This window comes from Melanostigma gelatinosum, assembly GCF_949748355.1.
Source record: "Melanostigma gelatinosum genome assembly, chromosome: 7".
NCBI lineage: Eukaryota > Metazoa > Chordata > Actinopteri > Perciformes > Zoarcidae > Melanostigma > Melanostigma gelatinosum.
The window spans coordinates 12,623,939-12,912,296 of NC_136640.1; the positions used below are offsets into that span (position 1 = coordinate 12,623,939).

General features: G+C 42.3%; 15 protein-coding genes across 20 annotated transcripts in view; 6 read left to right on the forward strand and 9 right to left on the reverse strand.

The window, feature by feature from the left end:
• The window catches only part of tmprss4a (transmembrane serine protease 4a), a 9,138-nt gene extending 2,108 nt beyond the window's left edge, over positions 1–7,030 (reverse strand). The window contains exons 1-9 of one of the 2 annotated variants that reach the window (XM_079271445.1): positions 6,689–7,030; positions 2,734–2,788; positions 2,469–2,612; positions 2,100–2,252; positions 1,870–1,996; positions 1,635–1,754; positions 1,063–1,097; positions 565–727; positions 290–456 (exon numbers count right to left, since the gene is read on the reverse strand). In XM_079271445.1, coding sequence (XP_079127571.1) covers positions 290–456; positions 565–727; positions 1,063–1,097; positions 1,635–1,754; positions 1,870–1,996; positions 2,100–2,252; positions 2,469–2,612; positions 2,734–2,788; positions 6,689–6,694 — 970 coding nt within the window. In that variant the 5' untranslated portion in view covers positions 6,695–7,030. Of the gene's footprint in view, positions 1–289; positions 457–564; positions 728–1,062; positions 1,101–1,634; positions 1,755–1,869; positions 1,997–2,099; positions 2,253–2,468; positions 2,613–2,733; positions 2,789–6,688 lie in introns of both variants that reach the window. The other variant, XM_079271444.1, reaches the window with a different exon arrangement.
• Positions 7,031–15,979: 8,949 nt separating this feature from the next.
• il10ra (interleukin 10 receptor, alpha) lies at positions 15,980–20,645 on the reverse strand. The gene is made up of 7 exons (XM_079271819.1): positions 20,570–20,645; positions 19,805–19,925; positions 19,388–19,557; positions 19,142–19,287; positions 18,552–18,720; positions 17,883–18,001; positions 15,980–17,673 (listed from the first exon to the last, which is right to left on the reverse strand). Exons 1-7 carry the CDS (start codon positions 20,631–20,633, stop codon positions 16,753–16,755), a joined length of 1,710 nt encoding a protein of 569 aa, XP_079127945.1. The 5' UTR covers positions 20,634–20,645; the 3' UTR covers positions 15,980–16,752.
• A 6,693-nt stretch (positions 20,646–27,338) lies between these two features.
• tmprss13a (transmembrane serine protease 13a) lies at positions 27,339–36,607 on the forward strand. The gene is made up of 13 exons (XM_079271459.1): positions 27,339–27,520; positions 29,935–30,106; positions 30,242–30,352; positions 31,003–31,167; positions 31,337–31,463; positions 31,888–31,983; positions 32,409–32,452; positions 33,085–33,247; positions 33,476–33,654; positions 34,232–34,330; positions 35,257–35,399; positions 35,506–35,684; positions 35,777–36,607. The coding sequence occupies exons 1-12, from the start codon at positions 27,503–27,505 to the stop codon at positions 35,668–35,670; spliced, it is 1,482 nt and encodes a 493-aa protein (XP_079127585.1). The 5' UTR covers positions 27,339–27,502; the 3' UTR covers positions 35,671–35,684; positions 35,777–36,607.
• A 211-nt stretch (positions 36,608–36,818) lies between these two features.
• On the forward strand, positions 36,819–46,396 carry fxyd6 (FXYD domain containing ion transport regulator 6). Its single transcript, XM_079272602.1, has 8 exons — positions 36,819–36,969; positions 42,296–42,349; positions 42,638–42,661; positions 42,982–43,017; positions 43,160–43,234; positions 43,528–43,564; positions 43,683–43,732; positions 45,087–46,396. The coding sequence occupies exons 2-8, from the start codon at positions 42,301–42,303 to the stop codon at positions 45,122–45,124; spliced, it is 309 nt and encodes a 102-aa protein (XP_079128728.1). The 5' UTR covers positions 36,819–36,969; positions 42,296–42,300; the 3' UTR covers positions 45,125–46,396.
• Positions 46,397–58,887: 12,491 nt separating this feature from the next.
• Positions 58,888–145,591, forward strand: dscaml1 (Down syndrome cell adhesion molecule like 1; the record flags this gene model as incomplete). Its single annotated transcript, XM_079272606.1, has 35 exons — positions 58,888–58,930; positions 68,771–69,091; positions 76,984–77,130; positions 113,274–113,420; positions 113,885–114,163; positions 115,105–115,380; positions 115,952–116,251; positions 118,557–118,699; positions 118,986–119,115; positions 120,864–121,142; positions 122,524–122,652; positions 122,770–122,949; positions 124,298–124,503; positions 125,414–125,510; positions 125,687–125,815; positions 126,427–126,594; positions 127,092–127,162; positions 127,362–127,602; positions 130,639–130,785; positions 130,883–131,038; positions 133,030–133,169; positions 136,213–136,366; positions 138,118–138,235; positions 138,501–138,664; positions 140,057–140,155; positions 141,832–142,020; positions 142,274–142,402; positions 142,593–142,751; positions 142,896–143,051; positions 143,224–143,254; positions 143,391–143,509; positions 143,675–143,827; positions 144,003–144,197; positions 144,360–144,668; positions 145,053–145,591. 35 exons carry the CDS (start codon positions 58,888–58,890, stop codon positions 145,589–145,591), a joined length of 6,243 nt encoding a protein of 2,080 aa, XP_079128732.1.
• Positions 145,592–150,169: 4,578 nt separating this feature from the next.
• Positions 150,170–153,614, reverse strand: LOC306779810 (uncharacterized protein). 4 transcript variants are annotated; one of them, XM_079271824.1, is made up of 4 exons: positions 152,962–153,614; positions 152,204–152,317; positions 150,932–150,974; positions 150,170–150,711 (listed from the first exon to the last, which is right to left on the reverse strand). In XM_079271824.1, the coding sequence occupies exons 1-4, from the start codon at positions 153,013–153,015 to the stop codon at positions 150,575–150,577; spliced, it is 348 nt and encodes a 115-aa protein (XP_079127950.1). In that variant the 5' UTR covers positions 153,016–153,614; the 3' UTR covers positions 150,170–150,574. The 4 variants fall into 4 exon arrangements, with proteins under 4 accessions (XP_079127950.1, XP_079127948.1, XP_079127949.1 ...); XM_079271822.1 differs by having other exon boundaries at positions 150,170–150,774; XM_079271823.1 differs by having other exon boundaries at positions 150,932–150,992.
• A 14,111-nt stretch (positions 153,615–167,725) lies between these two features.
• LOC306779793 (prolactin-releasing peptide receptor) lies at positions 167,726–169,798 on the forward strand (the record flags this gene model as incomplete). The annotated part of the gene is made up of 3 exons (XM_079271801.1): positions 167,726–168,188; positions 168,493–168,890; positions 169,571–169,798. The coding sequence occupies 3 exons, from the start codon at positions 167,726–167,728 to the stop codon at positions 169,796–169,798; spliced, it is 1,089 nt and encodes a 362-aa protein (XP_079127927.1).
• A 2,643-nt stretch (positions 169,799–172,441) lies between these two features.
• Positions 172,442–176,499, reverse strand: gpr184 (G protein-coupled receptor 184). The gene is made up of 2 exons (XM_079271226.1): positions 176,236–176,499; positions 172,442–174,345 (listed from the first exon to the last, which is right to left on the reverse strand). The coding sequence occupies exon 2, from the start codon at positions 174,301–174,303 to the stop codon at positions 173,269–173,271; it is 1,035 nt and encodes a 344-aa protein (XP_079127352.1). The 5' UTR covers positions 174,304–174,345; positions 176,236–176,499; the 3' UTR covers positions 172,442–173,268.
• Positions 176,500–183,477: 6,978 nt separating this feature from the next.
• prkd2 (protein kinase D2) lies at positions 183,478–214,165 on the reverse strand. The gene is made up of 19 exons (XM_079271912.1): positions 213,262–214,165; positions 193,670–193,808; positions 193,287–193,418; positions 192,942–193,141; positions 191,889–192,072; positions 191,716–191,787; positions 191,567–191,584; positions 191,257–191,416; positions 191,063–191,174; positions 190,142–190,219; positions 189,748–190,057; positions 189,238–189,290; positions 189,068–189,140; positions 188,626–188,732; positions 187,207–187,368; positions 186,924–187,022; positions 186,481–186,748; positions 185,748–185,833; positions 183,478–185,120 (listed from the first exon to the last, which is right to left on the reverse strand). Exons 1-19 carry the CDS (start codon positions 213,586–213,588, stop codon positions 184,896–184,898), a joined length of 2,805 nt encoding a protein of 934 aa, XP_079128038.1. The 5' UTR covers positions 213,589–214,165; the 3' UTR covers positions 183,478–184,895.
• Positions 214,166–216,027: 1,862 nt separating this feature from the next.
• Positions 216,028–231,345, reverse strand: strn4 (striatin, calmodulin binding protein 4). The gene is made up of 18 exons (XM_079271458.1): positions 230,887–231,345; positions 224,495–224,598; positions 224,255–224,331; positions 224,064–224,142; positions 223,719–223,904; positions 222,662–222,839; positions 222,384–222,540; positions 221,723–221,818; positions 221,271–221,389; positions 220,984–221,159; positions 220,738–220,785; positions 220,537–220,658; positions 220,284–220,451; positions 220,044–220,184; positions 219,853–219,951; positions 219,675–219,761; positions 219,074–219,262; positions 216,028–218,948 (listed from the first exon to the last, which is right to left on the reverse strand). The coding sequence occupies exons 1-17, from the start codon at positions 231,211–231,213 to the stop codon at positions 219,093–219,095; spliced, it is 2,334 nt and encodes a 777-aa protein (XP_079127584.1). The 5' UTR covers positions 231,214–231,345; the 3' UTR covers positions 216,028–218,948; positions 219,074–219,092.
• Positions 231,346–232,409: 1,064 nt separating this feature from the next.
• Positions 232,410–235,574, forward strand: fkrp (fukutin related protein). Its single transcript, XM_079272724.1, has 2 exons — positions 232,410–232,740; positions 233,048–235,574. The coding sequence occupies exon 2, from the start codon at positions 233,166–233,168 to the stop codon at positions 234,762–234,764; it is 1,599 nt and encodes a 532-aa protein (XP_079128850.1). The 5' UTR covers positions 232,410–232,740; positions 233,048–233,165; the 3' UTR covers positions 234,765–235,574.
• Positions 235,575–236,319: 745 nt separating this feature from the next.
• On the reverse strand, positions 236,320–244,256 carry slc1a5 (solute carrier family 1 member 5). The gene is made up of 8 exons (XM_079272609.1): positions 243,527–244,256; positions 240,681–240,723; positions 240,484–240,552; positions 240,187–240,353; positions 239,773–240,006; positions 239,417–239,611; positions 239,093–239,227; positions 236,320–238,924 (listed from the first exon to the last, which is right to left on the reverse strand). The coding sequence occupies exons 1-8, from the start codon at positions 244,063–244,065 to the stop codon at positions 238,684–238,686; spliced, it is 1,623 nt and encodes a 540-aa protein (XP_079128735.1). The 5' UTR covers positions 244,066–244,256; the 3' UTR covers positions 236,320–238,683.
• A 14,580-nt stretch (positions 244,257–258,836) lies between these two features.
• On the reverse strand, positions 258,837–270,105 carry egln2 (egl-9 family hypoxia-inducible factor 2). Of its 2 annotated transcripts, none has more exons than XM_079272009.1 (6): positions 269,865–270,105; positions 267,883–269,372; positions 262,216–262,335; positions 261,898–262,034; positions 260,740–260,807; positions 258,837–260,600 (listed from the first exon to the last, which is right to left on the reverse strand). In XM_079272009.1, exons 2-6 carry the CDS (start codon positions 269,149–269,151, stop codon positions 260,548–260,550), a joined length of 1,647 nt encoding a protein of 548 aa, XP_079128135.1. In that variant the 5' UTR covers positions 269,152–269,372; positions 269,865–270,105; the 3' UTR covers positions 258,837–260,547. The 2 variants fall into 2 exon arrangements, with proteins under 2 accessions (XP_079128135.1, XP_079128136.1); XM_079272010.1 differs by having other exon boundaries at positions 269,861–270,105.
• Positions 270,106–274,417: 4,312 nt separating this feature from the next.
• On the forward strand, positions 274,418–277,328 carry tmem160 (transmembrane protein 160). The gene is made up of 4 exons (XM_079271379.1): positions 274,418–274,694; positions 274,921–274,945; positions 275,987–276,079; positions 276,727–277,328. The coding sequence occupies exons 1-4, from the start codon at positions 274,476–274,478 to the stop codon at positions 277,080–277,082; spliced, it is 693 nt and encodes a 230-aa protein (XP_079127505.1). The 5' UTR covers positions 274,418–274,475; the 3' UTR covers positions 277,083–277,328.
• Positions 277,329–284,485: 7,157 nt separating this feature from the next.
• npas1 (neuronal PAS domain protein 1) overlaps positions 284,486–288,358 on the reverse strand; it is a gene marked incomplete at both ends in the record, with an annotated part of 23,013 nt that continues 19,140 nt past the window's right edge. Inside the window, 7 exons of the mRNA XM_079271785.1 lie at positions 284,486–285,567; positions 285,664–285,776; positions 286,857–287,004; positions 287,244–287,350; positions 287,441–287,637; positions 288,006–288,118; positions 288,238–288,358. The exon at positions 288,238–288,358 is cut by the window's right edge and continues 54 nt beyond it. Of these exons, the coding sequence (XP_079127911.1) occupies positions 284,486–285,567; positions 285,664–285,776; positions 286,857–287,004; positions 287,244–287,350; positions 287,441–287,637; positions 288,006–288,118; positions 288,238–288,358 (1,881 nt within the window). The remainder of the gene's footprint in view (positions 285,568–285,663; positions 285,777–286,856; positions 287,005–287,243; positions 287,351–287,440; positions 287,638–288,005; positions 288,119–288,237) is intronic.

Here is a 288,358-nt window from a genome sequence, read left to right on the forward strand (position 1 = left end):
ATTATGAACATTTTCGCCTTCTTATTATTTTGCTTTTGTCACAGCTTTGGCAAATAGATGGTACAGTTAAAGTTAGACTGTTGATCACACGGCCCGAGTTTGATTCAGAGTAAAGAGCATGCTGTTTGACGTACACACCACAAGAGGGCAATAGAGTAACGCCTACGTACTCACTCTCCCTTCTCAGAACTGTTCAGGTTTAAACTTCAACTACAGACTCCACAAGGTCAGTTAAACCACATACTAATACCAATCCATGTTTTTATGGAGTAACAAATAAAACTCTAACCTCCCACTGTGATTGGGCTGCTGAGTCTCATCAGTGCAATGTCGTAGTCGTTTCGTGCTGGGTCATAGTCTCCATTCATTATGATCCTGTCCACATAGGAACCTCCAAGTGTGCCAATGGACGTCCGGCCTGACACCACTCTCCAGCGACTCACCTCCTTTTTACTACTGCAAGGCCCAACGGAAGAGAGTGGGGAGGAGGTGTGAGCATGAGTTCATGATGTTTACCACAAAAGGTTATTCATTGGAAATGGTATTTATGGAAACCACACTGACCTGGTAAAGCAGTGGGCGGCAGTGACGACCCAAAGCGGTGACACCAGTGAGCCTCCACATGTGTGATGGCCCCCCTGTTGCAGGCTAACCTGCCAGGGCCAGTCCACAATGGAAGCATCTGCACCCCCGACAATGCGGTCCCCAGGGCCCACCTCTCCACAGTCTGATGAACAAAGTTATCTTGTTAAGATCATTGCATTTACTGTGGTCCACTTCTATCTAACTTGTATTGCATGTTTTTTTTTTTAATCCATCTAGATCCTTCTATTCCAACAGTAAAGGTCAGGTAAGACAAGTTTCCCTGTCCACAACTTTAAAAAAAACAAACATCTCATGTTGCTAAGAAGGAGTTTTGCTGCTGGACGTGTATGGGCCTGTTAGTGTAAAACTGGTCCTACAACTGTCATCTCCACCCACCAACCATGACTCTTACTCTGCTAAAAAACTGTAAACAATGTTGGTGACGGTGGTTGTTTTTTTTCAAAAAAGGAAACTCACCTGAACATGTCAAAGATACCACAGATCTGCATACACTGCTGTTGGGGAAACAAAATGCATTCATCAAATATTTAGAGTTGCACATGGCGCCACAAATAAGCGACTCAAAAATTAGCCAAACAGACAAAATACACAGTCAAATGTTGACCAAAATTTCTCTTCTGCTTTGGTTGAGTAAACTACCCATCTTTTTGTTCACTTTCATAAGAGATGAGAAAGAGAGAGAACAAAAACTGTGGGATTTTTTTGTCTTTTAGGAACAGAAACTGTGAGAACCGATCAGCAAGAAGAGAAATGAACTGGGAGAGCAAGAGCAAAAAGCTGAAAGGGGAAAGAGAATTTTTCAAACACAGGAAGAGAGAAGTGCATATTGCTTTTATTTTGAAGACAACAGACACTTTCTAGTTCAGATGGGAATCAGCTCTCTGTCAACAGCTGTGTCTTTGTCTCCCTTGACATAAAAGTAATGTCAACAGCACACAGAGTTTCTTGGACAGCACTGATATTTTAGATGACTTCAGGTCTGATGTTAACAGGGATTTTTCCTATTTCATGACAGATGCCTTACTCACTGGTCTATGGTAGCCTGATGTATGGGTTTGTTCGTGCTACCAGGCTTGATAGCTGTGAACGGTCCTTTTTTCAGGGAAGACGTCAAGGTGTCCACTGGGACACTGGTGCTACGAGGGTTACTGTTTAGACAGAAGGGGGAGGGGTGTAAGACTTGATTTCCGGTTCAAATAACACATTCAATTAGCGACACAAACTTTGCAATGGAAGCAATCTGGTATTCATGTGTAAACTCACATTGTGTAGCCTAGTTGTCTGCATGCTTTCTCTGTGTACTGCTTGCTCCAGTTGTCGCTACACACACTCCGCCAGCCTTGGCCGCGACTGTACACCTGCAGGACCTGCTTCCCTGTTATGAGACGCACTGCAGGGAGAAATGGAAAAAAAAGGACGATTCTTCTTCTTTTTCCAAGCGTTGTTTTTATGTCCGTGATGACAAAGCGACAGAGTCAGGTGTTTTCTTTTACCTGGAAAGGTAGTGTTGACCGTATAGCTTGCCAAACATGTAATTTCATCCTCTCCTCCAGAGCAGTCATCTTTCCCGTCACAGGCTTTGTCTAATGGGATGAACTTCACGGAACTCTTGCAGAAGAAATATTTGCTGTCAATCAGCTGCTTTACTGAAGGGAAACAGAGAGGCACATTGTGAAGGGAAGGGCAAAACAAAGACAACTGAATTCTGTCATCAATTGTACACCTTTGCTAAACATGTTCCTCTAGTATCCAAACAGTGAAGGCTGATGGAAATATGAGGGAGGGGCCTGTTTGGCCTGCCATTTTGTAGTGTTTGCATTTGTCCTTTGAGGGAGAAACTACTTCCAAGAATTGTGACTCACTGAAGTATGCTGCAGTGACCAGTATGCCCAGTAAGACCACAACTGTCAGGACAGTAAGCAACACTTTCTTCCTCTTAGACGCCTTCTCTTCCTGAGTCTTTGGAGCGGTCATGGGCTTTCTGTGGCGGCCTGGCCGTGGAACCACTGAGAAGAACAAAGATACATACGGGAGGAAATGATAGAAAAAAGGGGACGATATTCATAAAGCAACATATATATATATAGATATATAATTACATGAAACCAACCCCAAACGACAGCTTACCTGCCTGGCTGGGATTCAGTGGTCTAGTGCTTTCCTCGGGCACCTGGGTGATCGTCTGTGGAAGGAATATCAAGGATGCATAAGACAAGGTTAGCACAGGTGTCGAAACAAACAATTGCGTGGCTTGAGATCAAATATACAGTGTGTGTATATCGAGGTGGAGGCGATCCATTGATTTCCATGTAATATTCCAAACTTTCATGATCTGTTTGGATGGGCCTTTTGTGTTTATTTCCAGGTGAAAACATGTGGGAATAAGTTGCAGCTATCTGTCCAAAGTACTACAAAACACAAAAACGTGAGTCATGCGTGAAACAGGTGTATAATACAATGCATATCCAGGTGAGGAGCCACACAAGGATTACCAACATGGAACATAGTGCGCCACAGACCGTCGCTCCACAGGCAGTTCCCGTAATCCGTTATTGGACAGACTCCTCCACCCCACCATGGAATGAATGGAGTCTGACTGTACAATATTGTGAGGGCGTAGTGTGGCAGCGTCTATTGGGACCTCGTGCGTCTTCCATTCACATGCAGCTGATATTGTGGAGACAGAATATTGCAAGGTGGTGTAGCCACAGGAGCCAGGTTAAAGCCTCGTGCTACTCAAGTATCCTCCAGGAAGATATCAGCTGCATCACAGTTGCATTATTGCATGTCCATTGTGTGCGTGTGCAAAATAATAATTGTTAAACCGCAGGAAATATCTGGCTCTCAAGCCGCTAAATGCTTCTGTTCACCAGTAAGTGGCTAACTCAGTCTGTCGGCTGTCTGGTGCAAACAAATGAATATGATACATACAAGTAAATGCAATCACCAGAATTTTAAAAAACGAATGAACGAACTACACGGTCGCATGACCTCAACGTCACTAAATCAAAGCAAACTAGTGTTTGGCGTTTTGTAGTCTAATTTACTCACTTGTGAGCAACAGCCTTTTTTAAGACACGTAAACAGCTTCACAATTCACGTCTGGGATATTTACCTGCGTATTTCATGTCCGACAACACATCTTTAAAATCTCTTAAACTCGTGTTAACAACAGACCTCATTCCACGCAACAAAAACCAATTGACGTCGAGACGCGACCGGAAATGCAAAAATGCAAACGTTATTCATTTCTGGGGTTTAGGACTCGTTCCTGCTGCAAGTTGTAAAGCCAAGCGGAGCTATTTATCACTTCGAGCAACTCCTTTCACATTGTTTCACATTGTCATTTAGGACATTTTATTTTGAAAAACAGCATTTATGGCCTTTAGATTTAATGAGTAATGTAATATGAACTAATTTGGATTCTTAGTTTCTTTTTTTTCCATTTTCAATGAGGTACGGGTATTGTGTTTTTACATTTTAAAGTTACTTGATATTACATTGTATTTCATGACTCCACCTGTGGATAAAGCTGAATACTCTGAGGAGGACACACCAGATTATGGGATATTGAGTACAAGTGTCCAGCAGCTGCATCGTCCAATTTCACGCGAAAGAGGGCTGTTATAGTGTTTTCTCTTGTGTGTGAATTTGGACACAACTAGTGAGTGAATCACTGGCTCGGACAGATCGTTTACAATTGTAAAGGGAAAAAAAGTAGACTCAATATTGGCTGTGACACATTCTCAAATAACCCACTGTAAAGGGCCACTGACATTATTTCATCTGAACCCATGTTCTGGTCCTCTGTGTAGTGTCTCTTTCACTTTTTGTGTGTTACTCTCAGTGCATCTCCTGTAGTCGGTATAGTGCATGTTATTCATCAAAGACGTTCTGTAACGTTGTAGCTAAACATCACTGTGGCTGCTGACTGGCCTATTTGGAGGATTGCAGCAGATGGTATGTAGTAACTAACTGATGGTTTGAGGAGCACTTGTCGTCTACCTGCTGTTCTTCCCTTGTCTTGTCTGCCCAGCTTTTCATTCACTGTTTGAAGTGCACACACATTTACAGTGTACAGCTTTTGTCAGACAATACTTTGTTTGGGATTTAGTGCAGAATCTTTGATGACTAGACTAAATGAGGAATTGCTAGAACCATAGCTAAACAAAACAGCAAACAGGGAACACTGTTATACTGTTCTATAGTTTTCACTTCTGTTTTAAGATGAGGTAAATTCCCTTATTCGCAAATGTCTTTCCCACCAGGCTCATTCTACGAGTTAGGCCTACCTCATTTAAAGGAAGTGCTTCACAATAACTTTGATGCAAGAGAGGTTTTGAAATCGCATCTCTGTTTCATGTCCACAGTCTGCTCTCGTCAGTCACATGTAAGGAACAAGCAAAGTATATAGACTCTCTACAGAGAGAGGTCAGGGTTTTGTTTTTCAGCGGGGAGCTTATTTTATCAGGCTATGAATCACCTGTGCTGGCTGAGACTGGTTTGTTGAGAAACTACCTGAGACACTCTTACATAAGACATTTCAACTGATCATGTCCAACTGAAAACATAAAAGCTGCATACGTCAAAGACCCAGACACTGTTCTTTACTGTGCATGTTGTGAAGTCCAATCTCCCTCAAAGTTCTTGAAACAAGGAATGTTTTAGTGTGTGTGCATTAACCCCTGCAGCACTTTGGTATGCAACATCAGAGTTGTACTCAATTCTAGTAAAAATGCTATTTGGTGTCATATATTTAGCTTAAAGTTATATACGTTTCACTTCATGGAACAGGATGTAATGTGATCCTGAGATACCTTCTCTTCACATTTTCCCCAAATGTTTGAAAATTCACCCTTATTTTTGAGAGTTTTTTAGTTCAGAGTGTTGGCCTCACACTGGTGCCACACACACAGTACAATATGGAGCTTAAAATAAATCGAAATTAAAAAAACCTGCACTATAGTGAGCCCTCTATGTAAACTAAACGCTTGATTTTAACATAGGCCGGTTAATAGACACCCTCAAAAGAATCATAAACACTCATCACTGATACCAGAAATCTCAACATAAAAACCAACTCATCATTCCCTGATGTTATACAGTATGAACTGAATAAGCGAGAGAGCATTAAAGGCGAGATGAATGACACAGCACAAAACAGTGGGAGGGCCGCCTGCCTGGGAAACCAGAAAGATAGCTCGAGAGAGTCATGTTACCAAGAGTGGACAAACATACCTGAAAATGCAAGTTCTGTTTTGTCATGCCATGACATATAAGTGCCTTCTGGAAAGCTTAAATGTCGTAATTTGTACTATGACTAACACAAATGGTTTCATGAGTCAGAGCAGTATTTCAAATCAATCAGATATCCCAGCATTACTATATCCCACGACTTACTTCAGCAGTAACAGCTGATGTGCTCCATTGAAAAAGTATAACTGGGTCAGACTGAACAGATAAAAGCTTTAACATGTTTTCCCCTTTCTACTTCTCTGCCTTGTTGGATTGTGTTCCTCTGAACTGACACGTTCACAAAGAGCTTTTGAGAAGCTATACGCGTGCCATGTTGTACGAGCTTCAATCAAAGTCAGAGATCAGTGCAGGCCGCGCGTTTAGCTGACTTGATGACTTTTTGACTCACAACTTTATTGTCCTCCTGTAGATGTTCCTTTCCACAGCACTGAACATGTTATTCAGAGGCACAGACAAGCACACATGTACCTTTTATAAGGGCAGAAGTGAACACCTTATTCAGTGTTGAGCAGGATTTACTCACTAACACACAAGAAGGCCCATACGCTCATTCACATCATGAGATGGCTGGTGCACACATACATTCTGAAAGAAATGTTGCTGTCTAGTTTGATCAACAGGTAAAATAAACTCACAACTGCTAGATATCATGTAGAACAGATATAATGAGAATCAGCTGTGTCAATGTGAACCAACATGTTCCTTACTGCACCAGAAGCTTCAGCTGATCACACACCTGTGATACGTAACGATACCAAGCACGTGGGCAAATATTCAAATGGACCTTCCATTGCAAAACAATGACTCTACTTCCAGTTGCACTCACCCGCATGATGTAGTTGTCTTTTCTGACACAGAGCACAGAGTAAAAATCACTGCCCTGCTTCAATGGCGGTGGGACTCCCCAGTAACTCACTCTCCCCTGGATGTCCTTCGTCCTCTTCCTCTCACCCTATCCACCCTCTCGCTCCACTGGCTTCAACTATAAAACCTGGTTTCTCTCTCTCTCTCTCTCTCTCTCTCTCTCTCTCTCTCTCTCTCTCTCTCTCTCTCCTCCACACCCTTTTCTTTCTACAGCAGTGTAACTAAATCCGGCTTGAAGGGTGCCTGACGTGCCCCTCTTTGAGACCCCAAGGAAGTATTAGAGAAGGCTTGTTTGTAGCCCTGTGTTCCGACACTATGCAGATTCAGAGAGAGCTGATTTTGAATGACCGAGCCCTGCTGACAAAACAAAACTGAAGTAATCCAGGTAACCTGAAACTTGAACCCTCCTCTCTCTGTCACTGTGTCTCCTCCCACTGCAAACGTTTAAGCCCTCTGGACATAAAGCACACCATCTCTTTTTTTTGCCCCGCTTTTGTGTCCTTTACTCCTGAGCTCCCCTCCAGTGGCTCTTTGCCTCTCAAATTTGACCTAAACATACAACACAGCCATGTGTCTGCACAGATACAAATACATGCAAAAGAACAAGCCGTGGCACAGCGTCTCACTTATATGCATACTCACAAACTCAGACACAACATGACGTTAACAGTGGTTTGATGCGTGTGCAGTGACATGCCCTGAGGCTGAGGTGTGTTTCTCTTCTCGCCTGTTTTGTTTTGACTGTCTCACGAGAAGTCGGTTGGTATCAGTCAAGAGTTCCTGACAACAAATTGTGACTCATGCCACGTTACACAGCATTAGCAGAACAGGAATATGACAAATACACTCCATGACAAGAGCCATGCAGCTGTGAGGCTGTACAGGAGGCAAACATGGTGCCGTGACAGTGCTAACGTGCTGACTATTCCGCAGGAATGATTGAGTGTTTAGAGTCTTCTGAGTTACTGCAATTCATCATGAGTCTTGACCAGACAGACCAACAGAAAATTTAGAATTAAAAAAAATATATTGAAATATGCCTTTTAAATGTCGTCATTTGTACGACATGGAGTGTATTTGTCATATTCCTGTTCTGCTAATGCTGTGTAACGTGGCATGAGTCACAATTTGTTGTCAGGAACTCTTGACTGATACCAACCGACTTCTCATTAGACAGTCAAAACAAAACAGGCGAGAAGAGAAACACCTCATGTCACTGCACACGCATCAAACCACTGTTAACGTCATGTTGTGTCTGAGTTTGTGAGTATGCATATAAGTGAGACGCTGTGCCACGGCTTGTTTTTTTTGCATGTATCTGTATCTGGGCAGGCACATGGCTGTGTTGGTGTATGCAATATGCAGAATTCAAAGTTATTCGAAAACGGAATTAAACATGTCAGAAAAGTTCTTTCTCTAGGTTACTGTCATGAAATTGCTGTCCTATTTGTCACTGAAGTGTTAAATTACCTCTGGAGGATGCAGTCAAAGGTCAATAGGTCAGTGCTTCTAAAAATGACTTTTGCCACTGTGAATGTTATGGGACACTGGGCATAGACAACTGAGGGGAAGAAGCGCTTGATTGGGAGTGTGAGAGACTGAGGTTGGCTGAACAGAAGGAGCCACTGTTTGGAACAGAAGCCGATTGTGTCGCTGTACCTGAACTATGAATGCAATGAATCTTACAGCTGACCCTCAACCTGTCCTCACTCATAAAACTTGGACTATGGACTCAGTTGTTGTCTCAGAGTATACGTATGCGGAAATAGATAGAGAGATGGATGTATAAATGAGGGTAGGTACATACAGATAGAGCTATCTGAGGGGATCAGTTTGAAGCTAACGGCCTCTGAACGTTCTCCACACAAGGTCTCTTTCAGTCAATAACCTCGGTTAGCCTTGTTGATAATCAGGTTGCCATAAAGTTGCCGGGACTTTTAGAGGCTCCACTGGTGTTACATTTGGTCCATGACCTCCTTTTGTGTGTTTGCCTGACTGGACCTAGTTAAAGTCAATACAGTGGCATGTAGATACCAGCTTATAAATTGGTGGGCCACAATAAAATCATCTGTATGTACCGTAAATCTCCCATTTCCCATTCCCTCAAATATGGCACATTTACACTGCAGATCCAATGAATATTGTGCAGTAACGATGTTTATCCTGTCTGACAGTCTGACATGATTGAACAATGGCTGACAAGATGTTTGCACAAGTTATAAAGGAGAAGATGAGAGCAATTCAGGGATCTTGTTTGACTCTAGGCTTTTATAGTTCTACTGAGTCAAGCTGCTTCATTTTGTTCATAATCACATCAGCTCTCACGGCACGACAGCCAAACACACAGTCCATATCATCCTCATGAAGGTTATTCTTTCGTTAGTCTCCATTACTTTGTCAGTTAAACCACCTGTTGCTGTTAAAATTTGTCTTTGTTTCTTTTTAAACTGGGCTCAAGGGCAGCTAAATAGACTGCTGACCTCCTGAACAGTTTATAAACCGGATGGATTACATATTAACAGATCTATTTGGACTATTGCTGTGATTTTTGCCTTCACAATATGATTATGATGTGCCGACTTAGGGAACTGAAGTTAAAAGCATTCCATTGTGTTACTTATTCTCTAACAGCATCTTCGGAAACTGTTGGAACCATTTCATTTCTCATTGACTTGCAAACAATCTGCCAACAGATTCAAATTCTGTGCAAACTTCGCAGAGACCTAAGCAGGGAGCTTTTGAAACATTACTTTGAAGCATTTCATTCAATTTCAAGATCAATTTTGAACGACGCAAAAACATCATGAACATAGAAAACATCTGTAGTCCAATTGAAATACAAATACAGTCTCTTACAAGCAAAACATATACTTAAGTCGTACTAAGTCGTGCTGCTGAATAACATGAATTTAAAATCTGGATCTTTCCTTTAAAGCGTTATGCCTGATAAGTAGGGGTGTAACGGTTCACGGTTGGGTTCGGTACGATACAGTGGAGCCACGGTTCGGTACGTTTCGGTACAGTAGAAAACTATAAATGCCAGAGAAATTTACTTTATTTTAAAATATATTCATTACAACTAACATAAAGTTATTCTTTGACTTTGAACAATGATGGAACTATACCTGAGTGACCCATCTTCTGGGGTGTCTTCTTAGCAACACATAAGCATAAAAAACAAAAACTGCTCCTTAGTAATGCACCACCACATACAGTATATAAAAATCATCTACTACTCTGACAGCATGGCAATTGTTCTTCAATTCTCCCACAGAAGGATTTTGTTGCTGGAGAATTGCAATACATTAGTTATAATGTAGCTATGACAGTTAAGGTTTAAGAAAAAAGCAGAAGTAATAAAATAAACCACCATAACAACACACACATCATTCCTCACACCACTGTACTCTTCCTCACCTGTGAAGTAGCTGTCACTCCTTGTCAGAAAAGCATCTGAAGATCAGTGAGCTCGAGAAAAGTGTTCTCGATGTCTGAAAATTCTGCATTTTACTCAGAGGAGTTTCTCGAACGGCCTTTATTGCTTAAACAGGGAACACCCTTCTGAGTTCCTTCATCCCACCTCTCTGCCCTCCACTTCCACAGCAAACAGATTGTCTCTCTCTCTCTCTCTCTCTCTCTCTCTCTCTCTTACACAAACACACATGCATTCAACCTCAACTTCCCATCAAAGCCATTACACCCCCATCTCCCGATCAGTCGAAGCACCCAAAGCCTCTTTTGTCCACACAGGTGTGCATTTTGTGTAACTTAATACGAAGCCTAAGAAATGTTAGGGGAAGTACAGCTTAAAATAAATAACTGGTTAATAATTAACACCCATTTCATGTTTCCTGGACTCCAAACAAAGTATGTTTTCCCAGTATTATCTGGGAGAACCACATTTTTTTTAAAAACTGGATGTGGTTTTAGAGTATAGATATGGAAAATGGGAAATATAAATGACATTTTCTGGATATAGGACAAAAGAAAGTGAAGGGAAAACAAACATGAATTGAGTGGATAAAAAAATGGACATGAAAGCTCCACCAGGAATACATAATTTCTCTCCAAAACTGTGTACATTCACTCAATATTGCAAAAATATATTATCTTTGGCATTCAAAATGCAACATGAGGCTACAATAAATCAACACAAATCCCGTGTTCAAAGTATTGCATCACTGTCCTTTGAGATCACACTTTTCTTTAAAATAGTGTCATTGTGTCAGCTGCCACCCACTTCACCTGGCCCACAATAGCAAACAATGGACTTAGAGTTTGAGGAAGTACTTGTGTTGTTTGCTGAGAAACATGAAATACATCAACTCTTTACTCATGCCATAGCGACTGATGATATTATTGCCGTGATTACCGTAAAGAGGCTCAGTTACATTTCTCTTTGTGATGTGATGGTAAGATGAAATTGTATCCTGGAATTTTCCTGCCATATTACCAAGAAATCACAAAAACATTTCCTGAAAATATTGTTTTGTCACCGCTCACCTCATGACAATACTGACACGCACGTATTGGCTACATTTGGGAAAAAGGATGCATAGACACAGTTTTTTACTTTTTTTCTCTCTACTTAGATATTAATTGTTGGTTTAGTTTATTGACAACGTTAAGAAGAAGGAGAAAGAAGAAACAATTTTTATTGTTATATACATATACACGAAATTTGACAACTGCATTTGACCCATCCCTGTATATAGGGAGCATGAACTCTGCTCATGTTCGTTATATATGTTAGGTGTAACCCTCAACCACGGCTTATCCCTTACAAAGCACAGCAGGCACAATCATTAATTAAATGAAATGCTCTGACAAAAAAAATAAAACATCTAAAAAACAATAAAACATCTTCTATCTGTGGCTGTTCCAGGACTGCATTAAACCCACCTACCTGCCTGCCTGCGCTCACTCTGCCATTGCACTCATTGTGGGTCGCCGGAGTCTTGCACAAGCTGCTAAGTTGACAGCTGTGAGTACTAACAAGAGCCATGTTCGTTGTTGAGGTTAATTATAATATGTTTAGGTTCATCACAATAATTTTGGGGGCGTGGCTTTAGAGGGAGGCCTTAAAGGACATGCTGAGAGTGCTGTTAGATTTCTTTTAACTAGTGTTGCTCGCTGCTTTCATTGGAAATGACTTGGCAACACGTAGCTGGATGTTTTTCAGTTATACCTACCCGTGCTTTGATGTGGCTTTTACAAAAACATACGTAATTGCAGTGAAAACATGAAAAAAAAGAATTCCAGCTGCTTGTGATCTCATTACACTATAGGATATGGAGCTTTATTCATAGCGTGAGGAATGTGTAATGTTAAGCTGTTATGGTATAAGTGGTATTGTGTTTACAGGAAGAAGTTGTTCAAGATAAGAGTCACGGTTATTGCATTTACTGAGTTCAGGAGGTCAGTGAAGGTCTCATGACCTGTGAAGCTGTTAAACCTGTCAATCCTTCTACTGATGGGGATGGGTGGCACAAGTGAGGGTACCTGGGGTTGGCAGAGAGAGTGGGGTGGGATGTTTGTTGTTGTCCTGCTAGCCTGTTGAAAGTCAGCCTATGACCGGGAGCGGATTGTCAAGCCTGTTAAATCTAAGCGCGAGCAGGGACTCTTTGAGTGCAAGGACAGGGATTTGAGGGAAATCATTATAAAATCTGAATATGAAATCCATAAGTAATCCTCCCCAAATGAACATGCTCTTGAACAAAGATAGGAAAAATCTCCACATCCTAATTTTAACATGGGAATGTCATTAGTTTAAAGGTATTCTATCATGATCAAAACAATTCTTGGACTATATTATTTTCAAGAATGGTGATAAAGAGGTGTAGTAACTCCGTCACCCAGCAGGAGTCCCCAAGCACCACCTAATTCAGGTGCTATTACCTGGCTGTCTGTTAATGGTTTGTTAGAGAGGGAAAAAGGGAAGGCTAGTGTTGTAGCAATGAGAACATAAGGGACAAAAGAAAGGCTTATCATGTTATAGCTTTGGTTTCAAAATAGATATCTCAGCGTTTGTGTTTAGGTTTCCTGTTGGATCTCAGTGAGGCTTGTGAAAAGTTGTTACAATGGACAGTGTCAAAGTTTTCCAATGTGAATTTTTTAAAGCAAGCCTTGCTAAGCACGAATGTCCATGTGAGAACGACAGGCCGTCAGATCCCCTTTGTTCTAAAATATGCTCATAAACAAAAGGGTAGAAGAGAGGCAGGCTAGAGAGAGAAGATGGACCGGTTTCAAAGAATGATCGGTATGGGGACATGGACAGGTGGACGTAGGCAAAAGAAGGGCGAAGAGAGAGTACACTTCCTTGGATCTTCACAGTCAAGAAGACAAATCATTTAGTAAGACTGATCTAAAGGAAGTGAGTGCGAGAGTTCAACAAGAAACGGACAGGGAGGAGAGGAGAAGACATACAAGACATAACATCGGTCATCCTAGCCGGTCGACTATGGGGAATGGTGGTAGGAGTCTTTTAGCTGCAATGCTTCATTTCAATTATGTTTACACTAACTGTGAAACCCATAAACAACTTTAAAAAAAACTGCTCTACCTAGTGAGTGATCCAGCTTTATTTTTCGATTTTGCTTTTACAACATTGTTGTCCTTGAATTCCAACAAAATGTGCTGGTCTGCTTTGGAGTCATTGTCTTCTAATGTTTGGTTGGGTTGCAGATATCACACATCACATGTCTTTGAGCTCTGCTTGTTTCCTGTAGCTCTTCTCAATGTGTAAGCTGCAACTTAGAACTTATATTGAAAGTGTCTTTTTAACATGCATGGCCAGTCCCTATTGTCATTTGTGCATGTACATATACTCTTGCTTGAAAGGTGCAATGGTAAACCAGCAAATACAATTTTCAAAGTTTAGTATTAAAGAGTCCTCCATCTGCTGCTGCTGATATTTATGCAGTTAGGATAGAAAACGAAAGGGCAATGTAATGGAAGTCTCCGCTGTTTACATCTAGTGCCAGCTGTGCCGTGTCCCTAAAAGTCCCTCTGCACTCCTCATTTCACTTTGTTTTCAAAGGGTAATGAAGGCGGAGCCAGCATCTTTCCCAGAGGTTGATTTCTCAATCTCATTTCTTTGGAGTGAATATTCACTCACAATGAACCGATACATGTTGATCCAATCAAGCCAAGATAGCCAGACAAATAACTATTTCAGTTGGTAATCATTTATGTCAGGAATACAACCCTATAAAACTCAAAAAGAACCTTTTTGTCACTCACTTGGCTTGTTTATTGCTCTTCAGATGTCTGTAAAATGATCTGTGTTAAATCTATGACAATAATCGAATTACCTCTTTGCATTTGTATTGGTAGGGAGCAGCGTGAACTCGACGGCAGTCGGTATTGCTGTTGGCTTTGGGATTTTGTTGATCCTCTTCGCCATTGCCATTGTACAATTCTGCTGCAAGCACAAATGCAAAAAATGCTGCAAGAAAAAGGGTGAGCAAAGCTTCAGTGAGCCAGTTCACCACAAACCCACAATCAAGACGAAAATATGATGAACCTGTCATGCTTTGTCTCACACCTCCTCTTTTTTCTATATAGAGCCATCTCTGAAAGACAAGGTGCTCAAGTAAGTTGATTTTTACCTCACAGGCCGTTCAAATTCAAGTTGTATTTACTCATATGTAATTGTTTCATTGTTGATCTCTCTATCTACAGCAAAGTTGGCTTAAAGAAGTCTCCTCCTCCCTTCTCCATCAGCAATGTCTTAAAATGACGGCTGACTTTGTGGCAGTTGATTGTGGCAACAACCACCATGACAGAAGCCCCTCGTCTGTCACAGTCCTACGCATCACTTGTCTTGTTTTTAGTCTGTCACCCATTCCTCTTTGTACTTTGCTGCTATAATTCATGCTGATGTATTTTACCTGAATACTGAGGAGGGATATAACAATGTTATTTTTACATGACTTTGTGTGATGTCATGCTTTTGTCAGTGGCCAAAGATTTTAGTGTTTGTCCTAAAAACAAAGTGCCCACTTTGAAACTGAAAGAAGGGCATTACATGCTACTGTGTATGCAAAGTAGTACTCTTATGTAATTTTAATGACATTGCAAAAGAATTAATTAAAAATAATGTGGAATATACATTTAAATATATATATATATGTCTTATATCTTTTGCTTTTTGTCATGACAACTGTCTCAGTTTGAAATGTTGTGGCTTGTCGCAGGCACACACACGTATGCACTCACACACACACACACACCCACACGCCACAGAGAAACAAAGGCACACATTCTGCTGCAGATGAGAAGAACTATTGAGGGGAACGCGAAATATCAACAGCTCAACCACAGCAATCAGGTTGATTGTTTTTCTTGTAAGCTGCACGTAACTTCCCTCTATATCTACTACCTTTTTGATACTTTCAATGGTTAGCGGAATTATGTCTCATAGTTTTTCCTTTAATGAAACAAAAACATGTTTATCTGTAGTTGATGTTTTTCTGATATGAGCTGCCTACAATAAGGGTAAGAAAGGTCAACTTCTCCACTGCCTCAAAAAAAAAAGCTTTGTTTTTGAATCAAATTACCACAAAGTAGCACAAAAAGTGTTATTCTAGCATTGAAGTACTGGCAGCACTAAACAGTGATAGGATCAGTCGGGGCTCAACAGAAAATGTTTTCCACAAGGCCTCCTAACAGCAGCCAAACACGGAGTGGTAAAAACCAGAAGATGAACTGTGATATACATTTGGTGATCGTCAGTTGACACGTATTACAAAACCGGCAACGTGATACTTTGCAGTTCGAAGGCAGATTTGTTTGTCAACCTTTAGCACTAGCCAAAAGTGTCTCACTTCCCCTGTAGTCATGTATGTTTAGTAGGTCACAGGATCTCCTCACCACTGCCAGGGATCTGCTTTATCAAGAGTGGTATTTCCTAACAGCTTCAGTGAAGATATTATTTCACCTGGATAACTGTTGGTTCTCTGAAACGTCAGCCCTGTTGACAATATTTGCTCTATTCAAAGTGAAGCAGGACTTCTTTGAACTGAGTGGAAGAGGAAGAGGAAGTGTTTTTTTCTTAGTTCAGCTTCGAAACCACCGCTCTGGTTTCTGTGCACAGAATTTGCATATGGAGATCCCATGTACAGCAAAGTGATATGCAATGTTTGTTCTTTCCATTGAGTATCACTCTGTTATTTCTGGGTTTCTTCGAGTCATGGTTTCTGAAATCAGCATCATTTGGGGTTTTTTTGTGAACATTCCAGAGACAGTTTCTTTTAATGACAGACAAGTCACAATCACATGAATACACAATGAATACCCAATAAATAACTTAAGCGTGGAAGTATCTGAAAGACAGACCGGCTATTGAGGCTACAAGGCATATGAATGTCACTGGCTTCATGTCTGAGACACAATGTCCTGCACATCATTGAAAATAGCGAGCGACATCTTTGCTCTTTTGTTTGACACCACTTGATATTGAACTACTTTAAAAATGATGAACAGTAATTTTACTGTTTAGATAGTGGTGAGAAAAATAAATACTTTTCAGAAACTTTTTGGGTTAGGGTTACGGACAATGCTGGTGTAGGTGAGAGCAGGGAGAAGTCGCAAAATTTCCAAGAGCATGTAACTGTCAAACTGTTTCTCTGCATTGCTCCCCAAGCCAGTTTCACTTCCGGCACACAGCAGTTAAGTCAGTTGTAAATATACCCAGTGTGATAGGGTTGAATAAGGTCTTGTGTTCTTCATCTCGAGAAGCTCCTGAGACTCCAACCAACAGCTAACAGCCAGCAGCTGTGTGGGCTAACGTCTGTTTCCTTCATATGTTCAATAATAGCCGGGGCTTGTTCCGTTTCTCCTTTCAGTTTTCCCCTGTAAGAGCAATTCCTCTCACCCCAAATACTGACTAATGCTTCTATTTCATGACTCAAATTATGTATTTGAATGATCATGGAGGCAAAGGAAATGATCCAATATGGTTCTAAAGTAGGGAGGTTATGTCAGCATGATGTTATAAATAGCATTGTTGCATTCCGCAGCGCATCAGTCAGTCTTCAGCTGTACGTCACAGAGAGAGAGGGGCAGGTTGTTCATATTGATGTCCTGTCCTCCGTCCACTAGGGGCAGTGGTGATAGAGCTGTTAGCAGAGGGAAAGTCTCCCCCAGTTGTATAAAAGTTGTTTCAAAGTCATCCACCACGACAGTGTCCATTTGTGTTTTTTTAGAATAACTTGAAAATGTGAGCTCCCCTTTGTAAGAGTCCACAAAATCACATTTGCTGCTCAATAGTCCATTTTCAAAACACATAGCTCTGTATTGTTTGATAATCTCAGTTCCATAATGGCCTTGTTTATGGCACCAAGTGCACTGTCCTGCTCCTGAACAAATACAGGATTGAAGCCCAGCCCTGTAACCTGTGACCACTTCAGCCAAAACTGAGTCAGGAAGCATCTGTTTAAACAGCTCCTCATCATCACAGACATGAATCTGCACAAAGGGGCTATGGCGGCGATAATTGCCCCCAGCAACCTCTAGAGATCCACTGTCCTGTCCATCCAGATTTGTGGAAGAAGGAGCAAGCTGGCAGCACAGTTCCAACCCACTGTCCTCCCTCTTCCTCGCCATGGCTGTACCAGTCCTCTCATCCCTCAGAGGGTAATCTGTCTGACAGCTAGTGGAGCTCTCTTGTTCTCCTAAGCTCCCACAGCCACTGTCCTCTTGTCTCATTGGAGGACTTCCTCCGCTGGTTGTAGCAGAATTGGACTCCATGCCCAAGCCGCTGTCCATGCTGGTCCTCCTGTCCTCCTCTCTATCGTCCTCTGTTACCGTATTATGTGTCACTGGATCTTTGACACAGTTTTTCACTTCTGCTTTGTAGCTGGACAGTAACCATCCTTTGTCTGTAACAACCTCCATAGTCCCTTCTCCAACAGAGAGTGGAAGCCAGCCACTTACAGTCGATTTCTGGGGTGAGAAGAGAAAAGACAGAGATTGTTGTTTTATTCATTGTTTCACAAAATCATGTTTAGGGTAGTTATGACCAACTGAACCATCTCAGCAAGGCCAATATCAAGAATGTGTTGCAAGTAAAACAACCAACTTTTGGTTTTGTTTTCCACGTAGTTGACTCTACAAGTTTGTTTTTCTGTAATTTGTCCCAGTATTCTGTTTACCAATGCAGCAGGTGTTTTCTCTGGACTTCTCAGATAACACAAGAGAATGGTTGCCATGATAGCAAAGCTGGCCAGCACACCCAGAATAGATAAGGATGACACAGCAATCATGTACCATTCTGGAGGGAACAAAAACAGGAAAAGGTTTAATAGGAGCAAGGGTGTTATCTGTCAAACCTGTAGATTTAAACTTGTATCATCTTGCACATTTTTTTTTCTTTCTAACAGATTTTAAATTTTGGCCAATGGATTAGTGCCATTTTGGGAAATCTACTTATTTTACTCTTGCCAAGAGCAAACAAGAAGCTACCACTAGCAAACCCCACAAAGATTGAAAATGGGGAAAAAGTACGTAATAATACTTTGTAGTTTTGTAGTTTTGTGCCCTGCCGGATGGAGCAATTGACATATGAATGTGTCTCATATATGTTATTGTTAGATTTATTTTAGTTGACATTGTTCTATTTTTTTCACTCTGAGATGTCTTTGAAAGACTTTTTGTTTGTTGTTATCTCATAAGATAAATTATTTTTTAATCCTCTAATGTATTATGTTTTTTTTTGGTATTACTGAAGTAAATCCACTAAACTAACACACATTGTAACAATCTGATTGCTGATCGAAGCTGCTGTCTCTTAGCTGTGCATCATCATTACAATGTTTTATTACCTTGCTCTGGTAGCAGCAGACACTGTTTAGGGGACACCCTGCTGGTGGACAGAGTTCCAATGCCCTCTACTTTGATGCTGACACAGTACTCTCGCCCCCAGCGCAGAGAACTGAAAGACTTAGTCCTCTGATCCTCCCCCACGTCATCTTTCAGGTATGCTGTTGTGTTCTGTAGGGTAAAAATCGAATTACCATGCAGATCAAGGCATTGTAGACCACATTTTACAATATAGCCTGGGATGAGTAGGGTTCAGATGTTTATTACATCACATTAAATATTGTATTGGGTCGTTCACCTTACCAAGGCCCAATTAGGTTTATTAAATTACAGAAAATTGCAAAGTTGGACTTTTTATCTATTTCTCAACTGAACATAATTGAAAATGTAGCCACGTATAGCATTGATTTATTAACAAACTATTTACATAATAAAAAAAACATGATAAAGTTAGATGATTCTGTTATGTAGGTCTGTGTTTGAACAGTCCAGACGATCAATTTAAGTGTTTCTATTTGTCCAAACTGTTTTTAATTTGTCTGATGGGTTGGTGGAAAGGGTGTGCTGCCTTACATTATTTCACATATTATACCTTTTTATGCTGTCCTCTCTCCTCCAGGTATATGGTGTAGGTGAGCCCATAAGGAAATATTTTTTTCAGAATGTTTTTTTGGTGAACATAAACTGTCAGAGTGCTGGAAGTTGCCCACAAGGTGAAGGACGGAGGCTGCAATTCGCCTATAGGACCAGAGAGAGAGAGAGAGAGGTAAGGAAACAAACCTATAGCAAAAATACAATGTGTTAACCGTGGTACACTGAGGTCCTAAACTATTCATACTTGTATTTGGTAGAAATTTCTTGTGTTTCCACACAGACACGTCATCTCCTGCAACCAACTGAGCTCTGACTTTGTATGCAGTGCGATAGTCATCTACAAGGCTGCTAAGGTCACAGTAGGTACTCTTGATCCCGGTGCAGCTGGCCACCACGGCCCATTCATCAGTGTACCTGTGGACAGAAAACACCATTCACAAACTGGAAGGAGCTGAATATCATAAAAAGACGAATGAAATACAACATTTCAAGAAAAGTTGATTCTCCGAAAATCAGATGAATCAATGAGCACAAATAACAACGTAAGCGTTGTTACATGTGAAGGAAAAAGTACAGAATGCTGTGAAATTTGAATTGCAAAATAATAGAAAATTTGTAAACAAAGTTGACACTGTAACTCTGAAGTAAAAGTTAAACATACTTTGCCATTTCTACATTGTACCGGGAGTTTGATGGGGCGTTCGCAGGATGTCTCCAAAGTACTATTACCTCCCCATCCAAAATATTCACAACCAGTTGGTCAGGCTGAGGGACGTCCAGTCCTGCAATAGTAAATGGGGGAATTATCATGAATATTCAGTGCTAAGTATTACACAATCATTTACATTTCTTTAAATAAAAAACAGCTTCATAGCATATGGTCGGAAGAGGAGACATTTGTACTTTTTGATTCCAGACTGTAAAATCATAAACCTTGCTCAGTAAATGCTGATATATTTTCTTTAGATTGAAGGATGTGGTTGAAAGAAGAAAAGGAAGTCTGGCTGACGAAAACACGCTGCGATCTTGCAAATCATTTATGGGATCTCTGATGATAATGAGACTGTGGGTTTTCGTATAGTGAACGGAGTTTCACCCTTTACCACTCTGTGGGCTTCATTCACCGTGGAACAGGACATTTTGCGATAAACTTCACATGGAATTTTCTTTTTTCCACCTGATGCCTTCATGATGGAAACCATATTGTAAACATAGGCTCAGAAATCAAGTTTCATTTTAACAACTAAACATTGACCAGAATGTCTGTATTTGACGTTTCATAAGACAGTCACAATTCCAGTCATGTGAAATTCATGTGAAATTCACAAAAGTGAAGGAAAACCATAGCAAAAATAATTTGAATACAAAACAGGACAAATAAAACAGATAAGGCTTAAAATATTGTGTAATAAAAAGTGTTAATTACCTGACACACGGTTTATGTAGACAATCAGGAAGACAAGAAGCAGTGTCTTATTGCTCATATCCATGTCTGGTATATCTAACCCTATCTGGAGGTATTGTCATTCAGTTATAGTCCACGCAGTAGCCACCAAAGAAGCCCCTTATTCCAATCATCGGTGAATTACTGATGTGGTGTCTGTTCATCTGTGGAAGAAATAAGAAGATGCAGATTGTTTTTGCCTAATTTTTTACATAGATCTCCCACTCTTGCTCAACCCCTCCCTCTCGCATGATGTGCTTCCTGTTGTGACGGCGTCAGTGACGCTGCTGCTGTACTTTCATCTCTCCCTTCTCTCCCACCAGACGTTTACCTTCCTCTTTTGCTTTTTCTTTTCCTCTTTCTCGGCTCTACGTGGCTCAGAGACAAGAAAAGCGAAGCGTTCAGGGATTCCCCTTTCACTTTTTGTGATTGCAGGCAGAAGTTTGATTCGAGGGGTATTCTGTTGCTTTTAAACATAATTTTTCTAAACTTTTTAGTTTCCATAATGAAAAACATACAATCCGCAGACACATAGTGTCTTTATTTTCTTCTGTTTAGTTTATGTGTGTGTCTTTTTGACTACAGCACATGTATTTTGATCTTTTCCTGTGATACTCTGTCTGTAAAACCTCAGTTGTGGTTGGCTGCATTGCAGGTGGTTTTTGCAAAGAGCAATGGTAGAGTTGGCTGAGAGAAGGACAGGAAAAATACACATTTCTTCTGGGGTAATTTGGATGAATATGTTTGACATGTGTTACGACCGGCTCGGGAGTCGCAACATAAGGACGGACACCACATCAAGTTAGATTCAACAACCACCGCTGTCAGTTTATTTACAGGACACAAACAAAGTGTCAGGCGCAAATCCAACTGCAGACCAGGGTCTGGTGCCAGGCAGATGAGAGAGAGCGCAAGGGTGGCGCAAGGAGGCACTTCGGTAACCCACGTCTTCATCCAGGTGCCCTCAATCACTCGTTAGGGAGCTGCACACACATGCACACAAGCGTCGATCACCGAAACCATGATTTTCTAACACTACAATGTCAAATAAAGTCAAAGAAAGAGCCGCTTTTTACTCCGCTGACGCGCAGGAGATGATCGTGAACGCATATGAGGATTTCAAGACCATAATCACGGCAAAATCGAACACCGCCACCGCTGCGAGGGCGAGACAGGAAGCACGGCAACATATCACAGACATTAAATGCGTAAGTGTTGGGGAAATGTATCAGCTAATTTGAATGCCTCATCACCCCAACCAATCAGATTATATGTCTTTAAATGTGCTGCTGGCAGTAGACTTCATGGAATGCATCATCGAATGAGATCTTATAGCAAAAATAATTATCTCAACTCTTTCAGAATAAGTAGATAAAAACAAGCCCACAGAGTATCTAACTGATACGAATTAATATGAGGATATATGTACTGTCTGCCCTTATGTATCATGTAGCCTACTATATATGTATATACATGTATGTGTGGATTACCATATATAACTAGTTTGAAATATGTGTGTGTGAGAATCTGTTTATGGGCGGATCAGTATGTGTATTATTCATAATCAGACATTCAATCAATTGAAGCAGTGAAAAGAAATAGTGTGTGATTCTCTCTATTCTTATCATGAGTCCACCTTCATCATTTTCTACAATAATGATATGCTGGTGTACTAATATCACTGTCATATCATTATGAGTGCTTTAACCCCATGTATGCAACCAGCCATCAAGAGGACATGGGAGCAAGTAAACACTCAGCACACACACAATTCAGAATGGTAGTCAATACAATATGTGCCATAATGTAATGAACACATCCATAAGTTTATTAAGCGCCAAATAAACTTTACGAACAGCACGGCATGCAGCGGCTTTCCCCATGTTCTCCGCATCGCCGACACTGTACTACAATGTAGCACTCGCAGAACAGCTCAGCTGGTTTCACCGTGTGTCTCACTTTACATGCATTTCATGAACTCCCGTATAACCCCCAGTATATGCGCAAGCGCATTAGACTACCGTATATGACAGGAGCTGCCATTTTTTTCCGGGGAAGTGACCAGTTTATCCAGCTACCTTCACTTAGCCTGCGCTGGAGCAGGTTCAAGCTTTTGGATGTGTTGCCATGGTGATTTTGCCGGACTTGCTTCGTGGAACCGAAAAGCCTGATCTACGTCATCTTATCCTGAAAAGTATCCGGCTAACTAAGTTAGACACGTACGTGGAACAGGGCCCAGGTCTCTCACATGACTGCGTTTGGCAACTAAATACAATGTTTACATTGTCTCATCATGAAAACATCAAAACTCTTGATGTTTGAATACTGACCTAATTTCCATAATCAGTCCCATTGAAACTGCATTTAAAGTTGTTGGCATACTGTACATAGAATACAGCCGCTCAGGAGGAGGAGTCAATCATTAGTTGATCATTTGATATACTTATTTAAATTTGTTTAAACGCTTATCTCTGATACTTGGATTTCTATAAATATACGTTAATTCTGAGAAATCACGTTTCTCTTAATGTCCCCACAGTTTCCCCTCTCTGTTTCTCACCTCCCTGTCACATGAGACTCTTCAAGTTTTAGTTCCTGGTAAATGCAAACACACTCATGAATCTATTTGCTAGCGTCACCTTTTGGTTTCTGTCTTGCAGACCGACAGAGAACTGGTGAGTAAAACTGAACTGTGGGACGCCACTTAAATGTCAGAGATCATCTGCTGGTGTTCACAAGGGGGAGTTTTTCCACTTTGTTTTCACTTGATACGCGAGGAGTGGATACATGCACAGACTGTATATGATATCAACTTCCAGTTGTGTTACAAGGTACACACATCTTCACATTGAATCTTGTGGCGCGTCTCATAATAATGATCATATTTAGATACACCCACACAAAGACTGACAGTTTGCCTGAACTTTAAAGGTCTTGATATCCAGTTCTGTATATCAGTATTCTGATATTATGAATTACTTAACCCTCCTGTTACCTTCAAATTTACTAACATCTTTTACTATTGGGGTCAATTTGACCCCAGCAATTTCAATCTCCAGAAAATTATCATAATTCAAATTTTTCTCCAAGTTTATGTATTAGGAACTTTTTGCTTGTTTGTTGACGACCTAAATAGCGCATTAAATAAAAATAAAAAAGACACCCACCCCCTTAAACATCCGGGAATACCTGTTAAGCGACTATGGAGAAATATGCAGATCAGAATAAAATCTCACTGATTGACATGTCATTTAAAAGAGATAATTAGTTGGTGTTTTAATGGCTTTATATTATCCCTATATTTTAGTTATCTGTAAAGTTTGGAATGAAAAACTATTTCTGTTATTAAGACTAGTAACATTCGTTATGTTCGGGGTCAATTTGACCCCAGGAAAAACAAAACCAATTTCCAAAATTTTGAAGAATTTTATTTTTTTTAAAGAACATCATCATCATCATCAGAACATCAGTAAAGAACACATAACACTTCTGTATATACAAAAAACTATAAAAAAAGACGTGTGCATCAGGGATTGTTCTATGCTACTAATGCGAATATGTATGTGCGAGATCGTAAAAAACAAAGTTACATGGTCACTAAAATTAGTTTGACAGAATACGAACTGACAGAATATGAACAGTATGTTATTTTTCCTTCAGGCCACCAGAAGGTACATTCCAGCCTGTTGTTTGCATACATGTTCCTTGCAGATGTATTTCTTGCATTTCACACAGGTGTTGCTGGTCTTGGAGTCATTTCTGTTGGGACAGACCTGGCACCTGCCACGTTTCTTGCCTCCAGTTTGAACCACTAGAGGAGTTGGGGTGTATGTCTCTGTTTGGATGTCCTTCACAATGGTTGCAGCAGCTGTTGATGCTCTCGGAAGGCACCGTCTTCTCTCGATATGAGGTTTCACCAACGCGTAACCCAGTTGCTCCAGGAAAATCCTCCTTTGACTCAGTTTTCCGCTGTTCCAGTCCTTGTTCATTTCCCTCCATATTACAAAGGCATTGTAGGCGCTCACATCAATGATGTTGAAGAAAATTACAAGGGGCCAACAGGCAGTCATGCGTCGGCAGCTGTATGTGGCTGTGACCTTGTCCAGGTTATCAACACCTCCCTTTGTCTCGTTGTAGTCCAAGACCATTTGTGTTTTTTTGTCTTCTCTGGTGCTCAGGACAGCATCTTTGTGCATGGTGCTCATCAGCAGGACATTTTTCCCTTTCTTGGGGCAGTAGGAGACGACAGTGGCTTTGTCAGTAAAGGCAAAAATTGAAGATGTTACCTTCCTGTTCTTCATCAAAAGCAGCTCAGTGGGAAGCTCCGGCTTGTTTTTTCTCACTGTCCCCAACATGGTAATCTTCCTTTTGAGAAGTTCTTCACCCAGGGCGTACGATGTGAAAAAATGATCACATCTAATGTTGTGACCATTCAGTCCTTCAGCCATGTCAAGTACCACCCTCATGCCCTGATTGTTTTCAGGTGCTTCTCCAGGGGATTTACCAGTGTACACCTGCATATTCCAAGCATAGCTAGACTGTGCATCACATGTTGCCCATATTTTGATTCCATATTTGGCCGGTTTGCTCGGAATGTATTGTCTGAAGGGAAATATTGCCCTTCCAGTGTCAGCAGCCCAAAGGCTTGCTGTTGCTTCGCCTTTTGACTTGTACACTCCTGCCAAAATGAGCAACCCAATGTAGGCTTGCAAGTCGGTCACATCCAAGTCTTTCCAACTCTTCCCATACACACGCCTGCATTCTAAATTTGTCATCTCAAGTATATCCTTTTCAATTGATGGTGTTATGAAGAGCTCAAATGCTGATTTTATGTCATTGACATGGCTGACAGCGTATCTGGTGGGACCTGGAACCATTTTGATGACATTAGAAGCACTAAGTCTACCCTGTTGTTCAAGTGGGGAGACGGACCACAATAACTTTCCATTTTTGGAAGGTAGAGTGTTTGCTGGTGGTTGAGAGACAACAGGAGGGTCAACAATGAGTCTCATTCTCATCAGAGGAGGATGCCTCATAATCAGGGTCCTTCTCAACATCATCCTCTGTCTCAGAGACATTCTCCTCCTCTATGTCACTTTCATGGTCAAAGAGCTGTGACAACACCTCACTGATAGAATATCTTTCTTTAGAAGTCATTTTCAGTTGAGAGAGAGAGCAGAAAGAGAGAATTGACCCCAAAGAACACCGATACGTACAGCATGTGTACAGGACATTGAAAACATATCATCATGTTAATTTTATGTTTACCCAGTTGTCCCTGTTAAATTAGGAAAAGTCATTAAATATGAAGCAAAAAAAATGATGTCAATTATTTATTTGGAGACGTTAAACATTGAATGGGGTCAAATTGACCCCAAAAGTAACAGGAGGGTTGCTTAAATACTTAACAGTCATGGTTATATATTTTGGGCAGATATTACTTTAATGTGTGTTATAGTACAGAGTTGTGACAAAGTGGAGAGGGAGATTAGAGGAGGATGTGCTACAAAGGTTCAAATGTGGGACATTGTGGTTGTGTGGTTTAGTCTAAAGTGGCATCTAAATGGTCTAAACCGTTTAGACCATTTAGACCACTATGCCACTTCAATATCCTGTATTCATAATTATGTGCTGTTTCGTATGTTGTATATTCACAAAAATCAGGCGCTCAGCATCAAGTCAATAGAGGCACAGGTCCCCCTTATCACAAAGCACCCACCAGCTAAATTGTTCCTGATAAGTCCAATATATTGTGTCAGGATGAAAGATGCAGGAAGAGCACACACTGAGGAGCTACTGTAAGCGTTGGGAAGCTTTCAAAGGGCTGGAGATGTAGAGTCTCAAGTGGCTATGTGACTCGTGGATATGCAAAACTAGAGAGGCATTAGGGCCTGAGAGCCGAAGGTATGTGATCATTCAGGAAGTGAATCTAAAAATGAGCACGGAGGTGAAATTAAGAAATCAAAGGAAGGCACGCTCCAAAAGTTTCCAGAAGCAGCATCGGAGATCTGGTTGCGGAAAGGAATTGCATTGTGAACGCCCAAGATGTGTATAAGTGTGCAATTCACAGATTGAAAGCTAATAGTGTTTAAATGTAGTAGTAGCTAATAGTAGTTAAATGTATTAATAGTAGTTATATGTTAAAGGTTTATGCTTAGTTTCTCTGTTCTACTTTGTTGTCTTTAATGTCCTTGTTCATTTGTATATTCCATGTATGTTGAGAGCAATGTGTACACCGGAGTCAAATAAAGCTGATTGTGATCTTGATAAAAACCCTCAAAAAGGCCCACACATGAGTGACGCATTTAAAAATGTGAACACTCATTGATCATTGTCTTTATTTCCTGGATTCAATGACACAGCTTTTCTTTTCTCCAGCATTTCCTTGTACGGCCTATGAGCATGTTGTGAAATTTACAGACAAAGCATACTGCATTAAACTGAAATAATGTAGAATTGGATTTTATGGGAAAACAAGTCAAGTTGTCTCTCTGTGGAGAAGAAGACATTTTGGTTCAGGGACCTGACAGCTCAGCTGGTGTCATTTGAGCCACAATGGAGCTCGACACTGTGAAACAAGATTTGACAGTCTCTGTCTTGCACAAAACCAGTCTGGCAGGTGGCAAAATGGTGTACTGGGCACGCCCATCTCTGTGAGCAGAAGAATGAACGTCTGAGAGAACGATAGTTGCTTGAAGTGGGAGGTCTTAGGCAGGGAAGGCAGACCTACCTGTTGTTGCTTGGATGAAGGTCAGTAGAGTAGAAAGAAGAGGAGAAGAAAATACAAGGGAGAGTAACCGTGTGGAACCACCATGCTGTAACCACTGCTCGGTGACTGAGTAAACGTCTGGGTGTGAAAAAGCTACACCCACCTGCGCTCACCTCCACTCTCCACTCTTTGCTGATCTGAGTCCGATGGCAAAGAATGACCCGGTAGGTTCTTCTTTTGTCTTTCTCTTATAACACAAAACTCCCTCTTCATGCGACAGTGTGTCTCTTGTCCTCTCCTCTGACTTCAACTTCCCTCAAATCAATAGTCAAACTTCCTGCTTGATCAATACTCACCTGCCATGCAGACTCTGAATGGTGGCTCTTGGTCTATTTACCTGCCTCTCTGTTTGTTCTTTTTGAGTTCCAGTGTGTTTATTTGTCTGTAAACTTGTGTTGTTCTTTGGAGATAATGGGATTTTCATTGAATATCTAGCTTTGTTTTGATTGCATTCAAGCTCAGTTCACTCAATGCTCTTAAGAAATACACTGATCTGACTTGTATCAGCCTTGATTTGTTTTTCAGCCCTACAGACAAACATGAAGGGGCAATTTAGTTTCCAGTTTCACGTCGGGTATCTTTGTAACTTTATATTTCCATAGTTATTGTCTAAGTAAAATACTGACCTTTCAAATGTGAAACCTCTTATCTTTTAATGTTTTTTTCCAGTCTTTCTCTATGATAATGGGCAATAGGCAAACTATGCAAGATGATCCAAGTACAGTACTCTGCTGGGAAATATGATAAACCTGCTCCTCCACCTATTTCAGCTCACCCATTTTCAATTAAGTGGGGGGTGTGCTGCCAGGTGGTGTATTTTTGAAACTTGATCAGCATGCAGTAGAAATGTCTTATGGAGCACCTTTTGTAGCGAGTCCATCCACAGTGTCACCTCAATAGGTTAATCCCTTCCTTTTTGCAAACATTTTTTAAGAAGATGATGGCAAATGAAGAAGGGTCACAGCAGCTCATTGGCCATCCTCATTGGTTTTGGGAAACTACATCTTGGCTTTCCCTGCACTAGCAGTGAGGTTAAGGTGAACTGCCCAAATCAAAACTAATGTGACTGTTTTAAAACACAGTAACAGTCACTGATCATGTCAAACCTCTGTTATGTTGTGGAGCAACAAAAGTTAATTACCGGTACAAAAAAGTGTTTCCTCCTAAAGTAATATGACTCGCCATGAACTTCCTTGTATTGTAACTTTCCGTAAATGCATGGTGTCCAGGCCACAATGTGGACAAATAAGTTGAGTCACAAAATAGTTTCCATTCGCTAACATTCCAAAGTTGCATTCCACAGACACAGCATAGCCCTATAATAGCGCTATAATAAGTGCAAGTGTAGAGTTAAATGTATTTTCTCAATTTAAATTTAAATTAAAGAATTAGTTTGACATTTGGGATGTATGCTTATTTGCTTTTTTGCCAAGAGTAAGATGAATTAACAAAACCTCTGTCACGTTTGTACGTTAAACGAATAGCTAGAGCAGCAGCCGGTTAGCTTAGCTCACAAAGACTGGTATCGTAACCAAATCCAGCATCCCTAAAGTTAACTAATTAACACGTCAGATTTCGTTGTTTAAACTCAGACACAAACTTACTGTGCCTGGCCAAAATGTATTGCATACAATATTCCCCAGTAACACTGTTGTTTTTGTCCAGATAAAGTAGCGAGCTCTAGAAGTGGCGGTGTGCAGTTATTGCTAAGCTAACCAGCTGCTTGCCCTATCGCAACATAGTTTGCACAAAGACACGAGAGTGGTATCAACTCTTGGCAAGAAATCAAATAAGTGCATTTCCTAAAATGTCAACTATTTCTTAGAACAAATTTGTAACATAAAAAAAACTCGTTCCTCTTTCCCTAATCACTGACTCTTCTGGACCCTATTCTTTCATATTCATGGCAGAATGATAAACAGATACCATTGTCTTAGAGGCCATTGTTTAACCAGGGAGAGAGTCTGACTCACCTGTTTATCATGAGTAATTTACAGTGAGCTTATATAGAGCTTTAGCCAAATAGGTAAACGTACTGTTGCCACAAAATCTGATCTCATTTATGGACAGAGGTTAACTTACCTATGCCAAAAACTCAAGTACTGATTACATTCTTTGTCTCGAGTTCTTGGTATTGCTATTAGGAGCTGTGAATCAAAAAGGGCAGAGGAGATAGCATGAACAGAAAAATGAGGAAATGAAGAAATGAACCTGATCTTTCAGACACTGTTGCCGGAATACATCACATGTGTCTTTTTTTGGTAAGGTTGTTACCTAGGTGTGGATTTAAACACATGCTTGATGATAGTGTTAGGATTGCATGGAGGACAAAAGTCTATGCTCAGTCCTGGGAAACAAAAACATGCAAATGATTTGCTTCTTTAGTCTTTATTGTCCGTCTAACTGCCGAAATCATTATACCTACGGTAAACATAGCATTGTGTCTTGTTCCCAAGGGCAATAGATGACACAATGGACAAAGACTCCACATCACATTGTGTGTGTTTTTAATAAGGGATTCATTTAACCCCTCGCTAGTTATTTACTTTCCCTCCGCCTTTTCTGTTGTTCCTCACAGAACGATCCCCCTCCTTCCTATTCTTCTGCCGTGCACACCCAGCCCCCCCTCAGGTCCTATGAGGAGGTGGTGTATGGCGTGGGTCCAGGCCTGACACCCTCCGCCTATCCACAATACATCCCCCAGTATGGACCACCTGTGGTTGTCACCCAAGTCCAACAGTCAAGCATACGTGAGTGGTATTCACAGCTCATTTCCCTCATAATACAATGGATGCAGGTGTAGGAGCAAAACAAATGGAGACTGAGTTGTCCCAAGGATTATTAATGTGTGTTTGTGTATTTGTTTGTGTATTGTCTGTGTCCAGCCCCCAGCAGAAAGAGGAAGAGATGCTGCGGTGGTAATGCCCAGCGTTACGGAGGGTCAGGGGGAACTATACTGGTGCTCGGGCTGCTGGCACTGGCCATCTGGATTGGAGGTATACTGTGTTTATCCTTACAGATCACTGGACATTGTCATTAACATTCATTTGCTAATCTAATTCCTTCATATTGCAACTGCAATATTATCGTGAATAATAATATTATTATTTACAATATTTCCCGTGCCCTTGCAGTTTTGATAACGATAGATTTGTTTGCATTTTTGTGGTTTTGTTTTTGATTAAATGCATACTTTAAAAAGGGATTGTATGATGGAACAAAATGACTTTATTGCTGGTATATAATACTTTATTTAGACATTAAAAAGAACAATATTGGGTTGGCAGCTTCTTAAAAATATGTTTGCAGTACCCTCCTTTAACATCCCTAAACGTATAACCCTTTTACACAGTTAGCCTTTTATTTAGTAAGCCTGTTTTCCCCCCATTTCCATAGATCTTAGTTGGCATTCATAAAATATTGGTTGTCTATTGAATTGTAAAATTGTTATGCAAATTAGATTACCGTGGTAAGGTAGTTATACAAATTGAAAGGATATTCATTAAGTGAGAGAGACGGAGGTAATGTATTCATTTAAGTTGCATTTTACTGTTCCTATTTTATAGCAACATAGTTTTCGTTAACTATAACAATAAAGGCACACTCTACCTCTCCTCATCCACACTCATTACTACCCCAACGACAGTTCGTTATGGCACCCGGTTGGCAACAGCAGCAATCCTCAACACAGAGCCTATTGATGACAAAGATGAATATCTGTCTTTGCCAAACTCTGACACCTGCCCCAACAACACTGTCCTGTGTGACGGAATAAGTGACTGCCAACTGGGCAGTGACGAATCAAACTGTGGTGAGTAGGCACCTGTGTACACTTTCTTTCACTTTTGATTTTTGCTTTTACTATAATCGTTTATAGTTGCAACAGCACACAGGCCAAAGACTCCACATTACTGCTGCATTGTGCATAACCCAGTGAAGAGTTGTGCTCAGTTGTCCTCTTTCTTTCTTTTTTCCTCCAGTGAGGTTTGGCAAGGACAGGAATCTGCAGGTCAGGACTTCACAAGATGGCCGCTTCCAACCAGTGTGCTACAAAAACTGGAACAAGAGCTACGCCGACCTGACCTGCGCTCAACTGGGATTTAAAGAGTAAAGAATGATCACTCATAACTCACTTATAGGGTTATTTTGCCAAACATAACTGAAAGTGTGTTAAACAGCAGCAGATTTCCAACATCAAAATATTTATAACCATTCCTCATTCGGAGCTCGCTCAGGCTTCAATAAAGGAGGGATTTATCCAGTCTTTTTGCCGTACCCAAATTCATCAGCAAATCGCGAACATGTGGGCTTCTGTCTCCAACCTGTAATTTACCCACTGAGATCCATCTCATTTCTCCTCACCTGCTGCTGTGTTTATGGTTGAATTGATTCACCACAGGGTCTCCCTGGTCAGTGTGACAGAAGCAGAATGAGTTTCCAGACTCAATCACGCATTGTTTCGACAAAATGATCTCTGCATGTGCAAGTTTATCTGTTTAGCTTTCTGAACTACTTTTCCCTTTATCTCCAGGTCCTATGTCAGCAAAGCAGTTACATCCCAGAATGCCATTGGTTTAACATTGACTGACAGCTCATCTTCCCATATCCAGGGTCTGGTTGGCGTCAGGTAAACAATCTAGTCCTTTCTTGGGCTGTCCTTACACCCGTACTTTTTTCACAGATCTGTAAAATTGAGTTTCTCCACAAAAAATGACAGAAAAGCACAACTTTATATCATGTGTTTGCCAGAGATGATAAGTCTTCAGTGTGAAAATGCACAAAAAAGGACTAATCGTCAAAGGAAATCCTCGTAGACTAAGACCAAAACGACCGATTAGTCTATTAATCGACCAAAAGGGGGCAGCCCTAGTCCTTGTCCCGCTTATGATCACTCCAATATCTTTGTTATTTAAGCAGTTAAAAACATATTACCCGTACAGGCTAATTATCTGCTTTTTATTTATTTTTAATACGACAGAAAACAGCAGAAAGGTGCACATTCAGATTACTGCATGTACTTATGATAACTGACATGTTTTTCTCATTACGTAGCCAAACCTGTCCAGACCAGGAGACTGTCTCCCTGCAGTGTGTGGGTAAGGAGCGTCCATCTGTTCCTCAAGTCATATGTCACACACAGGCGCTCTCTCTTCCTCTGTCCCTGTCTTACACACACAGTATAACTATGACTGCAAATTCAACGATTTAAAAAAATCAGTACTTGATCAATATCACTTGACATTACTGTAGTATGTTTTTGATCATTATAGGATCCTGAGCAATTTTTTTTTATCAAAACAATTATGGAATTACTTGACTTCTTTGAATCTTAAATCTAAACTCAGAGACCTCAGAGTTGGGGTGACAAGGTTAAATATCAACAATGACAAAACCAAGACTGAGATACCATATCCAAAAATATGGCAAATATGGAGTGTAGCATGCAAGCTAGTATAGTCCTGGCACCGCAACACAACATACCCTTTCAATCATTACCTAACCATCAGTGCTTTGTGTTGTGCTTTAGATCTTATAAAACTTGTCACGTCGAAACAAAAAAATAGTAGCCCCCTTTGTTTTGTAAAGTTGTAACAATGATCATTCAATCACCACCATTTCCCTGAAACTCACCAAACATTAATATTGAATTATCTCTCAACCTTATTTTAGGATGTTTCAGCTGTTTCTTTGGTATTGTACAGGACCTAACATTGTCTTCCGTTCCAAGATTGCGGTCGGCAGGAGTCGGCATCCCGGATTATTGGGGGCACCGTAGCAAAGGTGGGCCAGTGGCCTTGGCAGATGTCGCTGCACTTTCAAGGATCCCACACCTGCGGAGGAGTCTTGATCTCTCCTGACTTTGTGCTGACCGCTGCCCACTGCTTCCCGAGGTGACTGACTGCATGAGAAAATCTTACTCTATGGATTTATGTGTGTTTATTTGTGTCTCAGTATCCATGCTGTACATTGTAAGCACAAAACTGCATATTGTTAAACTGATACATTTTATAATTTACAATGCAAAGATTTCGAGTCTTCTCTGCTGAAAATATAAGCACCATTTCCATGGCGATATGAGCCTATTGCTTTCCATTGAACAGTATTTTTCTGTGTCACAGCACCAACTCTTTAGCTCTCTTGGTGAACAACTGGAAGGTGTATGGTGGAGCTGTGTCTCTGGATCAACTACCTCAACCCTTTTTGGTTGAGAGGATCATACTCAATGAGAACTACAACAGCAAAACTAATGACCAGGATATCGCTCTGCTCAAACTTACATCTCCAGTTCGTTTCGATGGTTAGTCACATCTTCATTTTATTAAAACAATGTTGATGTTCATCCTTCCTTCATAGCTGAAGCTGTGGTCAGAATTCGGTTTTAAGGTCAGCAGCTGGTTAGCTGTCATGGTCTAAATCTGATGCAGCAAGAGAAGAGTCAGGAAATGCAACAAGAGGTGTTTAATCAGGAGGGAATATGTTCATATAAGAAGTATGTAGCGTGACCCGGTGGGGATAGAAAGACAGTCCTTCTGCCAGCTGATTTGTGGTCAAGAACCTATATCATTAAGCATTCACTCTACAGCTAAAACGTCTTTTAACAAGTCGCTATTTTGTTTTTACATCCTTTCAGCATTGTGCCATATAGAAAAAACAATGTAGAGTGACTGCTTTTGAAATGTTTTTCTTTTGCTCTTCGGTCTTAGCTTTTAAAGTACTGAGTCCACAGTCTGTGGCAAAAACAGTTAATCTGATTTGCCCAGAGCTGTGTGTTTGTGTGTGTCTGTTTGTACATCTGTTGACAGTACTATCCTTTTAAGAACACAAGGTTGCTGCTGTGTTTGCTAAAGTTAAACATGTATTTTTGTATTTTCCAGCTAATGTCCATCCAGCTTGTCTGCCAGCTTTTAATGAGCAAGTTGACAATGGAAGGAGGTGCTGGACCTCAGGTTTTGGCACCACTGAGTTCGGATCAGGTAAACTGGAATATGGAGCTGAGTTTACTAGAAATGTAACAAATGATAGAATAAGGTTTACAGCTTGGTTTATTGGATCAGCTTCCACTGTAGCAGTCATGTGGTCTGCTTTAGGTGCATCTGCATTTATTTCTTAAAAGTGTATGTCCATGTTAATTTTCTGCTATTATAATTGTTCCATTCTACAGAAGCCCTGTAGATAACTGTATGTTGTAAAAGGTTGGTCTTGGGTTTAAGGATAACTAATTGTTGTTTACCCACTTACCGACTGGAATGGCCAGAGTTAAACAATAAAGCTGAAAAAGGTTCAGGCAACTCTTAAAAATAGAACTTTCCTCATGTAAAGAGGCAAACAGAGATGGTCAGCTGCATGTAGAGTAATAATGAGTAACACTTGACCGGATCAGAGCACACGTGCATGTTTTACAGAAAGCAAGAGCAGTCAGGCAGTAGCCAAACAGCAGGCAGATCTACTGTCATCCCAGGAAGTACAGGCAGAAGAAAAGTCTGGACCCCTAAGGGAACATGGATGATTTATCAGAGAGTAAATAATGGCTGCCCTCTATATACTGAGACTGATAGTGAATGAGATAGATGGACCTAAAACTTTATAATGGCTGATGGGCAGGTGCAGAATGACAGTCAAAAAACACAGGAAATAAGAATGCACCTGATTAATCAGAAAAGCTGGAGACAAAAGAAGAGAAGATATGACAGTGGACTATGGCAGTTTCTATATTTATTAATCAACCAATCCTTTGGTTGATTAATACATTTGTAAATAATAATAATGATATAATAATAATAAATATAATAAATTTGTAAGCTCAATGTAAAGTTTCCCGTTTATTCAGTCAATATTTTTGACGTATTGTAGAGCCTTGATTTTAAACTTAATTCGCTTTTTTTTTCTTTTTTCAATTTAGGCACTGTCTCCAGGGAACTGTTGGAAGTGACTGTGGACATCATTAGTACACGAGTGTGCAACAGCCCCAGTGTGTATCGAGGCGCCGTGACCAAGCACATGCTCTGTGCCGGGGACCTTAACGGAGGCAAAGACTCCTGTCAGGTGAGCAGTCAATGACAAGGGACAGGTTTACATTAATCACATGAATATTCTTTGTGCCTTTAACATCCAGCTAACTTCAGAGCAAAACTTATGTGAACTATGACAGGGTGACAGTGGTGGACCTCTGGTGTGTGAAGGTGCGAACCGTTGGCACCTGATGGGGATCACCAGCTGGGGATCTGGCTGTGGTGGAAGAAACAGCCCTGGCGTTTACACCAAAGTCCAAAGTGTTCTGCCGTGGATCTATAGCAATATGAAGAAGAACACATGAACTAAAGGAACAATGTAAGAGGGTGTGTTTGACATTCAAATGACTTAGATGCATTTGGATTAAGGCTACAGGTTTTCACCATTCTTCACACTTCCTGTGCCTACAGAAAGCGATGCCATGATGTCCCTTTGTCTCCTGCTGGCGGTCTACTCCCCCAACCCCCCTTCCCTAATCAACCCTGCACTATGAAGTTGAGACATGGATGGATTCACACATAAAAATGAATTAATGAGGAGATACTTAGAGACAGAAAAGCACACAGGTGAACTGCTTGGCGGATAGCAACACAATAAATTGCACAACGTGAACACAAGACTTCTCGCTTGTGTTCTACATTATCGATAATTTTCATCCTCTGTCATGCGGCTGTGATGTGTACCTGCACCTGATTATTGATACACACCAATCAATACACTGACTTCAGTCTTGCATTCTTGATTTTATTTGTCTGCCCCTTGGTGTCACAGTCATACAGTATTCTTGTGTTTGCCTTCTTTAAAGATGGCTGGCCCTTCTCTTATGTGTTCTGTGCCAATGAAACACAGTCCACTCTACTGTCATCTCCTTTGTTCGTTTGAAAATGATACTCTTTAAAAATGATTTGTGATTGTAGAGGTGGGGTTTTTTCCCTCAGGGCAGAAACAAGGCATCTCGGGCGTTTCTATCCTGACTGTTGTTTCCCATATTGAAATAAAAAAGGACACTTTATAATCACTTTGTGAGGAAAGCAAGCAAGTGGGACCCTTGTCCCTCTTATTGAGATGGCACTCTGCCCTTGCACCTAAACCTCCCCTTATGCTCACACTGTGATTTTTTTCAGAAATTGTTTTTCTGAGATTGTATGGCAATGTGTGTGTTCCCTGTATGTCATATTTATGTGCATTGGTCATGATGTTTACTTAGTTTATTGTTCTAATGTGTGGGATCCCTGAGCATTACTGACCATAACAAATAAAGATGAAGGAAGATTCTTCGTACTATGGAGTAAATCCATCACGAGCTGGCAACCACCGATGAGGCTGGCTTAATGCTGGGGGTATGATGCCTGAGAGAGAGAGAGAGAGAGAGAGAGAGAGAGAGAGAGCGAGAGAGAGAGAGCGAGAGAGATCAACGCAATGAAAAAGCAGTCACTCCCTCCAGGAGTCACATTGTTATCCATCACATCTATTTTTCCAGGACATGTCGATGTGCGCAGTGTGCACATATTGACATATGATAATATTTTGGAAAAAGCCGTCTTAGCTGTCTGATTTTTAGGGTGGATATCCGTTTGTTGACCAACTGCTGGACAAACAAGCGGTAAGTTGATGTCATAGATGGTGTTCTTATTTTGTTGTATCAGGAGGCGCCATAACAGCCACGAAAGACTGCTTGAAAGGGAACGCAAATTTTAATAATATTGATTTAGTATTAGCTAGTTTTGAGCACAGTCCGTTGTAAATAAATCGTGTCAGGCTAGAATACGATTTTACATTGATCACGCACATTTATAAGTGACATTAATTTACGCCAATGTATGCGTGCTCTTTGCAATATGTAGGCTCCACGCCCTTGGAGGCGGTCCGTGCTCTCATCAGTTTGCAGAGATGCCATTGCTTGTTGTTCATCAGTGCTATACAAATATAATGAGGGTGTGTCTGCTGGCACTGATCACTATAACCTGGTTGCGCTGCAAAAAAAAAAAAAGATGCACTTTCTCTGACTGCACGCCTTGTAACAGTAAATTGAAAACCAAATATCGGTGGTCGTGCGTAATGTCAAACGGCTACCTGAAGAAGAAAAGGACAAGGCGCAACAGGCTCGTTTTTCTGCTCCATCAGGTGATCCACACGACGCACAAGTGGATGAATGCGCAGACGTCACGCATCGATTGTTGAATTAAAGGCTATTGTGTCAAATGTTTACATGATAATGGAGAGGTTATCGCTGCCTTATTGTGGTCGGTCTTTGTTGTCGGAGCGCAACACAGGTAACAAAAGCCACCGAATTTCCAACCACTACCCCCTTAAGCTGATGTATTTAATTATGAAGGGATGTGTAGAGATTGTGTGGAAACCGACTGGAGTCAAAACGTCTAGTTCGGACATAAGAGCTGCGTGCCGCACCCCTCGCTCCTGTTTATGTGCGAACTCCATCCACCATTTCTCATTCGGCGCCAGAATATTTTTTAGATGCATGCTGTTACCATGGAGATAAGTGGACACTATGGAACGACGCACCGTGTTGCCATGGGGATGTAACATAATTATGGTGACAGATATATAGGGAGTCAGTTGTTGCTTTTTCCACTGAAGGTTATGGAGACCTGTGGCGTGACCTATTTAGCTGCCCTACATTCTCTATTAATGTTGAACAAATTCCCTTTGAATTGAAACGGCGACTTTTGCATTTCACATGTTTTAATACTTACTGTAGAAGCCCCAGGGTCATTGGTCACCAAACAGATGTCCTGCACACACACACACACACACACACACACACACACACACACACACACACACACACACACACACACACACATAGTGAAATGGGGAGATTTGGCACAATGATGCCAATCAACCTCACATTTTAGATCCTGCATTTAAAGAGATACACATGCATAAATAAACATCCAACAAAACAGACATACATATATATTGTCTCAGCAACACATACATTTAGAAAGGCCAGTATTTCACGTGAAGTTGCACCTGCCAGAATTACAGCGATCAGACCGTGAAACATAAACAGCAAGCCAGGGAGAAGGACCATCATTTTACATAACACTTCATCTCTGTGCACTGAATAGGATCCTGAGCAATTGAGTGATTTGGTGGGGTGTGGTCTCATGTAAAAAAACACACATACAATGGAAACTGCAGGCACATCAGGCATTTGAATATCGTTTTTATTTTGTGACCATGTACTTCTTTTCAATAAAGTCATCAGTCAAATTGTAATTTCAGATGTTTGTGTCTCGTTGGTCTTAAGCTTGTCTGAGACTCACACATTTGCCAAATAGTATGATGTCAAAGGTTTGATCGATATGTTGTTCATGTCTCAGAGACTGGTGAGCACTCTGCTGCCATGTAGTCCACTTTATCGTCTCACTGCTCCCGTTGCGTTTGGTTGTGTTATCTCTTTGATTGGCCTCTTCTTTATTCCACTCCCTTGTCACATTTGCCTCACCACATTTCCTGAACTTCCGTTTTAATGCTCTATTTATGTTTTATATTATACAGGAAATGCCACTATCATACAACAGAGTGCCCTTACTCAGACAGTGTCTCCTCTGCATGCCCTCTGCCTGCACTCTCCACAATGTCTGTCTCTCTGCTCGTCTTCTATCCCCGCCGTCTTTCAGCCTGCCCTTTCCTTGTTTCCACATTACAGAAAACAGCATCGCTGCCTGCTATTTCCTTGTCCTCCCCGAACAGATACAGTCACCCTGCCTGCCCATTTCTTGTCCTCCCAGAAAAAGGGGAGCCTGGCTGTGGAACTTGATATTTGCTGAACAATAGAGCAGTTAAGGAAAGATGGAGTGGTAACCGCTCAGGTTCCATGTATAATAGCGGGGGAGAGAAAGGCTGGCATTGAATAGCAGATTGAAACATTACATCTGGCAGTGCCATGGTGCCACACACCCTAAAGGATTCTCACAGGAGAAACGTGTGACACTGACCCACTGAAAAGAGATACATATTACATCCTATCAACCGTTTTATTGGTTACTGTGATCTCATTATTTTCTATATTTATTTGAGGTTTAGAAAAGTACATGTTTTAACAAATATGAAATAAAATAGAGCCAAACTGATCAGGTTGTTGGTGTATAGGAAGAAATTGTTGTGCAAAATTGCTAACCCAACTTTGTTACATTTCTCAAACCAACTTGTTGAACATATCTCAAGGTATTTGAAGGATGAAATTCTCTGATAACTTCTAAAGTGAAATTACCATCAATAATCAATGTTTTTCCAGAACAAGTGGCGGTTGTCCAACATGCCACTCAACCCTGAACACGCACTGTCTTATACTGTATGTCATTAACAAGTGTCTTCATGAGAGGAGACACAATAGGGCATCATATATTCTGCCTTTCCATTAGTATCAGATTGACAGAACTATCTTTAACATTATTTAGGAACATTTTGTTCATGGCGAAGTAGCTGCCTGATGCACAATTCCAATGCTCTATAAATGTAGAAATGTATTATCCTGTGCTGATGAGAAAATGTCATAATAACATTCGAAACATCATTTGAGAAGTGAGAAAAATCATGAAAACATCATTATTGTGGGAACAGGTTTCTTTCTGTTGTGGTGGCAGCATGAATCTACCGTATGAAGGGCACACCTGCCTTAGCGTGAACGGTTTTGCCGACTCTGGTATTCAATCTGGATCAGATTATTATGTATCTGAAGTTATGTATAGTTTGGGCTCGCCATCAATCTTTACCTCAGATGTAAAAAAAAGATGTCTCTTTCAAGATGTGTATATGTGACAGACGTGCCTTTAAAGACGATATTGTGATATTGAATAATTCATATCTGGGTTTGGTCTTAACTAGACTTTAAAAGTGCCGCTCTGAATAATAACTTATTTTTTATAACACATACTCAGTCTTGAGTGAGAATGAGAATCCTCTCTGAAATTCTCTTTTCTCACCATATTCATGAATGTTAGATTAAGTTAGGATTACAACCAACTAAATACCCCTCAGCTCAGCCCCTCCCCTCCCTAGCATTTAGGAGAGCTACGGTGGCCTTCAGGTAGGAAAAGGGTATCTTTAGGATTTTAGTGCAACTAGGGGCTACTCTTATCAATACTCGGTTCTTCTATATTAGTAAATAATTGTTTTGTAAAAAATGTACAAGATGAAGAACACAGACATCCATCAGTATCAGTCATACCTCCTGTCTTCTGTCCTAGCAAAATAATCTTTTGCTAACATAGCACTGGTGGCAGCCAGGTTTCACTTTTGTTTAACATGTTTACAAAAGTATTGATAAAGTATTGGCTTTTTATTTGCAAATATTTTATTGCACGTACGGTAACAAGTGTAGTTGTCGTCAACTTGAGTATCCTTCACTTCACCACAACGGCATCTCTGCTCGCCCGGAAGAAAACTTAACGACTCTTAGTTTCGGGCAATAATACATTGATTAAAACTTAGTTATGAATATGATATTCAATATAATAACCCCCCCTAAATGTTAGACACTGTCCCTTTAACGATTCAGTCCAACTTCACATCGGGTTTATTTTCATTTTAACATTAGATGCCATTTGTCGAATGGATGCCATAGGCCTTCGGTTCCTCTGTTGTCATCTTGTGTCACATTATTTCATAAAAGTCCTTGTTAGCAGTCTGTTGCTCGATGACTCACAAATCAAATATACGAAGCGTCAACATACAAACCACAACTGGGCAGGAATGCTACGTCGGTGGCTTTGCTAATGACTATGGACTCATTTAAGTGCACTATATGTCCTCTACAACTGATCATCACTGAGACGGTCAGATGACATGTAGGCAGACAGGCAGCCAGGTGGCACTGTCAAACAAGAGTGGTAAAACCTGAGTGAAAGAAAACCTTTGGACTCTTGAGGGCTTCATACAAATGCGTCCATGGCCTGAGAATACATGTTTTACCGTCGATTTGCCACTTTCTAGTATTTCACTGTGGAGCTTGGACATGCCTCATCAAACATATTGCTGTCAAATCTTGTTCCCCATCTGTATTCGCCTATATTGAACAATCCCTCTCAATACTCCCTGCTAGGGCCGGCATTTACTTACATTTAGAAAAGCCAGCTTTCAACGGCAGGAGGGAGACCTAAAGGTTGATGTATAATAACTGCATCGCCAGACACTTTGTTTGCACTGCAGATTTTGGTGGGGAATTATACTGCTCATAGATATTGATTCATGACTTGTCGTTGCCACCAAGTCTGCATTTGTAGAATTGTTAAATTTAGTAACACGTTCAGAATGAGAAAGCAGCACCTGGCGTTTAAAAACCTGTCTTTTAGGAAGTTTAATAAATGTTGAATACACATTTACTTAGTCTATCTGCACGCACAATGTTTCTTATGTTCAGATGTAGTGCTTTGACTTGCCAAAACAAAAGCACAACACTTTGATCACAGTTTAGGTCCTAGTAGCAGATATTATAGGGGTGGGGGGGAATAGGCATTTTGAGTTGGCCGTGAACATTTTGTGGTTAAGTTAGACATAAATGGTTCATCTTCACATTTGTGTGCATTAAATAGCCTCCATGAAAATAGGCCAAGGTTGTGTGATGTCCACGGGGAGGCAAGAGTAATCTCTGGCAGGAAAAGAGAGCATGTGTGCAGGCTTTGAACATGGATCGTTGTGCAAGATAAAAACTATACCTGTAGGCCTTTTATCTCAGTTACACTCCAGGGGTTTGGATATAGTATTGTCTGATGTGACTCCCCTTTTACACGTATGATATTGAATGTGTGCTCGTGTGTGTGTGTGTATAAACGTTATGTATATGTGTTGATTGTTTCAGGGGAATATATGCTGGTGTAGTGTAGCTTCCTAAAACAGACCTCTTTCACTGTATTTTTTTCCATTCCCTCTCACCCTCCCTCTTTATTACTCTATGTCAACAGTCGCCATGGAAACTATTCTGCTCTTCCTCTCTTCACTCCTGGTGTGTGTGGCTGGTAAGCAAAACATCAATTCCTGCTTTGGAGCTTCGTGTGCGGGTTTCACAGGTTTGCTGTGTCACTGACTGTGCGTGTGAGGTCTGCTTATAGTGTATGATTAAACGTAAAACACATAAACACATGCTCACACAGTTACACACTATAAATAGATGATGAAATACATAGTGTTGACATATTTCTCACTCACAGTCTCCCACTGTACCTAATTTCCTGTGTTTCTCCTTTTTCCTTTTTCCTTCCACCCTCTGACTCAAACCACTTCCTCCTCTCTTCGCTGCCTCTCAGCTTTATCAGAGATCAGTGAGCAGCGTGAGTACACTTGATGTCATCTCTAGTGGGGTCACACGCAGTCTGAAAAGCCACATTGGTGGCTCCATTGGTTTCCAGATCAAATCACACCCTTATGGATTGCTCTACTGCAGCGAACAGTCAGATGTATGGATTAAACCCAAGAATGACCAGATCCAACTGTGTTGATTTGATTGTTTTATAGATTGAAATCATTGTTGAAGAGATGAGAGTGATCATTTGGTAGGAAAGAGAGCTGATAAGGAATCTGTATCTGTATCAGATTGATCAAATCTGAACACATTGGTTCTAAATATGTGGTTTCCATTACATTTTTACAGATGACAAGGAGACAGTTGAAAACCCATTTGTTTATGGTAAGTTTAGAAAAGTCTGTGTTTTCTGTAAGCACTGGCCAGTGTCTACACAGAAATATACCTTTTGCAATGAATGGCACATTGATTAAATGTCTTTCTCCTTCTCCTGTACCTCTCATTCTGTCATCATCTTCTTCCGTAGACTATGAGAGCCTGAGGATTGGGGGATTGGCGTTTGCCGTGGTGTTGTTCACAATGGGCATTCTTCTCATCCTTAGTAAGTTGACCTCTCTGTGTGGGTATCATTATATTATGTGTACAACCACTCAATGTATTTGAGCGTTACAATCAAATAAAAAAATATTATCAGTAATTGAATGAATCATTATTACCACACTATGTTATTATTCCTTGTTTTCACAGTTTATTTTTATTGATTATAACGTAGTATGTTATATGTATCTTTGTCATCGGGTGAGAGTGAACCACTGTTAACAGTGATGACACAGACAATGCATCGAACTAATTAGACCTCTGATCAACACAGCTAATGATTTCTCAAATTTCTAGGTCGACGATGCCGCTGCAGTATCAACCAGAAGCCCAGGTATGTCAGTGTCCCTCTCTGATTAAAACAAACAAACAAGCAAACAAAGCCTTTTGCAACGTCTTTTTTCACACAACATGATTTGGTTCATATGACAACCTGTGGATCCTCTCTTCAGGGCCCCCAGAGACGAGGAGGTACAGGAGGAGAACCTGATTGTCTCCAAGGGTAAGATGCACATTTTAACTGTGGCAGCTCCTCTCACCTCTGGCTCACCTCTGGCTCACCTCGAGACACACATCCATAATTGAGTTTCCCTTAAGGAGTGCCCATTGCACAGGGGAGGATGGGGGGCATTTGCTCTGTGTGCATGTGTCCGTACATGTTGAACTGTACTGTATGTGTGTGTGAGAGAGAGAGAGAGAGATAGAGAGAGAGAACATACAAGCTCAACTTTAGGTAACTGCTGACCTTTCTCCAAGGCACATCACAAGTTTGACTTCATATCTTCCAAGGTTTAAATTCACTTTCATAAAGTATAGAAATCAACCATGAAACAGTTGTTGAAAACTTTGTCATCTTTACATTTTTTTTAATCAAAATTATAACATTTAAGGGACATTTCACCCCAAAATCAAAAACACATATTTTTGTTACCTCTTACCTGTAGTGCTATTGATCAATTTAGATTGTTTTGGTGTGACTGGCCTGGTTTTGGAGATATCAGCTGTAGAGATGTCTCCCTGCTCTGGAGTATAATCAGACCATATGGCACTTCGGCTTATGGTGCTCAAAGCAGATCTGACATGAAACTGTTTACAACTAGATCTATGGAATATTTTGACTATCGGGGTCATGTTGTATATTCGAAAGAAGGCAGACGTCTCTATGGCCGACATCTCCAAAACCAGGCATCTCACACCAAAACAGTCTAGATTGATAAATACAGCTAAGAGGAAATGTATGCATTTTTCGATTTTGAGGTGAACTGTCACTTTAATTGTAGTTTCAAGCATGTAGTGTTTTAATATCTAATATTTAATATATGCATTTGAGGATGTTCCAACTTTTCAGATTTTCCCAGTTTTTAATGAAATAAACTTTCAAATGCGACTTCAACGCTGTCGAACCGAAAGCTGATTGGTTCCGAGATTGCAATCGAATAGAATAGAATAGAATAGAGTGAGGGAATTGAGACCTATAATCCAACAGTATTTGCACAAGTATTCAACTTTTAACTTGTTTCAAAGGTTGACATTTTAGAGAAGACAGAAAGAAAGACATTCAGCTCTTTTGCTCAATTAAATTGGATATAACACACAAAAACCCACTTCACTTGTATTCCAGTAAATGTACGTAGTGGTAGACGGTAAGAAACAAAGCTCATGGTGTTTATTAGAAAAATGTCACAATCTTAAATATTGTGAGTATTACCAACTCTTCGTGAGTAGCAGGGCTGTCACCAGTCCTCTGAGTGATGGATGTAAGAGAATGACTGAGAGAGAGAAGGCCCGGAAGTTTTAGGCAGGTTTAATGTTTTGCACCCGTGCTTTAACTAAATTGCTCACCTTTGACCTTTCAGCTGCAGCGACTGCCAAAGAGACTCCAGCGGAGAACTGAGGCAACTCCACCGGCCTGAGCTGCCTTCTGAAATGACCATGGGTGATTATTACAAGTGGTTATATGGAAGGGTAACAGGGAAGTTAGATGTTCGTAAGAAGGGTAATATGTACTGTATATAAAATGTTTAGCCTCTGAGACAAACCTTTCGCCCATTGTGCTCCATTGTGACCGTGCCAGTCCCTCAGTGCTCTTGTCCGTTCCTGTTCCTTTCTGTGACAGTCTCTCACTCCGGTTCTTTGTCTTAGCCAGTAGCACCTTCGACACCAGATTGTCTTTGAAGACTGAGAAGAGGTTTTAATGTTCTGTGGTCTGCTGTTCTTTGTTTTGTATTTATCTATTGCCTTTAGCTTTTGGAATATGTCAATATGTTGTTTATTTTGTCAATTGTCCTGGATAATATTTGTCATATTTGGATTATAACATGTATGCATATATACTGTATACATATATAAGTATATATATAAAAACACAGATTGGTTACTGATAAGATGTACAGTTAAATATCCTTCATTTAGGTCTACCATTGAATGGTTGGTTTGCGTGCACACGTGGGTATATAGTGTGTATATCCTGTATGTATATATATATATATATATACATATATATATGATTGTGTATATATCCCAAGTGCATGTGTATCTCTACATGTTAATGTGATGAGCCTTACATCAGACAATCTCAACTGCCACAGCTCTCTGACTGAGCACAGTACATGCAGGTATCTGCATGAGCTCCTCCACTGCAGTGTTTTACCATCCAAGATGGAGAGAGCTCTTGCTTCAGCTGTCTCACTGCCTTTTTCTCCACACATCTACTTCATCGCTACGTCACTGGCTCCGCCAGGATTAAACGACTCTCCAGCAGACTATGATTAGTTCCTCTGCATACATTCTCTAGTTCCGCAAATCTACTAAGCCTGGGTCTCTTTCTTTCCTCTTTCTTGTTTGTCTATTAAATTGCTTGCTCAGTCTCTCTGATGCCATTATGCTTTGAGTGGCCATACAAGTATTACATTTTCTGAGAAAGAGAGAAAATGCTGAGTTTGAGAGATGTGAAATGTAAAATTGTCAATATCTATGTGCAAGACTACATTAACGTAAGCCAAATCATAGCGAGAGACCAAATGACCAATCCTTGTTGTGAATCTCCTGTCAGGTTAGGCTTTCATCAATCTTAAGTCTGAGTGTTTCAAAGACGACTGCTGTACACTTAAATGCTGTGTTCATTTTACGCATGGGGCCTTGTTGTGGTGCTACCTGTTGTGCTTTTGGCAGAAACAAATAAAAGTGTCTGGCCATTCACGTGAATGTGTTTTTTGTGTTCAATTAGATGAAGACCAGACTTTAGTGTAAATCTTAATCACTTTTCTTTCAGGATTCTCTTCAGGGTCTTTATGCCTGAACATCTTAGCCTAGAAAAGCAGATTTCACAAGAAGCCCTCTAACAGCACTTGAAATCAATCTGATAATTTCCTATCAATGTCAGTCAAGGTTATGAGCTGCTACTTGGTGCTATGAAACGATATCAGAAAATGTGTTCCTCACCAGCAGAGCCAGTAATGTACTGCTCATTCTACTGCCATTCCAAAGGTTGGCGGATATACTATTTATTGGCATCAAAGTACAAACTTTATGAGACTGTGTAGATATGAAAAGAAGCGGCTATGACTGAAATATGGATGTGGGCGTGGAGAGGTGGTTTGTGTATGAGTGTGTGTGTGTGTGGGGGTGTGTGTTTGTTAGAGGGTGGATCTGTTAGGGAGGGAGCACCTACCTCTGGCACTGACGGGGACACACACACACACACACCTGGGCAGAAGAAATATAGAGCCTTCGGGAACTCAGGTGAGAAAAAACTTAATTTCCAAAACAAAATGTTAAATTAGATGTGCAGGTCATAAAAATAAATCAGTTGTGTCCATTTCAGATGCCTATGAGTTGGTAAAATGATGATTACAATGTGAATCCATTTTGTTTGTTTGTTTGTTTGTTTGAGATGTTAGATGATGTTAGATGGTCTATGTAACGTGTATTTCTATGTCAAAGAGAACTTATTTTCATTCTCACAATGCGAAGTTTAACTTTACTAGTTTCTCCATTGTTTAATGAGGCAACATATGAAAGCACACAAGTTCCAATTAATATGTCATGTGAAAGTGGGTTAGGACAGACAGTTCTCTGTCGTCATTGTTCTTGTTAATTGCACCCCATTGAAGAAATCTAATAACAGTGATGCATTGCTGCACGTTAGGGGTGGTGTGGTTATCTGCCAAAATCATTGCGTATCAATTCTGCATTATTAGCTGGGTGCCACCACAGCTACTCTTCTGTTCCCCATCTATAACCTCTATCAAAGTGTGCAAGGTTCAAGGTTGATGGTTATTGGAGCTGTAATATATTAATGAGTAACTGTCCCGGTATGCTCTTATAAGCTCAGTGGTGCATTGAAAAGGCCCGGAAACATAACAAATGAAAGCACTGAAGTCACCAATTCACAGTGGCATGCTTCACCACAAAGGGGACAGCAAGGGAAATCTTTCGTCTGTTAATCGGTGTAAGTTAATGATTATAGGTCAGGAGACGTAGATCAAACGAGAAGCCGGTGTGCGTGCGTGAAGGGTGCAGAGGGAAAGGGCGGGGGTGGAACGAGGATCAATATCGCCATTAGCCCGTTAAAGTTCTTAGTGAAGAGCAACGCAATCACTTTGCTCCTAAGTCTGTAGTAGAGGAACCCAGTGAGGCAATTTACCAGGGCATATATAGTTTCCAAGCTTTCAACTACATCTCATCTAAAGTGAATAAGTCCATTTAAACGAGCCTCTACAAGTCTCAAATCTAATTTCAATGGAGGGACGAATGAAACCAAATCCACAGAAATATCCCTCCCTGCAAACAACAGCTTTGAGGGACCAGATTTGATGGTGAACACTTTTATTGTCATTATTTAAAAACAAGATTAAAAAAAGATGCCACGGCTATCACCAGCTGCCAGCTGCTGTTATCACCAGCCTTTTGTTAACTGTTTGCGTTATGTCCCTCCAGTTTTGTCAGCAGAACACACAAACAGACCGGGCATCATGTCTTCTCAAGGTAAGCTGCTCAGCGCCTGAACTGCTGATTATCTACGAACAGGAGAGACAGAGCCACTTTAATATGACAACATTTGAGGGACATAGTATTTGAAAGATCACAGCCATTCTTGTTTTTCTGATTTGGAGTTGAGCAACAACAAAAACGTACCTTGGTAGAGCAAGGTTGACTTATTAACTGCGAACTGTTATTATGAGTAACATAAGCAAGCTGGAGTCCAGCAGCCTCAGTTAAGGCTCACCTTCTCATTTCAGCATACAGCAAGTATGCTACTTCAGGTAATATGTGTAATATATTAATATTAGTGGCACTGCACATGTGGCAATATCGTGACAAAGTTACAGTGATGGGTGTTGATGACAGATTACATTGCCTTTATTCGTTGGAACATTTGTAGTTCTAAAGCTGATTTGCGGCCTATCTCAAACTAACCCGAAATAGCATGCTGTCTGTGTGGAAAATCACCTGCAGGGAATAGACTAATACTGATTATGACCTATTTTCTTAACTTAGTTATATAACGAGCCATTCAGCTGGTAGTGTGTCAGTATTACTACAAGTGAATTAGATAAATTAAATGTAGGCTAATTAATTATGTGTAAAAAAAGGATTTTATCATATTTCCCTGCAGCATGCTACGTTTTGGTAGAATTACTACATGTTTACTGTGTTTCTTTCAAACTATGTCCATTCTTTCTCTATCCTTAGGTGCAGACATCGACTCTGATGCAGACTTTGTATACGGTAAGTGACTACAATTTTGAAAGTGTATCTGCGAGGATAAAATAGTTTAAATATTTAACTTCTGCCAGTGCCCTAAAAAGAGAATGCATGCACAGGATAAAGGGGGTTTCTGCCAGCACATAGTTGTTAAATGGGTCAACAAAGGGAGAGATGGGAAAAAATATGTAACAGGAGCTTAATTATAGAGGGCGAAAAGGAAAAAATGCACAGGCAGAGCTTAACATGGTTTGAAGGAAAGCAAAGGAAAGAGACTACAGCAGGTTAAATGAAAGACCGTGACGATGTGGTGACATTATTCTCTGTGAATATGTAGACTACTACACACTGCGTGTTGGAGGTTTGGTCTTCACCGGGGTCATCGTGTTCCTTTCCATCCTTCTGTTGGCAGGTAAGTCAACAGCTGAGCAACAGCAACAAATATGAATTTGAGGAGTCTGATACAAGGACACGGAAGACAAAACAGTGTGAAAGAGAAGATGATCTTAGTTGTGTGCAATGTTCCCTCTAATTTTTCATGTGTCTGGGCATACACACAAGCTCCCTGAGCACACTGAGGACCACTGTGAGCAACATCAGATGTGCACGCTGTGGCCACACACCAGTATCACACCTGTTCAAAACCTTGGATCATAGCAAGTTACATGGCTTATTAAAATAATCAAATTACAGCAGCAATTTTCACTAGTTTACTTTTAATATAAGTGATTTGACAAACTTTAAAGGAAAAAGACAAAAATCTTGTTGTTCATGAGATGTGTAGTATGTTTTATGTGAGAGTCTTGCTTTGGGCATGGGAAGAGTCTTGCTTTGGCCTGTGTGAGGGTCCTGTTGTGGCCTGTGTGAGGGTCCTGTTCTGGAAGAAATGATACATATACACCTTTCAGACATAACATTTTGTTCACATTAAAACATTCACATTTTGCACAATGACGTGTGCTGTAGCTTGTGATACAGTGTAAATTCCTGTAACTCTGTCTGTAAAATATGTAATTACTCAGTTTTTTATTATCATTTCTACTACCCATAAATGATCTAGTAGTAACATAATTTAATGATTAATATCCATAAGTAAAAAATCTTAATAAATGTCACGAGAATATGCACAAATCTGACTTAAATTTTACCTTATTTTTCACGTCTGTCCTTCTCACTTCTCCAATGGTTGTACACTTTGTCCAGGTTGATGGCTTCGTCTGCTTCTTGCTTTGACTTTATGCGCATCAGCTGGTCCAAATGTGCCACTTCAAGACGATTTCTGGATGCTGTTTTGATTTTAGTTTTAGTTTTTTCTGCTGAATGTGACGCTTGAGGTAGTCCAACTTCCATTCAGTCCACATTTTTCCCTCGGAAAACTCATTTGCTACTTTAGCTTCGCTGCATGTTTTGCAGAGTAGACCCTTCCCCCTCGAAAAAGAAAAAATCTCACCCAGTTTCACCGCTTGTTCTTCTATTTGAACATACTCCGACAGCCATTCCATCTTAAAAGAACCACATTTCTTTTTTCCAATGGCTTGGTGAGTGGATGTGTCGCTGCCCGTTCGTTTCGCCATGATAAGGGGTTAGCATTTGCGTCTCGTAACTCCGCCGCACTGTTGTTAGCTAGCTAACCTGCACGGGGCGAATGGGCAGGGCAATAGTGTCAATGCTATGATTGGCTGCGTAGCGTAAGTGAACCGAATCGTATCATTGGCTGGACACCTGTCACTCACTGAGTTACGTTGCAAAATAGTACAGAAAACAAAATTATTATTATTATTATTATTATTATTGGTTTAATTGATTAGATAAGATTAGGACTAATATTAGATATTAATTAATACGTTTATGTTGAATTTTATTTTATGCGCTGCATAGATTTTCTTGTGCGCTGAGAATGTGCGAGCAGTGCGCGATTGCTCAAGCGCGCAGCTTAGAGGGAACATTGGTTGTGTGTGTGTGTTTGTGTGTTTGTGAGTGGATTGAGATCATACAGCATGTTGCTGGACAGACAAAAGTGCATCTAAACACATTTTCATTGACTGATGGGGGATAAAATGTATATATTGCTCCAACCCTACAGCTCTGTTTCCATCAGGGTTGTTATCAGAGCAGCTGTGTTAAAAGAAAAGCACACTAGTTCTGAGTTTTGGGAATAACTAATGTCTTAATCCTTTTCCCTAAAGGCAACAAGATCACCAACTGTGGCAAATCCAAGGTAAGGGAAATGAAATCCAGCTCTAAAGTGACATCTGTTGGCTGTAGAAATAATTTCAAAAATCGAATACAAGTTTTAACTTTTGCATTATTTTAGGTTAACTGTAACAATCTATTTTTAACAGTTGATATTTGCATAATATAAAATGAGAAAAAAGACTATTAAATAAATAAATGAAATAAAAAATACCTTTTTATATTCTCCAGCCAAAACATGCTGAAGATGTTTGAACTGATCAGAACCGGCCAGGAACCGAGGAGAGTGCTGCAATGTGCTACAATGCTGTTATGTGTGTGAGGATATGAGGCTTTTGTACTAATAAAGTGTTTCTAACCTTTCTGTGTTTTTGACCTGGATTTTGAAATATTTTGCAAATTCACACAGATAAATAAATAAACATAAATACGCTTCCTGAAGTATTAAATACAACAAATTGTTTTTCAACATTTAAGATTCAAGAGAGCTTTGTATGTATTTTCTCTGACAACAAAATAACAGTTGCACCTCCAATCAGGTGACAAGTAATTAAGAGAAATTACATAACAATATAAAGCATCAAATATAAAATAGGACGACAAGAATATAAAAATATATAATATAAAATAACTATATGAAACTCAATGTGCAATAACAAATGTAACAATAGAGACGTCTATTGAATGAAAGTAAGCATACTTTTAGATACAGATATCATAACACAAATACCAAAATGAGGTTGTCAGAAATCCCCAGCAGAAGAACCACGTGAGCATGCCTCTGGCCGAAAAGAAACAAAACAAGCGCTCCTTGGAAAGGAACCGCCCCTCTCAGGTGCAGTCACTTCACCTTAATGAGAGTTCACATAATGTTGCCTCCTTCCCTTTGACTTCAGCCATGTTTTGAATGCTGCCTGTAAGAGGATTTCTTCGTGTTTGAGTCAATTATTGCACCCAATTTTAGTAAATATTTTTGATTCACATGTTAATCATTGTCTTTACTCATTGCAAAGCTTAAGTCACGCATGGATATCAAAATACCAACTAAAAAGATAAATAAAATGAAAGCTCTCGGCATTGCAAAGATCGGCATCATGTCTTATCTATGGGTCTCTCAAACACTCTTCAGCTGTAGTGGGCAAGCTGTAGATTTAATATTATAAAGTTATATTATATTTGTATTGTAAAAGTATGGCAGTAATAGTTGTGGGAGTTTGGGTAATGGATAATACACAACCTCTGAGATGGTGCGAGTGTCAGTTTCGTAACAACATCTGTTTTCATACTTAATAATAAGGGATAGAGAAAAGCGGATGTGCATATGGTTCCTTTGACTTGTGGTAACCAAAACGCTCACAGGGTGGCGTCATGAGACCAGCACGAGCACAGGAAGAAGAACCGCAACTGCCCGCATCAGGCTGAGAGGAAGTGAAAGCTGCTGACCAAATGATCAGATGACTCCCAAATACTGTGGAAAAGAACAGGTAGGTAAAAAATGTGTCAATGCAATCAAACTGCAGTCACATATATCATCGCGAGCTATAAATGAGACAACGGGTGTGGGAAATGTTAACGCTACAGATTACATCAGAGATAAAATAAAACATAAACAGGTGCACTATAAATTAACTGGAGCACCAAATCGGGACAAATAGGCCATCAGCTGGGCAGTAGCAGCACACCTTTAAATAAATACTAGGTTGAATTCAGTGCTTTTGTTTTCAGAAAGGGCCCAAATCGAGTTACATTCACCACTTCAAACAGGACGTCCCGTTTTGCCAGCTAAAGCCGAGCAGTGGCATCACATGCTGCTGTATTTTCATCGCTGCAGCGCAGATGACAAAGCGCATTAATCATACCGCCAGAAAACTGCGCGTGATTAATTATCCCTGAATAAATAAGTCGTTACAGGCAGAGACAGGAGCTGTCAACTGGGTGAATCCCAAGGACCCCCTGCTCTCTCTCTCTCTCTCTCTCTCTCTCTCTCTCTCTCTCTCTCTCTCTCTCTCTCTCTCTCTCTCTCTCTCTCTCTCTCTCTCTCTCTCTCTCTCCCCCCCCCCCCCCCTTCTCCTTCCACTCAGCCGTCTGAATTTGTGGGGAAAATGAAGGACCAAGCTGTAAAAGTTAACACAGCCAACTGCCGAGCGTGAAGCAGGTGGTTTTACCGGTTGGATCCCTCAGGGCTCAGGTCATCTGCTTTCCATAAGGGCTACAGTTGAGGTAAGCATGGGAAGTCATTTATCACACAGTTCACCAGCTGATAGCATCACAGCACCGGCAGCAACTTTGGAGAACAACACAGAAACAAAAGCACACTGGTCAGTACTGTTCCCATAAGCATTTAGGATGGCGACTGGTATCTCCTGAGACTGAGGGAAACAAAGAGGCAATATGTTTCCCTTGCTGTTTCATCTTATCAATTCAGTTTATAAACTGAGGAATATAGGGCTTAAATAAGCATTTCCCCGATGTGGAGCAATCACAACAACATTTTAATGTTTATTTCCATTCATTTTGTTGTCAGTGGATTTTGTTGGTGTGTGAGCTCATGCGTGGCTGTCTGTGGAACACGTTAAGCTGTGAGATAGAGGTACAGGAGTGTTAAAGCGTGGGAAAGTGATAAGATCAAAGCACAGAGGGTCAAGTTGGAAAATCTGCCTGCAGCTGAGCTCTACAACGTCCCCTCACACCTGCTAACTCATTCTCTTTGTCGCTCGCATCTGTTTATTGTTGACTTCATGTGATGTAACAGACCAGAACTGTATAGATTTGAGTGTAAACAGTAGTTTATTTATGTTTGTTCATCCCTTATTTATACATGTTGCTCCTCGAAATTCCCCAAAGCTTCCTTTGATGTCATAGAGTTTACATGCAGAGTATTACTGAATAACTTTGAATGACTCGATAAGGCGTTTAGTAACCCACTTTGTTGTCTGGCGTGCGTATTGAATGAACACACCTGTCGATTAAGATAGTTGCATAAAGAGGTCTGTTTATTGTCTTGACAAGGATATGCCACATGATGTAATCACTGGAGTGTGACATTAATCTAGTTATAACATGTTTTTCATGCAACAGCAGAGAGCCATGGCTGATCACACCCCCTACCTGCTGCGCTCTGTGCATTGTGAATACACCCTGTTGCTTTGAAGTTTTCATTACGTACAGTGCACACAGCAGACTGCACATGACAGCGTCATTGTTTCCAACCAGTACTCCTGCCCTGGAATAATACTACCTGGCCCCGTTTTTCTTTTTGTTTCGTCTTTGTCAGTTCGTTTGTGGTATTTTGAGTCAAAGTGACTTTTTTTTGAGGAGCACGTGAGTGCCGTGAAGAAAAACTAAAACAGATTAGGTCGCAATGAAAGACGCTCCTTCGTTCATGTTGTACTTTAGTGGCGCAAATTCCCTTACGAATATACAGTTGGCCACGTTACCAAAGCCGACTATCGCAGTGAGCAGCAGACTCTTGGGGCAGTCGCCCACTTTGTTTGGTTGGTAGTCCTGTCTTGTTTTTTGTCAAATTTAATCAAAATTTCATAAATATTTTACAAGTAACACACTTCAGTGTGTTAAAGTCGAACATCCACATTTCTTGAAAGAGAGAAATAATTGATTGGCATTATTGATCCATGGACCAACAACCTTGATTTGGCGTAACCAATTAGTTTGCCCCACCATCAGCATTTGTAGGGAATTCAGTAATGTATGATCTTCTGATGATAACATCTTTAATTGTGACCACTGGGTGTCACTAGATATCTCTGATCAATATCTCTGTACAAGGCACGACCATATTCATCTGACTCTGTCTTTAAACATATTCAAATTCAAATGATGAATGTTAATCCTTTACTCAGCTGTTCAAATTTCATTCTCCTCGTTGTGCTTGACGAACACACAATCAAAGTCAGAAAGTGGTGTTTGTGTGTCACCCACTACAGAGCGAGAGCGACGGGTCTCTAGGCTGCTCCCACAGAGGATGCCTCCAGCGGCAGCCATCTTGAAAGTGGTGGTATCGCCCTGGCATGGTATGCTTTTGTCTGTTTCAGAATCTCACCGTTCCTCATCTCCAATTTTTGTTCTTTCTCTTTTCAATATAATTGTCTTTCTCCCCCATCTCCCTTGCCTCGCTCTTTCTCAGCCATGCAAATAGTCTCATTTGCGAACGTGGAAAATCAAGTGAGGAGGAGAAAAAGAGAGAGATGAACCTCCAGCCGAAGAAGGTGCCCCCCCTACACACACCACTTCAGCCCCTCACCCCATCCTCTCGTTATCCTCCCCAGCTCATTTGAATAAATTAGCACCCCTTGATGTCTCATGTTCACGCGCACGTACTCATGCAAAAACACACATAAGCCAACACGAGCACACCCAAGCGAACGCGCACTCCCAAATACATGTGCGCGCACGCCCGACTGTAGCGTAGGGGAGCAGCCAGATATGCAAGTCCTGTGCTTTGCCGCCATGTAGACACATGCTCACACACGCACACATCCTCTGATGTGCTGATACACTCTCACACATCTGCCACAACAATCACGCGTGCTTGGTTTAAAGGCAAACACACTCCGTTGGTCGGCCCCTTCCTGTTAATGTACTGCGGCACGGTGGGGTGTGATCCATATTAGCCTAATGCAGTGGCTCGTTCATACACAGTGGCGTGCAGAGCTAGCTAGGCGGCCCCACTGAGGAAAAAGGAGTTCTGCAGCACACTGCTTGGCTTTAACCGTGTTTAGGATTGACACTTAGCACAAGACTGGAGTTCTTGTATTTTTGAAGTACGTTTTCACTGCCATGGTGAGGTTTTGAAGGAACACGACGCCTCCATTTGACCCATCATGCAGCGATTTGCCTCTTCCGGCTCTTCCAACCACACTACACCACCATCGCCCCTGTTCCTGCAGCTCACTCCCCACTCTCATTCAGATTCCCTGTGACCTTGCACAAAGCTAAGCAGTAGCACCATGATCCCCCTTTCTGTCCTAATTCTGACCTTGCTAGGGTTTCATCGGGCTGCGGGGCCGTGCATTAATACTGGATACATTAGCGCTAATATGATCCTAGCATGTAGTCGAGGCCTGAGGGGGAGCTTTGATTGTCTGAGCATTAACATTAACATCCACATTAACTTATCCGCCTCATCACTCTCTCTGTTTGCCCCTCACCCCTCCCTCTGTTTTCTGTTTGTCTACTGCCCTGCTCACTCATTTTCTTCCACAGTCAACAGACTCTCTCACTCCCCTCATTTCCTATCTCCTTTCCTATCTCCAGGCAACGACAGAGCAGAGTGATGGAGATGAGTCACATGGTGCTGTGGTTTTTTTTCTAGTGGTGTGGTGGCAGCTTGTCCTGGGTCCTGTCCTCACAGACAGTTGCTTTAGCTGTCTGGGAGCTGCTTGCCTTTTCCCTGGCCTGGCTGGCCCGGCTCAATCTGTCAGGCTCCATGATGATCACCGGCTGACATTATAGTACAACCTGCTTGGTGCTGTCGGGCTGACTCACATCAGCCCTTTAACCAGCTTTCCCTGCTGCCTTTTGAAGTCTTGACGGAGTCCTTCAAGTGTCACCATACACTGCTGCAGGGTGGGGCCTCTGTGTGTGAGGAGCTTGGTTTGAGTGTCAAAGTGTTGGGTGCTGTTATATGACCTGTTTGTCATTGGAAGAGGATACTTGAAGCTGATTATATTCCCTGAGGGTATCTAAACAAGAGTTTCACTCACCATACACTATGGGCTGCACTATTAAACCTGGACTGTGGTTCGTGGCTGGGGGAGAGCTGAAAAGTGTTCATCTATAAAAAGAGAATTTGAATACACGTCTGGATGTCCAGCTATGTAATGGAGGTGTTTCTGTGCACACCATGTGTCATTGTCGTACCGTGGTTTTTGTGCGTGCAGGTTTGTGGGTCTGTTTGAGAGAGAGAGATATCTCGTGCGTGGGTGCGTGTGTGTGTGTGTTTCCACCTGTTGCATAATAAGAGAGTGGAGGCAGAGTGTGCTGCCTTGCCTGCCACACTACAGCGGCTCTTCAGTGGGAGTGAGAGAGGCCACATCTTGCCTCGGCTCCAATCCAAAATCAGGACTACTTTTGGTTACGCCACTCAAATCACCACATTACAGTACTGAGGGAGACACACAGAGTGACGGCGGAGGTCATGTAGAGTAGGAGGTGTTTGATGTCAGATAGGTTGTGTGACTGAGCAGACAACAATTCAGGTTTTTGTGTTTGGTCTCAAATGGATGAACAACAATCAGCTTTGCTTTGGTATTCATTGTGTTGATTGTTCAGGAGTTGAACTGAATGACAGTAACGAGGAGAGGATTGAATGAGACAGCTTTGAGGTCATGTCATGTGGGTCAGTATAATGTCTTTCTTTAATAACTGATTTAGAGTGTAATATAACGGCCCAAAAGTTGTTTGCGAAGAAAATGATTTCATATAAAAGTCAGCGGATCAGTCAGTGGTACTGACACTGCATCTGGTGACATCCACTCCCACTGGGGCTGCTGATGCTGATACGTATAGATCCAGATTATGATTAACTCATTGAATGTTTAAAACATACACAGGATTAACCCTTCTACTGAAGTCAAATGTTTAGATTGTTTGGTGGGCAGGTGTTAAGCTGCAGTGTAAACACATGTAAAACAGGCTGACTGCAGATATCGTTCTTCTTCACTCCTCTTGTCTGCTAGTCGCACGCCGATGTGTCCTTGAGCAAGACACTTAACCCCGAAATTGCTCCCGTAGCTGTGCCTACGGTGTAGAAATGTGATATCTGAATTGTAAGTCGCTTTGGATAAAAGCGTCTGCTAAATGACTGTAATGTAATGTAATGTATATAGTTTGCAGTGTGTCACAGTCTTCTTAAATAATGTATTACTATTCATTTGGTCATATTTGGATTTAACATGCATATGAAGTTTTGGTTGTATTAAATGCTTAAAATATGTGAACGTATGGACTTATTGGGACACACAATAGTCAACAAAGATGACTGATCAGTCGAATTTAATGAATTTATTGACCATATCGATCACCGTATACAGGACTTTTAAATGAGGCTGATTGTAGAAAAGCCCCCTATTTTAATATCAACAATATTCAGTCGCTTTTAAAGTGATTTGAGCGACAGGAGTGTTTTATCGGAACACGCTTTTCTGGGCTTGTTTCACACTCCTTGCTCTTTTCTCACTTTACAAGTGTGTTTGTTGGCTTTACTTTCATTCTCTGTGCGCAACACTGCTGAGGCAATGGCAACTGATTTAAGGAAATTATTGAGTTCTTGATTTGCATGGGAAATCCGCGCCGGCATTTTCCTCCACCGGCTGTCTTATCTTTAACTTCCTTTTAAATGACTTGTATGGTGCACATTTTTAGTCAACTTTGTCATTGGAACTCCATTAAACTGTTGGATAAACGCATATATCTAGTGCGCGTAATACAGAGGTCTCGTTTGGTCTTCCATTAGTGCGTATAACTCACCTCTCCATCACGGCGCTTCATTAGGATACCGGGGGTGGGGCGACAGCATCCTGTCCCGGCAAGGGGAGGAGAGAACAGGGAGCAGAGGCGGTACTTTCTCCGCGGCTCGTTTCTCGGCACTGGAGAGTGCGGGACCAGGGCTGGAAAGACCGCCGGGTTGTATCAGCAGAACCAGTCCAGCACGGAGCCTCGCCTGGCCGACCGCTGCGCAGTGCACTCTTCTTGGGGGACTGCACAACATTCCTGTGAAATATAACTGCTTTTAATGGCATGTGGCTTGTAACTTTACTTCTGCTGTATTCTTTACAAGAAGGTAGGTTGGAAATCTGTCTCTTCAAGTGTTGCTTATCTGCATGTTGTCTCATCTTCAGTGCAATGCTGAAGTTTCTGTGCGTATTTATTATCTTATCAGGTGGATAACTGATGTTGAATTACATTCATGAAGGAGGGCCATAGATGTCAAATCAAACCCTAAATCACCTTAGCAGGAGGTGTGGTAACTTTTTCTTAATGTTTTGAAATGCTCTTTTCCTGGTCAGCTTTCGCTTTACTCCTGACGAGTGCTCGGATTTCTCTTGTGTCCTCAATGTCTCATGATGATCAGCAAATGATATGATTAAAAACGCAAAAAAAAAGAAGCTTGAACGTAACATTAATATGCACTTAATTTGGACGAACGGTCCCAAAATCACATGGGTCTCAAAAGTGCACATTGCGTTCGTTATGGTGAAAAAGACAACTGCATTTGCATTTAGCATGATGAATATGTGGAGGTGTCGTGAATATGGAGGCTGTTGAATTAGAGGAGAGGCTGATAAGGATCTGCAGGCGCGCGCACGGGTACGCGGGCGACCTCGAGCGCTGATACTGGCCAAAGCTGGAGGCTGTTTACTCGCAAAAGTCCAAGGGGGCAAAGGAGTTGAATGTATTTGCCGACTGTCTCTGCCCTGTCCCAACACTGTGTGTGTGTTTGTGTGTGTTCGTGAGTGTGTTCGTGAGTGCGTGCGTGCGTGTGGGAAGGTAGAGAGAGAGTGGGGGGTGGGGGGGGGGATTTATTTTATTAGCTATTTTTTGGAAGAATCTGTCAAATAGTGCATAAACACCAGTTTGCCCCATGTGTGCGTGAGCGTGCGTGAGCGTGCGGCTGTGTAGCAGCAAGGGTCAATACATTTTATGAGAGAAGTGATCTAATGCTGGGGTATCGAGCGCTGGCCTTTAATTTGTAGATAATGTGCCCCAGTTGGACATTTAAGAGACAAGGCCATATATAACAGTTTGTTTTCTTTAATACGGTGTAGGAGTGTCGGTGAATGCAGACTCAGTTGTTATCATGCCTGTTCTAATTATTCATCCACCATTTTCTGTGGCACCAGATTCTACTGATTGGCTTCGCTCTAAATACTGCAGATGGAAGAGAATGATTCACTTTACCTTTTACAATGATCCGTTTGTTTGATAGATATGAATTTATTTCACTTTGTAACAACCACAACGTGGAGAAAAAACGATTTTATTTGTTACTTAATATTCATCCGTTTTCTTTACGCACGGGTCTTTAACTGAATATTATAAACCTTATTAGTCTATACATTTGAAATATCGCAAGCATTTGTTTATAATTGTGGGCAGTTCGTGCGTTTCATGGTCCTGGCCTCAAACAGTGGCCTTGGCAGTGCCCTCTGCCAGGCTGCAGCTGCGGTGAGGGCTTCTGCGCTGTTTTTGTTGTATGTAAGTGGATTACAGGGTCTATTTCGATTATACACACTGTACATCGCCCTGTCCCGTGACTGAACGAGACGTACTGTGTGTTTGTGTGTGTGTGTGTGTGTGTGTGTGTGTGAATGTGTGCGCGTGCGTGTGTGTTTGTTGAGGGGGGAGGGTTGGGGGCTGCAAACAGCCACTGGAGCGGAAAGAGTGCTTGAGATGGGAGAGATGTAGATAACGCAGTGGAAAACAAACTTCCATTTTCCGTTGTTTTTCAACGCCACGTTCCGCTAATTTTGCACGAATCTACTGTGATTTATTGTCTCGTGGCTGCTGTGAATTTCAGATATGTGTAATTAAAAAAAAAACTTTATTTTATAGGAGGAAGCAAGGTCTATTATCATACATGCATATGCATTAGTACTGCGTATTTTCCCGGCTCGGCCGCGCCTCCTAGAATGGCACACTGATCTGCTTATTTTCATCGGCTACATCAGAAAGAAAATATATTTCAGATCACACCATTACATAATTGTAAGACAATTTTGTCTTTTCTTTATCCTTTTCTGTCATTAATTCTACATTCATTCGGTTATTACTGACAGTTTGTTGCTTTTGTTTGGCTGCATATCAGCACACCTGCACCCATGAGTGCGGAGAGGAGGGGGAGAAGGATGGATAGATAGATAGAGGGAGAGGAGGGGGGAGGATATACTCATTCTTCTTTGTCATGATTTGGGAGGCTGCTTGTCATTTTATGGAAATAAAATTGAGACAAACTCAGCTGAGGGCTGTGTGTGAATCTACTTTCAGGCCCGATAGGCCAGAACATGGCCTGAGAACCTGGAAAAGGCTTAAATAATATTGCCATTAATATATTTCCAAATCAGTCAGAAGAAACTGACAGTCGCTTTGGTGTGGAATTTGAGGGGATTCAATCAGTAATTATAAAGTTCCAGGAAACATGCCTTGCATTGATATGGAGTGAGAGCTCTTGCTGTAATTATTTCATCAATTAATGTGATGCCGGTTTTATCCAGTTTAGATCGACAGGCCTCCAACAACACACACACACACACACACCGCATTCAACTGAATATAGTTCCAGTGTTCCTGCACATATATGTAAAACACTTTGGCTCCTGTTGTGCACACACTTCAATTAAATGTGTGGATTTAATGGAGAAAACATCGTATTTCCCTTATTTATTTATTTATTTATTTACACCCGGGTGTGTCTTCCCAGCAATTAGATAAGATGAAATGTTGCCACTTATGCCATTTAATGTCAGTTTTTTTTATTTTTTATTCAAGTAAATTACATGGAATTTAACGAGCATTGCAATATATGTGAAGTATAAAGGGTATGGACCTCTCATCTGCTTTAGGATAAATTTGGTCATTCCTTTACAAGGGGCTCTTGTGTATCCTTGTGACCGGCCTGAGACGCTGATCTGCGGTGTTGCAGACCACGGGCTGTGTGTAAATTTGGAATCAAAACGGCTACCGACTAGAGAAGTGCTTGCAGGGGCAGCCCAGTAATTGCGGTATGAGTCAGACGCTGGTGGCTACCAGTCTACACTCACGATGCACTCAGATATGTTGCGTCTGGATTGTGAAGTAAGGCTTTAGGGGTTGATCGAAGTAGTGTGACAACAACTTCAAAGTTTGTTTTCTCTCTCACTCTTTCTGTGTCTTTCTCTCTATCCACATATCAGGGTGTAAAACATGCTTTTATTTTGGTACTGGGTTGTGTGCTGTGTGACATGTAGTTAAAAGATTCACTGTTTTGGATTGTTGGATGGAAAACAAGAGATTTACAGACGAATGTGCCAAACTTGGAAGGAGATATGCGGCATGTTTGTTGTATGTCTCGTTCCACGTATTCAGTAAAGTGACTTAGCGTAATTTCACGAATGAATTGTGCCTAAATCCGACATGTTAAAGATGAGTTATGAATTCACATAGTCCATAGATTTGGATGGAATTCACCTCCAACTTTTATGTGTCCAATAACGCAAGACCATTTTCAGAGCCACATTCAATCAAAAACACAAAAAGGGCCCCAGTATATGTCTTATTTCTCCTGATCGGAGTTCCGCTGTACCCTCACCACCTGTAATTTTCTTGGAGAGAGACAGCTCCACGGTGTAATAGCTACATGTCACTCTCAGGTTAACTCGCCTCACAGTGCTCCGGCGAGCAAATCATGTCAAGTGTTGGCACTCTGCGTTTGGCAGTTGACCCGTGCAGAAAAAACACGAACCATCCCGACACTCTGTCTCATATTCAGTCTGGACATTTTTGTTTCTCTTGAAACACACGAACACGTCTGCCAATTAATGTGAGATGATCATTTTACTTTAGGTATTGTCGTGAAGGCGCATTATATCGCATGTATGCAAATTCTCCTGACATTGATTTGGAGATTTTTGTTATTTTCAAAGATTTTATAAGCGATCAACAGTGCACAAACGGACTTGGTCAGAGGGATAATCTTGCTTTTAGCCTATTCCGTTGTCACGCACCATCACTCAAAAAACGAGCCCAACGATCCCAAATGTCTGACTGTTTATCATCACGCAGCAGTATATCTTTAAGCCCATAGCAACAACATCGTAATTGCACTAAGCTGTCACTTAGAGAATTGGATTTGGACCGCCCACTCAACAGGTTTTGCGCACAACAGTAGTGTCCGGTAGCCCGGTGCCCTCTCCATTACGCACGGAGAAAGATTGATGTTCATGTCTTGAATGACAAACGATTGCAACAACCTCACTTTAACATCTCACAATCGACTCTGTCTTTCACGCTCTCCTGTTCTGCTTACTATCAAACAATTTATGGCCCTGTCTCTGAGGGAGAATAGGAAAAAACACATCTCTACAAATCTGACACTCACTTCAACAACGGAAATCATCCTTTTGAAGTGGGAGATGCGAATTTCCAAATGCTGAAATGGCTGCCTATTTTACTGACGCTGCATAAACGGTGTATAGGGTTTTTTAACCTGCCCCACCCCTCCCTTGTATGTGTGTGAGCATGCGTATTCACACCACTAAATCATGCCATGCAGTTTTTTTCTTCATTTACTACAGTGTATCTTCCAGTGAAATGACACCATGCTATAAATGATTTCCTTTCTGACTGCACACAAACACGGAGAGACACATTGTCATGCAACCCTAATGCATATCTCAATCTGGAGTCATTTTGTGTAAATGAGCAGCACCCTCTATCAAATATGATCATATCTTTTGCCTTTTATGCTCTGCCATATTTCTGTAGCATCACTGCGTAGACTGTATTTCCCCTGACTTCAATGCTTCATCTGTTATTTGGCCTGAATGTGTTTTGTGTGCTGTTATCTGTAGTGCTACATGGTTCACCACATAGAAAATCTATTGGCTATTATGAACGTATAAATGCAATCTGAAATGTATTTATGTGACTTTGTGTGTGTGTTTGAAGGAGAGAAAGCGTGAGAGCGGGCGGGAGGAGTGGGATTTATAGCCCTGTTTTTATTTGCACGTGATGGTAGGAATCTCAGTGTGTGTGTGTGTGTCTGAATGAATGTAGATGAGACAGAAAAAGCTGCATTATGCATAGCGGTTCACCATAGGCAATATCCTTGCTTCTCCGGCATACATATTCATACTCCATTTTCATATCCACTGTGAAAACAGTAAAAACGTGCAAATGTATTTGATTGTACAGCAAAGAAAGATTTGAGTTAAAAGGGAAAGTGAAGGTTAAAAAAACAGTAAAAAGGGACAAATATTTAAAAAAAGATTGGGTTGTTCAGCCGACAGGAAAAATGTTTCTGAGGGTTTCACCCTAAATCACTTTGGCCTTTTTTATTGTAATCAACGCATTCAGGCTAGAAGTAGGAAATCAAAATACAGTTCGTGATCGGATGAGTGCTGCTGCTTTGCTCCTTCTTTCTCTGCTGGGGAAAGTGAGCCTGGGGCTATAAGAAAGGACGCTGATAACAACCTGAGGTTAGTGTTGCCCAAATGAAGAGGAAAAAATAGGTTATTGTGCTCCATGTTTTTTGCATGAGATGTTTACAGTTGATTATGATGACATTGTTTCTTTACTTTCCCTGTAGTCATCTATACATTTTTATTTGTATAATCCTGCTACATGATAATGCCTACTACATTTTGAAAATAATGCTCATGATTGCTGTCTCATTTGCACACCTCAACCCTCAGATATCCTAAAGAGGTCGAGGCTCCATGGAAGACAAAAACAAGAACTCCACTATTGTCTAACAACAAATTTCAGTTCTCCATGTCTCCATCATATCACACAGCTGTAGCATGGGAACCCTTAATGCCCAGTGACAAAATGTGGAAAGTTTTCAGGCAGATGTTTCCCTTTTTTGAACGATTCTTTTACACTTTCATTTTACACCTTTCATCCTTGAAACTCAGGAACCTGAATTCATACCACAGGACAAAGTGATTAGCCACGGCATCATAAGCTGCTGACTTTGAGTTGTTGCATCCAAGCTGTTTTGAATTAGCTTGAGGCCATTTTTGATGATATCACATGATGGTTTAAGGTTTGTTTATTTTTCAACAGATTATCCAGTTTTAGAGCATATTGGGAAGACGCAGTGGCTCACGACCCATACAAGGGATTGAATCTGAGGAGTAGGGAGATGATTAACGGGCCAGGAGAAAAGCATATTTCTGCTACACAAAATGCAAATTACGTTTATTTCTTCACACTTGCCTCTTATCTTTGAATCACTGGAAAGTTTTACCTCTTACATCCTTTAGAGGTTATTCAAGTGGTTCAAGAGGGGTAAGTAGACATTGTTTCATTTGAAGGGGGTAAAAGCCACATTTTGGGAAATAAAAGCAGTGATTCCCTACCGGGAATACTTTTACCCGATAGCAGGTACTTTTGCTTTTACCAGAGAGTACCTGTAACAATTGTGAAGTAGCTCAGAGAAACACGCACACAAAAAACAATAGAAATTATGATTTGATAAAAGAAACAAATATAAGATGTATCCATATCTGATCAGATGCTGATCTTCAACATGTATACGGTCAACCTACAACAAGCTGACCGCATGACTCGAGTCAGCATGACAATCTAAATAGATGGTTGACACCAGTTAAGCCAATGCAGAAGTGCTTAAACTTGCATTCTTTCCAATGGCTGTCAGGGGGCGACTTCTCTGATTGCAAAAATTTGAAGTTTATGAGAAAATGACTCTACTTGTCACTTGATTTATTACCTCAATAAACATACATTTATGGTCTCAATCGCTGTTTCAAGTCGTATTCAATACAGCATGATGTTCATTTAGTAAATGATGGTCCCATTTAGACTAAAATAGACTTTAAAGCAGGGTATGCTTAAGGGTTGGCTACCTTGTGATTGACAGGTCGCTGCCACATCGTTGTCTGGTCTTGGAGTTATCCATGCCTTTGTGTTTGAACTTTAACTGTTTCACAATGTGTTTTCAGGTCATATAAGTTAATTGTAACATTTGGACGCCGAAACATTGTACTTTTACTTAACGCCACCCTCTCTCGTGTCACTGCTTAAAATTCCCAAAATACAAGATGTCGACAGCCGAAAACCAAAAAAACGCCATACTCAAGGTTTGCGAAGACACAAGCATCACGTGCAGCCACTGATCTACCACAACCACCCTTTTCTCTGAGGTGAAATTGTTATCGATCAATTCCACGAAGACCATCCCATCTATTAATTGTGTATATTAGGGATACTTGAGCCCCTTTTATCGAGCTTTTGAGGGTGCATTTGACATAAAAGGTTGAGAACCATTAGTCTGAAGGATAACATTATTTTGTGATGCAAAAGAATGATGGTATTCTGAACACAAATTCTTACACAGTGATATTGTTTCTTTCAGGAGGGCTTTTGCAGCTCGAGTAAATTGTTTTTGTCATGAAAATATTCTGCTTCTAAAAATAGCCTTTGCCATCAGAGTCGCTGGTATCATCTGATAATCGCTTCCTCCTTATGTGCTTGCTATGGAAACACTTCCATGTGTTTTGCGGTGCTCTCCGTGGTGCTGAAAGTGCAGATCAGTCAGCCTAGCAGCCTTTGAGAGTGATTGACATGGATTCGAACGATGGGATGGATTGAACTTGACCTGAATTCAGATTTTTGAACACAAAGGATCTGCTCCAGTTTTAGCTCTCTATCTCCTCAGCATCTCTGCCGTGCCTCGAGCAGCGATCACATCTTTTTCCTGAACACCTCCGCCTCTGCTGGTGGCTGAGTTTGACATCAAGAACTGAGGCAGTCATTTAACATTAACCTCTCTATCCCTTTGACCTTATCACACACATATACACACATGCTCACTCACTCGGCTGCATCCAAACACCTTTGCACTTGAGCACCTTTCCCCCAGACCAGCCACCCATGTCCTGTCTACAATATTGCACTCCTGCCTGACTCCCTGATCTCTCCTTCTGTTGTACACCCACATATACATGAGAATCAGGGAAGTCGGACACCGGCCTCCCACGGCAGTGCGATTACAGAGTGGATAGACTGCGTGTGTTAAACGCGAAAAGAGATTATGTGGGTTTAACTCTCTGTGTCTGGCATACAAATTCCAATCACATAACATTGCCTGTCTGCAGTGTGGAAGGAAAAGACAAGAGAAAGTGTCTCGGAGGGTAAGGGTGAGAGACTGATGGCATATGGGAAACGCAAATAAACAGACAAGTAACTCAGAGAGATAAGTCAGAGGGATGCAGACAGATGCATAAAGTGTCAGACGACAGACAATGGAGGAGAGAGTGGAAATCGTCTGTCATTGTCAATTTAATCCCCAATCTGTGCTTTTTACATTTTAACCTTTTCTCATGTGAATCATCTCCTTTAATGCCATTTTATTAATGTCATTATGTCATTGCATGTTAGTATTCATACAGAACAGATATGAAAATGGTCTTTTGTATCAACCATTCATCCATGTTCTTGCCATTTAATAAGAGCTTAAAAAGATCACCAGTGGGCTTTCTGTTTCTCATTTCATAGTTACTAATTATATCCATTGATGTAGAGGATCTGTAGAAATCAGAGCCTAAATGACATCTGATAGTGTCTTTATATCTCCATTGATGTGTCTTAGCCGACACCCCATCTTCTCCCAGCACAGAGAGAATTAAAGAGATAGGGCTAATCCAGGCATTGTTGACACAATCCAGAAAAAGGGATTAATTAAGTATTATGGTCTGAGAAGAAACTTCTCTGGCTCTGGGCACAGCGTCTTCCCCTGGCATCTAGCCAAGCTGAGCTCAGCACTTCTTTACACTTCTTTACACTCCTTTACACCCCCGGCCCCCCGGTCACAGCAAACACACACACACACGCGCGCACACACAGAAACACACAAATCTTAAAAGATCCCTCGCTACCTCACTCTAAACTGGAAGAGGGCGTTTGAGAGAGAGGATATATGGTGGTCTATCTCCCCTAGGACAACTTATCTGGCTGTAGCTCTTCATCTGCACCACAATACCATTGTTTTACAGCAAACATCTGTGTTACCCAGCTCCTCAGGCGCTACAGATAGAGAACTATACAGTAGATACGACTGACTTGAGAAGGCCTAAGAAATGCAGCAGTTTGCTATCACGCTCATACTGAATGACGAAGGGTATTAACATAAAGGATGAGAGTGGTGGTGGAGTTAAGTTACGTGACCCGTTTTTCGCTTCTTTTGAGAGGCAGATTCATAAAGGGCTCTGTGGATACATATATTAGATTAGAGATATTAGGATAATGCATATGGGATTAGCTGGATGGCTGCAGTTTGGCACGCAGGGAGGAAGTTGTTTGAGGTGACCTGAATGCCTGTAGATCCAGCTTGTACACTTTATGTGGGTGTCGGATCAGGTAGTATCTTCATTTCAAAGTGAGACTTTATATTGCCTTCAGAGAACGGTTTTAATAACCAGGTCTTATTGCAATGAAGGCTTTCTTTATTTCATGATGTGAGGTGCATATTACTTGTAATGATGGAACTTGTGTTTTGTGAAAACAACCATCTTAAAACTTTCTTTGGCAACCAGTTAGTTGGCAAATCTGCAAGAATAAAAACACTGATACCCTGATCTATTAACTTAGAACTTATCTTAACTTTTCTCAGCAGTCAGTTCAGCATCATTGTAGTCAAGAATGGAGGCAGAAACACTCCACATTGTTCAGCAATACTTTTCCCAAGCACTTCTTTCAGTAAATATTTGCTGCATTGGTGGCAGGTATAGTGTTAATGTTCTTACATTATTTTTGGATTTGAAAATAGTTAAGCATTACAGTATTCTTGCATTTCATTATAAGCACCTGCTCCTCTCTTCATATCTGTCTCATATGTGAATGTTGCCTGTTGTTCTGACACTTACCTACCAAATACTTGTCTCTCTTTTTCTTCTCCGAACAGTCAACAGTGAGGATGTTGTCTCTACGCGGCTGTACTTTGTGAACGCCTCCCTGCAGCGGGTGACCTTCTCCAGCTCGGTGGGGGTGTCCCTGCCCTGCCCTGCGGGCGGCGCCCCCCATGCCGTCCTGCGCTGGTACCTGGCCGCCGGAGACGACATTTACGACGTGCCCCATATCCGCCACGTTCATGCCAACGGTACCCTCCAGCTCTACCCATTCTCCCCCTCCGCCTATAACAGCATTATCCACGACAACGAGTACTTCTGCACTGCTGAGAACCAAGCAGGCAAGATTCGTAGTCCCAGCATCCACATCAAAGCAGGTGAGGGTTGGACACACTACATGCAAACTAAGCCAATGATTAAAGGGATTTTTTCCTGGGGAACGCGACTCATTTTTCTTACGCCTATAGCACATTAACACTCTCCTCTGCTTTTGTTTAGCTCTTGGCATTACTTTTGAATGCTGACATTACCCTCGCTTAGCTCTGTTGTTGTTTGTCTCTTGACAGCACCCAGAGACATGAACTGTGAACTAAAGAGTAATGGAACATTGCCTTTTTTAGCTTGTCCCAACCTCCTACAAACAGTATATTTGGAAACCAACCAAAGTGAACCCCGGATACTCTGGGGTTCCCAGTTGGCACCGACAGGGCCCCCCAACAACCTTTATACTACTGATTCTTCATGTATAATGTATATGAATGTGTTGTGTTTCAGGAGTGCTTTTTCTGGATTCCGAACTTTTTGCTCCAATTATAACTCATTCTTTGAAACTCCACATCTTAAGTTTGTAACACAGATTTTCTGGAAACGATTTTCAGTCTCCAGCTCAATCTGAAATTGACATGATGATCTTCATGTGTAAAATGAATGGAATTTCCATTCATGAGTGCTAAGGTTCTACCTAAAAACAAAATCTCTTTCCAGCCATTCCAAAATATATCCCATTGCTACATCTATATACAACAGCATCACCTTGCTACGGCCCTGCATCTGTAAATATGGTCACCCAAAGGGCCATATTGGCATCCTAAACCAACAACTTCTCTCAGCGGGGGCGAATTGGCTCAAAGTGTAGCGTCTTGACCCTGTGTATTAAAAATCCGCGAGACGACAGACACGCAGCCACATAGACAGTTGGTTTGGTGACCCGTCGGCACTCCCTGCCGAGGTCAAAGCTGGAGAGAGGCGCTGAACACAATGAGGGAAGGTGTTACTGCTCTTTCTCAGACACACACATAAACATCATGAACACATGCATATGACCCAATGTGATACGCACCGGATAGACGTACGCATGCATGTATGTTCACATGCACGCACCCACTCAGACACACACCCACACTTACATGCACACCAGCCTGTGCGTAGCTCATGCCAGCAAGCCTCCTGTCTCCCAGTCTCTCCATCTGTCCATGGACTGGAAAGTCCCCTAACCACACGCGCGCACACACACACACACACACACACACACACACACACACACACACACACACACACACACACACACACACACACACACACACACACACACACACACACACACACACACACACACACAAAGACTAAGAGCCATTTTTGTCAAGCTGGCTCTTGGTGTTTAGTTGCCAGCTCTTTGTCAGGGTGTTTGGCAGGAAATATTTTGGAGAGTCAGCTACAGACATGGAAAGATGTGAACATAATCGTATAAAAGTGGATTTTTAGGTCATGGTAATAGCCAGGCAGACATTTTGATTGTGTTGATCAGTCCTGCATGAAGAGACAGTCAGCAGTTCCTTATCCCATGGATACGAACAACATTATTCTGCCAGATTGTCGACCTCACCAAGACCACGACACACCTACACACACACCTACACACACACACACACACCTACACACACACACACACACACACACACACACACACACACACACACACACACACACACACACTCATAACCACCCATATGGCCGGTGTGGTCCCTAGAGGAGGACAGTCCCTACAGCGTGAGAGTGACCTTCTAGCCAGCATCAGTGTTGGGATGACCTTCCCGCCCAAATAATTACAACAATTAATCAATTAAATGCTGAGGCAACCACAACTCCACAGCTCCATAACCAGGGCTTATGTGCATGTGTGTGTACCTCATTACCTCCAGAGTCCCACACAACACACGCCCGTGCTCACTGGCGCGCTCACACATACACAACCCGGCAGTTGCCATGGGCGACAGAGGCGGGAGCGCCAGGGTGTGGCATGCCCTGTCTCAGGTGGCGCAGGAGAATGATGGCAGCTGACAGCTCGCAGCGTGACACCCCCCAAAAATCTGCCGCACCCCCACGCCCCCTCTCTATCCGTCTCGTCCTCCCACCCTGCCTCTCTCTCTCTCTCTCCTCTTCACATCTTCACTTCTCTCTCTATCCCTCCCCCTCTTTCTCACCCTCTTCCATGCATGCTGATTGTGGGCCAATAATAGCACTAGCACCTGTCTGGATAGATCTACTTTTATGAAAATGACGATGTCGGTTGCCTGTTTTCCTGTACTGAATGTTTTTATTTGGCTTCTGAGTTTTATGTATATTTTTCTCAAGCTTCTTTGACAACGTCTTTCTAAATTCCAATCTGCAAAAATTTCTTTTTTGGTTAAAAAAATGAAATGCCAATGAGGTTTGAGATACAGCTCAACAGTTATTGAATAAAAATTTGTTTTGAGACAAAAATATTTACAGAAAGAAATCTCCATAAAGTGTGTATTGCACTCCAAGCATGGTATTTATCCTGGATTGGTTCATTCTCAGACCATACATGTGGTTTTGCAGGTTTTATCTCATTATCTAGAAATGATGTATACTTACTGCTGATCATTTTCAAAAGCATGTTGTAGAATTTACATTTTTTTTAAAGATAGATATATTTTTATATTAAGCATTTTTGCCGTAATTTAACAGATGACATTACAGTTATACTTTATGGCATACATGGTAAACACGGTATCTTTTAGTACTCTTCAGTAAGCCATTGATTCCCATTCATTTCTGTGAAGTATAATAATCAACAAGCAAACTTTTACAACTTTTAAAAACTTGAGTTGCACAATTCTACTGTACGATGGTAATGCAGCTAGAGGTCCAGTTTGATTCCTCATAACAATTGGATTGAATCCAATGGAGGCTTGGAAAGAAGGAAAATGACATTCAAAAATGTTAACAAATATTTTGCAAAATATTGTATGTGCCCTATGATTTAAGTTGAATGGGCTACACGCAAAATCACTTCAAAGTCTTTGAAAAATATATTTTTTCACGAAATGATTAATTAATGATTATTTTGCACCGCAGGTGATTATTATTGTATAGTTGTTTCACTTTCTCTCCAAACTGGTTGCCTTATATTTACAGTGTGCATTTTAAAAATGTAATTCCTTTAGTGTACAATGATGTTGGGTTTTGAAAGAACAGCCACGGTAGTTGTTTGATTTCTAAAACATAATTTATTAGTTATTCTTTAATATCCCAGTTACTTTGCAGGCTGAACTTTAACCCATAGATCCACAAAAAACATACAACACATACATATATACATACAACATGGATATAATGTTTTATTATATAAAATAATACATATCTGTAATGATAAACAGAATCGTTTCTGACAAATGTATCTGTTGTTAATTGTACCTATATGTAACGAGTACAGTAACAGTGACTGTACTCGATCGTGGAGACTGGGTCTTCTTTCTTTTTCGGTATCGAAACTGCCAAAGTTAACACATCATCTTCACCTATTCTTTACTCCTAAAGCAGAGCTTTGTGAGTGTGTGTAACTTCTAGCAGTTTGGACGCATTTATAGCCTCAAGAATAAGGCTTCACTGTATTTCAAGGATCTCTCTTGTCCTCTTGCATCTAAGCACATCTTCCCAATACATTTCTTTACTTTCTCTTTCTCAGGACACACAAATAGTTTGGGTAACAACAAGCGAAGTCACCCAATGACAAATGTGTGAGTTTACTTTAAAAATGAAAGCACAGCTTTTGCACATACAGATTGTCATTATAGTCTTTAATGCTCGAAAAACATTCCGCCTGAGTTTGAGGATTTCATCGTTTTGTGCACCCAAGTCGTTGAGAAAATGAAATGAGGACACCTGTTCAATGATCTCACCTCAGCTCCCCTTTGTTCCCGACTAAAACACACAAAGCTATGTAGGCCTGGGCCAAGACAGCATATGTTTAGATCCCTTTCCTCCACCTGCCCGCCTCATCTTTTCTCTGGCTGACATTCTGTTAATAATATAATAATTAGGGTCTCTGAACCTGATACACAAGGACTGCTTTTCTTATCCTCTCCATTCGATAATGAAACCTGCGTCCATTCATTTGTCCTGTATGTCATTATTTTTCCCTTTTTCCTTGTCTGTTTTTGCTGCTCGCTTTATGAATAAGTAAATGCAGTATTTGGTTTCCCCGTCGTTAATTATTGACGCGGCAGTGATACAAGACTTGCCTCCCAGTGCGCCCAGTGCACCAGACCCATGTTTTAGCTCGTTTCTAGGCAACCAGGCTGCATATAGTCAGGCATCAGTAACATCCTAATGATTCTGCTGCGCATGCGATGAGGGGGAGTGCAATTTACACACAAATCAGTTGAGCTACCATTTGAATCCTGTCAGAAGGCTCAAGAGAATGAATATGCTCTTTCATATCTTGGAAGAATAACGTGTGTTCCATGACAATGCTATCACAACAGTTGCCTCTTACTGGAGCTGGTTACATAGTTACAAGGGCATGTTGCCATACAGGGCTTATTCAAATGATTTTAATGGGCAGGGGAATGGTTGAACAACATTTTCTTAAAGGTTAACAGGTGTGGGACGAGCTGGGGTCAAAGCACTATAAATACAAACCTAAGGCAACCTTGACTGGGTTTGAACTCCCACTGAATTAATACGTGATGACTGTTAACATTGTGCCAAACATTTACAACCTGTCAAGTGGGGTTTAAACACTCTATAAGAGGCACAGTAGTCATCGGGGATTTTCCCTGCTATTGACGAGAGGCAGCAGGGTCAATCAGAGAGTAAATAAATGATTGAAAGAATTGGCTCGGCCACAATAGCCGAGGCTACTCAGTCGATCCTGGCTATTGATCTGTAGGTGGATGGCATCAAGGAGAAGCAAGAGCTGTTTGACTGAAGAAATGAAGTGAAGACTTGATTGGAATTATTTGTCCTTTTGCTTTGACTTGTTTACAAATGAGGCCTCAGCCCAGATTAGTGTCCTGTGGCTATATAGAGAAGTCAGAATCTGAATCTGTGAAATGCTCTCCAGAGGATTCCTTATTGCAACCATTAATTTAGCTGAGGTACACGTCATGAGTAACCCCACAGTTGATTTTCTAACCCCTAAATCCAGTGTTATATACCTCATCTATGTTTGGCATGGTCACATACTATACATGATGCAAGGTTCCATTTCAACAATGTTGGAAGAATCGTCCCCACTCTACTCCAGTCTAAGCTCACCACAAGTCAGGAAATAAGAAAGAAAGGGTCCAAAGTTCAGCCAATTATGAAAAAGTAGAACAGTGTAAAAGCAATGGTGTTGGGGATGAAACTCACCCCAACGTGGAGGAGGCCAGACCACACGTGTGTCCAGCTGCTTCGTGCAGTTCACACGCTGCAATAATAACTCTACCAAAACTGGTTTACAGTTCAAAGGATTTAATCCCACTGATGCAAGTACGATTACAGTTCAACATTGGAGTACATACTCCTATGAAATATTACAATATTAACCCACTTTGGAAAAAACTACCTCTGGTCCCAGGACACAGCCGTCCCAGGCAACCACACGCTAAAAGAGGCAGAAAAACACTTCTATCCCCGCCCACATATTCGTTCGCGACTCCTCCCCTTCCGTCTATCTCAATTTCTATTGGCTAACTTCTCTATGCACTTCTGTAAACGCCTGTCTCCACGACTCTCTTTCCCTGAGTTCCTAACACATTCAATGACGGTCAGTTATTGCTTAATCCCTTCTATGATAATCCTTCAGTATAAAAGTTAAACTTCTGCAACTTTGGCAGAAGCTTCATGTCTTATTAGCTACTAATCCTACAACCCTTTATGTTTATCTTAATTATGCATTCCCAATACACTTATGATTATGACTAATTATGAATTCTTAATTATGAATTATTAAACACTTTTATGATATCTACTGAACATACAGTTCTTTGCTCAAATTTCTTACAATGGACAGAATCAGAGAGAGACTTCGGAGATTAAACCTCGGACTTTAAGGTGAAAGACTCCCCACCATTTGGACAAGGACATTGGCTTCGGTTCCACTGGGTTCCAGTGACAGTGGCGGCGGGCATAAAGCATTATTAATGACCAAGGAAACTGGCCTTCAGGCTAGGCGTTAATTATATCACTGGAGAGCTGGAGGAGAGAGCAAAAAGACGGCAGGGCGGGGGCCACTCCCTGTGTTGTGTGTGTGTGTGCATGTGTGTTTTACATTGTTAAGCCATTACTGTCCTCATTTCTAAGGGAAGCCTGAATCGTGGTGATAGATCGTGTTTGGATTGTGGTGCCAGATACACTCTCAGCCTTTCTGAGACCCCATCTCATTTCTGTTTTTGTTTCGTCTTACTCATGTCAGAGTCTCATTTTAGTACAGTATATGTCAAAGTTATTGGAGGAAAATGTGGGAATGCCCCTTTATACCAGTGAGATCAAGGTAAAGGTTAAGCCGTGCTCCGTTCAGAAAGTACAGGCCAGTGTTTATTCAGTTAGGCTGGCATGCCCTTGAAAATACCTGTCTCTCCTCCTCACCAAAATAATCCATTCATTTAATTTCACTTTACTTAATTTTGTTAATGAAAATGTATGCTCTGATTCAGCATTTCACATTTCTCACTTATCTAAATGTGACGGAGTTAACTGGAGAGATAATTTGGTTAGCTACAGGCTACTGTTTTCATCATTAAGACCATCTTAATCACCACCATTCTTTCTGTACACTGGTGCAGATTCACAGCCTAGTGCTCCTAGTGTCATGTGCAGGGGGAGTGTTTTTGATGCCCGGCGCCTGCATGTGACAGGTCCAACGGCCGCCAAAGCATCTGTGGCGTTGCTCTTTAAAAGGCCAAGGGCCACTCACTGTGTATCCCTTTTAACGCAGCTCTGTGTCAACCCCAATCAAATCTGAGGCTAAAGAGAGAAATGATGGCCGAATGGGGTTCAACAGGACACCAGACAAGTTTGTTTACAAGACCTGCTCCGGCTTTTACTCTTGGTTAAGCCAAACATTAGCATGTTAACTAAAATGAGGACTGAATTGTAACTTATATACACTGCTCAAACAATTAGTCAATTAATCAATTGATTATTCAATTGATACATTTTTGTATTAATCGATTGAGTAATTGACAGAAAATTAATCAAAAATGTAATAATTGATTTTATCATTTATTCAGCAAAAATATTTGCATGTTCCAGCTTCATAAATGTAACATTTTGTTTAATATCATGTCATCTTTTTTCGACTGTTGTTTAGACAAAACAAGCATGTCACCTTGGGCGAGTGAGACACGGTTTTGCTTCCATTCATTTGACTGAAGTACAATGTTACATGATAACATCATAACCATGATAAGCAACCATTTTGGTCTGGCCTCAAAATATATAGAAGAAATGTTGACCCCTTATGAGTCAGCTCGCAGCCTTAGATCCTCAGGTCGAGGCTAAAAACGAATGGTGACCGTACTTTTTTTGTTTTATTTCTTCGTTTTGTTTTTATCTTATGAATTAGTTTTTATGTTTCATCTATTGTACTGTTTTATCAGGGTTTAAACTTTACATTAGTAACAGTAGCACTGTTCGGCTTTCTGTTTTATTGCCTTGCTTTTGCTGCTTTGTCTGTCAAAGCACTTTGTAAACTGTTTTAAAGGTGCTATAAATAAAGTTATTATTATTATAATTGTCATCCACCAATGGTATGGTATCCTCGCTGTGACCATTTGATGATGCTGTGTTTTATATCATTGTAAATGTAATATATTTGTGTTTTGGACTGTTTGACCGAACAAGCAATTCGACATAATCTTTGGCTTTTGGAAAATGGGATTCTCTTACAAAGTTACTTGCACCTGTCTAAGGTATCCACCATCACCATCAAACAACATCCTTCCATCGACTAACTTCCGCTCTTTTATCCACACCTCAGTGTTCAGGGAGCCCTACACAGTCCGTGTGGCCGACCAGCGCTCCATGCGGGGCAATGTTGCCGTGTTCAAGTGCCTCATCCCCTCAGCCGTCCAGGAGTACGTCAGTGTGGTGTCCTGGGAGAAAGACACAGTCTCCATCGTCACAGGTAAGAAATTCAGCAAACGAGAGTCATTAAAGGTTCACGCAAAAACACAAGGGGGAACACACCCGCTCTTTGTGCTACTCTCCTCTCGAACTCCATTCGTGCGGCCATGTGAGTTATATTTGGCCGAGTGTGTGCTCGCTGTGTTTGATCAGGTGGTGGATAACAATGGAAAGCAGATGATCTAATGTCATCCCAATATGTCAATGAACTCAAGAACATTTGCCCTGAGAGAAATGAGAAATCTCTCCTGTCATTTTTAGACTGAATAAATCCCAAACCAAAAATTTGTATTTTTATGGTGTGATTTTCGATCAAGAAGATTTTTCCCTCGTTTACCATGTTTGTGATTGTTGACAGCTCTTAATCGATGAAATTGTGTCACTGGCATCTTCTATTTTGTCAGTGAGTGAAAAAGGTCCAATCACTCAAAAGAAGTCTGATGAAATGGCCTTTGCTTGGCACATCTCTGGCTCCTCACTCACTGACTGACACCGCTGTGGTTAATAGCTGTTTTACAGGCATACATCAGGCATTAGTAGACATGTGATTGTGTGTGTGTGTGTGTGTGTGTGAGAGAGTGAGAATGACAGAGGGGTGTGTGTGGGCTGGGGGGGGGGATCTAATTTGATGAGTGATAGATCTGTTTAGCTGCTCATCACAGTCACCCAAAAGAGAGCAGCCACACCTCCTGGGCTCTGCTGTCTCTGGAGCTGTTCTCTCGGCTTCATCTGATCTTCTGTTCATATCATTCCATGTGTAAGTGAGGAATAATAGTATCAGTTTGAAACTGAGCCTCCTACATGCTGCTGTATATTGTGTCTACGTGTGCTGTGTGTGTGTGTGTGTGTGCAAGCTTGTGCAGTGCAGTGTTAACATTTGCTCCATGGAGCAATGGCAAATTGCAGGGTGTCAGATGAGACTGTTCAGGTCAGATGATACGTATTGCCCCCTCTGCCCCTTATCTTGGTCTCTGATACCGAGCACCCCTTTCATCTCTCTAAATAGTGTGTGAATAGAGGTGTGTGTGTGTGTGTGTATGTGTGTGTGTGTGTTTGTGTGCCTTTTTGTATGGCTCTGTCCTTCACACGGGATCATTCATTGATCCACCACAGCTGTAGTGTGTGTGTGTGTGTGTGTGTGTGTGTGTGTGTGTGTGTGTGTGTGTGTGTGTGTGTGTGTGTGTGTTAGTGTGTGTGGCCTGAGGGGGGTTTCCAGTCTGGATCGATTGAGCTTGCTGTTGGATTCCCCTCTCTTGTCACAAATCCCTCAGTGTGAGTGTGGTGAGATCAGGCCAGTCTGTTTGAAGGTAAAACATGCACATACGAACAAGCAAGAGCATGTGTGTGAACATGGACACAGGCGCGCAAACGCACACACACATACTCACATGAACAGCTTTCAGTGACTAAGCGGATCATTCATATGTTTAAATATTAAAAGCTTTTGTATAATTTGACCTATGATTTGCATAATTTTATGTCAAAATAATTTTATGCTCAAGAGTTTTTATACGTTTTGATCATGTTATATTATTATGTCTATTTATATACAGCTTACAATACAGTGTAAAGCTTTCTTGTTCCACTTCTTCAGTGTGTGGATTTTGAGAGATTTTTGTTTTCCATCTTTCTTTCTCTCTTTTATCTCTTCAGAGCTGATGAATAGGTCTTATTAGTAACACAGTGCTCCTCTTCTTCTTTCCATCTATCTTTGGCTCTAAGCCTCCTCTCATCTCTTTCCCTCCCTGGTACAGACTGGTGGCCTGTGTCGGCATCATGGCCACTCACACATGTGTGCTTTCCCCCCTCATCCACCCATCCATCCATCCATCAGCTCCTGCTGGCATGTACAGCTTTCTTTCTTTCTTTCTTTCGATAGCACTCGAGTTGCTCTAGTGGTTTGCCATTTATAAGGGACAGTGTATGCCAAGGTATTGGCTTGACAGGATGACACATGTCACACAGACGGCTGTGTTGGTCAATAAAGCTGAGTTTGAATGGGCTTTGATGAAGAGGCAGGAGGGTGTTTGCTGACAGCTGGCCTCACTGTGAGACGACCCTGCCTGGGTGTCGTGTCAGTATTTGACAGCCAAATCTGTTTTCGTTGAGGCCCGTTCACGGAGCAATGTGGGGCGGAGAAGACAGATAGACAGGCAGACAGTCAAACAGAGGAGGGCTTCGTGTGTTGACTGGCTATCCTGGTTTTTACTCCCCTGTCATACCTCCCCTTCTCCTGCTATCTCTATCTCGCCATGACTGTCCCTCTAATTGATGGTTTGCTGGTGTTGCTGTTGGTTAGAAAATTAGCATTTGTTTGCTTGTCAGTTGGGGAACTGAAAGAGGATGCTCTGTTGATGGATGTGTATGAAGGAACGTCGTGTGTGTGTGTGTGTGTGTGTGTGTGTTTGTGTGTGCGTGTCACTTTGTTAGTATCCATCTCCTCCTCCAGTTGGAGCTTAAAACAGTGTGAGTTTTATCTGGTCACCATGGTAACGGGTGCGAACCGGCGGGCGGAATGAGAAAGGTGTGAGGATGCATCGCTGGCTGAGTTTTATTAGTGCATCACAACGGCTCTGCCCTTGCACACACACACGCACACACACACACACACACACACACGCACGCACACGCACGCGCACACGCACACGCACACGCACACACACTCACACAGATGACATAGCTGCATACTTATGTACACTTCAGTGACAGGCAGCGTACATGTCATCACTGTCAGGAGAATGAATCTTTTATCTCCAAATGTGGAGATTTTAGCACTTTTCTCTCCGTCTGTCTGTCTTTCATGGTTTGGGAGACACTGTGTGCCTGAGCAGTACACATTAGAGCGAGACCAATTAATTAGTTGGGCCAAAGTACTGTATCTGCAAATATCCTCTTTTTGCATCTATATAGATATCTGTGTATATGTTAGCCAATGAAGGGCAAGACATTACATGACCATCTTGCCAAAGATATATGTCTGAAGGCATTTACCAAGAGTGAAACCGTTACATCGTTTCAAAACAAACATAAACATGACATCAGCTCTTATATATTGTTGAATTACTTTCATTTCTAGTGTCAACTTCTGGTATCAACTTAAAGAAATCGAGTGTCGGTTGCACCATATGTAGTTAGTTCAGCCGCTCATAACAAAATGTGACTTATAACTGTCACTGTGAAAAAAAACAGTTCAGCTTTGTTTATGTTTTATTTGATCTTATGTTGACTTTAATGATGAAATTGGACCAATACTGTAGAATTGTACACACTGTGACATTGATGCACACATTTTAAAAATCTTTCTTTATTGATAGTAGGCATCAATTAGACATTTACAGATGTCTTTCAGACAATGTATGTTGCATGTGCATATTTTCAGATGATTGATGCACACATGTTTATGAATCACATCACATATAAGCTTCATTAAATGTTGGAGAAAACATTGACAGTGTGAGTCATCTCGGTTATAACTCTGCGTTGAATTTCATCCAATTGGTGACTTAAGAAGTGTTTCTATTTTTTGTTTTTAAGAAGATTTATATAGAATGTAACAATAATGTGAATAATAACTTGTTCAAAAGCTCCTGTGGATGAGATTGTAGAGTAGACACTTCTTGATTAAATGGGGAGGCTTCATACAGAATGACAAAAATACCACTAGAGAACCATAACAAGTGAAATAAATAGATGTATTGATTCATCTGCTTCTTGAATTCTTGATTGGTTGATATAGAGAGAGAGAGAGAGACAGAGGGAGGGAGAGTGTTGATGTGTGACGTCTGAGTTTCTGCATTCATTGATAGAGGTTGTTTAATCCCCCTTCTCTATCACACACACTGCCTCTCTCTCTCCGTGAAGTGTAGCGTCACCACAGCTGCTGCAGCTTCTGTCCCAGTCTCCATTTTGTGGCCACTCTGCAGAGGCCCGTTGCTCTCTCTACCCCTCTGCCAATCCACTCTTCTCTTAACTTTTTCTGTCTCTCTCTCTCTCTCTCTCACGCTTCCTTTTTGGAGACACTTATTAGGGGATGAAGTGACAAAGCATCGTTTTTTCCTTCCACTCCATCAAACCTGAAAGTGAACAACAGATAGGCACAAAAAAAAATGCCTGACTCGGCAGAAAAAGAAAGACAAAGTGGCACAAAAGCATGACATGCTAAATTATGCAGATGGGAAAGTTGGCATCGGATGAAGGGATGATGGAATGAGGCGGATAGGTATGAGGACGTATGAGAGGATAGGCAGATGGACAAAGAGAGAGGTGTGTGTGCTCGGGTTTCTTGTTGTCCCCTGCACCCCAGGGAGGAAGAGGAGGCCAGCGGCTCTAAAGCTGCTGTGTCCTGCCATTAAAGATGCATCTGACAAGTGCTTAATGCCCACCCACCTACCCTCTCTCCTCCATCTCTCTCTCCATCAGACTCTTTTTTTCTTATCCCTGTTCTGACCATTAACTATTATCTATGTATGTTTGTCTTTGCGATGGTAGCAGGTTGTGCCTCGTGTGAGTGGTGGGAGGAAGAGGGCAGGGGGTAGCTGTGGAGGGGAAATAGGTGGTGTTTACTTATTGATGTGTGTTTATGGGCTGTGGTGTGTAGGTGTGTGTGTGTGTACGTGTATTTTTGTGTGTTTGTGCGTGTGTGAACCTGGCAGCTATTTGTGTTAGGTTGGGTTATTTATTCAGCACTCGTGTTTGGATGTTTTACAGCGAGAACAGGTGCAGAGCGACTCTGAGCGCGCTCTGTTTGAGCGGACTCTGTGTGTGTGTGTGTGTGTGTGTGTGTGTGTGTGTGTGTGTGTGTGTGTGTGTGTGTGTGTGTGTGTGTGTGTGGGGTGTCTGTCTGTCTGTGAGACAGACAGACAGACAGACAGAGTATAAGAAGACACAGGGGCATTCACTGCTGTCCAGACACTGATAGGGCCACAGTGTGTATCTGATTGGTTGACATGATTTGAGCGTTGAAAGGAAATGCTGATTTGTAGCTTTTGAGACACACTGAGAAATAAATGTGCAGGTTATTTGTGGAATGATAGACGGACAGGCAGAGAGATGCTGTACATGCACGGGAACATGGATGTTCTGTGCAGAGATTGAAATGGCGGAAGAGATGGAGGGAGATTGAAGGAGGGAGGGAGGAAGTGAGAGAGGGCTGTGCACGAGAAGAATTTCAATGCCACTCCAATCATGCAGGCAGTCTCGTTAGCCCAGGGAAAATTTGCATAGCGCTTCGGCAAATTCATTTGGCCTTACTCAGAGAAGATGGCTTCCTTTCCTCTCTGCTAGTCATTCATTTTTTTCATTCATTAGTTGTTCATTGACCGCACTCAGCGAAGGTGTGAGCGAGTTCGTACATGTAAATCTGTGCGTTTCTGTTTGTTTCTGACCTGCCAGCTGTCATGCTTTTATACGGCATCGTCTTTGTCGTTGCATGAGATCATTGCTTGCTGAGTTTGCAGCTGAGCGGTGCGTCTACATCTTTCTTACTGAATAGATATGTACGATCGTCCTGCACGTATACATTAGTAGTGTCATTACATGCCAGCAGACAGAATCGCTGTCAGATATTTTGCCAAATGCAGAACCGACGTCAGAACATTACTCATCACCCACCATGATGTCCTCGCCAACACCCTCTTCGTCATACAGTCATGCTGTGCCTCCTCCTTCAGCCCGAGAACTTAATGAGGTAAAAATACATGATGGGGGTTCAGACAATCAGATCTATACTTGAAGCCATCACTAATGGGGATCATGACTTGCCCTAAAAAAGCATATGACTTTTAGGGTGGGATAAGAGTGTCTGTGTGTGTTGGGGGCGTTGGGGGAGCGGGGTAGCGGGGTAGTGGGGTAGCGGCAGTGACGAAGCTCAGCCAGTAAGTGAAGATGACACATATAATGAAGAAATACAGTGGATGTGTTATTCTAATTATCCCTCTGACACCGCCTTGCAATCTAATGTTGTTTGATGGTGCACAACAACCATGGTGGAGAAGTGTGTGTGTGTGTGTGTGTGTGTGTGTGTGTGTGTGTGTGCATGCATGGGTGCACATGTGTATAAATTAGCAAGCAAGCCATAGTCTGACTGTGTTTGTCACATCTTCCAGAGCTAAAATGTGAATTAGTTTTGTGTGACCTTTCCAAAAGATAAGTTGTTCTGTTAGTTAGTTTAAGTAGACAAAGACAAAAAAAACATCCCCATGCCGACCATTATTCAGTGCGTACTGTAGCTTTCACTCGTAAAGAAAACAATGATTATATAGATTAAATATTAGCTTTAAGTGGCACGCCGTTTGGTGTAATTGTGTGTGTTGGTAAAGAGAGAAAGATGAATAAGAAACAAAAGAAAGATATTGAATCAAGTATTTATGTGTGCGCTTGTGTTGTTACAGATGTGCATGTGTTTGCACGTTATTTGTATTTTAGGAGCATGGTGGGGGCAAGGCAATATGAGAAAGATCCCGTTAGAACACATCCCCCCTGGAGCTGACCTAATGACCCGTGACCTGAAGATGTACATGCTAGGGAAGGAGAGAGGGTGGGAGGGAGGGACAGAGGGGGAGAAGTAGGAGAAGGAAGGTGGTGGGTCGAGAAACCAGGAAGAAAATGGATGAAAACTGCAGCAAATATCGCAGCACGAGAGATGCAAATGTGTGCTGTGTGACGCATCAGTCTCTCTCTCGCTCAGATGTCCGAACTTTACCACAGTCCTATCCATCAGCTGGAGGAGCTTTTCCTCATACCTCCTTCCGTCTGTCTTCGCTGCTTTCTTTATTCATTCCTTTTATCGGCCTCATAGATCACAGTTAATCAAAGACTGGATGGAGACAGCCAGAGCTCTGACATGCAGCCCACAATGGACACAGGCAGCGGAAGCGAGAGAAAGATAGAGAGCCTCAAAGTGAAAGGAGGACATGGAGGATTGACAAACTTGACCTGCTCTACTCAATTTATCTTTTTTCCTTTTTGATGAACTCTCGACTTTCCTGTCCTGCCCTTTCCCTCCAGCCTCCCCTAACCTCTGCCATGTTCATTTAAACTGTGTAGCTGCCTGCGTGTGTGTGTGTGTGTGTGTGAGCGCCCTCGCTGACCTCCCCTCTGAGCTATGGCATCTCTATGCTTTATTAATAGCTAATCAATGGGCTCTCTGGGGTGTATGAGGTGCCCTGAGGACTCCAACAACATATGCTGGCGTGTTAGCACACACACACACACGGACATTTCACCTCACACACGTCAATAGTTCATAGAAGTCAGTGGAGTATAACACATGTCGAGGTTATTTTGCCAATTCTTTTGTAAAGAACTTCATTCTGTTTTTATTTAGCCACAATGATGCAAGTAGCTTTAATCCACTATAAGCAGTTTGAGCTTTGTCCTTTATCTTCCCTTGTTTGGTTTGTTTGAATCATAATGTTGTCTCTCCTTCTCACTTTCTCCATTACCTTACCCATATGATTATCTTACTGCTTGACTTGACATTTATTCTCCTCAAGAGCTTATCGGGCCCACCTTGACCGCCTCTGGTTTAGCATCATTATTTTCCTTCCCTTTCTGCTATTTTCAGCGTGCCTGCCCTCTTCCTATTTTTCCTCACCTATTTCTTTTCTTTGCGGCACTCTTTCTTTCTGTACCTTGGTTATTTGTATTTTGAAAGTGCAGTTTTTTGTGTGTGTGTCTGTTTTGTTCATGTGCATAGCCATTGTTTTACAATGCCCAGGGAAATGCAAGTTTTCTGTTTCTCTCACTCTGTCTCACTGGAGACATTGTTTGAAAACAGCGATGTGAGTTTCAGACATCTTGTGAGGAATCCTTCATGTTTTTCTTTTTGACCTCCTTCCTATCCTTCTTCGTCAACCCTCACTGAGCCAATGGCTCGCTTCTTACTCACTTCTTATACTGTGACATGTTGCATGAATAGCACTCGTTGCCACACGTATAAATTACGGCTAAATTACATGTTTTACAATTTGTTTTTCTATTATGTGTGCATTTCAGCATTCCACGCTAAATTATTCTCTACTTTTGTCATTATCAACAAATCCAATTTCATTTTTTATACCTGCATCAAACTGCCCTTTGGCTAAGAACATGTGTGCATATCTATCTCTGTGTGTGTGTGTGTGTGTGAGACAGAGAGAGAAGAACATCTTTTACATCTGAGCTTAGCTGACTAAGGCTCCCAGAAGACAAAGCAAGAGGGAGAGGAGAGCGGGAAGGGAAAGTATAGAGGAAAAAGAGAATGTAATTTGAATCTAATATACATTTCAATTGAAAGTCATTCTAGCCTTGACACTTTCTCTCTGGAGTCACACATGCACACACACAAGCACATACACGCACACGCACACACACACTTCATATCCTGGAGACTTACCCTATCATAACTGCTACAATCCGTCCTATACCTAAACCTAACCGTACCCGAAAACTCATACAAAGTTTTGACCCTAAAATGTTGTGATTCACTTCACGAGGAAGTGTGTTTTGTCCCCCTAAGGGAAGGTAAGCCCCCACAACGACAATGATTTATGTCCCCATACACATACACACATATCCTCTCCCCACCCTCCTCCTGTGGACAAAGCTCCTGTGTATGAGCACAGATTGATAGTTGAGTGCTCGCACTACAGCTCATTCATCCTTGTTGACTACATCTCTGCTGCCAAGTTGAAAATACAATGTATGTCAGTGTGCAGCCTCTCCACAAAATAAAATATATTGTAATAGCTACATTCGCTTGCACATCTAAACACCCTGAATGCAACATTAGAGGCTGTACAATAGAAAGAATGGTCGGAAAACACAAACATTGTACAGGCAGTCAGCTGATTTGTCTTGGCGGTATTTCTCCCTCCAAACTTATGTATACACTATGCTCCACCACCATCTCATAAGAGGAACACAAGTTAGGTTTCCAATCAGTTGGTCTCAAAAATCATACACATGTTGCTTCTGTTTATTACATGACTACAAGAAAAATGTCTGAACAGCGGCCTTGACTTTTGCACTTTTTCTGATATATTTTCTGGTCATTTTATATGTCAAAGTAGTGGAAGTGACGCTCATGAAGCTTGCAAGTTGCTGTACTGTATGTACTGTAATTTAGGCACACAGCCATGCAAAGGAAGAGCGACATATCGAGTGCTTCTCAAGGTGTCAAGTATATACACAAAATGTTTGTTGCACTTGTTTCCCTCTTTAAGCACCCCCCACTCGCCAACAGATCCCATCTCGAGATTAGCCATTTGTGTGTGTGCATCTGTGTGTTTCTCTCTCTCTCTCTCTCTTTTGCTCTGCATAAACAGTGTGCCCTTTTCTTGCAGGCTGACAAGTGAACGCCTTGTTTATTTCTGTTGAGGGGAAAACAGTCGGGTATTTATTCCATCGCTCCCCCACCTCTATTCTTTCTCCTACTCTCATCCCCCTTCTTTCTGACATCTTCAGACAAACATCGCGCTGTAGCAGGGCATCGTACAGTAATGAGCTAATATGTCATCCAGGCGAGGTTGTTTGAGTGAGAGAGAGAACTGAATGTTGAGACAGTTTATTTTAGATTATATTGGCATTGGGAAGAACACACGTATGTCGTTCCAATATTGTGGATTCTGATTCATTGATTCCAAACCTTTCTGTTTCTTTTAGAACATCTGTCTTTTCTCCTTGTGATTTACTCATTTCACACAGTGTCCACAAATGTGAGAGGCTGTTATTATTGAGCGAACTAATCACAGTTGTTGTCCTGTAAACAGCATGCCTTTCATTCTACCAGATAGTTAAAAAGTGCATCCATGTTACGCTTTTGTTTTAGTGTCATTTGTCCGTCTTGCTGTAAGCCCACCTACTTTCACTCTTGCTTTTCCTCTTTTGTTTAGACTGGTGATGTTGTGAGTTAAATACACATTTACCATCTACAACATGTGATGTTCCAAACAAATCCAATCTCATCTGCAAAGAAAAACACTGTATCACTGCTTCTTCATACCCTACTTTTAAAGACTTTTATTTAAGCTTATTTCCAGGTAATATCATCTAAATATTCCTTATTAAACAGTATCGATGTATCAGCATTTCCTCAGATTTAAAACCATAAGAGAAGTACTTACAGAACCCATGGTACTTTACACTGCTGCTCAGCTTCAGGCAAGCCAATGAGTGAGCTATCAGAGAGCAGTGCTCCCAACCAGTTAAACAACCAACCAACCAACCATAACTGGTCACTCGTACAGTCGATAGTGATACACACAAAAGCAGCACACACAAGCTCAAGAAGATCCCCAGTCAAGATTGAAACATGTATTAGCCATCTTTAAAATCTATAGAGGGTTACCCGAGGGTGTGTTGCTTGTCAAAACAGCAGAGAGCCAAAGTACACAAGTGTCTGTAGCTGAAAGTTGAGTGGACGGAACCAAAGCTGGCAGGTTGCGTAAATATTAAACTTGTATTAGGTGGTCAACAACTCCAAATGGGATGTGTAAGCAAGTAACTGTTTGCACACAGTTTCAACCTGACAAGTTCTTCATTGTCTTCTTTTACTACTTCTTCTCCTTCACTGCTTCTTCTCCAGTAGGTTCCAGTGATGCAGCTCTTTATTTATTTTTTGGCTTAATGCACCTTTGGTTGTCTTTACTTTCAAAATGCAGCTTTTCACATTCATGGACGGGTTTGTCCAGCCAGATTGTGTTTCTAAACTATTTGACTCAGATTGTCAGAGGATCATGTTTCACCACTTTCGGCATTTTGAAGCACTTGGTTCTGATATTTTCATGCATGTTCCTTTGTGCATGGCACAATACCCTGCAGTCAGTCCTCATCCTGAACCAGAGAACTGATGCTGCACAAATGGGTGGTTGGATAGATTGATAAACGTTTCTGCTGTATAAAATCAGTTGTGCTTAAAAAGACTAGAAATGATGGTGGAATGTGTATATCTATAGTAGATAAATTAATCTGTGAAAACAAGCTGATTTTTGGAATAGCTACGACATGCAAGTATCTACCAATAACCAGGAACATCGTTTCAAGGAACAAGTCCTGAGTCTTAAGCTCTGTGCATTTAAGACCTCACAAGAGTCACTGGGACCTAATTTGCATCTGGAAGTCTCAGTTTCGATTTTTGATCTTCCTACATCAATAGTAAGTGACCTAATTTTTCAATTACACAAATTTTGTCATTATGTCATTATGCTCATTATAGTTTCTTATAGGGAGGTAACATACCGATTGCTCACAGCGGCGCACACATGCTGTGAAGGGCCGGATGCCAGGTGGAGGGGTAATTGTGGCATCAGTTGATAACCAGTGGACATGACTGTATGTTTTCCTCTTCAGAAGTCAACAGCGCGTAGCAGCGTTCCACTAATGGGGAGAGTGGCTCTGCATATACGCAATGTGTTGCTGTGCAGGAGAGAGCCATTCTGCCACTGTCAGAGTGTGTGTGTGTGTGTGTGTGTGTGTGTGTGTGTGTTTGTGTCCTTATACTGTCTGTGTGCATGAGTTTGTACATTTATGTATGCAAGGTTGTGTGTCTTCGTGCATATGCGTTTGTTTGTTCGTTCATGCATGCTTGCATATCCAGCATTCACACATTCGTATGTGTGTCAATACTATTGGGGTTTGCTGACAGGCAGAAGATGAGATTGAGATTGTGAGAGAAACAGATATAGGAAGAAGAAGGGTAAGATGAAATGATGGCAGAGAGATACAGCATAAAGCAAAAGAGCAGTTGTTGAGGAGGGAGTGATAGAGAGAGTGCTCTCCAGAGAGATGCACATGGAAACACATTCTGTCACCATAAGCATGTTTAAACTTTGAACAGGCACTTAAGGACAGCACAGAAATGCATATTTCTCAAAGAGGTTCGCAGCAAGCACTTGTGGGTAAAGCAGTGATTTTTGTGCGTATGAGAGGGGAGAGAGTGGAGAAGAGGAGAGAAGAGTTATAGTAGAGGAAGGGAGGGAAAAAAAGATGCAGGCTTTCTTAATGGAGGTGTTTTTGCTTTACTAATTTTAGGGCTCATTTAACAGAGTGTGCTCCTCTCCCACTGTCTCTGCCTGCCTCACCCCCCATCCTTCCATCTCACCCTCTCGCCTCTTTCCCTACATCTCCAGTTAATTTAATGAAGGGTTGCCCGATTGCTTTTAGCATTAATATTCCAATACCAAGTGATGTAAATAATGAATGCAACTTCCCTCTATTCTCTTTCTCCCTCTCCCTGGATGATGTTGAGCCCCATCTGTCGTCGCTGCGGTGGCACAGAACATTCCCAAAGGATGAGAGGGAAAAGTAGGATAAGAGGGCAGAGAGAGAAAAAGAGGGAGAGAGAGAGAGTGGAGGGTGAGGAAGGTGTGCCGAGAGGGATAACACGAGCATGTTTTCCGTATCAACTCTGAGATTTTCTGGTTGTGGGTTTGTTTCTGTCTGAATGAGGGATTTATCCTAACACCTTTTTACAATTTAGTTTCACAATATATTATTACAATTAACACTGTGGACTTCAAGGGTCTCGAACTACCGTACCAGATCCATGAGACAATTTATAGGATCCCTTCACATGTTTCGATTTTTTTACATCCAACCCACAAATTATTGCTTTGCATTTTCCCATTTTGATTCAGCGTTTTATTTTAGAATAATTTCAAAACAGTAAGACTGTTAAAAAAACTTGGATCTTTAATTAAAATGTAACATTCAGCAAACTTTGGTGCGTCTTACTGTGTAACATAAACAATGACTGACTCAGAATTTCCATTGAAACACTTCCAAAAGTGCCTCCCTCTAAACCTAAAAGAAAAGGTGATCAGGAGCATAGACAGGTGGACTGTGTGCTCAATGCAACTTCAATCAGTGCCATTCTCAAGGAAAACAATTTCAAGTGGCACTTCTCCACTAATCATGCAGAGCAGTACAATAGGTATAAGGGAACAGATATAATAGTTGCCCAGCTCTTGAGTATATAGTTGACATATTTGGTGCATCATTTGGTGCCTCAGGATAAGCAAAGAATCTTTGTTCAAGTTAAAAACATTTTCAATTCCAGTGAATACGTCTTGGCCCCAGTTCACGCCAGCTGGGCAAAATTATTGCGGACTCTAAAATTCGACTTGTGTTCTGTTTGAACCTTAAGGAAGAAAGACCTGCCCAGTGGGCCCCAGGTAAAGTTTAAACTGTACACCTCCATATTTAGTATCACAGTGGATTAAAAGAGTAAACATTGTGGGCTTTCGCGGTCTAAATCTAAGCTATGAAGGTTTTTAGTCATAAGAGAGGGTGAAAGAAGAAGTGATGGTAAAAAAAGGGAAGTTAGAGAGCTGGTGTCTGGTTTAGACTGCAGGCCTCTTGCAAACTAGTAATGAGTGGAGCTAATTAATTTAGACTCTGCCAACAGATGGCTAAAGCCACATGGCAGCCGCTAAGGGAGGTACTCCTCTTTCCTCTCACTCTCTCGTTCTCTTTTCCTTTAACTGTCTCTGTCCGTCGCTCCAGCAGTACACGCTGTCAGGCCCTTTGCGCGTGTGTGTCTTCGAAGTTGTCACCGGCAGCCGGAGCATTTGATCGATCTTCAGTGAGCAAAGGCCTCTGGGGTAGACATGGGAGCTCTCAGGCTATTAAACAATTACACACTCTCAAGGTGGTCACCTCAACCTTCAACACACAGAGATAGAGTGTGTGTGTGTGTGTGTGTGTGTGTGTGTGTATGCGTTTGTTCCTCTAGGTAGAGAAAAGACAAATCGAGAAATGGCGGAAAATTGTTTTGGTATTAATGGCTACATTTGTCTGTGGCTTCGCTAGGTCGTGTAAACACCACTCCGACATCATATTGTGACCCCCCCACCCCCACACACACACACACATGAATACACACACAACCACTAACCACTTATAACTCCTTCACTTACCGCCAGACACAAACACAGAAGCCACACTACAATCACTCTGGTGTTTCTGCAACCAAAGCCATTTCTGAGGAGTTTCCTTGAGTACTTGAGCGGGAAAAGGCATTAAAGTTTAACCAGTAGAGGAGGGAAAGGAAGAAGGAATAAAAGAAAGGGGACGTCGGAGTACTGTCACACACGCTACTCTCACCCCAATACTTTCAATCTTAATGCTGCACTCTCTTTCGTTACGTCCTGGCTAAATGTAAAGGTAAAGGAACATGGTACATGCAAGGCTGGCGAAGAGGAAAGGGGAGGAGAAATTGGACGAGTAGAGTAGAGGAGGTCATCAGGTATTGGAAAGAATATTGATGTTCAGTAATAAGTCCGTCACACGACTGATGCATCATTCTATCGCAGATTTCACACCGAGTAGGGTAACCAGTTGACGACAACTGTGTCAATATGTTTTGTCACTGAATAATAACAAACAGCCTACTGTACAACGCTGAATAAATGTAAGTAGTAAAAATGACATGTCTCAATTCCAACAATCTTTCCCCCTTTTCTTGCCAAATCTTGAATATCAAAGGGTGCAGAAACAAAAACAGATAGAAATGGAGAGGGAAGAGAGAGAAAAAAAGGGGGAGAGAGTATGGGACAGATGGGGGAGCTGGCAAGCACGTGGCACACTTTGCATGGGAGTGTGTGTACGTGTGTGACACACAATAGTGGTAATTATCTTAGCCGTTGAGTGCACAGAGGGCTTGGCAGTATTGGGTATGATGCGGGGATGGAGGGAGGGGGGGGGGGACACAGGCAGTCAAACAGTAATATAATCATAGTCCTTTGTGTGAGCGAGAGCAGAGGGCAACTCAGTGTCAGCTGTTATTGAGTGCTTATCCCCTAACGGCCTCCCCTACACACCAACACACACACACACACACAATGTATAGCCATGTCCGTAAACTGTGCTATTCATATATTCATGCTTTGCCACTTTCACACGTCAGTTCCCTGCAAATCCATCAGTCACAGCCAAACAAGGTGCAGTATTTAAACCAAACATTATGCCTAATCTGACATGCAGTGAAGGGTATAGTGGTTGGGACAGGTGACAATGTGATCCGTTAATTCAAAGCCGAATCGCTATAGTAACTACTGTTAATGTTGGGGTTGTCTTAACTACGGGCAATACAAGCATATCAGCTGTTCTTCTCTTGCCTACTGCACATGCAATCTCTAATCCAACTATACTTCTGTAGTGTAAGAAGTAGGCCTAAAAAATAGGTTTGTGGGTATGGATGTCTCTATATAAAGTATTTACGGTCTACAGTGTTTTTTTAACAGTTAGTCGGTTGATGAATTAGTCAATTGCAAGAAAACAAAAAAACTGAATTTTGAATTTGAATCGTATGAATTCCGATTGAACACCGAGCCAATTGTTTTGCCTTAAATTGTTTGAATTTGAGCACGGGAGTGTTTTGCACTTTTTTGCAATGTTCAGCCAATTTACTGACTGTTCAGACATTAGCTTTAGCTAGCTAGCAATGTACTCACTCATCATGTGACTGTACATGTGTTAATGTGAAAGTTAACTCTTACAACTCTCCATCAACTCATTTATTTTTCCCCCAGTTTCTCTCTGTTTTCCCATAGTCCCTGTACATTAATACATCAATTTACACAGATATGTTTTTACCTTCATTTGCACTACATGCCTAGAGTGGATTAGAGTCTGTTTATGCAGAGTTGTGTCTTTTCATTGCCTGGAATAAAGTTTTCACACTCTCAAGATTAACACATCTTTAGGACTTTTATCTATTCTTTATCATTGCAAGTTAAATCTCTTTCCTTTTTCGTATTGTTGTTTTGACAAAACAACCTATTTAAAGTTGTCACATTGGGCAGATGTGATGGGCACAAGATTAAATAGATAATAATAAATAGATTAAACATTGAATCAAACTCTCGAAAAAAATGTAATAGAGGAATTAACCAATGAAAAATCCCTTTGCATCCCTTTTTTATTTCCAGTATCAAGATAGGAAAGCAAAGACATAGACAGATGGGAATAGTGTGTGTCTATAGAGTCAAAGGATGGTCTTGAGCCTGGAACATTAACGTTAGTGTAGTGAGGGGTTAAGCACACAGTGTAGTATGGAAGCCTGTTTAGGACTCGTAAATATTTCTCTGGCCTGGTCTTGATCCTTCAGCCCTGAGGAAATCCCACAGCTGACCACAGAAAATACACAGGACACATCTTAGACTTGACCTTCCACTGTATACCCACACACAAAACACACTCGAGTCGCCTTAGACATCTCTATTTCAACGTGGCCTCTTTCTGTCCTCTGACCCTCGCTTACTTTCTCCCTCTCGCTCACCTCTGCAGGGATCGGCTCAGCTGCTACACATCCCCGATGATAAATAAATGTTTCGCTTTGTCTCCTCATCAATAATGCAGACATACTTTAAGTGCTGCTGTGGGGGCTTACATTCTTTGTCTTTTTTGTCTCTGTTGTTCCCTCACTCAATTTCTTCCTCACCTCAATCCCTCCATCTGAGGAGAAGAAGCAGAGAGGGGAAACATAGAAAAGCACTCAAAATCTCATCCAGTCTTCCAGAGCCCACCTGTGGCATCGTGAGAGAGTAGCATGGGTTTACCTGAGCAACAGGAGATGACAAAGACGTAGTAGAAAAGACAGGGGATTAAAACAGATTCAGCTTTTGGAGGACTTTTTGATAATAATAACTAATTATTAATTGTAAAAATGATGACATAGAGTGGATCAATTTGTGTTTCATGCATACAGTGTGTTGACCGGTAAGATAAGCAGTGTCAGGTCTGCTGCCTTTTCAATGCTCAGATTTGCTCATCATACTGACTTTTAATCAGTAGCAAGTACAATGATGTGAGTGTGTTTGTGATTGAATTATTCACAAGGCCTTTACAATGAGAAGGGTTTCCCTAAAAATCAATATACAGACTCAATAAAAATGTAGCGACAAGCTGCCAGATCTGAAGCCTCGAGTTGACGGCAACTACGCTTGTTACTGTACGTGCAGTAAAATATTTGCGAGTAAAAAGCCAATACTTTATCAATACATCTGTGAACATGTAAAACGAAAGTTGGTTAGTTGGTTGCAACCTGCCACAAACCACTAGATGCCCCTAAAACGTACACACTGTCCCTTTAAATAGGCATATACAGTTTTGTTGACTCCAGCCAAGCCCATTAATCCCCCACAGTACAGGCTGTATCTCTTCAAGATCTCATGTATGTTTGCGATGCTGCAGCACCCCAGTGATGAAAGACTCTCGCATTTCAGTCAGGCAGATGAGTTGCATTGAGTTTCCTTGGCAACACAATTATTATACCTCACATCCCCTTTTCCCTTCTTTAATTCACTGAACTTCTTCAACTTAATTTACACTATATATTTCAAAAGCATGTTGTCTGGTGCTGTATGATCAAAAGAGTACTGTTCAGTTGTTTTATATCATACTGAATTAGGTATTGAAGTTTATTTTACTGTTGTACTCGGTGTAAGTCATTCTGTTTAAGAGATAGAGCTACATGTCTGAAGTGTGGTTGCACTTTGTTCAATTTCCATACAAGAAGGTAATTAGACTGTTGGTCTGAAGCCTGGAATCAAAAGAAAAGGAGCAGAGCTGTTGAAGGCTTTTGCAGCATTAAGGAAGCACCTTGATACGACAGTAATACTGCAATGACGCATCTGTATAATGTACCTGTGTGGGTATAAACACTTGTGTACATGTACAAATGTATTGTGTGCTTCTGTATTCATGTGTGTTAGTCTTCCACACTCAGAGAGTACAATCGTATCTTTTGGAATACCCCGTGAAGTACAAGTATAGTGAGGTTTCCTTTTTTTGTTACAAGTCAGAGCAAAGATATTATGATTATTATGGTATATTGAGCAACTCAGAAGGCCACCTTTTATTTCACAGTTTTGAATGCCCTAATTCCCACTGCAGCCCTTGCTGCTGGTAAGTCCTATTCTTGGTGTAAGGATAGTCGAGAGACGGCACAGTGTAGATTGAATAAACAGAAGGACTTGCTAGAGATGCAACAAGGATTTAATCCCTCAACAGCTCCCCGCCGATACCAAACATTGGAATTTGTATTCAGCGGAGTCAAATGAGAAACACTTCTGATATGTGCTCTTCCCCTGTGCCACCCAGGCCAGAATAGGTATGCAACTGCTTTCATTTAGGCCCATTATGTTCCTGTTATGGTACAGCTATGAAAAATCGACTTCTATTTAGGATCAGGGTTTGATATTTCATCAAATCTAAATCCATTAAAATGCAATAAAAGATTGAGGAAGGAAATAAGTTAACATTCATGCTGAGTGAATTTGTTGTGTGTTTTGTGAAATGCAAACCCGATCCAAAATGGAAGGGGTTACCAGAACCCAAACCTATTCGGATGGGATAATCTCTTTGCCAGTGTATCTTATGTGGTAATATACATAGAGCTATTCAAGATTTTATGGAAGGCTGTAATAATTTGTCATCGATAAAAAAATAACCAGATCTGATGTCATCACATTCAATCAAGATCATATAAATTCAGTGGACCTTTTTCATGGATGTAAAAGCACAGGTGTGATTAATAAAAGTAATGATTGCTTCATTCCATTTAGCTGCTTCAGGTTCAGAGTCCTGATATTGTACTGCACATGCTGGCTCACTGTCACACTTTCATGGCTCCCTGTGACACTTGAATGGAGCGGAGCTATCATTAACGGTAGTAACACTCGTGTTTTCCTACTTTGACAAGTCAAAATGTCTGCTTGTGAAAAAATAAAAAGGCTTAACGCTCTGCTCACTGATTTAGCACATTGCCCCACAATGGCTTCATACAACCACAGCGATATCACATGGATATATACTTTGAGATAAACAATATACTTGGTTGACAAAAGCTCTATAATTTAACTGTACATAATATATTGTCATATTGCCCAAACCTACTTCTACTGTATCTCTACTATGGAGTACAGTGACTTTGATTGACTGCATGTCCTTTCAGAACACTGAAGGATAATACTGTACATAGATATGTGTGTCACTGTGTGTCTGGTAAATGCAACCTGACAGTATAAAATGCCTAGAAGAGTGTGTCAGCATTTGGTAAAGCAAGCGACAGTATCTGTGTGTCATTGTGGTCCATGAGTTTCTGGGTATGGAGCTGCTGTGTATCTGATGTGATGTGCAGGGTATGCTGTGTGTCACAGCAAAACAGCTGTTCCTGCGTAGAGCCGTTGGGCACCTGTGTGTTTCTGTTGGTGTGTGTGTGTGTGTGTGTGTGTATGTATATATATATATATATATGTGCAAGGGGCAAACTGCCTTGTATCACTGTCACTCAAAGAGACAGAGAAAGACACTGATGTTGTTTCACACCGACACCTTTCTGACTCCACTGTCCTCAACTCTTTTCCTGCTCCAGGCAGATATATGCGTTCTTGTGTGTCATACAGTCACATCACATCAAACGAATGGCGCCCAAACTCTGGCCTAAAGCCCATTCCTCTCTTCCACAATTATCTTTTGGCTCTCTCACGCCACTCCTCCTGCTTCTTTTCTTTCTCTCCTTTTTCTAACCCTTCAGCAGTCTGGATGGCTCTTTAAAGCGTAAGGATTCACACATCGATACAAGTGGCTTTATTCCTGTTTGTTGCATGTCCAATCACATTTGCGTGTGTGTATGAGGTTTGGTTGGTTCAAAGAATTTTATTGAATCTGAATCCAGTATTGAAACAAGTCAAATTTGGCAATAATCTTTTATGTCCTTTAGGTATAATATAAAAAATGACTGGCAAAGCTTTCCAAACGGATTGCAAATGTACTTTTTAGATAAATCAATGAATAAAAATAAAATATATACCAACTTGGATTCTGATCCAAGAATGCACACAGCTTTTGGAAACACACCTAGTCATCTGTGTAGAGCGTATATTTGGTCCACACAGTTCAAGCACACACTAGACATTCGGCTAGGTTTGATGGCTGCCATATTGATGCCATGTTTCTGGCCTTGTAGCAGCACAACATTGTAAACCTAAGCAGAGGTTTGTGGGTCCCAATTCACATACAGACATATGGATGTGTAACTGTGTTTTTAGTACCACTAATGTCATGAAAGTTGAGCCAAAGGAACTGAGATCTGTTATGAAAGAGACAATTGTAAGTAATACTTTGGGCTAAAGAGAGGCTTAATTGTCTGCTCTCCGAGTCAACCTCCTGTTATTATGTTATTATGAACTGAGTTACATGGAGAGTTTGATGTTTACCTGGAGTGAGCAGCGCTGTACAGAAATAAATCTTTTTTTCTGCTCTAGTTCTGTTTCAAAAATACTTTCTCTGATGTTGTTATGCTCTGAATTCATGGGTTTAGGCCATGGCTTGCACACACACACACACACACACACACATACACACACACACAGACACACAACTACACACGCACACACACAGTCAGCAGTCATGTTCCGCCAGCACTTCTTGTAATCCCTCAGACAAATTACAACGTCTTCTCCTCCTCCTCCTTTCTCCTCCTCCACCTCCCTCACTCCACTCTCTCCTTCCAGCTGCAATTGGATTTGGATAAAGATGGCTTTTCCCTTTCTTCTCTATTCTTCCCTGCTTTGGCTAAAGAGGGATTTGCCCGGGGAGATTACACACAAACACACAGACACATATACGTGCACGCTCACAGACTGCAGCTCAGAGACGTAGCATTTGAGGGAGAACATCTTCACTGACAAATAACCCCCCCCCCCCACCCCTCACTCCCCCACCCCTCACTCCCCCACCCCTCACTCCCCCCTACCTGCACTATAGAGACAAGCTCCATAGCCAGAGGTCTACAACCTCTCTTGCCTTCGCTGTCTTTCACTGCTTTGCTTCTTCTTCTCTCCTATAAACTCGGCCTACACTTATTAATCATTTTTGCGCTACTTTCTCTATCCTTTGTCCTTTTTGCACTTCCTTCTCACCCCACCCCCCATCCCACCCCCATCGCATTATTGTCTTCAGTGCTCTTGTTCAGGTCAGAGGAATTGGCCTTAACACAATGTGATGTTAACTGAGAGCCCCCCACAGAGTACTGCTTTTCGCAGAGAGCAGGGGTTGACCTCCTGCCACTCCACTACGAGCAGCTAAACTCATGTAATGGGCAGTGTGTATTTGTGCTCTATCTCTCTCTCTGTGTGTGTGTGTGTGTGTGTGTGTGTGTGTGTGTGTGTGCACGTTGTTTTCATGAAGGAGTACAAGAAAGGCAGACTCCATCAGAGTGGCAGTAACAGATAACTCAGCCATTTTGCAAGTACAGTGTAGTATGCATAGTATTTGGCTCCTATGACACACTGATAAAGTAAATATGCCCCCAGGGACTAAGTTTGTTTTGTGTATGTGTGTGTGTGTGTTGGTGTGACTGAATAATTGAAGGGTAGAGGCAGCAGATGGTCTTTAACCCTGAACCCCAGACAACAATCAATATTTAAGCAGAGAAGGAATGATACACGACCCGTGCATACACACACACACACACACACACGCACACAGACAGACACACGCAAGCATGTGTTTATAAACTCAGTAACACATTCTTAGAGACAGTTGTCAGTGTTGATGATGTATGTGGTGTGTTTTTCTGCACACCAAGGGAGTTAGTACTGTGTGTGCAGTGTGGGAGCAGGAGTTTAGAGTGAATGTATGTTTGTGTGACGTGTTTTTGCAAGTCATTTTTGTTAGATAGTCACAAATTTTGCATGCTTGTGGCCAATATGCAAAAATGTATGAAAATTGTTTAGTGCAGGCATTGTTTTTTATGCAAATATCTCATGGTATTATATGTACGTGTATATGCAGAAAGGGACACACATTGTACAGACAGTTGGTAAGAACCAGTGTCTTAAATTTCTCTCTCTCTCTCCCTCTCCCTCCCCCCTTTCTTTCTTTCTTTCTGCCCTTCTTCCTCCCTGGGCCACCAGTAGTGGTAATGGGGAGGGACCTGTCAGCTCACTTAATGCAGCTAATGTTTGCCTGCGACTGGGGACACGAGCACAGAGACACACACAGTCCTGACACACACAGCGCTCTGCTCTCTCCCTCTGTCACCACTCTGTCACATTCCCTCTCTTCTGCCCCCCCTCCCCCTCCCTCCCTCTCCCACTCTCCTTCCCTCCGTGCATCCCTCATTTTCTTCCAGCTTCTTCTCCCACACTGCACTGCACCCAGTCTCTTAAGATTTTTCAGCTTTGTTTTTCCACACAGCTTGAAGCTTTTTAGGTCGAGGCTGTAATAATCACCTTCCATATTACTTATGTGCTCGTGTTATTCCAAACGACCACACCATTTCAACTGCGGTGAAGTAGTCTAATGTTATATTTAAGTCTAAAACTGGCATTATTTGGTATTTTGTCCACCTCTCAATACTTTCTGACTTCTCTGCCTTGTCTGTAGCGCTCGGCCACAATCACATATTCCACACGTTACTCAAACAGGAGTAAATGTGTGTTTATTGGGGACAATTTCCGCTGTGAATGAATACCCAGTGCATTAGTGAATATTAATGACAGCAGGATAGATTGACTCAAAATAAACTACAGTGATCGTTTTTATCACAATGAAGGAACATGTCACCCAGTGCAATGGTGACTCATTTGTGTGTTTTTAACAGTTAATAGATGGAGGTCTCTGGCACAGAGGAAGAAGCTATAAGAGGCTTTGGCTACACAGACAATATGTATATACGGTATACGCATTAAGGACAGTCAGAGTTGGTTGTGATCTTTTCATGGGATTTGAAAAGATCTGTGGAGAGCACAGGAAACAGCTACAAGGACAGGCAGGGAAGCTCAACAAAAAAGAAATGGCTTATAGAAAGAAAAAATACTTGCTTTCTCTCTTTTTCCTCCTCCCTTACTGCTGCCTCCCTCCATCTATTCCTCCCTACGCTCTGTCGCTCTGATGAATATCACCCGAGCAAATCAGAGATGCAGAGGAAACTCATTTCTCACCCCTCTTTCCCCTCTCCTTATCTCTCCCTTTCTCTCCCACCTCCTCTGTTTCTTTGACTCCCCCATCTTTCTTTCTCTCTCTACACCCAATTTCCTTATCTACCTTCCCTTCCTCCCCCTTGCGTATGTGGATCTCATTCTCTCTCATTATGATGATTTGAGGTTCAGCTTCAGTTGCTGGCCCATTAAAACCAAGCAGCAGCAGCAGCAGCAGCAGCAAGCATCTCCTTTTCTTACACTGCAGGCAGACAGGCAATCTCATAAGATGGCCTCTACTCTGCATACTACATTATACATTCAAATACAAAAATGGCCTATGTCCGAGCTGTTCTTGTTTCCAAATATGATATGTGGGAGTTGTCTCATGCAGCAGAGATGGTGAAACACACACAGTAGACATGCTGAATGACCTTGGAAAGTGCCACCTCTATCCAAACTGCCGTATCTCAGTGCCAGCCCTTTATGAGACCTCCCACTCTTTAGGGCGGGATATTGAGGATTGGACAGTGGATGGAGGGGGGGGAGGGTAACATGTGTGTAAGAGATGGGTGCATGGGTAGGGGCCAGGAAATTGCCATGGCTCCTTTACACTATCCTGCCCTGATCCATATGCACCCAGAGAGCTCATCCACTGGTGCGTATGGACCATCATTAACAGTAGACATCCCCAGACATCCCAACAATCCCACTAAACACAAAATATGATTGTAATGTGATTAAGATAATAATGCAATAAAGGAAAAACAACACATTGTGAGTGAATTTGCATTATTATGCTCTCTCTTGCATTGTAAAGAGGCGGTTCATAAACGGAGAATTTTAACTACATGATGAACATTGTGCCAATGTGGCTGAATTTTAAGACGTGAGGACTCCTCCAGTGACAATAGCGGGTCCGTCAATAGGTTTGAGGTGAAGACGGGTAGAAAATGACAAGAGAGGGTTGAACTGCAGTTGTTTGCGCTGAAAGAGATCGATGCATTTGAGCATAGGACAGGATGGAGTCGCCAAACTCAGATTTAAGGTACTGAGGATGACAGGAAGATGGGAGAGACGGATGCAGTGAAGACATGGGGGAATAAAGTGTACAGAGACGAATATACCTCCATTTCACTCAATTTACAAATGTTATTATAGCATCAGTTCGATGTTGGTGGTTCTGGGATCAAGTGCAAGATACATTGTGCTGCCGTGTTGTTGTCTCCTGCTCTTCCACCTACTGTAAGTCAGGGAAGACACAAGTGGTCAGAAAGTAGTTTTTTTCCACATGTTGGTGTTGACCCGATATATTCGATCAATTTACACGCGGTGTAACCCTATAAATTGATTGAGTTTGGGTGAAAATTATTTCTGTAGTGGCATTCCCTTCAATTACAGATCGAAGATAAGATAGTTTAAATGTCCTTCAGCCAGAGTCAGTGTTCATCTGATAACAACTGAGAGGCGCCAGGTTTGAAATTGTCCGAGAGGCCTTTGAAGTTTGACATGAGATAATCATAATTCAAACGTTCAACAGATCCATGTGTATAGGATGTTCTTTTGTAAAGTGTACTATATTTTAGTTTGACCACACTGTGCAATGAGTCTGTAGTCAACAATTCAAGCTACACCTCAAGGTGAACTCTCCCTGAGTCTATTTTTATTGTTATAATTGTTTTGTCCAAATAGGACATGTGGTTAAGCTGGCTGAAATGACTCGTATCATTACAAACCCAGAGGTTTGTAATTGTATAAGTGGGGTGTCACTGTTTTTCAAATCCATTTTCAAATCTTGCCGTAATTGAATGGCCTATGACTCTGCTCATACAAGATTACTGCAAAACTCTTCAAGGCTTCTGGATGTTTGTCCCTTTTGCTAAATTTCTTATTTAAATATGGAACAAACACTGAATTGCCATGAAGAGCAATTTATTAAATTTCTGATTATAACATTCAGAGCCAAATTATCTTCAGAGGTCAATTAATTTGATATGTCCTGCATGTTTTTTCATTCTAATCGTTTGCTCCTGTTTTCCAGATTTATTTTTATTCCTAGACCTAAATCAAAATGATTGTGCAGAGTACACCACGGTCACAAATGTGTCTTTGCTCTTAGAGCAATATTGTCCCCTTATGTTCTCGAGGTTACTCATATTCTTTCATTTAATTTAAAGACTGGTTAAGATCTGCCAAATTCTCTGTGCATTATCTGCTTTGTGTGTCAACATCACTACTGTGATTTATTGCTCATAGAAAGCAAAGTACATTTTCTTCACATAAAACTCACATTTAGATTGACTTTTGATTATTTGTATCAAGTCATTAGTCATTTATAGTATATATGGCGATAAAATATGTGAATGAAGTGGAATCTCCAGTTGTTTTCTGTGGGTGTTTTGATGGGAATGTGGATCTTTCAGATCAATTTGAGGAGTGCCTGTGGTTTGCATGTATTTTGCAGTGTGGGATTCACACTGGTCTGGTCTTCGTCATGACTTGGTCTCGGTTTAGGTGGTTTTGACTACAACACTTGTATCTGTAATGGTAAATGGATTGCAGGGCTGTTTATAAATGTAGCAAAGCCCAGCAAAGAGAGAGGAACATGGTGTTTATTGAACCTTTGGGTTGTTGTACTGTTGTCCTGCTAAGCATGCTTATCTCCAAGAATCACACATCCCCATGCCATGGGATGCTGGATCAGCTGACAAGACCACAAAGCACGCCTGACTAGCCACTCTGTGTTTGTGTATGCAGGCGTGTGCAAGCGTGTTCCAGCAGATACATGTATTTGCTATCGGACTTTGTGCTTGACTGCTTGTGTAACTCCTACATATGCTGAGTGTGGTATGTTTGTGTGACAAGGAGACAAAGGAATTCCCAGACAAGGGAATTTGAGAGAGGAAGAGAGAGAAAAGCATGTAATGGCACCTCAGATGGACTCCCCATACTCTCCTCCTGCATCAGTGTCCTCATCATCATCAAGCTCTCTTGGGTTTTTCTTTTTCTTCCAGTCCCCAATCTGTCTTTCCTCCTTTTCTCCCTCTTACTTTCTCTTTGCTTGCCTTCTATTTCCCTCTCTTTCTGTCTCTATTTTTGTGTCCCCTTCCCCTTGCTCTGGCAGTGACATTGGGCTAAAGTGGGACAGAGTGTAGGGGGGCAGTGAGGCAGAAGAGACAGCCAGGGAGGCAGGGAGAGCTGCTGCTGTGGTGCCCCCCCCCCCTCCAAGCACGTACTTTGGGCACTCCTGGCCCCTCAGGCCTCCCCGCAACGTCTGGGGGACCCGCTTTTAGCATGTCACCACGACTCCACTCCAATCTGAAACATCTGTCTCTGCAGCTCTTTCGCTTCCCATCGTCCCTCATTTCGTTCTCCTGCTTTAACTCCTCCTCCTTCTCCTCCTCTTCATCCTCTTTTGGGTCTCTGTCGCCAAGATGCCCAGCAACAGCGGTGAGGGTGCATCATCACTGTGGCGCAGGCGAACGAAAGGAGCCAGGGAAGGAATGCGTAGGAGAGTTGGGGGCCTTCACTACCCACCCTACCTCGTTCCCCTCCCCCTTCCCTCACCCCTCACATCCGCCTGCCATGCAAGGTGCACTGAGGCGCACACAGGCCTTGCTCCCCGGTGACCCCCCTGCTCGCTGAGATTCAGTATGTGTCACTACGATGCTGCTTACATGCTGTTGCTCTGTAGTACTCCCACTGAGGACAACATGGCTTTACAAAGGGCAAGGTTTTATTGATTTGTGTGAGAGTTTATCACATGTGTGCCGGTGCTCTCCCTGTCTCCCTCATTCACACAAGCTTCAGCATTATGTATGTATGGTCTAGGTCTTTGACCATTACAGAGGGAAAAACAGGGATAAAGGCATGGGGAGAGGGCTGATGGTGAAAACAGGCAGATTATCTGATTTATCCTTCCTTCTATTTCTTTTGGTTTGGATGAGTGCATTTTTCCATTTCCTTTATTTCTTTTTCTTTTTCCGCTCTCTTTTTCTCCTCTCTCTCTGGTCTCAAGCATGAGTTGCTCAGAGAGGGTGAGGGGTGTGTGGGTGTACGGGGTGTCACCTTCTAGCAACAGATATAGAAAGCGAAACGGGAAGACAGCAGCAGGAAGAGAGACGGGGGTAGACAACAGAGAACCAAGGAAACGGATAGATATCAAGATAGGGAAAGACAAAGAAAACAGGAGACTTTGTGTTGTTGGGGAAGGCGGCAGCTGGCATTTGACGGTGAAGCATGCCTTTTTAATGAGTGCATTAGTCCTCTGCATACCTATCCTCAGATGACTGCATCATATTGAACCTGGTAAACAGACAGAACAAGGCAGGAGAGCAGGATGAGAAGGTCAAGGGTTGGGGCTGAAAAACCAAAACACTTGGAGAGCGATAAGAATAAACCCGAGTGTGTATCTGTGTTTCCTCTTCAATTACTCTGCATGTGTCCTCATGGAGAGAGAAACTTCAATTTTTTTTAACCTTCTTCTCAACCTCTGGTTGAGTCAAAGAAAGTGGCAGTAATATAACGTTCTTGTGGCTCTTTCTCTGTCTAGCTTGTTCTCAGTAGCACTTAACTATTACAGACTACTTTGAATGTGATAGAGAGGAGATAGGAGCAAGCGTCATTCATTTCACTAAAGAGAGAAAGAGAGCGAGACAGAGAGAGGCTCATGCAGGGAGAGAGCCTATTGTCGCTAGGTGTAGATTTCCCATTGTCAAACACACGTCAATTCTTCAGACCCAACAGAGGAGAGGAGAATAGGAAAATTATAGGAGCAGAGAAAAGGATGAAGGGAGAGAGGGTGGGTTGGAAGGCAGGAGAGGAACAGGGGAGGAGGGGAGTGGTATTGATTTGACACTCGGGGAATCACACCACAGCTCTGTTCATTTTCATTCATCTGCCCTTGTAATGGGGGTGTTCATATGGCAGCTAGAGGGAGAGTGCAGGAGGGGGATTTAGAAGGATGAGGACATTTTATTGGAATCTAATCTTTATTATCCCTCACCCCTGCCCACCTTTCAGCCCCTAAACACACACACAGACATGTATGTATGCACAGGTGGACAAGCACGGGTGCACTTACTGCATGCTTTAGACACACACAACCATGTACACACTCTTGCCTATAGATGTGAGTGAAGTGAAGTGAGGGTGTTAATTACATGTTGGACCTGAATGGACTCACAGTTGTACAAGTCGTGTTTTATGTAGTGTGTGTGTGTGTGTGTGTGTGTGTGTGTGTGTGTGTGTGTGTGTGTGTGTGTGTGTGTGTGTGTGTATGATGCAAGGAGGGCGTTTAGGTACAGTACGAGTAGTTCAAATGAAATAGCTTTTAGTAGGCCCTCCCAGTGCCTCCTTGAATCAGCCATAATGGGCCCTTGGTAATTATTAAATGAACCAGCCAGGGGAAGGTGTGGAGGAGGATTAATCATGGTCTGACTCCTTTCATTTTTTCTCACACTGACAAACATCATCTTTACCTGTTAACTATTGAAAGAGCAAATGCTTGATGTGATTTTTTTAAATATACTTTTTGCATACAGGCCTTTTGGTGTGATCACAGGCTGTTGTTATACAAATCAGCATTGGTTTTATTATAGTGTACTGCATGTTTAATGATGGCCCTCTATGTAAAATATTGCTCATCAGCTGAGTTGATGATTTAAGGACTAGCAAAGCTGCATGAAGATAACAGTTAAAACAAACCATGTTCTCAGGTTCATGGGCTATTACCTTTGGAGAGAATACAAAGGTCTAAATAGTTTAAAACTGCATAAGCATAATTACTATAATGACTATTTCAGTGGATAGTAAGGAATTTGTTACTTTGGTAAGAGTAAGTTCAGTCCTGAGTAACAATATATTTATTTATACGAGAACCCCTTATTTATACTCGGTGCAAAATATATGCACCGTCCCGAAGAAATGTTTAAGATGTACATATATATGTTAGGATCGTTATGACTTCACACCTTTTCTCACTTGTTATGTCGGAACTAATTAAATCATTTGAAACTAACGTGGTCCAGCATGGTGTCACATTAGCACTAGCTACGCTACTGGATGACCGTTTTGGATTAATAATCACAAATACATTGTTGTACCTTGTTTACCGATGTTCGATGCTCTGTAACTGAATGTCTCTTGCAGGGAGTTGACTAACTGCTGGTAGGTTGGGCTGTAGCACTGGGCCATATGCCACATTACTATTTTATTAGTCTGCCACAATATCCACTGTAATTGCCACAATTACAATTACCCCTCACACACACACACACACACACACACACACACACACACACACACACACACACACACACACACACACACACAGTTAAATTATGCCAACCATTGTTCCACTGAGACCCCTATGAGACTTAACACAAGAAGTTTTTCCAATTTTGGACTGAAGCAGCAGAGCTGTCCGTGGTGCTACCTCTGCTCGTATCCCTGAGCGTTTGGAAATATAGCTGTCCATGGTGCTGATTTTCTGAAGGCCTTGAACATTTCTCCTCTATACACCACTTCTCATGAGCATGGGTATATGCACTTCTGTAGATTTTCATTATGGCATATTTTCTAGCTTGTTTTAGGAAATCCTTAGCTGTACACACTACACACTTTGCTGACGAGGCGGTGCTTAAATAATTGATGAATAAAGTTAAGGTAGATGCATCTTGCTTAACTCTATTCATGTACAATAACTCTAATGGTAACCCCCCTAATCTATCATTTAGACATCCTTAAACTTCAACTGTGTTCCATCCTAACGCAAATATTGTTTGTTGTGGTTCATAGCTTGCTCAGTGAATCATGGGCCTTTCACACCCATGTGCAGGCTGATTTTTTACATGCTCTTACACTCCTATATTGCCATTTGAAGACATTTAGTTCTGCTTTAATTGGAGATGATAGAATTTTGAGGTGTGTGGCCTGAATGTTTTTAAGTATATTTCAGAGGCCTTTGTGAATAAAGGGCAGCAAACAAACAATGCATTCTCAATGAGTCTTTCACATGCAAGCACATGGGACTAGCACTATTTCTCTCAGCACAGCGATACCGAGTTCTCTGTTCCAAAAGTGCTTTTATATTAATAACAGTAAAACTGTCTGAAAATGTGTTGTAGTTTTAAAACAGGCATTTGCACCTTTTTATGATTCTGAAACGCATTAAACACACACTTACACGCCCTTAATGCCTCACACATGCTCAAATATGGACTCACAAATAGGTCCACATCTTTCATCTCCACTGCAGCATCTGGTACAAGTGTGTGTGTGTGTGCGAGAGAGAGAGACAAAGCTAGTGAAATTAGCAATGTAATGATAAGTGGATAGATGGAGACACAGTGGCAGGAAAGGAAAAAAAGCAGAAAAGCGGAAATGAAAAGCTGAATCAAGAGGAGGAGAATAAATAACAAATGTGTAGGTGTTCTCCACTGTCTGCTTATCGCTGTGGCATCCTGTAGTGAATGTACAAAAACACATACAAAAACACATACTTACAATTTGTTGAGTGCGCTCTGTGGATCGTGACACAGTGGGAGTAAGAATGTGTAGATCGTGAAACAGATTGTGTGTGCATGCATTTAGGATTCGTCCATTTTTACGACTGATTTGTATTGTACCAAGCATGTGGTCCATTTAGCCTTAATACCTGAAAGGCAAACCTCGACAATAACGGTCGTGACAGTCTTCAGCATGTGTTTCTGTGGAAAAAGCACTGAGTGAATAATGAAGTGACATGATGCATGGAGATGTGTTGAGCTCCGCCGTGGCCTATAGCCCAGGCCTGTGAACCAATTACAGATCCATTCAGCGTTTTCTCTCTCCTCTGATCTCCATCGCCATCATTTAAATGGCTGATTCCATTTTTACCTCTAATGAAGGGTACTCTGTCGCACATACAAAGCATGCGCGCACACACACATGAAAAGCACTCATGAAACGCACACTTGCACATGTCGCTGTGTGCCACCGCAGCGCCCCCTACCCAGCTGTTGTCACGTGAGTGCACAGGCCCTAGCAACAGCGAGCGAGAGAGCGAACAAAAACGAGAGATCCTGGCGAGAGCAGGGGAGAGAGGAATGGTTAAAGAGAGGGAGAGGGAAAGAGATGGGAGGGAAGGAGGGAGGGGGAGCCATAGAGCATTAATAAGTGATGAGTCCAACAGTGTGAATTGCTGTTAGTTAGCATTGCTGCAGCACTGCCTTCATTTGCATGGCAGCACCAAGAACAAACCCCCTTACTTACGCCATTTCCTCTCCTGCTCTGTTTCTCTCCGTTATCACTTTCCTTCTCGCTTTGCCTCGCTGTTTTATCTATTTCTCTCTCTTTATTGTCTCTATAATCTAGCCAGCGTCTCAAAGTATGTATGTCTTTTCTTAGTTTTTGTATCTTTCCTGTCTGATCTAATTATTTTCTCCAACCTGCCACATTAGCATTAGCATTTTATCTTCATTGTTTTGCTCTTGCTATTCTCTGCCCCCTCGTCCCTGTTTAACGATAATTTGTTAAAGACGGCAGCCATGTACAACAACGCCGGGATATATATAGCTGCGACTTTCCTGCTTCCCTTCATTTTCTGCCTCCATCTTTTTGCCACCTCCTCCATCTCACCTGCCTCCCCCTCCTCTAACTCCCCCATCTGTCTCAAAGGAGAGGGGTGTCCTCTCTCCGGGGGAACTTTGGGGAAGACAAGTGATGCCCCAGGGCTTCTTAATCCTTTTTTCATTGTTTCCGTCTCTCTCTCGCTCTCCTCCCCCCCCCCCTCTCTCTTTCCCTTACTGTTTCTCCGTCTCATTATTTGCATGTATGTCTGTGGAATTTCTGGCATGCGTACACTTATACACACACACACACTTGCGCACACAGAGAGATACAATAGCAGATTCACTCTGCACTTGGCTTGACTTCGTCCCTAAGGCTGATGAGCTGAACTGATTCCAATACTTACAGGCTCTCCTAAAAGAAGAGGAAGAGGAGCACAGACTAAAAGGAAAAAGGGCCGCGGCAGAGAGAGGTAGAGGGCAAAGGGGAGACTGGAGGAAGAGAGGCTGTGAAGGGTGAATAGATATCAAGGAGTCAAGGATGAAATGAGTGGATTTTGCGCCTCCCTGGGATGGACCTCAAAAAATCTCATCCTGCGTCCCACAGCAAAAGAAGAAAAAAAAAGCAGACACAGAAGCACATGCATACAGACATACATACACACACTCAACAACAAACTCCTGGAGGCGTAGGCAGACTAGACAATAATTGATCTTCTCTCCTACAAGGAGAGGCTTGCAAGGGGAGAAAGAGAGAGGGAGATAAAGAGAGACAGATAAAGACGTAGAGGAATTGTTTTTACCCATGTGTGGCTCTCAGGCCTGCAGGCCCCTCATCCCTCTCACTCTCTCCCCCTCCTCTGTCACTCCCAACGGCATGTTTCTCTTTATCTCCCTATCTCTCCCTCCATCAATCTCCATCTGCCGTCCTCTTTCCTGTAGGGTCAGCCCCTTCCTCTCCTCCTCTGCCTCCCTCCATCACTTCCTGCACCCTCTCTGCTGTTTTAGGTGTGTCACATCTCCAAAGACAGCAGGAGAGCAGGCGGTGGCTGGAAATTAGATATGAGGTAGAAAGAGCAGCAGTGAAAAGAGGAGAGTGGAAGTGAAGAGTAGTAGAGTAGGCTGATCTCAGAGCAGCCGAGGGAAGATAGATAATATGTTATTTCACCTAATATACCACTCTCATTGAGCACTTTAGTGTTGGAATGATTCATTGATCAGAAAATTGATAAGCATCACTGATAATTCATTCATCTTTTGATAGTTTGAACTGGCTGCTTTTGCTCGGTCATAACTCACCTTGTTTAGTTTGTCACTACATGCTGTAGCTGGACATACCAAAATATTATTATTTTCAAGGAAATGTAGGTTACTCAGTATGCATCATTTGGTATTTGTTAGTTATTAACACACATCAAATGTATATCAATGGATAGAGTACCGGTAGATGGAAATTGTGTTGATTGCTCCACAAGCAATTGATTTTGCAGAAAAAATATAAACTATGGCAAAATTATAGAATAATTATCCTTTAAAACCAACATTGATGAGCTGAATGTCTCTTGCGCCACTCTCTTTTCTCTCCATTCTTAAACATCTCAGCATTTCTTTCTCTAACCCCCCCCCCCCCCTCTCTCCCCTCTCCACCCCCTTCTGGTCTGTCTTCCTCTCTCCAGGCATGTTGTGACAGGTTGTAGCAGTGTGTTACACAGGGTTCTACTCGCCAAGTGCATATTATCCTGTAAGGCTTAATACCCAGGTTGGAACAAAAGGGCAGGCTTGGAAATTACAGCTTACGTCGCTTAGCACTCAGCACAACAGTCTGACTCGCATGAAAACACGTGAGTGTGAACCTCCACATACAGTATGCATGATGCACAGGCAGACAGTTACAAGTGCTCTATGTACATGTGTACATATGTGTGTTTGTATGTACAGTATATATATATATATATATTCAGAAATCTTACAGCTCAGTATCACACACAGATATTGTAACAGATCTGACGTTAAGAGTCGGGACTCTAAAGCTCTAAAAGCTGATCAGCAGCCCTGAACTGATCAGTCAATTCAACGATTAGTTGATCGGCACAAAATTATTCCATAACTGCTTCATAGCTCAAGTCAAATCAATCAAAATTACACTTAGTTTTTCCAGCTTTTTTATCATTGAAAATTGAATATATTTGATTAATTGACTCTTAATTGACTTAAAGATGAATGTAGAAAATAGTCAACAGATTAATCGATGAGCAGTGAAATGACAACAAATGAAAATCCCTTCTGTTGAAAGGAATAATGCACATTTTGTTTAGGCAGTCAAAACTTGGCAGCTTCAACACAAAATGTAACGCCCTCGGTCTTCTTCAAGTTTCAGTATTGTTAAAGTGATGGAGCGTGTGTGTGTGTGTGTGTGTGTGTGTGTGTGTGTGTGTGTGTGTGTGTGTGTGTGTGGCAGGAAGCCAGGCTACTCGTCTCTCTCTTAATAAATCTCTTTTGGATGGGGTTGTGGTGCTATAAAACGCATCGATTGTTGTTGCTCACAATGTGGCAGGAGACACACACACACACACACACACTCACACACACTAGCTTGGTTATTGATACTTACACATTCACATCTACACGTGTCCATTGATACATTTTACCAAAAATCTTGTGTTGACATTGACATAGATGCAGAAACATGTACCGATGAGTGCGCTCATATCAGACAATTAACATACATGTTGTTTATCAAAACATAAGAATGAGAACTGGGAAAATCTATTAACGCAGTGTTGACAAATAAATTAGCATTTAAGTAAAAACAAAACGACCACTGACTTTTCACACTACAGCAGTCTCCTTTCATCAACAATTAACCACATCTAAAAGCTAGCACCCTAAAGTTTCACAACATATGTGCTTTGACTGGGTGCTGACCTATTGCTTGGAGCTGTGTGTGTGTGTGTGTGTGTGTGTGTGTGTGTGTGTGTGTGTGTGTGTGTATGTGTGTGTGTGTGTGTGTGTGTGTGTGTGTGTGTGTGTGTGTGTGTGTGTGTGTGTGTGTCACATATTTCCAGTGTTCAACTATTCAATGCTCCTGTGTTTAACTCAAGTCCTCTCTTGTCAACATTGCAAAGATACAATGAAACACCATGTACCGGTACATGCAAACAACAGCCAGACACACTCACACACACACACACACAAACTGCAATAGAATCCACATAAGCAAACAATCTGCAATCTACAATGAACTCTGAAGTGCACACATGTCTAAAATATCCCTTTGGGGGAACAGAATACAAAAAGAGTCAGAGAAGCGGAAAGAATTAAACACTGAAATACACTCTTTTCGCCTCTTCTTCTTCCATCTCGCTCTTCTCCTCTTCTTCTTCTTCTTCTTCTCTCACATACACACATGTGCACATGCTGTCTCTATTGACATGTAGATAAATCAGAGGCAGACCAAGCAGTCACTGATGTGAAATGAAAATGACACTAATCTGCTGTTACCATAACACACGGAGACACATCAATTATTTACACCTACAATAACACCCTTCTCTCTTCTCTCTTTCTCTTCCCCCTCATCGGTCTTTCTCTATTGTGTAAATCTCGCTCGATGGATGGCACAGAGTATGTTTAAAGCTCCCATGTGTTCACCTAAGTGCTGTGGTTGGGCCTTTTGAGGACATGTTTATTCTAGTCCTGCCTTTCCTTTTCTTCTGAAATTCAGTGTTTTTCGCGGTTTGTCAAGACGGTCTCATGATGGAGGAGTTGGCATTTCTCGTCGACTCCAAAAGCAACATACGTCTTACGCAACCTTTCCCTCACCCAACATCAGTTGTTCTTTGCTTGCTTTGCTTTTTCCATCAATTGCAAAAAAAATGAAGAGCGGTTTTAATTGTGTTCATTGAGAATAGTGAATACAACTTGAAAAGACATGTGGCATCGAGAGAGCATTTGTGTAGAAGTGTGTATTGATGTGGGTGTAAAATGAAGAAGTAATAGTGGTACGTTTACATCCATATTAGGCGGACAAGGCATTGTGTGGAATGTACGGTTTATCTTTTTTGGCAATTGTGGCAATCTTTTCTTGTTTTGTTATTACACCACTGAAATATTTATCTGTGACCTGGTAAAACACAGTGTAACACTGATGTAGTAGAGCCTTTACGTCAGTGAACTGATTAAGTACAGAACCTGTCAGTTACACAGTAAATCTATCTGAAGAACATTAGCCACCATAAGCTACAGGTCATACCAGACCAGGTTAAGCTGTAGCAGCAAAACATCTGAGTGTATTGAATTCAGCAAAGGTGCATTTTATTGCTTATGAATTCAGCTCTCGACTTGTATGAGGGCCAATTGCACCATTTGTCTTTCAAAAATTGCATAACCTCACATTAAAATAATTTAGAAAAATCACTCAGAAATCCTTACTTTTTCGACATAGACATATGTTATTTAGGCATAGAGAAGACAGAAGAAAGTGAACAAAGCCCTATAGTGGACATCATGAAATTGTAATGAAAACAAACAAATGGATTTATCTATACAGCATATGACACCCTCTTTCCATAGACCCTCACAATGCTTTACATGCAAACGACATGGCTTTGTTGTAATATGTTACTTAGATATGCTGACTAACGTATCCTTCTCGCCTCTCCTACCTGTTCCCTCTCTGCTGTCCTCCACAGGTAACCGCTTTTTCCTGACCACATTTGGTGCTCTGTATATCTCAGAAGTTCAGAAGGAAGATGCTCTGTCCACCTACCGCTGCATCACAAAGCACAAGTACAGTGGAGAGACTCGCCAGAGCAATGGAGCCAGGCTCTCTGTTATGGGTAGGCAACGTAAAGTTATCATTTCCTTTCATTGTAGTTGCTAAATGCCAATCAAAGCATGACTATATGAGCAGTGACTTTTCTTTGACACTTGTATTCTTCAGAAAACTTACAAGACAGCTGTTTCCTCTGTTTCTAGTTTTTGTGCTAAGCTAAGCTAACCAGTGTATTGTTTTTATATATGATGATTTCAATGTAAAGTGTCTTTGAGTGTCATGAAAAGCGCTATACAAATAAAATGTATTATTATTATTTGTTATTATTATCTGCTAGCAGTAGTTGCATAGTTACCCTGTAGACATGACATTGGTATCTATCTTTTCATTAAACTCTTAGCAAGAAAGTGAATACATTTATTTTCCAAAATGTCAAACTATTCCTTGATCTATTCCTAGATCAAAAAATTGGTTAAAGTACAGATTTTTCTGAATGAATATATCGTTATGGACGTGCTTCATCTACAGACCCTACGGAGTCCACCCCGTCACTGCTGGACAGTTTCCAGTCCGGTGAGGTACAGGTGGGGCAGAGTGTGGAGCTGCCCTGCATCGCTTCCGGATACCCAAACCCCACCATCCGATGGCTAAAGGATGGTCGGCCATTACCTGCAGACTCCCGCTGGACGCGGCGCGCCTCTGGCCTCACCGTTTCCGATTTGAGGCTCGAGGACAGTGGCAACTACATCTGTGAGGTCACCAACAGCTTTGGCTCCAAAGAGGTGACAGGTCACCTCAACGTCATAGGTGGGTAAAGGACTGAAAACAGTATAGCAGAGTAATAAAATACCAAGATTCAGCACACGACAAAGCATCACTGATTACTTAATTCATCCGTTGGTCCGCAATGACAAGTACAGTTGGAGTGAGATGAATGTGATGTCAGGTGTGATGGAGACATCATTTAAGCTGGACCGAGCGTGAGCTTGATCCCCACGGATGGCTCGTTCCCCAGCAGTGCTCCCAAACTCCAGCGAGGCGTCGCTGCGGTGACAGAGCAGAACAGTGGTCTTGCAGGCCCCGTCCTTCTCTTTACTTAGGATGTGAGAGCGGGAGGGAGAGATGTATGAATGAACGAGACGTGAGGAGGTGACGCTGGTAGAGAAAATGGTACACGTGTGAAGGGAGGAGGGGGGAGGAGGGGGAGAGAGGAGATGTGGTTGGGAAAGGGTGACATCACAACACAACCCACAAACCTCCTATGACAGAGCATAGAAGGTGGTACACATACACACACATTTGGACACACACTTACAGTAGATGCACTTATTGCCCATGGAGAAAGTCTTACACTTGCATGGTCACTCCCTGACACACATGCTCACACACATTCAGCAGCCTAAAGCCCTCAACACCAGCTGCTTTATTGCTCACTGACATTTTCTCCCCTTTCTTTCTTTCTGTCTCGGTTTTGCTCGCCGCTTAGCAGACACACTCACCAGTAAAAAGCAATGGCAGAAATCTCGACACACAAACAACAAATATACGATCACACCAATATCGGGTTTCGGTTGCCTGGCCTGTCCCAGTTTCAAATTGCTTTCGTTTAGTAATACAAGTAATGCCACCAAGTTCGGTGCCTTGTGTTTAGATATTAACTTGTGAGTGAGAAGGTATGACTGACATTTATAAAAAAGCACCTTCTTGTCTTTGTTTTTTTAATCTCTGCCTGGTCGTCTCATCTCTAGAGCCACTGCGGGTCACCTTGTCTCCCAAGAACCTGAAGACGGGGATCAGCAGCACAGTCATCCTATCCTGTGCCGTCCAGGGTTCCCCGAACTTTATGGTGTCCTGGTACCGTAACACAGACTCTGTCCTGCCCGATCAGCACTTTTCCATACAGGGGGCTCACAATGAGACATTGTTCATTTCCGCTGCACAAAAGAGACACTCGGGAGCTTACCAGTGCTTTGCCACGCGCAAAGGCCAGACTGCTCAGGACTTCTCCATCATACTGCTCGAAGGTGAGGACACCATGTCGGTATACAATCATCAATGTATATATAACAAGAACTGTCCAAGGTCCAGTTTATGTAATGCCTATACTTAATGTGGAGTTGTGGGTCTGTTACTGGGATATGTCTTTTTCAGTTTTGTCCGTATTTCGACAAATTATTGTGAAGTGAACTGATTGACCTCCATTTATTCAGTGGGTAATAACGATGACAATTGCAAAGCATTTCTGTTATGTTTCATCTCGTGTAATCTCTCCAATAATTTCCAATTCATTTTTATTTCATCATGCACATTGAGGACATGCACATTTGCACACATATGTTTCTGCATATGGTTATGGTAATACTATCCCTGGGACAGATTGGCTATATTATGTTACACTTCCTGTTACAACCACGAGGTGTTACTGTTTTTATTCGGTGCCGTACAGTAAAAACATTTTTCATATGCTTCTGAGTATTGTGATTTAGTCTATTCGTGTTTTCAACCAAAAGGCTGATTTGAATCCAGTGTAACACTCTGTTACCATTTGTTTCTATATTCACACCTTACATCTCTTGTCTTTTGATTGTTTCTCAGACGGTACACCCCGCATTGTCGCCTCCTTCAGCGAGAGGGTGGTGCTCCCGGGTGAACCGTTCTCCCTGATGTGCGCTGCCAAAGGAGCACCTCCTCCCACCATCACCTGGACCCTGGACGACGAGCCTATTGCCCGGGACCTGTCGCGTGTCAGAACCAGCCAGTACACGCTCTCGGACGGCAGCACCGTGAGCCACGTCAACATCAGCAGCCCGCAGATTCGCGATGGAGGAGTGTATCGGTGCGCCGCACGAAACTCGGCCGGTAGTGCCGAGTACCAAGCGCGCATAAACGTAAGAGGTGCCTGTCTACTTTTCAATATCAGTCATACAGCGGCTTTTTATGGCCTGACCCCTACCCTGACCCATATCCTATCCTCCACCCCTCTCTATCTCTATCTCTAAGTCTGTATGTGTGTTTTGCTTTCCTGTATATTTTTAGTTCTTCTCTTTCTTTCTTTTTTCTATTGTCTGTCAATCTTTACACTTATATAATAATTATTTGCAGCCATCAGTGTTTTGTTCCTCAAGCAGCACATACAGTGTATGTTGCCTGTCTCATTATGTCTTTCTTTCTTGCAGTCTGTTGCTGTCCTGTTGTTTAGTTTACTGTAGCTCTGCACCTCAGACTTTGTGAACGCACACATACATATGAACACCATAAGAAAACAAATACAAATACTCATCCACCTACTGTAGCTACCTGTATGCTCACATACAGTAAGACAGTAGTTTAAAGGCACACCCAATGTTCCAACCGAGAGATTGTAGCTCAACATATGGAGAGAAAGAGTGGCGAAATGAGAGGAAGCAAGATTAAGGGAACGTGAGACAAATGGATGAAGACACTTTAGAAGAGAAAGAAACAGATGGCCAGAGGCCGAGGGAAGAGAGAGAATAGATGGAATGAGAGAAGAGGGGAGTGCCAGTGTCTGCTGGGGGAGTGATGGTGAACTCTGGTGACAGGACTGGTGAAGTCACTGTCGTCAGAGATGACACCGATGAGGAGTGACACCGATGGACAGGGCTGTATCACTGTCTCCATGTCTCTCTCTCTCTCTTTCTCTCTCTCACACACACACACACACACACACACACACACACACACACACACACACATGCACACTTTTCTCTGTCCTTTAGTGAGATGTATGGTTGTGACATGCGAGTCTGCTCTAAGGAGACATGCCAGAATGATCATCGGAGTAAGAATGACCTCAATTGCCAGAGAGCTTCAGCCCTTCATGCAATACACATCCAGCTAATACACACATGCATAAGCACACATGAAAAAGCAGGAACACACTATGCTTGCCCACTCAGTGAAATGTGAGACACTTAACTTATCTCATTCAGTCAGAGGCCAAAAGCAGAGACACTAAGCCACACAGACAGTAGTTGAACACACATGCACGTGTATACTGTTTATGTGTTTGTGCGTGAGTGTCGGCGTGTGTGTCTGTGCGACGGTGCTACTGAATAATACATCTTTCACTCGTCAGAGCTGTGACTTCAAAGCTCAGCACGCGCTGAGAAAGGCAGGAGAGAGAGAGAGAGAGAGAGAGAGAGAGAGAGAGAGAGAGAGAGAGAGAGAGAGAGAGAGAGAGAGAGAGAGAGAGAGAGAGAGAGAGAGAGAGAGAGAGAGAGAGAGAGAGAGAGAGAGAGAGAGAGAGAGAGAGAGAAGTTGGTAGGAGGGGAGGAGAGACAAAAACAAAGATAGAAAGAAGAACAATGGTGAAAAGGTCACAGAAGAATTGACAGATGATTGAGTGATAGCTCCCAGTGTCCTCCAGTAATGCTAAACACATTTAGTGTCCGTCCGACTTACTGTCTGGCTGCCGGTGCACATCCTTCAGTCTCTCTTTTGGCAATGATACATGAGCAACATATTGAGGCAGTCACCCAACACAAATCTGGCAGGTTCAGGATACATTTACTGTAATATATGTCTGGCATCCCTGCATTAGGTTTGATTCTGGTACTCGGGGAAACAAAGATAACTGTCAGAGAAACGGGGGCGTTTTCCCAAATATTTTGACCCACTTTTAGTTCCCCCTGCCTAAAGCGGAAAGGTTTTAACTTTTAAAGGCAACTGATAAGGCAAATTTTAGTTCACATCTTTTTACAAGTTGCTTAAAAAACAGCTGAGTAACTGTATTGCTGTTGACTTTAAAATCGTACAGTGTCTGACTAAACTGATTTTCAATAGAAAACAGTTGGTCAGAAATTGTGCAGGAGTATGCAGGCGCTCCTTCAGAAAAACTATAAAAACAATTTAAGCTGCTTTTTAACATTAAGATAAGACACTCAAACCTCTCTCTCTTCACATACCCTTACATGCTTTTTTTCCTCTTCTGTCTCTTCCCTACTGCCCAACTCCCTTCCCTGTCACCCCTCCCCTTTATTTCTAAAATTCCACAACCTGCCTCTGACAACATCAACTAATAATCTTATCATTTTCCCCTCTCTTTTCTTCCTCTGGTCAACACATCTCATTTTCTTTCTCTCCATATTTCTCCCTCTGCCCATCTCTCTCTCTCTCTCTCTCTCTTTTTCTCTCTGTGTGTCTCTCTCTCTCTCTCTCTCTACCTCTCTACCCCCATTAGGTCCTCCGAGGATTCGGCCTATGAAAAACATCACTGCAGTGGCGGGAAGAAACTCTTTCATAAACTGCCGTGTGATTGGGTACCCTTACTACTCAATCAACTGGTACAAGGAGGGGCTTCTGCTGCCTGACAATCATCGCCAGGTAGATTTCGCTTTCTGCATTTTTGCTTCAAGAAAATAGAAATTTATCATCACTTAATTTCCATACAGCACTGTACAACGTGAATATACAGTATGTGGGTACATAGATCCTATCCTTCTAGTGTTGTTTAAAGGTCACTCAGTTGTGGTTTGACCATCTAAATTACAATTTTGGCAACTGATCATCTGGCATCATCTCATTCAAATTCACAGCTCTGTTTACATGTATGAATAAAAAGACCATCCATGGAACACCTCTGAGTGTAACACTGCTGATTACTGTCCAGGTGGTGTATGAAAATGGGACTCTGAAGCTCAGCGACGTTCAGAAGGGGATGGACGAGGGAGCCTATGTCTGCAGCGTGCTCATCCAACCACAGCTGTTTATCACGCAGACTGTCTATATTGCTGTCAAAGGTCAGTTGATCATTTTCAAAATAATAGCTTTGTCAGAGTTTCACACTTTCTTTTACTTGGCTAGGATGGAGAGTCATACAGATATCTCTAAAAGCATGCACAGCACTAAGTACTTGTTAGAGGTTTGCCCAATGAAGAGAATAAACAAAGTAAAATGATTATAGAAATGTAATTTAAATGTGTCTAGATGTTTTTTACTGGGAAAGAAATCTGAATGTGAAAGAGGGTGATTGTAACACTGATGGAGAGTGAGTAAGACTGGTTTTGAAGCAGGAGGGTGTGAGTGAAACAGAGAGAGAGGAAAGAAGAAAGCTGTATGCATTGCCTCTAATAACCCCTGATTAAGGGGCGGAGTGGCCGAGTGCGCTGTTTCAACCACTCCGCAATTACATGGAGCACAATTTGTGTGCGTGCATGCCACACGCATGCATAAATGTGTGTGAATTGCATGGTGTGTTTGTGTGCTGCATACATTTTGCATATCTGTATGCTAATGTTTGTCAGCTCGCCACACAGCATGATAGCATGACATGTTAGTTTTAAGAAGTTGTGAGTTTGGGTTGTGTGGGTTTTGACTTGACATTAGCAGATGTGTGAAATTGTTGGTGGTCAGGTGTCTTCGTGGTGTTTTTTCGTGCATACATGCACATGCGTGTACACAAGTGCGCTTTCGTGGACATGCACATGCTCGTGTGTATGTGCATTGGCTGCATGCGAGTGTGGGTATGTGCTTGTACGAATGTGTGCTCGTCATGTCTCTGATTTAATTAGATGAATTTTAACGAGGCCCAGATTAAATCCCCCAGATGTCTCAGCTGTAACCCCCCCCCCCCCCCCCCCCCCAACCAGAACCACCACCCTCCCTTCCTTCTCCACTCTAAACCACCGCCATCACCTCCGCCGTTCTCCACAGCAACACCGCTCTTCCCCCTGCGGATGGGGCTCTAATTAGAGCAGCTATTATGGGCTGGCTTTAGCAGGGCAGGGTGGGATGGAGTGGAAGGATTGGTAGGGGGTACAGGCGGCTAAAAAGTGGGTAGGCTAGTAGGCCAGGCGGTGGTGTTTTGGAAGCTTCCGGGGTCCAGGCTTAGATGACAGACTCAAGAAATCCAACAGAAAGATAGAGTAGTTTAACAAAAATGATTCTGATCCATATCCTCGAAAATAAATCTCACTCTTTCTTCATGTCTCCTTCTTTTCTATCTTTCTACATCCACCTCTTTTCCCTTTGCATCACTCACCCTCCCACCTCATGTCCTTTTGGTGCCACCAAATCTTCAATGTATGTCTACGCATATTCTGCCTGTCTTTACATCTGACTTTCTCTCTTTCTTTATCCTTCACTTATTCACATTTGCCTCAAATCTCTGTCTTCACCTCTTACTCACCCCGCTCATTTAAAAAACCCTCGAACTGTTTTCATTCATCTTTTTTTCCTTTATTTCCACCGCCTATTCCCCTTATTCTGTCTTCCCTCGATATACCCTTCATTTCACCCTGTTGCCTGTCCTTGCCTTTTTCTCTCCCCCACTCTCCTTTTCATCATGTATTTCCTCACTTGATCTGTCTGTTCTATCTCTTTTACTCATCTCCTTTTATCTCGTTTCACTATCCCCCCCCCCAATTACTTTGTCTCTTACATTTTTATTTACTCTCTCTTCCTCTCTACACATCTCACACCATATCACTCTCCCTCCTTCACCTCTCTTGCTTTACTCTTTCATCCTCCCCTTCTCTGCCTCTCTCAGTTCCTCCACTGATCCAGCCATTTGACTTTCCTCCGACTTCCATTGGTAAACTGATGTACATTGCCTGCGTGGTGTCGTCTGGAGACATGCCCATACGCATCACATGGCGCAAGGACGGGCAGGAGATCGTGGCCTCTTCTGGCATCACCATCGACACAAAGGAGTTCATGAGCTCTCTCCAGATATCCAAGGTGTCGCTCAAACACAATGGCAACTACACCTGCATTGCCAGCAACGATGCTGCCACTGTCAGCACGGAGCGGCAGCTCACAGTAACAGGTAAGAAAGGAAGGAGTGAGAGATGATTGTTAATACAAAAGTGAGATTAAGAAAGGGTTTAAGGGGAAAGGGAGGGGGTTATTTTAAAATAGCACTGCAGTGATTTAGTATTGCACTCAAATAAAGTTGGATGACTTCGTAGATTCCAAAAAGTAGTCAAAATTGAAGCAGCAAGGCTTATATATCTTGACTCTATGTCCTTGTTATGGGTTACGCTGGATACTTAACTTCCCATAATGCAGCTCAGTAGGATCTTTTATTAGACCATCTTTGCTAGTAAAAACCCTCATCTTTCAAATTGCATGACCTCCAGGGTAGACTTTCTGTGAAGCTGAGTGATTGAGTAATTTTGTCAGACTCTTCAGAGCCTCTCACATAAACGACTACCGGTATTCAACTCTTTCGTCCTGTGTACTTCCTCCTGTGGCTCCTACTTTTTATATATAAAATCAGCAGTGTTGGAAAGTAACATTTACTCAAATACTACTACCTAACTACAGTTTTGAGGTACCTTTACTTAACTTTACTCTTTCGATTTTGTGGTACTTTACAGAGCCGACCTATAGACCAATTTGGTGCCCAAGGCAAGATTTTAAGTGGTGACTCTAGCAATACTGCCTATGCCTCTGGCTCTGGTACTTTTTACTTCTTCTCCATCACCTTTTAGTCCACTGCATTTATTTAACAGCTGTAGTTACTTTGCAGATTAAGATTTAAAAAATTAAGATTTTACATTCAATATTAGTTTGAAAAATATGTTTAAGATTAAACCTGGGTTGCCAACTTTTTTTATATGTTTACATATGTTTTACATGTTTTATACTGTTATATTATACATACAGTCTATATATGTACATATAGACTGTATATAATATAAAAATACAATCCAGGGGTCGGTAACCTTTTTGATGCCATTTTTTTAATTTCTGGTTAATCAGTGTTCTATTAACATCAAGTTTAATTGTGACACCACATCAACATTTAAATCTACAACGGATCTGTAATTCTATTCCATCCATATTGGAAATATGCACAGCAACATTTGAAAAAAAAGATCCTTCTCCTATAATCAGAAGGTCCTAATGAAAACATCCACATCTGAGTTGAAATCATGAACTCTACCAACCTTCCACTAATCGTGTTTATCAACAAAACATAAATCAAACCACCCAAAATAACTGTGCAAAGGCCAATGGCTGTGAAATAGGTCATTTTGCATGAGACGTCACTTTCCCAATTTCCCAAAACATCTCTTGCACACTTAATATTCCATTGGTAAGCTTCCGAGTTCCAGTGGTGGCACACGTGTTCCAGTGTGGGAAAGAACCCCCAAATTAAGTTTTCTTTGTCTTTTTATTCACTTCTTCTCTCCTTTCTCCAGTGCCTCCTCGGTTTATGGTTCAGCCCAATAATCAGGATGGGATCTATGGAAAGGCTGGGATCCTAAACTGTTCAGTAGATGGATACCCTCCTCCTAAAGTCATGTGGAAGCATGCCAAAGCTGCACTAGGTGACCTGTCTTTCATTATTTATCTACAGTATGTAGATAAATATTGGTACATTTTTGTTCAAATGTAGAGATCCTCGGTTACTTTACAGTTCATCATAATCTTCTCTTTCTGTCTAGCGGGTATTGGGAATCCACAGCAGTACCACCCTGTGCCTCTGACGGGCCGTATCCAGATCATGGGTAACGGCTCTCTACTCATCAGACATGTTCTAGAAGAAGATCGTGGATTCTACCTCTGTCAGGCCTCCAATGGCGTTGGCTCGGACATCAGCAAGAGCATGGTCCTCACCGTTAAGAGTGAGTGTACAAACTCCAACGAGCTAATGTAGCAGAGCATGAGTGTTGCAAGGCATGGATGACTGCGGTAAGGCCATCTGGGATGCTCCGGCTGTATCGGTCTCTACGCACACACACACTTGCTAACTGTGTCAAACCAATGAGCCAGCTCGCACTACTCTCCCTGTGCTCTCTGGGCAAGAACATACACCCAGGCACACTAATGAATTGGTGACACAAAGGTGACCATGGACATAAGAGCACAACAATAAAGAACAGTGAGAGAATGAAGGGTGTGTGTGTGTGTGTGTGTGTGTGTGTGTGTGTGTGTGTGTGTGTGTGTGTGTGTGTGTGTGTGTGTGTGTGTGTGTGTGTGTGTGTGTGTGTGTGTGTGTGTGTGTGTGTGTGTGTGTGTGAGAGTGTGTGTGTGTGTGTGTGTGTGTGCGCAGTGAGAAAGCGAGTGATTGATCTTTTGACTCTTGGGATCTGTTTACAGACAATCAAAAACACTTTGAGCTGAATCATTATCTGCAATCAATCTCTCTCATCCTGCCCTTGCTGTCAGTGCCATCCTATGTAATGGAATGGGAACATGCATGGGGGAAATGTGCATGCACATACACACACACACACAGACTGTCAGCATCAGGTTGAGCATTATAAGAGACTTTGTAGGATGCAAAACCAAGAACTTACAACTCAGCTTTACCCACAAAAGAGACGTTAATGCATAATTCCTGGCTTCTTTCGACACGTCACACACAGACGCATATTACCAGGTGCACATAAATACAACCACTAGTCCCCCCCACCCGTCTCTCTCTCTCTCTTTCTCCTACTGGTGTTAGTGTTATTGATTGAACCGTTCCTCTCCTCTGCCTCCTTCAATTCTGTCTGTTTCGCTCAGCGGAGAAGGAGGAAAATAGGGAGGGTGAGATGAATAAGTGATGAAAACAAAACAGCAGAACCCTCCTCAGATCGGTATTGCGATTGAGTGTGTGTTGGCCAGAGAAGATTGTGAGTGATCTTATGTGTAGAGTGCACACGAAAGGTAGTGTATCGTTTTTTGCCTGTTCATTCCCCTAGACTCTGGTGTAACTATTGGAGAATGAGAGAGGAGGTTTATTGACTTTACCTCATTGACCATAGCTCTTCATTACTCTACTACTGCAATGGAACTTGGCCACTGTGAACTCCACCTTTTTAACTGCCGGCTGTCCCCCCTCTTATCCTCTTCGGTCCTCTTCCCCCTCTCCCTCTTTTATCTCTGTCATCTGGTGTCCCCTCATTAATCTGTTTACTTTCACCATTTCCTTCATGTGTTCTCACCTTCTCTTTTTCTCACACTCCATTTGCCTTCTCCTTCCAGTCCCAGCTATGATCACCAGTCACCCCAACACTACCATAGCTAAGAAGGGTCACTTGAAGGAGCTGAACTGCACAGCCAGGGGAGAATGGCCCATCATCATCCGCTGGGAGAGAGGCGACACAGTCATTGACCCTGACCGCAACCCCCGATACTCCATTATCACCAGTCCCAATGAGAAGACAGACGAGGTGTTGTCTACACTCAAGGTAAGAAGTTCTTACCTATGGCAGAGCATCTAATTGAAGAAATCAGACAGCAATGTCTTTACGACATATCATCAGTTTGGTATTGGAGTCTGGACCAGCTTGCCTTCCACGGTAGATGGATTCTTGCGATGTCACGAGATTGACACAAGAATCACGGGATCATATATTACACGCAATACATCTTGGCTTCAAATATTGTGTGTCTTGGAAGCCATGGACTGGACAAATAAGCGTCCTGTGAGTAGCTGCTGGCGGCTCCGGGGGTGGCTTAGGTCTGTGTGAGATGACATAGGCGACTGTTCATTCTTAACAGCAATGGCAACACTTGAAGAGTTTAGCGTAGATGCTGCAATAGCATCAGTTATAGAAGAAGAGGACAATATTTATACATCGAAAGAGAAGTAAACAACAGCACTGAAGGCTTTTCTCCGTGGAGAAGATGTTTTTTTCTCTTCTCCCGACCGGCAACAGTTTGATTGACAGATGGTTCATCCAATCACCTGCCAAGTATTTTATGAAAATGCCTGCCCCTTTTCCAAACAGTTTCCAATTACGGCTTCTCAGATGGTTCTGTGCAACAAACCATCTGGTGAGTCAGGTTCCAGACCAGCATCTCCAAAGGGGAAATGTATGTTCATCTTGGGACATCCAGAGTTGCTATACAGCAGACTTCTGATTCAAAATATATGATTCCTATTTTTTAAGTGCAGGCAAAACATGCTTGAATGGGGTTTGTGACTTATTGCACCTCTCCTCCCAATGCAATGTACGGTGAGTCACCTAAACACCAAACATGCATGGTTGAGAAGAAACTGTCAAGGGGCCTTCTCCATCACAAAGGTGTACTTTACACAGAAAGATAGAGTTGTTTGTCTCTTTGACATTTGCCTTTCTACATTTCTCCCTGCAGCTAAAGCCAGCAGAGCGTGAGGATTCTGTCTTCTTCTCCTGTCATGCCATTAACTCTTATGGAGAAGGACGTGGCCTTATCCAGCTCACTGTGCAAGGTACTGTAACGATTCCTGTCAAATGCAGGTACCATCACAGTATATTGATAAAAGCGACACAAACCTGCTTGTCCCTCTTTCCCACTAAAATATCTCTCTTTTTATGCTATCCTCTTTATCTTTACCTTTGTCTTTCCTTCCTCCCTTCACTCGCGCTCTCTCATTTAAATCCTCAGAGCCGCCGGACCCTCCGGAGTTGGAGGTGCGTGAAGTGAAAGATCGCAGTATGAATCTCCGGTGGACACAGAGATTTGATGGAAACAGCGTCATTACCTGCTACGACATTGAGTATAAGAACAAGACAGGTTAGTAAACAGACTGTATTCTTCATTTTACAGAAAATGAAGATAGAATATAATCTAACAGTTGAATAATATGCTGAGCTGTTGGTGATTGTTTTCTTTATTTTAAACACTACTGAATGTATTGGAATTGACTGTCGATGTCAAAATACAAACTAAAATGTTCAAGAATTGTACGTGACGATTCTACAGGAAGATTATAGGGAAATAACACTGAGGTTGTGTTGGAAATTGCATACTAACATATTATGTACTACATACACAAGCAGTGTGTAAAGCATACTTCCTACTGAATTAAAGATTATGACTTATTCCATTCAACTCACATACTTCCTATTAAAGATTATGACTTATTCCATTCAACTCACATCTCATACTCAGAAGTTCTCGCTAATGTAGTATCCATCTGGGCATTTCTCATGTGCACAAAATCCACATTCAATGCAGTGGGAACGCACGACATATTCAAATGTATGTCATACTTAGTATAAATAGTATGTTAGTGTGAGATTCCAAACGGCCTTAATGTTGTATAGGACTGACAAAATACAAATCCTCAAAGTGGGAACAATAGTGGAAAACTGTATAAGTCAATACTCTCTTTTTTTTGGCAGATACATGGGAGCTGAAGCATGCCACTCGAAACATCTCTCCCACAAACAATCAGGCAAACATAGTGGACCTTCACCCTGCCTCCGTCTACAGCATCCGCATGTACTCCTACAATGTGATAGGCAAGAGCGAGGCCAGTAAGGAGCTCACCATCAGCACAGAGGAAGCACGTAAGGATCTTGACAGCACTGCACTTATTTGAGCACATATTTCACGTTGGATTGTTGTATTAGCTCCCAGTCACTGCACCTGTGCCAACGCCGAGATATGTCCTTGGATATTTGTATAAAAATTCCATTTCAATAAAACTGAGAAAAACATCTTTGAAAGTTGTAGATTAGAATATTAAGGCCATGAGACTTACTGAAAACATGAAATCTTATCATTAAAACATGAAATCTTATCTTATTAAATCATCTCTCTCTCTCTCTCGCTCTCTCTCGCTCTCTCTCTCTCTCTCTCTCGCTCTCTCTCTCTCTATCGCTCTCTCGCTCTCTCTCTCTCGCTCTCTCTCGCTCTCTCTCTCTCTCTCTCTCTCTCTCTCTATCTCTCTCTCGCGCTCTCTCTCTCGCTCTCTCTCTCTCTCTCTCTCTCTCTCTCTCGCTCTCTCTCTCTCTCTCTCTCTCTCTCTCTCTCTCGCTCTCTCTCTCTCTCTCTCTCTATGCAGAGCCGGATGGTCCTCCTATGGAGGTGATCCTACAGCCGGTAACCTCTCAGAGTATCAGGGTCACCTGGAAGGTAAAGTATAAGAATTGTCTGTTTCAAACTGCGATGTACTTCTTCAACAATGATTTGTTTGTGTAACACTTAATCACATGTTTGCTGCCTGTAAAGTCCTGATTCCTTTTCAGTGTAAGTAGTCTGTGAGGTGGGTAAACACACACTATGAATAAGAACAGATGATGTCAGTGCTATATTTCCGTTTTCTGTTCTCCAGGCTCCCAGGAAGGAGCTGCAGAACGGGGTGATCCGAGGTTACCAGATCGGTTACAGAGAGAACGGCCCGGGCAGTAACGGCCAGTACAGCATTGTGGAGATGAAGGCCACTGGAGACAGTGAGGTCTACACACTGGACAACCTGAAGAAGTTTGCCCAGTATGGTGTGGTTGTCCAGGCCTTCAACAGAGCCGGCACAGGGCCCTCTAGCTCAGAGATCAATGCTACAACACTGGAAGATGGTGAGAATCACAATAAACAGCACATACAACATAGCTCATCTTGTGTGAAAGAGATTCATTGCCTCATGTTCTGTTTATGAGTCTAAATATGGGTTAGTGATCAGCAGCAATAAGGATACAATGGAAGAATAAACGGTCAGACCTATGAAATATCACCCTCTGTTTGTTTGGCTTTGATTCATAGTTACAGCACTTTTTTTGTTGCCATTGTTCTTTTTGCTGTCTCACTGCCTGCTCGATGTCAAATCATGCCATGCTTTGTAACCTAAAATGACTACATGCTCTCTCTCTCCTCTCAACAAGACTGAATGTTGGCTGCTGGCATCCACATGCTTTTCACAAATACCAAGGACACACATAGTCTCATAGACACAGTACACATTCAGCAGCGCCACAGAGAGGATTGAGTGAGCCCCTGTATAGTGAGACATGCAGTGATACTGCCATGCACCCTGATGGCTCTGGGGTAGATGTGCAAAATGTTGACTGAATGAACCACAAAAGCACTTCGGGAGCAGAAACCCCTTCCGAGGCTGTGCAATCCTGAACAATGTTTAGACAATTTGTACTCTGCATCTGGCTGTAGGTATGCAAGAAAATACACATAAAATATATAAGACACATGGGCCAGATTTATTCTTCATTCAGGGAAGTGTAGTAGCAAAAATGCAATCTTAAAATCTTTTGAGATAAATCTTTTTTTCTGAATTACACACCTGTATTCAGATCTGAACCACTAACGAATCTCTTGCTTTTACCAATTTTTACATTCTATCAAATTGTAAATCTGTAAAGAAGTCACTTTCGAGAGCCATATTTTGCATGGCTAGGAAGAAATATTGACATTTAAAAAAAAATCCTAAATCCATTAGTTCTTCAAAAATGTAAAAAGGTATGTGAGGTGGAAGGTAGTCTTGTGCTGGTGTAAAGCAGTAGGAGCATGGATCACTTGGACTTTATTTAGTTTTTGGATTGTACATAATTAACTTGCTTTTCCATTGATTACTTTCTTGTAAAGCAATATTTTCTCCAGCAATTGACTTTTGGCCAATGAGGAGCTAAATAAATCCAAAACATGCTGACGTATGTTAACAACGCACCGATAAATGGATCTTTAAAAAAAAAAAAAAAATCTCATCCTTATTATATTCTCTCGAGAAAACTTCTTCTTGTCCTCTTTATTCTGTAATATTAAGCTGCAGTTAATTCAATCAATCTGTAAACTGTACACGAAACAGACTTTTTTTTCAATACATGCCGCATCTCTTAATCTCTATCATAGGACATCCACGTTTGGTTTATCTCCCCCCCCCCCCACACACACACACACACACACTAAACAGTTGGCTGAACCCCATTGGTCCAGAGCAGGCAGAGCCCTCTAGTTCTTCCCTATGGCTGTCACCGTGGCGACAGTGATATTGATGGCCATTATGATAATAGTGATAACAACAAGCATACTAAAAATAATTATAATTAGCTTGTCTCTCTGTCTGTCCCTCTCTCTCTCTCGTTCCCTCCACTGCTTCCTGCTGTAATTATCCACAGCTGAGCATATTGTCTCTGCTCCCTCTTTTCATCTTTTTCTGCCCTTCTCTTGTCCCCCTTGCTTTTAACTCTCTTCCTCCCTTCTTCCTCTGCCCCTCACCCCCATCTCCTCCTCCCTGTATCCCCAGTCCAAAACAGCTTTTCATTATTTCTGTTCCTGTATTCTCCATCTTTTTTTTTGTAAAAAAATGATGAACACAACAACCTTTGCCCTGATTTCTTATACTTTTTTCTTAACCCCTTATGTGTCTTGTTCATATCTTCTTTCTATCCTTATATCGCTTCTCATAAAGGTGGGATTGTGAAGGGAGAAAAATCTGTTTTTTGCCTTCTATTTATTTAGCCGAAAGGTTTATTCATGCAAAACCCTGTTTTCAGTTTTCTAATCCTCCTTTCTCCTCTCCCTGCCTTCCTCTGTCCTCCTCCCCACCTACTCTCGCTTCACCAGCTGCAGAGAAATTCCCTGGTGGACTTGGCCCAATCTCTCTCTTTCATTGCTCTCTTGTCTTTCACTCAGCTCTCTTCCTCTCTTCCTGCCCCTCCTTCTCTCACAAGTTGACTTCTGTTCATCTTCAACAGTGTGCGTTATTCAAAGCCTGAAAGACTAATGGTCAGCGGTAGCCAATAGAAGAGACACCTGGACTGGTGGGGACAGAAGGAGGCTTGTACAGAGAAAGAGAGATGGTGGTTGTAGAGATGGTCCTATACACCAGGCTGGAAGCATGTTATGAGCTTTTTATCTATCATTGGCCTGTTTACTCGCCTCAGGTTTGATATGGAAATTTAGGGTTTCAGTGAGGGCGTATTTATTTATTTATTTATTTATTTACAAGCTAGGCCAACGCAATCCTAATTTTGAGGAGACAACGGCAGCTTTTACAAACAATCACATCTTCCCAAATATTAACCCCACTGACAAAGCGAACGACCGGTCATTACAAACACTTTTCAAACCAACACAACTTTGCTTTAATTTGTAGATCCAAAAAATATTCGAAGATTCCAACTATGTCAGGGTCAGGGTAAATCTTGGCTAAATGTGTATGAAATGATGAAAAAACCTTAAAGCTACCTAAAGGAGATATTACAAACATAAACTGTGTACAAATGATGCACAAGACATCTAGAAAATTGGGTTTTTAATATTTCACTCAGTGTAAACATATACCTTCAATGGAGATCTGGAACAAGCCGACATATAAGAATATATGTGTAATGTTGTTGCAGTTTTGAATAAGATCATTTTTAAAAAAGGAAAATGCTACTTAAGGGAAGAAACCTGGATATTAAAGGATTCCTTAATTTTCTCTATTTCATATGTATTTAGCTCTGTCATGAAGCAGTGCGATTGTTTTTCACCCTTCAGTAAAGAGACCTTTCTTTTTTAATTAAACTCTGGATTACATAATGTTAGACATCAACTGAAGATACGTTGTTCAGATTATCGTAACGTTTCTCTTCTCTCTCTCTCTCCATCTTTCTTTTCAGTGCCCAGCCAGCCTCCTCAGAATATTCGAGCCATTTCTGTAACATCGGACGAGGCAGTGATCACATGGGCTGAGCCTCCCAGGATGACACTGCATGGCGTATTGAAGGGCTATCGTGTCGTGTTCTGGACTGTCTTTCCTGATGGAGGTTTGTTGAGTGTGTGTCTGTCATCTTATTTGTGACACCATGATAAGTAACAGGTCTGCCCTTGGTCCGAACATTGCACACTTTCTGTCCTTTTCAGAATGGGGTGAAATGCAAAACATCACAACCATCAAGGAGCAGGTGGAGCTCAGCGGCCTGGAGAAGTTCACCAACTACAGCATCCAGGTTCTGGCCTACACCCAGGCTGGAGACGGTGTCCGTTGCAACGTCCTGTACATCCAAACCCGGGAAGACTGTGAGTCCGCATTTTATTCGATCTTTCCACACAGATAAACCAAACAATGAACTGACCCTTTTGTCATTTGCTTTAACACACCTTTGTGGCAGGTCGAAGGGTTTTTGCTTTTAGTTTAGGCCGCGATGGGAGGCAGAGAGGCGGGGCGGTGGGGGGGGGGGGGGGTCTTTGTAAGGCTGAGGTTGCTGATTAAAACCTCTTTGTGCTCTGATGTGCCATTACCACTTCTAATGAGAATTAAGAAGCCAAAAAGTGTGTGTGAGTGTGTGCGTGTAGTTAAGGAGCCTAAGGGTGTGGGTCTGTGCGTGTGAATATGCGGAAGTGTTGGTGGGTGGTAAGTGTGTATTCAAAAGTGTACCGTGCCTTAGCATTGGTGTGCATGCGCGGGTGCATGTGTGTGTGTAGATGCGCTGTTGTTTGTGTGCAAGTCTAGCTTACCACCCAGCACAAGGAGAGGGATTAATTCTTTGTGGCTTAGAGAGAATTAATTTTGTGCTTACACTGGCGGGTTGTGGATTACATCCGTATCCGCCTCTCCTCTCCTCCCTGGGGCCAGGCAAAGGAGGAGGCAAGCGTCTGGAGATGGAGAAAATGAGGGGAGAAAGGGAGTGCAGGAGAGAGAGGGGGCAGAGATTCTAAGAAGAGCCATTTCAGAAAAGGCCTTTATTCTCTCTTCCTCACTTTATCTCCATTTTATGAGTCAGTCTCACTGCAATAGCTCTTCAAATATGTGTGTGTGTGTGTGTGTGTGTGTGTGCGCTACTCAGGGGCAAGCTGAGTTTCTCTTTTGCCCTGACGCGGGTTGACACTGTGTCCAGGGGAAACCTCTTCACATACGTTCAGCGTTCTGTGTCTCTCTCGGTCTCTCCCTCCCTTTGTCCTCTGTTGTGTCTGCAGCATATGGAAAAGTGTTTGAAGTGGAATTGTGCAGACAGACAATTCTTAGCCTGCCTTTCTCTCTGTCTGTTTTTTTTAGACACAAAGACAGTATGAATAGGAGCAAAGAAGACAGAGATTCATGATTAAGTTATTTTTCATGCTCTTTTTGATTGTTAATTTGTGGATTCAATGTTTATCACAGTATGTTTAGGCTACTAGGAATTACTGCACGTTGTCTTATTCTTTCAGGATTTTCTAACCTTCTAAGTGGTCATAATAATCCCTGTTACACCAAGAACCAAACACTACATGCTTGACTCTTTTGTTGTTGATCTTAGAGTAATGATCATCTTACCTCTGATGGGAACAAATACATCAAAAAATAATGTATGAATCCCTTATAGATCATTGGCTGCAGGACTCCATTCTAACACATAAGCATATACTGGAGTTTTCTTAAAAAATACTATACATTAATATACTATACTATACTACCATATAATATATATTTATTAAAAAAAAGTACATGTCTTTTCATACAAGCTAGTATCTGGTCAAGTAAGCAATGGTGCACAATGAGTTGTCCATATGGCAACATGATATATGAGAGAAGAAGGTTGCTCGTGTGCACGTCCAACCCCAGGTGGAAACAGGTGCAGAACAAAAGCGGCGAACAAAATGTAAATTGGGTAGTGCGTATTAATTGTCATTGGTATTGTTAAACCATTAATTGGTCGAAAAATGGCTTCTGAAGGCGGGCCTTTTCATGTTGCTTATTTTGTCAAAAAACAAGTCCATGTTTGCTTATAAATGAAGATAGATCATATTAATCAACATTAATTTAAATTATATTCCTAGTCTGCATGCACACCAAATATTGCAAGCTACATTGCCCAATAAAGGCTGTGATGATCAAATAATTAAATATTTATCAATATAAATATATATATTTTTTTAATATCTAGTAGGTACGCATTGATGTCTTTGGTGCTTGCATTTTAATTAACAGGCAACAACAACACATGTACACGTACTGTACATGCAGATAAATATACCTGGTTCACGTTTTACTCTGCCCTCCATTTCTCTCTTCACAACCCTTTATGATTCAGACCCCGGACCCCCAGCTGGCATCAAAAGTGTGCCCTCCTCTGCCAGCAGTGTCGTGGTGTCCTGGTTACCTCCTCACAAGCCAAATGGAATCATCCGCAAATACACCATCTACTGCTCCAGCCCCGGCTCTGGCCAACCGGTCAGTTACAAGAGGGGTGCAGAGAGTTTCAGGCTTGAGAAGTGAATGAAAGAGAGAAAAGGGGGGAGAGTACCATCCAAAAATGGCTGTTGATGAAGGGGGACTTATCCTTTATTTATGTAGAATACAGCTTCTGTTATACTTTTTATATGATGCTGAGATAGATTTAGTGATTCAATTATGACGCTGTTCTGCATTTGTATGTTTGTGGATGTGTGTGTGTGTCTCTCGGTGTGTGTGTGTGTGTGTGTGTGTGTGTGGTCTAGTGCTGCAGTCTCAGCAAGATGTGTGTGTGAAATGAGCTCTCCTAATACCGCAGTGTGTGTGCGTGCAAGCTCGCCCTCCAGCCTCATTTGCATATCTGCGTCTCATCACGTTGCCAGGACAACCTCATCTGTTCATCAACGAGGGCAGAAAACAAGCCGACAGAAAACACACACTCTCACTTACGTACACACACACACACACACATGTACCACACCATGCATATATATATATATATGCAACTAGTGTTTTTATGAAGCAAGAAATGTATCCTGCTTTTGCACATACACACACACACACAGAAATGCACCATATACATACATAGAATATGCATGTATTTTCTCCTTAGTCTCTGTCATTCACAAAATCTATCTGTCCATCCATCATCTATCCATCTCTTTCTCTCTCTCTCTGACGACCCATCTCTCTTTCTATCTCTTTCTCTTTCTCTCTCTGAAGCCCCCATGCAGAGTTTGCGATGATTACTATGTAAATGAGTGCGACTGGAGAGAAGGAAGGAGGGATAGGGGGGTCAGACACACCGAGCGGGGAGTACTTTTGTTCCTCTTTTCATTATCTCTCTCTATCGTTCCCCGGATCACCGCTATCTCCGCGCCGGAGGAATATTTTAATATCCGTTACAGCAACACACACTCTGTCACTCCCCCCTCCCATCCTCCCAACATCTAACCACCCACCCACCCATTCATCCATCCATTTATCCATTCATCCATCCATCCCTCCACCCACCTACCCACCGATTCATCCATCCATCCCTCCGTCCGCACCACTGCCTGCAGTGCAGACTATAGAGACAAATGCACAGAGAGGAGAAGAAGAAGACATTGATATACGTTAGAGTCAGGGGGAGAAATGCAGAGAGGATGTAAAACAGAGGGGGGGACTGGTGGATGGATGGAAGGAAAAGCAAGGATTGGGCCCACAGATGACAGGGAAATGTGGAGAGGGGCAGGAAAATGAAGAGAAGGACGAAGAGTGATGGCGCAGTGGGGTAAAAGGATAGGCAGAGAGGAAAGTATCGAAAGGACAGAGACAAGAGGAATGGATGATGAACAGGAAACACAGGGAAGTAATAAAAAGCCCAATGGATTCCTCCATGATGGCCTGCTCATAAATGTGAAAAACAGCATGAATACTGGAATATATTTGCCCAGAATAAACCATTCTGCAGACAACAACCCAGCAGGCTCGGACAGCGCTCAGCAACACTGCAGTGTCTTTGCGGGTTTTACAGGCCTCTGCGTTTAGTGGCTCTTCAAACCATTTGACACTTGTATTGCAGTCTTCATTTCACCTGTGCATGGGCGCCTGTCAGTCAGAAATGTAAGCCAGTGTCAAACAGTGGTAAAACATGTGATTTAGAAGGTGGCAGTGAGTGTTACTTATTACCTTGCAGCGTGTCTGTCTGTGTGTCTGTGTGTGTGTGTGTTTTGTGGTATTCTATTCATAGAGGCCAGCAGCACAGAAACAGACAGGGCTGCTGAGGGTCTGTGTGTACCTGGGTGTCGGGATACCTGAAGAGTAGATGAAGTGTATAGGTTTTGAGGGAATAAGGGTATAAGTGGTGGGTAGATGATGAATGACTGGCAGGCAGTAAATAAAAGAGAGTTTCTGTGTATTTGTGTGTGCATGTGTTTAAGGGACTGTGATGCGTATATGTCTAGACAGCAGACACATGTCTGGGTTAAACACACTGCAATTACACATCCACCTCCAGGTCATGCCACTGTATGTGTGTGTCAGTGTATTTGTGCTTGCTTGTGTGCATCCATTCCTTTCTCTGCCTGTTCATTGGACTCCTCCTCTCCTCTCCTCTCCTCTCTGTCAGTGCTGATGCCTGTAGTAGATAGGCCTCATTAGTGTATGACTGTTCGTGATATCTCTGACTGACTCATTTGTCTATCCCCCATTGTTCTCCTCTGTCTCGTATCTTTGTCTCCCCTCCCTGAGGAGAACAGCAGAGGAGAGGGAGTGGGCTTCTTCCCACGTTCTAACCCTCCCGCCTCTCTCTCTTCAGTTCTTATCCTCACTCCCTGCAGCTCTTTTTGCCTTATCATAATATGACATGCCCCAGACCCTCTGTACCTTCATCCCCATCCTCCTCTCTTTTCCTGTAATACTGACTCAAGGAGAGAATACAGGGCTTGGTTTACATTAGAATGATGTTCACTCAGTCCTTCACATTACGTCTGCCTCTCCAGTAAAGTGAAAAAATGATCTTGTCTTTGGCTTCCCACAGAATTGACTTTGTGATCCTCAACACATATGATACAATGCAGATTGTGGGATGTGACACAAAGATATACAGTTAAAAAGTATATTATTTAATGCATTTGTATCATTCTTATGGAAATGTAGAAAATGTGTACCTAGAAGATATTTTAACAGGTTTTCTTTGTGATCCTTTCAAATGTATTCATTTTCTCTTCTGCGCCACAAAGTGTCAAGCGCATTTCTTTTTTTTATGTTTTGAAAATATTTCTTAATGCAATACTTTATTTAGTGGTTCTGTACCTGATACAACTGCTTATTTCTACAAAACTTTTCAAGGGGAACAGAATCAAAAAAGCAAGTGAATGTATTTCAGCCTACTAGCAGATATGTGTTTTGATTTAAAACAGAATAGTCCGATGATGTTTAAGGTTTATATAATATTGCGTGACATGCTAGGATGTCTGGAGTATGCTTAACTCTGTGTTAAAACGCAGTGCTCCTGCAGTTCTTCCAAGATGAAACCTCTCTTTTTGGTTCTCCCCAGCTGCCCAGTGAGTATGAAGCCAATCCAGAGCTGCTGTTCTACAGAATCACTCACCTCAACCACCGGCAGCAGTACCTGATCTGGGCTGCAGCCGTCACCACTGCAGGCCGGGGCAACTTCAGTGACAAGGTCACTGTAGAGCCAGCAGCCAAGGGTGGGTCCTTCCACATGCAGATTCATTATGAGAGGCATACACCAGTACTTGGATGCTAAGTAAACATGGTTTTAGTCATTTGCAGGTCAAAAGAGCTTTTTTTCAACAGTATCTAAAGGGAAAGTGCTCATCTTGAACACATCAAAGTCTGCTGACAAGTCTTTGGGAGTGCTGCGGCATATGTGACAACGTTATATAAAACCCTTCGTGCCTCCAGGGAGAGCTGTGCCTAAAGTGAGAGATCAATCGGGTCTGAAGAAGTGCGATGATAAATGAATGGAGTACTCTTTTAATTGTCTGTATTTCAATGTGCAATTACGCACTGCTTCACAGTGAAACATTGTCATTAAAATACAAGTGAAACACGTTTATGTACGTATATGTAAGTATGTATTAAAAAAACGGCTTTCATTTTTCAACCAAATTTAGCCATAATTTAAGCTCTAAAGCTGGAAGGCTTTTTACCTTCAAATCACCGTATGAGTGGTTGTTGGATGGTTGACACCACACACAGTGTCCTTGCTTACATTCCTGACATTTCTGGTGCTTGTTCTCTCTCTCTCTCTCTCTCTCTCTCTCTCTCTCTCTCTCTCTCTCTCTCTCTCTCTCTCTCTCTCTCTCTCTCTCTCTTTCTGCCATTTCCCTCACTTAGGAACTGTTACGACACTGATATTTATTCCTTATTGACAATGCCATCAACTAAAAATAATCTCACTCTTACTCTGTCACTTGCTCTGTATAACTCCTCTGCATGGTTCTCAACCTCACCTCCGGTTTTTGAGCATGTGCTATTGATTTCAGAGTTCAGAGGGCACCAGATAAACTGGCCTGAATCAGGTAAACGATAAGAGTGGAAGCAAAAGGGAGAGCAGAAAGTTGACAAAAAAAAGAGAAAAGAAAACCAAAGGACCAGAGCCAACTAACACACAAGACAATAGAGAAGCAGAGTGTTTAAGAAAATGAAGAGGACAGTTAATCAATAGGCTTTGGATTAAAAGACGAGAAGAATAAGGGAGTAAGAATGAATAGAGTGCACTTCCCACCATATTATCCTTTCCTGTTGTATCCATTCGTTCCTTTGACTGCTGGGTGCAAAGGTTTGCAAGTTTATATGTGTGTGTGTGTGCGCGCGCTCGTACGGGTGGGTGCGTCAGCTGATCGGCAGCTGTAAAAGGCAGTGTGCTTCAGGCTTGCCCACTCAATACTTCATTCAACCTTAACATAAGTGCACTACAGCACTTGCATTAAGACGCCAAGCTTGAGAAAGAAAAGGAGAAGGAGAGAGTGGGTCGGGGGGATTGACAGAGAAAAAGAGGGTTATGTGCCTGAATAGATTGTTTTTTTTATATCCTCTCTGCTCAATCCTTGTCCTGTCTTATATTCTAACACATACGCTATTCTCTGCTGGACAATGTCACATTTCACACCAATTTATTTTCCAGCAAGTGTGAATCATGGTAAATACATTACACACTCTGCTAGTAAATCCTGTTTATTGAAAGAATCCTAAATTGAAAACAAATCAATTGCATATCAACCATTACATTCCTGTATTGATTGAACACATTCTGACACCTCTACTGCATTTGTTTATCGTGTTTAAAAATTGTTGATTTGACAATGGCAAGATCAACCGATTGGTACATGTTAATTAGGCGATTGCCTTTCATGTTAATGCTAACAGCTCGAATGGTCTTTATTCAATCGCTCTGCCTTCATACACCTTTTCATTTTTACATTTCGTCCACCAGCCCCTGCTAAGATCCTGTCATTTGGGGGCACAGTGACCACTCCCTGGATGAAGGAGGTGCGACTGCCCTGTAGCTCAGTAGGAGAAGCTACACCTACTATAAAATGGACCAAAGACAGGTAATATCCTCCCCAGAAATGTTATGTAAAGCTGAGTTTATGGTGCTGCTGTGATGCATCTAAGAGTGAATTCGTATTTAAGTATCTTGGTATCTTTAAACAAATGTGATGCAGCTCTGTAACACAAACTCAGATCATTTTCAACGGATGCTTTTGGACAATTTTGCAGCCTAACACTTAAAACGAAATAAATAACCTTTTGTCAGAATCTAGAAAGAATCGTTGACGACGTCCTCCCATGATTCTCTCTTTCTCTCTCTGTTAGTGAGGACACAGCCATCCGAGTGTCTCTAGATGGACAACGTCTCATTCTGGCCAATGGGACACTGGTGCTGCGCTCTGTCAAAGCTGAAGATTCTGGTTACTACACCTGCACCGCAACCAACACGCTGGGCTTTGACACCATCATTGTCAACCTTTTGGTACAAGGTAGGAAAGTGGCAATAATGTCATTAATACCCGTACCTTCCAGGCTATTTCATTTGGTCCATTCAGCTGTGGTTGCAACTCACTTATATGCCTGCTGTTCTTGCTGAAAATGAGAAACTGTAATACATTTCAACCACCGAAAAAAATATAATATAATAATAATATCTTAGTACAAGGTAAGTTTATTTAGACAGCATTTCCGCAACAAGGCAATTCAAAGTGCTTTAAATCAAAAGACAGACGGAGACAGAGTGCAAAAGAAACACATTCATGTAAATCCAATTAAAATTAAAAGTCAAGAGAATAGAAAATAATAACAAGCTAAAACAGTGCTGTGTAAAAACAAAGTCTAATAAAAGACAAACAGAAAAGTCTTCAGCTTTGATTTAAAAGAAGTCCACGTTTAGTTTTGACTCTGGGGACAGAAACCACACCTGTCCCAGATGTTGTGAGGTGTGTGGTGTATTTTGGCCCGAAACGAGTCAGTAAACCAAACATAGTATCAAAAAAAATCTATTTTCTGCACAGATAGGAAGCAAGTGTAAAGACCTCAGAACCGGAGTGATGTGATTCTCTTAGTGAGGACTGGAGCAGCAGCTTACTGAATCAGCTGCAGCTGTCGAATTGATTTGCTAGGGAGACCTGTGAAGACACCGTTCCAGTCGTAGAGTCTGCTGGAGTCTTGAAATTCAGGTCTGAGTCCATGACTACACCGAGATTTCTGTCTTGGTTTGTGGTTTTTAACATTGCAGACTGAAGTTGAGCGCTGACTTTAAAACATTCCTCCTTGGCACCAAAACTACTACCACAGTTTGATCTTTGTTTCATCATTGATTTGTTCAATGCATTAACATATGGGACCATAATCCCCTGATGATATGGTTCTGTAAATTAGTGTGTCATCTGCATAAGTATTGTTACTTATTTGGTTGTTTTCCATGATCTGAGCCAGTGTAAACATGTACTGTAGATGTTAAACTGAAGAGGCCCAGAATAGAGCCTTTGGGAACGATGCATGTCTGATTTGTCCATCCAGATGTGTAGTTACCTATAGACCCAAAGTAGTCCCTGTCCTTTAAGTAGGATTCAAACCAATTTAGTGCTGTCCCAGAAAATCCCACTCAGTTTTCTGTTTGGTCTAGTAGCATGTTGTGGTCGACCGTAGCAAATTCAGCACTGAGATCAAATAATACTGTGACAGAAATGTTGCCACTGTCTGTGTTTAAGTGGATCATTGGCGTCGAAAACATTGAAAAAAAAGGCTGTTGAAAAATAGCCGTTTCAAATATTTTACTTAAAAATGGGAGATATGGGCCTATAATTGTTCATTAGTTCTATGTCTAGATTGTGCAAGTAGTATTGAGCCGTTAACTTTTTGTGTCTCACCCTCAGTCCCTCCAGACCAGCCTCGTCTAACCGTTTCCACCACCTCCACCTCCTCCATCACTCTGGCTTGGATACCAGGGGACAACGGAGGCAGCTCTATCAGAGGTGCGTGGCCCTGCACAAAGCTGTCCTTCTGTCTGACTTTCTCTTTCTTCTTGTCTGTTGCCAATGTGTCTAAAGGTAAAGGTAAGTTTTGCCTTCGGCCATTGAGTCGGGTTTCTACATAAAATGTGAATGTGAAAAATATTTTCTTTAGTCTGTCTTTTCTTGCTCTTTTAACTGGCGCATTGTTAGTGTGCATACTGATCTATTCGTTTATTGATTAGCCTTCTGGTTTTATTTTTCCCTGGAAACTATGCGTCTGTTTGATTATCGTGTTGTTGGTGATTTCTGTGTGCCTGAATGGGCATGCTTTCAAATGTGTTTTAATTCCTTTTCTTTGTTCATGCTATGTGTCAGTATGAAGGTGATCCAGGGCCATTTGTCAGACTCCTTGTTGCTCTTTATACTTTTATGAAACTTTGAAGCAAGTGGGTTAAGACATAACTCCACCCAGAAAGACTTGGTGTCCCACATGTCATTTTTAAAGAAATGGCTGTCAAAACTATGAAGAAAAATAAATTAGATAAGATTCAAAAACATGTCTTTGAATCATTAATTTGAATTATATTTTAAAGCCACCAAAAGCTGTAACAATATAATGTGTTTGTGTTATTCATGTGGGTTAGCATACTGCCAGGAAGAACCAGAGAAAGCATTACAATCATGCAAGTCGGAAGTAATGTATTGTAATCTGTTGGGTGTTCAAATAATGATGGTCCACCAAGCTGTATTTGCATACATCATCCAGTGGCTCATACATTAGAGAAGCTGATATGTATATCTTGTATGTATAACAGAATGCAGGTCTGTCTGTGAAGCCATCTGCACAGTGTCAGCAGTCCCCATTCAGCAGCTATTTTACAATTACTACTGCAGTGTCTTCTGAAAAGTATTCCTTTACAGATAAAAGGTTTTTTATCTCAGCTGGTTATGAGGCTTATTTGCAGCTTGTGTAAAAAGGAAACAGAGAAATGAATAAAGAGAAGAGTAGATCCTGTAGGCTAGTACTCCTGCAGTTTGAACTGATGCTGTGCTCTAATCTTGTCTACAATAGTTTGTTGTTGTGCTGTTCTTGACCATTATGTTCTGCTGTGTTCTCTTCTGTTGTGTGACAGACAGAGGGTGACTATACAACTTATAAACCTGCAGGATCTGCACATATTAACCTCTCTAATGTTTTGTGCTCAATCACACAATCTGTTCGAGAGAGAGGGAGGAAAATATGGTCCAAAGACTACAATGAAACGCAGAGAGGAAGACATTATATATATATACATAATTATATACACACAGAAGAAAGACGGACACAGAGGGAGGATTCGATGTAAAGTGTCTCGCAGCAGTAGGGAGTTGGCTCTCCAAGGCAGCTGATTATAAAAACAGTCACCACATTGCATACCCTCATTTACATAGATGCTCAGTCAGCGCCATCCCAGTCTTGGGGTTTGTAGGTAACTAATGGCGTCGTAGACAGAGAGCAGCTCGACCGTCCTCCAATTGGGCCGTTCTGGGCAAGAGAAGTACAGTGTGGCACTGCCATCTAGTGAACAGTAGAGGAACCGATGTCAAATGTTCTGTTGGGTTGGTGCAAAATGAGTTATTTATCTCAACAGCTAAAAAAAAAAAGAGAATTATGTAATAAAGAAAGAAAATAACAATTATTGTGTGTGTGTGTGCAGGTTTCGTGCTGCAGTACTCTATAGACAACACGGAGGAATGGAAAGATGTTTTCATCAGTTCCAGTGAACGCTCCTTCAAATTGGACAACCTGCGCTGTGGCACCTGGTATAAATTAAAGCTGGCTGCAAAGAACAGTGTTGGAGCTGGACGCATCAGTGAGATCATCGAGGCAAAGACCCATGGGCGAGGTGAGAAGCCTGGAATAGGTAAAAGTGACACGTATTTATGGAATCCAGTTTTCCCAAATGACGAAGCAGATATCTCCTTTGAATGGCGGAATAGTGGCAGAGCAATAACATGCTCTAAGAGTGGCAGAACTTTAAGGACGAGAAGGCAGGCCTAAATCACACAGGCCTGCCTATGTTTTCTTATGTGTCTGATTACCTTTTATATGGTACAATTGTAATCTGAATGGAAAAATGCATCATGATTTTGCTTCAGAACCCCAGTTCAACAAGGATCAGCCGGTCTTCACCCACATTAACTCCAGCCACGCCCGCCTCAACCTGCAGGGTTGGGCTAGTGGAGGCTGTCCAATCACCGCTGTCATACTGGAGTTTAGACCAGAAGGTGGGTCACTGCTTTTTCAAGTTGCAACAGTATTCTGAGGCATCGTGCAACAAATCGAATAGGAAAAGTTTGCATCTAACAAAGAAATGTATTTTTGGTTTTAAGATAACTTTCAATCTTTTAATTGAAACCAATAAGGAGAGAAAAGAGATCAGACTCAACACCGGTACGGTATGTGTACTCCATGCAGGTACATGGGCATGGCAGAATGTACGTACCAATGCCACCACAGATGTGTTTCTGGCAGAGCTGCGTGAGGCAACCTGGTATGAGTTGAAGATGAAAGCCTGTAACAGCGCTGGCTGTGGAAACCAGAGCTCCCAATTTGCAACACTGGACTATGATGGTAGTGAGTTGATGACTTTCTCTGTTTGGCAATCCATTTTCGTATGAACAGTGGTATTGCTACTTCAATAAGAAATTCACTTTACTGGATACCTTCAAATATTATTGTGAAACAGCAGAAAGTAACCGCTGCTCTTCCCGTGTGCAGGCACAATTCCACCGATCAAATCCCCCCTGGAAAAGAACGATGATGTCAAGAAGCTGTTTTCGATTGGCAGCCCTGTGATCTTGGTCACACTCGGTGTTGCGCTGCTCTTCATCATTCGCAAGAAACGCAAAGAAAAGAGGCTGAAGAGACTAAGAGGTGAGAGAAGTGCGAGGAAGGAATTGGCAAAAACAACAAAGCAGTCTTAAGAGAGATTCCTGAAGCAGACTTCAGAGAGAAACTTGACTGAAGTCTCGAGAGTTGTATTTACTTTAAAGATTGATTCGTGTGTCAGGAATATATCATTTGTTATGCTCTATGCTCTCTGTAGATGCCAAAAGCCTGGCAGAGATGCTGATCAGGTCAGACTGCTATTTCCCAATCTTGCACAAAATCAGTCTGAAATATTATTGAGTTGAACTCAAAAGTAATTCCTCGAAAATGTTTAAACCGTGAATGTTTTTGTGTGTGTGTGCTCGTCGTATATCTCTGGATTAGTAAAAACAACCGCAGCTTTGACACCCCAGTGAAGGGACCACCTCAGGGCCCACGGTTACACATTGACATCCCCAGAGTGCAGCTGCTCATTGAAGACAAAGAAGGCATCAAGCAAATCGGTGAGAGGAAGAGAACATCGTTTACGTGTCTGTGCATGAGCGTTGGTTCAAATGGTCTTTATGTCAAATGTAAAATGAACATTTGGAGGCCTTTGACTTATAGTGGTCAGTTTTTTAAACTTGCAATAGCTGCTTTTATGAAATATTGCTTTTTATATCTTATAGGTGAGGACAAAGCCACTATCCCTGTGACAGACACAGAGTTCAACCAAACTGGCAACCCTCAGAGCTTCTGCACAGGTGTTTCCGTCCATCACCCTGCCCTCATCCAGAACACCGGTCCTTTGATTGACATGTCGGACATAAGACCAGGAACCAGTAAGTGCTCTCGATCCTCGCTGTCCCTTTTTCATCAGTAAAAGCAAGTAACTGTAGCAGTTTCGTCGCATGTGGAGTTGTACAGTGTTTTGCAAATGCTTGTCCATTTTCCTGGCTTTGAACTTCTTCTGTACATGTGCACAACCACCTTCTTTCGTCATCCATTTCCCACCAGACCCAGTGTCAAGGAAGAGTGTTAAGTCAGCCCACAGCATCAGGAACCGCTACTCAAGTCAGTGGACTCTGACAAAGTGCCAGTCCTCCACGCCAGCCCGCACTCTCACGTCAGACTGGCGCACAGTTGGCTCCCAGCATGGCATTACTGTCACAGAGAGTGACAGCTACAGTGCCAGCCTTTCACAGGATACAGGTTGGCACATGGGTGAAATGTCACTTACAGCCATTAACATGCACTTATGAGTAAAGCTATTTGTCAAATGTAAAGGAAAATATGGTTTGACAGTGGGACACACCTCGAAATGCATTTGTAACACTCTGATTAACTTTATTTCCTTTACTTTCTCTTTCGTAGATAAGGGTCGCAACAGCATGGTGTCGACAGAGAGCGCCTCCTCAACTTACGAGGAGTTGGCAAGAGCATACGAGCATGCCAAGCTAGAGGAGCACCTGCAGCATGCCAAATTTGAGATTACTGAGTGCTTTATCTCTGACAGCTCATCTGACCAGATGACCACAGGTACCAATGACAATGCAGATAGCATGACGTCCATGAGCACACCCTCAGAGCCCGGTATCTGCCGTTTCACTGCCTCGCCACCCAAACCCCAGGACTATGATCGTGGCAAGAATGTAGCTGTGCCCATCCCACACCGCGCTAAGAGTGAGTGGTTGCTGCAAAGCATGGACCTTTTTTCTTAAAGAAATACTTTTCCCATGGCATGAAATTTAAAATGGCTTTAAATGTGAGTTAAAAGAAATTGGGATATGAATTAATACCGAAATCAAAATCAGGCTTTGTAGATACAATTACACATTATAATATAATATACAATTACACATAAACAAAATATACTGCTAAGTTTAGAGAGGACGTTTCTGACTAAACTGACATATGTACATAGCGTAGTGATGCCAGAAAAGTCCAGGGCAATAAGCAGTTTAGATGAATACACAGTTTCATAGCGTGCAAAACGGTTTATTATCTATAGGTGTTGCTTTTTGCATGTTTTTTTCTGCCACATTAAATGTAACTTTTACCATCCAGGTGACTACTGCAACTTACCCCTCTACATGAAGTCAGATCCCTTCTTTCGAAAGCAGTCGGACCATCACGACCCATGTCCAGTGGTTCCACCCCGTGAAGCCTCTATTCGTGGCCTTGCACAGCGAGCATACCACACCCAGGGCCGTCATGTGACTGTGGACTCTGCAAACCAGCAGGCCCTAACCATGGGCCACTCCGGCCTGTCCAACCTCACTTCCTCTGGAGGAGCAACAGGAGGCTGTGGTGGAGGTAGTGGAGGGGCATCTGCTAGCTCTAGCAGCTCCACACTTCCCCAGAGGACTCTCACCATGCCAGGCTCTTCTTCCTCAATGGCCCAAAGTGCAGCGGCAGCTGCTGCTACTGCTGCAGCTGCTGCAGCATCATCCTCCGGTGCCACAGGAGGTGCCTCGTCGTCCTCCTCCAAGATGGGAGGATCCAGAGACTCTCTGCTGGAGAGCAGCTCCTCGGGCTTAGGCAGACTACAGAAGCAGAGGGATGGAGGGGCAGGGGCCTACTCCAAGTCATACACACTGGTGTAGCCTGCCATCACCGCGGCCTGTCACTGTAACTCTTAATGGAATGCTGGTCAAGCCAACGCTTGCCTGAAGCCTCTATGATAAGGTGGGGTGAGGAACATATACATGCACAGCTGTCAGTGCCTGCGCTGTGGCAGGCTGCAGGGGGCTGGTTGGGTTCCCATTGACACTACGGTATGAAGGGGTCAGAGTTGGGTCTCCACAGCACAGGGGTTTGCCTTTCTTTCTGCCTGATTGCTTTCTATTATTATTGTGTCATCTTTCTCTATCCCTAATTTCATCACCCTGGAAATCACTTGCCAAAACATAAATGATTTATCCGTTCACCTCATATTTTCATATTCTGATAAGGACACAGTACTTATGCACAAAATGCTTTCCACATGCACTGTCTTGTTTTCTGGATCAAGACAGTCCTAGAATGAGCCAGGTTGCTCGTGTTTTTTAGGTTTTTAAATGTTACTTTTCTGGTCTCTGATGGAAAAAGAGCTCATATCACAGCATTGTGCCATTGCAGGATGCTCTTACTGTATGCATAACCCACCTTGGTGTTACACTGGCTCTGGGAGGTTACGCCATCATGGATTCACACATTAGAGGCAATGAAACTACTGTCGCCTCAATGCCCGTTTTAAATTGTAGAGAATTTTCTTATACAAGCAATGGATGAAACAGCATAGTGGTGTTAATTGATGCTTTTATAAACAGAAACAAAGCTGAGGAGATTCAAAAAACGTCAAGCATCATCAAGTGAAAGATGAAATCAAACCTTTTATTCCCCCCCGTCAATTTTCAGTTTATTTTCTGATGATATATGATAGAAAAATGGATCCATGTAACAGTAACCTTCACAAGCCTGCGTGTGTGCGTGTGGGTGTATATGTGTAAATATATATATGAATACATGTGGCAGGCAACACCAACAGTGGACTTCTTTTAAAATCAATCAGTATGCTGACCTCTCTGGCAGACGTCTGTGTCAAAACTGAACCCCCTCCACTCGTACCTGTGAAGAGGAGTCGAACAGTAACGATGACGATGTAACATTGTGATCCTAAAATGGTCCAGCATTTTGAAGTGTGATTGACAGAAATGCTTCAGAAATTCTACTAAAGAGGAGGTTGGTTCAAAAGAGAGCAATTACGGATGAAAGAGGTTCCTTTCAACAAAAAAGCAAGAGACCTTTTTTATTATCATGGCACCAAAATGCCATTTTTCTTTGTTGACTCATTTTACCTGTATCCACTTTTCCCTTTCTATCCTACCCCATCGTCAATCCCACCCACCCAGTGTCCCATCATATCCATACAGTGTCACTGTGACCTATTGCTAGCATACTGGCTAGTTAAAAAAGACAAGAGAAGAGGTCTAATATGCACAGACAGGCAGAAATGCTACTTGATGTTCATTATAACTTGAATGGAGAGACGAGTTGCAAATATACAGCAAATTTATTGAGATGTATACAAGAAAAATCATATTTGTATGAAGTGATCTTAAATTTATGAACAGACAATGATTTCGAGATTATAGACCGAGAGATCAAGTGTTGATAGAATTTGCAGTTGTGTTAGGAAAACAAGAAGAGGGGGTTACAAAGCAGAGAGATAAGTGGTGTCCAGAACTAAAAGATGTGTTTTCAAGTCCCTCCACCTCACTGAAATTTATTTTAGCTTTATGCATGGTACTGTATCTGCTAACTCTCTTAAGTTTCCCCCCCCCCCATTTCTTCTCCCAAAGCTTAAACCCATAACAAAGATGGTTCCAAAAAAAATGAGTTGCTCCAAATGTTTTGCAATGGCAAAACGTAACATCAGGGCTCTCGCAATAGAAAAAAGATACGATATATGTTTGTTTTCAAAAGTATGTACATATATATTTCTATTCAAATATATAGCAAATATATGAATATTGAAAAAAAAGCAGAGAAATATAAAAGCCGTTCTAATTGAAAATATATTTAAAAGATCACAAGACAATCGCTCAGAGTGGAAAAACTGCAAGAAGGAAAAATGAAAAAGAAGAGCTTAAACGGGTAGCACAACCATGGACGGGAGAACTTTGAGAGAAAGAAAGTGATGTGAGAGAAAGTTAAATGCTGAGACGGAGGTTTGAGGAATGATACTATGACCCCCTTGTGATTTTGTAAATGTTCCAGCTGCAATGCCTGTGCAGCAGGTAGCAGCTGAGAAGACAAGCACAGTGAAGTCAAATTACAGTGTGAGATTGTGTTGCTGGTTAACTGTGGTCTATGGCTCAGTGCAGAGAGTGTGGTGTTGACAAAGAAAACAGTAAAACAAGGACAGCCTATACAGTAAGTGAGCCTATTGTAATATGTTGTATTGTACCTTCCAAAGGTGTGTTCACAAACTCAATGCCATTACCTGGCTATAATGAATGAAGACAAACAGACCGACAAGTATTTCTGCTTCTTATCTGTGTCATAGTGAGTCCTCTCCAAGCTCCAGGACTGCAGGCTATTAAAAACACCACACAGTAACGATTAGAACTGCTCATATATGTGTTATGCTCCCTTTAATTTTGAATCTTAACAGGAAAGAAATGAGTTAAAAGCTTACCTGTGTTAAGGGGTAGGTTGCCTTTCCTTTTGGCCTTTATGTTTCAAGTTGTGCAAATACTTGTTTTCAGTAAAACAAGAGTTTGGAAATGGGGGAAGCTTGTTTAAGCGACCAAAAACAGTTGTATGCATATTGGATGGAGTGATGAAACAAGCTCCTGTCCAACCTGCTTTCCCCAATTCTTCAGTGAAATTGCCTCTACTGTAAAAAAAAACAACTCAGTTTGCTAAAAGTATATGAAATGTATACCTTTAAGGAAAATTACACCCTTTGTTACTTTTACACTGTTACTGAGAACAATATGAAAAGTAATGCTAAAAACAATAGCTTTATATTTTGTGAAAATGTTTATTTGCTTCCTCGCTAAGAGTTAGATAGAAATATGACATACAGTACAAAAATGAAAGTGTAAAAATGACAAGTTGTGGTTTTACAGAGGTTATGTTGTGGAATATTTCACGGCCGGGAGAAGTCTTGTCCTCATTGTGTGGCTGCCAGACAACCAGCGAAGACGTTTTTACACTTAGACTAAACAAAGGAAATGTAAAATAGTGAGCTATTTTATGCTGACAGGTGGATTTTGTGACTTTCTACGGCTAGCTGTTTTGATCTTCTTATCCAACTCACGGCAATATAGCAAATAAGCGTATGTTCCTAAATATCAAACTATGCCTTTAATGTTTTCCAGGATGTTTCAATTCAAGTGTAATATATTTGTTGTTGTGTTCAATTCCACACACCCTGACCTGTTAGAAGTGCACAGTACTGCAGAAGTACTTTGGTGAATTCTGGACTTTTTTGTCCTCCCATAAGCATACATTTTATTTTAGGGCCAAAACTAAAATTGACTTGTTTTCAAGGCAAACGCAATCCTGCCAGATTGGTAACCAAACTCTACACCAACATTTACAGTACAGTTCTTTTTATTCCCTACATTTCTTGGCAGCATCCTTTCTTAATTGGCCCGACATCTGCAATGTTTCAATGACTAATGAGTGATTCAGGGTGGATTTTTCCTTAAAATACAATAAAAATACTTTTAAAACTGAGTCTGTGTTCATGAGGCCAACTTCACATGTGCTACTTCCCCGACCTTTTCCACATCTGCTCCACCAATCAGATCTCCCCCTCTCACTGGACCCCTTGCCCACTTATTAAACATTATTTCTATCCATAATAGGAAACTTGTGTACATAGGAAAGTGTTTTGTATAAATGAGTACTATTTTCGACATCTTCACTAGAAACCAGGGCACAATGTAAACTTTGAACTGACGTTATTGTAATGAAACAGAAGAGGACTTAATGAGAAACTATAGAACTATACAGACACTGCTTTATCTTGATTTATCGATCAGAGTGGACCATGCATAGGTAACAATATTTATTTCTTCTTTTACAGGACATTTGGTTGCATTGTCTCTTTTTTTATTTAATTACATTTTTTTTATCTTTTTTTTTGATTTTGATTTTTTACTTTGTCACAGGTTGCTTGATTTGGATTTTGCCTTTTTTAAATTCCACTTTTTTGGGGGCTGGGAGGAGGACAGCAGCATTGCATGTTCTGAAAATTTGGCTGGTTATTAAAAAAAAAGGGAAATGGTGAATTTAACAATTTAAAAAGGGGTTTAATTAAAACATTTTAAAAATGCAGATGTTGTTCCTTAAACTTTTATGGGGAAACATTGCTTCAATTTGCAATTGCTTGTGTTTAACTCTACATTTTCTTTTCTATGAAAACAAACAAAAACAGAAAAAGAGTACTCAACACCTTGTGCAATAAAGCTATCTTTTTATGAACTGTGATGCTGTTATTCATTATTTCACAACCATGAAGTGTATATATATATATATATATATATATATATATATATATATATATATGCAACAAAGGCTAATATTCTATCGTCAATGCCTGGACATGACGTAATTATAATTCAGAACCTGATTGAAACACTAGAGGGCATCATTCTGCAATGAAACACAGCAAAGGCTTCCAGAGGAGTTTATTAACAGGTTGGTACAATTCGTTTTTGAAAGACCCACATGTTTACAAATGATTTGATTTTGATTTTCTTCCTCACTAATACACTCAAACACTGTTTATATATATTTACAGCATACTCGCATCATCACAGCATATCAAAACTAGCATTCATTCAGATGTACACTGTATTATAATACATATTTCACATAGAATCGTAGATATTATGACAATACGCTGTTTGAAATGTAACCTATTACTGTTGTTTTATTGTTTATATTGTGTCATTAATCCAGGAGCTTTGACTGTATGCACTTTTGAATATGATTGATCATATGCTTGCGTTATCACAGAGTTCATCCATTGTTGAATCCACATACGTCCCCACCTGCTTCTCCCAGACAGTACAGGTACCGCCGTCCCTCTACTTGCCGTTCTTATGTTTCTTCTGTTGGAACTTCCTGAAATGTGTCTGGATGGTGGCAGCGGCCTTCTCAACTTCAACGGGGCTGAGCGGAGGAACAGCGGGCATGGTGGACGTCCCATTGCTGGCATTGAAGTCTGAGCACGACAGGACACAGGGGATAGCCAGAGAGACTGAGGCAACAGCCATGGAGGCATAGTCTGTAGCAATGATTAAGTTCAAACACATTGTTTTCATGTTAGCCATTGATTCAAGTGGGCTTGAAGTTTGAGTCAGTCAGATTTGACACTTGATTTGAATGAAGTAACTTTAAGATGAAGTAATATTGCAGAAACATGTATTAACAGTGTTACTTACTCTTTCTATACACGCCTATGCTGTTCCTCCTGAAGCCATCAAACTGAATGAAGCAGTTCAACTGTGTTAGAAGACACACTCACTTTGTTCACATACATGTGACAGTACAAAATCAGATACAGATTGCAATCACATAGGCGCTTTTGCTAAATTCTCCATCTCAGCTGTACAAAATGTACAATCCTTGAGGAATGAATGTGCACGTGTGAATGTATATGTTTGATTGCACCTGTGTGTGTGTCCTTTCTTTCTGCAGCTAGTGTGATGACCTCAAACACAAATCCCCTTGATTGGGATTACAGCACAAGCGGAGCAGCGGCAGGAAGCCAGAGTCTGAGCAAGAGGCTGAGTTAGACAGTTTAGCGCTCAGTCCCACACAATGGCTCAATGAGGTCCAGTCTCTCCTTTTACCAGACACTGAGGTGAATTTATTCACATCTGCCTCTGTGCGTTATGTTGTTTTTTTCTGGACTAATGTTCTTTCGCCTTCTCATCTCAGCACCTGTGCCCTTGGTTAACTACCAGCCTTCCTCTTCCTGCTCAGCTCTTCCCCACCTTCATCTTTACAAAGATCTACATCAAAGTCACCTCAAACTAAGAAAAATGCACAAAATATCCACAGACAGGTGTACTACAGTTTGTATGGCATTAAACATCAGAAGTGTGTAGTTTGGACTGAAATGTGCTTTGTGTTTGAGGAATCCATAATGAAAGCCTCAGGAAAAGCCAAATAACTGCAGTTGTGGACAGTATTGATCTTTGTGCAAGGCGTTATTGATTCACTAATATTGATTTCCTTTGGGCCAAAAGGTCATCGTTTAACTGAGTCGAATGCACTCAACTTTATTTTATTCTATTGTAATATTTGAATGGTTCTGTTTGAGTCCAGAGGCACCAAAAGTCAGATGTTTTTTTACATCACATGTCTTTCCTTTGCAGTCCTCTGAGACACGATAAGCAAACATAGAACACGTGACCATGCTCACATGCTCAATCAAGCTTGACTGCTAAACTTTCCACATGTCTCACCATTAGATAACCAAAAATAAGTGCTAATTTACGAGTAAAATAACAACCACAAAAGTTGCATGTCTCCTTTTGTAATGGAACTCTGAGAAAACTCTAGTAGACAGGATGTGGTTTTGGTGCATGACTCATGTGCAGGATGATTGTGTGTTGTGTTAACTGTAACATATAAATCGCCTTGGTGCATCAGCATGCTGATGTGTGTGACAGCAACTGTACTGAGGTACAGATCTCATTACTACTAACCTTATCTGTTTTGCTGCTCCTCCGACTGTGTGACACTGAGTGGACCTGCCACGGCAAAGGCTGGGACACTATGTGAGGCAAAGGGTCCTGCTGACGTGCAAACCGCACCCCTATCTGAAAGTGAACAGGAATTTGGGTTAGAGGTGCCTATGTGTGAGTTGAGGTGAGAAACATAAGCCACCTCACCACTCAACTTGCCTCTCTCCCATATGACTCCCCACATTAACGTATAAAATAAAATAAAAAAATAAAAACATTACATTTTCAGTACAGTTTGGCCTACTGAAGTTTATTGGTGGTACTTTACTTTTTACTGCTGACCTGGTCTTTTTTTTCAGAAACATGATAATTACATAATTAGCAGAGATGAATAAGGTTTGATAATACTGCACATTAAAACTTTGGTTTAACATCACATTAATACTATTTTGATGTCAATAAAATCCTGATTGATTTGACACTGACTGTCTGTTTTAACCTCACCACAATCACATTTTGAAGCCGTCTATATAAACCTAATTTATATTAGACACTCTTGACCTGCTGGGTGAGAAAACCACAATGTTATGTTGCAGCAAAAACACACAGCACTTTATCCATTAGTATATTTCTTCTACTCTAATATTTTTAATTCGTATATTTTAATATTGAATACATAGAATGCTGTTTAATGTTTAAAGTAACAAGAATATTAGCTTAAAACAATCAATACATTAAAAAACAAACTAAATAATCAACTGAATTTCTAATCATCTTACCAATTCTACGACTTTGACCACCATATACATGGCTGTTAGCATGGTGATCAACATCTTGACCACTATTCCTTTTGTGTTTCTGTTAATCCTTAATGTCCTTGGTTTTCGCTAACTTTCCTCAGTCCTGCTGAAAGAACAGATCCGAGCAATCAGGAATGCAACGCCAGGCTACTCAGGGGAAGGACAATTGAACACACAGTGTGGAGTATGTCCGCTCACACAACTTTCTCAGAAACACACAATCACACATACATACACATGCACACGGACTTCATTCACACTGTCTCTAAGACTGCTAAAGAGCTTTGCAGGACAGAAATAGAGAAGCTGTAATCGTTTCCTTTGCACAACACTTATCCATCAGGTGTGCTTTCACCGTTCAGGCAGAAGAGGCAGATCAGGTTTTAATTTTTTGTTCATTTTATTCCCAAATTGGATTAAAACAAGAATAAGTCTAACTGATAATTTGCTCTGCTTTCCTTCAAGTTCAAATGTCTTGCATGCTAATTAAACAAACCCATGTCGTACACTGGTGTGAATCAGGAAGAAGCGTTGGGGTTGAGGTAAAATCTGTAAAATATTGAATTAATTTACATCGCTTTTATGTTTAAAATCCCTGCTTTCTATTGTAACTAGTGTAGTCCCATGATTTGTGTGTGTGTGTGTGTGTTTAATGACTCATCTTTTGGGACAATAAAGTTAGAATTTAAGTACAAGATATTGTTTCTAGCTGTAAGTACTCTCATTCACTTGAAGTTCAAACACCTTAAGACTAAAACGATTGTGCAACACTGGTTTCTAAACAACTCAAAGGCGAGGCTAGAAGGAGCAGGTTATAGCAAGGAGAATAAACTGTCTGTGAACAAAGGGGAGCGTCAGTATTCCAGCTACTCAAAGTAATCAGATAGATCTGAGAGATCACACATAACTATGGGTTTGTGTGCGTCATTGTCTGCAGCCTTGCGTCTGACCCCTGCAGGCCGATGATAAAACGTTGCACAGGTGTCAGTGAAACATTTTGACCGTACACTGCACTGTGAAAGACAGACACCACCTGCTGCTATCTGAGTATCAAGCCCGTCACGTAAAAACGTTTCGCATGATGACACTTGTTTACTCTTTTCTAAGTAACCCTCGTGAGTGTTTTGTCTATGTGCGTAAGACTGATGTTCATTTTGTTCCTAGATAAGTGTCTTATCACTGAACAGACGGGTATAAGAGCTGTCCTGACTGAGAGACACAAGCACAGCGGTGGTGACAGAAAACATTTAAAGGATACTTCATTTACCAAGCAATTTTGTGTGGAGAAATAGGTAAGAAAAGTATGATTTTAATACAAATTCTACCAAGGAACACAAGCACCATCACAAAGATAGTGACTGTGGCTCAGAGGAAGAGGATGTTGAGACTCATTCAAAACACTGATAATGTTTTCATTTATTTATTTTGGTTTTCATCCTTTCTTTAAATGATCTGAAGACAGCGTGAAGAATTCTTCGGTCTTACCATGCATGCAAAGCCAACCAATGACAAAAACCTGTGATATTAAAAAAAGGTTTTTCCTTTAAAAACTTGCTACCTTAAAAAGGAGTATGAATGCACTGGGATTTAGAGAAGGGCAGACATGTAAAATACATCGTCACATCATGCAACGATAAATCGTCTCATCTTTTTCTCCTGATATATTTTAAAGTATGCCAAATTAACTTGTTCTGTGTTTTGAAAAGACCAACTAGAGTCCATCCATACTTGTTAGCCTTTTATTACAGATGTTGTATATGTTACACAATTTAAGTGAAAGAAATATAATAAAAAAATGAAGTGAATGACAAAGAACAGAAACTAATCCTTGAAGTATCTATAAACAAACATGCTCTGCTACACCTTGCTATTTCAGTATGGTCTTACCATGCATGCAAAGGATTCATAGGATGTGTGTGTTATGGAAGAATTTTACCTCACAACAAGAGAGAAGGCCAGAGCACATGTGACTGCCATGTGGCCGGCTTTGTGCCGTCGACTCACACGCTGCGATAATAACGCTACCCAAACTGGTTTACAATTATAAGGAATTTAATTCCACTGATGTAAGTACATTTACAGTTATACATTGGAGTGTACACTCCTATGACATATTAAAACAATAAAACCCCATTTGCAAAAACCTCACCCGGCTCCTCCGGTGTAACACGTCTGTCGTCCGGCAGCCATCACAGAACAAGGGCGAGGAAAAAAGTCTTAAATTAAACCTCCCACATCTGTTCGAAACACCTCCTCCTCCGTTTATCCCGATTCCTATTGGCTATCCTCCAGGAGTGTATTCTACTGTCTGGCTCTGAGTTCATCATCACATTCAATGACTGTCAGTTACGTTTAAACCCTTCTATAATAATCCTTCAAAATAAAAGTTATACTTCTGCACTTGGCAGAAGTTTCATGCTTATGTTTATCTTAATTATGCATTCTCAAAACCCTTATGATTATGACTAACTATGAATTATTAATTATGAATTATTAAACACTTTTATTATATCTACTAACTACAGTTTTTTACTCAAATTTCTTACAATTCCCCCCTAACTCACAGTTCACTGTGAGTTAGCTACTCGAATGTAGTTAGTTTTTCAAATGTCCCTGGAGACCTTCCCCCTACTCAATCCAGGGAAAGGCTCCCTATCTATCTAAACCGAGGCAAAGAATTCATGCACACAGATATCATTTCAAGTATTTCTGTTCAGTTCGTTTCAAGATAGAGTGCGTTGAGAGTCACTGCCTTCCACGTCTTGGGGCTGGCAGGATCAGGATACAGTCTGTAGGCTAGAGAACACATACTGAGAAGCCTTGACTGTTCTTTTACACGTGACAAAATTACATTTCTTAATCTTTTCCACCCTAAAATCCCTTTATAACCCAATTAAACAAAAAATTTAATCTCCAAATACTCATCCAAAACAATCCGTCTATTTTCCAAACTTCCAACATCTCACTGGATGTTTTAGAAGTCCATCTGGATGGTCAGGAACCGCTCGTGAAGTCCCTCTGGTGGCCTCATCTAGACTGTGGCCATCAGAAGCTCCAATTCGTCCTCATCCTCGTCACATAACTGGTTGCCTGGACTGGTGTCTGGCTCATCGGTGAAACAATAAACCCCTGTAGAGGTCCACGGATGCACGGGAACCCCCATCCACAGACAACTCGGAGGCTTATGATGACAGCACACAGAATAATTACGATTGCCAAAAATGTATGTTTTCACTGGCTAAGCATACTTCCCAACCAGTCGGTGAACGGATCAGTGACACCAGAGTTGTCTGCTAGCTCTTGGCTGAGTGCTGTCAGTCCCTCCAGCTCCCTGGTCACCGATCCATCAGGAGCTGTGTTATTCGGAATGAAAGTGCAGCACGCAGACCCAAACATCTGGCACACGCCACTTTTCTCTGCTAAATCATCTCTAATGCCATTCTGTTCTGCAAGGTCATTAAACTAGTCTTCGCCAGCTGTGCATGCAGTCCTGATATGGCGTCACTGGTGAAGTTTACTAAACGCTGTTGGTTATAGTAAATGTAGTTGATCCAATCGACATTTTTATTAATCATCACCCTCTGAGAGAAAACAGATTCTAAATCTGCTGCTATTTGATTTCTGGCTTGAAAGTCATTAGACACCCCCCTTGGCAGTCTTATGTCATCTTATGTACACTTGGTCATCAAAGGCCCCCTTCGGGCCGCCGGCATCTCTTTTGGATCTTCTGTTAGCATGTGGGCGTGGAGAGATGAGTTCTCCATAAGTTGCATCAGTGACAGGCAAGATATAGGTGACTGTTGCTACAATTTGCTTTAATTTGCAATAATACTACCTACATTGGGCCCTTAGCGGTATCTGAGACTATACAATCAAATGGACCCTCTGTAACTTTGAACAGAGGTGGGGTATTATATTCTACAGGTGGGTAATGCCAGTGCAGCCTCTGACAAGTGTGTTGGAGGGGCAAAGTGTCATCAGTAAACAGAGTTAAAATACAACTAATTCAGGACTTAGGAGTCTGAATCTTGAAGGAACTGGTGTTGCTAGGGGTCTAGATCCTAAACACACAATACAATCTGTACTACTGGCTTGAAGCCGTATATTGTACCCACCATAAATTCCCATCTGCCATTCCGGTTTCCACCCCTTACCTCATTCTCTGCGTCAGTCGTATGTCGAACCTGGTCTTTTTACAGGCTTAACAATAATCCTAATGAGCCCTTGTGGGGCAGGACTATCAGTAGCCTTTCCCTGTACTACGTAAAGTCCTCCGTCAGTCAATTTTGGGTCTGTTAAGGTAAGTCTTAAAGGATTACATCTACCCACCCCTTTTCTACACGTGATAAGAAGCTGGGGCATTTAACATCTTTAGTCGGTCTTTAAGACCTGGGTTGGGGTCTTTTCCTAAACCCTCGCCACCTGTATTCATCGTTGCCCATCCCCAATCTTCACAATCACAGTTATGATACGATAACAGCTTACCATACTTATTTGTGGCGGGCCCACACTCGTCAGTTATGATGCACAAGGTTTTGGACATCCACCCGTAGATGTGTTCATACCTGGGACCGGAAACGACTTCACAGAAGTCGACCTGGACCGTTGATGTTGTACCTTCTTTGAACGTAAGAGTGAGAGTTACATTTTCATAGGTGAGTGTCGTCAGATAAGCCTCTCTACGTGGTCTAAGATCGGTTTGATTAGCTACTGAGGCTAAATGTCGAATCCTGATGTAGTCATGCATGTGATCTGGTTCCTGTCTGTGGTTAATTCCACATACTAAGAGGGAAGCTACTGAAATCAGGAAGAAAGTAATTACAGACTTCCATAACCTACTGAAGCTAGAGTCTCCCAATGGAAGGCCTCGCTTAACCTGTGGGGGAAACGTCATTGTCAGTACTGTCTAAACCCTCTTTTGAGGTGTCTTTAACTTCAAATTTTCCTGTCTGATGTCCACTCCTGTCTCTGCGAGTGTCACACTTGTTACCTTCGCTGCTGCACAGTGAGTGAGGTGGTGTCAAGTTGCCAATACTACCTCCCATGGACCGGTCCACCTTGGTTCACTCCACTTGCGTTTGTGGACTTTTATCCACACCAGACTGCCTGGTGACACATCAGCCTGCTTCCTTTCGTCAGCTGCTGCTTCTGCGTTTGTCACCTGAGAAAACAACACTCGGCTCATGTTAGTTAGAGCTCCCGTATATTTCTCAATTTCTAGAGTTAGCAAGTCTAGTTGTGGTTTATCATGACGTTATTAAATCTCAAAATTTGTGAGTAGCACCTTTACTGAAAACGATTCTAAATGTGGATCTACAAAAAAAATGTTTGACACCTTACCATATCTGTTTGACACCTTACCATATTCCCCCTTCACCTCGATATCTCTGCTGTAAGGGATCACATGGCAACCATCTATGTATCTTGGCTATACCCTGAACCTCCCCATGGTCCTGGTGACAGCATGGGCATCTGTTGATGTCTCATGGGAGGAGGTCCAGCTGGACCTGGTCGTAGGTGCTGCTGATGTTGTGGTGGGAACGGAGCATGTTGTGGTGCTGCACTGATCTGTCTTCCTCTCCTTTTATGTGGGCAATCTCTTACCCAATGACCTTCTCTCCCACATACGTAGCACACTCCTTTACTTACAAGACCCCCACGCCCCCCTTTATCGTTACCTCTCCCTCTGTTGGATGCACCACTTCTGCATCGTGGTGGGGGCTGATTGTACACCACCGTGGGGGCTGGTACTGCTAGATTTTGTTGCTGCTGGGCTTCTGCTGCTATCATCTGTTTCTTGGCCTGAACTTTTCTATTTAATTCTCTGTCGACCTCTGCTACTTGCAGTTTCAGCAGTCGCCGCTGCATTCTCTTTATATCCTCGTCTTCTTTACTTTCTGCTCGTCTTTCCTCTATCTGCTGTTGCAAATCTTTTCTAATGCGTTCTACTTCTGTTACTTCACATTTTAGTCTTCTTACCAGTGCTCCTACTTCCTTACTCTGCTTCTTTAATGTAAACATTATGCAGCCTAGGAGTATTCAAATGTGTGTATTAAATGTGCATGCTTGTCATCACATGAATCAAAGTCAACTCACCCTCTGTGCTGTATGGCGTGTGGCCGCTGACTCCAAAACTGGGATCCGCTCAACCACGCACCTTGACTGAAACAAACACAGAACTGCCAAAAGTTCAGCAGTAAATGTTAGCATACGTCTGTAGTGTAAGAGAGGTCAACGATCTCTCAAATATGTTGCGCCGTCCGTGTCAAAATTGATTCTTAGGAACTATGTAAAATAGTAAATGTACCAAAATTAGTCAATACTGGATATGTGAAGGAATCTCGAATCCAAAATTGAAGCTAGAATTCCGAAATCAAACTCAACATCTAAATCAGAATCACAATCACAATCCAGTTCCAAATCAGAATTCGAAAGGTTTAAAATTGGAAGTAAAATGAAATTAAAAAAAAAAATGAATAATTAATCAATTAAATATTAAATTCAACTTTAAAATCAATAACTGTGTTCAAGATATTCAATCAGAAATACCAAGGCAAGTCAAACTGTTGAACTGCACTTACACTCTGGTCTGCACAAGAATGAATCACAATTAAGTTCAAGAATTGAAGAACAACTGAAACCATTAATCTTTGTTAAAATGCTGAATTAAAACCAAAGTCAACAACTAAAGTTATAATGCTTAATTAAAACTAAAGTCAGGATGTAAGCACAAAGGTCATAGACAATGAATTTCTAAGACTGTTTTGTGTAATTTATCTAGGAAGCCACTGGGTGGCATAAAACTATGCTGTGATTGTCTCTCTAAGTCACCAGATGTCAGTCTCTTTTAGTACTAATGTAATGACAGATTCAAAACACTAGGTTTAATATTATTATTATCATTAACTAGCAGTTACTCCTTCTGTTTAATTGTTTTTAAATCTCCTTTTCTTTTGCCCTATGTTTTGATGCTCCTAATGGTTCTATGCGAAGCACCCTGAAATGTGCTATATAAATAAACCTGCCCTGCCGTCTGCGCCGGACCGGAAGTTGTTCTGCGCCAAACCGGAAGTTGTCATGAAACCGGCTTTTTTACAGATATGCTATCCGCAATGCTAACGAAAAAACGGAGCTTCTGATAAAGCGTACGCACACACAAGTATCACCAAAATCCCACACTTTAATTCCACTCATACGCCTTCTGTCTCCTCTCTCAATCCAGCCGTTATTTTATTTTATAAGCACTTATTTTACATACAGGGTCCCGCAACGCCGGAGCTACACGTAGCTAGCGTTAGCTCCCCACAGCGCGGTCATGCAATATCAATCATTTTAAACGTATTTCCACGCTGCTAAAACACAGACTAGTCACACGTATTATTGGACTTATTTAGTCATCATTTTAAACGTATTTCCACGCTGCTAAAACACAGACTAGTCACACGTATTATCGGACTTATCGTCCGGTTTTTTCCTTAAACCCTCTGGTTTAACCAGACCCTACGATCGTCGTATATAACCCTTCACCCAGTGTGTTCTCACAATCGTATCGCCACACGGCAACCACGCACATGACAAGACACAATTGTTACCGGACTTATTTATCTTTTACCCACCCGAACGTCCTTTAATATCTTGCATTCAAAAGCCTCCCAGCACCCCGCGGCAATCTTACCTTTTGCAGACTCGATTCCCGGCAGCAGTGCCTGGTTGCTTCCAAAGCTACCGAAGCTGTCCTGGCTCACCAGCTCCTTCTTGTCAGTGTATTTATTCCATTTTGAACCACACCATCCAAAACTCAAACTCTAGGTAAGGCCGGCGAGGTAATCCGCGGACATCGGGCCCTTACCTATACCGAGCAGTGTTGGTCCGCCACTCCCAAAGAACACGCAGTTCGGCCTATCAGGGCTGCCGCCCATCAACGCTTATCGATTCAGCGCTCCCAGTCCTCGCAGCTTACCAAACGCTCTGAATCTCAGTATTCACTGAACTAGTCCCCTCTGCTCACCATGCTAGTATACTTCAGACTGCAAATCATAGCCTCCGCAAATCATAGCCTCCTCCTCCGGGGAACGTCCTCACCGCACCTCAGAGCTAGCTGTTAGCAACGCTAGCCAAAGACACTTCCTCTAAATTTCCTACAAAACTAACTCACAGATTTCATGAAACGGCTCTGCCTACCGATATGATGGGCCCAGGAAGTGTGTTTGACCAGTGCAGCCTTCAGCTCAAGCAGCGAGGCCGGTAAGGAAGTCCCATCTGCGGTGCCAAATTTGTTATGGAAGAATTTTACCTCACAACAAGAGAGAAGGCCAGAGCACATGTGACTGCCATGTGGCCGGCTTTGTGCCGTCGACTCACACGCTGCGATAATAACGCTACCCAAACTGGTTTACAATTATAAGGAATTTAATTCCACTGATGTAAGTACATTTACAGTTATACATTGGAGTGTACACTCCTATGACATATTAAAACAATAAAACCCCATTTGCAAAAACCTCACCCGGCTCCTCCGGTGTAACACGTCTGTCGTCCGGCAGCCATCACAGAACAAGGGCGAGGAAAAAAGTCTTAAATTAAACCTCCCACATCTGTTCGAAACACCTCCTCCTCCGTTTATCCCGATTCCTATTGGCTATCCTCCAGGAGTGTATTCTACTGTCTGGCTCTGAGTTCATCATCACATTCAATGACTGTCAGTTACGTTTAAACCCTTCTATAATAATCCTTCAAAATAAAAGTTATACTTCTGCACTTGGCAGAAGTTTCATGCTTATGTTTATCTTAATTATGCATTCTCAAAACCCTTATGATTATGACTAACTATGAATTATTAATTATGAATTATTAAACACTTTTATTATATCTACTAACTACAGTTTTTTACTCAAATTTCTTACATGTGCGTTTGTTCCCATACTGAAACTGTTGCAAGTGTTGAAGATGCATTCTCCAAACCCCATTAGTGCTACCACACAATTGCCATAGTGAAGCCCAGGCTTAGGCTTGTAGTTTATTTCTCATACATCTGCCATTCACTTCTCACGCATGCTCACTCATTATTCTATCAGCCTCATTAGCCACCACCACCACCAGTGTCTGGACTCCATGTGGGGAATTAATCTTGCTGCTGACCATGTCAAGAGTTTATCATCACATTTGTTAATAAAAAACAATTATCTTTCCTTCATCTGACTCGCCTCGCCTGATTGAAATGTCGTTATTACAGTCATGCAATAAATATTCATGAAGGTATTACTTTTTTAGAGATGTGGTGATTCATCTGTAGGGTAATTTCATTCGTCGGGGTTTTAGGGTCGGCCATGATTGTCCACAGCTTTAACATTGTTAGTCTGGTGAGTGGGAGTGAACAGACTGATTTCACAACAGTGTCTACCAGCCTGAGAAAAGGCCCTTTTCACAGGAGCCATTTTGACATGTCATTGCAGGGTAAACACAAGTGTAATTAATATAATTAATTATGGCCGTGTTGCATTTGGTCACGGCCTAATATGCATGCTGGCTCACTGGAATGGTGGCACACTAAATAGAACCGGACCATATATTAATTTGATCGTTTACACCTGTGTTTACCCTGCAATGACATGTTAAAATGGCTGCCATGAAAATGGCCTATGGCACAATATGCGCTGTCAGTTAATTTTCATTACTAACTGAAATTAATGCAAACCAACAGGTAGAATCATCAGGAATATTATACAGTTTATTTTACACAAAATATACAGTGAACACTTGTGTGATTCTTCACATTTCAACATGATATAATGCAATTGTTTTAATAAGAAAATAATCGATAGACAGATTATGCAGTGTATCTACACTGACGATACAATTCATGTTGAATAGAGCTAGAATGCCTTTTCCATCTTTCTATTAGTTATGATTGGACCTACTCTACTCTAAAAGCACCACTTATCTGCTTTCACTTCAACCACTAATCTTTTATAACATCATCACCTAAATTCTCTCCCCTTTGCCTCCTTCACCACTTTCATCTCCACAGACTTTTGTTCCTGGAGGGTGGCTTATGTACGTACAGATGCATTGAGGAAAAATATTTTTATGAATTGTAATACATGTAGTGTATTTAAGAAAAAATATTAAATTATAAAATAGATATAGCTTTGTGATTCTGTTTAGGCCAGCAGAGAAGGCCTTGCAGGCCCTGACGGCCCACCACTGCATGGCTTTAACCATGCAGTTACATGAACCATGGAGTTAGCGAGTTAATTTGCCACTTGTCTCATTTTGCTACCATGCAAGTAAATCACAGTGTCATCTGCATACATTGGATGTTGGTGTCAGGGCATGCTGATGGCAGGTCATTGATATATAAAGAGAACAGCAGTGGGCCCAAGACAGATCCTTGTGGGATGCCTCTGGTCAAGTGGAGGGCGGTAGATTGACAGTTCTGTATTTGGACATACTGTGATCAATTTTAGCAAATATGATTCAATCCATTTAAGTGTACCTGAGGAGAAATTGTAGCCGTGCAACTTGGACAAAAGAATGCTATGGTTAACAGTGTCAAATGCCTTCTTGAGTCTAGAAACACAACTCCAACAACTCCCCCTTTGTCCATTAGAAATTAGATTTATTTCTGTGAAGAAACAGGTGGCTGTCTCAGTAGAATAATTGCCTCTGAAGGGCAAAATAACTTTCATGGTATTTTTAGCTGCTGGACTCAGCAGCTAAAAATACCATGAATACCTTCGTCTTTTCAGTTCCCCTTTATCGTTAAGCTTTCCACAGTGGCAAGACAAATCAATCAAACATTCAGTTTTCTTTTAGGCTTCGACAAAAAGACCTGCAATTTAGCAATCCATATTGCTTTCTCCTATCTGTGTCTTCTTACTTAGCTTTTTTCTTTGCTCAAAGCTCTCATGTGTTGGCAGGGTAGTGTGCTCTATTGAGTGGTCCGTCGTGTATCGCATTGGGCCCCAAATTGATGTGGTGTGAAATGGTTGTAGTTGAATAGAGTATATTTCTGAGCTCCAGTGTCAGATCCTCATCACATGTTCAACAATGGCAATAACGAGCTACTTTTACCAAAGATAGAGGGAGAGGGGGATGAAGGAATAGCAGCAGGTCTGAACATTATTAGATGTTCCTTTTCACTATAGCTGCTCACCAGGGGTTCTTCTGAGAGGGCATTACATTACAAAAGGCAGTCCAAATAAATTGATAGAGTAACAGCCCAAGCTCCTGGTGTAGACATACTCAAGCCTCACTTGTGTAAATTATTATAAAACAGTTCTTGTGGATTTTGTATTTAGGACTATGTAATATTGTAGAGAAAAAACAATGCAGAGGCATGAGCTGAAGTCTGCCTCACTCATTTGCATATGCATCTGTCTTTTTTAATTTAATAACTGGACATTTACCGAGGAGACAACACAGTAAATATGATTCTGTCCCTTTTTCACACGGTTGCTCATAATTCCCTCAATCCTCTTCAGGTGTGGACGAATCAGCACGCAATCAAAGCTGTTAAAGGTTATGTGGGTCCCTTTTCTCTCTCCCTCCCTCTGTCACTCTCACTCAGTGCTGAGTGAGGCAACACCACCTCCCTGCCTGACTCCTCGTGCCCCTGTGGGTTCTTATATATAAGCTGCAGGAAAGCATTTCTGACCACAAAATGTAAGATCTGTAAATAGAAAGAAGGGAAGAAAAAAAAGCGACGAAGAAAATAAGCTCATTAATTGAACTAAGGTGACGCCACACTGGGATATTCTCAGTATCTTCAATATCAAACATCTGCACAGGTAAGAAACTCAATGACTTGATTTATTGCATGCATTGATATTTGCATATGCATCCACACAAGTGAGGACTTAGACACAATTAGCATCAAATGTTTGCTTTATACCTTTTTTTCTTACCTCATCAAGAGGTGTCATTTATGTGGTTTATTTGGCATAATTGTCTCATTAATAGTTTTATCTGCAATCAGTATCAGGTTACTGATTCAGTACATGGGTTGGATAAAAAATGTAATACCTCATTGAAAAAAAGGTGACAGCTAATTGGCGGTATTTGTAGACATTGAAGGAGGTTCGGCAATTTTCAAAAGGAGCATAAGCAGAGCAGCAAAAAGGCAGAAGCAGTTTTGGCCAAACTGCAGCTGCATCTTTGTTATGTGTATGTTTTGTAGGTTATGGGGTAGTTAAGTACTTCATATGTGTCACATGCACATGTATTGAAATATGTGTCACTACTCTTATTTTGTCATAATTTAAGACAAAACCAAGTAGAAATCACATAATTATTAAAACATTTTACAACATAATTCATATTGATATGGGAGTACAATGCAAAAAATAGACAAATAACACTGACAAATGAAAAACAGCAGTTACAGAATTTAACTCAGTCACATGGATAGGACATGAACAGTGCAGAATCTCGCAGCAATTCAATGCATTTGGAGCAGCACACCCACAAAGATTTACACACAATCTCTTAATATTTAAATCATGCTGAAAGCTCATTCCTCTTGTGTGTGTTAAGTGTACAATAACATTTAGCTTTTGTCTGTATATCAAAATTATTTCATTAAAAGAAAAGTGTCCATGGCAAAGATTACAAGTACAAGTTGTCTAGATTTGAAAGCATTATTTTTCATGTCTTAGAACATTTCCTACAAGGGATGTAATTTCAACAATACATCTTTGTGTAACTTTGTGTCAAGCACCTGTATGCATGAAAAGGGAGGGGTGCACTGCCAGAATAGCAGCTCTGAAAGCTCAACAATTCATACATCTCAGTAGTATACGGTAGAGTGACAAAATGTGAAATCCAAAGTTAAAGAGAGCTCACACAATTTTTCTTCCTTAAAACCATCATACATTATGTGTGGTAATAATTCTGCATCAAACAAGCAGGACTCCTACATTCCAAATTCAAATAATGAGGACCATCATCAAGTCGACTCATCAAAATTGCATATGGTGAGCTTTGACCTCATTTGTGTTTGGTATCTGTCCAGCCTCTGGCCCCAGCTCGCTTTGAATGCCGCAACAGCCTCAGAGTGATGGAAATGCAAAGTGTAGATAAAGTGCTGCGGTTAAAAAAAGTCAGAGTGAGTCAGAGAGAGCAAAAAAAAGAGCAGATGTAAAGAAAGATAGGAAAAGAGAGCATACAAAATAGTAGGGTATGAGAGAGCTGTCATGAGTCTTACCTCCTGTTTTGCATTTTGAGGGCTTTTCAATTCTCATCACGCTTCACAAATTAGCTGCAAGGTCTGGATGGTTTCCACAAAGGCCATGGCAACAGCGTTACTAGGCAAGGGTTGGCTTCTTCCAAGCTGTCGGATAACGTAGACGGCGTAGATGGGATTAGAAACCATATTGCTGCCGGTGATCATGGACAGGTATACATACTGTTTCATGTGTTGGTCTCATATCTCCCTGACGTTGGTCATGGCATATGAATCACATATTCTTCATACTCATTAAACCATTCAGTGACCCATCTTGCCTTACAAGCATCTGCATTTGTTATTTTTCTCCACTCATTATTTTTTTGTGGCTCTAGGGATGGCAATGTCCTCCTTGTTCATTCCACCCACCACTTTGGTCCAGACTGAAATATCGCAACAACTATCAGATAGCTTGGAATGACATTTGGTACAGATATCCAGAGGAGAGGTCATCATGATTTCGTAATTTTCTTCAAGTGCCAGCAGCAGGTGGCCTAAAATAATAAGATGTCCATGCGATTTGAAATATTAAGCTGATCCTGTGGCACATGCAGAGAGAGGAGCTGAGTCTCTTCTCCCCAAGATCTCCAAGGTGGGATATCGTTGAGTCAACGTTAGTCGGCGAGCGGCGCGGCTGACATTGTGGATTTTTCTAGTTTTGTAATCGGGCTCTTGACTAAGCTAGGTTTTCTGTTTTGTTTGTTTATTTGAAGACCCTGGTAACTGTTGATCTGGATCTGCCTTTGATTGCTGTGCTGCCATTATTTTCCTTGTCCTCGGTGTAATCCTGTTACAGAGGAAAACAAACCATGCTGTGCCCCTCTCGATATTTCCTAATTCAAAACACAGAGGCAGAGGGACTCTGTGTTTTTGTTGTTGTTGTTGTTTATATTTCAAGCCCTGTCTGGCATGACTGGCGCCGTGGAAGACTTTGCACTCCGTGTCCTCAGTAAATTATGTGGCTGGAACTTGGTATGTTGCTTTCAGTCAGTTAATAGGTTGATAAGTGATGCCCACTCTGGGTCAGGCCTCTCTTATGAAGGAATGAAAGATCAAGCCTCTGAGCCAATTGCATGAGAATGTGGTTTGGAGGCGTTGGATAGAAAAGACAATATATGACAACAGATCCAATAAGCCCTTTGTTTAAGCTGGGCTCCATTCCACTGGCTTCCCCAACACACTGGGGTTTCTCATACATACTCATGTTCACATAGGATACCTTCATTTCTCAAGGCGTTAAACCTGTTTCCTTTGGTTTTCTATCCATCTTTTAAGATGGGCATCTAGCCTTCTACAATACTGGCTGGCAGAGTTTGAGCAAAGTGTCATTTTATCAATGCTGAGATGACGCTAAATTTGTCAACATTCAACAAATAGCTCCTTTGATTCTAAGTTAGAGAGTTTTCAGTGTTGTATGAGTGGAAGTTATTACATTTACAAAACAATCAGCCTTCATCTTTGTTGAATTGATTAGGTTTCGATCATGCTCTCCCTTATTTTCAGGTTGCCTCCAAAGACATGGATACCTTGATGGATGGGGATTTGAGTGTGACCGGTAACGCCAGCCATCAAACTGGACGAGAAAGACTAGAAGGCAGCAAAAGCCACGGACTCAACTACAGTGACCCCCTGGACATGTTTATAGGCATAGAGCTTCTTCTACGTTACAAACCTCTCTTCCTGCCTCTGTACTCTGTCGTAGTGGTCGTGGCTGGTGTTGGAAACTCCTTCCTATTGGCTTGCATCTTGTCTGACAAGAAACTCCATCATGCCACCAACTTTTTCATCAGTAACTTGGCAGCTGGAGACCTGTTGATGTGTTTGAGTTGTGTTCCACTGACTGTGTCTTATGCCTTTGACAGCCATGGCTGGGCTTTTGGGAGACTCCTCTGCCACCTGGTCCCCTTGCTGCAATGTGCCACAGTGTTCGCGTCTGTGCTTTCACTCACTGCCATTGCTGTGGATCGCTATGTTGTTGTAGGTAAGGGACACACAATTATTTCTATACTCTAGATCTGAAAAGGTCTTTCTTTGGAACAATAAAGCATTTCATACAAAAAACATGGTAGACAGCAATGCATGTTGATTACTCAACCTCAGATGGGCTGAAATTAACACAAGACATTTTTACCAGGATCATTTTTCTACAAACAACGTATGCCATTGGAATAATTTGAAGATGTATATCACACTCAAAACAAATGAACATTTTGGCTTAAATGTGTGAAACAATATCTTGCTTTGGTTCTCATATCTATGCTATTTCTTTTTTCTTTCTGTCCCAGCTCACCCAGTACGGAGGAGGATCTCTGGTTGGGGTTGTGGTGCAGTGACTCTGGGTGTCTGGGTTTTATCTCTGGCCCTGGCAGCACCTCAGTCTCTTTACACACGCTATATGGACCTGCGGCCCAATGGCATCGACCTAGTAGTGTGTGAGGAATTCTGGCCACATAGTGGCAATCTGCGGCTGCTCTACTCCTGCTTCACCCTCATTGCCTCCTATATGCTCCCGCTGCTGTCGGTCAGCGTATCCTACTGTGCAATCACTGTCAGCCTAAAACGCTATTCAGTACCTGGGGAGGCATCCAACAGCCAGCAGCGCTGGAGCCAAAGGAGGAAGAAGACCTTTACTCTCCTGGTGGCCTCAGTGCTGGCTTTCGCCTTGTGTTGGCTGCCCCTGCAGGTGAGTCTTAGATCCTCAGGAAGATTTTCATTTGGGAGTTAAGCTTGGCAGGGAGTTTAAGTTTTCATTCTGGTACCTGCTAGCAAATCATAAAGTCAACAGCAGATAAAGAGAGTGAAGCTTTAACTGTCCAGAACATGATACAATCTTCCACATCATTAACCACAGAACCTCATCATCAGTTACATAATGTCCACAAAACCAGCATTACATCCACAATGAGCCATGCAAAAGCCAAACAGAGTAGGATTTCATCATCATGGAAGAATTTTAAAGTGTCGTCGGACCTGGGGCTCCCTTTCACAAAGTGCTTTGCGAATACAAAGTGCTTTGCTGACCTGAAAATCACAAATGGTGGCAGCTTCACATTTCACAGGGTCCTACAGGGATTAGTTGTCAAAATGAGAAAGAGGAAATGATCGAGTTAAAGTATAAATTGCAGCTTGCATGTTGCAAATTTGTTGAAATTGCCGCATGTCTATCAGGTTTTAAAGCCTAACAAGGAGTCATTTAGTATTAGCATTCAACCTCAGTGTAATTACATACTTAGTCAGACATTTTCAAAAGTGACTTCAAGTTCAATATATTTTAAAAATGAGTAATTTAAATATTCTCTACTGATTCGATGCAAATAACTACAGCTATGGCAGTAACACAAGTTTTCCCATGCCACTGTGTAGGTGCTGAACCTGTTGCTGGACCTGGACCCGGACTTTCACATCATAGGGAAGCGCTACATAAACGTCTTACAAGTCTGCTGTCATTTAGTGGCTATGAGCTCTACATGTTACAACCCTTTCATCTACGCCTCACTGCACAGCAAGGTGCGCATGCACCTGAAAGGCTACCTCTGTCCTTGCCGCAATCGTCAGAGGGGGATGGTGGAGAGGGCGACGTCCAGGAGCTGATTTCAGAACGTGGTAGCTATGATACAACTGCTTCAGCAGCTCCTGACAACAGAGCCCTGTCCTTAACCACAAGCTAACACCCGCACCTGTAACACTGATGTTAATGTCTGACGTGTCCAGGAAAAAATAAGGCAACTGCTTCAATTTCATTTAAACCATGATTTCTCCATGCTTTACCAGAATTGTGTGACTTGAAGGCATTTAGGCTGCTGTTGTATAGTGTAACCAGAGACAGTGCTTAATAAGGCCACTTATTACAAAGAGTCAACGAAGCAGATCCAGACCAGACTGTAGTTTAGTACGCTGATGAAGAAAATGAAGCCATCCACTGGGATCCCTGTGTTTTTCTTGGACGGCAGAGCTGCTGGCATAGACACTAAGCAGATCCTGCAACTTTAAAAAGGACAGCAGGAACACACATGGGGTTCTGGAGGCAAGGGCAGGGGTGGCTATACTGTTTGCAGGGCCTGGTTATCCTTACAACAGTAGACGCTTGACTTCAGGGAGCTGAACTCAATGAACTTTTCTCACCAAACATGAATTACAGACCAAGAAGAGGACATATGTGATTGTTTTATTTTATCCCTAGTACTGAATGTCTGTGCTTCAATATCAGTTATGTATCTCTTGTATTGAATCATTGTGTTCGATTTTTCATTTTAAAATACGCATTACTTGGTATTTTTGGTGTTATTATATAGTAGTTGTTCTTCATGGTTTGGCTCCAATGTGTAACTTTCTGTGTCATCTGTGCACATGTATAGATGTGTTTGTGCATGCATATATGTAGTGTGCACAGTTTGTGCACTTCAATACAGCGCTGGGAGATTAAATTTGCAGCTTGTATTTTACCATCAGACCTCTGTTTCAAAAATGTTATCAATACCAAATCCATAAATGTGTTACCTGATGAACAAACTCCCAGTGCATTGGCTCTGTCTGGGAAAAAAAGACAATGATCAGCTTAATATTGAGAACATTAACAATAAAGTCACTCTATATGATTCATGCTTTCTTGATGCTTTCTTTCTTTGTCAATGTCTATCAAGTCAATATTTGAACATGCCTCATGTAAAAAAGACCCACGAAAGAACTGGCTAATATGATGTGAGTTCTACACCTTACATTATTTCTGCTGCTTATGATGAATAAATTATGCATTTTTCTACTGGTACCTGGAAGGGTTGTAACAATGCATTACACACAATAAAAGTATAATCGTGCAGAGCAGCTTGTCCATCAACAAACTCAACCAGCCCACTCAAAAATGCCAAAACACCATTCAGCAGCCAATTGGCAGCCACTGAGATACTCAGCTGCTGATGCCATGTCATCTTTTAACAATCAGATTTCTTTGCGTTGACTTTGTAGGCATATCTATGTATTGATTCTTCACTAGTTGTGGCATAGGAGGACCAAAACTAACAGTGCATTAGTCCATTGCTAAATACTTTGCAAGGCCCCTAATTTGTCTTTATCTCGTCACAAAAATATATACGTAAAGGAGGTACTGCAGGGGATCCGCGAAATTTCCCAAATCTCCCCCCCCCCACCCCCCCCGAAACATGAATCTGTCCATTATTGTAATAGTTCAGTATTGTATGCAAGATAACATGTATCGTTATGCATGGCAGTGGCACGAATAGGCCATCACTCATTTTGGTTTTTAACATTTATGTTTAAAATGAAAACGTCAATCTGAATAGCTTGTATGATTATCATGCGACAGACAATGTTGATATTGGCATTGGTATCAGCTGACAAGGTGTGTCTATAAATGGCAGTGGCACGGCCTCCCTACTCACTGCACATGTTTAAAATGAAAACATGAATATATGAACCTGTGTATTATTTGAATAGCTTAGTATTGAATACACAATAAAGAGGTTTATACATCGCACTAGGCCCAGTTTAATATAAAACACAATTTTACACAATATATACAGTCGGGGGTCCCTGCTCCATCTCTCTATCAGTTTGGGGGTCCTTGGCCTGAAAAACGTTGAAGACCCCTGTCCTAGAACATGTGGCACTGTAGTTTCTCACAAACGTTACTCAACCAGGAGATCTTGCAAAAATCGGGTTTGTTGTTGGACTATTTTCAGCCAGGGATAACACACACTGAACTCTGAGTATTTCTGTCAGCAGGCTGATTTATGTGCAGTGCCCATGTTCTCTATAATGAGGGAACATGCGCTTGTGGTTCATTGATGATGTTTCTATTCATAGTTTTTGGACAACAATGCAGGTGTATCGCACAGAGGAATACGTTATAGCACGCTTTGATTTCAGTACTGGTAGATAGAATCAATTCATTGGCTGAGACCTTTTAATAGATTTGTTGAAAATGAGAAAAATGGAAAATATCACCAGCCTTATCCTTCAACTATTTAACACTGAGCAACAATCAGTTGTATGCGACTCTGAATACCTAAAAATAATGTTTTTGAGAGTTATTCCACCATTACATTGTTACCAACACAATAAGGGAACATTTTAATGAAATGTTATTCACTCACGTATTTCATATACATTTCAAACATATTGTTTTCCTATAATATCCGGTCACCATGGACTGAGAAAAAACATTACCAATGTGACAGGCAAACAGTTACATTTATTTCAGATAAAAGGCTTTGACAAAAGAGAACATGGTACAAACCTCATGTACCTCTGGGATCACACTGGATATTTGTCAAGTGCCTATTTGACGATGTTTTTTTATGAACAATGATGCACTATAATGAGCAAAATATAAAACAAAGCAATAACGGCTTCAATGTTCTCCAGTCACATGCTCCCTCCTTCTTTCTTCTTTTCTTCACTCGTCTTCTTTACCTTTTCAGACATTGTGGCAAACATAAGACCCTCTCACACACACACACACACACACACACACACACACACACAAGAATCTCCGGATCGCTTCCTTCGCCCACTTGACACCTGCAAGTTAAGTGCTTGCATGTGCTTACCATTATAATGCCAACTACAGATTGATCATCACACATTTTCTTTAAAAGTCAACTAGCCAAGCACCTGTTCAAACCATTTGCTCATGATAATACATTTATTTTTTGCATGCTTTAACTACAGTCACAATCACAGCATACTTGTATAGATTGGAAGGAAAACACGAGTGCACTTCAGCTCTTGCGGTGTTGCCACAAAGCAGAAAGGGCTGCCGCTGAAGAACTCTTAGGAGAACAGAACCTGGGAATACAATCTGATTACAGAGCTCTGAGATGCGTGTTGTTCAACACACACAAAAAAATCAAAGCAGAAATGTGGTTCTTTAAAAGGATGTCTGATTGTCTGCACGAAGGGTTGATTATGGGATGTAAATATCCCTGCTACTTACTCACTAACTTTGAAAATGAGGCCATAAGTTTACATGCAAATACACACACATACACACACGTATGAATACAAATGCACAGGTGCACTTATCCACCCACGTAGCTTACGTTTCATATTAAGTTGGTATTAGACTTTCCTCTGTCATATTTAGTTAAAGCACAGTCTGCCTGTGTACTTCTTTGCCTTCTACAGCACAGTTTCACCTCCTCCTGGAATCCGTTACTGACCAACACATACAGCACAGGGTCCACCACGCAGTTCAGACTGGATAGTGCCAGAGTACATGAAAATGAAAAGTGCATTTTGTCTTCAAACTGGCAGTAACTTCCTTGAGGTTCTACATTACTACTATTGTAGAAGACTAGTGAGCGTATGAGCAGGAGAATGTGATATGGAGCAAAGCAAATTGAGAAGATCCCAATCACCCCAAAGGACAGCAGGCGGACCTTTCGCTTTGCCTGGACGCTCAAGCCGGGACTCTGGCCCACAGTGGCTAGCACCCTCCAGTAGCTGACCGCCAGCACCAGCAGGGGTAGCAGGAAGCCGATGCCCACTCTGACCAGGTTGAACAAGGCCACGGGCTTCTTCATGGGGTAAGTCTCATAGCAGCGGTCATTGTTGTTTACGTCGTCATGGGCATCAGTGAGATTGTCATTGACCAGTACCATGATGTGCAGCGCTATCACAACAACATAAATAGAGGCACACTGTGCCCAGGCGTAGCGTGATGTTCTGTGGGTCTTGGAGCGGAGCGGGTAGGTGACCACCAGGCAGCGGTCCATGGAGATACAGCAGAGCAGGTAGATGCTGATGTACATGTTGGAGTAGTAGAAGAAGCCAGCTACACTGCAGGACATGACGCCTAGTTGCCAGTGGTGGTCCTGCCGGTAATAATTGATCCAAAGTGGCATAGTGGAGAGGAAAAGCATGTCGGAGAGGGACAGGTTGAGCAGGAAGATTCCCAGAACATTTTGCCGCCGCACTTGTCTGCAAATGGGGCCCAGGGTCAGCACATTGAAGATCAAACCAAAAATAAAAGCCAGGATGTAAACAGACATCAGCAAGTCACTGATGGCACTCTCCCCAATCTTAACACACACAGTTGAGTTTGTGGTTGTCACTGTTGGTGTGACTGTGACGTTCATCGTTGCTGTCTTTTTCTTTCACTTTCCTGGTTAGAAAATCACCTGTAAACAAAAAAAAAGTTTTACGTTAAGAGTTTCTCAGTTTGACACAGGCAACACAAGCTAACTCCTATGGTACCATAGGATTCATACCGTGGGCATTTTCTGTCCCCCCAGCCTATTTCGTGGTTCAACGAGCACAAGAGATGAAATCATTTGTCCTGTGATGTTTCTGAATTTGAGGTAGTTTAGCTCTACAGTATATGGTGCAACTCCCAGGGAAGTCTTAGTCATGCACCGATAACGACAACAGTTGGAGCCCACAGTACAAATAGAAACTTAGATTGTCAAAATCCCCTCCTTATTGCTTCAACTGCTCAGTATGGAGAAAAAACATGCATTTCTTTTCCAAATGTCCTGTTTGTGTGTGTTCAGGCACATCCTACATATCAGTCTGTGTCACTTCCTTTTTAGAATGTGGCTGGTGCTGAAACGGCACAGAAAGGCCCAAAACCAAAAATGAGTAATAACAAAGTCACCAGTCTCTCCTTTGAGTAGAGCCCTTGAATCATATCCTACAAAAACAACATGTGGTTGCTATTTTCTATGTAAAAGAGCACTCAATTGCTTTCATGAAAATTTTATATGTAGATTATATTCCGTCAATTTCCTGCCTCTCTCTGAGATTTCAGCATTAGGAAATGAAACCTGTGTTCTGTGTCTTTGTGCCTTTGTGTCTGAATCACAGTGGTATTCGCTGATATTTGTTTCTTCTCTACCTTCTTTTCTATCGATTAGGTTTGGCCCTGGTGTGTTCAGGAAGCATCTAATGCCATTAACGTCTGGGCAGAGATAGGCCGCCCCATCCAAACTCAATAATGGAGAAGCCATTTAGAGTCAGACCATCTGTGGTGAGCGATAATGTGTGGTTGCGCGTGTGTGTGAGGCTTTCTATGTGAGTATGTATGTGCGTGTGGAAATGGGTTTTGATGAATGGATTACTCATAACATTTTAAAATAGTGTGGGCTGACTCGGAAAGTTTTGTTCATAAATCTGATAAGAATGGCAGAGTGTTGTTTAGTCATCAGTCTGGGTGCAAAAATACTCCCCTCTTGCTAACAATGGGCCGTGAAGTGTGTGCTGTTCAAATTCTTTCCTCTGCTGTTTACTATCAATATGGGTTTTTTTCATTTTTGATGTGGTTTTTACGTGTTTTTTTATATTGTGTCGGTTTTATTTTGTGATAATCCTAATGTAAGCCTACTTTACACAGATGGTCCAAGCTTCTGTCCATTCTTTCATCCATCAGAGCCAACTATGTGTTTGTTAGTATTATAAACTGAACTAAGCTTGGTTGTTATTACACAGCCTTGTTACCAGGGAGGCTTTAAAAGAGCAAACCTGCAGCCTCTTCTCTCAAGAGGGGGAATATGCTGCATACCAAATCTCCTTTTCCAAGCAAAATAGAATAATATGATTTACTGTTTATGTTTTATAGCTTTCCTCCCAAATACCACAGCTGTGTTTCAAATGTATCACAGTCCAGATGTGTAGTATATTTCTGTTATTTTCCACAATTTCTTCTTCTCAAGCAGTTCTCTACTTCACTCTCTAGCCTGGTGAGATGACCGCCGCTGGGAGAGCCACAGAAAATATTCAACCCTGCAGAGAGTAAACATTTCTAGCCTAATTATTTCTGCCACGCTGACTCACATAGCCTCGAGCATACCATCCTTCCCCTGAAAACAGTCCACCGGGACGAGAATAAAACGAGCAAAGAAAGTGAGTTTTCAAACTAATTTAATACCTTCAACACCCTACTTGAAAAACATAAAAAATATCTCACATCTTTAACATTGTTGCTGTTGCTGACTTTAGTAACAGTCTAGTACAATTTCCAGACATTTCACATCTGTAATCAACTGTATAAGGACTGTAATCAATGACCTCACCTGTTCATTTTGGTAAGACGTCTTGATTGCAAAAGAGAAGCTGTCCGGTGGGTGAAAAAGTTTCCACACATTCCAGAGCTGCTTCTAGTTTGGCGGAGTTCAGTCCAGGAGGGTTAGAGGACGATCTTCAGAGAAGACTCTTCAGAGCTGCTGACATGCGGTCAAGCCACTGTAGTCCCACATGGTACTCTGGAAAGGTTACTAAAATTGATTATTACCAGCGTATAGAATAGCTACAGCTGTTTGTTTTGTTGCTCTGGTTGAGATGACTTGCCTTTGACAGCCAAAGTAGAAATGTCAGCAAGGCTGCGGAAGGGATGAGACTAGGTACAAAAAGGGGAAGACACATGTATGAGGTGGGCGGTTTGGTTCTGTAGAAGTGGATAGAGGAAGCACGCTTCACGGGAAGCACCAGACTGTGATGGACCAGTCATACCCCTGAGAGACAACGTGAAGTGAGTCTTCTATCACTGCGTGTTTAGCAATGCATTTAAAGGACGTTGAAACTCTGCAGGCAGGCAACCAGATACCATGTTACATAACTAAACCTTACTGATGTGACCTTTAACTTTCACATTGATGGGAGTTGCTTCATAGTGTAACCAGTGTAAATATGAATCATAATAAGGATATTTTCACTTTACTTTGGAACAGTGATAATACCTTTTGGCGCAGAGTTAGACTGATCACCTTTATTATTACTTAATGTAAGAAAAATGAAGTACTTTAACCGTTTTACTGCTCAACACATAAAAGCTTGAGGTCAGGAAGTGAGCCGAGTCTGATTTACGTCTGGTGAGCTCTGCACGTGGCAGTGGTATGAAGAGTGTGGTAGAACAACCCTGTGTCTATCCAACGCTCTTTTTATGTTTGTGAAAAGAATATGTGAAGGAAGCCTGCAGCCTATCTGTTAATGTGCTGAGTAAATATTTACACCAGCTGTAAATGTAGAGTATTTTCCTATAAGCAAGCACCAGACTGTGATTGGCCAGTCATACCCCTGAGAGACCAACGTGAAGTGAATATGTGTTGTTGGTGTCTGTTGGCTCATATCTCAGCGATAGTATGACGGAGAGAAATGTTACGGTTATCACCGTAACCGTTGTGTTCGTGGCGTGGTTTCTGCCATCTCGCTTTGTTTGTTAGCATCAAGCTACGATTGCTAAGTCTGGAAATGTCCAGAGTGTGTGCACTCCTGGCGAAATATGAATATGGTATTGTAGTTATGCTAAGGTTAGAGGACTGAGTTGTGTTTCGAGTATGTTCAAATGGCTTTGAAATGATTTTATCCCAGGTCATCATTATTAATATATGTGTTCAAGGGTCCTAGGGTTCAAATGCCTAGGACCTAGGCCTAGGGTCCCCGTAAAAGTGATGTTGACTGGCTAACAGTGCTGTCACTCATTTGCAAGTGATTAGCTCAATTCTATTGGCTCTAACGAATACAGAGAGGTATGTACCATGGAGGTCGGCCAATGGGAACGAAAGTTATTGTCCTGCGTAAGTATAAAACCGAGGAGCACGCTGACACCGGCATTACGCACTGCAGATTACGCACAGCTGTACCTTGGTCGCGGCTGCCTTTTTTAGTATCGTTTGAGTTACTTTTCACCGTTCGTTCATTTTTAGGATTACCGGTAATTAGTAAGATGTCGGAACAGAAGACTTACAACCTGCAGGAAGCCCTGCAATACTGTGTCCAGTCCTCCTCGGATGGGGAGGATTTGATTCATCCCGAAAATCCGCAGGGCAGCAGCGACAGTGAATCTGATTATCGTGTTGTGTTTTCGTCATCTTCTTCACAAGAAAGCTATGATTGGTATTGTAAATGTTATATTTATTGATCAATTTATTGGTCGATTTATTGATTTATTGGTGTCGAATTTTCTATCTATCAGATTTCTCAGGCCAAAATCCTGTCGTGTGTGAGAGGACACAAGTGTGTGTCCACGTGTGTCCACGTGTATTTTTGCTCATAACATGTGCTTTTTTTGTCCCTTCACCTCAGCAACCCAGAAGAGGACGAGGAGAACGAGAAAAATAGGAACACTGCTGAGTATGACCGCCTGTTCAAGATAAAGCCTCTGTACACGGACATGGTGTCCGCCTGCAAAGCACATTTCCAGCCGCACCAGAATGTGTCTATTGATGAGCGGATGGTTGCCAGCAAAGCCCGCATCAGTATGAAGCAATATATGAAGGACAAGCCCATAAAGTGGGGCTACAAACTGTATGTGCTGGCTGACTCATCGATAGGCTACACCTGGAATTTCTTTGTGTACCAGGGAAAAAGTGTGTCCACCACAGGCCACGGGCTGAGCTACTCAGCAGTGATGGACCTTTTGCCATTTCCTCTCCTCGGTAAAGGCTACCATTTGTACACCGACAACTTCTACACGAGCCCTGCTCTCTTCACCGATCTGTCCAAAAAGAACATCGGCTGTTGTGGAACCATCAGGAGAAATCGTATTGGCTTCCCTAAGACCCAGACCAACAACCTGCCCAAAAAGGCTGTGAGGGGAGACATGCGATGGATCCAGAGTGGCAAACTCCTCTTCGTGAAGTGGATGGACACGAGAGAGGTCACGATGTGTTCCACAGTTCATCAGGCCTATAGTGGACAGACGGTGAAGAGAAAGGTGAAGACGGCTGGGGTGTGGCAGCACAAATCAATACCAGTTCCGGACAGCGTTGTAGATTACAATCAAAGCATGGGGGGTGTGGATTTGTCCGATTCCCTAATCGGATCGTACACCGTCCGCCGCAAGACCATGAAGTGGACCATGAGCCACCATGAGCCACCTTTTGAACCCCTGGCACGGGCAGAGCCAAGATGGCTGGCAACCAAAACAGTGTTTCTCCTTGCCATCACTTCAGCTAAACGTGTAGGCGAGCTGCATGCCCTGTCGGTGAGTGAATCGTGTCTGAGGTGGAACTCAGATGGATCGGGGGTTACTTTGTGGCCTAATGCAGCGTTTCTCCCAAAGGTGCTGACACGCTCTCATATCAACCAGCCTATCCAGCTTGCGGAGTTTGACCCCCCATCGGGGGAGGAGAGGTCAAGGCTGCTGTGCCCAGTGCGGGCCCTCAGAGCTTATGTGGAGGCCACCGCTTGCATACGGTGGTCGGAGCAGCTCTTTATCAGTTATGGTGGGCCTAAGAAGGGCTGTGCCCTTTCGAAACAGCGCCTGTCCCACTGGATAGTGGAGGCCATTGCCCATGCATACAAGGCGAGCGACCGTCCTCTACCATCCGGAGTGAGGGGCCACTCTACCAGGAGTGTCTCCACGTCATGGCCAGCCCTGAGAGGTGTGCCAGTGGAGGATATATGTGCTGCGGCCTCATGGGCCTCACCGATCACATTCACCAGACACTACAGAGTGAACGTTGCCACCCCTCACCCACTGGGGAGGGTTCTTTGGCCAGCTTCCTCTGCCTGAGCTATACAAGGTGGGTACTTGTGATTCCTCGTGACTCTTTTGGTATAAGTCATCCAGTGTGAAGCACTGCCTCTGGTGGTCAGTAAGGATGAAATAGAACGAAAGTTCAGAATGTAACTACGGTTCTATGAATCCTGGATGACCGCCAGGGTTCTTGGTCACTCGGAATCCCGTGAACTCGCGAGAAGATTCCATAGGACTGAATTCAGGATGACACCGGAACTTATAGACGACGGGAGTCATCCGATGTCACGAGTGACTTTGTTGATATAAATATTCGACCTGGGCATGCGCGAGACGGAAGATATCCAGTGTTAAGCACTGCCTCTGGCGGTCATCCAGGATTCATAGAACCGTAGTTACATTCGTAACTTTCGTTTTTTTACTTTCTTTGTTGCAAAATTACTTTTACATTGTGTAGCTTCGACGCTCCAACTTGAAGGACGGTCTGCTGCACTGCACATGACTCTCTAAGCAATTTAGTTCAGGAAGCAGGAGCTTGTTGGGATGATGGATATACTGTGCAGTGCAGACATTGCACTGTTTGCAATAAACTCTGTGCTGCATATCTGTAATCTAAAGTGCTCCTGCTATATGCATATCATGCTTGTTATGATGTGCACAATAATACATTACATTAACAACCTCTTGATTAACCATTCTGAGCTACAACAGTATGTCACAATAACACATTGCATTGCAAATTAAGTAATTTTTTATGCTTGTTTATTTAATCCTAAACTTGCACAAATGTCTGACTACATTGTTTTTGAAGGTAACATAGCATTTCATAGCAAGCCTGTAGTCATAGTAGGTCAGTAACCTCATTATGCTGCGTCTTCCTCTTTAAAGGAAAGCTTTGACATGAGGTGGAACTTTCGTGATAGGTCTATGTTTAAGAGTTGTGCAGTGTGTAGACGATTTTAACATGGTGGACCTTGTGGAAGGTACCTTTTTTACCTTTTTTTCATTATAACATTATAAGTCTTTATTGCACAAAACATTTATTAGGAGTAATAGTAGTCGTATTAATCATCCTATAAGTTGATTTGAAGTACCTGCTTAGTCTATTTCTGTATTTTTGTAAATTTGTAGGGTAAAGAATATTTGTATAAAAACAATAAAAGTGTCTTTTTATCCTAAACTTCTTAATCTAAAGTTTTAGAGCTTAGTTTTTGTAAAGAGAGACTGGTGTGCTGCAGGATGAGTTCTGGTTTTGCATCTGTCTGACAACCGGAAATGTTCTGCAATTTTGCAAATTGTTTTAGACTGTTGATTTATTGATTCCCTTTCAAAATGCATTATGCCTGACTGCAGTGGGCAAGCTCAGCAGCTGGCCCATAGCCGTTGAATGTACTTGATGGCCAAACTGCAGGTCAATGGTTCTGCTTTCATAATGGCTGATGAGAAAAGTGAAATTGTGATCATGTTACGCAATTACAGAAAAACATTTGCAGAGCTAACAAGGTTTTGTTTTGTCTGTGGTTATTGACAGTGTTTCATGGTTATCTTAGGAAGCAGAATTACTGAGCTTGGCTGACTTAATAATGGAACCGGTGGTGGAAATAACGTATTTCCTTTAGTGAAATCAGAAGAATCTTAAGCTTTCTGTCTTTAAAGTATTTATTACAGGACTAAATGTAGAAAAGATTATAAAACGCTTACAAACAAATCAAAATAATATAACGAGCAAAAACAGCTCCAATGTGTACTAATCAGAATAACCAAATTAAAGCAGAGTAAAACAGAACGACAGAATCATAACTATGCTCGTCAGCTGATTTAGCAGAGAGACTCCTCGTCCTTAAACAGAATGAGAAGAGGTTCTGACTCTCCACCGAACAAGGTCTTCTTAAATACAGTCTGAATGACGTAGTTTCAGATCAGTAGAACATGTGTGTCCATCAGCGTTTCTCTAGCCAGCACGTCTGGGCCAAAGAATGTTTATCCAAGTCCAGTAACCATCAGTTTAATGCAAGGATCCATTCCGTGGAAAACTGTCTTTTCTTTGGTTCTCATAACTCAAAGAAATATGGAGACAGCATCTTCCATGGGGCCCCTTGAGCCAAAAGTTCAACCTTGGATGGAAAACGCATGTGCTTAGATTTATATAAGACAGAATATACATTGACAAATTTAAAAAAAGACTCATTGTCAACCAAAACCAACAAATGAATTGATTCCGCATTAACAAGTATACTGCCTGCGTAGCCAAAGCTGGAAATAGTTTATTTATTATTATTTAATATTTATATATTATTATGCCATAAAATTCCGTTTCAAAACCCATCAATGAGTGCCAGGTGAGATGTTCCTTCATTAAACTGAACATGGCCACCATAGATTATTTTGAGTCAATACACTGGCACAACCCCTCCCCCCCCCCCACTAAATCAAAAAGAAGACTGCGTAGGGTCAGTGGTTCTGCTGCTCAATCATGAGTTTCAGCACAGTACTTACCACGGCCTACAGTTAGCCAGCTAGCTATATGCCTTCCTGCCAATGCATATTCCCTGGATGCCAGGATTTACAAAAAAGCTCAGTCACCATATTTAAGTTATCGAAAAATGATGACACAAAGACGAGGTGGATTAATCTTGTGAAGAGCTCCCTTGATGGAGAGCTAAAGGATCACAACCAATCCCCTCACAGTTTTAACAACCTTTTTTCTGAAACATCTGGGATTCAGGGATGAACCGCTTGTTAATGGTGCCGAACCAACTATCTCTCTCCCCGGCCTCCATCCTCCTGACCTGCCGACATCTGGTGCCATTGCCGTACGTGCGTGCCCATCAATGAGTGTAGAAAGCCTCGTGTGCTTGTGTTATACTTACAACAACCTCATTAGACCCGCTAGTGGCCGAACAGTTCGCAACGATGGCTAATATAGATGAACAATTTGCTGAAACGAATGTTAAATTGTGACAGCGGACGTTGACGTAAGATTACAGGAAACCCGCCTTTTTGCAATCATTCAAGCTGAGGGCAAGCATAGGGAAGTATAGTATCCTATATGAATTAGAACATGTTTATTTCAGTCTTTTACTGGGGTTTGTTGAGAATAACAGTGACATTGAATATTACCAGTCATATTCTTCAACGTTAGGTTAGTTTTAACTGTATGTCTCAGTTGAACTAACCTAATTCTAGAGCTCTGAATCATCAACATCCACACCTCAGATGTGTTCAACAACTCAAATAGAATGAATGATTAAACCAAATGGCAATTCAGTCTCATTTTCAAGCTCAGATTGAACAGAAGAAGTGTTCTAATGTTTACATATGTCAAGGTTTGGATCTCTAATGCTTATTAAATGGAAGGTCTCCACTGCCACTTGCCAGGGCAAAGCTTGTGGAGGTGTAGCTGACGGGATAGTGATAAACCTGCCCACACTTAGAAAAACAACAGGAGACAGAGAGAAAGAGTGTTTCATTTTGTGTTGTTGGCAATGATGATTGGTGGTGTAGGAGGAAATAAGGGTGTATTTTCACCCGAGCAGCTGGCTGAAGTGCGCTCATCGCATAATGGGGACCAATTCACTCCCTTTGCCTCCATAGCCACAGGGTCCACTCAGTCTGTGAGGTGGAATATGCGGAAAATAAAATAAATCAATTCTTTGTCCTCTGACGGATACGAGTAAAGTTTTTCAAATGCAAACATAAATCCATCATATCCATGCATTCTTGAACATTTGCATTGGCCCTAATGTATGTACATTCAAACAGCAATTCAATTTGACTTATGTTATAATTTGCTCTTCTTCAGTAAAGGACACAATAACAGTCTGTCAGGCTAGCATTGTATTTTATTTCTGCATAATAAGAGGTCCTAAACCTGACCGACAGTAATGGTCCTTCCTTCTTAAACATGTTAATATTGAATCATAATCACATACGAGTGATCGGTTTTGAGTGTTTTCTCGGTTCATAGATGACAGTTATGTACGGATGAATACATGAAACATCAAAGACAAAAAAAAGAACATTGTTCAAGGTTTGTATTATCCGTTACCAAGGCCAGTGCGATCTTTCAAACATGGTATACAGTCTACGCACATTTGACAACTACATAAACTTCAGATTACACATGGGTATAACATCATAACTACAGGATGTTTTCTAGTGTATCTAGATAATTCTACTACTTCACAGAGACATGCAACATATTGACATGACCGGCTGTCAATAATCAAACTAAATAGACTCCAAAATGTAGTTCAGTAATCCAAGCTGTCTGTTTATGCACTTATATCACAGGGAGGGGTCTTCTCTTAACAGTAAACAAGTAGCGGTGTTGTTTAAGCATCCATTTACCTGCTCAGGTGTAAAAAAAAAAAAAAAAAAAAAAACTTCTTTCATTGGCAGTATTTGAATCTTATGTACACGCAGCTGTGAGGACATATTCTTCACCATTTAAATACACAACTGATTGGTGAGAGTGGGCAACTCAGGTAATGGACAGCTCAATACGGAGTTCATTTAAAACTGAAATGACATGTTCAATCACATGTTTTCTTTCTAAGAGCCTGTTGTGGCTCAAAGCTTGTGGTAATTGCCGCAGGATATGCTACCACCAGATCAATACCTCCAATTTTCACTACAGGACATTCAATTATGGGGTTGCACTTATGAATGTGAATGGGTTTGACTTCATGCCTGCACATTAGTAATTACCAGCACAGAGGAAGTCTTTTGTCACCGGAAAGAGATTGAACCGGTCTTTACTTTTTTTCATTCCGGTCAGTCCAATTAAATGACACCAAAACCAAAATGGTACTTCTCTTTTAATGGGAGGCAGTTTCATTTTCAATGTTCACCGTTATTAGTTTAGAAAAACACCTCAATACAAACACACATACACTACTCATTTATCACCTGTGGAGAAGTGGCCTTTAGTGGCACGTAAAGGCCGCCCAGGTCAGCCGCACAGAGGATGTGAGACACAGTCGAGCAGTCTTCACTATGAAAATTGTCAAAAGATGAAAGACGACCAATAACAGCAGAGGCAAAGGAAGGAAGTCATGGCCCGAAGAGACACAATTGAGTGCTCCCAAACAGATGTTGTGCTGTGAAAGTCTTAACAGCTGGACCCTATTCTCATTAAAACCATACAACTTGTCTCTGTTAGGCTCTAGGTCGACCATCCCAATCCTCCCTCCCTCTCCCTACTTCCTTCCTCCTTCCGAAATAAGCTTGAGTCCTCTGTCTCTCTCGCTCTCGTCAGAGGATGCTGACTCTTTCAGTGAGGCCTTGCATATCTGCGTCCTCTCCGCCCTCCTCATCATCAGAGGCGGCGGCAGGAGGAGGAGGCACAAGGTGAGCAGGGTAAGGCAGAGTATGTTCACGGGCAAACATTTGCCAGCGGCTGTCATCACTCTCATGGGTGAGGTAACGGCCGCCGAGTTTATTCTCCAGCTCCCGCAGATCCAACCACGTCTGATAGTCCTGAGACATGAGAAACGGGAATAAACACGGATGAAATTTCAGTTTCAGGAACCCTAAAATTAGACTCAAGTTTAATGGGCTTTGATGTGTTTATAGCACATCATCCGGTCATCACTTCAGACAGTGCATGTGTGTATCCATCTGTGTGTGTGCGAGTAAGAACTTGATAACCCTCGACTGGTCTGACTGCGTGACACTGAAGCTTTATTAATGCATGGACGTTCTTGCACCAAAACAACAACAACAACAACAACAGTGGACTGGTTTAACCCGACAGAGAAAGATGACCTGTAGGCATTAAAGACCTGAGCTAAATGGTCCTCAATAAATTTCTCAAATATCAGCCTTGAGCTTCTGTCTCACCACTTGGTTGTAAGTGCAGGCACCTGGTGTTTATATTTTACATTTCTGTAATGGCCACAGATTATATTACGGGGTTTGCAGAAGTAAAAAAAAAAAGGTGCAGGTGATTGGCAGGCACCATATCTGGAAAAAGTGCTCCTTGCTATACTTTGAATTGGGGAATAATGGTTGCAGAGAGTGTTATAAAAAGTGTCAGAGAGATTCAACCATTTATTAAACAATGTGTATGTTTGTGTGTGCATACGAGTAGTTTCTATACGCTACCTGCAAGTATACGTGGCTGAGACTCTTGTCCACGCTGTAGCGTTTCCTCATCTTAACTTGCAGCAGGTTGTTGATCAAGTCAGTTGCTGGAAACACAAAAAGTATACGGATCGGTCTATAAAGTTAAATTGAATAGTTTCAGAAAAAAACTTCATCTGAACAATTTGATCTCTTAATATAGTTTTGGTAGAAATAAAATGCAATGAACAGGAAATAGATGACTTCATGATGAAGAGAATAACCCAGTTTCTGCAGTAAGTGGTTGAACATGCATCAGGGCCCTATTAAAAAATCTATTGTGAAATATAAACATTTGATTTTGTAAGTTTGTCCTGCTTTGACAGTTCATGTTCACCTTCCTCATACACACTCAGAGAGAGCTATTGCTTCAACGTATAATAATTTTGGGGTGTGGTTTGTGGTGCTGTTGACCTATATTCATTCTATAGCGGTGAGATGTTTCCGTTATTCAGCCTACCCTCATTGATATAAATCAGGTGGACAAAATAAAACAAACACCTCTCAGTGTAACTCAATACAGTTTAACAGCACCATAAACTACATCCTCCCAAATGATCATATAGCTCAATCAACATCTTTCAACAGAAACTTGACATGAAAACCTTCACGAAGAAGGATTTATTGCAGGGCTGCTGTATTAGACTGAATTAGTTTTAGCAGAGTGTACCTAATAAAGTGGCAACTAAGTGTAAACTATCCCCTCATTGTTTACCATCACTGGAGATCTGTTTCCAGGGGTTGGGAGGGTACATGAAGGCTGCATTGTGGATCTGGTCATTGATTTCTTCATCCTCATTAAAGGGGAACGTCCCACTCAGGCTGACATACATAATGACGCCGACCGACCACATGTCCAGCGAGCGGTTGTAGCCCTGGTTCAGCAGAACCTCCGGAGCCAGGTAGGCCGGAGTGCCGACTACAGAGCGTCGGAAAGACTTTTCGCCGATGATACGAGCAAAACCAAAGTCGCACAGCTTCACCTGGGTAGAATGAAAAGTGAGAGGAGTGGTGAAATAAGAGAGCGGCATTTGAGAACGGTGTATAGATGTGAGGAAACACGTCTGAGCGACCACAATACAAGTGCTGTGAATTACTCATTGCAGAGTGTGAAATCCAAAATGAGAATGTGTGTGTACTGTGTGTGTTTGTGTGTACCTGGGGGAAGGGATCAGCAGAGGAAAGCAGCACATTCTCAGGTTTCAGATCACAGTGAACGATGTTCTTAAAGTGTAGATGTCTCAGAGCCGCAAGAATCTGCGCACACATACATACACACACGCAACCACAAAAACAGGATATGAATTAGTTTGACGTAGCTACAACAAAAATAACTTTCTAAATGACGTAAATCACACAGCAACAGCAACACTTTCCATGTCATAGCATACATTTATCGACGCACACGACAAATCCCTGCGTCGTTAGGGCGCATACACACCTGTGTGATGAGGAACTTAGTGAGCCTCTCGGGCAGTCTGCCTTTCTCACTGGAGAGGATCATCTCCAGCATGTCACCGTGCAGCTTCTCCATCACCACAAACACTTTCTCCGGGGTCTCAAACATACACTCCAGGTTCACAATGCCCAGGTGACGTAAACTCTGAGAGAGGGACCAGAAAAGATGAGGGGATACAGGATAATATGGAAACGTGCAGATTTGGTTGAAAAATGAATGAGCAGAGTAAACGGTGTGATAGACAGGAAGTGCATGGCAGTTTGTGGTGAACAGGAGAAGAGACAGAGACAAACAGAGACAGTTAAATACAGTGAACCACATACAAAGGGTTTGAAACACAGAAGGGAGAACAGAAATTGATTTTGACATAGATATGCTCCAGATGGTCTCCAGAAGGCATATTTACATTTAACAAATGTATTTCACTTGAAAGCTGGTGAATGTGGCAGAGTCTTTTTAGTCTGGCAGACCAAGTGAGTAACTGCCTTTTAGAGACAGCAGACAGACAGACCAATGCACATCCTGTCTGTCTCCTGTCTCCATCTGCTGGTGAGCCTAATACAGAGAAACCTGGCTGTTCTAGAGAGTGACATTTAAATGCATTTCTGTTTCTAAATGATTACACAAACAATAAGTTGAACAAAAAAAAAGGGAATTCTTCCAAACATTAACTTTAATCTCAACCTTTTTTCCTCAAACATGCTGGCTTTCAGTAACTTAGATACCGGTACTTTCTATTTTTGACTTTATAAATCAGTTGTAAATCTATAAGTTGTGGCGCCTTTAACTCAAACAGCCTTTTTGTTTGTTCTTGACAGTAGTTTTGACTATATTTTGGCAGGCTTTTGATTGATGAATAATTGATTTGAATTTGGACTAGATAAGCAAAGAGTATAAAGTGAGTCATGAAGCATGATTTTCAATACTGCAATTGATTGAGACATTGCGTTCTCAAAAGGCAACTGAATTATCACTTCATTTTTAAGTAGAACATCTAATGCAGATGATATACACAAAATAAGTGTTACAAATGACTGGACAAGCTCAAATCATTTCTTATAATCATTTCATATATTAGGATGATTCATCACTGGGAACATAAGCTGCAACTTTAGAAGGCAGCTATCAGATAACTCTGACCTTTGCAATCTGACCTTTTTGATCTTTATAGATGTTCAATCAGGCGATTGTTAAACCGCAGAGCCCAGGCTAATGTTTCCCGAACCGATTGTCTCAGTGCTTTGATACTATTGTCCTGTTAAAAAACTCATAAGCACTATTGAGTGTGGGGGTTTTCCTTTCCTTTTAAAAATGGCAAAGCACCTGGCTGTTACTGTGTCAGCATTAGTATATATACACACACATGTATTATACCCGTTTACAGCTACAGTGTGTGTTTACCTGCAGTATGGCCACCTCGTTCCTCAGCTGGCTCTCCTGCTTGGTGGGAAAGCGAAGCTTGTCGATGACTTTGACGGCTATATCCCTGCCCGACTTCCTGTGCTTTCCTGATGCACAAATGGGAGTATCAAATAAAAAATATGGTTGGTGAACTCAACATCACATAGATGTGAACATATATTGGGCCCTGTCATCCAGAGTTTGCAGCGTACATAAAATAACACTGTTTAACATTGTTGAACGCAGAGTGTGTGAAATTGGAGTTCCCCTGTTACAGACCCATACACACTTATGCATCAGTATTGTAGATGGTTGAGGGATTTGTGGTGTATTGTCTTGTATCCCGTTTCTTAACTTTAGAAACTGTTGTTTCCTATACAGCACTTTAACCTATTAAATTAGACCTTCACAAAATACAGCGATCCAGATCTACTGTACATACCTCCATACACTACTCCAAATTGCCCCGATCCCAGCACTTCATCAGCAAAAATCTGGTACACTGTACCAATATCCTGTAGGAAAGCAAAACATTTTCACACATTCATCTCATCATGTATAATTAATTTAAAGATTGAATGAAATTGCAAAAGAATGTTCTAAAAGTCATACCACATTTTCTTGAATTTGACTGTTGGACACAGATATGCTGATAGAAGCTTGTCCTGAAAATACAGAACCAGGAACAGTGAAAAGGTTACACAGTCAAGTATTAATACCTCACATGTATTTCATGGTATTTTCTCCAGCACTAAAAACAAAAGGAGAACTTGGCTGAACCTCAGCTCAACACACTTAACTTGTGAAAGAACAATTTAGCTTACTGGAAACGTATGAACTTTATTTGACCAATGCTTTTTGGCACCGGGCCTTCATCAAGGTGTTTTTCATTAAGAGTTAGATAAAGACCAGACTCTTCCACTTCGTCAACTAGAGTTGGCAAGTTGTTTTTTCACATTTGGTCCACAGTTTCTTGAGCAGCCAGTTGGCTCGTGACACGGGAACAGCAAACAATGTCTTGGACACACATGCCCATCCATAAATCTCAAGCTGAAATGTGCCATTTAGTAAATATAATAAACCAAAAAACGCACGACCTGCATTTGGCTGCGCTCAACTTACTGTGAGTTGTGTTTCCCTCAGCTGGTGGTGCATCCTGAAAGATGACTGGCATGAGAGCCTGGCGAATGGCGCTCTCCCACACCGTGGCCACCTCGCGCCCGATGCCGCTGTTAGGTGCTACTTGGCTGGGAGAGGGAGGCAGAGCCTGGGGGTTGCTGGGGGACGGCGTGGGGAGGGTGTTGGGGTCCTCCCCTACAAAGTAGCACAGAGTGCCTGTGATGAGCTCGAAGCAGTGAGGATTTGTTCCTGCGGGGACGAGAGTGAAGTTGCCAGCAGGACGCACCTCCAGGATCTCGGACAGAGGGATCTCCTGCAAGAAGGACGACCAGTGAGGTTGCACACTTGGAAGAAATAACTTGAGATTATATCTTTTCATGGAATGAACTATATTTACCTTGTAGTATTTGTTGGTTGTGTTGTTCTGGAAAAGGATGATGCACTTACAGTCCAGACGCCAAAAGTGCCTCTTTCTCTGTTGGGGGTCGGAGTAGGGTGGGATGAGGTGGGGGCAACGGAGGTAAGAAAGGACATTGAGGGATGGGATGGAGAAAGTTCAGGGATCAATACGAATGCATTTCAAGTTTGGCCCTGACGTCAGAGGAAGAGAAGAGTGGCCAGATGTGAACAAGGACGAGCAGGAGCACAAGCTGCTAGATGAGAAGGTGGAATCAAAGAGAAAGGAGACAAAAACGAGAAAAAGAAAAAGGAGGGTGTTAGTAAAGCCAGAGAAGAAAAGCAAGTAAGAACAAGAGAAGAAAAGCAAGTAAGAACAAGACTAGAGCGGCAGCGAGGTTTCCTTGAGGTCAAATATAGAGAGTACATTAGGTAAAAGAAAAGGCAGAAAACTTTTAAAGCTTTTAGGATTAATTCACCACACATCTGCTGAGTGCTCTTATGTTTTCAGGGAGACTCATTATCATCATCAATCAATTTCTTTCTTCCATACGCATACACACACACACACACACACACACACACACACACACACACACACACGCTGAGATGCACACACAAATATAAAAGAAACAGGAAGTAATAGAGTGCAGAAAGCCGAATGATCAAGGATCTAAACTGTTGAGCGAGGAGCTGGTGAATAGAGAAAATGAGCTGATGACAAGAAGGTCTTTTAAGCCTGAGTGAGTGGAAAGTAAAGAAAACAAAACAAACTTTCTGCAGTAAATCATAGAAAGGAAAGTGCATCTCGAATAAATTGCCTTAAATCTATATGTTCAGCCCTTTACAATAATGACAGAGGTACTATTCAGGTGAACTGGTTTATAGGGGATAGCATGGGAGTTATGGGTAATGTTTTTACCAGTGTGTCCTTATTGCTGTAGTGAACCATCCATCCTTCCTTGATAGCCGTACTGGATCGACGGGTCGTCTGTCTCACCGACTGCACCACCCTCATTAACGGGATGTAAACACTAGAAGGAGAAGGACAGAACTCGGTAGGTAAAATGCATGTTTCAGTCTCTGTGTGCACCGTTGTTTTGGTTTTCCTCATACCTCTGGTCTCCGCTGGTTCCGCCCTGGTTGTTGTCAGGAGAAAAGGACCCAGGGATGCTGCAGGTCTCGTCCGAGTCATCTATTGAAGACTTGTCTGAGGCGTCGTACTCACTGCTGTAGTCCATGGGCACCTCAGGGTCAGCACTGGGACTCAACAAGTCTGGGGCGAAAGAAGAGGAGAGAAGGGGTTTGAGGGTAACTTGATTTAAAGTGAGTATGAGTTTAAAATGCTTGCTACCACTATGACTGCAACCTCTATAAGAAGACGACAGCTGTACATGCATCAATACGGAGTACCGGTGATACTTACCGCAGTTACTTCTGTTTTCTGAGAAGATAAAAACATGAGTGCCAGTGAGTTTCAGTCTTGTTAGACAATGCATACTTTCATCAAATCCATGGAGAGTTAACAGAGTCATAAAGACATTTGAATGGTGATATATTTTTATGTTCCCTCACCTCCAATTGTCTCCCCGAGGCAGTCGTTAGGAACCTTGTACACGCAGCGTTTATGGCAGTTAAACTTGCAGTCTGAGAGAAATAAAACACATTTTGATTATATTACATGTAGTAGATTTTGTTAATATTCTGCATCACCCTGGAAATAAGTCTCTCTCTTTGTCTGTCCTCACCTTTGCACTGTAGGCCCTGCCTGAACAGACCTCGAAGAAGCCTCTTGCAGTACTGACACACCGTCGGTCGCGTGTACGAGTGGACAGCGAACGTGTGCGGCACCTTAACCTTGCTCATCAGGATCTTGTCTAAATGAACTGGTCGGCCTGTGTAGAAGCGCCGGGCGTCACTAGGGGTCCGTGGCTAGCGGAATAGAAAGGAAAAAAAGATCATCAATTACATTTTGAGTGGGGGAAAAAACAAACACTGTAAGGACACTATGATCTACTTTTGGCAATAAGTAATTCCTAAAGAATTATTTTATTAAAAAAAAAGTCCAATCTTTATTGCAGCGGTTACGGATTATGACGATTGCAAGTGTAATATTTTACTCTCTTTTTGTTGAGCTTTTGGTCTTTATCAACTCTTTATAACTGATAAATGCTCCACGATGTTCCTGTGTCTGTCGGCTGTTTGGTGCCGAGTACGGCGGGTTTTTAGAGCTTGTTCACTAAAAGCAGTTGCATGCTGCACTTAAGGACGACACTTAGAGCAGCCGTAGTGAACCAAAACAGTAAAGTTGCGGGCCGGACAGCAAGCCATGAGCTGAAACTTAGTAAAAAGCTCCGTAAATCCGAGAGGAGCACTTTAAGTGTTAAAATTCTTGTAAAATACAGTCATGCAGGCAGTTTTCGTTTGATTTTGCAGAGGTTTTTGATCCATCTTAACACCTCGTATACCTTTGCTAGAAAGAAGTTCCAGGGGAAGTTGTTTGGGAAGGAAAGTCTGTGTATTATCCTGAGTAACCAGAATATTGCTTCTGGGAAGTTAGCAGCGGTTTCACTGCCATCACAAAATCAGGAGTCCATCACATAAGTGGTTACAGTCTTAACCTAAAACCTTCTAAATAAGTGACTGAAAAGAGTTAAACTGGCTTTACCCAATTTGTGACAACAACATAGCCAAAGCAAAGCTGTTCGATGTGGTCAAATAAATGTTGTCGAGTGGAGAGGCTCTTTAACTTTAATAGTTTAGACCTAAACAGGGCATTGTGTGCATAAATCCACCAGTACCATTTGTGTGTGTGAGCGAACGAGGCTGGTGTCCTCTGCGCAGGTGGAGGCCGTCCCTAAACTGTACACTGAGTCAGTGGTAGAGAGACGCAGGGACTGGCTGCTGCTCAGGGAGGTTGTGGACAAACGGCGTTTGCGAGCTCCGCTGCAGTTGTTTGGGATGCTGAATGCACAGCGCTTGTGGTAGTTAAGTCCACATCCTGCAGGGGGCGGCATGGACCAACAGAGCAGAAGAGTGGAGGAGGTGGAGAATATTTAGTGAGTGTTACAATTCATTTCTCAGAGAAAGTTGTGGACGACATCGTCTTTTTCTTATTCACACTTCCATCTCTCTACTTTCCTCACCGTCACACTTGAGCCCTTGTCTGACCAGTCCAAACAGCATCTCTCCACAGTGATCACAGAAGGCTGGGGCCCGGTACGAGTGCACATTGAGTGCATGGGGCCGAATCTGGAAATCTTCAAACGTGGCTGCCGCTAAAAGAGAAAACAGGTGTACGGCGTGAGATGGAAACGGGATAGGAAAAAAAAAAAAGGGTTTTCTTCCTGACAGCGGAGCATTAGAGCTTGAAACAATATAAGTAGTTGTACTACTAGAGTAGGCAAGTGTAAGATATTACCTGTAGTAAAGTAAGAAGATAAGGACTGATTTCAGGAGTTGTGGTTCAGAGCAACACCAGTAATAACAGGGAGATAACAGAGACAAGGGGAGAGAGCTGGTGACTTACCAGAGAGCACCACCTCCACAAGGTCTCCCTCCTGAATGTCACTGGCACCGTTAACCAATTGCAGGATGTTGTTGGTGGTTGTGTCATGCTTGAACAGCAAAATCTTGTCGTAAATGCCATAGAAGCCGCACTCTGGGAACTAGAGGAGAGAAAGTATAATGGACTTGTTAATCACATTGCATTTTATTTAATCCAATAATACATCAGATGTCAATAATAAAAGCTATAATGGTGAGTTTATGGCAGAAAATGAATTTGTTTGTATTCATATTTTTCCTTGAAGAATGAAATATTAGGCTGATGTACAGTACAACTTTACATAAAATGTAAGAAACAGCATGCCGCTACCATATAGTTTTTTTGTACATAATTTTCAGAAGGCCTCATACAAAATAATGACAAAACTTTATTTTTTTTAAATGGTTGCTTGGAATATTTGTAATCATTTATTTTATTATTGTTTTAGCTGATGCACATCTACTTCATACTGTACTCAAAACTACACCAAACATCTAAACAGTCACTGCTCTGTTGTTCTTTATGAACAATAACCAGATCTGCTGTGGCATCTGGAAACATCACATTCAACACTGTGAACATGCAGGTAACACACAGGAAAGTCCAAATGTTCTCCAGCATACCCGTGTCTGTTCTCAGTTATATCATACCCTTCTATGTAAAGCAGCTGGAATACATAGCAGCCATCAAACAGACAACCATGCAAACACACACATACACAAGTGTAACCACTGATACACAAGTACCACTGGCTGAATTCCACAAATCAAGCAACTTGGTTCATATGGAAAGTAAGACAAAAGGAGAAACTCAATCCTATCTTCCTATCAGTTATATATGCAAACACGCAAACACACACACACACACACACACACACACACACACACACACACACACACACACACACACACACACACACACACACACACACACACACACACACACACACACACACACACACACACACACACACACACGTGTGTTTCCATGAAGCCCTTCCAAAGATATGAGGGATGAGACCGTCAGTCAGAAGTCAGCAGAGCAAAGGAGGCTGTCATAGGGAAACCCTGCCCTCCTGAATACTTAATGCTGTCTGGTTCACTTCAGTGGCCACACCACACAGGACACCACAGCTGCATACACACACACCCAGTCTCTCTTGTTGTTGCTTTTCCCATAGTGGAGGATTCTTCATCTGCCCATAGCTCTAACAACTTACAGGAAGGGGAACCCTGGTCTCCACCTTGGAACGACACAATGACACACACACACACACACCTCATCCTCACTTACCAACAGACACGGCCTCCGTACAAACAGCAACACACACCCTCTCTTCCCCCCACTTCCCTTCTCCTCTCCTAAATACACACACACACACACCTTCTCAGTTTCCCCCAACAGGCACTCCACATCACCGCATCTGAAATCAAGGCCTGACTTGTACCGCTGCCAAGCTACACAGTGAGTCAACCACGCCCCAGCAGCGGGCTACTGCTACTGACCCCACAAGTCAACTACAAGTTACGAATAGCACACACAAATCTGCAGGAGATTCTTAACCCGTAAAACAAAACATTTCACCCAAAACACAAATCACAGACACAAGGTCACGCCAAAAAACAACAACAACATAGTACCAAGGCGTTAGAATACAAACAGCAGCGGTAAGAGGTGTGAAAGCAAATCAATGAAGCGCAAGGATTTCAACAATACCTCTGTTTGTTGAGCCCACCTATTGTGCAAAGTTGATTCACAAGCATGCCAAAGGAAAACCCAGAAGCACCATTAGGGAACGCACATGAGAAGAGTGTAGTGCAGTCTCATATCTATAAGTGATTCACCACCAAACGTTTAGGAAGCACCAGGCACAGCTCAGAGGAGAGTGAGGAGTGATGATAATAATTAATAGACTCAGGACCTTCAGGTGGATGTTGGGGTGGAGGTGGGACTTTTGAAACGCTATAAAAGGTCTGCAGCAAAAGAGTGAGCAAAGCTTTGATAGCTTTAAGTACACCGCCATGGTTAAAAGGACACGTTATATATATTGCAGGGAGAGAATGACATATGAGGAAGTGTTTTCATAGGGACTATTTCTTTGGTAGTACACACAACTCAGTGAGGCCTGTGGATTATCCAGAGTAACAGGGACACTGCTTCGATAAAGAGAGGCGGCTGTTGAAGTTTGATAATGCTGCGAGCAACAACAATTCCAATTATCTCCATTGTACTGGGGCGGAGTCAGAGATGACCAGATAGAACCAAAACTCTCTGCATGTCCGGATACCACAAGCGCTCAAAGAAAAAGAAAAATAGGCTCTTATTTGACCTATTAACATTAATGTTTCTGGCTTGGAGTCAATTAAATGACACACATGCTAATAAGACGAGGCTCCAACTTTACCAAGACCAGACTTTAAAAAACCCACAAGTTCTCCGACAGTGAATCCAGTAATAACTGCATGGATCGCTACCTGGGATTGCCACAAATAAGACCAACTGCTGCCACTTGTAATTACAAAACACCCACAGAGCCCAGATCAGAGGAGACTCCCAGCTCAGCCCAAATCCACAGACAACCCTCAGCCTAAGTCATTTGTAAGCCCAATTCTGCTGTTTGATGCCAGCTTCTCCGCTATAAACCCCATACTATCACTATTACTGTTGCTGCTCGCTTCTTTGCTGAGCAACTCGAGACACAAGGCTAGTCATACAACCCTGCCCCTTTGCTCCAGAGCATACACAGCGTACCGACCGCGACTGAAGCTGCCAGTTCTGTGCAGACCACAAGTCTTTACAGCTCCACTGAAAAGCACAATATCCCAACTCCCCAAAACCGCAGTTACCTCAGTGAAAATGACAATTTTCTTCTTCTTTTCTGCTCTCCCTGTCGCAGTTCTCAGTGAAAGTACAGGGTGGGAAGAGCACAAAAGCCACACATTACTTCTGTTTGTATGTCAACATGATGAAAAATGGCATTTTCTGTCTTGTAATTACATAATCACCTCTATATGTGTATGTATATGTACCTCTACATATGTATGTAGAGGTATTGCTGCAAGAGACTGTGTATGTGCAGTCTGCAGACAAAGAGCAGACTGTAGTATCATACATACTGTAGTATAATGTAGTGTGGTTTGCCTGGAGACAGGGCTGTGTCTCTAGCCGGTTTCTTTGGGTTACCAGGGATCGGGTTGCCCTGCGTTGCCTGCACTATTCCTGCAGCTCTTCGGGCCAATGAAGCCATTATGAGTGAAATTAATTATGGACTCGGTTTTCTTTACCCAAACCCCTCCCTTTTTTTTGTCCCATCACTCTTAATTTCCTCCCGAGTTCCTTGTTTATCGACCTCTCCTCACTTTTCTTCGGGGCTGTTCCAGCTTTCCTGATCAGATATCAGTCTTGTATTTTTTTTTTACCAACATGTGTTTTATGAGCCTTCCTTTAAAAGCGACATTTAAAAAAGAAAAGCGAAGGATGTATAAAGAAACCCATTCTGTCATCTTTTCTGAGCTTTACAAAGATTGCCCTCAATGTGGTCCACTCCCTCTCTTGCAAGCTAATGTAATGTTAAAGTCTTAACTAACCTGTTTTGATGCAAAAATGAACAACCAACTCTCTATATGCACAACTGACACATCTCTCCTCACCATCACCCTAAAACAATGACTGAAGAACGGCCATGTGTCGTTCCTGTGGGTCTCTGTGTGCTGTTGCAACCGTCATTAAGGTCAAACATTTGTCAAGATTGCTCAGTCAGTCATTATTAAAAACACACACTCACACAAAGGGATCTGAAAGCAAGCAAAAGAAGTGATATCACCCCGTGTGTACACTACACACACACACACACAAAACACCTTTCTCATCATAGAAGCATGATGTCATGGAACAAGGCTATTGTGAGTGAAATTTGAGCTTAAAAGCATTGTTTTCAAACGCGCAGAACCACACATGATGCCGCAGCGCTGGCTGCCATTTCCTCAACTCTCGTATATTCTATCAGTTTGTCTTTACTACCTCTTCTGGACCACCTCCGGTCAAATGATGCAGGTCACAAGTACAGAGGTAGAGGTTGAGAACGTTCGCATGAGGTGCAGCATGTGCAGACAAACTGTAGATCGTGAAAGGATGACTTAATTCCTCCTGGCTCTTCCAGTTAACGTGTTTGCTCTGAGGATTTTATTTAGATAATCAAGATAAAATGTAAGAAATTTAACTGAATAGACATCCCAGCAAAGGGAGCAGCAGAAGGGGCACGCACACTTCAGCAACAGGTTAGCGTCGCCTCACACACACACACACACACACACACACAAGCGCTGATGTCCAGTTGAGACGCTTTCACTTCGACCCTGAGTGCGTGTCAAACGGCTGTAGAGCACCGCTTCTAAGTATAGACCTTCTTTATATAAAGACGCTGCATGTGGGAAGAACACAAAGACTTTAATGTCCTGCTGAGGAAGCCGCTTGTTTCTGCTTTTCATCCTCCCCATCACTTCCCCTCCAGAACACTCAGCATGAGCCACCTTCGACCACTAAGCCGCACAAAACACGCAAGCTTGACACTCAGGCGCGCACACACGCACACACACACACACACACATTGATGCAACAGCTTCAGTGTCGTCCAACCAAAGCTCTGCTGCAGTTTATAGAAATGCAGCAAATGTAGGTAGTTACTCACTCATCAACAGAGGAGATATCAAGCTTGTCTTTTAGTTCAATGACTATTATGAGAATAATACCATCACTCTCATGAAGGGGTATTGATGCAATCTTAGAGATGTTATTTGCTCCTTAGTTTTACTTATTGTAAGGATGCAAAATGGCTCAAATAACAATGACTTTAACAGCCTGAGTGTAAGGTTATGAATTCACACAGGGAGTATGATATTTAGGATGTAATGCCAACTGCTCTGTCAGCTATTCCGGGGTGTTGCTGGCGGTTTCTTTAACATCAACACGTTGACGTGTTTTTCCCCACATAAGTGGAAACTCCACAAGATCCATGAACTAACAAAGAAAGGACTTTTTCTGGCCCTGGAGGCCTCAACTCCACTGCTATAGTGATCGAGTTTCTGCATCAGCACCATTCTACACACCATAATAAACCATCATTTTACACAGCAAGTAGTTGTAGTGCCAGTAGCATTAGCAACACTTCCTTTTGTACTATTGTGATTAGTACTAGTACTCTGTGCTAATAATGTTATACGTTTCCTCCACGCCACAGGAAACTGCAACCGTGAGCATGTGGTCTATACAGCTCTTCAAAAGGTGTAAAGCAGCATAGCTAAACGTGTGATGTTGGTACAATGAGGAAGAATAGCAGCATGTTAAATATAAGGCAGTTACCACAGTCACAGAACACTCACGCGAACAACAAAAATGCAATATCACCTATTTATTCAGTACAAGCGGGTGGTTTATGAGCCACCCAACCACTTCATCAAGACTTCCCACGACATGGTCCGCATTGAATTATCTGATCATTGCATATAAAGAACAAAAGTGATCACATCTTGGTACAATAGTTGTATGTCCCTGTGGTAGTTGAGACTCAAATAGAGTAAAATATAAAGTTTTGCAGTTGTTTTCTTGTAATAGTGCGGTGTAGATCGACTGGTGGACTGAGATGATACAGAACGACAGGAGCTGGATTTGTGTTTACACGGTGTACTGTGTTACAGAAATACTGCATTCCCGCAGAATCAAACATGCCAAAGTTCAAGGATGAAAGCCGACGATGAACAACTGAGAATCTGCGTGGATAAAATACAAAACATGCCGTGTGTGACACTTCACGCTCTCTGTAAACAGTGTGACCTCTATGTCCCTACATGGCCCTCCACGCTGATGTGTTTCTGCAACAGAAGCTGGTTATCACAACAGGAACCTGATCCGGCCAATTTTATAGTCAAGGGGAAACACGCTGCATCCCTTCAAACAACAGACATTGTTTAAACATCCACGTCTTACTGTGCAACAAATCACACGGCCTCCTGCGCACGCGTGTGCGTGAATCATGCCGGAGTGTTGTGATGCACCTGCTCTTCACTCTGCATCCTTCTCCTTAAGACACAAACCCTGACTGTTGGCCCGTAACTCCCTCTATCCTTGTTAACATGTCAGGCACGGAACTTGGAAAGAACCACCTTTCTGAAAGCTATGAGGGTTTGACGTGGCAAAGGGCATGCAAAGACGTCATCAATCTGACCTCGTTAGGTCCTGACAACACAGGAATTTTCCCTTTTGTGCTGACAGTGTTGGCGATGGAACAAATGTGATGCTGGCCCGCCGTTCTATTTTTAACCCCAGTGAGGTCACACACTGTTGAAGAGATGGAGCAGATGACAAAAATGGTAGCCATACCTCCCCCCTCAGTCACCTGTAGAGTCTGTGGTCATGCTGGCTTTAAGAAGAAGAAAAGAAAGAATCTGACCTGTTGTCTTAACAACACTCACACATTGAATGACAGGTCTGTGCCAGCAGCACATGGAATTACAATGACGTCAGCAAACGTGACGTGGGCTTGGCAGACACAAAGAAGGAAAACACAATGAGGATGAATCAACACAGAAAGTGTGTACACAAGGAAGGACAACTGAAAAGCTGCATAATGTTCACCATGCTCTCATGATGTCACAAACCATAACTTATTCACTTCCTTAATAGTTTTGATTGTTTTAGTTTGCGCGTCAGAGGTGGATGTTCTAAGTCCTCCTGTTTATTTTGTCCTTTTATCTCCATTAACTTTCCTTCCATAGACACAAGAGGCAAAGTGTGTATTTGACTACATGTGGCAAGAGGTACAAAGCTAGTTGAGAGCTGGAAATAATACAAATCATGTTTGCAAGGAGACATTAAAAGCTACATGCAAACGCTTCTTTCCTCCTGGTTTGAATGCGTTTCCTGTTGAGAACTGATACTGGGGAAGAACGAAGATTACAGTGTTGTAACCCGATGTCTAAAAGCACCGGCGGATAGCTACAGTGGCTAGAGACATCACACAAACCATGACTTTTGCAACTCGCTGAATCAGATTATTCATTTGGTCGATGCTATGGTCCAAAATAGTGTTAGACTGGGAAGATCTCAGCGAAATGTCCAACATACCCAAATTGTTGGCAGTTGCAGCCAGGTGCACCCCCCAGTTGAAAAATGTAGTTAGCCTGTGTGAGTTAGAACAAGAGACACAGGAGGGACTGTTTAAAAGAGTGGATCACAGGGACAACTATTGGGTATATGATGGCATTTTCATTTATTGGATGAGGCTAAAAATTGAGCGTTCGGGTCTGCATGGTAACAGCCCAATGACTTTCCTCATATACAAGCATTGCATAGAGATAGAGATAGAGATAGATAGATAGATAGATATATATATATAGTGTTTTTGCATTTAGCAAACGTTTCCTATGTTCTTAATGATGAGCACAACTACTGCACTGTAGTGTATACCTTGCCTTTATGTTTTCCCCTGACTCATGCTTTTTGCACGTGTGTGCGCGTGTTTGCGTGTGTGTGCGTAGCTACATAATCAGGTTTACATTCCTCACCTGCTAGTTTCTACATACCAGAGATATCTGTGTAAACCTGTGAGACTGGAGGCGGGAGTGTATCCCAGTCTCACCAATAAACATAAGAAATCACAAAATGATACAAAAACGTGACCCAAACAACCATGGCTGAACAAACACAACACAACATGCAACAGCGACAATGTCAATGTGCATACAGAAATGGATTCCTACATAAAACACACACAAAAAAAAAACCAGCACGCTCATGACATGAAGAAACACAAACAGCTTGGGTTCAACACACATACACACACTATGCACACACTATATTAAAACAAACACATGGCAAATTTGACATGTTTCCTACATAACACAAATAACCTTTTAACCCTGCATGCACAAAAAGAAAGTGTGTGTGTGTGTGGCTTGGTCTCATGCAGGAGCAAAGGGACAAAGAGTCATTCTGCTCAAAGCATCAAGGAGGACGGTGTGAGGTAACATGAGAGCCATGACCAGGCATGAGAGAGGGGTCTGAGGATAAAGGACACATGCAGCGCTATTCTGAACCGGCCTTTTGTAGGTAGTAGCTCCCGTCTCCATCAGCCCCCACCCATCCCCGTCCACCTCCCTGTCTTTCCTTGGCTCGCTCTGAGCAGGTAAGCCGATAGGAACCTTGGATTCAATCCACTCTGTGCAATGAACAAGTCATTGATTCATGACAAGAGGGAGAGACAGAACACAGGCCTTCATAAGAGAAGAGACAACAAGTCTGAGAGACAAAGAGAAAATAAAGATGGATGGGAACTAAATGAGCAATAAAATGAGAATGCTGATGCTGGTACTGCTTTACGATTCAACAGCACAATCTTCTATTGAGTATTACCAGGTAAACCTGCACTGCAGTCGAGAGTCAGGAGAGACGGTTTGAGTGGACATTGTATACTATTGGTTGGAAGCCCTCAAGTATGGTTGCTGATCAATAAGGGAAACATTGTGGACCAAGTGGTTAAAACTGGTACATTCATATTTTCTGAAGTGATATTAAGCATCTTTCAATCTCAAGTATCTTAAAAAATCTTCAGTTAGTTTCCAAAAAGTGAAAAAAGAAAATCAAAACCAATATGTTTCTGTAAACTACGGATAAAGAAACAGTGAGGAAGACACAATACATCGATAGTTTCTTCGCTGGTGGAGCAATATTGCAACATATGGTACGCCTACACTAAAAGATATAACTCCTAAGAAGAATAAGTGAAAGCAGGCCCCTCATTAACATAATTCATTCCCAAAAGAAAGTTTCCGTTATTAATTTATATCACATATCAGTTTAACAACTTTCACTGTGGTTAAGCAGAAAAACCTTTATCTTAAAGTTTGTCTTTTTAAAGTGTAACTTCTTAATGCTTAATATACAGGTACTTAAGCAAAGAAACTCACGAAGGGAATTTAGGAACAGATAAAGTCCGAATTCCTCTTAACAGGGCCATACCCTGGTTAGATCTAATACCACAAACTAGCTTAGCCTGTTGTTACTTGTACCTTAAAAGGAATACTTCACCCTTAAAATGCCCATTTGTATATCAATTACTAACTAACGGTCACCTTGAGTTCCTCAAGAGAACCTGAAGAAGAAAACAACAAAACGATACCAACATCTGTTTACAAACTCTAACACAACTCATCCAGTCACATGCTCAGTACTTCCCACACACACACATGCCTTTTCGCCAAATTCTTACAATTAAAAACACTTCTGCCACTTCTGCCTCATGCCCTGCGCAGTAGCGCTGCAAGTCTGTGCATAAGACGGTAGTGGCGCACGAGTTTTTGGCAAAATTGCACGAGTTTGTGGAGTTTGTAGAGTACTATTATACGGCTGGATGAATGAGACTTGGATTATACTGCACGGGTTGTGTCACTCTGTAAATGGATGTTATGATGTTGTTGAACCAGGCCTCCGTTAACTTCTATTCATCAATGATTTACTCCATTTCTGGATTCTGGGATCACCAGAGTTTTCTTCACGAATTCAAACACGTGATGAGTAATTGATATACAAACGGTCATTTTAAGGGTGAAGTTTTCCTTTCATTGTCGTCTCCAATCATGTTGAAATGAGGAAAGAGGTGCGGCCTAACTTCTCTGTATGCCCGCTTACGATCGAATGGAACAACAATCAATGGTATGAACTGAGAATGACCAATGTAAACAAACACACGTGCTTCAGAGGCCTGTGGTGACATCTTCGACACGACTAGACTGTATTCAAATATATTAGAGAACAGTTAACACCTCACTAATCGGCTCTTTGCTCTGCCCTTCATCCCTTTAGTGCCAAGGTTAATAATCCTCTAATATTCCTTTGATAGATTGTCAAAATCGACCGAAAGGAGTTCTCCAGAGTGACCGTAAAGAAAAGAACCACACGCGCACAGGGCCACAAGGAGCCAAGAGAGCTGTTGACACACAAACACTTCAAGCTGCATGTTGAGGGCCACAATAGGCACATTACTGCATGCTGAGTCATCCCCTTTTCCTTTATGCCTGTTCCCCTCTTCTCTCCACGTGCTGTTCTTTCTCTCCCTCCTTCCCCTCCTCCCTCCTCTGTGTGGCATGGCTTTAGATCCTAATTGAAAGAAAGTAGGGGGAGAAAATGCTGCAGGCTATACACTGAACTCAGATCATATGAAAAGCTGAGTTGCTGTCGCTTCAACTCTGACCAAACGCTGGTTCTCTTGAACATTTTAATTGTAGACCCACTAAACTACACTCTAACGTGTGTTTTGCTCTGCACCAATACTGTAGGAACACAGAAACGTGCAGAAGAGCCACCATCGTATCAGTATTACGCTTTCCTGCAACCACATCTACATGACTGAGCATTAAAGGTGCTCAACACTTGATGGACCGGCTGTCAATGTAGCCGACTTGACAACTTTCTCACCAGATTCAGCGACTTTTAGAGCTAGTGCTACTACCTGCTTTCATTAGAAAAGAGTTGTGAACACTGGGCTGGGATTTTAGGTTGGGTCATTTTAAATATCTAGCAGCATAGCAGGCTAGATGTTTCTCCACATTTCTAGTCTTTGGGCTAAGCTTCTGGCACGAGCTTATTGAACAGGCAAACACGAGAGTGGTCTCAATCTTCTTATCCAACTCTCGGCAAGAAAGCAAAACAGCATTTTCCAAAATATCTCTTACTATAGCTTTAAGGCATGAAACAGTGGTGAGAGTATAAGCTATGTTTGAAAACTAATCAAATTGTATGTAAAGGATTTGTGATTATAACATAACAGATTTAAAGTTATAGTGAGCCCCATGTTGAGAATTAAAGGCCTCACTGATGGAGACAAACTATTTTCCAGTTGCTTCTTCCAGTCTTCAATATTGATGTCATGTGTTTATCTACTGAGGTAAGTCTGTGGTTTTGCACATTTCCCCTCATAACTGACCAACCTGCATGCACAGGCACCTCACCACGTGTCTGGGTCATACTAACACACACACTACACTAATGACCCTGACCAACCCAACCCACCCTGTGAACCCTCACACTGAGCCCATTGTCTGCAGTCTGAAATTAAATGTATGTGTGTGTGTATATTTATGTGTTCTCTCTAACTGGTACAAATTCTCCACATGCCACCAAATGCTGCTCAGCTCCGCGGCTCCCAATTGGAACCGTTTTTACCGATGCTAATCGCCAGATTAGTATCTGGAAGAGAAGGAATGCAGGGGTAAGAGAGGCCGAACGGGCCCGGAAACACGTAAATGACAAACAAATCATTTCCACTATGAAAACATTACACTCAACTAAAACTAATGTTGAGATCTGGGAAAACAGCAACAGCAACAATAGAATTTTTGTGGGGCAAGACACACAAGCTTTCAAACAATGAGACTGATTGACTCAAGTGTTGGCTTAGTACCGGTAATATCTAATTTGAATGTAAAACTGAAAGTTAACGGACCCAAAATGCACAAAAACACCCCTCATTGCTGCACAGGAAAACTGTGTTCACAACTATGCAAAGTATGGTAGGTCAAGTCAAGTCAAATAAATTCAACATAACAGTCTACATAAGACACCCTCAGTCCCAAGGGCCATATTTTCGTGGCACCACTCAGACTGTTGTGGCAATTTCCTAAAATCAAACACGCAGGAATAACTGAATGATGCCTAAAATGTAAACACAGTTTAATTAAACACTGTGCAGCCAGTAGATGTGTTTAAATCTGCATCAATGTTTAATATGATTGAAGCAGGAACTGAGATGAATCGGTCTACATTTCTGAATAAATGAACATGGGTGATTCTCACAGTATCTGCTGCTTTACACTGTAGGAAAACCTTCCCCTGCAGTTCATAAAATATAGATATATGAGCAGGAGGATCAAAGATCAAGCTGCCATGTTATAAGGAAATAGTATGTCCCGATTGAACGCATACTGCAAGCAACAGTGCGTACTTTGTAAGGGCAGCTGCAGCATGGACTGAAAGTAAAGAGAAAAAGTACGCAATTTGGAACGCAGCTTGTGTGTGCAGGTCGTGCTGGTCTGCGACATCCAGACAACCAACCACAAGATTTTCCATTTGTTGAGCTGCTGCTGTTGTCTGAGATTGACTGTGATTCCTCTTCACCCAGCCCTTTCGCACTGCTGCACATACATGAAGCAGAATGGCAAGTGAGATTAAAAAAAGGAAGAACTGCAAAAAAGGAGAAAAGTGTAATGGTGAACAGGAAGTGAGTCTCTAAATTGATGTTGAATGTGTTGACAAATAAGTTTGACCAAGCAACAGTTGGTTTAAAACCTGTTTTAGAACCTGTATGATGATAGTTTCTTCCTCGTTACCTTGGTGAGTAGAATGTTACCAGGTAAAGTGATCCTTTAAAGCACAGGTGTCAAACTCAAGGCCCGCGGGCCGAATCTGGCCCGCCACGTCATTTTATGTGGCCCGCAAATCCGCCAACAAAAACAAAATTCTTTTTTTTTTTTTTTAATTTTGGAAAATAAATTTAAAGTTAGACTTAAAAATAAAAGTATCCCCATGGTCGAAATTATGAGATAGAAAGTTGAAATTATGAGATAGCATGTTGTCTGTGTACCGACATTAAAACGATCACAACAGGTGGACAGGAGAGGCAACAACCCGAAAAGAGATTTTCCAACGATTGAAAAAGATCCACAAATAATCCCAAAATGTCCACGAAGAGAAAAATTGATGCAGAGGGAAGAAAATGTAATGAAAGATGGGAAAGCGAATACATGTTTGTGCTTCAAGGAGAAAAACGGGTCTGTCTTCTGTGTTATGAGGCGTGTCGGTGATGAAGGATACAATTCACGTCGGCATTTTGACACCAAACACGGAGCTAAATTTAGCCTCCAAGAAAAACATCAAATTGTCCAAGAAGTAAAAGGCAGACTGCAATCACAGCAGAATATATTTACACAGCTACAGCCCAGTGCATGCTGAAGGTATGTGAGCAGGTGAGCTCCGACCTGATACAGACTTTTACAAATGTCAGTTTGTGAAGAAACACCATCGCAGACCGAGTTCATGAACTAGCAGCAATCTAACAACACAGCTAGCTAAGAGACGAGCAGGTACTCGTCTTCTTCATTATCTGTTGATGAAAGCACAGACAACACGGATACATCATCTATCCATGTTCATCAGACTTGACTCTCAGTGAGCAGCTCTTGGATGTAGCTGCCATGCACAGGACGACGACAGGGAGGAACATCAGTGATGCAGAGAGGTGACACAAACAGCTTTGAACAAAGTTAATGTCATAACTTGTGTTTGATATTTGTCTTTGTTATTTTCTTTAATAGTTTGATCTTTGATAGAGTCATGTGGGTTTCTTAACCCTAAATTAAAATGATTTATGTTATAATAACAGAAATGTGCTTAAATATAATTATTCATTTATATAACTGCATGTACAATATATTTACACTTGAATAAACAATAATCAAATGCAGAGAGAGTTATTTAACAATATGTTAGGGAGAAGTTAGTTATACAGTCTTACAGTTACAACCGGTCCTTTGAAGGCGACCGTGACGCTGATGTGGCCCAGAGTGGAAATGAGTTTGACACCCCTGCTTTAAAGCGTAGATTGTTGCTGTGCATTCACTAGAAATGTCCATTTCAAGATCGCAAACGCTCCAACTCTGCATCCTATCATCCCACCTTTCTTTCGCTCTCTCACTCCGATACACATCCGTGACACTGGGCTACGGCCAGCAGTGTGTGCTTTGAATAATCAAATGGCTTTGTGTGGACTAAGCTTCCCTTCTGCAGCTCGCCGCTAACAGCCAGGGAGACACCAGGCACGGTCACCCATGCAAAGCTGTTCCCGCTACCATGCAAATAGTCGCAAAAAGAGAGAGCGAGAGACACACAGTGAGAGCAGAGAGAGGTATGGGTAAGCAGAAGTGATATGTGTTGTAAATAGACACTACTTTACAGCAGAATGGGTTTAGTAGAGACAGCCTCTGTAAGGTTCGGCGCGCTTGGCTAAGGCTGCTGCATTTGGTCAGCGGCTGCGCTATCTTCACTATTTTTTCACTTGTAAGTCCACCTGCCAGTGACTCGCTAATTGTCGGCCATTTATTCACTGACTGACAAAGGTTTGGGTTGATAGGCAGAGAGTATTTGCCCAGTAGCTCCGACACATAAAGAAGGCTTTTTAATAATCCAAGCAGCACATAACATGTGTGTGTGTGTGCGTGTGTGTGTGGAATACATGTGCAAGAGAGTGAGGTAAACAGGAGGTGGTGTGTATGATCCCATTCCCAGGGCCAAACTGCTTCTCAAGGGAGGGAGATAAAGAAAGGGACCCTTCCAAAACGGAGGTGGAAACAATAGCCAGGGCAGGGGCTCTCAGCAACAACTGTGTGTATCTGTGTGTAGTTGCAGATATTTCTTTGTGCTTTCAATGATCCAACTGAAGAACAAAACAAAAAAAACAACTTCTATCCTCATTTATTTACAACAGCTGACAGAATCAGAGTCTCTTGTTTCACAATATAGAAATAAATGAAACTGTAGGTGCAAGTTGACCACAGAATATTCGTCAATTTCTACGTCATGAATAAATTCTCGTCAATGTGCTTCCTGCGTATCCGCTGCTGGATTGGATTGGACACAGCTCGCTGGCAGTTACATGTGTCACAGATTCGTCTGCAGAGATGTCACACAATAAAAGTGATGTGACCACAGCCAACATTGACAGGACTCAGCAGGTTCTCACATGCTGCTGCTACACATATAGTGAAACACACCCACTGGCGTCAACACAAATCGGCGTGCGTCTATTTGATGACGAAATGAAACATGTGGTTGGTGTTGTTCAGCTCACACACCTTTTGGCAAACCAGGACAAGGAGGGAATACAAAGACAGACCTGACCAAAAAAGTATGTTAACTACACTATTGTAGCTCCTTGCGTAGTTAAATTGTAAGGCCTGTCTTAACCTGTCACCAATGTCTAATATTTACCGTAAAACATAATTCATTGTAGCTGTGGTAACCACTTGAAAAATGGGAGTACAGGATTTTTGACTCATCAAAGTATGCGTCCTCCAAACCTGTATTGTCCTGCCTTGTACAACCGGGCAAGTGTGGATTTCCCCATAGTTGCCCACCGACTTAAAGTGTGTTCAAGGTGGCAAACATCCGAAAGAAAAGGTGAGTGACTGACAGGGAGGGCAGCGGTAGTAGGTGGATGAGTACAAAGAGAGGAAAGTGGGATGCGACGAGGAAGAGGACGCAGAGCGTGAGAGGACGTTGACGATAAGGCAGGCAGAAGGGACCGGAGATGAGAGGATAAGGAGAGGAAATAAAGCATCTGAAGAGGAAGTAGCGAGGGAAAAGGCGCAACAGGAGGGAGAGTAGGAGGCAGTCCTCCCACAGACAGAAGAGGAAGAAGATGTCAGTAGCTTTTTATTCCAAGAAACAAAAGGAGGAGAGGACAAACATACTGTTCTCTGTTCGCCAACTGAATTTCTCTTAATTTAGTATTGAATCCAACATTATCATTTCTGAAACTGGAAAATAACTAATATAAATAAGCAGACAACAATGTATAGAATATGATCAATAATTAGAGTGAGGTCAAAGGCTTATTTCTAAGTTATATAATAACAACACTGTAGATGGGGGGAATACGAAGGTACGATGAGGAAAGGAAATAGCGACAGGGAAAATAAGGGGGTCAGTGAGGCCTGGCCAACAAAAGAGCAAATACATCAGAGCTGCATCACGGGTGAATGGAGACAGACCTCTGGTTTCCAGGCCACACCATTACTTCTTGTTCCATCTGGGGGAGAAGGGGGGTTGGGGCAGCTGGAGGTAGGCCAGCTAAATGGGATTTTGGCAAGCACTGTTGCCAGGTATATGGCTAAGCAAGGTTTTAGAGAGGTGTGGGAAGTGTGCGCTCTAGATGCTGCGAATAAAGGTTGGATTTTGAATTCTGGCCCTGGGAGACGGGGCTTAGCGCTCAGTCCAGGAGACTACGAACAAGAGCTTTACGATGGTCATTGACTCGGGGGTTAGTGTTGGAAGTTGAAGCCAGGAGAGTGTGTGTGTGCTCCTCCACAGAGAAGTGAATGGAAAAACGTGTCAATGGAACACAAGGAGGGAGCCTGTGAATAAACAGAACCGGTGACTCACCCTTTCTGGGATGGGAGAGATGACTGTTGGCGGGGGTGTGGGGTACCAAAACTGCCTTCAATACCCCTTCTAAATACACCAGTGTAGGCATTCACGCGTGCACACACACACACAGTCCAACTCATGTGTCGCACTCAGTTAGCCCGACCAGGACAAGCTGTCTATTGTCCAAATCTCCCACCTAAAGCTGCAGCTCCTAGCAGGGCAGGAATCCTGGATTCAAGGGCATTTTAGGGATTGCTGAGTGTGTGTGTGTGTGTGACTGCTCTAACAAGGCTTGAGAAAGATCAGGCTCAGGGAATGACGGTACTTTTTCAGATCACACTCAACAAAAACACCTCTGAACTGTATGCTGCTTAGGGTTGTATTAGTTTTAAAACAAAAGCCAGACTGAAACACCTGCCATTACTACGCGACAGTTTTAAACAAGAGACGTTACAGACACTAGGCATTAAATCACTATAAATTCATCCTTTAATCAATCCCTGTTGGGAAATCCATGCTCTGCTTTTGACCAATCATTAACACTTAGGAGCAGTGGACATTAACTTAGGTTAGAGCTTTTGTCAACATCAATGGCAAGAGTATCCTAACACAAATCGTTTATGTCTTTTAGGATGGGAGGGAACACGAAGACAATGCAAACTCCACACAGTGGCGCAGTTATCTTACAATAGACCTCACCCACCACCGATAGACAAACCTGAGTGATGCAAACAAGGCCAATAACAACTCCAACGTATCAAGCTTGATCCTTAAATACACCTGTGGTTATTTTTTATTAAATAAACAATCATATATTAAAAAAAATCATCTTATTCCACATTGTCTGATAGCGTCACACACACATATATATTCTTTATTATCTTGTTCCAGCATATCATTAAAGATATACAATGTTTGTTTTTGTAAATTCATATATTTTAGAAATCTAGTATAGACGTCTAGCCTCACGTATTTGGGCTCCTTGAAGCTGTTGTGAGTTTCGGAGTTCTGTGAGTTTGGTCAGTGCATTGAACGGAGTATCGAGTAACCTTTTGTGGGGACAGCGGGACTGAAGACGCAGAAAAGGAAGAAGTGAGGAAGATCCAAACCATTAAAGAAGGCCAATTTCTTTCTTTTGCTGACAAGGGAGTCTTTTCCTTAATTAGATGCTGTGGAGCAGAAACCACAAACTGGTACCCAATGTGTGTGTGTATATATATATATAGTATTCTGCAGAGGAATCAACATTCCTTTCTCCGTCTTAAAACACAGAAAGCTTTTCGTCTCGATGGGCGTTACCATGTTGGAAGCGCTGTTGGGTTGTTTATTAATCACCCTCGGTGCGACCTTACTGCATGTCACACTGACTGTTCTACATTCTGCCCTGCAACAGCATCAAGTCACTGCTAGTGTGGTATCGCCCACAAATCCATGCACACACATACAGCAGGCTACAACTGAATACTGCATCATCCCAACTTCATTATACATTTGAAACTCTCCAGCTGACCAATGCCATAATGTGCTATTGACATACTTGCAAGCAGTACAAAAGCCGTGACACCCTCATCCAAATTTGACTGAAATCCCCTTCAGCTGTTTAGGACACAAGAGTCGCTGCTCTTATTAGTCATAGACCGGAGACTCGCTGTTTGCCATTATTTATCAGAGGTGTAATGAACATTTCCCTGACACTGATCCACCAATATAAATGTATTAAAAGAAGTCTGAATCTAAATGTAGAGGCTTCTTAGACCTCACTGGTTGACCATGGTGACGTACTAAAGAGCCTTCTACTCTTCGTCGAATGTCTTTATTAGCTTTCCAATCGAGTATATTGTTTTTTAAATGCAAATCTATATACTTTAAAAACCAAAAGAGGTTTTTTTTTAGCATAACAACTGTTACTGTGAAGCAGCTGCAGGTGTTGTTGAGTCACTGAGGTAACTGGCTAGTTGATAGAAGTTCGTAAATCTGTATGTCTTTATTTGGACATTTTGCAGTGCGTTTTTTTTATGCGAGTTTCAAAACTTCCAACAACAACCTCTCTTACATCACACAGGAGAGTTCTGGTTTGTCAGAGAAAAACACAAGAAGAAAAGAAGACGAAGTCAGAGAGATGCAGCTGTTGTTTACATTGATGCTGGAAAGCAACACCTCTTACTTGTTCCAATCATACGGAAACACAGTTGGGAGAACACATTCCAGCTACTGATCTCAGTCTGAGTACAGCGTGGTGAGTAGAGATCCAGCATCAGCTAGAACAGCTGAATGATCTCACTAAATCAAATCAAATACATGACAGAGATCCACTTCTATGAGGAGAAAACAAAGGTTGTTGTGCACAGGAACAGATTAGCAGAGCAGGTAAAACATGCTGGAGACGGCACCAGAATTTCCTGGAAGATTTAAGCTTGTGGGGATCTTTACAAAGGCTGTCGAAATCTGCTAATCTAAACACCTACCAGGCTAATTGGCCGATAACAGCACACGGGCCGCTCAAACTACCTGTAGCATAACGTTCTCCACTATAGCTACATGTGCATGTGTAAAATGTGCTAGTCGGTGGTTCTCAAACACTGTAAAGACCACATTCCCCATAACACTCATTACTTCCTGTTGCAAAGAGGATGTCACTACCCCCCCCCCCCCCAAAACCTCTGAGGAGAGTGAAAGAGACTTTTGAGCTTGACAAACAGATTGCATCCAGGCATGGAGCACATTGTGGTTACCCTCTATGTATATATTCAGTAACTTTCTTATTTAGTTCAACTGAAGGAAAGTAAAGGTGCTCCTCAACATTTGGACACCGACTTCCTTTTGCTTTATGCGTCTTAGGCATGCAATAAAGTAAAAAATAAAAGTATGTGAAGTGCTGCAATTATTGTCTTACACTTCCTGTTTCATGTACAGATGACACCGTCTCAAACACTGAGCCCATCAGACATCCCTCGGCTCGCCTGAATGTGGCATAACAAAGCCTAATTGAACAGAGTGTTCTCCTCCAACTGTTGGGGGGGGGGGGGGGGGGCTAATTTCTGTAAATAGAGCGGAGCTAAATTGTGACATTTTGTACATTTTCTCAGAGTCTGTCACAGCCACCGGTTCAAATACTTTGTCTGCTTGCATGTTTAAACACCTTATGACAGCAGAAGAGTGTTTACACATGTTTTAGTGGGACAGAGGCACTAAAACAGAGTGAAAAGAGAAATGCAGCACTCCAACTGCTCATCTGACAAGCAGTTTACAGACAGACATGAAAGCGTGGCCTCAGACATAAACAGCTTTCCACCTGGGGGGGAGGCATATGCCCAGTTTTACCTGACATGCCACCCTCCCCACTTTCCACATATGAACCCACCACACGTACACACATGTCCTACCTTGGTGTCAACAATGGAGCAGGCAATTTGTTTGACATAGGCCAGGTCAGCACTCTGGGGCATCAGGACAGATTCTCTGGTCAGGCCGATCTGGATGATGAAGGACACCCCTGCTGGAGTGGGAGGCTGCGAGGGTATCACAGCCCCACCGGGACCCTGCACTGGTGTCAGGTCTATCACAGGAAACCCCCCCTGAGCAGGCATGGAGGGCATGGATATGGGGGTCCCCTGCTGCATCACAGCTGAGCCCGGTGGCGAAGAGCCCACAGGGGGGAAAAAGACCTGGGCCATGGCCCCTGAGGACATACAAGGGCTAGCGTTAGCCATTCAAGAGTCTTGTTTGTCAGCTGCCCGGAGCTCTCAACATACACACACCCGAGATCTCATGAAGAAAACCACACTCATTCAAACTGTCTCAGTGGAGGAGAGAGGGGTTCACACACTGACACATGGAGAGAGACACACACACACACACGTTGAGCAGAGAGTGCTGGTTCCTATGTGTCCTGTGTCCACCCCCAACCACTGGACCAAGGAAGAAATCCTTATCCAGGAAGTTGTGTTATTTTCTTTTCCCCCTTTCTGCCACTTCTTCCGTGCTCTCTCCTCTTCAGACTCTTGTTATTGTCCTGGCATGACAAGCACGAGCGATGTTGTGTGAGAGACTCGTGCGCCTCCCTTCCCTCCTTCAGCTCTCTGGTCTAAAGAAGTTGATGTGCGGCGGGAGAAAGTCCAAACTTGATTGTGAAACTCCCGGCCGTGGGAGAGAAGAAAAAAAACAAAACAAAAACAATGCCAAACTTTGTTGTGCCTCTTCTCCAGGCTGAGTTACAAAATGGCCTCCTTAAACAGGAAACTAAGAATGGAGGAGAGCAAGAGACTGCACTCCTTTTACGAGTGTTGCCCTGTTTCAGTTTCAGCCTCAGTTGAGTCTTTTTCTTGTGAAAAAGCACACGGAGCGTGTGAGAGCCGCGCGAGGGTACCTCCCTCTCCCCCTCCCTCCTGCCCTCTCATATGTGATCTTGCCACAGCCGGGGAGGAAGTGAAATGACTGACAGAGGCTGGAGCCAATAGCCTCTCGGAAAGTCCCGCCCTCTGACTCCTTGTTCCCTGGCTTTTCCCTCCTCTTTTTTTCACTCTTTCTCGCTCCCTTCCTTGCTTGCTTCGGGGTTATTGGTCTTGTTTTCTCCCTCCCTGAGTCCAGGCCAGCACAGATCCGCTTACACTGCCTGAGGTGGCAGCTCCGCGCTCAAAAGCCCTCCCATCTCTTCCTCACCTTCTCTCTTTCAGTCTTCCTGTGAGATTCTATTGCCTGCCTTATTTCTTCCTTTGTGACACCTTTCCTCCTTGCATTTTTTTTACTAGACACGCCTCTGCCAGACCTGCAGAATAGGGCCACACCTATTTCAGAGCTGTTCAAAGTTGATTGCAAGTTTCATTATTAAAATGAGGAACTTCCATGGCAAGGGAGGAGGTGTTACTTTGCACACACCATAATATACAGCAGTTTAGAAATTAGGCTGGGTCACCACAATCACCAACATGACTGTCACTCTGCACCGACAATCTTATTTTACATTGAAAGCATGCAGATTAAAATAATTACTTATTAAGTTTGGTCATGAAAAAGTCCCTTGATAGTTACGGAAACTCGCTGACCTCATGAAGTTCCTCTCAGGGACATCACATCGTCCTTCTCCCTGTGGAGCCATACATTAATAAATAATACAACTACGACAATAGACCACAATAAGGAAGCAGCAGCAAAACAATGCTTGCCATGACTACTTTTCACCACAAGAGGGCAATGTTTGCTAGAGATAAGTATAGATGAGGTCATAGGGCTGCATTGTCCATTCACCTTTAGATTTGGCCTAATGTTACAAATGGACATATAGCCACAGGTGAAATGAGCACACAGAGTGTTCCATTGAAACTCCATTTACCAATTATGTTTAAAATGTTATGTGCATAGGCTGAAAGTATTTAAGACAACAAATAAACAATTTTATAAATCTGACTTACCCTGCTGCTGAAGTGATACAATTAGCAATTGCAATGTGAAGATGTGATGTAGAAAAGGCTCTGTAATATAGATGGCACACTGTTTTGAGCGTGGTAAAAGCTTGAGGGTTGGATTGGTTAATTATTTGGTTCATAGCTGACAATACCTGTGACAAGATGAGGCTCTTTAAAAACCAAACCAGACTGTCAACGAAATTCTGGTTTACTCGTTATCGTCATTTTGGGGGGCTGCATTGAAAAGGGGGAACTCGATTAATTTCACAAATCAAGATTAGCTGGCCCATCATGGGAAGTACAGCAGGATGTTGACTTTGGAAACAGTAGTTTGTGAAAAAAGAAAAACGATATCTGCATATTCGTAGATTTTGGAGGAGATATGTTTTAGGAATTTTAACAAGATAATTGAACGTTTTTGGTCGGAAAACCAGTTATTAAAGCAGAGAATGGAAGACGATATGTAGTTGTATTGTGGAAGTGCGGCATCCAGCCTTTTTAGAACTTGACAAATATTAGGTATGAAAGGAAATCCTGGTCTCTGATGCATTAAACACGTTTTTAAACATTTCTATGAAAAGTCCCTTCACTAAATTGCTGTAGAATCTCTTTTTTCCCCATCAAGGTACTTCTACTGTGTATTTTCAGACAGGTGAGGGATGACACTTCCATGTGGTCAGTTGGTTTTGGAAGTTTTGTATCCCTTAATTAAAGAAGGCAAAAAAACACAACACAAACAACTTTCAGTTCACTGTACAAAATCTTCATTTTTTGTTTTCTTCCTTAATGACATACAACAGGGGACCCGTAAACAAAAAGAGTCATTTGATACAAGCTAGAATGCAGTTCAAAAATATATAATAAAACAAAATGAATAAAAAGCAGGTCTCTTATCCCTTGTAGTTAGAGGAAATAGTTTGAATACAGCTTAATATGATGTACAAAATATCACACAGTGATAAATTGCTAATAAAAAAATAAAAACAAAGAAATGAGAGTCCTTTACCTTGGCGTCTGACTGGTAACAGGTTGTTTTTTTAAAACTTTTTTTTCAATTTTCATGTTTTTTTAATCATTTTCTTTTTTACAAGTTGTACATTGCCATTATCAATCACAAGCAAGTTCTATGCCTAGCGTGGAAGAATGATTCACTTATGATACTACAGTATTCTTACATCTTAATAAACATATTTATAATCAAAGAAAAGAAATGCAAGAAAGAAAGAAAACAAGGAAATGATGGACATTTACAGCACATGATGGCATTTCGAGTCACCATTTACAACCTCTGTTTCAATTCCTTTCTTCATTTTTTTGAAGTGTCGTACTGATTTGTCTTTATTCTCAGAAAGAGGCCCTCAGTAACTCTCACTGTCAAATAAACGCCAGCCACAGCAGGCTTTTCATGTTGTAGTATTACTTCAGATTGTATAAGAAATACATGCAAACCATTATTTCCGCACCCTGTCTGTAACCACTCCTCACCACAAGCATCCACAATTAAATGTAGTGCAAAGTGGAGCCAGATAGTAGTTAAATGTGATAACAGGATGTTATGTCCAGCAGCAGTACACTAATGTAGTTGCGTCCGGAACAGTCCACCATCCTGCTTCAGGAAAAAAAAAAAAAAAAACTGAACTATGAATGCTAGTGTCCGCAGTGATTAGGAAAAGAAGTGTTTACATCTAGGCTACTTTGAACCCTTAGATCTGACCTCTGACCCCTAGTGTGACCCTGTATTCTTGAAGAGGGGAAGGGTCCCCTTAATCTGTCTTCTCAAGGTAATACTAAACAATTACCAGTCAAGTAATTTGAAGTCAGGGTCAGTATAGATGCGGGACACAGTGTCTCAAAGGAACAATGTGTCCACCTTCGCCAAATGTCCTCTGGGTAATGTTACAATAGCAGAACCATACGGGATCAGCAAGACAGATTCGGTGCAGAGTCATGCTACTAACATCAACCGACACCCAAACGTATTCAAATCAATTCTTTCTTCTATCGTTTCCTTTTCTGAAATGGCAAAAGTGGCTGAATTTAAAATGGACTCTGGACTCTTTTCTCCCCACCTCTTCAGAAAGAGGAGACCAGCTTCACGTCATTGGCTCTCTGGGTAATGTGCTGCCGTGCAACTGATGCCCGTCAAAAACAAGGCACGGGAACCTCACCTCAACATACAAGTGTAGGTCAAGCTTTTTTTGTTCTCTCTTCTGTTGTTTTTTTTGGAAAGCCTGAATAAATAACAACAAGCCAGAACCAAGCACCGCCTACAAAACTGGCGCAGACTTCCAAGATGAAATGAAAAAGACGATCTGACCAGCTCTCATCTGAGGAAATGTTTTCAGGCCAAGTGACACTCGCTGTAAAATAATCCTCATCAGCTCTGTACATTCCTCTAACGATCAATGGCGACACCACTCGCGTCTCTCTAACGAGAGCCGTTAACAGTTCATTCTAAAACGAGACTACTGAAGTGATTAACCAATAAAATTTCATTTAAAAAGCAGATTCACTTCATAGCCCGATGAGTGAGAAACACAGTCTCTCTTTCTCACAGGTACACACAAAGCAGGTCCCTGATTCTGACTCAAGACTGACGAGGTCTCTCGTAGCACCGTGATTTAACTAGTGCATATATACGAACACACGCGCGCTCTCCTGTACAGTCAAAAGCACCAAATGACACAATCCGTGTCATTTGGTGAGAGCACACAGCCGGGGCCTCGCTACCGCTGCAAGTCAACAGACTTTAACTGCACCCTCGGGGTATCTACCTTTAGCTGGTTAATGTGTCGCGAGAGCATCAGTCTACAGAGTTCAAACTGTACATTTGTAGAAATGGACCATGATTGTGTTTCATTCATCTTGTACAGCAGAGTGAGATTCTATCTCACGAATGACGGGGACATTGTAATACTCATACATACAATGAGACTTGGCCATGAAGTTGAAATTAAAGCTATTTGTTCAACACTGGCGAGCAACTGTCTAATGGTTCCTCACATCACACACACAAGAAAGTCAACATTCTCCGACCCTGAATACGCCGCCGCCACCACACACACACACACACACACACACACACACACACTCTACCTGCAGTCTTTGGAATGTAATACATTGACTCCCAATGAAGAGGTCGGTCAGGTGTTTTCTGCAGACACTGGGAAAGATAACTGTTATTAATCATGTCTACATATGTATGTTAGCCACAGGCAATTTCTTAAATTAAGATCTCAACTGAAATGCATGCATTGGTGCCTCGTGTGTGTGCCGTGCGCTTCCTTGGTGGTTTCTTAACCTAAGTAGTGTGTCAGCAGTTTAAGCACACAAACACACACAGGTTTGTGATGAGTGTTGGTAGAATGAAAAAAAGAAAGCAGAACCGAATATTGTAGTGTAGAAAAGTGTTCCTCCAAATATGATTATTAAAAAAAGGAGCAGCTGTGTTTTTATAAAAAAAAGCAGTGTGATTAGTATTACAAGAAGTCACTGAGGCATCAGAGAACAGCGGAGAATTGAGGGGAGGATATGTCCTATGGCGATGACCCAGCCAGTGGGGTGCAGGACAAGTGTGTGTGTGTGTGTGTGTGTGTGTGTGTGAGAGCAGATGAAATGTGTCCACTGTAGTCTTCAGTCTCTTTTTGCCCAGTTGTTTTTGTAGGACTCTAAAAGGCAGAAACAAACAAAGTTAGACCAACAGCCGTTTAGAACTACTCATGTCAAACTCAACACTCCCGTTTTGTAATACAGGCTTTCTGGCAAAAATGTGACCCCCACCCCCCCATCTCACCAGAATGACGACACTGCTGTCAGACAAAGATCTTGGCGAGTGCATCTGCGCCGGCGCTGGCGATGAAGGGCTGTGAAGAGTGGAAGGCCACGTCATGGATGGCCTCGTCGTGCTTCTTCCTGTGAGCTGTGATCTCCTGCACGCACGTCCTGTTGTCCAGCATCCACAGGCGCACCGAGCAGTCGTGGCCTGCAGGGGGGCGGAGAGCGGGCGAAAGCAAAGACAACGTTACCACGGGCAAAGACCAGTGTGGAGTGCAATGTAGAGGAATCCTCCATGTTGTTTTTAAAGCTAGACTTAATGCACAACTTCTTCTGCAATGCCTTACAGTGCGACTTTAGAGAGACGACTGATTGTGAGGCTTTCAAAAAATTGTGTTTTCATCGCTTCTTTTTAAAATTCCCATTACCTTTTTAACAATTCCTGAAAAATACCCACTTGTGTGCAGAATGGACGCAATATTAAAAGAAACTGTCGGCATTAAAATCTCTCTCCGGGTACGATGATGTTCTATGTTAAAATAGAGTTTGGAGTGATTTGGGAGAAAAAGCCAGATTCTAAGATGTTCAGCTAAATAAGGAAACAGTAAAGGTGAACTCACTGCCAGAGATGAGGTAAGTGCCTTTAGGGTCTGTAGTGAGACAGGTGACCGCATCCAGGTGAGCCACCATTGAGTGGACAACTTGACCTGAATGAAGACACAAAACAAGCTTATTTAGGTGCATTCACATTCCAGAAATGAACAGGTTGACCAATACAAGTAAAAGACATGCAGATACCCGTCTTGTTGTCCAGGAAGCGGATGGTGCGGTTCTCATGTGCAGTGATGGAGACGGCCTCAGATGGGTGGCTGACAATGCGGTTGATCAGCTCACTGCCTGCAAAGGAAGACAAACAACCCCACCTGAATCTCATCTCATTTATTTCTAACTTATCTCAAAGCGGCTTACAAATAGGCTCCAGAACCTACCGTCCTTGGTCTGCGTCTCCAGCGCAGTGATGCTCTGCTCTGTGTTGAGGTCGTAGAGCAGCGTCTCACCTGCGTCGAATGACACCACCACCTGGTTGGGGTCAGTGGCCACGAAGGCTACCGAGGTGGGTGTTCCGTGCTCTGAGAGAAGACGGGAGACGATCGAGTTGTCAGGCATGGAGGCAATACAAAGCTCAAAAGCACTTCTTCACACACACACAACACAACACGGACATCTACCTCTCTCCTTATTGAAGACAGACAGGCAGGGAGCAGAGTTCTGAGGGTCCCAGAGGCGAATGGTGCCATCGGCTGAGCACGAGGCCAGACGATGGAGAACCGCCGAGTAAGTTAGACCCCACACGCTGTCCTCGTGGCCGGCTAGTACGCTGCTCTCGATGCCGGGATCTGGACGGACAAGCGCACATATTAAAAAACAAAAATACTTCTAAATTGGAAAATCATTATTACTCTGTAGTTGATAATGACTGACCATAATTATCATAAGGATCCACATTGAGGTCTGGCATCTTCCAACATCTGACAGTTCCATCTAGACCCCCGCTGTAGCAGGATTCTCCATCCTCGCCCATGGTCAGCGACAGAACAGCTCCACTGGACGTTAAAGAGAGAGGCGTCAGTGGCTGCACTGCTGCTGTGTATGGTGTGGATTTTGTATTTGTACTCAACTCACCTGTGCGCTCTAAATGTGTAGATGGGCTCAACATCCAACGCTGCGTTCCTGTGGAGGGGAGGCAATCTATTGAATTAGCTTCTTATCTTCGCTGTGTTTGATTTGACATTCGTACGTTATCTGTCCTACTGCTGCTCGGAAAGCCTTTGGAGTGAGTTGTAAGTATAAAAAAAAAAGAAGAAAAAAAAAAAGAGCGATATACATGTTCTTCCTTCCCTCCCTCCCTGTGGATCTAAGGATTCTTACTTTTTAGAGTGCATGGCCTTGTTGAGGTTCCACAGTTTTAGTGTGCCATCCTCAGAGGCCGTGAGCAACACCGCTTGACTGGGGTGAAAGGTCAAAGCGCGGATGGCATCAAAGTGGCTGCGTAGTGTGAAACGAGGGTTCCATGTCTTCTTAAACTCCTCTCTGTTATCTTGCATCTGACAGGACACACATTTAAAAAAAAAAGAAAGAGTCAACATTTCACACATAGTGTGCACGTGCACGTTGGGTTACATCCTGTGTATTGACCAGAGCAAATGTGTAGTTACATCCATGGAGAGGTCGTTGTCATTGGCCACGGTGAGATCAGCCAGCTCCCCCAGGTTCATGTCTCCTCCTCCGACGGCGTCCATAATGAAGACGTCGGAGGAAAAACCCAGGGCGCCACCTGCAGGTTGGAGGTGGAAGCGCACAAGAGTTCCACAAAACATTATGGCCCTATAAAGACAGTCTGAGATGAAGAATGTCAAATATAGCAATGGATCTTAGATCTCCCTAGCAAGCGTCCAATAATCTTGCTTCCTTACTCGCACACTGTATCAGAGGAAATATTTAAAGGCGTAGGAGCAGTTTTGTAAGTTTACACCTACGCAAGCTTTAACATTTCACCAAACTGAGACATCATCCAACTTTTTGTGGTTTAACCTATAAAGCTACAATCGGCAGCGGTCGAGGATAATCTGCGGTTTTCGATGAGGTATAAATGGTGGGGGAGTCTTACCTTCCCCGGGGCGGGCCTGTCCTGATACAGACGGGGGCGGGGTGGGTTTAGGGGGGAAGTCCGACATCATGCCTTGTAACTTGTTCCTGCGGTTCTCTGAACCCGGCAAGAGGAGAGAGACACAAAACATCCAGTCATGCAGAGGGGCGGAGGATGGTTGGAGGGGCCAGCAGATGGACAGATGAGAGACAGACGGATGTAGACAGAGGCAAAAAGATAGACTTCATTCTTTAAATACAAAACATACAATTAAAAAAATATATATATACATTTTTGTGAAAGGACGAAATCAATAAGCGCACAGGGTTACAGTGTAAATGTGACTCAAAGAATGAAATGTGGACATTAAAAAAAGAGAAGGCTGCATGCTTGACAACCTTTGAAAAAATGACCTGGCACCACAGAGAATACATCCACAGACAGAGATGACAGCTACACAGCTCTAAAGAGTCACAGACTGACAGCTCGTGAAACAGGACAGAGAGACAGGTGGTTGGGAAAAGAGGTTGGTTTTTATTGACAAGAAGAGATGCCAGGACACAATGAGAAGTAAAAGATAAAAAAGGTGAGCGGGGAGGGGGAGGGGCAAATAAGACAGATACACTGGTGGCAGTGATTCTGGCAGTGCTGTGCTGATGATGTTGCTACGGCAGCAGCGTACCTAACTCCCGTCCGTCCCCCGAGATCCGGGCCTCTCCCGCCCCCTCCCCATCCTCCCCCGAGCCCAGGAAGTCAAATTCACTGAGGGCATCTTCCGAGTCGTCTTCGTCCTCCTCGTCCTCCGGGTCCAGGTCTGTGGTCATGGGCTCCGAACCCATCTGGAGATGAGCACACAGCAGAGAAGAGGGTTTGATGAGTCATGAATAAAGTTTGCAGTTTGTGCTTAGTCATTGAATTTTCCTCAGCTTCCTCGTTGTATTCTTAAATCACCGATCATACCTTTACACGAGACTTCTTGTTCTTTCGCGGTCCATCGATGCAGTCGGTGGCCATGCCTTGGAAGTCTTCTTCCTCGTCACTGTCGTCTTCATCATCGTCCTCGCAGCCATGCAGGAAGGGGATCTTATCGAGCACCGAGCCGCCCAGACGTTCCTTAGAGCTTTCCTTGCCCGCGTTCCTACAAAAGCAATTTGACAATTATTCTCTCCACTCCAGTTAATAAGGGAAGAAAATAGTATTTAGGTCGATACCTTGCAGAGGGAGGCAGGACGACCTTAATTGTACTTATACAATACCATATTATAGGAGGCTTGGCCGCAGCAGTCTACATTACAGTAGCGCTATTTGGTTATAATATAAAAAAGGTTTTATGAGTGCAACTGTAAGTAATGTGCTTTTCTTTTTTTACTGTCCTAGTTAAACATGAACACAACAATATTTCTTCACCTGCCTGACAGGTAGTTATATATTTCCTGTGCAATGACAGGTACACAACCGTGATAGTTCTTTTGTTATTTTCTTTTTATAATCTTACCATGTTTCATGTGCTACAGAAAGATGCGACTCACAAAGCAGCCTTACGATACACCGATGAACTGTCTCGTGTATAAAGTGCAGAGTTTATAAAGATATTACTAAAACCGTACGTCGAGCACGTCTCCCTCTGTAAGTGGTCTGTTGTCAGATGTTCTTAAGAAGAGAACCCACTCTAGACAGTGCGGTGTGTGCACGACCCAAATCAGCCAACCATATCATTTCAATCTCATGTCTTTGAATAGATGTTGAGATTATGTCATAACATGTAAAGTAGGCCATGTCTATGCAGGATGGCACTAGACCGCTAGAACCGCATGACCATTATAATTTCTTTAGGTGGGGAAAAAAGCAGTTTCATAGCACTCGCAGGTATGGAAAGATCATGATTGTAAAGTGATTTATACAAGAGAACAACAAACTGAAACAAAGAAAATGTCATTCTCTGTTTTAATCAAGATTTGGGCCTTGTGTTGTAAACTGTGAGTGTCTTCACTGTTCTGATCAGCTTCCACAGTCTCACCTCTTGATTTGTTCCTCTATCTGTCTGACCAACAACGACTCTCCACCTGCCCGGGGCTCAGGCTCAGGACAGGGTTCACTGGGTGCAGGCCCGTTAGCCTCGGGGCTGCTCCGCCCGAGCAGCGAGCGCACACGCTTAGATCGCATGTCCAGGATGGTGTCTGAATAACCCACTTCTTCAAGATATCTACATTCACAGAAAAAAAAAAAACACACATCATTAATATCCACCCGTATATAAATCAATCACGCTCGTCAAGATCATAAGTTTAACACCAATGATAAAGTAGTGTTGGAATACATATGGTACAGAAATAAAAAGGAGTAGTTGACACGGAGGCCTTACTTGCGTAGTAGCTGACGTCCCTCCTTCCAGGACATCTGATTGGCTGGCTCAGAGTCTGACTCAGCCGGCCCATTGGGAACTACAGAAAAAAGATGGGGCAACAGTGATGCAACAGCAACGCATGAGCAGAAAGCATACATTTTGAATTGCTCTGAAAGTAACGGAGTGTAGAACGGCTTGGCTAAACATACGTTGGTCTGCTTCCGTCTCTGGTTTCTTGTCTCCGGGACTCTGGTCATTTCCTGTCTTCAGCTTCTGATGCTTCGCCCTGCAACCCCACACGAGGGCAGCATTACAGGCAAATACAGGACAACCTTTCACTGTCAAATCACTATTCCTTCAGCACGCCAAACATTACGACAGAAGGTTGAGTGGATAACAGACATGAGGGCACAGTGACAGAAAGGAGGTTCCCTTGTCATTCGTCTTACCTCTCTTGTTTGAGGGCGTACTCCAGCATCTTGATCCGCCTCACCAGGTCCTGTTTCATATTCTCCTGGCCTTTCCTCTCACCCTGAAGGAATGCCACCTGAGCCTGGAACACACATACAGGATGGTAAGGAACACAAAGTTCCTGCAAAAAAAGACACACACACACACACACACACACACACACTCACTCACAAGCATAAACGATCGCAAAATCTATTCATATTGACACCATAACTGCAGCGTGTGCGCTTTCTCAATTAAAAGCTCAGAAAAGCATTTGATATCAACAGAGATCACAAGCGAAGGCCGTGAAGGAAAAAGTTCGATGTGACAAGCATAGCAAGCATGACTTCTGAGAACCCGGAGGAATAAGTAGAGGGTTGTGGAACAGAGCTCGTATTTTTAACTTCTCCTAACCGAGGCCTTCAGTGCGCATCTGCAGAGGAGGAAAAACAAGACACACACCGGCCAAATTCAAATACCCTCTTTTAAGACATATCCTTCCTTTGTGTGGTTCCCGTCTCCTTTTCCTTCCTCAGCGGAGCCAATACAATTCTTACCTCGAGGAAAGAGATGCCCATTCTTGCCATATGGCAAACAATTAAAGAAAAAGAAAAAGAAAAATGTGATAATGAGAGAATGCAGGGTGACAACACGCGATCTTTAGACAGGGTCTTCCCTTGGGTTAGGCAGCATATGGCATGACTTGACGAAGATGTGAGAGGGCTGCCGGAGTGATGAGAAAGGTTTGTATCAGAAGTTTAAAGCATGCTTTGTGATGCTTCACAACAGGCAACAAACATCCTGCCCTCTATTGGGTGGAGGAGAAGAACAACAACTCTGTTCCCAGTTAGAAGTGGGTTTAAAAAGAGGCCTAGCCCCGTTTCTAATCTCAGGATTTCTGTGCAGGTGATCGTATGCACAATAGTTTTGCATTTCCACCCTCTCCGTCTCTCTGGCTGGAGCATGAATGACTGTTGTTTTACAGTCCATTTCCCCTTTGCACGTCCCTGTGTGGGTCCACGAGGCTGCTGCCACACGCACACAGTTCGGTAAAAGTGGAACAGTCTAAAAACGCTATCTCATGGGGCGGACACTCTGTCTACTTGAGAGGGGAGTCAATCATCCGGGAAAGTGTGCGCACACACACACACACACACGCACACGCACACGCACACGCACAAAGTCATGTAACCAGCTAGGAGGGCGAGGGGAACACAAGATAATCTGCCAAGCAAACCTGACTACTGCTGCTGAGTAATCCTGATAAATACGATGTGATTTTATATGCTTATCTGAGACTTTAGGAGATAATTGTCAACGCTAGCATGTCAATACTGCAGGCATGTCCAAAGAGGTTATGAAATACAGACGTGCAGTTCAGTTTTTAAAATAAGTAAATAATAATACAATTAATTAACAGTGTTTATGTGTAAGGAGCACTGAAAGGAGAGGTTGAATAGCACTGCGTGCATTTATTTAACAAGCCCGGAGGACGAGTAAAAGACAAGAATCTGCTTATTCTTTTATAATCCGCTACGCAACGTATCATTTTGCTGTGGCTATGTGGTTGAAGAGCTGCCAGCACATAGGGTTAGCTACAACAGCTAGTTAGCTGAGATCCTCCAGCTGCACACAAGTAGTAATTGTGTAGTAGAAATGCTTAATATGCTAAAAATGCAAGCCAAGCAGGCTGTTTTGCTAGCAGCAAAGCGTCATAACGTCCAAGTTAAACATTAACACAACGCAGAAAACAGCGTGTGCGTTATATACTTCGTACTATGAATGGAAGACTTTAGCTCACATTAAAAAGGACATCTTCGAAAAGGAAGTGGCCAAAAAAAGGGTAGCATTCAGGGTTGACTCAGCATGCACAATAATGACAGGGAAGTGTTCCGATGCTGTGGCCTGCTGTTGATCAAGTACAGGCAACTTGGGTACGTAGAAGGGGCAGAGTGGGACATGAGGTCCTCTGTACACAGATAATAAACAAATCCTTAACACAGAATCATCAGTGTGCTGCTGACTTATGGCTACTTGTTGGTTGGTTAAAAACAACATTGTCAGCTCCGCATTGATTCACAGTCCCGGTTAAAACGTACAGTAAGACCATAACAACTAGAGCGACTGATCGGTGGATGTCGGGCTCTTGTAAACAGTTCTTATGTAGGCCTAGTTTGAACTGAGCCGAACAAAACAAGCTTGCACCAACAGCAGCTTACTCAAAAGGGTCACAGTAATGTCACCGATTTGATCATTTGCTGATGTACATTTGTACCGTGATTCCATCGCTGAGCTCAAACAAACAAAGTCAATAGTCGGTGACTATACGGCTCTTTAAACTAAAAACAAATCAGCAAAGTGCTTCGTAATTTCCACCTCTAAAAGGAATGAGTCTACGTCTTCCTTCAGGGGCAGGGCACGCGTTTCTACTCACACACACACACACACACACACACACACCGTTAGAGCTGCCGTTACCATGTACGGTACATAAAGGGAGCCGAAACAGAGGGATTAGCGTGTCAGAGCGGTTATTGCTCGGTGCCATTCTTGATCTATTACTTTACTGCTCATTATTTGGCTCTGACCTGGTTTTTACTTGCTCTCTCTCTTCCAGTGTTTCTCTCTGAGAGTGGTGTGGTAATGGGGTTAACTGGGTAAAATCTCATGTCAGAGTAGATTCATTTACCCCAGCACACATTGGCTGCTGTGAGGAGAAGAACAAACGCAACTTCCAATAGATACGCTTGTGGTTAAAATGAGGTTCTACAACGAACAGCTCCTACCACGGAGTGTGAATACAATAACAAAAAATGTGTACTATCAGCATTTAAAGGTGGTCTTATTAAGAAACTGACACATTAAATAAGAGGCACAATGAAGCAGCAGGTCTAAAGACAGCTCAGCATTTATAAAGAAAGTTACGCTCAAGTTTAATCTTCATCCATGTTTAAAACCAACCCATGCCGAGGAGTAACACAACCCTTAGTTGGTCTTCTGGGTGTCGGTTTGATACAGCCTCCGCCAACATTGGCACTGTGGTTATTGTCTCTGTATTATGTTGGTAAACAAACTAACAAAGGGACCTTGTAAGGAGCAAACCTGTCGCGCCATCCGATCTCCCTTTCCTGTGGGTGGGTTTTCCTCAGCGTGGCTAACTGCTGCTGACCTTTCCAGGGTTTGTTGTAACACGGAGAGCTGACACATATTTAGCCTTTTCTGACAGTCCCCCTCTACTCGCTGCAGAACAGGGTCAAGGGCAGCGTTCCTCCTCCGCTGGCCACCCTCCATCTTCTCAACCCTTCATCCCCATGAGGGAATCCAAGAGCCAACAAGTAGAGCAATGAACTTTTCTGGGACAGTGTGCGTTGATGGAGCGTGTCAGAGAGCGCCGTGTGTGTGTGTGTGTGTGTGTGTGTGGTATTTAGCTAGAGAATGACATCCTAGAAAGTTGCGCTTGCTGCCTGTGTTTTGATGAGAAGATGCTTGATAAGCAAAAATACTGCAGGTCATGAATGTTTTGAATAAGAGAGGAGGGAAAACTCATAAGATGATAAAGATTTCAGGGGAAGAGCTGAGAGAGAAATTGAGAAATACAACAAGAGGAAATGAATTACATACAGAAAAATATACTTTTTAAACAACGTGTATAGAGCAGGAGCTTCGCGTGTGTGGGAGGCCCACTGTAATAACGTAGTTCATATAGATGTCATGCCTGAGCGCTATTAATTAGAGATGTGTACTCAGGGGCCCCCTGGGCCATACTCAACAGGAAGTGATGTCATCTGGGTCACCGGTAATCTATTCTGCTCAACTACTGACATGGCTAAAAAAAATGAAATAGCTGGAAATGAGAATATTGTAGTTTAAAGACGAACAGGAAGAGAGGTCTGTCCTTTTCCCTGTAGAATAAGAGTAGAGACTCGATCCGAAGTCTGTTTGTCCATTAAATGATAATGAGAATCAGACAAAAACAAGCTTGTTCACACACCGTGCACAAGTAGTGTAATTTGATAGAATATATTGGAAAGAGCTTCTTGTGTGTCTGAAGGACAAAGAGACAAGGCCACTGCCACCTGTCCCCCCACGCGGCTTGTCTCATGGTCGTGCTGGGACGTCCCACCTGGCCTGGAGAGAGGGGGAGGGCGTCATTCCTGGCATGTCATGGGAGACACGACACCACAGGTGGCCTTTCACACCAAAAACACACTCACAGAGACGGAACATGTGTTACAGTCTCACAGAGACATGCTATGCTACAAACACAGACACCCCCGCCGACGCACAAAGAGTCACACAGTCGTAAGATGATGGTGTTCGTCTCAAATATTGGTGATGGTCTTGGTTTCAGCCCTCCTTTGCTAGCCCCACGCATGACATAAAAGCACAAAAAGTCATGTGTATACGACATGTGAGCAGACGGGGGACACATGTACAGTGTGGTGCGGCATACACACAGGACATGGCCAGGGGCGCATGCTAACCGGCATGTTGAGAGCCCTGCCAGCATGCTGGCAACAAAAGCCAGAGGCCTGTGGGTGTTAAAATGTAAGCTAGGTAAATTTTTCAGCGTGGCACTCCAGCGATCCTCTCTTTCTCTCAGCACAGGACGTGGTGCTAATTGTACCAGTGAAACCAGACCATGTGCAGAAACACACACACACACACACACACACACACACACACACACACACACACGCGCGCGCGCAAACAAAGTTCCATAACAAGCACTAATGGCGTGTTGGACAGGGATGGACTGCTTCTACCTTCCATTCCCACTCTTTCCCACACACACGCGACTGTGAAAGCAGCGAGCATAACCAGTTTGTTATTGTTCATCCATATTTTATCAAGGCTGCTATTTATAACTGGGTTTGAGTCGGGGTCAAAGTGAGAAGCAGAGTGACAGAAGAGAGGCAATGACAAAGTAACATTTCTGTGGTTTTGTCGAGCTACTGAACTCCAGAAGATAGTTTGTCCTAATTACAAGAAAACTGTGGTTACAAGAAGAAGACCACATATGTGTTTAGGAATGAAAAGATGAACTGTTCCTCTTTCATTCCAAACGCGGAGTGAAAACATATTTGAATGAGTGTATGTTTTGCTAACCTGCCCTAATCCTGCAATTTGATGAGTAAGCACAATCTTGCCCAGCAATGCTCTGCCTCACACAGTTATACATATAGGAATGTTGCATAGTACAACCTTTGTCTTCTGCTGTCAGTCTCTGAATAACCGGGACCATTAGGGGACTAATGCCTTGCTTAAGGGCATTTATATGACATTGACTCCCATTCATATAGATTTTTCTTGCCATTTCAGGGACTCAAAGTGATGAAATTTAAGGCCAAAAGCTCACTTCTCTAACCTAAAGGCAGAGAGCACATGCGTGCTTGTAAGTGGCAGGTCATATTGTTTACATTCAGTCAGGATTTACAAGGTTAGGCCTAGTTTTCGGGAGGATGGTACTTAACTGACGATAATCTACAGTCAAATGAGTGTGAATGATGCTGATAAATACACCCGCATTACATCCTCAACCGTGTACCACACCACTGAATCCTCCATCCGTGAGTGATACCAATGCAAAATGTGGATTTCTATTAAATGCCACCAGATACACAGATATACACGTTTACAACACTGTTACTACAGGGAACATTATGTGAGGAGATTATGCAGTAAAATGTGATGCAATTCAAAAGCTGCTGGCAGTCTGATACTGTTCATGGAGAGTGTCAAGCCTATAAAAAGATCACCACGATCACTTTCTCTCACTGGGCCAATTGTTTCCTGGATAAAATCAATTTAAACTGCCTCATTTTAGTCGGTGCTTTCCTTAAGTATGAATACCACTTTCACAACTGATGCTCAAATGACTGATTATAAAATGCAGTGATTTAAAAGGACACTCACACCTCTTAACCTCAACTTAACAGCCACAGATAACTTCATTTGTCCCTGTGTGATATAAAAACCAGATGATTGTCAACTTACAATCAGTGCTTCCATATACACATGCCAAAATACAGTCCCGCTTTAAAAAAAGGAGTCTGGTACACCTGCAAGTTAACCTAAACCCTGATTTAATGTCAATTTGAAGGGCAAGAGCACTCGTGTTATGGGTGAATAAATACAGTTTATTTCATGCTGTGGCTGTTTGGCTTTATGTGATCATACAGACCCTTCATTGCCATGTACTGTCTAGTAATAACACAATATGATGGGGTGTAATGTTAGCCCATGAGCATTTTGGCATCCCGAAACTGATTGATTGTGGGGCATGTGTACGGTCACAAAGCAGCACTAAAAGAGCTCCTGCGATATCTATGCTGGCCTTGAATCGGCGTTAGCGTTGCAAAAACAGGCTACATGGTAAACAAATTACCCTGAGTTCGTCTCTCTCAGCCTCCCAGCGGTATTTCTCGGCCTGGAAGCGTCCCCACTCGTACTGGATGAAGTGAAGGATCCCAGGAAGCGTCATACCCGAGTCCCCGTCCTGTAGCTCCCGACCCTGCGACGATCCGGGCATGGCCCCGGCTGCTGCTGCTGCTGCTGCCGCCGCCGCTGCTGCTGCCATCACTCCGGTCGCAGCAGCTGATGTCGCCTGGCCCGGTGCTGCTTTGGGCCCGTTTGGGTTGCGCCCCGCTCCGCTGCTACTGCCGCCACCTCCGGAGTTCGGGTTTGGTCCTCCGCCGGATCTATCCGCCTCCATTTTAACCGTTCAACCTTTCGCCAGGATAAGGAGGCGTAAATGGGCAGAGTGTACGAACAATAATAATAATAAAAAGTACCTCGTACCCTTCTTCCAACCCAGCAGCACTTTAGGCGACCCTCTTTTATCGCCTTTATCACACGCACAGAGCAAAATTACTATTCAGCTAACAAAATACTACACTTCCGCTTTCAAATCTTCAACATAAAGTACGATGTTGTAATCGTAACATATTGTAACATTCTGGCCTATTTCGTCACCAATATGCCACATTTAACATAAAGTCTGAATTGGAAACGTTATCTTAAGTAACATGGGTATAAGGTTATTAAATGTATATCACTCTCAAAACAATACAAAGGAATGTTTGAGACTCTTATTTTGTACATCCCAGATTTGTTTCCTGTTTGCCATTGGAAATTCCCAGTGTGGATGACAAATAAAGGGCCATGTTTGCAGTAATACACAATGAACACGTCGCTATGGGAATTTATTTCCTGCCATTTTGTGAGCAAGGATGTTTGAGGACAGTAAAGTTAGCCAGCGGTATGCACAACTTTGTTTCTGGTTTGAGGTTTCCATGACAAAAGTCAGTCACGGGACGACCGTGATTTTGTCTTGCCGCGTGTCTGCCCTCTGATTTGTTGCAGATAAATTACAATTGGATTTGAATACAACAAGCTTGTGTTAAATTATCCAGAAGCATCCTTAACACATGGTAATCTGTATTTTATCATTTTCGATTTGAACCGGTAAGATACACATGCATATACAGTATTTACATAATAATTACATAAATCAGAAAATCAGCTGTACAGATGCCGGTTAAGACTTCAGCATCGGGTCCGTTGTCATCTCTGCGCTTTAAGTAAAACATAAGTGGAGACATTTATGGGGTAATTTCTCAAACATAACAAATAATCACCCACAGGCATCCACTTAATTTTATTTTCTGTTCATAATACAAGTGTGAAGACATATTTCTAACATTGAATTGGTTAACAGTAAAACGATAGAGATTACATGATAATGTAAGAATACATTTTCAACCTAGCAATAATATTTTGCAATTCTTGTGCAAAATTCGTTTTTGTTGCATTCGTTAATATGGGAGTTTTATTCTGAAGGATACGAGCCGGAAGTATTGGCAAACGTGATAGCTTAAAGGTAAATTCGTGCAATTGGGTTCCATGGTTGAGTTTACATAGTAATGCAATATTCTGAAGCGATTTCTGTGCACTGGGAATTTAATCCTAAAATTTTGTAGACTCGATTTCAACCACAACCGTGTCATTAGCGAACAATGCAGATTAATATCCGTGTTTGCTGCGAACGAGTCAGCCAGGTTTGCTCACATGCTACCAGAGCTGGCTGAGATGGACCACCATGAGAAACAAATACCCTGTAGTACAACAAGGTTAATAGGCGTAACACTGCTTCATGCCTCTAATAACATGGCTAATGCACGATGTGAAGGGCTGCAAATAATTGCCCTCTAAAAAGTAAAATAGATACACCCGAATTAAGGTGAGTTGTGGTCGTGAATGTTACCGCCTGTTTAAATTGCATGATAATGCAGCAAACGTTATTTACATTTATTTAGAAAAGGAAACCTTGCATTGAGTTATGGCTGTCCTAGTTTTACATTTAAAGTAATTATGTCTGCACTGCTAACTATTTCAAATCAGAGTAGCCCTCTGTGTCATTTTAAAGTAGCATGAGATTGTACTTTACAGTCAAGGTATCTTCATGCAGTAGTTATGAAAATATAAATCGGTGGGATTAAAAGCATAACACAATCGCTGCATCATTTCTTTTTTTTTGTCTTTCACAGGTTGTCTTCAACTCTAATTCCTCTACTGTTTCACTAATGGGGACCTAACACCCACCACTGGATTTCTTAATTGAAACTACTTCTCCTGACAGAAACTGGGAAGTAAACATCAGTTGCCATGCGTATCAGTCTCTGCCAAGGCCTGTTAACTGGTGCCATCATCCTCAACCTCCTCATTCTTTACTATGTGTCCCGGGCTCAGCAGCAAATGATGGACAAGAGGAAAGAGCTTGGCAGGGGCACGAGGAGGGCGGCCCTTCCAGCCTCTGGTCTGGGCGGAGGCCTGGGGGTACCTGTCGGAGCTGGTGGTGAGCCTGGAGTGGTTGGAGGGGAGGGACACAGTCGTGGCCCACGTGTAACTGTTCTTCTTAGGGAGTTTGAAAACTTTGAGAATTATGTCGGGGATGTGGCTAACTCTTTCCTCCGCCAGAGACCTGAGCTTCCCTTCCTGGCTGTGGCAGACACGTCTCCGTACCCTCCCCTGGTGCTTCCAGAGGGGGCCCGCCTTCTAGTCCTCTCCCCCAGCCCGGACCAGCCACCACAAGCTCACAGGCCAGAGTTCCACGTCCAGACGGAGTTTGTGCTGCTGGTGCCTGACGGGGTGGAGTTGGAACAACCTCGGGCTATCGAGAGGCTGATCAGGGAGTTGGAAGGTGAGGGTGGGGGGCCTGTGAGGCTGGTAGCTGCGCCTGTGCTGGCTCGATCTGCTGTGCAGTGTCTCCACCTGCGGGTGAACCTCAGAGAGTGGACAGCCACCTACTCACCGGCTGCATCTGGGAGCAGTGGAAGTGTGTGTTCGGCTTTACAAGGAGATGCAGTTGTCCTCATTCGCACTGAGGATCTTTTTAATCTCTCTGTCCCTGTGGGGCGGCCCCTTTTCTCCTCGCTCTTCGTCCAGACTGCCCTGAGAGGCTGGAAGGTCAAGCTTCTGGAGAGCCCCTGTTTCGCCGCGAACCATCGGCCGCTCTTCAGCTCCGCCCACAGCCAGTGGAAGGCCGACACTCGACTGAAGGAGGCCACCGGGAAGCTCATGAGGAGCTTTGGTCTGAAGCGTCTCCTGCTGCCTGATGGGAAGGAACAGTGGTATGGCTGCAGTAAAGAGACGCCTCGCTGCTTTGGCACTGTGCAGGATGACACTCCAGACTACCTTTATCTGGACCGCTGGACACCTCCCTGCTGTCTGCGCGCTCTCAGGGAAACCACCAAGTATGTCATCAATATTCTGGAGACCTCAGGTGTGCGCTACTGGCTCGAGGGGGGGACCCTGCTGGGCGCCGTCCGTCATCAGGACATCATCCCGTGGGACTATGACGTGGACCTGGGCATCTACCTGGAGGACATACCCAACTGTGATCACTTGAAGAACCTGGACTCTGGCTCTCTTGTGGATGCTAACGGCTATGTCTGGGAGCGTGCAGTGGAAGGAGACTTCTACAGAGTCCAGTACAGCGAGGCCAACCACCTGCATGTCGACCTGTGGCCATTCTATCCCCGTAATGGCGTCATGACCAAAGACACGTGGACAGAGCACAAACAAGACGTGGAGTTCCCAGAGCACTTCCTGCAGCCGCTGGTACCCATGTCTTTTGCCGGCGTCACTGCCTACAGCCCCAACAACCACCGAGGCTTCTTGGAGCTCAAGTTTGGAGAGGGGGTTATTGAGAACCCCCAGTATCCCAACCCCTCGAAAAAGAGGCTGGACAGAAGCAAATTATGAGATGGAGACGCGGAAGCCCTTTTAATGTAAAAACTTCTTTTTTTTTAAACTACCTAAAAGATGATGGCTGAAAACTAATATGGTGCCAGAATGACTGCATTTGGTGTCAGGTTTACCACAGCTATATCACCAGTTTAATCTCATGCCTGGTCAAATGTTTTCTATTGTCAGTATTTGGATGCAAAGTCTAACCTTGGACTGCCTTCTTATTCTTTGTAGTGGTGAGATTTAGTTTGCAAGGGGCATGAACGCTTGAAAGATTTAAATCCATACACTAGTGTTATTATCAGGCATATGTTAAAGAGGCAAGGACTGGCACAACTATGGTGTACTAGATCTGTATGTGTTGTACAGTAAAGTATAAATATGACTGCTGTAAAGATGGTAAATACTGTTAAATTATATTGATATTGTTTTTTGTTGAAAACTGCAGTGTACGTTATCTTAATAAGGATTTAAGGTTTTGGACGGAATTATTTGCCCAAACAGGTGTTTTATGATTTGTTTTTTACTTTGATGCTTTGATTTGCACTGGTTCTTTCAGATTATGCAGTTCATGAATGATTGTCACTGTAAATCGATGCCATTTGGTACCCGGCAGCTGTGGCGTGGTGAATGTTTGTCATTCATGCTCTCATTGTTGGCATATGGAGAGGAAGAAATGTTCCTCTATCAGGCCTTAGTATTCAGTTAAAAAACATTTTTATGAATATTAACATTATGTGCGTTACTACTGAGCACCCACTGTGTATTAACTCAAATGGAATTTCAATTCAGTGGATTAATCAAAGAAAAATATTCCAAAAGAGAGGTTGCACCAGCCTCTCTGGGTACAACAGGTTTCCTTTAGTGTCGTGTGTGTGTGTGATGTATCAAGCTGTCACTCCAGTTCACGAACTGGTAAAATAAAGGAGATTTTACAGATGATTTCATTCATTTATGTTCATGAGGATTGTTGGCAAATCAACTGCAAATACAGTGAATGTGCCAGATTGGTAGCATTTGTTTTTGAACACTAGGTGGCACCACAAACCTAGATATTATATGGGCTTTGTAACGCCTATAAGTGGTGTTCACTGTATTGCATTATGGGAGTTCATAGCATCCCAGGAGGCGGAGGATTTTATGACAGGATAAACCGGTATGCGGCTCTCGTGTTCGTCAGACTTGTCTTGTAAACTAGTTTCCGAATCTTACACAAGAGGCTGCTCTGCATTTCCAAATAGCTGTCTTTCACCTATTTATGCTGCGCATATTGTATTTCCCCAAGGTGTGTTTGCCTTGTAATTGTTGGAATGCTGTTAAGCATTCCAACAATTCATCAAGACTCTGTTTCATTTGACATTGATTTGAAAACACGTTACAGTCTTCTCCCGACTATTCATAGAAATATTCCACAACACACGACAGACAATTTATTTCTCGCGCGAATGACTGACGTAACTGTGAAAGTCTTTTTATTGTTTTTTCATTTACCGACTGTAGAGCTTGCAGCTAGTCGCTGCAGTCAGGGTTTAAACAGACAAAACAAAGTTTCCAACAAACAGCCAAGAGATACAGCCAAATAAAATATCTTTATTGTTTAAATCCTAAGGACAGTAAATTAAAACTAACCGGGTTTTTTTGAAACAGTCCAACTGTAACATCATTATAACCAACATGAGCAAACACACACACGACAAAAATCCATATGGTGAAAAATGTGAACATATTTTGAAGTACCAGTACAATCAATCAATTTTAGCACTCTGATTAAATAAGACTAGATATGTGGACTAAGGCCTGCAACGATTTCATAGACGGCCATCATTGGAAATACTACTAAACTAGTACCATATAAAGCCTCTGAGAACACAGATTTGTGAATAGTTGTACACAACGTTGGTAGCACGAACGGAAGTCATTTGGTAGCGCTTTAAACCCATGAAAGATGATACGGATGGAAGAGCTAAAACATTCAACAGTGAAAATGTAGTTTATCATATGTTGCACACATATATATTGCATATATATCATTCTAGGGTCCATTCAACACAACTCATACCATCACAGCTACACCACAAAGCCTACCACGTCTCAAGTTTCTTAAATGCCCACTGCCACATGAAAAAGGAAATTACAAAAGATTACCAACTCACGACTTTAAAATAAAAACAATAAAAAATGAACATAATAAAAAACTATCAACCAGGTAAGACTTGAAGTTAGCAAAAAATAAAATAAATAAATAAATAAAAGATTTAGAGTTACCGTACTAACCTGTCCAAACATTGTCTTTGGATTTTGATCATAGAAATATATATGATTTGAACAAATAAGTATCTTAGGCATCACCATTGACATACAAGGAGGCCTACAGCCCAAAACTAGTATTTCATGTTTATGGCCATCACAGCCACACAAATAGGTTTAAGTGGAGACATGCTTCCTTTCAATGAAATCCTTCAGGTTTTCAGGCCTCAACAGTCAAAAGGAGCAAGCAGTCCACTGCTGCTGGTCTGTCAACGTTGAGGCATCCTTGTAGTCGAACGACTTTTGTTACCGACACATCAGATGACAGTCACTCTACACAACATTAAAACAATGTCCTTGTTACAGACTGTGCTTTTAGAGTCCATTTGTGCCTTACTAAGCTGCACAGAGCAACAGCACGGGTAAAATGTAGGCTATAAGAAAGAACAAGTACCATATCTCCTTGGAAATGTCATTCAAGGTTAGGAGGAGTGAAAACGGTCTCCTGCCTTTTTGCTGAGTCTGTGCAATTTTTGGTCTTTTTAAGAGTATTAAGGACAGTCTTCAAACCATAGTTAAACCTGAGGTTGTGTTGCCTTCTATCACATTGATGTCCATGAGAAAAGGCAGAGAGGTGTCCAAGCAGGTTGATGTATTTTGAGTCCTTGAGGAAAACGGTTCTATTATTTAGCCCTGGCCAGTTATTGCGTGGATATAAGAAGAACTACCGTTTGTGCCTTTTGTCATACAGACATTATCAGCCATTTACATGCAGAGTGTGGAATATATTTAAACTAGTGTTCCATATGCTTTACATATGACAAATAGAATACAAAATACATACAAATATGTTGTCCACAATCTGCATGAAAGTGGCCATAATCATGTATAATAAAATACACCAACAATTCATGTTCAAAGACAAAGCATTAAGAGGATACATTTCAAAAGTTGACCACAAACTGAAAAAACAAAACAAAAGAGATGTCACAAAAATCAATGTTAAAAATAAATAAATACATTTTTTTTTAAAAGGTATTTGATTCCAGACGGAGAATATGAAAACACAGATTGGGTGCAGCAAGCTGCGTTTGGTCCTCAACTTTTAAAGTCAGAAACGTTCCACCAGAAGGTTGACAAAGTGGTAAAGACCAGTTGTGTACAAATTGGTGCCAGGGGGCCAATTGGTAAATACACCCACGTAACTTCCATTTCCCCGTCATAAATTTATGTAACATTTCCTAAATTTATGTAACATTTCCTAAATTTGCAACATGAAATCTGCCATCACCGGCAGACGGTCACTGATCCAGCCGCTCGACATCCCAGTGGCTGTATGCATTATACAGGTGAACAGCTGATTTACACAACTTGGTCACATGGTAAAATTCAGACTTTAAAAATTGATGAGGAGTGATCAATTGAAACATTAGTAGCCAGACTAATGTCTCTCAAAAAGAAAACTAAAGTCACTGTGCAGAGTATGGATTTTGAATTCCCCCCCCCCCCTTGACATTGTTCCTGTCTGCCCAGAACAGTGTTGAAGACAGAGCGTTTCATTGGTAAGGTACATGTCCATCCTCTCTTTTCTTCAGGGCAGGAAAAAAAAAAAAAAAGAGGAAAAGAGTGTTTTGGTTTTGCAGGGCTGTAAAATACGCGAGTGTCATTGACGGTGTCAGCAGCTTGATCACATGACGGACTCCTTTTCACCGGAGAGAGACTTCTTAGCACTTTCTGCACTGTCCCGCTCACCTGGCTTCTCAATAAGCGGCGAGTGCTCGGGGGCAGCAGCTGAAGGGCCTCCCTCCAGCCTGACCTCGCTCAGCTCTGCTTCCTCCTCTCGTTTGGCCGCACGGTCCACAAAGTTCTGCAAGAGCCCGGCTCCAAAGGCATCGCCCTCTACGTTCACCACCGTGCATGTACGGTCACTACATAAAAATAAAAAAAAGACAGAATGGATGGATTGATATTGGCTCAGACAATAATGTCGTCAGGGAGCATAGTACATTAAGATCGTACTGTGTGGAGTATGTCACATCAGTTGCTTGGCTATAGTGCTCGATGTCTACATGTAATACAAAAGGTTTTGTACTCACATAAGCCAGTCAACAGCCAGGATGAGAGAGATGTCATTGGTGGGCAGTCCCACCGCCTCCAGGATGATGGCTAAGGTCAACACACCACCAGCAGGTATACCTGCAGCTCCAACACTCGATGCTGTAGCGGTCACACTAACACATGAGGGGGGAAGACGACACAAGTTAGACTCTGACAGAGCAGATTCAATTTCACACAGACAATTTCTTTTACAGACTATATCGGCATTGAAGTACCTGTTAAGTGTGGCGATTGTACAATTTGACATAGTATTCAATCCAGCTGTGTAACTGCGGACGTGTCTCAGTGGCTTTAGGACTTACAGGATGGTAATGACTTGGATGAAGTTAAGGGAAATGTTGTTCAGCTGAGCGATGAAAACCGCGGCCACACACTGGAAGAGCGCCGCTCCGTCCATGTTGACCGTCGCTCCGATGGGCAGGATGAAACGGCTGATGTGCTTGGATACGCCGTTATTTTCCTCCACACACTTCATCATCAGGGGCAGAGTGGCAGAGCTAAGAAACAAGGAACGCGTGAGTGTTTATTAGATTAGATTAGATATTTAACAACCAGCGAGAACCAGCGAGAACAAACAAGTGTGTGTGTGTGTGTGTGTGTGTGTGTGTGTGTGTGTGTGTGTGTGTGTGGGAGAGTCGGAGAGCAGCGAGTTTGTTACCTGGAGCTTGTTCCGAAGGCTGTTGCCAGAGCTGTAAATATCCCCCACAGGAAGGTGTATGGGTTCTTTCTTGTAATGACGAAGTAGATGGCGGGCAGCACGAGAAGGCCATGAATAGCATGTCCGATGACACAGCAGGCTATATATTTTCCCAGACTAGCAAATAGAGTGCCAACATCATCCATTTCAACAATCTTGCCAGCTACAAGGAACATGATACCAAAAGGGGCATACCTGCAGAGAGACGGGGGGAGTGCAAGAAAGAGAGGGGACCTCATTAGATAATTACGGTTCTGGAACATGGCAAAAAGAAAAAGCCTCTCATATTCAATGATTAAAACGTTTTTAACCCAGAGCTCCATGCTGATTTTATTCTAATCCCTCCCAACCCAGCAGCATGCAGGTCTTTCTTACCACATGATCCAAGAGACCAGCACCATGGTGGCCTCGTTGAAGGAGTTGAAGAACTTAATGAGGATCTCTCCTTCCTCGCCCAGCTTCCTCAAAGCCACACCAAACACAATGGCAAACACTACCAGACCGAGAATATTCATGCCGTCCTGGTCTGTTCCATAGGGCACCTTAGAGACACAGGAAGTGCACAGTCAGGACACACAGACCCACAAACCCACGCCATCATTCTAGAGACACGCGTGCTTAGTGTATTTTGGTCGATTTTATGTGGACAACTAGGCCATTCCCTTTGCTCACCTTCTCCACCGAGACGGTGAAGTTTCCATCCGTGTCATTCTTGGTAACCAGCTTGTAACTGGTCGCATACTGGATGGGAAAGAAAGTTTTGCCCAGTTAGGTAGTTTACTTCACTCAGTCATCCAATCTAAATATTCCCTTTGTATAATTTCAAATCATAATCATGTCAAATTATACAATCAAAGTGCAGTACTTACCGATTGAAAGGCAGCAGACACCAGGTTGGAGGGAAAGATGTTTCTGCGGAGAGAGAGAGAAAGACTTTCAATTCCTGCGCTCGGTGTGTACCGGACGCTTTGAGGAAATCCAGTGAACAACATGTGGCTGTAATTGGAGGGAGATCAATTACAGATGTGGGAACTGAAGAGCAGAACACAATAAAAGTGCGTGGTGTTGTTTTTCTGTATCTGCTCATACAATAAAACAACCCTGACCAACTATGAAGGGCACATGGAGCAAGGGCACATTTGGCGCAGGGCAAACGCATTGCAAAGCCATAAACTAGCCTCCGTTTAGTTCAGAACCATTTCTGATGAAGTCGGAAATGTTTGTCCGAATAGAAGAGTTTAAATCAACTAGAAAGCATCGTCCTATTTTGTAGCCACACTTTTAAAACGACACTAGTTTGTGCTTTTCTTTTACAGACACAGCGGCTATACCCTCTGGACATCACACGGAATCACAAGATTGATCATGTGGAAATAGCTGAAGGCACTTAACAAATAATCCCCTTCTTATCCACTCTGCCTAACTGCTAGTGTGTGACAAGTACACATAGGTACATAATTCCGACTGTATATTAAATCTGTAAAGAACTCATAAACCCACGTGTCCCTGATATGCCTATATGCAATGGATTTATAGTAATAAGGCATTACCTTCAGAAGCTCTTTCCAGCCATTCATTCCCTCACATTTGAACCATAACACACCATTAAAAAAAATCATGTGATTAGGGCAGCATGAGACGGAGGCTATTGTGTTTCATAAATAATAGAGATGAAATCTAAATGGATCTAGTTTCACGTTCTTGTTCTTTGCTGTAGCGACTTCATTCCCGGTGCAAAACCCAGTTTTAATAAAAGACAATATTTATGTACACTCCCTGACAACCACAAAGGTTTCCCCCACGCATCACTTTCTAAAAATACACTACCGGTAGTTGTTTAACACTGAACAGGTTAAACTCCGTGTACAGGTTCCTGTTATATATTCATGGTATGCTAGATATGTGGTATGTTCAAAGGTTGTATTCATTTTAGTGGAGTTTTTCCTTTATCATAATTGAGTGTCAAGGAGAGGATCTCATACACTGTACAGATTGTATCTGTACAGTGTATGAGAGACACTGGAGGATTTACATTGTAAATAAACCGGACCTGACTATTGACAGTGTGGAATGTTGTCATACCACTCCATTCATTCCATTCGGTTCTTCAAACATCATTAGGTGGGTGCGTTGCTTTTCTGGAAGATCGCGGATTGTTTGAGGCCAATAACTTTGCCAGCTGTTTGTTAGACCAGGATCTGGCAACAACTCATGCAGGTCCACGTGGAATGGTAACTGTTTAATTAGTAACAATGATTCAAGGTACTTGATGGGGGATGGACCTAGAGGTGAACTATGGCCCATCAAAATGTATACCGGTACACATATTTCTACGACCAAAATTAGGTACAGGAAGTAGCTTTAAAAAACGAATTAGAAAACAATCACGTGATTTTAACTGAGCTGGAATGAATCAGACGGTACATTGTCTAGCCTATGTTGAGCGTCGATTCACAGGGTGAAAATATACTCAAAATGTTATGAAAAGAATAAAAATACAGTCTACCAACCCTTCCAATACAACAAGTACTTGGGATAAAAGCAGCAAACGGTAAACCTCTTTTGAGAAACGCATTGTGCCACGCAATCAGTATTTAATGTCACTGCCAAAGCAAACAAAAGGTAGGAGATAAGGATGTCAATAAGGATGTGTAGGAGTGTTTTGAGTCTGAGTTTACCCCATCACATGAGTCACTAGGCTGGCATGTGGTCTTTTACTGTAGTGTGTCTGAGCAATAACCAGGGCGTTTTTTTACACTTTATGAGCAGCTCCTCAGTCAAAGTCCTTCCGTCTGTGTTGGCAAAACTACTGGTAACCGGGACACCAGCAGAGAGGGACCGCTCTTATCTGTCCTGTGTTTGTGTCCTGCATGAGATAAGCACGACTGACTTTTTTCTTCTCCTTCAAAACAACATTCAAGATGTTGCGTTCAGGAACATCAGTTACCAATGAACTGGGCCCACTACACTGTTTCTAGAAGTACCGGTAAACCACATTTCATCCGCGCTGTTAAACATGAACAGTGAGACGGACAAAACGCTAAACAACCCATCTGAGTTTCGTAAACCCGACCAGACACCGTTACGTAAGGGACACAATGTTAATCCGTCACGGGTTACGTTTTGCACATCAATTTTAAATATTTTAGGAGGCGTTGCCGGGGCTGAGTCACACTGCTGCTGGAGGAGAGAGGGTGGAAGTTATGATTTCTATTAATACACAATTTCATAACTCATTCCAAGAAATTTTGACATCTCACTATTTCAGTCTCTGAGTCAACGGATTGCCCAATCTGAGGGGCAGTCATTTCATTGGAAATCAGCGTCCTCTGAAATCATCGTTAAGTAGAGTACAATTAGAGAGTTACCCCACGTGGACTCAGTCACGCACGCGGAGTTAGTTACACCACGGGGCGATATTATAAAACACAGAACGTGAAATAAAACCGCATTAGTTCAACAAGTTTTAGTCGGACAACTGGCGCTCTTCCGTTGAGTTCACCCTGAACGTACACGAAGCTGATGCAACAGCTTGTCATTACGGCGACACCGCTAGAGGCGAAATACCTAACTGCACGTGTCATTTACACCTCGTTGATGAACAGATACTTAGGATGACGTTGCATTTATACACAATTCCACGTCACGATTGGACTATATTAGTTAATAAGAGCGGAGGGGTGAGGCGGTGATTGGGGGGGTGATGTTCACTCACCTGATCAAATCTAAGAAGGAGTCTGTCACTTCTTTAGCGACAGGCACGTCGTCACCAAAGCCCTGCACCTTGGGTTTGACCACCGACCCGGACCCCGGGGTTATGATGAAAGCCATCACAACCCCGATGGACGAGGCAATCAACGTGGTGACAAGGAAGAAGAGCATAGCCCAGCCGCCGAGCTTGCCCAGGGCTTTGGGGTCGATGCTGGCGGACCCGGACACAAGGCTGCACACCACCAGGGGGATGATGATCATCTTCAGAAGCCGGATCAGTAGCTCTCCGGGGAAACCGATGTAGATGACCTGGGTCTGGGTCAGCCCCGCGTACTGCGCGCCAAGTCCAATTAAAACCCCGATGATGACCCCGGCCACGGTGAGGATCACCAGCAGGTTGGCCATCACGAGCCTCTTCACCCGCTGGGACAGCGGCTCCCGGTTGCCCTCGTTGGGGCTCTTCGTTCCGTTGGCCAGCGGCTCATCGAGGTGCGTCTCTCCGTTGGATAACTTCCTCTCCTCGATGTCCATCTTCTCAGCCATAGTGCGCGTTGAAAGTCACCCTTAGAATGATCCAAATCTCACAAGTATGTGACCAAAACTATTGTTAATGTGGTGGGAGTAACTCACACTACGCTCGATGTTCGGCTGCCGCACAGCGTCTGCTACTTATCCGGGAAGCCAACCCCCACCCCTGTGACGCACGAGATGGGCGTGTTTAAATAGAGAGCGTGGCTGTTGAACATTTCGTGAATGTTCCATTACATACATTAAAACAAAATGCAAAAACTATCAGGCGTGTTTCTTGTACGCTGTTGTATTCGTGTGCTATTTTAGGTTGTATTCATCTCTAAATGTCACTTTCATTCATTTTAGATGAACACAATATTTTCCGTTTTAATAAGTTGGGTAATGGTGACAGGTACGCCACCATCACATGGGCTTTGTTGGTTAGGCTGTATGATTTATTTTGGACTGTGGTACAAGGTCCAAATATTTGAGGATTAAATGTCGAGTTAAATCTACATTTGTGTTTAATCTGTATGTGGCAGATGTAAGATTTTCTTGTCTGCAAATATTTCTGGTGTCTTGGAATTCCAGGAGTGCATGACACAAAAACAACATTTACTGTACATTATTTACAAAATACAATTTTAGTTGTCACATTTTAAAATGTAAAGCTTGTGATTACTTTTTTTCAAATCACAAATCAAATACAATTTTAGTTTTCACATTCAGTGTATTGAGGGCGTCGTGCTTAAGAGGTTTTAAGGGACAAGTCAACTTCCTCTTGAAATCATCGTTAAGTAGAGTACAATTAGAGAGTTACCCCACGTGGCAATATTATATATACATAGAAACATAGAACGTGAAATAAAACTCAACAAGACATGTATGGTCCTTCTGGAAAGAACGTCATAAAAAGAGGGACAACTAGCGCTCTGCTCCGAGTTCACCCTCAACATGCACGAAGATGCAGCTGAACTGATGCAACTGCTTGTTGTCATTACAGCGACAAAGCTCACGTAGCTGTAGGCAAAGTACCAAAGCCAACTGTCACCATCCAGTGGTTAGTGAGACTTATTTTATTTTTTTTACATTTGGAAGCCTTACCAAATCACCTAACTGGACATAAAGGTGAAGAGGGTGTGGGTTCACTCACCTGATCAAATCAAGGAGTCGATCACTTCTTTAGTTATTAGAGGGCTGCATTAGGCACAGGGCATTTGTATTCTCTGAAACTACAAAGTAATGTTGCACTGCGCTGTCTCACCCATCTCCTCAGGCAATGCTCATGTTTATTTTTGCCTGTATTGTGTGAAGTACATCTGGGCCAAATTACTGATGAATTAATATACTCTAGTTTGAGACTTTGCAGACAAAAGTACTAGAAGTACGTGTCTTTGTGTACCCCCAATACAGCAGAACACAAGATTAGCAGCCACAGAGGTGACCACTCACTCACTAATTCACTCAGTGTTACGGCAATACATTTTTTGCTTGACGTAAACTAACCTGAAACTAGCTACTAGTATTGCATCATAGAGTGAAAAGCATGACGCAAATCCTCATGACCATTTATGCAAATCAGGAAGCTGAAAGAGAATTTAGAAAACGTTAAAAGTGAGGACATTTGTTTTGAAAATTAAACTTAATCTAAAAGCAAAACATATAAAAGCCTCTGCCAACACTAATCTGCTACTCCCTGTTATTAGAGTAGGAGTTAAACTTGGCTCCATTAGCTAAGCAGAGGCTCTACACAGCTGCTTGAGAGGAGCCTGCCACTGGACTTTGATGAGACCTCCCGCCTGTGTGTTTATTTGCTCTCTTCCCAAGCACCAACTCAGCAAAGAAAACCATTATTGTTGTATTTATACCATCAAAGGGAAGTGCATGTGGAACCACAAGCACAGCAATGAACTTAAACGAATCATCATTTGACAAAGAATTATAATTGAGGAGCAAGGCGTCTCAATTTGAACTGCACTGTGTCCTACCCAAACATTAGAGAGACAGGGAAGCATGGAAATTGACCACATCTTTCTTCCTTCATTCTGATATTTACACTGATGAGTGGCGCCAAAAAATAAGAGTGAAAGTGAGGGTGAAAGTTTGGGATGGAAACAGCCAAAGAGCAGTATCAAATTTTCCAGAAATCATCATTTCCCGGTTAACCATCCAGTTTCTGGTAAGATGTGTATCAAACTGTGAAAAGAGACAGACTCGCATTGTCTGAAATACTGAGGACTACAGTCTGATAGTCTTAAAATGTTTTTGTAAGGGTCCATGAAAGCAGTGGGTTATCTTACACTCAAACAACAATCCAAGCCCCATTAAAACAGTGTCCCACCGGTAGAAATTTGTGGGAAAAGCACCTTTAACAGCAAATAAACCCCACAGGACCATAAGTCAGGCTGATAGAAAGACGTCCTCTCAGTGCTCAGTTTGTTATCTCAAGCTTGTTCTTTGTTCCCTCTGACTGTGTGAGGGATTTCGCTGCGATTCGGTGCGTTTCTCTGTGAGAAAGGACAACTTCAATAGCTAAACCCGCAGGCTCATAAGAGGCGAGAGGTTTTTTTCCGACTAGGCCCCATCTATAACAACACACTGCACACACACACACACACACACACACAAGCTGCACATACTGAGGACATGATATTTTGCCGTGACATCAAATTTGACTCGTCTTCCAACGTTATACAAGAACGACAAAATAATACAGAGTCTTCAATCGGTGATATTAACAGCCGAGAGCATGCTGATAGCACACCCATGGCAACAGCTTTGGTTTTTGGTTTAATTAAATATTCTTCACTTCTAGGAATCCTTTGCCTCAATCTAACTGACCACTGCATTTCTTTTTCACTGTGTATGCGAAGGGCACTTATACTGTACCCAGCCTGTGCAGCTTCAGCTTCTAAGATGGTGAACTTGATGAACATCACCCGCTTTAACATTAGCATTAGCATTTTTAGCTCAAAACACTGCCTACAGCCTCAGAGAGTGCGAGGCAGAAGACTCGTGAGATATAAGTCATCTCAGGCGTACGATGGTTTTGTTGACGCACTGTCATAAAAACTCATGAAATAACAATGTGGGTTCTGCAAAGGGAAACAGGAAGAATGCTTGTAACAAAGTGATTCAACCAAATCTAAAAAGCTCAAATTTCCCCCAGTTTGTTCCCTTTCCCCCATTTGTATACTGTATGTGTATGTTTTTAATGGTGTGTTGTGCATTGTGTATTGTACTTGGAGGAGCCAAAGACAAATTGGAGGCGAACAATAAAGTCACTCTAATCTTGTTCTAATCTAATGTTGTACCAAAGGCACATAGCACAAGAGTCATGTGACCTCTGAAGGTGGGACGTGGTCGGATTTGGCAAAACGTAGCTGTCTCAGGTATCGTGAGAACAGGTGAGCAACAGGGGCACCAAACAATAAATTAATTGGAAAGGTGGAGACAGAAAGGAAACTTTATACTGCAGCTTAATGTACCATCCAGTAACTGAATGCTACTGTCATGTAGCAGGACCACGGTGTTGTACAAAAAGGCTTTCACTGACTACAAGCTCACCTCCAAGGGAGAATGGAATTTGTAAGAGTTCTACAAAAAAAATCTTCCACGAGATCATAAGAATGTGTGTCCGTAAACAACATGGTTTAGACAAGGAATGTACTGAGTCATGACAACATAGCATGTCTCGATTCAGCAAGGAAGGCTGCTAAACCCTGTCTGATCTCGTAGAGCCTTGGAGGGCCCCCTGGAATTATTCACGGATTTACTCTCTAATCAGACTCACATACCCCATCTGTCTGTTCCAGCCTGCCTTTCATAACCACTGACTTCAAGGATGTGAACTTGGATTTCATTGTAAAAAATGGAGTTATCTAAATTTACACTGTCTTTTTCAGTTCAATCATATCAATCACAGAAGAGAGAGATGTGAGAGAGAGAGAAGCTTTGGATCTTCATGGTCTAATTACATGTTAGTCCCTTTATGCCAGCTGGCAAGGGGACAAATAATGCAATTTGTTTGCATATATTGACGGTTGAGAGGTTGAATGCCTGTTGTTTACCCCTTCAAGATCAAGTTATGTGCAAAGCTTCATATAGCTGTGCATCTTTTTTTAAATCTTCCCGCCCGACCATATACAGTCTATATACTCTTTCTTACGCTACCCTCCCCCATTCACAAACACTTTGGGAGAATTAAAAAAACAAAATGAACCTGTTGAAACCACACCACGTGTTGGAACCCTGTTTTTGTTCCCCAAGTGTTCTAGTTTCAAATGTTTAACGATGCGCTGCTCCTCCCCTTCCACCACACCACAGTTTCCCTTTGCTTTGTTTTTGCTCTAAGGCCTGGTTATTGTGAAATGCTGACATATTGTTTTGTACTCATAGGGAATGTATTTTCATTAAGCCCATCCGGAACATGTTTTCTGTTGTCTCTTAAATGTGGTCGATTTTGGCAGCTTATACTGTATGCTAACAAACAGAAGTAATGAGATCTTGCATTCTTGTTCGATCAGGAAAATCCTCCTCGTCCTCCTCCTCTTTAGTCTTGCATGCTTCTGTTAAAAATAAAGGACAGCAATTATGCTTCCTGTCCCCTGCCTAGTTAGTCATTTGATCTTTCTGCATGCTCCCTCTCTCTCCGCTTGTAATAGGTGGAGTGAGTTACCTATGGAGGTAATAGAAACGGTGTAGTCAAGGCAGGTCAACACACACCCTGCCTCCGCATTCCCTTTGTGCCACTGTAAAAGGAGGAAAAAAAACAAACAAGCCGATCACGCGCATGTATGTTGTCACCACAATGTGTCAACGTGTACGGTATGTGCTCACGTTTGTGTCACTGTGTGTTAAAAGACCTGCATTAGGCTGAGGTCAATCAATAACACGCACAGAGAAGAAAGCAATCAGCTGGGACTGGCCGTCCTCTGTGCAGGCTCATTGCTTTTCCTGCATAGTCATGAACACAGCTACATAATTCAGCCAACACTTTTTGAGAAATGGAATCGAAAATGTTTCCGTCGTCGCCTCCCTGTGAGTCAAACCTTTCCTGCCCTTACGTATGTCCACACTAAAGGTCAGACCCAGGTATGAGGTGCAAGTGACATTTATCACATCTATGAGACTCGAGGACACAAGAACACACAAACACAAAGGTGGTGTCAGCTGGCCAGGCAGACACAGTCTTCTAGGACTGAGAGTCACAGACAAAGATGCCATCCACACTCTCATGAAACAATTCACTTTCCTGCACAATTACTGTCACGCCCTGGATCACCTCTCCAGCCATTTGCTTCTGTTAAGCAGGTCTGGTCAGCCAGTTACAGTCCAGTATTATGAACAACTCTGAAACAGCTTACCTGGTATTTCTCAAGATATATATCCTAACTATAATTATAATACTTCTGGTGTGACTTTAACACGCTTGTGGGTGTAGGCGGGGTGGGGGAGGTTAACTGTGGACTAAAAACACGTGCAGAACAAAATCTGTCCTCAGGACATTTGCAGGGAACATTCAGGCCTGGCAAGTGCAAGCTAGACTGACTGAGTGAGGGCTCTGATTTGCTGACAACAACACGCCCTTCTCACGCCCTTTTTTCCCCGCCCCCCGGCTCCTTTACCCACAGTCTGCAGCTTTAGAAGTTATACGACACTGTATGGCATGGAGGAGCTCAGAATTTCTTCTTTTCATCAGCCCACCCTGTCTCAGACTCTCGTTGTTAACCTCCTACTCTGTTCTCGTTCACTGGCTTTCTTTGTGTAGATAAGGACTGGGCCCAAAGAACAAAAAGAGCTGAGGAAAAAGGCGCAATTGTTCTGTTTCTCATGTCACTTTTGCTGGCTTCTTTTAAGTCTAAAATGTCAAGAAAAACTCATAAAACACATCTGTTGAGAGAAAGTCCCAACCTTTAGGGTTGTAAAGGTTTAATGCTATGGACGGAGCCCTCTGTTTGTCATTTGTGAAGAATGCAACAGCGACCACCTATATTGCTGACTCACTGTTACACAGCATTCAAATAGTGACTGGCATTTCTCCGTTCTCTTCATGTGCAGAGTGCACAGCTATGCAATATGTGTTCGTCTGCAGAGCCTGCTTTAGTTTGCCCATGACATTGGGGGCTATAGGGCAACTAGAATATGTGATCGATTTCGGGGGAAAGACTATCGGCTTTGCCCGATCAAATAGTATTCCAACGGTTCATCCATTCATTAAACACAAGGCAACTGAAACACCTTCCATTGGGGAAGAAAACTGTTCCAAATGGACTGAAGCTGGCTTGAGAGTTTTATCGTTTTAGCTGTTTTGATTTTTGTAATAACCATTTTAGGTTAAACTGCAGAAAATCTCCTTTATGTAACTGATTGGTAAACGTAGCACGCTGGTCTCCAGTACCTCACTCTGCAATTGGTTATTAGACTTCCTGACAAACAGACGGCAGGAAGTTCGGATCGGCAACCACACTTCCTCCACTCTAGTGTTGAACACCGGAGCCCCCCGGAGCAGTGTGAGCAGGAGAGGTGGGTCTCCTGCTCACACTGTACACCCACGACTGCTACCCTAAACATGAAGAGAATTCTGTTGTGAAGTTTGCAGATGACACTGCTGTCATTGGCCGGATTACAAATAACGATGACACCTCAAATAGAGAGGAAATCTTGTAGAGTGGTGCTCAGAGAGCAACCTACTGCTCAACATCTCAACATCAGTAAAAACCAAGGAGCTGTTGATGTAAGAAATTGATTAAAACCACCCAGAACATCATTGGTACCCATCTATCAAGCACCAGTGATATTGGTGACACTAGGTGCGTAAGAGGCCAAAGGATATTAAAAGACAAGACCGGTTCACACAGCTGCCATCTGGCAAGACAGTGGAGCGTCTTTCTTTAGGCTGTGAGAATTCTAAACCCACATGTATAGTTTGATGTTTGTTCGGGGGGGGGGGGGGGTTGTGTGTGTTTTCTTATGTTGGAAAATGGGACTACAAACTACATTGTGTTGCTCAACAATGACAATAAAATGAAAGGTTTCAAGGTTACCAAGTCATTGTTCCTATATACATACATATCATGTCAGGAAAGTACAGTTGGCAAACTAAATTGAAACTGAATAACGGAATTATATTCTATTGTATTGCATAGAACAAGCCAGGGACCGGGTCAGCCTCTCCTCCTGCCCCCGGATCCCTAATAACTGGAATATTTTCTCATTTTAGTTTATACCCTTCATAATCCCTCAGTACATCCACAGATACCTTTCTCAACAATATCACTAGAATTTTAGTCCCTTCAATATTGAGAATGAAAGGCTATAATCCAATACCCTGATGGCGACTGCTGAGTCCGTTGAATATAATTTCAGTAGTCAGCGCTATTAAAGGATTCTGCTGTAAATGAAAACACAGTTGGAGGTCTTGCTACACAAACATGAGCTTTCATTTACGAAGTAATAAAGATGGATTTGCCTTGTGCTTGTTTTAACTGGGATTTCACTGATATAGAGAGTACAGTGAGCATGCAAAGGGAAACAAATGTTTCCTAATATCTGCTCCCTCAATCCCCAGATTAACCGTTGTACATCACCCATACATTTCACTACGTCTCTCCTCTCCCTGCCTCTCAGTGCGTGCACCCACCTGGCAGCCTAATCCCCTCATGCAGCCGATAATGCCTGTTGGCTCTGGCTCTTAGCTGCAATAGATTGGATGAAGCACAGTGCTGCCGTGTCGGTTAGATGAACTGCTCCTGCTCCCACTGACACAATTTCCTACTGTCACCTTACAAACGTATTTCTGCCAGATCTGAAGATCCAGCATAAAAATGCTTCTCCAAACTGTACTAGCCTCCAGATATAATAGTCACTGTCTGTATTATCTTCTTCCTCTACCCCAGTTTCTTAGTGCCCTGATCCACATATTTTGCTTGCCTTACACACACAGCAAACTACTGTCATGAACTTATCCTGCAGTAGAGCTCTGCTGGTGGCTCTTCGAAACTGTATGAACAGCGGTACTTTGAGCGATAAGCTAATGTCAGCTGATGTCAGATGTACAATGCTAATATGTTGATGCAAAGTAGGTATAATGTGTACCATGTTTACTATCTTAGTTTGCCCTGTTAGTGTGCACAGATTAGCTCTTAGCCTTAAACACAACGTACAGCTGAGGCGGGTGGGAATAGTTTAGTGTCATAATCTAAAGAATTGAGCAATTGAAATTTAAGAGACATAATGGATCACCAAAGTCTTTACAATTCATGAAGGGTTCATTATGTGTGGATCAAATTTCATGACAATTTATTTGAGAGTAATTGAGATATATAAGAAAGCAGCAAACTCTTAATTGAAGAACCTGGCACCATCAAACGACTCAAATCGTTTTTTTAAAATAGTTGCCGATTGATTTTCTGTGATTAATTGATTTAAGTTGCAGCTCGAGTTGAGACATTTCAGTCCAAACCAAATTGGTGTTGTATTGTATTGCTCGTCCGAACATCGGACATAACTATCTCCCACTGCCTTTTTAAAACCAGACCTGAAAGAATCTTGCTGAGGCGGCTTGTACAGACAGGCGCCAGAAGAGGCAGGGCTTGTGGGGCCCGGTCCTCTACCGGGCCCCACAAGCACGGGTCAGACAGTCTAAGCCTACCCCTGTGTTGGCGATGCCCCTGGGATATGTGCTCCAACTCACCCTGTCCCGTGAGAACAGTCACACTGCATGGCTCCCCTGGGACGTAGATACACACTCACAGCCATGTATAAAGTCTGTCCAGCGAACCATCCTTTACTACGTCTGTCATTCTACACACACACATGAACATGCAAACACAAACACTATACTGGACACTATACACAATCAGTGCAAAACATGTGAATGCCTGTTGAACAAACTGCCGAGTCAGATCTTAAATGTGTTACTCCCTACATGCACACAGACACTTTGCTAGTGCATGTGCATGCAAAAACATACACATGCACTAGCAAATACAAGATGCAGCCGTATCGTGCGTGCTCCACATACGCAGATACGTGAAGAAACAGTCTATTGATTTAACCATAACAGATATACAGCCCGGGAGAGATGGCAACAACCACCTGAAATCACTTAATTATTCTGAGGTATGCTGGGTACGAGAGCCATCACCATGGCAACTACATATGTGACCTTAGAGAGGATCAGAGGACGGAGCATGAAATACATAATCCTGATATTTCAGCTTGGACATGGGGGATAGCCTTTAAACAGGACAACCTTTGTTGCAGGTTTATGAATATTTCTTTGTGCAATGATTTCCTGCTGATTTGTTTATCTCTCTACAGGAGGATATGATTACAATACTGTTTGAGTGATGAGAGTCAGCCAAATATTTTTTGCGCCAAAGGAACACTGTCTTTCTGGCACAAAAATATTTGGCTGACTCTCATCACCAGGCAGACCAAAGAAAAAAACAAGTGTTGCATGAAATCTACTGCCACTGCTGTCTCAAACTGAAACCAGAAATGAAATAAAAATAAAAATGATTCAATGGAAATCGGTGAAATGACCGATGATGATTATTCTAAAGTCATCAGAGACATCCTTTGACTAAAAGTGAAAGTCTTCTCAGCCGTGGCGCTTACATGCGTCATCCTCCAAACACAGACGCGCCATAACCAATATACACACAAGCAAATGTGCACTGCATCATGCTAATATATGAAGACATAGTTACACTTTTCTTTTTACTTTTGTAATCAGATGCGCCACATCTTAACTCCCTTTTGTCCACACTTGACACTTCAATGCAACTTGCCTTATCGGATGTCATCGGATATTTTTCATGGTCAAAGGACTACCTCAGCACTTTGTCTGGCTTATCGGATCCCAATGCGAGCAAGATTTGATCTTGGAGTGTAACTGTAACGGCGTCCAGAGATTTGAGTGCAACAATAACACAATCAAAGATGATTATATTTGTCAACAATACTATTCAAGTGATGTACAGTTGCCCGTCATTATGCATCTTTTAACTAACATGGAAAACACATACAAATGCCAATTTATGCTATATCATTGTACAGAAACCAACAGCCATAAGCTGGCAAAATATTTATGAAAGCTCCATTCCTATTGTATTTTTTGAAGTGATTCATCATAAAATTGTAATTTGTAATTGTAATTGTAATTAATCAATTAGAAACCTGCATGGGTCAGGGTGCCTTGGAGCGATTCCTGTCAAAAAAGCATTTTGTCTCTGTCGGCAACTGCATCATATTCCCTCACTCAATTACTGTCTTCAAACAAACCTCTTGTTTTGTCCAACCAAAAGATATTCAATTCACCAGCCTTTTGTGTGAAACAAGGAAAAGCATCAAATCCTGACATTTGAGAAGTTGAACCAAGGAATATTTGCAATTTTTGTGAAAAGTTGTAGTCACAATAAAGTCCAGCACTTTGTCTATGTTTTAAACTTCAAAACATTTTTCTACGTAAAAGTATGGCTCGTCATTATGGGCCCAAAGAGAAGCTCTCTTCACGCCGAAACCGCCGTTCACCTGGGAAAACGGCTGGGTGATTCTCTGAGAAAAGCCATCCCGTTCAGGCCGCACGTTTTGATGTATTTTTCCTGTTATGATGATGAAGCCCGCCGGATTATAGTCAGTGTGCTGTGCACAAAGCTTTACAGCCTTGTTGCGCGACAGCCACACTGAATGAGCTGAAATGAACGCAACACAACTCTCATTAACCTCTCACGTGAATCCACCTGCAATTGAATTCTAAGGCCAGAGGAGGGAGGGGAAACAAAACAAAAGCATTTATTGCATGAGACATAAGTCAATGTCTGCTTGACATCCACTGGAGCACATACAGAAGATGTTTTAGGAATAGCATCCCTGCTGTTTTTGCTTTAATGTTTAGATATGGATGCTTTTTCCTTAATCAAGACAAGAATGTTAACTCATCCTTCCAAATCAATCAATATTCGGGAATAAGACCAGGACAACCAGAAAACAAACCCTTTACCATTTCTGCTCTCAGCTTGAAAGAAAACTTCAATCACTGATGTTATGTTTGGTGCATATTCACATGTATTTCTGTACACTATGCTCTTCTGTCTCCCGCTCTCAAATTCTCCATTAAAAGTAGATGTGAAAGTTGTTTAGAGGCATCAATATGGCGCTGGCCCTTTTTTTTAAATGGGGCTAATTCATGCACTTGTGAGGCTCAAAACATTGTCCGAATTTCAACGTCATTGCGTACACACTAGAATATCATTCGATGATTGCACTGATGTAGACTACTATTGTTCATTTGTTTGGCTTGTTAATACACACACAAGTGTGTGTTAAGAGAGAGCGTGGACTGTAGTACCGTTCTATTTTCCCCTGAGGGAATTTACTTATTGTTTCTTTGTGCACTGTGTGTGTGTGTATACTACTGATGAACATCATCTGTGCAACTGTGCCAGTGTGTTTTAAGGGCCATTTATTTTAGCAGAGTTGTCTGCTATTGTCTTTACTTATTGTTTCTTTGTGCACTGTGTGTGTGTATAGTACTAATGAACATCATCTGTGCAACTGTGCCAGTGTGCCAATAGCAGAGTTTCAACTCGTTGACATTGTCGGGCACACCCTGTACGTCACATGTCACACTCAGATGGGGATCCACAGCAGATACAGGAGGCGATGTGGGAGCACTGTTGAACCAGGTCAGCATAGAATAGAATAGAATGTATACTGTCTTTATTAAGGGGGACATTTTTCTCTGCATTTGACCCATTCCTGTATATAGGGAGCAGTGGGCTGCCAATGACAGGCGCCCGGGGAGCAGTTAGGGACTGAAAATGGTACAGGTTGACTTCATCTCCTCAGGAATTTTCTTGGTTGTTCCAGGGTAGGGTGTTAAAACAACTCTTGGTATACCTTGCCGCCACTCATGCCTGTCTCACAACTGAACTGCAACATAAACTTCACATCATAACCTTCTCTTGAAGCTCACTAATCTCCCAGCCCTCTCCCTGTTTGTCTCAGCGATATACTTCAGCAATTCACCACTGAGACATAAACGAGAAGGTATCACCTGAGCACATAAGCACATAATCACCGCTATAGCTCAAACGCCACTGCAATACGTTCTACACGTATCCCACTAGAACTAGATGCACAGATCCAAGCTGCAGTTGTAGGGGCCAAGCAAAAGTGGATCACGCAGAGTCTACATTGTGTACTGACAGCTACAATTAGGACTTAATTGTCTACCCGCTGTTCAAATTGTATGCATGTGTAATAAATTATTGTTAAATTGTAATGGAATATCTTCTGATTGAAATGATAAAAGCTAGGCTATTGATGAAGCAACTTTCAATCGTCCCTTGATGATGATCATGTTCACTCTGAGTCAGATAGAAAGTGACTGGACTCACAAATAGTATTTTCCCTTAAAAATAAGGTTATGGCCGAAAAATCCGCAAATATGGACAAAGCCAAAACAAGACATATTGAAACTTAAAAAACTGAAAGGAAATTTACTTTGGAAAAAGTGTTTCAAACTGTCAAAATGATGAGTCAATCGAGGACATTTTGAAACTTATATACGAGGAATGGAAACAAATGTGTAAATAAATAGCTACAAATTCACCTGATAAGCCACAATCAGCAACGCTTATCTGTGGCTGGGTGTGCTATTTGCATAACATAACAGCATGGTCAACTATTTATATTGAGAGTAATAGTTTTGAAGGATTGCATCATTGTGACTTAAGTGCAAAAATACAATCCAAGACCCCATAAGACCCCAATAAAGAAAAACATTCACTTCCATGTGATGCCATGCTTGACAGAGAAGGAAGGATGTCAAAAATGTCATATGCTGTAGACTAGAGTTATAGGGTGCCAAGCAAGTGCAGACTGTGGTTATATTATGTGAGTGTGTGTGTGTGTGTGTGTGTGTGTGTGTGTGTGTGTGTGTGTGTGTGTGTGTGTGTGATCACAATCCATACAGTTAAGATGAAAACCGTTGCAGAGATGGGGCAGAAATTGCATGCAAAGCTTACAGTAAGTCCACAAAGACTTCATAAACTGTAGTCCACATATGAAGACTTTTCGTGTTAAGTACTGACCTCTGGCGGTGACACATGCCACTGCAGGATGAATTAGACCTAAAGTGCTATAAAGGAAACAAGCCACAAGGTGGAGAAAGATGACAGCAGCAAACGCGCCATGTAGTTGTCTGAAAAACACCCCCTCAAGTCCGATACAAATCCTGTTTCAGAAAATGAAGGGTTTTATATGGATAGGCTAATGCTCCTGAAAGGGTAGCCTGTGGTAATTTAGATATTCCGCCAATACAACAGATTACAGGAAAGCCACTTCAGACTCTGCAGCAAATGTATGAGCCGAGGCTCCTCAACTGGCATTTCCCTTGTTATTACTAAACAACCTGTGCAATAACAGAACAGCAGCCATGGTTTCATACAACGCTGACCTCGCTGTTTATATGAAAGACAAAGCAGGAAAGACAATCACATTCTAAGAAGTCAGGGGAATAATCATGAGGATATTTCATCAGCACACTTGAGATTTTACCCAGATAAGTTTGGCCCCTTTTGTTCAATAGAAACAAAGTACTAAAACATATTCATTATATATTCTCAAAGTAAGGTATTGAGAAAAAAACAGCTGTTACGTAAGTATCTAAAAATGTAGATTATACTGTATTTGAACAAACCAACTCACACAAATAGCCACGTTGTATTGGAACAACAACCTAGCATTGAACAGAAGCATATTAGCCTCCCAGGTGGCGTTTGGATTCCCTTTCGACGATGACAAAGCGTCTTGAGTAGTTCATGTTTCTGGCCAGACTCCAGGAGTGTGCAAAGTAGAGGAGGAAGTCAGAAGAGGGCAGCCAAAACAACAGGGTCACAAGGTGCATTGCCTCAGTGTGTTTTTGGAGCGCTGCAGGTTATATTTACAATTTCTTTCAGATGTTAATTTGTTTGGCTTGTTAATACACACACAAGTGTGTGTTAAGAGAGAGCGTGGACTGTAGTACCGGTCTATTTTCCCCTGAGGGAATTTACTTATTGTTTCTTTGTGCACTGTGTGTGTGTATAGTACTGATGAACATCATCTGTGCAACTGTGCCGGTGTGTTTTAAGGGCCATTTATTTTGGCAGAGTTGTCTGTAATAATGATATTGTTGCACCGTCGCTTGATATAACTGAGGTCAGGGTGACACGTGGCAGGTTTGTAAAGCTCCTGTCGACTAGAAAGCCCAATTTCTGGCTAATCCAAAAATGGGCAAAGAGGTGGATCGTCGGTGGAGCTGAGGTGGGCATGTAAGTTACTCAAAAAATTGGACAAACCTTCCTTCACAGTAAGCAAACGATTGAAACTGAAATGGTTGGAATTTGCTGTAAGCGGTTAAGTGTTAACTCCTCTGACAGACTTCTGAAGAGGTTGTCAATGATTATTTTGAAAGAAAGTTGACATTCTTGCCAAATTTGAAGAAATCCTCTCAAGGTGTTCCTGAGATACCGCGTTCACAAGAATGGGTCTGACATGACATCACAGGGACCTTGACCTTTGACCACCAAAATCGAATCAGTCCAGGTTTCAGCTCAAATTGGAAGACATTCCCTCCAGCTGTTCCTGAGATATTACGTCCACTAGAAGAAGGCTGTTGTCGGCACGGAGGCATAAAGATGCGTCTGGCGCGGCTCTCTTGGTCTCAGTTCTCTGTTAAAACTGGGATTCAGCTAAGATATTATTCCCAGTAAATCAATAACAAATTCTGTGTGTACAAAAAGACAGACTTTAATTAAATACTACAAAATGAAAAAAAGAATAGAATAGGAAAACAATTTCCATTTGTTCTCATTGTTTTAGTTTCTATTGCGTTTGAATGACCATCCACAGCATAAAGGCATTAATCTACATTCATTCACACACGGCATTTCAAACAATAAAGTGCCAGTTAACCAACCTAGAATACACTGAGACAATACCTGCCACCCTCTTTGAGACCGTGGAAATTTAAACATACATGTGCACGTTCATTTTTTACACAAAAAACACTCAATCCCACACATGAGCAGGCAATAGTTTAACCCTGCAGTTCACACAAGTATATGCTTAACTCTGTACTTTATTCTGTAGATGCTCTTTTGTTTGGGCAGGTTTGTCTGCTGATACATACTGTTTCCATCTTGTAAAGAACAGATATGAGTCAAGCTGGATGTGCATAGGCTAATGAACACACACGCACATTGTTTCATCAAAACCCTGTTTTGACCCCCATCACTGGAAAGCCTCTCGTCTGTGTGAGTGTAAGCCGTGTCATACAGACCGAACTCCACCGTTATGTCGTCTAAGTGCACTCTTGAAAATCAGCTTCAAACATTGCAACTACTGTAAAAAAGACGCCCATGCTGGAATATTCAGCGATTTTTGCCGCACTACCATTTCGAGGCAGTTGTAAAATGTTTTTTTTGTCTTAGCCTGGTATTGTAATAAAGTCCAGAAATACTTCTTGAACTCGATATGGCACACTAAGTAAAGTTCTCCTCATGCAAGTTTTAAGTGCGTTCCTGTTTCAGTGCTTAAGGCTGGATGCAAACGGTAATAATGTTAGTACATGGGATTCATTGTTTTACTTCTTTTTACTGTGATAATGAATAAAGAATCGTGGAATTTCAATGGTATTGGTATCGACTACTAACTGCTGTCAAACCTTATATCATTGCAGCGCTTCATGCAATGCATTGAGTCGCCCCGCCCCTCCTTGCCCCGCTCTCTCTCTCACGCAAACATCTGTTGCCCCTCTGAAATCGTTTCCCCCAGATTCTGTTCTATTTTTCCCGAATTCTGTGTTTCCATTTAAATTTTTCAGAATTTTGCCATTTTATGATGAAAGCACTTTTGTCATCAGAAAGAGTGTCCAATCATTTTCAACAATTCATTGAGAAAGTATTCTAAATTGAATAAATATCAGTGAATTTAATGTAACGCAACATTGCACTATTTTTTAATGAAAGAAAGTGAAAGTAGAGTCATAAAACTAAATATTCCTTCCACCCACTCCATAATAGGGCCAGCAATTATGTCCTAATATTGTCGCCGGAGTGGAAATAAAAAGGTACAACCCCATTGATTTCAGCTCCTTGCACCCTTCCTTCTGTTCACTGATTCATGATTTATGCTCCTTGTGTTTGAACTGAAAAATGACACCAAAACAGAGTAAAACAATGCTTTCTCACTACTCATCACTGATAACCAAACAGGAAAAACTTCAAAAAAAATAAAAATGAGGGATTCTGTTTTTTTTTCAGTTTGTTGTTTTCATTCATTAAGTTCATTGTTTTGCCACGACGCGTAACTCTGATCTCACCGTTGTCACACAATCCAGTCCATTGTGCTCTATAACTGCAACGTCTTTGATCAGCAGCTTGATCACGTGACAGTTTTATGGCGTCGCTCTCCTTTGATCGCGACGTTCGTCAGCAGTGCTCTTCAGTGATTCGATGAGATTTATGTCCTGCTGTTTTGGGTGACAGGCACTTGAACACCTTTCTGTCCTGTTGCTACACAAGCAATAGAGAAAGTGCATGTTAGTCACATAGGCTATGATATCAAGATGCACCAAATAAGACCAGAGGCGATAGAGTGCTTTAATAAAAGGGGAGAAAGTGAAACCGACAGTGAACTACGACTGAAGCTCACCCAATCTGTACTTCTCTTTAGCTTCAGCTCGCTCTTTGGCATCAAAGTACCAAACTGTGATGGCATAGCTGTAAACACAAGAAGCACATAGAGATCTTGGTCCAGGACAAGAGCTAATCATTTTTGCAAGTACAATATATAACCGGTTGGAAAAAAAAGTGTAAAAAATTAACTGGGCTTATGTTTAAGCACAACTGCCAAGAAAAGTCGATGAAATGGCTGTGACATAAGAAATAAAACCCCTAAAATGGAGTAAAAATAAAGTTTATTTGCAGTTAAATTAGGTTTGTATCTGTTTAAGGGTTGTATATTCACACCTAAATGTAGCTTAGAAGTGATTTAAAAAAAAAACTTTGATTAAAACGGCAAAGAATGTTCTTTGAAAGGTAATCTTCGTCCCAGCTAGAGACAGCGGATTACTAAAAAAATGTTTCGTCGAACAATGAACAGCAGACTACAGCAGGTGTCCAGGGCAGCGGAGGGTTAATTTTGACAGTTTCTAGTCTCTCCAGTGGAGCTGTGTTGTTTATTCCTGTCTCTCATGCCGGTGCCTCTCCAGCACGAGTCCTGCAATCGAACCTTCCTCCCCTCTCCCTCCTAACGACCCCCCACAGGAAACACGCACTTCCTGCCTCCGGCCCCACCTTGCCCCCCAGCAGTCAGATGGAGCGGAGGAGAAGAAAAGCTGGAGTCAAACAGTATGTGTCATGTGCCCTCGATGGACACAACTACTTGGTCCTACGATGCAAATAACAGTATGTGTGCAAGTAACAGCGTGACTCATTTTGTTGAGTACATAGAATTTATATTTAAATCACCTTTTAACCGATTTTAAATTGTTATAAAAATAAGCATCACTGATAGAAGAGGCAGGACTCCATGCTAAAGCACCGACCAATCTGTGTGTGTGTGTGTGTGTGTGCGTGTGTGTGCATCTTCTGCTATTTAACATGCTGGGCTTGTTTATGTATAATCAATCTACTTTTGTTTTCAGTGCAAACTGTATTTTCATGTGTACTACAATATGCTAGCTATATACAGGCAATATTGGCAGTGTGCCCTGTCTCTTCCCATGCAACACAAAATCATAACAGAACTTTATGCGAGTGCATGAATTGTACATACAAGAGCCCAGCGTGCTTAATAAGAGTTACTGACCGAGTGGCGTAGGCTGGCTTCACTTCATGTGGGTTTCTGCGGTCGGACCAGAAGATCAGCAGCCGGTCAAACAGAGGTTCGATGTTGGCGACCACAATTTTGCCTTCAGGGTAGATCTGCAGCAACCCTCCTTGTTTCTACAAAGGCACATATACACAAAGCACACAACACGGTCAAACAGATATTTCCTCCGATCATAAGCTGTGTTTTATGACTGCGCTGGAAATACATTGTTGTTTTTGACGACGCTCAAAAACACCTCTTTTTAAATGAATCATTTTTTTAACATAATTAATATTGATCTCATAAATGATGCACCTTGACGTCCCAGTTCTTGTTGAGATAGTAGATGCATGTGATGCAGCGTCCGTCACCGTTCGGGTTGTCAACATGGCGGACGTAACCCGCTCCATTCCCTGGGTAACAAGCAACCATAGCCTGAAACAGAAGAAATGGAATGGTTAGCTGTGTGCCCACCATCAACAAAAACACAGAACCAAAAAAAATAAAATAAATCATCTATCTGGTTGAGATGGCAGTGATTTAAAAAGGAACCGTGTGGAGCATTTAAGAGGATCTATTGACAAAAATGGCCACCGTGTTTCTACAGTAGCCCAGAACAGACAAAGCAAACACCGGCCATTCACGTTTTCACGTCGGACACCGTAGTCCTCCTACGCGCTTGGCACACGAGAAGTTTCAGTTGGTCGCAATCTGCAACCAAACCCTACACACTGCTCCTTTAAAGGTACCTGTTCTCCCTCACCATGTGGCTCTCCCACTGCGCCACCTGTTTACCAGGTGTACCATTTGCATACTCGACACAATATCCCACGATGTCATTTGTGAAGCGCACACGCAGTCCAGAGAGGGAGACGGAGCAGAGAAACACGTCAAGAGTTCAGCTGTTGCTCTCAGCTACAGAACGATCTGCAGATCGAGTATACACGTTCAAACAATGGTCTCGCGCTGCTATTTCCCCTGCCTGGTGTCTCTGTGTTGGAGGCTGTGAAGCAGGACGGCTCTGCTTTCTCTGGGGAGTCTGAGGGAACTAAGACCTGCGTGACAGCTCTTCAGTCAATGTGCATTCCAGACTAGAGCAACTACAGGACCATAGGACTGACAATGTACTGCACCCGGGTGAAACTGAGCTGAGCCTGTGTCACTAGCAGTTTGTGTTTCAGGCCGGAGTTGTGGCTCTAACAATCAGTCTTTTCCTGCTCTGTTGAGACAGAGAAGGAGCATGTGATTCACTGACTGACATCAGCCTATGCTGGCAGAGAGAGATTCTAGGTCATGATAGTTGGCAGCTTGTCGAGTAATAACCTCTCTTTCATCTCTCCAGGCTGACGGCAAAAGAAGATCCCGTCGCTGTCTTGACTTATAGCGCTCTGCACGGGAAGCAAAAGTTTACAATATGAGGATTCACTGCATCACTTCAGCTCTGTTCTGGGACACTATCATTCATGACTAACGGGTTCTGCACTGCTGCAGTATCGATTTAACTCGCCATCCGACGCCATCATTCCTGCTGTTGTAATACAGTGGGAGAGTCTCAACCCTGTGGACGTCAGACAGCTCTCACATAGATTTACAAGACAAACGCACCCGTTCTCGTGATGTTTGTGAAACTCAAATAAAAAAGGGAAGTTTTACGGAGGAGGTGGTTTCGGTCAGAGAGCACACTGCCCTCCTCCTGCTCCTCCTCTTGTGGTGTTTCTCTCTCTCATTCACAGCCAACCGAGTTTGGTTGTGTAGTGTGTGACTCTGCTCGGCTGCTATTGTCAGCTTTCATAACTGACCAATGCTCGCAGTCGGAGCTCATTAACCTCCGGACCTTTGGCTCACATGTGCACGTAACTCATTGATGAAATTGAATGCAAACTAGTGCAATGCCCATTCAAGGCGTGGGTGTTTGGAGCAGGAAGTGCCGTTTTCAGCGTTCTTGAGGACCGCTCATCATTCAATGACTGCAGGGAAACGAAGACGAGTTTGGTTGTAATGTGTATCCAGTATATCCAGCGGCCAACCGCACACGTGAAGAGTCAATGAGCCGCAGCCTGTGAAGGCCCACTGCCGACAACATGCTGGTTTTATCAAACTGGTAACTGTCGTTAAGTACGATTAACACGATGTAATATGCCACAACAGACAGCTCAGCTCTAGCCGTCAGCATAAACACATTACACACACACACACACACAATGCGTACATCAAAGCTTGCACAGATTCAGTCACAGAGCGTGACACGGCACGTCTGGATCCTTATGTCATTTCTATCCTCGCTCCTTCGCTTCCTCCGCTCACGGATCTGTGCCCACAGTGAGTTAAAGTCGAATTGGTACCAACCACCTGTCTGCCAGGCGCCGTCATTAATGGCCTAATGGCATCACTGTGTACATACTCAGAATGCCAAGGTGACGGCTGGGCGGGCAGAACAGGCTGGTACACTGCGATGGTCATCAACACTGAGCAGAACTTTATACAAATGTGGATAAATGAAACTTTGTCACTCCCAGCTTATGTCTGTGCTGTACTTCCTGGCTCATATCATGGCCCATTATTAAGCAAGTCACCTCTTAGTCACTGCTTCTATAGGCCGGATAACGGTCATAGTAACCTTTGATCCAAGTGAGCGCCACTCTTACACTTAACATCTGCTAATGTGCCCAGGCTCTTAACAGATTTATGGATGGCCGGTTTAGAGAACTGATCTGTGTGTGTGTGTGTGTGTACATATATATATGTGCGTATGTTTTGAAGGTTGGTAATGTCCGTAGATTGGAAGTGCATTGTTTGCACTGATACATGAGAAAAAAGGCTTAAGTACGTGAAAGTTGCTGCCATTTTAGAAATATTCAACTGTAATCTAATTTTCATATTATGGTTGGAAAAATGTGCTGAGCCCTTATGAGTCAATTCTGCCATGGCTCCAATTGCACACATTATGCATGAGTCACCTCTGACATTAGCATGGAGAGATGCAGTGTGTGTGTGTGTGTGTGTGTGTGTGTGTGTGTGTGTGTGTGTGTGTGTGAATACACCTGATACTAATTCTAACCTGTCTAAAGTGTGAAGTACATTTTTAAGGCTGCAACTAACGATTATTTTCATTATTGCTTAATCTGACCATTATTTTCTCAATTAATTGATCAATTATTTCGGAAAATGTCAGAAAATAGTGAAAAATGTCAATTAGAATTTTAAATGGATACTACATTTAAACAGAAGGATACAACTAAATAAGTCAGAGAAAAGAAGGTGGGGCCAGATAATCTTAAATTTTCTACCAATCGACTAAATTAATCTACTAACTGTTAATGCATTTAGACTGGAAAAATCACAAAAATGTATACTTTAAAACACCAACTGGACCACTTAATTCACCATAAATTTTCATTGAAATGTTTATCGACACAAATGTCCCACAATGCCATGAGCAACGAATATTGAGAAACTATATTATTTTATTAAAACGATACACGAGAAACTCAAACTCAAAAACGTCGGTGCAAATTATTTGCATCGAGGCTTCGTTCTTAATTAATTGTGTCATTAATACAATCTTCGAAAGAAATATTAACTGGTAATGATATGATGTGTCTTAATTTATCTGAACTTAGACTAAACGAATACCAAAATGTCTCTCTCGCCATCATCCATCCTTCTTCATGAGCTAGGTCTGTAGCTGCATTGTGTGTTAGCATTAGGCCTTCTAGCTCCTGCCTGCATGGTGGCACAGCGGAGCTCTACGAGGGACATCTGAGGACAAGCTGCTGCAGCAGACATTCTCATTATGCCGATCTTCTGCTGCATCGCCCCGTTCCCACTCGCTCAACGCCATCCTCCCACTCCTTGCTCCCTACCCCCCCTCCACCCTCTCTTCCAGACTATCCCCTCCCCTGCATGTCTCGTTCCCTGCGCAGAGTTTCGTCTCATCCCCACAATACGAGACCTTTCCACCTTCGCTGTTTTAAATGAATTACCATTCCATTGTTAGCGTAATCCCTCCTACTCACAGCTGCTGACTAACAGGAATCAGGGTACAGAGATCATTGTAGCAGTATTTTGGGCATCGCCAGCCCCGCTTATTCTTCTCTACATCTTTTTCATACACGGTGCAGAGAGCTCCACTCTGTATGGGCCTGTTACCAAGGTAACGGCTGGGAAATATTTGGTCTAAGTGGGCAAACAAGGCGGTTGATAAGATGAAGGAGAGAGGGAGTAAAGGACAGGAAATGGGAAAGGAGGTCAGAATTAAAGACAGGAACAAAAATGAAGGACCGGGCAGAAGAAAAGGTTTTTGGGGGATAAGGAGAAAAACACGCAGCGACCTTCTATGCGGATGTACTTTCTCTCTCCTGGAGTCCATCATTGTATCTATTGCTACGCTGTATCCTGCACTCCTCTACACAGGAACACCAGCTCGGACATTTTGTAGCGTGCGCAGCATTTTTTTTACCATGCTAAGGCTAAACGGAGAGATGTGGCCAGGCAGTTAGGGAATAGATCAACACACATTAAATCTGTGTTGGTATAGACAGACATATAAACATAGAAAACAGTGCAATCTAACGAAGTTGCCAACCATCAATACAAATTTGGCAACCCCAGAATCATCTGCCCTTGTTCTAAAAATCCTGTTTCAAGTCCCAAGAGACCACTTCTTCCCCTCATTTAAGTACGACGAATAGCCGCAGTCACATGACACAAAGCTGGAGTGTCTCACGAAGCCGCCTCTTCTTCAGAACAAGCAGGTGGATCGAGGAAACAGCTTTGATGCGTTGTTGATTGCAAAGATTAAATCCACTTCGGTCACGAAAGGATGCTTGCCGTGTCAAGAGGTAAAGAGGGCTTTTGTATCTTTCGCTAAGAAATACAGTGTTTGTGCACAAGTGCAATGCTACTCCGCTGAAGACAGAAGTTCCAAGTTTTTTGCACTTGAAAAGTCTTTATCTTGAATCATAAAGAGCCCTCCTGGATTTATTTTCTGCATGGGACATAACCAGAGTTTGACCAGGTTTAACCTGTGTTCAACTTCTAGTTACAGAATACAGAAACACGAACAGTTTCCATGTTACAGGGGGAAATATTAGCGAAGGTTGTGGAGCAAATAGGTTCAGGATGGAGAATAAAAGAACGGGCTTCAGTCAGAGCGGCTCACTGACTTTACTGGTGTCGGTTAACCCAGGACTGCGTCACTACAGTGAGTTTACAGGCTCCCCTGTCCTGCACACAATGTCCATGACTGTGTGCAGGACAGAGACAACGACTAACTGCCAGTCATGTGGACTCTGATTAATAAGAAGAATTAAAAATGTCATACGCTGCCGTTTAGTCCAGTCTCTGTCTTAGGTGGTGTGCGGCTGCATCTGTGCATGGCATTTGAAAAATATCAATGGCAAAGAGAAGCTGGGGCATGCAGTGTAGTCACGGTTAAAGAACAGAAAACATGCGGCTCGCCTGGCATGAGATATGACATAGAGGAAATGAACAAAACACACAAAAGCTTCAGCGCCATGTCTGCGTAGGGGAAAGTTGTCTTCAAAGACAGAGATATGGTGATGGCAGAGGAGATACAGAGAGATTTTTTTCATCTGGGTACGGCATGAAGGCATGGCCAGGACCTAACCCCAGACACATGGACAGTTTAGGGAGAAGGCTCGGCCCGCAGCCCCCGGTATCGAGCTCGAATGCGCCAGAAACACAGCAGGGCCCATCCGGACATCCTACCTGACGCTCAGCGCACTCCCCCGCTGTGATGTGTGATGTGTGATGTGTGTGTGTGTGTTTGTCTGCCTGCCTGCCTGCATTAGAGAAGCAGAGATAAAAGCGGAGCAGACGTGACACAACCAACCATTTGCTCAAAATGTAATGATGTCACCAGACCGACTGGCATGTTTGTAAACTTGTGTTTTCTCTGGCACGAAGATGGAAAACTGCCTGACTTCCTCTCACCTGACCCCACCCTGTTCCTCCTCTCACCTTAGTGCGTCCATTGATGACACAGTCCCCCAGCTGTCCATTGGCAGCGCTGCGCATGACGGCCTCGTCGATGTAAGCCATCAGCTCCCCGATGGTCTCAGATCCGGGCTCTCGTCCCTCCACCCAGGCGATCTGGTCGCCCCGGATGTTCCGAGAGGGAACGCTCTTCTGGCTCACCAGCTGCCCGCCCCGAAATTTCCCGCTGCGGTTTAGGACTTCTACCTCCTCCAGCACCCTGCCGCCCAGCTGGGGGCCCAGGAAGTTGTCCTTCACACAGATGCCGTAGTATTTCATGCAGGGGACGATGTACTGCCGGGCTATGTGATCTGCTGACCAGCCAGCCCCTGCGGGAGACGGCGGGGTCAGGATGCAGTGAGCCTCGACGGGGGACGTCTGGCTGGGTGCAGCTGGTGGGCCCGAGGAGGCCACTTTATGTTCGTTGTGCTGGTTAGGGTGAGGGGTGATGGGAGATTGGGCAGTGACACAGTGCACGTGATTGATAGTCATTTGGTTGGAACCGTTGCTACAGTTGACTGTGTCCCAGAGCGGGGCGACTGCTTGGCCCACTCTGGAGGCCTCTGAAGATTTGTGAGCAACAATTCCATCTGCCAGCCTCCTCCGCTTAACCTCTGACTCTCCCGAAGCAAAAACCTGGTCAACAGAACTTCCCGACCCCAATGACCCCATTATGAGACCATTAAGAGTCCCTGACCCCATGTCCCGGTTCTCCCCACCTCTCCGTTTCTGTTGTTGCGCCTGTCTGGCTTTCAGCTCACCATTGATCCTCCTCATCAGTAAAGGGCACTTCTCATGAGCTGTCCGGTCCCCGTTCTCCATCAGGCAGGCTCTGCTGGTGAGGGGGTACATAGGGCCACCTGTAACCCCCGCCAAACCCTTCATCTGCGTCGGGTAACCGTTTGGCGTGTGAGCCAACGCGTTTGCGTGGCTCCCCTCCACGGTGGCAGACGGAGACACCACCCCGCCGTTGTAGATCGGCACGCCGGTTTTGGGCTGCTTCGTCGGGGTTGTGATTGCAGCGGAGTCGGTCTGAGAGGCCAGACCGGCGAGCAACTCCGCGGCCGTTGGACTCCCGACCGGCGCCGCGCAGAATCCGTTGAGCCCCATGTCCGCTGGATACGTGTGGTGAGTCTCCGCCACTCCGAAGACGAGCTGCTGGCCGCTCGTCCTTCTCTCCCGCGAGGCTGAAGCGGCGACGGATCCGCGGAGAGAGCTTGGGTTTAAAAGGTCCGCGTGTCCCAAGCTCTCCATTTCACCTCGTCATCTGCTGGATGCGCACGTAGCTCACGTCCTCGCTTCATTTTCTAGCCGAGCCGCTGCTGTCTCTGATGGAAGGGAATCTTTGGCACAGCCGCTTGAAGTTTCATGTCAAAGTCCTCTTCTGCTTGCATTTATTTGCTGCTGATTAATACCCTCAAGCGGAACACTTGTGCGTGTCCGTCGTATACACATTCTGAGGCCGTGCAGGACATCTGTGGAGAGTAAAATGACACACTTTAAGCCTATTAATAGCACAGTGCACAACCCTGAAGTAAATAACTCCAGTATTTATATGGTGCAACATGTATTGGCTACAGGCCCACTGAAAACTAACCAACAACAAAATAACTGAGTTCAGTGCATGTCGTCTCTACGTTATTTATTGCAGATATCCCAGCTGTTCATTCATGAGGAATGATGGCGAACAGAAAACTATATTTTACTGTTAAAGTCATTTACACTGAAATCAGACTGAAGTTAGAAATGCGTCAACAAATACAACATTTCTTCTGTAGCCTAAACTTCTGCTGTAAAAGTCACATTCCGTCTGTCTGCTGTTGATTACCAACTTTACTGCCTTATGATCCTTACAATTAAGCGTCAACATCAAAGTATTCAGTCAGTTGAAGCACACATTTCAGAGTGTAAAATAGATCGGAACAGCACGTCCAATTTCACATCGCGTCAGTCCACAGTTTACCTACGGCAGCTTGCAATGCAAATCCACAGTGAAGCGTACGTGACAGTCTGAGAGTACGCATGTTGTTTCCGGGATTGTCTTGCTCGTGCGCTCCCCATCCAAATCTGGTGTCCGTTATAAATAAAACCCAGAGGTGGTCTGCCACATTCAGCTCAACCGAGGCACGGCTCGAGTCACACGAGGTGCCTCACCCACCCCCAAAACGGGTTCTCTGTTGTAACGGCGAGTCGCCCCACGGTCTGCCTGTCACCCACAACCCTTCTCCTCCCTCCCACAGCACTCTCTCTCGCTTTCTCTGTCTCTTGCTTTCTCTCTCTCGCGCGCTCTCTCTCTCTATCTCTTGCTTGCTTTCTCTCTCGCGCGCGCTCTCTCTCTATCTCTTGCTTTCTCTCTCTCGCGCGCTCACTCTCTCTCTGTCTCTCTCTCTCTCTCTTTAAATAAATCAAAGTTAACATAAAGGTCTTCCCTACCAGCATGTTTATGCGAATAAGACATTAAATGTAATATATTCAAGTGTGATCATAAAAGCAACGCCTATAGCCTAACCATGGCAATGCAGTCCCTTACAATAAATGTTACTTATATTTGCAGTAGAGTGCAGTGAAAATGTTTCTTCAATTAAAGTTAGTTTTATTAGCAAAACATGCTTCGTCAAAAGTGAAAGTAAGGACCCTGTGAAGGCTGTATGCATATCTTATCATCGGATTGCATATAGGCTACATTTTATTGTAATTGGTCGAGATGGAGCCGATTTGCACTAAGTAACAAATGAATGTTGTTAAGTAGAAAGTATACTTTTACCTCTGAATTGTAGCAGAATAGAAATGTGACTAATTAAATTTGCCAGGGAACAAGACGAAGCTCTGTGTTTTATTCCAGATGCATTTGCGATTTGGTCTTGCAACGTCAGGCACAAGTACCCCAAATTTGTACTTAAGTACAGTACATAAGAAAATGTATTTAGAAATGTGTGAATGTCTGACAAATCAAGATACTTCCTCACACTGAAGCAAAAATCCTGTTAATCCAATATCTTAATAAATCAGTCCTGTGTATTGTTTTTCAGCACTTCCCAGAATGGCCTTAATACAACACAACAGAGCTGTTAAAAGGATAACACAACAACCTATTTACAGGGACAGTTGAGCAAAATCATAACCAGTTGACAAACTTCTATTGTCTCACAATGACAGTCACATTGCCCAGTTCTTTAGGATGCATTTATCAGAGGACAGCCACAGTCAGCTGTTTGTAGCCATTTATATCCGTATTAGGACTGAAGGAGTTTGACTGACTGAATGAACTCTCGGCTTTAACTTTGCCTACAATTGACGTTATTGTCCACCTGTTCGTTTGTGTGACATGAAATGAGGCAACGTGCTGTAATAAAGCCAGGCCTGGGTTCAGGGTGGTGGATTTAGGGCGTCATCCTGAGGGATGACAGACATAGTGTGTATTGACACAACACTGGCACACCACATCCATCTGGTGCTTTCAGTGCAGCGCCGTCTCAGCCTACAGACGGACCAGTCACGTGAAGCCATGCTGGAGGCCCACCGTACCAATCTATGTAAATGCAAATATGGTACGTTTATCAAAAACGCAGATCGAGATCATCTTCAGCATGAGCATGTTACAGATATTACAATTATTGCGTCTTCTCATCTAATTCTAAGCAAGAAAGCAAAAAAAAGTGTATTTCCCAAAATGCGGTATACTATTCCTACACGTGGAGGATAAAGGACACCGAGTATAGTGACGCTAATGAGAAGACGGGGTTAAATGTGTTGCGTCTGTGTATAACAGACCCATCAGGCTTTGGGTCGATTGTGTCTGACCGCTTGTGGAGTCATTGAACTCAACAGCAGAGTACAAAGAACACTTTGCTGTCAGAGAAATGTCATTTTAGATTTTATTGTACAATTGAGGGTTGCCTCTGTGAAATAGGTGAAAAGATCATCTCTCGGTCAAGCTCCTGATCATAACTAGATGATATAACAGCAGGAGAATTGTCATACAGCTGTAAACAGCATAACAGAACACAATATGTATATTAACAAAGATATGACAATGTCAAATCAGCCGGTGAAGGTTTGTTGACATGTTACATTTTTGAGAAATGGAATACATTCTAAATTTCCGGCCCTACAAAGTTAACGGAGTGAACTAACTCTCTAAATTGGTGAAGAAATCACACAGGAAACTAGCAATGATTCCTCAGTACGAAAAAGCTGTCACACAGTATACAAACTCAAAAAAAAACAATAAAAATAACAATGATTGTCTTCAGGCAATAGGGAACTGGTTTGGTAAATGTTTCATCCGTGGTCAGTACATCGTGTTTGTTAATTATCTCTGCCACACGACGGCAACAGGTAACCTCACCATGCAAGCCAAAGAAGGCTCATGTGATTGGTTATGTGCAGCATGCACTGTATGTTTTATTGTCGCTGAAAAAAGCAAGATGTGACCAGGAAGGATAGTGTGATAGTAGTTGACCCTGATGAAGTGTGAAGAAATGAGGAAAGGTCGTTTGCTGAAAGGAAACAAAGGCACATTTTAATATATTCAATATTTGGCTTTGACTGTAGTGAAGAATATACCAAGTTCCTGCAGTGCTCAAGCCCAGCATATGAAATGCCTTGCATGGAGGTCAACATGATTTCATCAGACATAGGTGGTGATATAGAACACACGCATGCAAGCCCACACAAACCATTAGCCCGCGATCCAACAATGTAACGGACAAGAGTTATGGTCAGAGAAAACAAGTCGCCTCAATATAAATCAGGGCCAAAACAGAAGCTGGACCATAATAAAAGCAAAAAACAAGCTGGGAAACACACACGTTCACGCACCTGCAGCATTAAATAACCCCGACAGCTTCCCATCCTGTATCCTGTAGTGCTGGTACATTATGGTACCTCAAAATAACTCACAATGCACAGTTTACATCATGAAAAATGACAACATGACATCAACGGTATACCCGTGTATTCGTTAGTTCTCTTGTTAGTACTCTTGTATGCAGTTGACTCAGTTTTCCGCAGTAACGTCTCTCCTTTAATTAATGTCAGCAAATCATTTATCTGACCAGTTAACACTTGAATTCAACACTTGTTTGTCCCAGGGACTGAAACAGTGTACTCTTTGCCAAGGTCAGTGCTCCCAACACAGCTGGCTGCAATCCCCGAGACTGCGTAACGCACTAGTGCAGCTCTGCACGTATACACCTCTCTCTCTCTCTCTCTCTCTCTCTCTCTCTCTCTCTCTCTCTCTCTCTCTCTCTCTCTCTCTCTCTCTCTCTCTCTCTCTCTCTCTCTCTCTCTCTCTCTCTCTCTCTCTCTCTCTCGCTCTCTCTCTCTCGCTCTCTCCTGTAAGCTGCAGGACTCAAGGAGAGACAATAACAAAGAGTTAACAGACAGTCGAGGCCTATAAGTAGATTTGCTGACTTTGTTTCTTTACTGTGCTTTCTGAGTTTTTAAAAGGCCAATATGGCTTAAAACATTTGGTGTAAATGTATGTTGTTTCCTGTAATTGTTATCGTAAACAAAATATTGAAATTCTCAATGTATTTTACTTGAATCGTACGGGGGTTTTATGGTTGTTGTACATGATACACAGGGATGAGTATCACTGGCTGTGCAACTATGGTTATACAGTTTCATCACCATGTGTTAGGATAATAGCTGTGTGTGCATGTTTAAACCTCAGATTACTTATTCACATCTCTCATAAACTCCTGATTGTCCCCTTCAAGTTCCTCTGAAGATATTTAAGATGTACTTGCTTTTTGAAAGTCTCCACTCCATGGGTTCACTTCATGACAAGAGCCTTTTAAAACAACATGTGCTCCATTTTCTGTTTAAGATACCTTTTGTATTATTCATTTTACTTATTTGTACGCCTGGCCAATTCCTCTTTTGCCTTTGTGTTTTCTCTGAGCTTATTTTTAAGTTGAAATAATTGTATTTAGTTCTTTCCTGTCTGTTTTGTATGGAAGCCCATTTCCAACACTGTGATGACAAACATAAAGATCCTGTAAGTCATTATAAAGAGAAACTTTCTTAAAATAATGACTTACTATCTCATAATAACACTCTCTTCATTATGAGATACTATGTCATTATTTTGTGAAAGTTCCTCATGATAATAACTGACAGGATTTTGTCATCACAGTGGCAGAAATGGGCTTCCACAGTTCTGTACTGCTTGAAAATTGCAATAAAATGAATAAATAAATCTGAACTCGTCATAGCCTTGTACTCTGGCGCCCTCGGGTGGCGTTCCTATGTAATTGCATATTCTTTTTTATTATTAAAGGGGAAATGTCGACAACAAACGCAACCTACAAGACAATAAATGAAAAGACAAATCAGCTGTGGTTAATAAGAACTAACTGAACTTGTCTTTGATTCCGATGCGTTCATTTACCTTCAGTCGCACGATGGCGCTGAATTCATTCTGCTCACCTTTTTCACCGCATCGTGCTTTCCGGGAGACTCTTCCGGGTTTTTGTCGTTGACCAATCGTGTGAGAGTTCAGAGTGCACGCATCGGTCGTGTTGCACTTCTAGCTGCTATTTCGTGTCGCTGGCAGGAAGGCACGTAATGTGATGGCGTTCTTGAGTTTATTCATGAGACGGCACTTACCGCCGGCCGTGGCCCACTTCGCCCGGACAGTGACGCTGGTCCGTCCTCCCGCCGCCCCGCTGAGGAGGCTGCACGGCTCGTCCCGACTGCGGCTCGGAGAGAAGGACCGGTGGGGGAAGATCCGGGGTCCGGAGCAGCCGCAGCAGTACCAGCTCACAGACCTGGACAAGGCGGACGCTTTGGTAGGGAAATGTTGGAACGATATGTTCAGTTCATGGTGGAGTGAGCTTTTTAAACTGTGGAATAATCACAGCTGCTTTTACTTTCGTTACTCCTTTCCTGATGCAAATTAGTATCACAGTCACTGTACACCCACAAGAGATACGTTTCTTATAATACAACTTGCATCACTGATTCAATTCGAGGTTGATGTTCTTAATAATATTCTCAATTTTTTTTGTTTTACAGATGCTGAGAAAGTCCCACGAGACAGGTAACCTGACACACGTCATGCTGGACATGTGTTTGCATTGAACCCTGAACCTCGTACATCGACGTTGATCATGTGCATGCATCATTTCGCAGTTTCCTTGTAGGTGTGGTACCTATACTACTTACAGGAGTGACAAAGCAACTCCTTAAGGGCCAAAGTTTGTTTTTAGTAGTTCTGTTGAGCTTTAAAGGTGGAGCAATTTACACCACAATTACCTTTTATCTTATCAGTTTTATTTTCATGAGTACGTAGAGATTGGTGATGTGATTTAAGTCCCTGCATAACTCCACCCAGTGAGGCCCCGGACAGCCAAATCAAATAGAGAACCCTAAAAACAAATCACCACAAGATATTAGTAATTAAATGCATGCTTAGATACACAGTGCATACACACACAAACAAAAGTTGCACACACATGCATGCACATCAATGCTGAGTGTTAATTAATGCCAAGAAGTAGTTGTATAAGTGTGCAGGGCCTTTAATTGACTGACTGCTTTTCAATCAATCTGTCAACTGTACTTTATATTAGGCCTAAAAAAACAAATGTTTGAGAGAACAGATATCTCACAATCTTCTCTTTAATGACCCCTTCTTTGCCTGAGATGTTGTTGTAAACACTGCAACATTGTCCTCAGGTTGCACTTATTTGGATGTGCACAAACCCAGCTCTGTCCCGATTACACTTCTTCGACGATCAACGTTTATAGTTCGTACTATTCTGTTTATCCCAGTAAACTGTTCTTGAGTTTAGTTAATTTAGTCACAGTTAACCTGCCTAGTAATAGTATGCACTGTATTATGAAATAGGGACACAGCTTCTTATTTCGGCATGCTTTTTTTTTTTTTAAAGCATTTTTACAAGGCTTAGAATAGTCCAACTTACCACATGGTTTTGATAAACGGAGGCAGCTGAGGGCAGTTATTCCATCATCATATGCATGCAAACAGTGTGACTGGTTCTGGCTCTCTGCACAGATCTCTGGTCTGGCCGTAATGTGTCTGCCGTTTATTTCTGGCTTTGACTGTTTTTTTTTGCAGGATTCCTCTCGTGGTTCAGGAACGGTCTGCTGGCGACCGGGATCGGAGTCATCGCATTTGTCCAGAGCGAAGTGGGACGAGGAGCAGGATATGGTACGAGCTCCAACTCGCTGCAAATCAGTGCCCGTGTAGCAGCAGCGCTGTGGTAGTATAAAGGCTGACTGCGAATGTATTCACAGCTAGTGGATTTAAGAAAAAGAAAAAAAATCAATAATACACATTTTATATAACTATAGCATCTCCAATAGCTCTTTTTATCCTAAAAATCTATTTCTAAGAGAACCTTGCAATAGATTTTATTATTTGATTCAGCAGATGAATAATTTCACGAGAACTTCTGCAATGGACTGAAATCCTGAGTTAATAAAGAGCTGGTGTCCTTGATATCTAGTTGTAACCGATGTCATGTTTACCTGAAGAAAGATTATTTAACTCATTCAACAGTCATCGAGTTTGAGGCACAGTAATGTGTGAAGAACCATCAAAACAAAATGTGCCAGCTAAGGTACTACATTTAATCTTTACATGATTTAAGTCTGAATAAAAGCATGACATGATTTACAATTCTTGAAGGTCATTCATGGACACACCAGTAGAGATGCTTATGTTCTTGTATTCTATTTAAAATCATTTTGTCGATCAAATTCTGATATCATGTAGACGCCTCCCTCCAAGATCTAGTTACAGTGAGAAAATGAACGGGATCTCTACAATTCTTCCGCGTCACTCTCTTTCCTCAGCCTTCTTCATCCTGGGCGGGGTGTGCGTGTCGTTTGGCGGCGCCTCGTACATTGGCAGCCTTTTTGCCTTGCGGAGGATGATGCTGCTGTCCGTGCCAGCGCTGCTGCTCCAAGGCGCCGTGGTGGGCATCGTCGCCCTCTGCTGGCTCTGTGCGGTGTCCCTCTACATCGGCCGCCTGGAGGTGGAGCTCATCCACGATGGGGAGGAGGAGGGAGAGGAGGGAGAGGGGAGGGGAGACGACGAGGAGGAGTGCCGGGAGTGCCGCGAGAGGCGCGAACACCGGGGTTACCGTGGCTCCCACAGCGGCAGACATCACGGCAGGGAGGACAATGATGGCAAGGGCCCGAACAAGTAGACAGCTGAGAGGGAAACGGTGTGTGTGTGTGTGTGTGTGTGCACGCAAGCAAGCAGCCTACATACATAGACTGTGTGACTCCATAAAGATACTGATTGTTCACCGGTATATTGATGTTAAGATTATTGTTTCGGTGAACAAAGACTTTAAGACCTTTTGCTCAGAAACATTTTGGCAGTTGGACTACCTTCACTTCTGCTCTTTTTTTCTTTTTTTGTTTGTTTTTTTTGTTGTAAGATTTATTATCAGATATATTCAACGCTGCTTCACTTGGATTATGAAATTGGTTGGAAAATATGTATTGACTTGTGACTTCCAACGTCAGGCGGAGTGCAGAGGTTCACTGAGAACGTCGTACATCTGTGTGAATATAAGTTTAGTCTTCACTGCATCCTGTGCATTTATTACTCAGCCAATTGTTGTTGAATGCCGTTTGTCTTATCGTGTTCGACATGATTTACTCCAACTACTTGAAGTTTTGAATACAAGTCTTGAAGTAAAACAAGCGGATTGTGATATGCTGTGAGATCTGGAAAGAATGACCGTACGCTGTGCATGTTTCAGGTCTGTCTTATCAATCAGGGCTTACAATGATTTACGTTTACTTTTTACAGAGGATACCCCGCTACGTATGTTTTTTTTGAAGGGTAATAGCACTTTTGTCAGTTTGTTATTGTTGTGTGACTCTCGATTTTTAAAAACAAAATCTATTTTTCACAGTTTATTCTGTGGCTATATATTTGGCTTTGTACAGTACCTAAATGTAACCATAAACCTGTTTGAGTGAATTTCACACTGGTGCTCACTAACTTGAAATGGATGTAAAGAATGGGTCTACATTGACGATGCAGAGTTTGTGGGGGGGACATACGCTTCACTTTTGTTTCTCTTATGTACATAGAATAATAAAGCCAGAAGATATCGACGCTGACACGGGGTTAAAACATGAGTGCATGATTTGCTTTGACATTTCAATAGAGCTGTGGGTCAAGATTCACCAGGTAGATGAGCGAGTACGAGAGGATTAGCCAGAATAGAAAGACGCAGGTCTGCGTCACAAAATAATATCCATATTTTATCGTCTAATATTAGCTTTTCTAAAAGAAATTCTGGAGGATTGTACCTCAGGTGTTGCAAGTATACATTGCTTCATTTTAAAATGTGACAGGGCCAAAAGGTTGGGAGTTATTTAAATGGCCGATTGTTTTTAGTCATTTAATTAATTTCAAATTAGTCGGGGAATATTCACCACTAAGGTGAAACCTGAATTATGACCCGATTTTGATTATTTTCATTTTTAATTAGATGGTGCATATTCCTGAATACCCATGTTTAATAAAATGAAACCAAACGGACACAACTTTGGGGCCTTGTAGAATTATTTTATTATATAATGGAAGTTTCCATTTACAGCGGAACGAGTTCACTGTACGTGAAGGAGAGTTTGGAGTTGGTTGCAGAAATACACGGCATTCATAAACTATTCAGGAGCCGTCACCCGTTTTATTCTGAAATATTTAGAAATTATTTTCTGCCCTCACATACACGAAAGAAAACATGATTTGAGATTTAAGATTTTAAGTTTCGCATTTATATTAAAAACCCCAAAAGGGGAAATTTTCTGAGTGTATTTCGAGCCTTAACTCAGTTGAAGTACCATGACAGCGAGAACAGCCTTTCTTCTTGCAGATCCTCTCGAGCGCTGTCGGGTTGGATGAGGACCGTTGCTGGACAGCCATATTCAGGTCTCTCCAGAGACGTTCGATCGGGTTCCAGTTCAGGCTGTGGCTGGACCACTTTAGGTTTTCATTGAGGATATCTCTGTAATTCGTAAACACCGCCACAGATGGATGGCTGGATGGATGGATGAGGGCTGCTTGGTTTCCTCCGGACATGTTCTATCTTGGATCCATCAGACCAGAGAATCTTGTTTCTCATAGTCCGTGAGTCCTTTAGGTGCTTTCATCATGTGTCTTTGACTACCGTCTGGCCACTCTGCCATAAAGCCCAGATCGGTGGAGAGTTGCAGCAACAGTTGTCCTTCTGGAAGTTTCTTCCATCTCCACAGAGGATCTCTGGAGCTCAGCCAGACTGATCATCGAGGTCTTGGTCACCTCTCTTACCAAGCCCCTTCACCCCTGATTGCTGAGTTTGACCAGGCAGCCAGCTCTCAGAGTCCTGGTTGTTACAAACTTCTACCATTTAAGAATTGTGGATGTCACTGTGGTCTTGGCAACCTTCAATGTAGCAGAAATGTCCTTGTACCCTTCCCAAGATGATCTATGCCTCCACACAATCCTGTGTCTGAGCTCTGCAACCAGATTCTCTGACCTCATGTGTGCCTTTCTATTCAATCAATCCAATCAACTGAATGAACCACAGGTGGACTTCAATCAGGGTGTAGGAACGTATCAAAGATGATCAAGAGGAATGGGAGGCACTGACAATAAAAGGTGTGAATTAGAAAAAAATGGATTTCTTTCCATTTGTACAGTACAGTAGGTACACTGGAACACTTTCACCACTTTCACCTCACTTGTTTATAGTCCTGTTATCTGTTAGTGTGTGCACTTTATTTTATTTTATATTTCACCTCATTTTATATTCCACTTTATTTTATATTTTCTGTAAATTGAATATGTTTCTACTTTGCACTGTTGATTGTTGTTAAATGTTGCGCACCTCCCGTCATGTCAAAATCCTCGTGTGTTCAACATACCATGGCAATAAACGGTTCTGATTCTGATTCTGAAATGTTGTACATATCTCTGTCAGCTTTATATAAAACAAGTGCAAAAACAGGCAGTTAAGAACAGCAACATTGAAAAGGTGTGGACAAAATGTGGATCTCTTTCCTAGATCTTTAAAATAAATAAATCAAAAACCCTCATTTGCACAAATAAAGACCTCGACTTGAAACACATATTTCATAAGGAATTGTATAATAAGCTGCTCATATGCATGAACTGTTTGAATATATGAAATGAGCTGAGCAGCATGTGGTTGCTGTGTGTGTGTGTGTGTGTGTGTGTGTGTGTGTGTGTGTGTGTGTGTGTGTGTGTGGGAGTGTTGGCGATGAGGGGGCTTTGTCTGTGATAACTATCACTGACTGGGTTAGGGCGAAGGTCTGCGATATCTTGCGGCCATCGACACAAAGTGTTGCTGTTGAGACTCACCTCAGAGTCACCCTCTCTTCCTCTCCTCCTCTCTCCTTTGCTCTCACTCTCCTCTCCTTCACCAATTCCCAGGGCGTTCCAATGCAGTTGTGTTTCACATGCAGGGTGTGTCTACATGGCTGCTGCAGTGTGACCAGCACCCTCCCTCCTCTCCTCCCTCCTCTGCTCTCTCACTCAGATCCTCTTCTACCCTTTCGCCCTCGAGTCCTTACTTTCTGGACTCCTCCTCACGTTCGCTTCTCCTCCCCTCCCTCCTATCCTCGTCTCGCCTCCGTGGCTGCATCTGACTGCACAGGTCTGTTTGGCATGCAGGAGGCTCCTGAGGCCTGGCGCGTCTAAAGGGCAGGGTGCCCAGAGGCAAGAGACGCGCCCTCACTGACAAACACCATCCGGCCCATGACCCGAGCCTCAGAAAGCACAACAGCAGCCGTAGCTCCGAGTCCAGGTCGAACCTCATACATCTCAAAACCTCAGCTGCACATCCACACTCCCAGCCCTGGAAGTAGGAGCCATAACCTCTGCTTATTTTGAGACGAGATTGCTCATCTGCTCCCAGGTGTTAAATGCCACACCTATGGATCAAAGCATCTGCCTTGAGACCTGCATTAAGTATGGATTTGGCCTTCTCCTGGCTGAGAGGAGAAAGAGGAGATTGTTGGGAAACATTGACATAAAAAGTAAAGGTAGCAGAGGAAGGATGGAGGAAAGACCGAGTTGTGGAGCTGTAGTAAGCTCCATGTCAGGTGAAAGCTGTCTCCCTCCATCCCTCACTCTATTATTCCGACCCATATTTTTACTCTTTCAAATTCATTTACATGTGCGAAGGTATTTCCCCCGGGAGCGCGACTCCAATTCAGGGGGTAAGATAAGCCATCAAAGTCCGTGACAGAGAGGGCATATGGGTGACTCAATGACAGGCTGAGTAGAAGACAGTCAGGAGAGCTGCCATGACTTGTGACCACACACACACACACACACACACACACACATTGACACAAATAGTGCACTGTACAAGCCGCACCTTAACTTTGCTTCATAAAGACTGTACTCCACAGAAAAGAGGATATAAAGACAAAACCAGAGGTTATTGTGCAGCTCTGTCCCAGCACATCAGCAGCGCACACACACACACACACACACACACACTCATACAGTACATACGGTTTTGCACGTACAACGGCATTTTCTCCCCAACAACTGCTCTGGTTTAGTATGCGCTTCCTTTGGTCTTGAGGAGGAATGATCCTCACTCTAATGAACTAGGGCCTGCCACTTGAATGTAAAACAGGATTTAACCCGTCTTCAATGTCAGAGCCCCTCCCCGGGGCTGCTTCAGACAACACACACACACTTGCAAATTCATGGTGATGCACACACGCGCAGACACACAAGCAAACCACCAATGTAGACACACACACACACACACACACACAGTGATGCATGCCCGCATATAGTCTCTCATAATAGAAATGCTCTCCATGTACTCGCTTCTTTCTTGCTCGTTTCACACGAGTTTGAGTCTTTGTTAAGTCCAACACACTCGAGCGACGTCCTGCTTCATGCCAGGGTTACTCTCACCTGCTCCACATGTTACTTTTTATGAATAAAGGATCAATATTATTGTGTTTTATTGTGTGGGTTATTGTGGTTCGCCACATAACTACTTGCATCTTTTATGTTTATTCTACCACTGATTTGTCTCGTGTGTGTTTGTAATTCTTGGCTGTATGTTGAATGTGGATTTATGTTCGTGCAGGTATGGTGAAAGGCTGTGAATAAATGTCCGTTATATGCCATCAAAGAATGAAATATTGACGTGTTGTGAATGAGATGCGGACATTAAGACGAACAAATCTACTGTATGCAAATGTAGTGTAGAACAACCTTATTTACCTTAAAATATGTGTCCCACGGCCACGTGATCTCTTTGAATCACACGTGAAACCTGAATTAACTGTTGTGCCATTTCAAGTATCTTAATTGCTGAGTTTATGTGCTGCGCAGATGCAAGAAAGAAACAACAAAGCCTTGAGTTGTGCTCCTCTACTGGAATATTTTATTGTTATCGTCATCTGTATCACTGCTTTTCTTTTTACAATTTGTTCATTTTATTTGATGAGTGGGTGGAATATTCACAAAGATGGGAGGATCATGTTAAATTCACAGTGATGGGCAAGGGGTTAGCTATTTAATTAAAGAAAAAAACAACAACATACACACTTGGACAAGCATACGCCATACACACAGGTTATACCATTAAACACCCGAGAATATGTGCGCTCACACATGTGACAGCGACAGTATGGGTGCGTAGTGCATGTCGGATCTGAACGATTAGAAATGTTTTTTCTTCTTTTCTTTTTTCTTCCCACATAAACTGAGACCTCAAATCAGACAGTCGACCATAATCTCAATTTGATAGCAAAACAAAAATAACTTATATATGTCCTCATTTTAAAGACGGATTTTATGAAATCACGTGTGTTTTGATAACATGGTAGATCAGTTTGAAGGACCTTATTCCAAAGTGCTAGAAAGCTATCTGATGTTTAGTTCTGAGAATCTTCATTGTTGTATTATTTTCACCATTATTTTCAGTAATGCATTTATTGAAACCAACTTTTTGTCCAAAAGGGTCACATTTTCATATTTGTAAAATATAACATTTTGGATTTTTAGACATCCACTGAATTGTTTGTGACTCTCTTCAGTTCAAATGCACTGTTAATAACATCCGAACTGTAATATATTGTCTTCAAAAAAGTGGTTTGTTTCTGTTTGTCTTTTTCAGTCCTGAAAGAAATTCCAGTCAATCAGTGAGAAACTGAAATGTAAAGTGTTTTATATTCCCACTTTGAATTTTAAACTTTACAGTTGACTAAATTGAACTGACAGCATTAACAGAATAATTCTGTTTATTTTTATTGACCTCCTATGGTCGCCTTTTAACGACCACATTTGGTCTGTTTATTTATCTGCTTTTTTAAATGACCATACATCCCTTCCACTCCACCGTGGCCAGGCTATGATACGAGTGACCATTGTTTTCTGTTTTAACAGGATCACACAGTAAGTGTTAAGTGATGAAGTGCTTTGAGTTCACACCAGAACCAATTTCAGTAAGTGCTCAGTAAGACACACAACAAAAACCCACTTGTGTCCAGCACCATTCCCCCTCCTAAAAACATTTTCAGAAATATATTTTTTTAGAGAATAATAAAAAGGTATTTGGATCACATTGTTCTTCCAATAAAACAATGCTATTTTATCTGTCTAGACTCATTTTTCACATCCTTCCATCTGTTTTATCTGCTGAAAAGAAATTCAATACAAACCGTAAAAAGAAAAAACAAGAATATGGCTTTCATACACAAACATAACCGCAGCATCATACAGAATACACTATAATTAATACTCAGTTAAACAAATTGCTCTCCTATAATCAAACAACAGATATTGCGTCCTGTCAGCATTGCATTTTTTTCCCTTATATATAATGGAATGTCTGGGACTACATTATTCATATTTTTGTCCCAACAGTGTGCTTTAAGTATGGCTGACTGATGAAGATGTTTTTATCGTTATCATTTTGAATCTCAATACAAAAACGCCAGAGGGCTTGCTCCGTCTTTTTTAAGGGAAACCCTAGAATCATATTCTCACCTGGATCCCAGTGTGATAGATGATTTGTATAATACTGCAATAATAAAAATGTATATTCCAAAGTCGCTTTCATTCCTACAGACAAGTGTCCATCTCGCTCTACAGGCTTCAGGGTTAATTGGGTTAATTGGAGTGACAGTGAGGAGGATGTGAGCTGAGGGTCTTTATGGTTTTGTCTCTATATACAATATGGCTTCTCTGAGTGGAAGAGACACAGAAATCAACACGGTCATCTTGAGAAAAACACAGAGCAGAGTTCATTATTGTTGTAGAGACGGAAAGTCTTCAGGGACAACCAGTCAAAAGCTTCCATGTCCCGTTTTCTCTGAGAGTCACTGTCACTTGTCCACAATGGACAGACACAATAATTCCCTATGGCAGCGACTTGTCACATATTTTAAATCGCAGTTATTCAACTCATTGTCCAATTAGTAATGTCCTTAGAGGCTTAATGTCCTGCCACTTCTGTCTCTCCTGCCCTTTTCAATGTCTCTCTTTCTGGTCTGTCACTCTGCTCCGTCTTTCATTTTTTATCTTCTCCTCCCACCTCCTCCCGTCTGAGTCTCAGTCCTCCTCGGAGCCTGCAGCCCCCCTCAGTCCGTTCATACAGAAGGGCAGGCCGGAGGAGAAAGGGCTGTCAGACGGGGAGAAACCACTGAAGGGTGGCAAGCCAGCCAACCGCTGTAGGTGGGGAAAGAAGGCTGGCGGGGGTCCCTTGTGGTGGTCCGAGCGTAGCTGCAGGCCATCGCTGTGTTCTATGCCGTGGTGGTGAGAGGGGGGCAGCTCAGGTGGAGCGTAACGGATAGTGCTGGGAGCGTAGAGGCTCTGAGGGCCCTGCGGGCCGAGGGCAAGGGGGTGGAAGAGGACCCGCCCCGCTGCGCCGCCTGCAGCCAGTCTCTGCAGCAGCTCAAAGTCAGGAGTGCTACCTATACCACCACTGCTCCGAGTGACCAACCCCGACACAACCCTGTCCTCACGGGGCAACGGGGAGGACACGGACATGGCGGGAGAAAGAGCAGGGGAAGGAGGAGTGAACAACCCTTTCGGGGGGGCGTCGCTGCTGGAAGAAGAGTCAGGGATTGGAGTGGTGGGGCTGTCGCCGTTGAGGCTGCTGGACGGTGTGTGTGCATGCGAGGGTTGAGTGGTGTGTGTGTGGGAGGTGGCGGTCTGTGTGTGTGATCCCCAACGCCCCCCGTTGGTCAGGGCTTCATGTTCAGTCTTGATGCTGGGGCTGCCAGGCAGGGGAGACGGGGTCACTACGCTTTTCAGTTGCTGGATCACAGCCCGGCCGTTGTGCACCCTGCTGCCCCTCTCCCCTCTAGTGGGGGTGTCTCCTCCCCTACTCTGTCTACCTCCTCCACCGTCTTCCTGTTTCAGTCTGTCACTGTTTCCCCCCTGGTCCCACTCTGTCTCTTCCTCGTCCTCCCCCTCGCTTTCGCTCGCCAGGTCAGAGGAGGCCGATACACTCTCCTCTGTGTGACGGAGCTCCTCCAGTCTGCGACGGGTTTCCGGAGGAGCACCCTCGGGGTCGGACCTCAGCAGGCGCTTCCTCCTGTCCTCTGATTGGATGGCAGCGGTGGTAAATTTCTCTCTGCCTTTAGTGTCGGGGTCACTCTTCCCCACCGAGCTCTTCACTGGTTGCGAGCCTGATGAGGAAGGATGATAAAAAAGAGGCACAAGAAGGTGTTTACGTGTGTCAGTGGGCATCACGGGAAGGTACTAATGTGTGTGTAGCATCCTACCTCGGGCCTGGGGGGAACTGTCGGTGGGGGACGAGCTAACTCGAAGTCGCTCTGCTCTTACATTCTCTGGTAGCTGCAGTATATCCAGGGGAGTGTCGGGCAACTCTGTTCGACTGGATGGATGGATGATGTTAGAAATAGAGATAGTTAGATAGACGGATGGACAAACAGACTATGAAAATTTAAAAGGAGAAAGGGAGGGAGAAAAGCTGCACGCATACACCAATGATCATCCACCACTTAAAAGCCACTTAAAGCAAAAAAAAAAAAAAAGCGCTATTGCTGTGCTGATTTGAGTGAATACTTAGAGATGGAAACAACATATAATCTGCCGAATAACAACCTCCAATAGCCAAACTGCCCCTTGTAACCTCCACCAAGCACATCATCCCAATTCTCTAAACAACAGCCCTTAACACACAATACACAAGCACCGACACGCAAAACCGACAGCCCGTCAAGACACACACACACACACACACACACACACACACACAGAAACACACGCACAAGGCCCCACTCAGCAGCCCACCTATACACAACTAAGCTCAGACAAGGAGGAGGCTGTTGGAGAAGTTAATGAGCTCTTGTAATTACAGCACTAATTAACTGAAACACCATTCAGCCCCAAAATTCTGACATCCATTTGTTGTAATTATATAGCTTCAGTCCAATTAGCATTGAAATTCAGCCTACTCCTCTTGTTTTTGTCTCACATTTTTATTATGTACGTGCGTGTGTACAACGTGTGCATGTATCTTCCAAATGTGTGTTTGCGTCAGTGTCTGGGTGAATATGTGTGTGTATACAAGAGGGGAAGAAGGGGGAAGCCTATTTTGTCGAGGTTACTGCAGTTGTTGTGCCTGTTGAGTGAGTAAATAAAGCCTTAAACTAAAATAACACGACATTTAAATTGTAATTTGAACAGAAACAAAAGGTGCAGAGTCTTGGAATTTCCTGAATCAAAGCCTCCTTATAAGATCATGACATTAAATAGTGAGTAAATAATGCTAAATTGCTGTTTACATCCTCTGCAGAGTAATGACTTTTACTTAAAACTATTTTAAGAAAACTCTGTAAAAATAAATAAATGAATAATAGAGGAAAGAAAGTGAATATATATATATATATATAATATATATAAAGTCAGTTCCTACCAGCAGTCCTGGAGCACAGGCTGTGGTTGCACTGACCTCAGAATGTAGTTGACCCAGATGACGTTGCGTTCATGGGGGGCTTTGTGGTTGATGGAGACGGTGGCACTGGACTGGATCCACAGGTAGCCTCCTCTCCTCTGGAGCCAACGGTAGTAACCGGTCACCACCTGGCCTTTCCTTAACACTGAGAGGAGATGGGCGGAGGATGGAAAGAAAGGATGCCAAACAGGACACGGGAGAGAAGGACAGGGAAGAAGCAAGTTATTGGTTTGGCAGTTCATGATGATGGCAGCAGAGGGCGCCTATCACAACAGGACAGAATGAGATTTCAACTGGCTCTCCATCGCAAGTTCAGACACTGTGTAGGATAAGGTGGGTGGGGATGAATTACATGTACTACACATGCATATAGATTTGACTTACAGTCCTCGTGGCTCTGCCGGAGGTTCTCCAGGTCTTCTACATGGATGAAGTGGTAACAGGTGTGTCCCACCACCTCTGCTGGGGTCAGATCCATATACTCTGAGATCCTGTAAAGTCATGCAACAAAAATACACTCATTTGTATGCATTCAATGTCCATACCGCTTAACCTCAACACACGGAGAAGAAAACCCCTACCTGTTCTCACAATATGTGACCTGTAGGTCCATGTTCACTCGGAAGACAAACATTTGGCTCTCCATGCGGACTTCATTCAGTGTGGAGGGCGGGAGGGTGTGTGCCAGTGAAACCAAACCAATCGGTCGACGTACTGAGCGCGTGGAGCCCGGCACAAGCGCAGGGCGGCAGCGGATCCGTCCTGTCACATGGATCACCTGACAAACAGAAGACATCAGGATGGACTCGTTTCACAGGACCCTTTGTCATTGCTGGACCTTACACAATCCAGGGTACAGAAAATAACAATAAAACGTCATATTCAAAGGTAAAGAACGCAGCAGCACAGGCATTACAGCAGTGCGTGCAATAAACTGGCTGTTATGTGCAGCGTTCCAGTGTAAAATAAGGTCACAACCATAAAACACACTGACAACGACCAACTTGACAGAGCTGTGAAACACCCGACCTGTAAAACAATATGACAAGACTCTTCTTGTTATTTCACCATCCCAAGAACAAGCAGGTAAATAGGAGTAATACAAGGCATTTTTTTTCAAATGATGAGAAATGATCTTCTCTGTACCTTGTATCCAGAAGACTTGACATGCAGGCCTCTTTTGGTGAGCGTGGACTTCATGCGGATGAAGTAGCCGCGGTCGTGAGGCTCATCAGCAGGAGAATGAGGACTAGACGGAGCTGTTGAGAAGACGTAAAACTATAAAACATATCCATCCTGAAGGATTTGTCATCAATTCAATTATTTTTCGTTTTCGTTGTTTCGACGACGTCAATTTATTTTTGTAGATCGAAAGTACCGGGTTCAGGGGTACCAGCGAGAGATGAGGTGGATGCGGAGCTGGAAGCGCTCTCGGGGCCCGTGTGACAGCCGGCCTCTGCCCTCAGATGCGGTCTGATTCCCAGCCGCTCGGCCATCTC

Bases quoted from the DNA above. Each gene is read 5' to 3' on its own strand.
- fxyd6 (XM_079272602.1), top strand. From the start codon at position 42,301: ATGGAAACTATTCTGCTCTTCCTCTCTTCACTCCTGGTGTGTGTGGCT. The intron at 42,350-42,637 runs GTAAGCAAAACA...GCTGCCTCTCAG, and splicing joins ACTCCTGGTGTGTGTGGCTG to CTTTATCAGAGATCAGTGAG. The intron at 42,662-42,981 runs GTGAGTACACTT...ACATTTTTACAG, and splicing joins ATCAGAGATCAGTGAGCAGC to ATGACAAGGAGACAGTTGAA.
- gpr184 (XM_079271226.1), bottom strand. From the start codon at position 174,303: ATGAACGTCACAGTCACACCAACAGTGACAACCACAAACTCAACTGTG.
- fkrp (XM_079272724.1), top strand. From the start codon at position 233,166: ATGCGTATCAGTCTCTGCCAAGGCCTGTTAACTGGTGCCATCATCCTC.
- egln2 (XM_079272009.1), bottom strand. From the start codon at position 269,151: ATGGAGAGCTTGGGACACGCGGACCTTTTAAACCCAAGCTCTCTCCGC. The intron at 262,336-267,882 runs GTGAGAGGAGGA...CTTCTGTTTCAG, and splicing joins TCATCAATGGACGCACTAAG to GCTATGGTTGCTTGTTACCC. The intron at 260,808-261,897 runs GTCAGTAACTCT...TTGTGTTTACAG, and splicing joins AAGCCAGCCTACGCCACTCG to CTATGCCATCACAGTTTGGT.
- tmprss13a (XM_079271459.1), top strand. The intron at 31,464-31,887 runs GTAAAGAATGAT...CTTTATCTCCAG, and splicing joins GCTCAACTGGGATTTAAAGA to GTCCTATGTCAGCAAAGCAG. The intron at 34,331-35,256 runs GTAAACTGGAAT...TTTTCAATTTAG, and splicing joins CACCACTGAGTTCGGATCAG to GCACTGTCTCCAGGGAACTG.
- strn4 (XM_079271458.1), bottom strand. From the start codon at position 231,213: ATGGAGGCGGATAGATCCGGCGGAGGACCAAACCCGAACTCCGGAGGT. The intron at 224,332-224,494 runs GTAAGACGAATG...GTGGGGTTGCAG, and splicing joins TACGCCCTCAAACAAGAGAG to GGCGAAGCATCAGAAGCTGA. The intron at 220,452-220,536 runs GTCAGTCATTAT...TTGTCCGTCCAG, and splicing joins GGATCCTTATGATAATTATG to ATCCCGGCATCGAGAGCAGC.
- prkd2 (XM_079271912.1), bottom strand. From the start codon at position 213,588: ATGGCTAACGCTAGCCCTTGTATGTCCTCAGGGGCCATGGCCCAGGTC. The intron at 191,788-191,888 runs GTGAGGACAGAC...TATTTCTCTCAG, and splicing joins GCAGGGCCTACAGTGCAAAG to ACTGCAAGTTTAACTGCCAT. The intron at 189,141-189,237 runs GTATGACTTTTA...GCTTTCCTACAG, and splicing joins GTCAAATTCAAGAAAATGTG to GATATTGGTACAGTGTACCA.
- LOC306779810 (XM_079271821.1), bottom strand. From the start codon at position 153,015: ATGTTGATCACCATGCTAACAGCCATGTATATGGTGGTCAAAGTCGTA. The intron at 152,318-152,961 runs GTAAGATGATTA...GTTCACTTTCAG, and splicing joins TGGTCAAAGTCGTAGAATTG to ATAGGGGTGCGGTTTGCACG. The intron at 150,993-152,203 runs GTTAGTAGTAAT...CTTCTAACACAG, and splicing joins GGAGCAGCAAAACAGATAAG to TTGAACTGCTTCATTCAGTT.
- il10ra (XM_079271819.1), bottom strand. From the start codon at position 20,633: ATGGATATGAGCAATAAGACACTGCTTCTTGTCTTCCTGATTGTCTAC. The intron at 19,558-19,804 runs GTATGTTTAACT...TTCTGTCCACAG, and splicing joins TACAATGTAGAAATGGCAAA to GTACACTGATGAATGGGCCG. The intron at 18,721-19,141 runs GTATAATATGTG...TTTACCCTACAG, and splicing joins AGAGAGGACAGCATAAAAAG to AACACAACAGCATACCTGAA.
- tmem160 (XM_079271379.1), top strand. From the start codon at position 274,476: ATGGCGTTCTTGAGTTTATTCATGAGACGGCACTTACCGCCGGCCGTG. The intron at 274,946-275,986 runs GTAACCTGACAC...TTTTTTTTGCAG, and splicing joins GAGAAAGTCCCACGAGACAG to GATTCCTCTCGTGGTTCAGG. The intron at 276,080-276,726 runs GTACGAGCTCCA...CTCTTTCCTCAG, and splicing joins GGGACGAGGAGCAGGATATG to CCTTCTTCATCCTGGGCGGG.
- slc1a5 (XM_079272609.1), bottom strand. From the start codon at position 244,065: ATGGCTGAGAAGATGGACATCGAGGAGAGGAAGTTATCCAACGGAGAG. The intron at 240,553-240,680 runs GTAAGTACTGCA...TTTCCCATCCAG, and splicing joins TGTCTGCTGCCTTTCAATCG to TATGCGACCAGTTACAAGCT. The intron at 239,228-239,416 runs GTAAGTCCTAAA...CTCATGTGTTAG, and splicing joins ATCCAAGTCATTACCATCCT to TGTGACCGCTACAGCATCGA.